The sequence below is a fragment of the Periplaneta americana genome, chromosome 10 (genome assembly GCF_040183065.1).
Source record: "Periplaneta americana isolate PAMFEO1 chromosome 10, P.americana_PAMFEO1_priV1, whole genome shotgun sequence".
In the NCBI taxonomy this organism is placed as follows: Eukaryota; Metazoa; Arthropoda; class Insecta; order Blattodea; family Blattidae; genus Periplaneta; species Periplaneta americana.
Genome location: NC_091126.1, coordinates 35,252,019 through 35,509,784, shown reverse-complemented (window position 1 = coordinate 35,509,784; position 257,766 = coordinate 35,252,019). Strand labels below are relative to the sequence as shown.

At 34.9% G+C, this 257,766-nt stretch overlaps 1 protein-coding gene across 6 annotated transcripts; it reads right to left on the bottom strand.

Annotated features, from left to right (window-relative positions):
- Positions 1 to 20,907: 20,907 nt before the first annotated feature.
- Positions 20,908 to 236,974, bottom strand: LOC138707595 (KICSTOR complex protein SZT2-like). Of its 6 annotated transcripts, none has more exons than XM_069837210.1 (59): positions 236,766 to 236,974; positions 228,402 to 228,536; positions 225,775 to 225,996; positions 221,298 to 221,375; positions 219,965 to 220,057; positions 214,612 to 214,749; positions 214,229 to 214,397; positions 212,310 to 212,530; positions 210,381 to 210,535; positions 209,808 to 209,931; positions 208,256 to 208,478; positions 203,808 to 204,039; positions 202,450 to 202,719; positions 200,775 to 200,889; positions 195,997 to 196,274; positions 194,499 to 194,714; positions 190,546 to 190,624; positions 189,858 to 189,985; positions 184,782 to 184,953; positions 120,794 to 120,939; positions 119,370 to 119,494; positions 115,846 to 116,064; positions 114,641 to 115,747; positions 113,108 to 113,289; positions 111,423 to 111,764; positions 107,230 to 107,353; positions 106,926 to 107,156; positions 105,915 to 106,176; positions 98,475 to 98,577; positions 96,159 to 96,344; positions 95,351 to 95,615; positions 92,941 to 93,154; positions 91,165 to 91,478; positions 84,810 to 84,957; positions 81,765 to 82,006; positions 78,135 to 78,396; positions 77,231 to 77,426; positions 75,288 to 75,471; positions 74,749 to 74,915; positions 70,879 to 71,001; positions 69,996 to 70,257; positions 67,284 to 67,532; positions 65,999 to 66,075; positions 63,939 to 64,102; positions 63,177 to 63,466; positions 62,359 to 62,465; positions 59,271 to 59,531; positions 56,554 to 56,803; positions 53,607 to 53,751; positions 52,297 to 52,408; positions 51,965 to 52,167; positions 49,841 to 50,072; positions 49,036 to 49,249; positions 46,354 to 46,514; positions 43,532 to 43,710; positions 33,473 to 33,784; positions 28,728 to 28,935; positions 25,548 to 25,823; positions 20,908 to 21,800 (listed from the first exon to the last, which is right to left on the bottom strand). In XM_069837210.1, the coding sequence occupies exons 1-59, from the start codon at positions 236,796 to 236,798 to the stop codon at positions 21,654 to 21,656; spliced, it is 12,072 nt and encodes a 4,023-aa protein (XP_069693311.1). In that variant the 5' UTR covers positions 236,799 to 236,974; the 3' UTR covers positions 20,908 to 21,653. The 6 variants fall into 6 exon arrangements, with proteins under 6 accessions (XP_069693311.1, XP_069693312.1, XP_069693313.1 ...); XM_069837211.1 differs by having other exon boundaries at positions 53,607 to 53,748; XM_069837212.1 differs by having other exon boundaries at positions 63,939 to 64,099.
- Between the last annotated feature and the right edge of the window lie 20,792 nt (positions 236,975 to 257,766).

Genomic DNA, 257,766 nt, shown 5'->3' with positions numbered 1-257,766 from the left:
AAGATCTTGATTCCATCTCTTCCTGGTCTCAACAATTTGGGCTTAACCTAAACGCATGTAAATCACAGGCTATTCTGTTCGCGAACTGTAGATTAATTCCTGAAGTCAACGACCTGAATATTCCACCTGTGAAACTGAATAAAACATTCATCCCGTTTAGCTCTACCGTAAAAAATCTCGGAGTGCAGTTCGAATCTAATCTCAATTGGGATACGCATATTAAATATACATGTAAGAAGGCATTCTCTATTCTCCATTCACTAAAAAGATTGTTTCATTATCCATCTAAATTAAAACAGACGCTGGTACAGACACTCATTCTACCTCACTTTGATTATTGTGATGTTTTGTTCAGTGATCTCAGGATTGATTCCGCTCAGAAACTACAGCGTGTTCATAACGCGTGCGTCCACTTCATTTGTAATGTTCGATACTATGATCATATCTCACCTTCTTTCGAGAAGTTATCATGGCTTAGGTTACATGAGAGGAGAAATCTGCACTCACTCTCTCTCTTATATCGAATTATGCACACTTCATCCCCCTATTATTTATTCGCTCGATTTCATACTCTCTCTTGCTATCATAATATTAATACTCGATCACAACGCGATAACACGCTAGAAATTCCACTTCACACATCGTCTCTGTACTCCTCATCTTTCACTGTTGCTACCTCTCGTCACTGGAACTCTCTGCCGCCTGAAATCAAGGGCTGCCGAACATTGAAATCTTTCAAATCCAAGTTAGAAAATTATCTTATGACGAGTTGCCAAACTAACTAACTATTATGACAAGTGTTGTATTGCATGTTTCCACGTATTCACATTTTTTTTATGTTCTAGTGATATTCAACTTATTTTATATTTTTGTTTTCATATTTTCTGATAATGGTATATCTCTAATGTGATAAGTTGAGCTACATATAATCTTAATTTTCCTTATTGTGTGTACTTAGAAATATTGTATTCACTGTATGCTTTGTACTGCACTATTTTATTACGACTATTAGTATTATTATTACTATTATTATTATTATTATTATTATTATTATCATTATTACTATTCTTATTTTTTATCATCATTATCATTATTATTATTATTATTATTACTATTATTATTATGAATAATTGTCTTATTTTTTTATAATTTGTATGCCTCATTTATTTTGACCTGCTGTTCACATTTTATTATGCTTTTTTCTTTCTTTCTTTATGTTATATATTATGTCTGATTTCTTCTTACTTGTTGTTTACATTTTATTATTATCTTATTCAGTTTTGTGTGTAAAATTGTAGTGTACTTTGTAAATTTGTAGTGTTTTTGTAACGCAGTCTTTACTCCTGGTTGAGTGTTAGAGAAGGCCATATGGCCTTAACTCTGCCAGGTTAAATAAATTATTATTATTATTATTTGGCACAGGAAACCAGAATAACTGGGTCTTCCCATCACTGCCCATTTCTGACAGTACACTACAGCATATTACTGCGTCAGCAGTTCAGAATTCCCAGTTTCTGCTCTAATTGAGAACCGAAATTGGTTCCAAAGCACATTGGAACAGGGAACTGGGAGTTCATAATTGGTTTGTCTTGTTGGAACGCACATTGAGTTACTGCACATGAGCAGGCAGTTCAGAATCAATTCTGAACCGTGTTGGAACAAACCTATTAGGAAAAAAAACTATTATGAGGGCTATGACCGACTAGAAACATCGAAAATAAAAGTTAAACCCATTCGGCCGTGATGATACAAAAGAAAATGCGAGAGATATTAGTTCCAGATAAAATGGACACTTTGCAAGGCACTGTGAAAAGTTTCCAGAAGGAAATGAGAGAAAGGTACAATTCTTGCGTCCAATCTAACAACAGATCAACAATAAGGAACAGACTATTAAAATCTCATGTTGGCTATCATCTCAACTAACCTAACCTAACCTTGCCACATTCCACAACCTCATGTCATTTTGTTATCCCCTCATCTAAACCACGTAATCTACTCGCAATATTTACGCAAATACATGCCAGGGGACAGTAAAACATAGTCGAACACGAGATTTAATAAGAAAAATAACAGTATCTAATGCTAATATCAATATATTTGAAAATATTCATAAGGCACAACATAATTCTAATGAGAATTATTTCAAGATACTTTTAAAGAACAACATAATCCTAACGAGACTATATTTCAATATTAATACACCTTATCACTGTCCGTGTGTCTAATTTGGACTAATATAATATGTATCTCCTCATCAATCCCTATCTAACAGTGGTGCTATCTCTGAGTAATGTTCATAACGAAGTAGGTAGAGAGAAGAAAGCAATTTTTTTCCTTCTAACGATGTCACAGTCCAACGTCATGCCCTTATGTTGACGACATTGTGCATTTAGTTCCATTTGGAAAGAAACTCGCCACTTCACCGCATTATCTCCTGGTTTAGTTGCATCATGATTGACGCCTTTTTTGTTGTCATAAGATTCAAATATGTCTTACAGTTGACTACACAACAAAAACAATGTAACTGCACATAATATAGAATATTATTCATATAAACTCCACGGATTCTAATTTTAAATATTCCATGTATATCAAATGAGCCTATAATGCATATGCATGACCAAACAATTTGCCGCCACTGTAAGATTCACTATGTTGGTACCTGTAGCTTTCGCTCTCTTTACATTTCACGAGATGTTTGGAGCTTGAAAGTGTAGCGGGATGACATCATGAATCACTGCATTAATGATGAATGGTTTACAATCTCATTATAAGTATTAATTACCTTTTAATATTAATATTAGTATTGCAAACGATTAAAGTGTACGAACAATTGAACTCTAATAAAGAACTACACTGCTGCAATATGGTACATCTGAAATGTATAATAAAAGTAACATATTTCTGAATATACCATTTATTATTTTCTACACTTGCAAGATATACAAACAAATTTACACAAATTAACAGTATTTGTTACATTTGTGAAATTTAAATAAACCTTTTAGGAACATTAATGTAATTTGCATGCTATGTGCCAACTTTATTGTTCAATGGAGCCAGAGGAATATTGTTACTACCAAGTTATCGTCTTTTCCTAAATGATTAGTGGCAAAAGTACAACTGACAAACAGTCTTATTGAGGTAGAAATTTTCAAAATCTGATCTAGTGCAGGGGTGTCAAACTCAAACTGGTGTGTGGGCCATATAACCTAATCAAAACAGCACAGCAGGCTGCTGATCAAGACAAAAAAAAAATTCAATGTGGGATTACAGGTCTATCGTATTTTACTGAAATTGATATAATATAAATGCTACTATATCAGAAACTTACATAAGTGAAAGCGGTACAAAAATAATACATGAAATGAACAAATAGTACATTAAAAGAAAAGAGATACACTATGTGAGCATGCAATTAAAAAGTTTACATTGGCATATAGGGAAAAATAATTATCTTTTACTGGAAGTGTGGCATCACTTTTCGCCTACCGGATATTCTAGATCTGGTGAAATAAATTGACTTGATACAACTCTCATAATACTTTCGTAGACCTGATATCAATGTTACGTAACAGCTGATACAGGACATATCCTCATAATTTTCAAAAGTGCTCTTTAATGACGGAAAGTGAACAAAGTTATTATTAGAAATCTGATTTTCCCACAGTCTAAGCTTGGCTTGAGAGGCTCGAATGTGATCATAGCACTGTGTGACAATTTGGTTCGTTGCCTGAATTAGGAAATTTAATGAACTGAGGTGCTGTGTAATGTCAAACAAAAAAGATAAATTATACAAATCTGGCTTTCAGGTAGTAGCTCCCTGTAAAGCAGGTTTGAATAATTTCAAGGAAAAATTGTTCCGGGGCCGGGTATCGATCCCGGGACCCTTCGCTTAGCGTGTGAATGCTCTTCCGACTGAGCTACCCCAGGAACTATACACGACACCGTCACAATTTTTCCTTTGTATCCACACGACTCAAATGAGTTGACCAGACGCCAGAACTCAACTATGAGTGCACACAAATGAGGAGCATCGTTTCAAAACGTATTAAGTCCAACAGTGGACGAAATTAAAGTTGTTACTTTCTACTTCTTTATCTTTCATGCTGTGAAGTCTGATGGTTCCAAGTCGTCATATTTGTAAACTGTGAAACAAGTACTTAAAAATGGTTTTGTGTAGTGTTTTGAAAACTTGTTCAGTTTACAAGTAATTCAGTTTTTCGTCATTCGTGTAAAAAAAATTCTATATTGGACTTAATACGAATTGAAACGATGCTCCTCAAATATTTGTGTGACTTAAATTGTGGCTTTCTGTTAACGTAGGATCCCGGGATCAATACCCAGCCCCGGAACAATTTTTCCTTGAAATTATTCAAACCTGCTTTACAGGGAGCTACTACCTGAAAGCCAGATTTGTATAATACATTCGTTACTGGAGGTATGTTAACAGAAAGCCACAATTTAAGTCACACAAGTATTTGTGTGCACTCATAGTTGAGTTCTAGCGTCTGGTCAGCTCATTTGAGTTGTGTGGATACAAAGGAAAAATTGTGACGGTGCCGTGTATAGTTCCTGGGGTAGCTCAGTCGGAAGAGCGTTCGCGCGCTAAGCAAAGGGTCCCGGGATCGATACCCAGCCCCGGAACAATTTTTCCTTGAAATTATTCAAAAAAGCTAAATCACTTACGGTACCCAGGACTTGTCATAAAATCCTTTGATTTTTACATACATTTTTTTGAGCTTAAGAACATTTCAATACAATATTTAAGTCCACAAAATCTGTTTAAAACTGTGTCCTGACTTAACCATCTAACTTTGGAATGATATGGCAGTTCTGTGTATCGTTCATCAATCTCTCCGAAAAAGTGGTAAAGTGACGGTGGTTACTAGCATGAGAGCGAATAACACTGACAACTTGCATCACAATTTGCATGACTTCATGTTTTTGCGCACAGTGCTTCGTGATATATTATTACACAATGTACAGCTGTGAAGTTTACAGCTGGCACCTCCAACCCCACTAATTTCTCTCTAAATTTAGCTGCAACACCATTTTTTGAACCCACCATACAAGCAGTGCCATCCAGTGGTGATACTGACAAATTTCTTCCAATCAAGTCCTGCAGATTTCATAACTTCTACTAAAGCTGAGAAAATATAATTTGTTGTAGTATTCTGTTTCAAAGGTATTATTTCTAGGAGTTCCTCAATCACAGTCTAGTGTTTGTCCACATCTCGAAAACACTGTTAGCTGTGCCATGCTTATAATGTATGTCAGTGTTGTTGTTGACTGCTATAGAAAACGCAATAAAATTGGCCAAAAGTTTCATCAGTTGCTCTTTCAAATGTCCTGAAATAACCAGGGGCGGCTTTCGAAAGGGGGCTGCGGAGCTGCAGCACCCCCAGACATTTGTGGCTCTTGTCTCGTTTTATGTTGTGAAATACATTTATTATACAATCTCTATTTAGCGGCTCAAATTTTAAAAAAAATTTCGCCCTCATTGACATGCACGCAATCGTTAGTGAAGTCACTTCCTCCCCTGGTGCTGCCAGAGCAAAACCAGAGACAAGGGCTATGGATGAAGCCACTTCCTCCCCTGGAGCTGCCAGTCTCGTCTCGGATGCTTTGTGCGTTAGTTTTACCCCTCTCCCTGCTGCCCCTTGCCATGAATTCAGAGTTTCCAGGTGCTGCAAAATTTGCAGCAGTTTGTCGGTTGCGCGCAGTTTTAAATGCATTTTCTTTAATGTTGTGAGAATAACAAGTGCAACAATGTTTAGTTCTGTACAATATTTACAATCTATTCAGTTCAGTACCTTAACAATTCAGGAGAAATTTGAAATTAAGTGCTCATCAGTTGAATCTCATAATGGAAAGAGCAGCTAAACAAAATACAAATGCTCGCATATTTTTTGTTAATTTATCCAGTATCCCTGCTTTCTTCTCTCGATCTCCACACAGTCTATATTAGATTAATGTGTTTCAAAGACAATTCAATCAGCTGGGGCAACAAGATGGAGTTTTAAAATAAGAACAGTAAATGTTGTTCATGAGAAGGAGCCATTGCTAGAATGTTTTCAAACCATAACGGAATCTGAAACATCTAATAACATTACAATAAATGAAGCAACCGCCCTGGTGCGTACTCTTGAAGATCCTGAATTCAATTTCTGGCTCAGTTTTTTTCATTTATTGATGTATCATGTAGATACATTATAAAACCAACTACAACATCGCCAGTTTGATATTTCTAAGGTTCAAATCTGCATATAAAAATTAAATTATGGTTTATTTAACGACACTCGCAACTGCAAGGGTTATATCAGCGTCGCCGGTATGACGGAATTTTATTCCACAGGATTCTTTTAAATGCCAGTAAATCTAATGACATGAGTGTCTTATTTAAACACACTTAAAGGCCATCAACCTGGGCCGGGATCGAACCCGCAACTGAGTATGCTATCAAGGCTGACTCTGCATATCAAGCTTTGTTAATGCCATACAGACAATACGGAACAGTGCACAGTAATGTTGAGCAGCGAGATCTGTGAAAATGAAAAGCCTAAAAAGCGTCGTAAGTTCGAAGGAATTCAGACAAGGGTTGCTGCAGCTAAGGAAGTGTGTGATCTCATTATCACACAAGCTAACACCCGATTCCAGTTCATAGATCATCTGGTATTATCTTCTCTTCTGTGTCAAGAAAAATTTGAATGCTACAAAAGCTCATTTTCTGAAAATGACCTAAATGTATGTGTGACGCTTTTTCCAATGTTCGATAAAGACAAACTGAAAGCAGAACTCACTGTGTTGTATCGGAAAGATTAACAACAGTAAATACGATTGATAAACAGTTGGGTGGTCTGCACCAAGTTGAGTTGGAGCGATGCAAGGGAAGACCATTCTGTGTTGTGAATAAGCAAAATATTTTCTTTAATTCCACATGGAAAGTCTGCTCAAAGGAATGAACTTTTGTTTTATATAAACTTTATTTAATTTATTCCATGTTAATACTGTAATAACAATGTTCGAATTTACTGAATTGGAAATCAAATTTTCGGTCATGAAGTTCATACCTATACTGAGATTAAAAAAAAAATTGTCACTTGCTCGCACGAAATTTTTGTGATCAAAATACATAACAGCATTTGAGCTTTAAATCCTATATTGCGGTTTAACTGCGAATGCGCACGTTTTTTCAAAATATATTTTTTTACTTTTGTACACAACCACCAAAAGTGGTCTTCTGTGACTGGTAAAGAGTTATTTGAATTAATGCTCGAGAAGAAAATCTTTTCAGAATAATTCTATGAGTATGTTTCGAGTAGATTATAAATAGAAGAGTGTTCACAGAGTTTTTAAGTGAATTAAGAAATCTATTTGTTAATTTATGAATGATTTTAAGAAGAGGTGGAAGTTGTGCAGGGTGCAAAAAGGCATGTTTGCGTGAATTATTTGGAATGGTTGAAGGCTGAGGTGAAGTTTCCTCAACAGAAACCCAATAGCTTACTCAAGGAATGGAGGAACATTTCAGTTGCGAGCGTAAGTTCTTTTTCTGAAAATTTCTTTGTAACCAAAGAAAGAATTGTTTCGTTTTGAGTCCTGTCTGATGAAAAAAAAATTTTTGGGCTACTCAACACCCGAAATTGATAGCAATGGATCCCATAATGGTACATCACTGGGTTTCTATTAAAGAAACTTCACCTCAACCTTCAACCATTCCGAATATTTGGCCAGAAATACTCCCCACACAACTTCCCCCACTTCTTAAAATCATTAATAAAATAACAGATTCCTTAAAAATGCTCTGTGAACACACTATTTACAGTCTAGTCGAGATGCACATAATGATTCTGAAAAGATTTTCTTCTCGAGCATTAATTCAGATAACTCTTATAAAGTCACAGAGGCCACTTTTGCTGGCCATCACCTAAAATAAAAAATACATTTAAAAACACGTTCATTTGCAGTTAAACCACAATATGGAATTTAAAACCCTAATGTAAAAATAAAAAGTAAATCCATGGTGCTACAGCCCATGAAGGGCCAAGACCAACCACCTGGCTGCTGGCCTCACGTCCACATGCCGAAGCAGAGGTGGACGATCATCCAACCAGAATGGAGGTATCGTGTGGTTAGCACGATGATTCCCCAGCCATTATAGCTGGTTTGTGAAACCAGATTTTCGCTACCTATCGTAGCTCCCCAAGTGCATCACGATGCTGGGTGGGCACCGGTCCCATACACTGGCCGAAATTTCATGAGAAAATTTCTTTCCCATGGGGTTCGAACCAGCATGCATTCCGTAATGCGAGTCCTAGGCAGGATGCCTTAGACCACGACACCACGGAGCGGGACAAAACCCTAACGTAGTTTTGTATTTTTGTCATAAAAATTCCGTGCGAGTAAGTGCCGAATTTTTAAAATCTCAGTATAAAAATGAACTTCATAACATAAAATATAATTTTCAATTCAGTAAATTCGAACATTGTTATTACAGTATTAACATGGACTACATTAATTAAACTTTATATAAACCAAGAGTACATGCTTTTGGGCAGACTTTTCACTGGAATTTAAAAAAATATTTTGCTTAATCACAACACAAAACGGTCTTCCCTTGCATCACTCCAACCCACAACTTGTTTACTGAGTAGAAACACTAACTTCAGTAACTTTGACAATTATATTTTTTTCCAACTAGATTGAGAATCTGGCCCACTGTGCACTGCTAGCATATTACACTTGCACATCCTGAAGTTCATATATTAAGGTCAAAAAACGCGAGCCGTTTATTCCTAAACTATATACAAAGACCATTTTGAGATTTTATTTTCAGACTCCCAGGTTGCTTCACAAGTCTACAGAAATTATATCATAAAGTTGCAAGGATCGAAGTGTCATCAAATCATTTGGATAAAAATAACAAGACTTCTCTCACAAGGTGACATTACTTTGTTATAAATATAAATACAAGAGACTACAATGTCAACAAACACTTCATCATGACCTGAGTTATTATTCAGTATTATGTGAACCACAGAATAAGGATAATTTGAGCTGACAAGTTGCGTATGCCTCCACATGGGTCCCATCAAGCATAATTTAGGAAATTCAATGTATTCTGTACATATATTTATGTGTTATATATGTTTAAATAGTAGTACACCAATATAACTGGGTTTTAAATAAGCAAATATTAAATAAAAAGGCACGCCCACACGCATGCACGCACACACATACACGCACAAAAAGCCTGTTTCATTCCCACGTTGAGATGGTGGTGATAGTATTTCGTTTTCACTGATATGCAAGTATGCAGATGGGTATATGTAGCAAGAGAGAAAGCAGCAGCATTACAATCTTCCTACCCAGCTGAATTATCTTCGGGTCCTATCATTGGTAATCCCACAGAATACATATGTACACACATACACATACATAGGTAACATAACATTACATCACAATATATTACATATTGCACTAAACCAGTTCAGTTAAGGTATGCGCTATTGAGTTCTGCTGAAAAATTTCAATGTTTACAATTTTTTTTTTTAATTTTCTCCCAAAAAATTATTTGGTCTGTGAGAAATAATTGTACAGACCCAGAACAAAATTTGGGCCACCTGAATTTTCCAAGTTCATACACAGTATATTATATCTGGAACTTGGAAAATTCAGGTGGCCCAAATTTTGTTTCTGGGTCTGTAGAAAGTTTCATTTCATTTTTTGAATTGTAAGTGACCAAAATTTTAATTCTTTTAAAGGATGAGAAATTAACCTGAATGCCAGGAGTTACCTTTAAGCATTTTAAACACCATGTTCTATGGAAACGTTAATTATTTTTATATCAGTTGAAAAATATAGCCAGTATAATTTTTTGTGACTTAAAAAAAAATTAAAAAGTTCAACAATAATTTTCTTACTTCAAAACACAAATGACAACAAAAATCAAATACACAATTGCATTATTCAATTATTAAAGTATGCTTTAAGCCATGAAACTATAAAAAATCTTTATTCATTCATGTTTAATCTAATTTAATATTAAGATTTGCAATTTATGTTTAATTTTTTATGAACCAAATTAACAAATCAAAATATCTAAAAATTTTAACATCATCTAATATTACTGAAAGAATTTAGTGATAAAAATTTAATTGAAAGGAAGAAAATGAAACCCAGTAGTGCATAAACCTTAATGATATAACAATTATTTTAGTTGTAGAGGAATTTCTGGTAATCACATTAATTAAGAAAATGGTACACAGGATACTGATTACTGATCACACCCATTTGCATTGCAAACCTGGTAACACAATGCTACCTTTTGGGTTGATTTCCAGTTTATGGGGTGCACAGTGGGTTATTTGTGCCTTAGTGCTAAAGTAGTAGTCTATAACCTTAATTTAAAAGAAGAATATTACTGACCATTACCTTAAGCTCAAAAGAAAATTCACCAAATATCAAGCCAATATTCACTTATCTTGGGTCTCTTTGAAACTAAAATTGAAATGGCAATATTACTTTGTTTGTATATTTTACAAGATTCTGCTTATATTTTACTACATGCACAGCAAATATAAAGGTCAAGTAAAACAGACAAAATTTTCATGAAGTATGGTACTTTTAGTAAAATAAAATGAAAGAAAAACACATCAGTACACAGTATAGAATTAATTGGAGAAAAAATAAAGTGTAAATTTTTGGAGAATTCAGCGATTTTTAACCTCATAATTATATTTGGTGATAAGTCTGCATGCAAAATTTTTCCTTTAGTTAATTCAACATAAATTCCACCAAAGATAAATGAACACACTATATATAATTAACTGATGAACTAGTGGACTTACTCGTGTTAAATATGTAATATTTGTCCGGCTTACAGCTGTTTCAGTGCTTCACGCACCATCATCAGAGCCTACTAGATCACGGCGTCATCTCGAACTTCTCTGCCTGTTAAGAGGGTGTGTTTTATTGTTGGAAGGTGTTGAAGTGTGGAGTCGAATAGTGTGTTTGTACTGAAATTGATCTGTGTGTTGAGGATTTGATCGGGGTGTGTTTTAGTGTGTTTGTATATTTCGTATTGTTCTAGTGTGTTGAGTTTTTGGTTCTTGGGTTGTGTGTGTAGGATTTCCATGTCCGTATTTATGTTATTGTATGTATGATTAGTATTGGTTATGTGATTGGCGTATGTAGATGTATTGTGTCCTCTACATACGCCGATCACATAACCAATAGTAATCATACATGCAATAACATAAATACGGACATGGAAATCCTACACACACAACCCAAGAACCAAAAACTCAACACACTAGAACAATACGAAATATACAAACACACTAAAACACACCCCGATCAAATCCTCAACACACAGATCAATTTCAGTACACACACACTATTCGACTCCACACTTCAACACCTTCCAACAATAAAACACACCCTCTTAACAGGCAGAGAAGTTCGAGATGATGCCGCGATCTAGTAGGCTCTGATGATGGTGCGTGAAGCACTGAAACAGCTGTAAGGCGGACAAATATTACATATTTAACACGAGTAAGTCCACTAGTTCATCAATTAATTATATTCAAGTGTTAAAAGTGGTGTACGCAAGATTCAAAATGGACACTATACACATATATATATATATATATATATATATATATATATATATATATATATATATATGCGTGTCAGTCATGTATTAAAAGTGTCGCAGATCTCTTTGGCACTTGTGAGGAAAGAAAATGTTAGCAAGCAAGCCTTTATGATGGTGGTTCTCTGCAGGGGTGGGTCAAGCAATGGGCTGGGGTAGACGAGGGAGGAGCCACGACACTAAACGAAAGTATGCTCAATTGCTTAGAAGACATTGACCTGTAGGTGAGATGCCGTCGATACTTTTTAAACTACAATATAGCAGGGGATGAACAAGAGAGATCGTTCTCAATTTATACAATTTTATGAAGAAATGAGCAGGGTAGTCAAAAATAAGATGCAGAGAGTAGCAGAAGGAAACATCTCTCTAACAAAGGTGAGGAGGATTTTGCCTGAACAGAAATAACATGGAGATGAAGGAATACCAATGAGTGCATCAGAAAAAAAAAATGGTAGATGGCGAAAGACTGCTACTAATATGAATGACTTTGAGAAATGCGTGACACAACGAACGATTCACAAATTCTATCTTTTACACAAAATTTCTCCTACAATTTCGAAGTTATTACCCTTTCTACGTGAAATCACCCATAATTGATTTGGGGGGCACTAGTTTAAAGAGTATTTTAAGAGAATTAAAGTTAAAGTGTAAGAAGACAGGGAAAATAGAAGTGTACTAATCGAGAGGCAAAGAATATCATCTCTATCAGTCATAAAGTTTAGAGAGAATGGCCAATCCATCATCTACAGCGAAGATAACTATATACATAGAAGTCACAATGATAAGAGGATAGGATGGAGATAATAATAATAATAATAATAATAATAATAATAATAATAATGATAATAATAATAACAACAACAACAAATTACAATGTAAGCAGTGGTGATAGTGCAGTGGAAAAAAGTTCCAACAATAAATGCACTATGAAGAGAAGGCATAATATGTCACTGTTGTCAGTGATTGTGATTCAACTGTCGGATGGGGACATTAAGCCTGATGGCTCCCTTGGTGCTATTCGACAGGAGTACGCTACGTGCTGGCATTGGGTTTCTCCTTCTCCCTTCCTCACCATCATGTTCACTCATTCCTTACACTACACTTACACATACACTCACTCTAGTACACGACATAATTTTTCACAGATACACATCATGCATAGCGTGCCCCGTCGAAGTGGTGTGTAACTTGAAAATGGGTTACAGTCCTGCCATCTATCCGCAGTGTGCAGAACCCGAATCACGCAAGTGAAGTCGGTAGGTATTAGATACACACACAATAAACGCAGATTTGGTGTTCGTGACTTATTGGCATTACACGAGTTCTGAATGTACTGCTATTGTCACAGTGATTGGCAGGTGGGTATCAGTTGGGGCTGCAGCTGGTTGGGAGACAACATATAAGGTGGATAGTGACTCGCTTCTTTGCTTAACATTTAAAATTTCAGGAGCCAAAAAGATCTGTGGTACTTATAACATGAAATGTGACTACAGTATTTAAATTCTGCAAATCCCAGAATAACCAATACCTCAAACTTTTAATGGCATCCAATCAAGAGTTCCTCCTCGCATGGAAACCGTAAAATTCTTTCTTGATAAAATTAGTGCACCACCAGTTCTTTTATGTGGTAGCCTCTTACCTGCCAGGGTATTTTTTTTATGCAGTCAACAGTTTGAATAGTTCTAAATCTAAAGACATTTTTTATATTAATTCCGATCTTGTTATTTATGTTATAGGCCTACTTTATATTTTGGAATCTCTGAGTGTTTAAGAGTGATCCCTCTAGCATTGACAGTTACAGGCCTATATCCATTGTTCCTGTGTTTTCTAAAATTAAGGAGACTGTTACGAATATTCATTTAATGCGCTGCTTGGAACAACATTTATTATTATCATCATCGCAATTTAGATTTAAGAGTAGATACTCAACATAAGATGCTATTGAAGGGTTGGTATCCTATATTATTAACAGTTTGAAACATATATTAATTTGGTCATATTGTACAATCTTTCAAAGGCCTTTGATTACGTATCCCATGAGGTACTAATTTACAAGCATGAATATTATGGTGTAGCCAGAGTTGAATTGGTATATTTAAATCTTATTTGCAGAATCACTTTCTAAATGTTCGTTGAATGAAGGGTTCTGTGAGACTCATCTCAAATCTGGGCTATAATATTCAACTATACTTCAACTGGGAAGTATTGGATCACCCTCTCTGTAGCCCAGATTTGGCACCTAGCGATTACCATCTCTTCATGCACATGAAGACGTGGTTTGGCTCGAAGCGCTTTGATGATGACGAAGAGTTGAAAATCAGCGTTGTAGGTTGGCTTCAGTCGCAGACAGCCGAATTATACGATTGTGGAATTTCAAAGCTCGTCAAATGCTACAAGTGTCTCAATGTGACTGAAAACTATGTGGAAAAATAAACTAGAGTGTATACTTTCAAACTTATTGTAACCCAATTCTGTAACGTCATTCACAGGTTTGTAAAAAATAAACGGAAGTTACTTTATGAATAGCCCTCGTATGATATTCATATTAGAGGAGATAGTTCTGGTATTCCTAAAAGATTTGCTTAAAAAAAAAGTCTGATGTACTATTATGCATGCCCCTCTCACTGCCCATTGCAGACTGTTTGTTCAAACAAGAGAAAATTATCACCGTAGAGAATCTATATACATTTGAATATTAACTAGAGTAAAAAAGAAGGAATTAATAACTATAACAGTGGGCAGGATATTCATACTTATAATTAGGGCCCGGAAGTTAATACAAGATCATATTTTTTATAGTTAGTTTCATCCCATGTTGGTTGGGATATGTGCATGAATGATGACATTATAAGTCTAAAAATGGTTAGTTGATGTGGCATATTAGTGCACATTTTTATACGTTTTCCTCACAGCAACCCATTTTCAATGTTTCTAAACTGGTGGGTATATTTTCACAATATTTTCCATTAATTTCATATGTTTTCGTTAAATTTTTTAAATATCTTCTGTGCCTTCTATATTTATATTCTGGAAAAGACGATACCAGTACAAAAATTATTTTTAGTAATTTTCAATCGGAATTCATGCGATTAATTTAGAGATTAACAACGACCAGATTGATGAACCCGAGCACCCTGTGCTACTAAAGTGCTTGGATATTTCTCAAGCACCACTCTCGCTCAAGTATCAGTTGACATTATTTGTACACTTGTATATTTGGGGGGGGGGGGGAGAGCGAGAGAGCACGCGTGCTTTCAGGAAATGATGACCCTTATGATGAAATTCTCGGAATACACTAGCTATTAACATAGACATCGTGCTTGCTGCTAGCCTAAGCACAGCACGAGCATAGTAGGCCTATTCTGTATTCAATACAGTATAGGTAATGTTGTGTGACTGTGTATGTAAATTTTTACATTTGTGTTACATGTTATCAAATTTATGAGTGTTGCACACAGTGAAGTGATAATGCTAAGTGCTGTACTGTAAGTTTTGCAAAAGGAGTGTGGAATTTTCGAAAAGATTTTTAGTGCTTCAACATATGGAAACCAACAAGCATAAAATGAATGTTAGCAGAAAAAGTAAGTTGGTTAATCCATTGTTATCTAATGCTGGCGCATCTTCTGAGAATAAACTTTTGGGATTTTCTAAAGATTTGTGTCAGTCATTCATTGCAGCGGATATTCCTTTGTGGGGAATAAACTATCCACAATTACAGGAGTTCCTCAGAAAGTACTATGATAGAGAAATACCTGAAGAATCAACTCTCAGGATATCAAGAAAACTTATATTGGAAATATTTACAAACATACCACTGAAAAAAAAGGCCAAGAATCTACAGGTTTCTACTGATGAAACAATAGATTATTCAAGCCATTCCCAAGTCTTAAACCACAAATACTGAATATTTCTGCTATGACCTGCTGTGACAGTGACTGGATAGGCAGAAAGTTGAGGTTGAGTACATTCACTATCATTAAGATCTTCAGGTGCCTGAGAATGAGCAAAAGATTTTTTTTGATATTTCTGTATTTCGAATAATCCTGGGCGAATTGAGACTAGCATTAGGCAAGACTGAAAAGCTTGCGCTCCCAAGCCTTTGGAAATATTCAAAGGTCCATCTTCTTTCCTCGTTGTGACTGACTCTGAGGATGATGATGATATTTTCCTAGGAAAAAAAATCTTAGGACTGACTTTTGTTTTGAACTCATTATATGTTCTGGCTAGCTTGATGTAAAAAAGAACAAAAGAGCAGGTAATTTCCTAGTTATATATAAAACATAATTATTAATGATGCAGAAGTCTTTCTCAACCTTTTTCCATCGTGAAACCCTTGTAAAATTCAAATATTTTAGTAGCCTGTCATGCCATCAATTGCCTACATGCGGGAACTAACTGAACTTTAGATTTAAAAAAATCGATGTGAACACTAAAACTAACAGTCCATTTCAAATTTGCACAATAACTGAAAATGAGATAATTGCGAGAACTAACTGAACTTCAGATTAAAAAAAAAATCTATGTGAACACTACAACTAACAGTTCATTTGAAATTTGCACATTAATTGAAAATGAGATAATTACTTTGAATATTTTGATAGAGAGCCCAGCTCCCCAGCCCTTCCTGGCTGTGGGCCTGTGTCAGAGGAAGAACGATTGTTTGTATAAAATCTGAAGTCTGATTAGTATAATACTATCTAGTCAGTGATGTATGCAATCAATGTGGAAAGAAACTCATTATTTCCTGGCTTAGTTGCCTCATGAGTGATGCCTCATTGGTGTCACTTATGAAGTTCAGACCTGTCTTCGAACAGATGACTAAACAACAATTAAACATTTGCATGCATATTTTGTAATTTGATAGAGCATTAACTTCCGGACTCTACTTATAATACTAGGTCTAGTTACCTTCTATTTGAATTGTCAGACCGAACAAATGAAAATTCTGGCTACATTTAGTGTTTCTAAAAGTATTTAACAAATTATCCCACAAAGCTGATGTTAACCTAACTGGATTTAAAAATATTTTGCAGGAAATGGCTTGTCAACAATTCTTTTTATAGTGTGAGTGAATAGTCCTAGCAAGCAGGAACTCTTTTCAATTTTAATCTCAATTTTATATTAATTTTATACTGGTTGACTGACTATGTCCATAGCATATACTGGGTGTTCATTTCAAAGTGTGTCATGATGTCACTGTTGTGAATCAACGATTTGAAGCGAGTTTCAGCTTTTATGTCAGAGAAGTTGTCTATTAATCAAGGCGTTCAATCTGAACTTGAGAATGTGTACGGTATAACTTGAACGTCGTAGCAACAGATGGCGGTCTGTACTGTCTGTGTGCTACCATAACCTCTTTCGAACTGTGTTTTGCACGGCCAAGTCGTACGCAGGGTATTTGTTACCATCGGTTGCGTACGGCAACATTCCACAATACAAATCAAATGCTCCGTGTCCATGTTGACCATCGAAGTTAATATCAACAAATACGTAAGATATCGTCTTAACCCTCTCCCCATGTCCCGACAGTAAGAAAAAAACCCACCTCAGTACATGTTTCCAAACAGTTCACATTCCTGCCACTACCGGCGTTACTGTACATAGGGTATCAGTAAGTACTCTTCAGAATGAACACCATACTTGCTATGCAACTTCTTTAACACATAGGTAATACACATCTGCGGAAGTGTAGGAAGATTGAATTCTCTAGGCTCATTGACTAGCCATATGACAGCATGCAGCGAGCCATAACACACTTTGAACTGAACACCCGGTAGTTCTAAGTTTATGGCTGTAAATAACTAAATTAAACTGAATTAAATTAAACAACACAGTCCACAGAATTAAATAACCACAAAATAAGTGAGAGCTCTCTGAGCTATAAATAAATACCTGCGAGTAAAAGTTGTAACACGCATTTTTTTTAAGTAATTCTTTCGTTCAAATGATTATATGCGTCATGGAAAGTGTATCTATTGAGGTAATACTGGCAAACCTGATATATTACTAGTCACATATCAGTTGCCAAAGATTTAGCAGCAGCATAAAGATTGTAATTAGTCTGTAGCTAACGGGTTTTAACTTACAGTATAAGTAACTCTTACAATCTTTTTGCATGGAAAAATACATTAATTTGTTCATTTTAGGCAATGAAACACTTCTTAATGCTTTTTTTTCTTTTCAGTTCAACACGTTATACATGTACTATGGAATGCAAAGTAAAAATAGAAAACATTTTCAAATAAAATTCTAGCAGGAAATTAATTTTTTCCCCTCCTGTAAAATGTAGAATTTGCATGTTAAAACCTTTTCCTCGGTTTGTGTGTTTCTTCATGGCATGTCTATCATGATCCTTAAGTTTATGCAGACTATTTTCATACTTTTTCCTACCATCATCTACAAATTTATCATATTAATTCATCTTTTCTTTGATGTTTTGCGAATTTCTGGGAATAATCCCCCAGCAAACAAAATGAATACACCAGAAGACGCAAGAACCTCATCAGTTCTGAAGATAGCTCCCATGCCGAAACTAGTCAACTAGGTATTTATAAACTTAGTTCAATATTAACGCATGAAAGTAATCATCACATATTAATTTCCTATGTGATAATAGTGTTAAAAATTGTGTAATCTAGATGTAATCGTTGGTTTGCCTATAGTTCTACAGTGTCGAAACAGTAATGTCTTACAGCCATGACATTCCGTTTGTACAATCTGCCTTGTCTGTATGATAAGGAACAGAGTGCATCCAAGGAAAAGAAATGGGATTTCATTACTTTTTGGCAATAAATTCCAGAAAAGTACAGGAAGTGAAAACTTGAAAAGAGATTATGTGATTTTTGCTATGCTGAAACACATGAAATAAAAAAAGACATTAATTTTTAGTGTTCAGAATTAACTAATTTTGGTAATTATAGTATTATTTTGTATTGGTACCTTAGATGACGTGAATATGTTAGGAGAAAATCCATAAATTATTAGAGAAAATACGGGAATTTTATTTGAAGCAAGTAAAGCGATAGGTTTGAAGTGAATCCCGAAAAGACAAAGTATAGGATTCTCTCTCGTGACCAGAACATAGTACGAAATGGAAATATAAAAATTGGAAATTTATCCTTTGCACAGGTGGAAAAAATCAAATATCCTAGAAAAATAAAAAATATGACACTAGGGAAGAAATTAAACGCAGAATAAATATGGGAAATGCCTGCTTTTATTCAGTTGCGAAACTTTTGTCATGTAAGTCTGCTTTTAAAAATACTGAAAGTTAGAATTTATAAAACAGTTATATTACCGGTTTTCTGAAACTTGGACTCTCACTTTGTTTGAGATGGGCAGGGCATATAACACGTATGGGTGAATCCAGAAATGCGTATAGAGTATTAGTTTGGTTACCTGAGAGGGAAAAGACTTTTGGGGAGGCCGAGACGTGGATGGGAAGATAATATTAAAATGGATTTGAGGAAGGTGGGATATGATGCTAAGGACTGGATTAATCTTGCTGAGGATAGAGACTGTTGGCAGGCTTATGTGAGGGCAGCAATGAACCGCAAGGTTCCTTAAAAGTCATTTGTAAGTTGTAAGGTATCTTTGGAGTATTATGTAGAAAGAGAAATTTCATATAACAGTGAAAAGTTTGTACCTTACGATGTAAGCAACTATTACAATCTTTTTGCAAAGGAAAATATATCGTTCTCTTCATTTCAGAAAATGAAGCACTTTTTCATGTGTTTTCAGTTTAACATATTGTTATACATGTACCATGAAATGAAGAGAAAAATATGAAACTTTTGAAATAAAATTCTAGCAAAAAAATAATTTTTTTTCCTATCCTGTAAAATTTAGAATTTCCAGTAGTTAAAACTTTTTGCCCGCAGGTATTCAAATGCAGATGTCACACTTAACTCTAGTTAAATTACAAATCATTTAATTCAATTATATTGTACTGATCATAATCATCACAAAATGGCTGCTACTCTTAAGGTACGTACTAAAACACACAAAACATGTCAACTACATACATTTCTCTAGTTTATATTTTGTATACGCATTTACAATATAAAGAATTTTCAATATATTAAATTCAACACATTCTTCAGCAAAACATGATTATGTACAAGTACAAATCTGAAGGGACAACAATAAGAAAGTATAGATACATAAATACACTACAGATATTATAATATTCCATTAATTCCGTGAGCAAATAATACACTTTAAAATTAGCTTTGATTTTTATCACAGAATTTTCTATTACAAATTTACATAATTACGAATATAATATATTATACAATGGCACCTTTATTTGATACATATATAGTAGTTACCCCACGTTATCAATATTATTTACATCCATTTGACAGTTCATTATCAACATAATCTATTATTAGCAATTTTTTTCTCAAAACAATTGCTTTAGTGTATCGAACTGTAAAAATATTAATTATCATATACTGACACACGTTGCGTTCAAATAATATGTTTACAAAAGATTTTGAATTCATGCACTAATAAGCCAGTAACAATACAATTCCAACAAAACATTAATTACAGATGCATTTATGAAGTTGAATTAAAATATCAGGTAACATACAGTATATCATTTCTGATAAACTGAACTGATATTACGATTTTGTCAAGACACTATCAAAATAATGCCTAGAAGAGAGAGCCTCGCTATTTCATGGTAATCTCCCTTCTATTTTACTTTTAAATACCTTACCTTAGCAATTACGTGTCTTAACTATACAGTACGTTAGAATTACATTAGGGTATTCCATTATGTCCTGGAACTTGACATTTCCAATGTTTCGGAATTACATATGGTTCCATCATCAGGGTAAGACCAATAGAATCACTTAGTCTGTGAGGCTTACTACGTTTGAATACTCTGGATGACTGAGCCAGATGTAATGAGCCCAACAGAGTAGGTAATCCCCCTAGCAGAGTAATGCGCAATAGCTCACTATTCAGCACTGCCAGTCCGCACGCGTCAGCAGCCCAGCCCATTCAAGACCAACTTTGCCTGACGCAGCCGCTTCCTAGCCCATTGCACTGGGCTTCAAAACCCACCATAGCCCACTGCTCAGCACTGTACTGACATCAACCCACCAGTTGACTGCATTCTACTACTTTTCTGCTTGCACGCAATGGTTTTGCTTTTGATTGGCATGTGGCATGAGCGTACAATTATCCGCATATTGGACAACATACAAAATTAAATTATTTTCCACTCCTAACACAGATTTAAAAACTGTACCTATGGTACTTTTTTAATTTTCATCCAACTCTGTTGTTTTAAACTCTCTAGCAGCGATTTTCTCCTTCACTATTTTTTCTCTAGAAAGACTGTATTTTAGAATGTATGCTTTCATAGCTAGTGTTAGTGACGAAGGTTTTCCAGACTGAGATGCCATGGTCTACCAGTAGACCACAGCATCTCAGCCTGGGAAACATTCATCACAGAGACTGTATTTTCTTTGCGATGCAGCATTATTTGGATTCATCTTGGAAAACATAAATAAAAAACTAAAACAAAAACATTTGAAACAGCAGATGATCGTTGATTGAACCACACACACAACACAAGCCCACGCAAACTCAATTAATAAGTAACTGATAGAAGCAGAAACTTGGGCTCGATGCCATGATACCAGTCCACTGCACAAAACCGCTCTGCAAGTAGCCCAGCCTGGCCAGTGCGGTGACGTCACAGGCTTGTTCCATGCGAGACTGTGAAGCCCAGTGCGGTGCAGTGTGGAAGCAGCCCATGGGCTGCCCTCTAGACCTAGATGTCCTGTGTGAGTTCCGAAATGCTGGAAATATCAACTTTCAGGACATGATGGAACACCCAAAATTGTAATTCAGGTGACATTCACCATGAAAGCCTAAAATCGCACACATGCACTACATTATTCCAGTCTTCTAATAAATGCTGATTGCCTGCTGCAAGAGCAAAGAAAGCAGTTCTATTTGAATCTGCCATGTTGCTTTATCACAGTAAACCCACCCAGAAGTGAAAACAGCTGGCATTTACAAAGCCTTCCACCAGTGACTGAATGTCGGCCAGACAAAACTCAAGGCAGTCCGAGGAAGCATGTTCTTTGTTTGGCAGAGCTTTCTGATATACAACTGCAAGATCCTGAAGAGGGAAGAAATACAATTATACGCTGTCATTATTAACACTCAAATTTTATGTTGTAACAGAAATATTACACTACTTCACACTTTCATAAAAACAAAACACGAAAACAATGACAAGTTGACAAAATAAAATTTTGAAACTGTACTGCAAGTAGAGTAAATTGGAGTAAGTACATATTTACGATGCAATGTCATATACATATATCCGATACACATTTTTGGTGGAACTTTGATATCCCCCACATTACACACAGGGGAGAACACATATGCTTACTTAAATAATTCTCACATTCCTTGGCCTTATCACTTAAATATAAATAATCCCCCCTTGCCACATATCTCAGCTCAATGTCACTTATCTATCCTCTCATTTAACCTAACCAACCATAAAGAAACTTAAATCAGATGTCAGTCCTGTGTGTGGCATGAGGCGATATCAAAGATTGGCCATATTCTTTTTTTTTTTAATTTAAATTATTGTTTAGCCTATTTAATGATGCTCGCAACTGCCAAGGTTATATCAGCATCGCCGGTGTGCCGGAATTTTGTTCCGCAGGAGTTCTTTTAAATGCCAGTAAATCTACTGACATGAGCCTGTCGCATTTAAGCACACTTAAATGCCATTGACTTGGGCCAGAATCGAACCCGCAATCTCGGGCATAGAAGGACAGCACTATACCAACTGTGCTAACCAGGTCGACAGTTAAGTGTATTTTACGCAATGCATTACATGTTATCACGCTTATCATCTGCTGTTTATTTCAGTCCCCACTGCATAAAAGCAATTTTGTGAAAGAAACGCAGATAGTGAAACATTTTTGAAGGCTTAACTGAACATACTAATTTTTTATTTTAACATACTTTTTTGCTATCTATATCACTAAAATGTGTCATCTGCAATACTGTACAAGATTGCGATAAGTACAGTAATAAATATGAATGCTAAGCATTGATGAATGTAGTGGAGAATGCAAAAAGAAAAGTGTGCAAAACAAATTAAATTAAAATGAAAGCTACCTATGGGTGATATTTTGAGGTCTTCTCCATTGTTTGTCCATTTATCAATTTTGTCGTTTTTTATTATTATTATTATTATTATTATTATTATTATTATTATTATTCATACATTAATTGGAATCAGATCCAATAACTCTGCCTTTTTCAGATATTTTAAAATAATGTGATGAAAAGAGCCCCCCCCCCCCAGAAGACAGTAAATTACGTTTCACTTGTAATTACATAACTAATTATGAAAGACGAGATTAAACTGGGGTTGGACTGCATGACTGAATCACAATTCTGTGAAATGACAGTCTTCAATCCTAATGCATATAGCATCACTTAATATTTAGTGACAGCAATATTGAGAACACTGTGGCTCAAATTCAGCGTGTTCCCAATCTCAAACCAGGCAGCAATTTTTCTTCTTTGTAGCAGAGTTAAACGCCTTTGTGGCATTCTGTCCGTATATTCCACACCAACACTGTTGATGCACAGGATGCCAACTCACCAGGTATAAAAACGGTAAATGCACACTATGCATGAAAAAGTGACGCATCCTAATGGACAATCTGAGACTAGATTAGCTGTACCAGAACCTTCTAAATACTACTTATTTAGAAGGTCCTTGCTATACAGCATCAGAAAATATTTTTATTGGCAAAGATATTACATCACAGCCGAAAATCATCCTTGTCGGTAAAGTTTTTGAGTGATTATAAAAGACAATGTAAGTTGTTTAATTATGCATTGTAAAACAATTGCCTACTAAATTACATAAGTAATTTTGTATCCTTGTAATAAGAAAATCAATTAGAAAACTTGTAATTTTTAAATAGGCTAACTTAGGCATTATGTTACTTTGCAGATAACACTATTGAAAAATTCTGTTTACATATTATTATTTAGAATTTGAAGAAACAAGTTTAATTCATGACTGGATTTTGACATATTATGAGTGAGATTGCAAATATTGCAGTCCATACAGGAATTCCGAATTTAAAACCCTAACATTTCCTGCACCACTTCAGTGCAACTTTGTTCATCTCTCTTTCTCTAAGTAGTATATTAAATATAAAATATACTTTCTAATGTGAGCTAGAAGTGTGAAGGTTAAAAATTAATAAAATAAAACACTTCGATTCTAGCCTGTTACCAACTTCACTATAACAGAAGAAAATGTAATTTGTGATCTCAATCTCATACATTTATCGTATAGTTCTTGCACAGAAATTATTATACACCGTCTCACTAGAATTTTAATTATGCATCACATTTATTTATATTATTTTAAGTACCGAAGTACATATGATATTTCCATGCAGATATTCTGCGTCATCATACGATGAAAGAGTAATGGAATGGATCCCGGCCAACTAGTCACTCATAATGAGTGCACCTCAGCACATGTGTGGACTTCGATCCTACCTTCATAGACATCTATGATGTAGTGCAGAAGGCGGCCACTAGAGGGAACCCAAGAGTTGGAGCTTAATCTGAGACGATTCTATCCGACGTCGGGGTTGTATCTGGTGTGGCTTAGTGGATAAAGCATCAGCACGTAGAGCTGAAAACCCGGGTTCAAATCCCGGCACCGGAGGGAATTTTTCTCTGTTCCATTACTCTTTCATCGTATGATGACGCAGAATATCTGCATGGAAATATCATATGTACTTCGGTACTTACAATAATATATATGATATGCGTAAATCACTTCGTGATTTAAGACGGCACTTATTCCATCGGATCCCGGCCAACTAGTCACTCATAACGAGTGCACCTCAGCACATGTGTGGACTTCGGTCCTACGTTCATAGACATCTATGATGTAGTGCAGAGGGCGGCCACTAGAGGGAACCCAAGAGTTGGAGCTTAATCTGAGATTATTCTATCCAACGTAGGGGTTGTATCCGGTGTGGCTTAGTGGATAAAGCATCAGCACGTAGAGCTGAAAACCCGGGTTCAAATCCCGGCGCCGGAGGGAATTTTTCTCCGTTCCATTATTCTTTCATCGTATCACATTTATTGCACTTCTCCCATGTTTCATGGTCACTGAACAAAAATTAACTGTAATATCACATGTGCTAAATAAAGTTGCTCATTGTCTCAAAATATTTTGAAACGATAAGCTAATCATTACTGGTAAAAAAAATAAATAAATAAATAAAGAGAGAGAGAGAGAGAGAGAAACCAGGAACATGCAAATATCAACAGAACTTTTGCAAAGCAATTGTCTTGTATATAGAATGTCAAAGTGGCACCACGCTTCTAAGTTGGCCAAGTTTTTCTTACCATCGAAAGAAGTGCAAGTCCTTCCGACTTACAAGAAACTGTTAATTACACTATTAGTTATATTGCTTCAATTGGCAATAAAGAGTTGCGCCTGTGCAGCCTTAAAAACATAGCCAGACCAGACACGTCGAATCTTACCTCTTTGGCTTATACGAGTATACATGGGTGGCCAAGTACAGTTAAGAAGTACTGTAAGTGAACTTTTAAAGTTTGCTGTAAACATATTTTTGCAAATGGAGAAAATCCTCAAGTACTATCTATAAAAGAATTTTATTATTGTAATTGTGATTGTGATTTAATGAAGCAGTACTTTATCAGGCTTTCGATTTATATTTATTTAATTAACAAATAGACTACACCTTTTGTTAAGACTCAAAATATCGAAGTATCATAATTATTGAGAACTAAATCCATATTTACAAGAATACACTCTGTAAGAGTCTGTGCAACTCACCCCACGAGACGACTGCATGTCTATGGACAACATCATGAAGGCTTCTACATAACGGGGATGCAAGACAACGATGTGCTGCGCATTTCCATCTGGTGACATGAACATTCGGTGATGATCTGAATATTTTGCCATTAGGACTTTCGCCAGAGCTTGGTACCAGGCAAGGGGTTGACAAAGAAGAGGTGAAAGGCGCGGGTCCAGTTGGCTCAACGGCTCCACAATGGCCAGGTCTAGCAGCTCACAGAACTCGATGTAGCTTAATCCATATCCTGCCAACTGATAAGCAACACACAAGTATGATTTTACACGAAAGAAACATCATAAACATACTCTACTACAGTACCATACATATATGGTATAATTATCTGTGTAAATCAAATCCAATATATTCGAGTTCTAAAACTGCAATTATGCAAAAATCATATCTTGCAAATCTTCTAATTCCTTGTACATTATGTTCCTTTTTGTCTTCTGAATTGGTTTCAGTAATGAACTTTTTCATATCCATGTACGTACAAATTTGCTAATGCTCCCTTTTTCCTGCTTGTTTGCACATAATTTGGTAACGAACTTCACAATGTTTATAATTTGTGCTTAATTGCATGATGGTAATATAATTACAATGGGAAGAAGTCTTATGGTAAACAAGAAAGTTCATTGTAGCGTGAATTTGGACAGAAGCTCATAAACACACTGCAGTAACTCAAAATGTACCGCTTCTGGCTGGCTGGCTGGGTTCAATTCCCTCCAGATAATTTTAAAACTTCAATTTGAAATGTTTTAAAACAAGGTTGTATAAATGGTTAGTTATAAATCCATTCTACTTCAATGACAAATTTTCAAATATGAAGACTGAAAACTTGTAGTATAGAATATATTATTATGATGTACCGAAGTACATATGATATTTCTGTGCAGATATTCTGCGTCATCATATGATGAAAGATGAGTGGAATGGAGAAAAATTCTCTCCGGCACCAGGATTTGAACCCGGGTTTTCAGCTCTAAGTGCTGATGCTCTATCCACAAAGCCACACAGAATTCCCATCCCGATGTCGGATCAAATCCTCTCAATTTAAGTTCCACCTCTTGGGTTCCCTCTAGTGGCTTACCCTCATGCACTGCGTCATAGATGTATGACAGTGGCCACTTAGTCACTCATAACGAGTGAACCTCTGCACAAGTGTGCACATTGTGCCACTGTCATACATCTATGACGCAGTGCATGAGGTTAGGCCACTAGAGGGAACCCAAGAGGTGAAACTTAAACTGAGAGGATTCGATCCAACATCGGGATGGGAATTTGGTGTGGCTTAGTGGACAGAGCGTCAGCACATAGAGCTGAAAACCCAGGTTCAAATCCCTGTGCCGGAGAGAATTTTCTCCGTTCCACTCATCTTTCATCATTTGTAGTATAGAAGTCTCTACGTTTGTATTTATGTTCGACACTTTCTATTGCATATATGGAGCTTAATGACAATAAAGTTGTTACATTATATTCACTTACAATTAATAAAGGTCGAATGTAAGCACACCTGCTCAATAAATTTCACTAATTTACGCCTCAACTTATGTAAAAACTTTAGGAAACATGTTCTCACTATTATTGTTTGAGAATAACACGAATTATTTCTATCATTATGAAGTAAGAAGCAAGTTTTCGGGGTATGGTTTTCCTTTATCTTCAAGACATTAGTGGCACATATTTGTTCTACTGCACTTCTTGTTTCCTTCCTCATACTGCACATCGTGATAATTCATAGTTTCTCTCGTCTCTTGCGTTATTAATGACATTAATGAGATTCAAGAACAATAAAAGTTTTTTCTAGTATTTAAAAAAGTATTGGAACATTATCTGTATATCCAAAAGACTGATCATCATTTTGTAATTAAGTATAAACAAATTCCAGAAGTACATTCTTCTTGTTTTTGCTGAGTGTTCCACCTACTAAGCTAATATACACTTACATAACCTACAGTAGATGTTGATATAGCGTCGTAAAATAACCCAATAAAATAAATAAAAATACTGTAATGTAAACAATTATGCTGGGTGTTAGGGGCACCTCACGTCCATTTAACACGTATTAATCTTTGAAATTAGGCTTCATCATTCTATTTTGCTTATATTCAAGGGTACTTTACAGCTATCCATAAAGGCACTGATGATCTCCACAGCTTATTTTAACAGATCTGTGCATGTGATAAGAGTGTCTAAATACCCTTCCCATATGCTTACATGTTATGCAAGGTCCATGGACACTCGGTTGCTATTGCTCTCACAGGTCCCTTCATAACAGTCTCTAAAGAGACAGTCAAGGAGGTTGTAAATCTGTGACGTCACCACAGGGACACTATACTCATTGTTAACTCTCAGGTTGCACTTTCTAGCAATAACCAAGTGATTTAAACACCTCTCTCTCTCTCTCTCTCTCTCTCTCTCTGGAGTAAAAGCTTAGAGGTAGAACTCTCACTTCAATATCCTATCATTTTTTTAAATTCAATGATCACTTACTTTCAAATTCTTATAGCAATATAAAAATTATTATGAATGCTTCATTGTACATGCTTTTGTATCTCTAACCTTTGTAAAATATTTCGGTCCAATTTTAAAGAAAGTTATTAACGAATATGCTTTATACAAAATATTTAGTTTATTTTACATCTCAATTTCTGTTTCCGAGCCTCAAAATATTGAGTATATTAAAGTAGTTTTCAATAAATAAAAACTACACTGAGGAATGACAGCATTTATATTACGCATGCATAATGTATTAAATTTCTCTTAATAGCACTAGAGTAGAGTATGCACTAAAATTGATTAATATGTATATTTACTGTCATCAAAATTATATACATTTGGTGGTCCTGTTACATTTGTTTTCTAGGAAACCACCCTTAACTGCATTATAAACAAGGTAAGGTAAAACTGATAGAGTATTATTTTTATTTATTCATACATCTATGATTCTTAATTACTCATATACAATTATGTACTTATCTTTAAAGAATTTTAAGAATAATTATTACTAACTTAATTTTGGATGCTTCCCCTCCTTCGGAAGCCCCACTACGCCACTGGTGGTAAATTATTTTCAGACGAGGCTTTCATTGAAAGTAACCAGTGAACTGTTCTGTATGGTGATTCAGTAATCAAACATAACTATGTAAACTACCTACCAGATCTCTTGGCAACAATTCTTCTCTATCTCTACGACGTTCTGAACATTGCAACTTGTTCCACAGAAGATGTGTTCGACAGTGCACCATTCCTTGTGATACCATCGATCGTATCCTTCGCATTGCACCAGCAGCTTGTTCCAGAATTAACTGTTGCATGAGTTGTTCGTGAGACGAATAATAACCAAGGTAATTAACAGCTTCCTGCCTGAAAATGAAACTCAACATTCAATAACAATGCTGGACGAGTGACTACATATCAGTTATTACATCTGAGAATGAAAATGGAGCAGCACATAATGAGTCTCAAATATAATCACTGACTCTGAACATGGAAACTATCAAATTAAGAATAAATGCAAATTATTTTAATATTCATCTTCATAAACTTTAAAGTAAAATAAGAAAATATTACTTCATTCTCAAGTTTGATGAAAAATGACTTTGTGGCACAGATACAAATTTTTACAAAATTTCAACACTGAGCTAAAAATGCTTCGAAATAACGATCATAGTCATAAATAAGTATTAATAAAACGGAGTATGTGTAATGTGTTTATATTAAAACACTGCAATAGAAAATAAAATGTCGCTTGCAATGTTTTCCCACTTAGCTATTCATTTATTAACACATTTCAATTTTCTAGTTGTTACAAACCTTTCAGTCTACCTTGTACAAGCCAAAATTTATCACACCACACCACACTACTATATCTTCATCACACAAGTAAAATAAGATTATGTATTAGCAACAAACATTATAATTGAATAACATATAAACAATGATGCAGTTAGTAAGACACACAAAAAGAATAGTACAATACACAAAATATATGTACTTCACAGGTGAAAAGAGGACATATAAGAACATCACAATTTTATTAACAAAATTTACAAAAGCAAATAAAAGCGATAACATGTATAGAATATAGAAGATTGCTTATGCTCTCTAAAAATGCTGCCAGCATTGTGGATTTTGTTAGTGAAATGGAACATAAATATGCTAAGCATGTAATAACGTGCAGTAGAATATACTTCAAATACATGTTCAATTCCATCTTTAGTATTTATACAAAAGAGAGCTGTCCAACTACTTCTCAACTGTGGCCCGTACATGCTCACAAGTTTTATAATAATATTTAGAAAATAAATTATGGTTTATTTAACGACGCTCGCAACTGCAGAGGTTATATCAGCATCGCCGGTGTGCCAGAATTTTTGTCCTGCAGGAGTTCTTTTACATGCCAGTAAAGCCTGTCGCATTTAAACACATTTAAATGCCATTGACCTCGGCCGGGATCAAACCCGCAACCTCGAGCATAGAAGGCCAGCACTATACCAACTGTGCTACCAAGGGCAACAGTATAATATTTAGAAATAACTTACTGCGAAGTATAAACAAAAACTTAATTAAAACGAGAGAAAAATCATTATGTTAATATTTGTGTTCATGCACGCTACAGTTTAGCCAATTACAAGAAATTACCTATATCAATTATACTACGCAACATAATAAATTCATATGTAACACAAGAACACTAATCTTGTTAGAAGAAACTCCTTACATTTTAATATAGTTAGAGAATCAGAATGTCTACCGAAACTGTGAAACAAAAATTAGTTACTTTTTAGTTACAACTTAATAATTACTCATAAGCACGATGAAAAAAAAGAAAAACACTAATCACATTTCAATCTTACGATGTCACCAGACTTGTTTCTTAAGTTCTCTGATCTTCATTTTAATGGACTTCGACTCCTCAGCTTTTTCTTCCAAAAACATTTGTTTTTGCAACTATAGTTGTTTCAGCTCCACCTCAGGCATGATTAAGTAAGTGAAGCAGAACAATATGCTTAATTTCATTACTCTCGATCATTCGAGTCTTTTAAATTTGTTAACTTTTGTTACCAATTGCTTAAATTAGTTACTTTTTTAGTCATTTTCGTTACCTATTAGTTATTATTGTAACGATAAACAATTCTCTCCTAACATGAGCTCTAATCACAAATTAAATATTATATCCTACATTTAAAAACAGTTAAGTAGGAGTTCATTCTTCCGTATTTTGAGTGAATTTACTTGTTTACTTGTTGATTGCAGTTGGTATACTAACGATAATCGGAAAATAGTACATATGAAATTTCATACATTTTCTGTAATGTAATGTGCCATACAGTTTTCTTAAGGCCATGATGTTAGCTTTCCAGATGCAGTCAGTTTCGTTTCATGCTGCGCTAAATATTGTTGAAAAGAGAATAAATATGGCTGAGTCTGATTGGTGGCGGAAGAGTGTTCGATTTCTAGAAAGGCTGTTCAGTGAATTAAAATATGGAAAAAGTACCGAAATTATTTTCGATATTACTGATAATATTTTAAAACATTAAGTAGAGATGGCACTAAGAACATTCCTATATTGTTCATTATAGCTGTAAAATATAAGTGTAGCATATGCAGCCACTACCTGAACTACTGCCCTCAGTTAATTTTGAGATGAATATGTTGGACAGCTCTGACATAGATGATTAATCATTTACTGATTCGTTCAATATGAAATATAAAGACTTTCATAGTGGTTCTGGTTTCACGAAAGGAGGAAATGTTGTGCATGGTGTCATCTTCAAAGAAATGTAGTGCATTATAATATACATTACATTACTACTTATTCATTTTAAGCTATACTTCCATGTATTAATATTATTCTGTGTGTTTACAAAATTACAAAAATTATATTTCAGAAATATATCTTTCGTATTTCAAAACTCACAGAAACTATATTCTCTTTAAACTGTAATAAAGCACAACAAAATTTTTTATTCTACATTGTATGAACTATCTTTCTTTCTTATATCACAATATTTAATCACTGATTTACTTTACAACTTCTTTATTGTGTTAAAGTTAATCAGTGATTATAAAAGTGTTTATGCTCGACCATGCCGAAATGCAGTAATTATACATCTGGTAGCAGACCTTTAATGCATGTCATTAAAGTACACCTACTCATTAAAGGTCAGGTCTTTCAGCCAATGACGACTCAGGTTACAACTGTTCAGCCAATGACAGGTCAGCTTTCTACCATTATAAAACTGCAAGTATCGATTATTCTCGGATATGCAATCGAAAGAGAATTAGCGAAAAGTCACGGAGGCTGGAAATCCAATACTGTCACAGAAGGTTATGTTCTGTTACTATAATAATTAGCGTTAATTGTAAATAATATTCAAATAAATTCAATTTGTCATCTCATTTTTCAATGTCTAATTTTATTTCAATGTTATCTCTGTAGGTTCTTATGGCCTAGCAAGGTCAATGTGCACATCTGTTTCTCGGAAAAAATCAATACTTTCGCGTCTGAGCACATCTCACAACATACGGGACATTGCTCCAGGTCAGATACAATAAAATTAATAATATCAAGTTAGAAATATGGTCGAGCATAAAAAGTCGTATGAAACTCGCCTATAATGGTAATTAAGAAGCTCGTATGAAAATGATGAAATATCCATATTCACTTCTTAATTACTTTCATTATAGGCTCGTTGCATAATGTACTATAAAAGTGCATATAGAACAATGAAGAATCAATATTTAAGCCTAAAATAACATCCTTGTAAAAATAATTAAACAAATCAAACTGAAAAAGAATGCTTGTTATAATGAAATTTAACTGAGGACTTACCATCACACAATCGTCTCCATCACTGAGAATATAATGTTATTAGCATTATGAAAACAATGCGTATCATGTCACTGTTGTACCATACAGAAAGTGAACTAAAGACTACATATAGAAGTATGTGATGAGCACTAAGAAGTGTCACCGAGTTGAAGCATGCAGAGACAGACAGCAAACAGAAAAGCAAACTTCAGTTCAGAAACACACTGTGGAAAAGTTTGGGAAGTGGTGAAGTGACTACATACAAGTTAGAAATATCTACTAATAGCATTCAAAGTGAAGAATGAATAGAATAACTCAGTAACTCAGGAAACATGGGGACGTTACTTTTCAGTGCTCACCATTCTGTTATAGCAAACCTGCATGTATCCTGACAATGTTTTTATCTGCGCAGTAATTATCTGTGTGTGTAGTACAAAAAACAATTTACATTTTAAACCATCGTAATATCAAACGCTCAAATGATTACTGTACAAATGACTTCAGGGAGAGAGTGCTCCTTTGATCAGTCAATGATTCCTTCAATTCTATCAGACAGTTTTCATAAGCAACTTATTCTATTACCCACTCTGTTATTTTATGCTAATAAAAATAAGTAGAAAGTAAACTTTCAGTACTTTTCTTATTATTTCTGACGCTTACATTAATTTCATCAGAATTTACATACGTAATTCACTAACCTATGCCAAGTCATTCTATTGTTCACACATGCTTGATGGTTGAGCATAACGTAATAATGCTAAAAACATGTCAACAAAGGGATGGTAATAATGAGGAAGTTTTGTAAAAAAAATTAGTCATTCTGGTCAAGTGAAACTCTATGATATCAAGTCAAATCAATCAAATTTGACTTGCTCTTCTCTTAACGCATTCCTATCAATATTAATAGTTGACCACACCACAGTTCTGAATTAAAATCAGCCCAATTAGTAACATAACAACAAAAACAGAAAGACAGTATGTATATGGTATTAATAACATAACTGACTATTATAAAATTCCTTCTAATCATTAAATGATACAATAACATTTTCAATGACACCTGAATTCATCAATATGGGCTGGTACCTGATCTCGATGTGGTGTGTAGGTGTAGGCACTGATGCCAACTGCTCAGGGTTTTGCTCAGGGTTTGAGTCTGAGCTGGATTCCACATCAATATCGGTATCGTGAATGGACTCAGAATCCGGTTCAGGTTCGGTGCTGGCCGAGGTGTGGTCGCTATCTGCACCCTCTCTGCTCCCCGACCCAACACCAGCAATATCTAGCTCCCCAGTGCATCCCGCATGCCCCAGCTGCAGAGGTGTTGTTACAGAAGCCGTCGACACAGTGCAGAATTTCCCTAGCTTGCGCTCCATCTCAAGTTTGGGATAAAGTTCTCTACAGGGGGCAAGATAAACATTTGGTCAAACTGAACATGACATGTGCCCATGTTCTCTAATCCTCAATACTGACGTTATATTTCTAGAAATCTACAGTCCCTTAGTTAAATAAGATATTAAATTAATACAAATAAAATACTATTGTTTTTTATTAGCTTTATTTTCTAGGTATGAATTTGTGAATAAATAAAATTTTATTTTAATAAATAATAAATAGGCACATTGCTTGTCACGAGGAGAGTCTTATTATTCCCCTCGATAAATATACAAAAATAATATAGTTATGCCCGTCAGTTGTGAGGTATGAAAGTTTATATTATTTCTGTTTAATCATATTTTGTAGTAGATACAATTGAGGCGTTCTCTAGAAAAAATAATGCACTGATGTAATAAAAGGTCCCTGAAAGACCGTAAAAGTTTTATTTATTCTTAATATTTTCAATGCTATTAAACGTCGATGTAGTGTGATTTAAAGTATTTGGTCAAAAATTCAAGTGTGCACATAACCTCTAGCAAATAGTAATCCAATCTGTTGGATTGAACTAACGCGAACATCGCCAAGCAAACAACACTGCTCGATTATTTCTACATGTAAATAAATGGAGCTGGTTTCTTTACAACGTTCAGTGTGGGCTGCAGCAATCTGCATTGGCGTTCATCACTCTGAATTGACTTGTCATTGTTCATTTAGAAAACAAATGAATGACGATATCACAAATATGGCTGCAAAACATCGTGTACTTCGAAATTTCTCACAAATAAATGATGAAGCTTTAATTAAGCACGTTTCCAATCATTCTGCTCTGTACGATATGATTTCAAAAAATACTGATACACCCATAAAAAGGAAATGTTGTGAAAGGAATTTGGTGAAATTGTAGGAAAGATTGGCAAAGTACTGTAGTTCAACATAGGTTAATTCTATGTATATTTCAATACAGTAGAGAAAGAATAACTAAATTATCATCTATTTTTAAAGACAGTGTTTATAAAATAACTGAATTTAGTGTTGCTAGAGCAGGAATGTATACCTCATCTCACTACATCTCGCCAAAATATTGTAAAAAATTGCACAAAATTGTAAAAATTGTAGAAAATTACTAAATTGTAAAACTGTAAAAATTTGTAAAAATTGTAATTGTAATATTGTAAAATTTTGACTTGTTCCACATCTTAAAGCTTCATTGCTCATTTTAAGATCTATGGAATAAAATGAATGAATGAATGAATGAATAGTGTGTCAAAGAAATGTAATCTCCGAAATTTCAACCTTTAATAACGACGATTAATATAACAAATTACTTGAGATCATTTTAAATTCCTAATGAAGTGTGTTTTAGAATCAGTTTAAGTTGAATAGCTTGGGAAAAAAGCTTGGATATTGTAACCACTATAATTTAGAATGAATGATGTAATTAATTCTGACACAGATAGCTCGCTCAGTAAATAATTTAAATATATGGTACGTCTCTGGTTAAAGTGGTATAAATACAACAATGTATCTCACTGATACCATTTAGCTCTTCCTTCTTCACTATAAAAGTAAGCCTTAAACTTATTTCCAATCTCCAACACTAACTGATTTAGCAGAATTATTGCCTCCAAACTTAGTGCAATGTAATTTACTGATGGCATAATACTTTCGATAGACAGGAAAGATACGATGTTTGCTGCAAAGGAAACAGCTCAGCTAACATTGTTTGGTCGGCGATGATCGCCAACACTGTATGATGGGCGATGATTGCCATAGCGGAACCATAGCTTAATGGTGCTAGTTCATGATCATTCGATGTTGTAATACTTACTGCTCTCCTATTTATTATTATTATTATTATTATTATTATTATTATTATTATTTACATCATCAAAATAGATGTTCTAAGTGAGGAAATAAAGCAACAATGCAGAATTTACGCCATGTAGTGAATGAAATCCTGATACACCCTGACATTCCAGACCTCATTTCGTAGTGCAACCACAGGTATCTCGTAGCAGTGTTTAATGCACGTCCTCGACCATTCCCTCTCCATCCAATGTTTGTAGTACACCATGGGCAGGTACTCTGACAGAGCTGAAGTAAAATGTGCCAGCACTCCATTCTACTGTTGCAGCCACAATTTTTGAGTCAAAAAGCTTCTAAAAATTCTAGCACATTATTTTGTAAAAATATAATGAAAGCCTGCCCATTAAAGGGTCTGATGAAATTGGCACTGGCAACACATGTCATAAGTTATAGTCAAGGAAATTTTTTGAGTGAAAGAGCTTCTAAAAATTCTAACACATTATTTTCCAATATTATTGTACCAATTCATCGTTGGCAGTAATTTCGAATTCATTTATGTTAATTTTATTCCATATCAGGTAGATATTTGTATGTACAGATGCCCACCATTTTAGAGTAACTATTCAATGTGTTTTGTAAATGGGTAAAATTTACGAATTCTCTAAGCACTAGGTAAATATTAATATATTTAAGATTTTTCAGAGATGTATAAACATAAAATTACATCATATTTTACATAGCGGCATTTGATACGAAAACTTCGAGAGATAAGTACCACCCTAATTTAAAGTTGTTGCCCTGAGCACACCCCTGATATTTCGCAATGATTCTATAAATTTGCGCACTGTTACACACTACTAAATAAAATTCTCTTACTTAATCATCTCTGCAATGTAATGGACTCTTTTCCATAAGAATAGACTTTTCAGCAAGTAAAAATGTTACCAAAATAGTTTGTTTCACATTTATAAAACTCGTGAGCATAAAATGTAAATGAGGCAATATTTCTTTGAAAGCAATGATGAATATCTTCTATTTTAAGGCTGTGCCAACCCAATAAATGAAACAGCCAAAATTTTTCAGTCTAACATTAATCTATTTCGGTACTGGAAAAATCTTTCACTCAATATACTCACTTTCGAATACTCAAACAGATTTGAGTTTGTACAAAGTACTGTTTTTAGAACGTATCACACATTTGCAGTTCTAATACATTCATACATACTTCTTCAGTAAAAGGTAAAGACAACCCCATGAGAGGCCAGGTCGGCCCAGAGGGTGGATGGCAAGCGGTTGAGGCTTCCACCTTCACAGACAATCAGCAAGTTAATGGTAGTAGGGATGTCAATCCTACGTGCCCACCACCTTACCCCAAGGAAATATCCCTGGTACTCATTTCTGTCAGAGGCTGAGTAAACCCTAGGGGCATAGTGCGGTCAGAAGGATTAGACCAATGGAAAAATTCATGACCCCATCGGGAATGGAACCCGCGACCCATATATAATACTGGGTTGCTTTGTAGCATTACACCTTAACCGCGATGCTACCACGTACCCACTTCTTCAGTAGTCTTTCGTTAATGGATATAGTTAATAAATCACATCATGAAACTCGACATTTCAGAGGTCATTTATTTATGATTTTATTCAATGGATGCATTCAACTGTGACAGTGATGATATAAGGAGATGCTTAAAATTGGTAAAGAAAAGAGATCACAAGAAGCCATCACAATGTATACAAAAACATCACCCCGAATTTTCCTGGATGGAATGAAGAAAGCTATGAAAAAAGTGAAAAAGGATAGCTGATCTTTCAGATATGAATATGGACAAAATAATCACACTATCATGTAACTCGACAGTTCAAGTACCTAGTCTGTGTAGAGTCAAACAGATGTTATGACAATGATGGAGAAATAATGGGGTGAGAATGAAAGAAGAAACCAAACTATTCGAAGAAACTGTTCAACAACAATTTTGAGGAGTTCACACGAGTATCTTATGAATAAAACATTTCTTGCAAAAAGTTTTAATTTTTTTTTTTCAAGAGAATGCCTCAAATTGTGTATTAATTCCATGTAAAAGTTGGAACTATGTAGAGTACATGTACACTTGGCGCCATAATTAATGACCGAGACTTGAAGTCCCTTAAGCAAAATTTATGAAATGTGGGTTCATGGAAAATTGCATTACTCTGAAGTATAGAGGGGGACATTTTTGTACTTAAGACAAAGAAAATGAATAGAGTAAATTTGAGGGGGAGGAACTCGATTTATTTAAGTGACACTATGTTTGCGACTACAATCACGTAAGTGAGGTAGGTAGGACGCACGCACACACACATCTTTGCAACTACTTGACGCAACTAAGAACTGGAGAACAGTTCTAACACAAGAACCTGACATAAAAACATGCGTAATATTCCTGAAGCTACAGCCTTGATATAATGTGAACTTGTGTCAGTGCCAATACTCCCTTTTGTTTAGGTATCTCTTTCACATATCAAATTAGAATACGTGTACTTAACATTCATTTTACTATTGACAGCTACTCAGTATTTTGGTAGCTATGTCTGCAGAAAATTCACAGAGAGGTTGAATTGAAAAGCTGGTGTGGGATCCAACTCCCTTTCATTGCAATGGCAACATTTGTCCTTCAGGATATAGTTGCAATAAGTACATGCCAATGCTTTTTAGAGTGGCATCCTGACACAGATACATCTACACATATGGAAAGATAAGACATCCAGAGACTGAGTGATGAAAAAACAGACAGGCAGACGAATAAATGAATGAATCCCAAATGTAGTCGCATGTAATTCTGTCTTCTAGTGCTATTGACAATAAAAATAAAATAATTACCTCTAAAAACTAACAATAACATGAAGAATGTGGTATAATAAAAAAAAAAACACATTTATATATACGAGGGTTGATCCCTATGTTGTAGCCTTGACCCACTTACAGTTGAAAAAAAATTAATCTTACTCATTTTTCAACATAGTCTAGATTGATGCATTTCTCCCAGCGATGCTTTAACATTTCCAGAGCTTCCTGGAAGAAGCATTATCCAACCTCTGCAAACCATTGGTTTACAGACTGCATGACTTCATTATTGGATGAAAATTTCTTCCCACGCAAGTGTTCTTTGAATTTTGGGAATAGCCTGAAGTCGCTGGGTACGGGATCTGGTGAATAGGGTGGATGGTCCAGCAATTCAAATCCTGCTGTTGAAATTACAGCCATTGCAACTAAGGACTTGTGACTTGGAGCATTGTTTGGCCTCCACTTGCCATGACGTTTCTCCTTGAAAGCAAAATCTTGCCTGCTGATGACTGCACCTTGAATTTTTAGGGGTCGGTGAACCCTTGTTTCCACTTCATAATTTGGATTTTGGTTTCATGGACATAGTGGTGAACCTATGCCTCATTCAATCACATACCGTTCAAGAAATTTTTTTTTCTGTTTGCTCTAAAATTAGTTAAATGCTGCTTGCAGAACACTGCTCTTTGTCGTTTTTGCGTCAGCGTTAACATTCGAGGCACCCAACTTGCATTATTTTTTTTTATTCTCAATTAGTTTACCAAACTATTGTACACACAATGGTATAAGAAAACTGTTTCCTCTACTATATCCCTGATGGTGACTCGTCAATCTTGCAGCACTAAATCATGCAGTTTATTGATGTTTTCTGGTGTTGTAACAGTTCTCGAAGGACTTCCACCATGTTCATCTTCACACAATGTTCTTACACATTGAAACATTCGACATCATCTTGTTACTACACCATAAGATACAATAGGTTCTCACAAGGTATCTGTCATATCTTTGTAAATTTCAGATGGAGACATTCCATTCTCTTGCAGGTGTCCATATTAAATATTAATTAAATTAAATTAAATATGAATTTCCATATTAAATATTAAGTTCTATTAAAATCTGCACAATGCGAACCAAGAAGAGAATAAGTTAAACCCAGCACTGACAAAAGAAAAGAAAATTTTCAACTTTCAATTTCGGACACAAGTGAATGTGTGCTGGAAGTAATTATGCCGAAATGCACAGAAATATCTATGCATTTGAAGAGGCATTATCTTATAATCTTTATGCACCTTTCTGTTCCGCAAAACGTTTCTTATTTTACTATGTCAATTTCGTATTCTACATATTCTTTCTTGTCTGCATCCTACCTCTCCTTAAAGTGAGACTAGTGACAATTTTCTCATTACAGAAATTCGGTCATTTATTCTGGTGACAAGTGCACAATTTAAAGCTAACATGTAATAAATTACATTCCTAGATATCGTTGGAAAGTAGATATCTCGCCCTTCTCTGGTTAAAAATAGCTCTTCTTACATAATTATCATATGATTTTCAACTATTCACCACTCATAATGTAACTAACAGTACCGCATTACATTTCCTGCTGTATGTGGCTCCTCCTCCTCCGAATAACTGCAGACACTCATGTCATCTGTATATTAGGCAAAATCACAAACACTTCTTACTACGAAAAAAATCCATGAAATAATATTAATACTTAGCTTAGTGCCCACTTAACATATTTTAGAAAATTAAGTGGAAATTAATCTCTCAAAATATTAAAAGGTATTTATTAGATGAAACAGTTTTTAACTGAGATATTATGATAGGACACGGAACAATACGATGTCATAAATAAATGTGTCACTTCATTAGAAAGCAAACACTGTATCATATGGTTCATGAGTTATTAATTCACTAAAAACTTCGACACACAGAACACAATTTAAAGAATTAGTCATTTTTTTTGGTTACTTATTTGAACAGCTGAAAAGAGCACGGTTTTCTTCTTTAAAGCAAGATAATAGCCAACTACGAAGGTATTTTCAAATCAAATACTACTTTTGTGAAGATATTGTAATATTGTATACACAGGAGGAACCGTAAGTAATGTCATTAATTTCAGGGGGTTATTCTTTAAGATATTTCAAACAAAAAAAAGTTTCATACAATTTTGCTCGATTTTGCTTCCTTTCTGAGATAAAATTGTTTTATATGAAACATTTCATAGCGTGTTTTGGGAAAGCCATTGATTTAATTCCCAATATGCTCAGTCAATTTAAGGGAGTAGTGTTTTATGATAATAAATGAAGGGTACATGGGAAAAACGAACAATGTCACATTTCCGTTAAGGTTGAGATATTGATCTATTTCGGTATATTACTGCTAAATTTATTGGTGTTTCTACTTGAAATGAAGAAAATGATGAATGTGTCCGTGGTTTCAATTCTTCTTTACCACTTTTGGTAAAAACAACACTAAAGTTTGTAGTAATACAGTGAATTAGATAATGACATCACCCTTAACAGCATTGTGACATTGTTCGTTTTTCCCGTGTACCCTTCAAATGATTGGAATAATTTTAGTTTTGTCCTTTAATTGTGCAGAAATCTGAATCAAACAAATGTAATTTTTCGTTCTGAAAAGGAATTTCAAAATGTTACATTTGTTCAGATAAAATTTCTGCATGTTTAAAGAAAGAAATTAAAATTCTTTCAATCATTTATCATCATAATACATTGTTCTCTTAAATTGACTGAGCATGTTGGGGAACTAAATCAATGTCTTTCCCAAAACACACTATGAACTGTTTCATATAAAACAATTTTTATGTCAGAAAGGAAGCAAAAACGAGCAAAATTGTATCAAATTTTTGTTTGAAATATCTCAAAGAATAACCCCCTGAAATTAATGACATTACTTATGGTCCAACCTGTATGTATGACCAAACAGATTCCTTCTTAAGTGTTGTGCACTGAACAATAAATTGGTGAAAGAAGACTATGGGTGCATAAGAAATTCGAGAATGCACCTCATGAAATATACACTTGTGAGGACAATTCTGACACTACGAAAAGTACATCACTATTGCCGTTATAGTCAAAAAACTTGTCACGTCCCCATAGTTATAACCACCACAATTAACAACGACAGTTATCACAACTCTTACTAATAATATCACAAAAATCTTTACCAAAACAAAGACTACTTGGACTGCAACCGTTAATACAAATACCAACAACAGTCACCACAAAAACTACCACAATCATAAGCATAATCGCAATAACTACGACCACTATGACTGTAATCACTACTGCCACTACACCGATGACCACAACACTTATAAGTGCTGCTACCACCCTTGTCACACCACAGGCAGAGCCTAACCAACACTACTATCACAGTGGCTGTCACCACAACCAACTCCAATCACCATCACTAACACTGTCACCACTACAGGCAGAATCTATCCAGCACCATCACAGTGAATGTAACTACAACAAACTCCAATCACCATCACCGCCACGACTAACACTGACACCGCTTTCACCACCACAGACAGAACTTATCCAACACCATTATAGTGACTGCAACCACCACTACCACTACTGCCACCATTACCACCACCACTGTCACCACTATAGGTAGAAGACATCGAACACCATCACAGTGACTGTAACCACAGTCAACTTCAATCACCAACACCACACTTACAATGCCACTACTGTCACCCACTATGGACAGAAACTATCCAACTCAAAATACAAGTGACTCCAATCACCAACACAATCACCTTCACTAACACTGCCACCACGACAAGTAGAACCTATCCAATACCATAATACTGACGATAACAACAACGAACCTCAATCACTGCCACCACCCCCACTACTACTACCAGACAACCACCATTCATCAACATTATCTACCTGCATCATAATTCACATCTGCTATCTACTACCAACTGCCACTGTCATCACCATACCGTGCGTTTTTTTTAAAGCGCTTCAAGCCTTTGCTGCAGCAAAATGAGGGTCGAAAAAAAACGTAAGTAGGTCAACTGACTGCAAAATAGTGGACAATTAATATTGGCTTCTATTTCTGCCGTAATAAATTTAACTCTAAAAGAACCAAACATGTTAAATAGTTTCGACTTCCATGATAATTTTTTTTTTAGTACGTTATTTTACGACGCTTTATCAACAGCTTAGGTTATTTAGCGTCTGAATGAGATGAAGGTGATAATGCCGGTGAAGTGAGTCCGGGGTCCAGCACCGAAAGTTACCCAGCATTTGCTCATATTGGGTTGAGGGAAAACCCCGGAAAAAACCTCAACCAGGTAACTTGCCCCGACCGGGAATCGAACCCGGGCCACCTGGTTTCGCGGGCAGACGCGCTGACCGTTACTCCACAGGTGTGGACTCCATGATAATGACATGGAATTATTATTACTAGACGATTTTGACAATAATAAACATTGCAAAAGACCAAAACACACATTCCGCCATGATGGATCGTGCAGCAAACTCGTAAAGCGAAGTTTTGATTTGCTGCACACTTGCTACAGTGCTGCTGCAGCGACGGTGAAGCAAATGTAATAAAAGAACGGTCTTGCTGCAACGCTTTACGTCTTGCTTTAAAAAAAAACGCACGGATAATCATCACTGTATTCAATAACCAAATATCACCATTCCAAAATTCTTTCTCCTTCCCTTCCTTCTGCCACTGCTACCAATATTGCGGCCATTCTTACCCTATCACTACTGCCACCATCACTATCAAAGCAACAACATGAACAAAAATTGAAAATCATCAGAAGAAAATGGTAATGTTGCTGCTTCAAGGATCAGAATTTAGGGACTAGACATAATCTCACACAATGTAATTACTTTAGTTTTTCAGTACACAATTCTCTTAAAAAGAAACACTGCTTGTGGGAAAGCATGATACAGTGCATAACAATACTACATAAATCATACTTCAAGTCTTCAGTAAAGGAAAAAAATGCATGCTGAACATATGTGCCTTCTACTGGGAAAAGAAGTGCAGAGGGCGTATACAAAGAAGTGCACTATAGAAGCAAAATTTTAAGAAATCTGCATTCAGCAAGTGAGACGAAAATTGTGCAGTACAGCTCACCTTCTACTTGTTAAGATAATGTAGTACTTGATGTGCAGTGCGTTTTGGTCAGATTCGTCATCACGGTCATGTGCAACAATTAAGGTTGCGTCAAAGTCATCTGTATGCTTCTTGTCATGGACGTCCCTGTAGGTGACATGCGGCGTGCTCTCCATCTGCACCAGCACGTATTCGTTGTCCTGCACATCCAGAATCAAGCAGAATCCACATGGAAACAAGGCATATATGACAAGTTTTAAAGATATTTATGTCCGCCATCAAGTTCATATCTGCATACACTGAATTTTGATACTGAGAGTGGTCACTCGATTTGCATAATGACGGGAATGTCGTTTTCCTGCTCAGAGAAGTAGTTCACACGATGTCGGTTTATTTCTTGTTGGCGCAGTGAACTTCTTACATTACATTATATATCGAATTTTAATTTTTTTTTTTTTGTATGTAGATCATTTTTTGTTACCTAAATTGTCGACTGCAATGTTTTCTACAGTAATGAGATGTCTGCTCTTAAACATCGTCACATCCAGAACTAGCCTGGTCCCTTCGGTGCCGGTTAAGAGGGATTCTACTGTATTAGTATACACCTATGGTACAAATTTGAAAAATCTAGCTTTTATAGTTTAGAATTTCGTAATTTCACTCATTGGTACCTTCAAGTAGAATAATTTGTACCACTGCTTCACTTCACTTGCGTAGTGGAGACAATATCGTCACCTGAATGCAAGAACTAGGTAACTTGATTTTTCATATTTTGTAACATTTCCTATTTACTTCTTTATTGCACTAAAGAATATGTCTCGTTTTCTTTTACCTATTTGTTATATTGGAAAATAGATGTCGCTGATAATGGCAAATGTTGAAACTGCAGCCATGTGAAGCTTATTTCTCTATCACTTACTCATAACTGAATAAACATAAAAACTGTGTGGATCTTCCTTATTAAAACGCATCACACAACACAAATAATACACTAATTCTAGCTTCGAATATTCACTGAAAACGAAAGTTACTGCGAATTTCCTAATGTGGCAACACTGATGGCTCGAATATAATTAAATAAACATTAAAATTATGTGGATTTTATTTATTAAAAATCACACAATACAAATATTTTAGGTACGAATATTCTCTGAAAATGAAAGTTCGTGCGAACTTCCTAATGTCGGAAAATTGACGGCCCAGACTGTAGCAGATTTAAACTTTTTTTTGACCCAGTCAAAAGTGTGGTTGTTTTGGTATTGCCGGTTATTTGGGTGCCAGTTATGAGGAATTTTACTGTATAACTAAAGAACTCAAAAAAAATTTTTCCTTGTAGCTCTCATGGTTCACAAGTTATGGGGAAGTTTACATTTTTGGGGGCGAGTAACTCGATAAGTCTCTTGCGTAACAATTTTCTTTTTTTCGTTCTCATAATTTATGAATAGGCTCACCACACATATACTTATTTAAATTGCCCTGGGTTTCCATGTAGATTGATTAGATAAGCATCTAGAATTTTTTTAATATTATATAATTTTTTTTCTTAAAAATAATAATAAAAAAATATTAAGAAAGTGAAAAAAAAAAAAATACTGAAATTGTATTCACCATAAAACCCAGAGCAATTTTTATTCACTACATATCTGTGAACTTAAATACCAATTCTGAACTGTCTATCATAAAATATGCGCCGCAAGGAGCATTTTATAGGAATGAAAGTGCTGAAAATTGAAAGTGTGAAAAAAACAGTGCAAAACTGAGCATGTCGCAGCTGAAATTTAAAGCACCACGGGACTTTTTAAATTGGCATATGGACTTTAAAAATGGCGCTACCGTACTGGTGATGCAATTTTTAATAGAGGGGGTATGTAGTATTTATAATTTCAAAAAACAAATTTGTGATTTTTGAGAGAATTTTTTCATAATTCACTTAAGATGGACAGAGTGGTCACATCTGTGCTGCAGAGATGGTAACAATCATATAATGAAAATGAACTTCCATTGTAAGATCTCACACTAACTCATGCTAATAATTTAAAACACGAGAATAATCTGCATAGACGCAGAGAAAAATAAGAGTAGCACGCACAGTTAGAAACTATTTTTAATAATTTTTTCACCTTGCTAATCTGTAGATATGAAATATAGATTTTTAAATCACAGAACATAACAAAATATGGTAAAAAATACAGATGGTCCGCAACACTGGAAGGTAGTGTTTGGAATGATGTGCAAGTAACTATGGCTGATAATTAAAAAGAATGCATTTTAATATGTAATAAGTGAATTTTTTTTTTATTGGGTTATTTTACTTCGCTGTATCAACATTAGGTTATTTAGCGTCTGAATGAAATGAAGGTGATAATGCCTGTGAAATGAGTCCGGGGTCCAGCACCGAAAGTTACCCAGCATTTGCTCGTATTGGGTTGAGGAAAAACCCCGGAAAAAACCTCAACCAGGTAACTTGCCCTGACCGGGATTCGAACCCGGACCACCTGGTTTCGTGGCCAGACGAGCTGACCGTTACTCCACAGGTGTGGACTGTAATAAGTGAAGGAGGGGAAGAAAAATATATACAATTCAGTCACATACTACAAGGAGCGGATTCTGCAAATAATGGAAGAAGAAATATGTCTGGCTAATGGCAGGAATATAGTCAATATCAATACATTTTTGGTCATTTTATCACAATGACAGTGAAAGTTACTTATTTATCTTTAGAATATACTTAATTTCACGCACTGGAAACCGATTTATTTAGTTGTTTTGAGTAATCTGTATGTTATATCACGTGCTAAAGAAGATGAGGGCCTTTACATTGTTTCCACCTCGTAAATACTCACGTCCGAGTCTGTATCACACTCTGCTCCCTCAGAGTCATTCACAGCTGCAACAGGGACAGGGACCATACGAAACACCTCCATCTTGTACGCCTTTTCATGACTCAGCAGGTAGTTGAACAGCTGGCGAGCTGGGGTTGTTACTTCATGAACAGTCAACATGTCTGCAAACTCATATCTATGTAATAATGCAGATACATATAAAGGGATCTTCAGAACTCTAAGACTGCTTGTAAATTTTTAAGCACATAACTCGGCATCTGTTCAAGTTTATTTATATGCACACTGACAAAGAGAAAGATTTTGGAAAATATAATAATTAAATATTATGGACAGCTTACATACGAAACTACTGGGTGTTCATTTCAAAGTGTGTCATGACGTCACTGTTGGTGAATCAGCGATTTGAAGTGAGTTTCAGCTTTTATGTCAGAGAAGTTGCCTATTAATCAAGGCGTTCAATCTGAACTTCAGAATGTGTACGATATAACTTGAACGTCGTAGCAACAGATGGCGGTTTGTATGGTCTGTGTGCTACCATAATCTCTTTTGAACTGTGCTTTGCGCGGGCAAGTCCTACCCAGGGTATTTGTTATCATCGGTTGCATACAGCAACATTCCACAACACAAATCAAATGCTCCGTGTCCATGTTGACCGTCGAAGTTAATGTCAACAAATACTGTACGTAAGTAATCGTCTTAACCCTCTCCCCATATCCCAACAGTAAGGAAAAAACTCACCTCAGTACGTGTTTCCAAACAGTTCACAATCCTGCCACTACCGGCATTATGATACGTATCGGTAAGTACTCTTCTGAATGAATGCCGTACTTGCTAGGCAACTTCTCCGCCTCTGCGGAAGAGTAGGAAGTTCGAATTCTCTAGGCTCATCGGGTAGCCACATGACGACATACAGCAAGCCATGATACACTTTGAACTGAACACGCAGTATACAACTATTTGTACTAATCAATTTAATCTAAATTTATTCAATAAATTAAAAAAAATAGCCTTGACTGACATTCCCTTTCAATATTTGCATCTTGTGACTTGTATCGGCAACACTTGTTAGTACACAGTGTTAAAAAAATTATGGTAACACTTTCATATGATTATTTTTAAGTAAGCCTACTGGCTGCAGCAGGAACTGCCTCAGTCAATAAGGCAATGCCTAAGGTCAGATGGGGAAGTGAGCAGGCAGGGTAAACTGGTTTTGACACACTTAGTGTTGTTTGAACAGTGCAAGCAACTACATGTGTACAGTCTGCTAAGAATAAATGGAAAATAATAGGCCTAATTAATCTATTCCACATCCGGAATTTATTTACGATTTGTATGACCATAAAGAATCCGCACATGCTCTCAGGAGATTATTTAAAGAGAAATTTCCAGGTGATCGAGTTCCAAGTCATGATACAATTTATTAAATTAGTTAATCAATTTCGGGAAATGGAAAGTGTTCTAGATAAGAAGTGAAGAAGGTGACGTATAATGCTCACAGAAGAAACTCTTGATAACATTGAATGTCTGAAAAGTTCTTCTAAGAAATATCCTAAGTAGATGCCAGAAATATGTGGAAAATGGTGGCAGGCAGTTCCAGCATCTCCTTGCGTGATATGAGAGAGTACATAACTTAAGTGCATTAGGATTTATTGGGCAGTCACTCCAGCATAACAAGTAATCACTACACCACAGACTCATATATTGTCCAGCTGGCAGGAAGCGATAGGTTATGGCTGGCACAATCCCTTCTGCAGCTCTAATCAGACGATAATTGGATGACCGAGCATGTATTAATGATACAATTACTTGGTCCATATAATCTGTTTAAGTAATTCTTAAAGATTTTATTGCCACTTTATATTAATCCTATGTGAGAACTCTTGTTAGATGGCATAAATCAACATGGTAGTCAAATTCTTGCCACACACTCTCCATCATATCTCTATTTATGGATGCAATCACAGCAATAATCCGATGTCTTACTTCTTTAAGGTTTTGGGGTAGATGTGGCACATAAACTGCATCCTGCACATATCCCCAAAGACTGAAGTCACATGGTGTCAAGTCTGGTGACCTGGAGGGCAAGGGTGACAGGTGAGATCAGCGATTGTAGCACATTCAATCGAATGATGTGGTAGATGATCAATTCAGAAATTTTTAAGAAAAACATTTGCACCACTGCTACTGAATTTGTTTTCGAAAGCTGCAGAATGCAAAACGATTTATGTTGTGGCATTGCCATATTTCAACAATGCCTCCCATGACAACAGAAATAATATGTTTTCCTAAACTTAGAACTCGAAACTTTGAGAGTTTGACTATTAAACGACGTGTACTATATTAATTTCTCATTATTATTTACTTGATAATAATCATATGAATGTGCTACCACCATTTTTAAACATGGTGTGTAATGAAAAAGAGAATAGTAAGCAAAGTATAAAATGGGTATAATCTTTGAAGGTACTGAAACTATCGATCTGCATGCATATCAGAAATATGCCAATCTATGATAAGAAAAATTACCAGTGAGAGCGAAAAGGTATTTAAAAAAAATTAACGAGTACTACAAAACTCAGTTATTAATATTAGTGTCTGTAATGGTAGAAGTAAATTCTCAAAATTATAATACTTATTTTATGGTAATATAACTACGAGAAATTTTTCCTTATACATTTTTACCTGCATGCACTAGGTTCCTTGCAAAATTCGGTGCTTTGGAGTAGTATTTTAAAAAGTCATCAAGAAAATGCGTCAGATGATAGCCTTGCTTCAAAATAGCCTGGTGACCTGACACATAGCCGTGAATGCTACGAAGATGATAGTCATATGTGAATGAATGCAAGTGCATGCGAATCTTTATCTTGTCACATTCGTCCAGGAAACTCAATGTAAACTGCAAATAGAAATTATATATGCGTATTAAAGATTTAAAAGATTACTACAAAACTCATAAAGTAAATTAGTTTACAGTATTAGATCTGATGTAACTTCTAACAACAAAAAACGTTTGATGTTAAACATATTATGTATTCCCTGATTATGGAACCACTGAATGTTTTTATATTTTACCCAAAAATCTCGCACCATGTTGAGTACAAAAAAAGTCTTAAACAATTGCAAAGTCATCCCCACTACAGATCATGAAACTTCATGTTGTGGTGGGAGGTTAAGGCTTCCCCTTTACAGACAACCAGCATTAATGGAAGTAGGGACATCAGTCCTACATGTCAATTTACCCCCAAGGAAATACATCACGTAATCATTTCTGCTAGGGCCAGAAGGATTTGATCAATGGAGAAAATCATGACCCCCATCAGGAATCGAACCCGCGACCTTCTGGCTTGCAGCATTACACCTTAACTACGATGATACCACACACCCTAATTTAACCAATTACAATCAAATGAAAATACTGAACAATTTAAACACTGGACTACAAACAATGTAATAAACTAATTTGCACAATAAGACATAAAGCACTAACCTGTGAGATCAAAGCAATAGATGACTTTGACTGAAGTCTCGAGCATTCTAATGCGTGCAATTTCGCATGGAAGAAAGGCTCACAAAGCAGTATTTCGAACAAAAGAATTCCCCCAGGAAGGGTCTTCTGAAGGTAACATACATTGTTCTCTTTACCAGAACTTTGTCTTCTGTTACTGACATCATCTCCATCTCGTGCTGCACCCTTTATGTTGCTGGCAGCACTTCTGAGCCTGCATCAAACAATATGTTGTTTGGTTTTCGATGTCTCCAAATATGTTTATCTAAAGGCTAGTTTACACGATGACACTAAGTTTCGCATGCGTGAAATGTAGTGATGACACTGAGTTACGACATTAGAAAGTTTTGGCTGCTTCCAACTTTTCGTGAAATAAAACTTGTAGTTTCAAGATATTTCGAGGTTAAACACGTTCTGATCTGTGGATTTATTTACAAAATGAAGTGGGGAACTGAAGAAATTATTATTTCCTGATTTACAGTGCATAACAGTGTTGTTTGTACACCACATACCGGTATATTATTAACTTTTGTTTATTTATTTATTTTCATTTCATTTTGAGGAAGTTAACCTGAAAACATTCTCATATGTTTTTATTGGTTTCAAAAACATGTCAATTTCAACTATAAACTACTTAACTCAATAACCATGGTTCCAAAACGGAGGCAAGCAAATACATAAAAATTCAGTAATTTCATGAAACTGATTTTCTAGTGATCAAGCACTAACAAGGGAAGGGTTTCGGCTCGAACAGGAATTTTTGGTTAAAAATTTGTACAGACGTTTACCTCACAATGGTGATGAAGACCGTAAAAGCATTCATTTGTGTAATTCTCCGTTTGGTTGGTACTGGTCAATACATTTCTTTAAAAATGTACATGAGGATTCTCTATAAAATGCATGAAACAGCATGGAGCAGAGCAATAAGCACACACACAGAAGTAACACCTGAACAATCTTCTGAACCACACTCCAGTGCTGAAAAATCAAATGCCACCTGAATTACATTTTTGAAGTCCAAGACTTGTTCAGGATTCACGTAACCAGCTGACTGCCAGGAATACTGAAGCATAGGGCGGTATACTGGAGCAGACAACTGGTTATGAATACCAGAGTGCATTTTCATTATAAACACTCGATTTCCCAAGTTAAGTTCTGGATTCTCAGCAAGAGTCCTTATGTAATCTGTTATCCTCCGAGCATATATTTTGTATTGTCTAAGGAAATAGATATTCAGAGGCTGGATATATTTAGTTTTTTTTTTAGGTGGAATGATCATACATTCCATGTCCTAGCCTTGGAATGATTCATTTATTAATGTTGCGTCCTTGTGCACATTCAATGACTCACACAACAGTGTACACTTTTGATTACCTGCAATATTTTCAGACAGAACGTTGGAGATAAATGTTCTTAAATGGGCTTTAGACATTTTACCAATGGCACTAGCTTCTAGGCTAGGCTAGGCTTATGGGTAAGGTGTCCCATCCCCTTAACTTGTGCAGTGCTCTCCCCACCCCTCAACTTGTACAGTGCTCTAACAGACACACATTACACAAACGAATGCTTTTGGGAGCTTTACAGAGATGTAAAGATGGGCCTGTATACAAATTTTGGATACAAAATTCCTGTTCGAGCCGAAACCCTTCCCTTGTAAGTCTGGTTTTGTATTCTGTGGTTCCAAGGCAAAAATGAATATGTCAGTTTTCGGTGAAAATGAGATTCTGCAATACATTTTGTATCCTAATGATATCTTTATTGTGACAAAATATGAAATACATGTCTCTATTATTTTTCCGTCTTACCCGTTGTTATGACACATGATTACTATGATTTTATACTGTCGTTCGAACTTTAAATGCTAGCTTCTGAAAAACTGCAAAAAATGACATATCACATTTAATCTTGGAGCCACAGTCTTGTGAGTAAATTAATTCCTTAATTAAAATTTTATTCTTGTCTTTATTTAACATCTTTGATATAGAAGCTGTGAATGTAGGATGGGGGAGGTCTGGCAGTGAGTATAAATTGATGGCAAATTAAGGAAAATTGGCCACTATAGACAAGATCCGTAAACAGTGCCTTAACTTTGTACAACAGACTCACCCCTTCCTTGGTGAAGCTGGCTCAGTTTGGATAGGAATGAAGCCAAGTGCCTGCAAATACTGTTTGTACTCGTGAACAAAGTTTGCACACAGTGCATTATGCCATTTGTCATCTGACTGCCTTCGAAGAGTGGGTGATGGTGTGCCAACATGTGCTCCTATTGGACCTGATGCAGAGGAATTGCCTGAAGGATGACGAGAATGCTGGAAGAACAAAGCAAGCTCAAACTCACAAGCGACAGACTTCAACTAATTACTTATAAGAAACATAATAATTCCTCATTCTTGTCTCGTATTTCCCAATATCCATAGTAAGATGTGTTAATTACTCACATGCGTATGTGGACCCTTTGAAAATGATGAAGGGACTACACCACCTGCTGGCTTTGTGGATGTCATGCTGCTGAGGGCATGGTCTCGGGTTGCTGCAGACTGCACTCGCCACCTGGAATAAAAATTGTGTGAACTCTCTTCCATTATATTAAAGATTTCCAACTTTGCTTTTAATAAAACAGTAGTATAGAGTGACTACGAACAGTCTTTTCAATCAGTGAAAACAGTCTTGAGGTCACTACAGGTAACTGTTTCATGTCAATGGGTTCCGTATCAGGTAAAAATTGTATCCTTCAAGGAACCAGTTGAATCGATCAAAGATAAGAGCCATTAAGTCAATTTTTGCAATTTTTCGGGAGAAATAACATTTCTTGAAAACAATTTGGTGTACCCATTATGCAAGCATTCATTGTTACAGAGAACTTGCACACACTACATCTTAATTAGTGGAAAACAGCTTGAAATAAAATTTCACAGTTGTGTACATATATTTATCACTTAAAATTTGAGATCAGCGGATTTTACATTAATGATCTCAGGGGTCCTGAAATACGGGTGGGGGGGAAGGGCCAGTAAAGTAATTAAAGAATGGAATTTATAAGCATCTTGAATTTTTATTTTAGTAGGTTATTTTACGACGCTTTATCAACATCTCAGGTTATTTAGCGTCTGAATGAGATAAAGGTGATAATGCCGGTGAAATGAATCCGGGGTCCAGCACCGAAAGTTATCCCAGCATTTGCTCATATTGGGTTGAGGGAAAACCACGGAAAAAACCTCAACCATGTAACTTGCCCCGATCGGGAATCGAACCCGGGCCACCTGGTTTGCGGCCAGATGCACTAACTGTTACTCCACAGGTGTTGACGCATCTTGAATTAATTTTTATCATTCTTTTTTTATTTCACTTTTACTGAGAAAAATATAGATGATGATGTACAATCTTTAATTAATCCTTGAAGATGACTGATAGAGAGTCAAGTAACCAAGTGAGAGGAACCTCCAAATCTTTTAAATACAGTACCAGTATGAGCATGTTAATTTTGAAACTCCTCTCCTGCTACTAAATAGCCAAAGTTAGACAAAATGTCCCCATTTATAAAATAAAACTGCCCACTGTATATACTAAACTTCATTTTTAAAATTGTTCTTTGTGTGTCTTGGAAAGAATGTCACTGATTCTCTTACAACTGATGTTACAGGCAAAATTTTATAAGAAGACTAAAATTAATTGATCTTTAAAAATGCTGTAGATGGCATATATACTGAAAACAAACAACATATTTATCGACAATCTCTCTTTATATTACCTTGGCAAGAAAAGAAGTGGAGTAAGACAATAATGTATGACTCTAGAATTCTGTTTAAACAGATGAATAATGTCTTCAGCAAGTGGGATGTTCGGAGTAGCACCTCTCGTCTGCCACATCACATACAATTTCTTATGCTCTTCTGCTACAGAACAAAGAAAGAAACAATTATGTGCACATTTTCATATAAGATGTTGGGGGGGGGGGACAGATGGATAATTGTCACGAAATAAACTTATCTCTTAATGCTCTGGACCTTGCTGGTATGGCAGTGGAGAAATTCATTTATAAGATGAGGCACCAGTAAGAAGCAACACGTAAACTCTAATGAGGTGGTGATTATGACTAACGGAAGAATTTTCGCAAGATGGCACCATCATGTCGCATTTCCATGGGGTGTGCAATGCTTGTGTCAATATGTTTCGTAAGTTACTACCCGTGTGAACTCGGTGTAATAAGTTTGCCTATGATGTCAAACAGCTCACTATTTGGTAGTGATGGGAATAAACAAGTCTGATTTTAAGTCGTGGACCACCTGGCTTTGGTGAAGCAAGGAATGTCTTGTAAGCTTGTTTTAGATTTAGTGACAATGATACAATATGATTTTTGAAACTACCTACAGAAAATGGAACCTATTCGTTACAACCAAACACTGAATGAGTATGGATCGTAATACGCGGGCAACAGCGGCTAAATGGATATCTTATACCCTAAGGCCCAATTGTATAAAACTCCCTGACTAAAGATCAACTTTGATCGAAGATCGAAAAGTAAACCGAGTTCAGACACTTCTTCTATTGTATAAAACTTTTCTGCGATCAAATTACCTTTGTTCAAATGCAATCTAAGTTCATGTGAAAAGGATTTGGCAACATCGCATAAACAGGTGAAATATGTGATGCGCGGACCATGTTATACAGGTTTGTTCGGTGTTGCCAATCTAGCGATTTTAACTCTTTTTCAACAACAATTTCTTTTAACTTTTATATTGCTTAAATAGGGATTTAGTGACCTTTTTAGCACCCCATAGTGACAAAATTTAATCTTTCTTTGTTGATAATGAGAAATCTAGCGACTTTACAACTACTTTTTCGCGACTTTCCGTATTACACTCTGTTGGAGACACTGTTTTTTTTTTGCAATGTAAATAATGGCGGACAATAAGAAGAAGTTTGCCTGTTCTCCAAGTTGTTATCATGTTATGGTGTTTGATACTGCTAAACATAATAAAGCTTTATAAAACGACAATTTTCATTTAGTAATACAGTTAATTGAACATTTATGAATGTACCTATCATATCCATTAATAATTAATGGTTAGAAACATAATATAATTATAGGTTATGTTATTTGATACTGCTGAACACGATAGAGCCTTATAAAATATAAGAATGTTTGTGTATTAAGGCAAGAAATTGAAAGAAATATATATAAATGTACCTAACATATATATTAATATTAATAATAATGGATATTTTATTTGCACAATCTGTCACTTGTATATTTCAAACAGAAAAGAAATAACTGAACTTGGATCATCTAACTTAATCGGAGAAATTTCTTCAGTCAAAGTTGACTTTAGTTTGAGACAAATTAATCTCAGATTAGATTTTATACAACACAAAATTCCAAGTTCAGCTGAAACAAGGATCAATTTAACCTCTGATCTAAGATTAAATGGTTTATACAATCAGGCCTAAATATATTGACAATTGAACTGAAGGAAGTGATAATGAAATTAAAAAACTTGAGAAGTTTTTCTGTCAGTAATTGAAGAAAATTTCTGAGAGTGAGATATCAGGAAAGTCTAGCGATGAGATCTACAAACCTAAAGTTGCTTGGTTAACGAAAATAAACTCTTTCATTTGACATTCTAATTTTGTTTTGGCAGTTACTGCTTGCCTCATATTTGTGTCACATTTTTTATTAGAGGTCTAACTCGCTCTAACAAATCTTCAGACTGCACCTCTGTCATTCTTAACAAATTTTTTAAATCCTCAGGATGATTTTAAACTCTCCTTCAATAAATGTGAAAGCTCCCAAAGCTTTGCATTGCAATTTTCATACCTAACCCACCATCCGCTTCTGGGTTTTCTTCGTTGCAATAAACGAACAATATTTCATTTGCTAAAATTAAACACGTCTTTCAGCAACTATCCCATCCATGACCACGAATCGACTGACTACTTCGTTCCTTCCATGTGAACAGACTTCAGCTACGGCAGGCTACGAGCTCAGTTCATATATGTGCAATGCATTGTGTTGCAGCTGAAGGAGGCATATTCGAAAATACCTTTAAACACAGGTTAGTGAAGTAAGGAAGTTAATGGAAATGTATCACTTTCATAAATGTAGAAAATAATTAGGCACATGTATTATTGTGGATAATATTCCTGTACTTCCCAAAATGAAAGATTTATTGTCGCCATTAAAAATTATTATAACTTTATAACAGTTTGAAATTAGACACATGTTGATATAAACTTAATTCACGAAACTGCTGTCAGCAATCATTTCCCGAAGTTTTGTACGAAATTCGTCAAACACTCTGTATATTCCAAAGATGGAGGAAGTAAACTTTACTTTCAACCGATCATTATAAATTATTTAAAAGACAATGAAACAGAGGTTGAAGGAAATTCAGTCAGCCATCCTCCTGGAGTAATCGTGGTCAAGAATGTTTTTATTTTATTAACAGCTTATACAACACCTCTCATTCTAGTGAATTCACAGAGTAACTGCATGTCTCAGTATGATGTAAGGGATACTCTCTCCCTGTCCCAACACACATCATTTGGTTTACAACCCCAAAACATACTCGACTTCTGAATTTCGTACGCAAAGCACTCTGCGCCCAATTATGGGTTCATAAATGAGATGAGATGCTCCAATAAGATGAAAATAAATATAAAAATTCCACTTAAGAGAAATGAAGAATAACGAGTACCTTTTTTGTCAAACTGCCTTGTTTCCAACATCTGTTGCACATGACACACCACGGCATCCGTGTTAGTTGGAGTTTTTGAAATGGGTCTTCTGGGTTTTCCATCACGAAAAACGTCTTGCCATGCTGTTGCTGCTCCTAGAGTTGCTGAGAAACCAACTCGTCGACTGGATGACTCTTTGTGTGCAACGCCAACAGGGAACTTCACCAGCTGTTCTACATCTCCAAGATTAGACAAGTATGGGTTTGATACCTGGAAAGAATTTATTTTTTGAATGTTAAAATTTCCTATCAGAAGAAGATATTTCGTACAAAAAATTAATAAATACGTTTTCTTAATTTATGCTTATATTGCTTCCATTTGCAAATTTATTTCTATGAGCTACTGTAAATTGGGATATAACCTAAGGTAATGGACTCTTCATAGGCGGAAAATGATCCTTGGCCGCTCCCACAAAAAAAAAATGCATTCACACACGCACATGTTATACACAATAAACATTTTTGAAAAACGGCAACAAAGAACAACAAAGCAGAGTAGAAGGTGTAATTATTGTAATTATTATTATTATTATTATTATTATTATTATCATCATTATTATTATTATTATTATTATTATTATTATTATTATTATTATTATTATTATTATTATTATTGATTTATGCATAGGAACCAAAATTTAAAAATAATTATTACAGAGGCACAGTACCATTGCTATGAGACAGTTTTCATAACTATTTCTCTCCCATAACCATCCAAATCATTGTTACAGATATATTACGATTACAGATACATTACAAAAAGCATTCATTTTTGTGAATATTCTGGTAGATTCCAATAAAATTAATGTTAATTATATTGCAATTATTTATCAATATTGTTAATTTTTAATTTGCCACAAAACCAGCAATGACGACGACAACAACAACAACTATTTCTCCTGTTTAATGGTAACAGAAAAAAATGATTTTATTAATACAAAAATTACTTCTGCATACAATTAGAATTCATATCATTTTTATGAAGTTTCTTAAGTTCAGTAGATAAGTTTGCATTACTAATGCGTTGTTAATTACTCTGACGATCTGGAAAAAAAAAGAGTAGAACATTATTTGATTTTATGCTCGACCATGCCAAAATGTAGTAATTATACACCTGGTAGCAGTCCTTTAATGCATGTCATTAAAGTACACCTATTCATTAAAGTTCAGGTTTTCGATTATTCTTGGATATGCAATTGAAAGACGAGGGAAATGTCACGGAGGCTAGAAATCCAATACTGTCGCAGAAGGTTATGTTCTGTTACTATAATAATTAGCGTTAATTGTAAATAATATTCAAATAAATTCAATTTGTCATCTCGTTTTTCAATTCTAAATCAATTTCCAGGTTATATCAAAATTAGTTCATGTTATTCTTTACATTACATCAAGGTCAATGACATTATTGTTCCTCGGAAAAAATATACTTTCGCGTCTGCGCACATCTCACAATATATGAGCTATGCACAAGGTCACTTCCGATCTTCAGTCAGATACAAATAAAATGAATACTTCTGAATAATTTCAAGTTAGAAATATGATCGAGCATAAAAAGTCGTATGAAACTTGCCTTTAATGGTAATTAAGACAAATAAAATGAATACTTCTGAATAATTTCAAGTTAGAAATATGGTCGAGCATAAAAAGTCGTATGAAACTTGCCTATAATGGTAATTAAGATGCTCGTATGAAAATTATGAAACTCGCTTGCACTCGTTTCGTAAACAAACATACTCGCGTCTTAATTACTATCATTATAGGCTCTTTGCATAATGTACTATTAAACACTTCTTTCTAGCATATGATGTACTGTATCTCTATTTCTTTCCCTACAATAATAAACTTGACAAACTACACAAAAAGGGTGATCTGAGGCGTGATATTCACAAATACTATACTCAAAAGAATTTTTATACAGTATATTTTTCCGAAATATTCGTTAACGATTTTTAAAACATATTCCTAACTCTTAGAAATGTAGAAGTGTCTTCCATTGAAAATTTAAATGTAATTCCTGGCACAAAGTAAATAGACATGATAACCAAATTTTTTAGAACTACAGAAAAGATTCACAGATATCGTAAAATTATTTACACAAATATTTTACACTAATTTCAAAATTAAATCCTGACATACAATCAGTAAAAGAAGACAAATTACCCCAAAACTCTAATGTACTGTAATGAAGCAAAAATGACCATAACACAGAGTCAATACTTGCGTATAATTTCTAGGCATTCAAGTACATCATTTCGACATGAAAATTACCTGCTATTTTACTAAGGATTTGCGAAATTAAAATAATAAATAGAAATCAGTATTTACTTTCATTCAGTATGTAGCCAACCTATATCCAAGATAGCCAATTGAGTAACACTGTATTTCTCATTTGATGATATTAAACTGCATTTAGGTGAGAAAACCCATCTTCAAATTTGATAATCGATTTGACAGCAGCAGTATTATTTAAGTTCACAGGCTTAGAGCAATATTATCTAGGACAGGGTATGAAACACATGAAATGGATATCATTCATAAAGTGGATAAGACTGCAAAGACAATATTCTATTATCAAAAGTGTTGGTTACTGTCTCAAATTTTGAAAGTTGCCTAAGTCTGGATATAGATCTTCATTATTTACAACTGATATGCAATACTTCCATGACAAATATTTATACCTTGCGCCCCAGAAATTTTGTTGTAGAAGTGTGTGTCAATGTTCCAGTGACAGTTCCATTAACTGTAGATCCCACGGTACCTCCATTATTATTGGTGTGCTGTTTGCGTGTGAGTTCTTGATTATGAAACAATCCCATCTTTTGCGTAACTATGCTGGTTAAGAGGCTGGAGCGTGCACTCAGCCAATGTCCTAGCTGGGTAGCTTGCTGATGAAGATTTTCTACTCGTTCTTTGGACCAATTGTATGTGTAAATGACAATCTGAAATATGAAAATCTTATAAAATGTATCAACATGCGGTCAATTTTTGATACAAATCTCCAACATTTAAAGACAGAAGAGGTGATATTTATATGAATATTCAGTTTATAGTTGGGAATGTGAGGTTATGAAGCCTTAAGTACATTTTTCACATCCCAATATACCTCAATTATTATGCCAGCTGCAAAACTTCAGCATTAGTGCCATATTTATATTACTAGTAAAGAAAAATATAAACCTAATATTTAAAATGTGAACAAAAGAATTCTTAAGAGAATCACTTGATTAAGAATAACATTGTTTATATGGTTCATACCACAGTCTACTATATACAGTCACGAAGCTTGAGGTGATTTTTTGCAAATCTCGTGATAAAGCGCTTCAAGCGGTTAGCAACTAGAAACAATAGACTGTCCACGGTCGACTTTGGACTGTGTCGTATTTCCATCAAATGCTAGTTCGTTACGTATTTCACATTGATGCTTGTGAAATGTTCGTTATTGGTTGTAATGAAAATGTTAATGACTAAAATGCAATAATCGGAATAATAATATTTTGCTAGAGATGTAGAAAAATTAAGTTTGTTTTAATGAAATTTATTGATCACGTTTTATTTTCAATTCTGGTGGGATTATTATTGCTTAGGCCTACTTTTTTTTTTTCAAAGGATATGTTTTTAATTATAGCTGTTAATTTTGTTGTTATTTTTATTTGTTGCTTTACTAGAGATGTAGAAAAAGTCTGTTACAATAAAATTTATTGATCATGTTTTATTTCCAATTCTGGTGTGATTATTATTGCTTAACCTCATCCCACTTTGTTAACTACGTAAGCCTACACTACAAGTACCGGTACACGTAAGTTACTCCATTAATTCATATTTCCATTATTATTGTTGTAAAGGGAAATGCAAATTAATATTTATTGGTTTCATAGTTAATTATCGCTATAATCTTAATGAGTGAAGCTATTATAGTAAATTTCAGTTTGTTTTGCACAAACAAAAATAATATTAACCTATTTCTTGCAGGTATCTTCGAGTTTATGGTGGAATTTAATATACTTCATTAAAATAATAAATTAACTTTATGCATTTAATATTTCAATAATGGAAGGAAGGTGTTAATTTTTCCAAAAGCACACAACGAAAGTGTAACATATTTTGTCGTCTACTAGGAGAGAGATCTGCGATGATGAGGTGATAGTAGCCATCCTAGTGGTGGGCAACTACCCATGTTTGCATTTTTACTACATATTGAGCTTCGCGACTGTATATAGTAGACTGTGGTTCATACTAAGTGAACTTTCATGAAGGTATTATAACTTAGAATATCTGACGATATAACTGCAACATTCACATTTTGTGATCTCTTGATAGAAAAACAAACAGAATAAAGCATAATCATAATCATTTACTGCATCCACTGATCATATACATGATATGGGACATGTCATATTTACAAACTACATCAGTTTAAAACTGCAAGAAAATTGTAATGCATTCTAAACATTTTTTGACACTTTCATATGTCAAAATGCTCAATTTATGTTGAAGTGTAGATTTTGTGTGTGATAACACATACAGTTTCGTTTATACCTTAAAGGTGTTCAAAGCATTTCATAACTTTTTATGTTAGTAAATGACAGTGAAGTGAGTATTTTTCTGATGTTGAATACATATTATTTAATATTTAAACACGTGAAATAGCAAAGTAGAAATACTGAATATTACTACACGTTATATATTATATTATATATGGTATAAATTCTCTGAACATATATTGTTATGTATGTTGTGAATATAAAACGAAACCAAAGAAAATGTCTCCAGTAATTAAGAAGGTGTCCCGTGCCGTGGCGTCGCGGTCTAAGGCATCCTGCCTAGGACTCGCGTTACAGAATGAGCGCTGGTTCGAGTCCTCATGGGGGAAGAAATTTTCTCATGAAATTTCGGCCAGTGTATGGGACCGGTGCCCACCCAGCATCGTGATGCACTTGGGGAGCTACGATAGGTAGCGAAATCCGGTTGTGAATACCAGCTATAACGGCTGGGGGGATCATCGTGCTAACCACACGATACCTCCGTTCTGGTTGTATGATCGTCCACCTCTGCTTCGGCATGTGGACGTGAGGCCAGCACCCGGCTGGTCGGTCTAGGCCCTTTACAGGCTGTAGCGCCACGGATTATTAATTAAGAAGGTATTCCGGTTCTAAACTTTAAAATTTTGTGTTCCATGTATTTTACAACACATTTTTAAAACTTAATGATTCATAAATGTTGTGCACTTTTAATGCATTTTCTATTTCTTTTGCATGGGGAAGCATACCGACTGTTTTCTACTGATGTAACGGCTTTCTTTGGCAAAAATAAACATGCTCTAGCTTACCTCAATTTACTATAAAAACTTTCAAAAAGCATACTACTTAATCACATTTGTTGCCTTCTTATTTCGTCATTAATGAGTCCAGTGACAAGAAAAAGTCTTCTAGGAAAATGTTTAAAAAACACACATGAAATACTTTGTCTGTTCTCAGGTAACAACAATCTCTAATCCTGAAACTTCATTCACCTCACTTTTTGAATTCGTAATTTTCTCTCTGAATCACATCTTAACAATAAACGGATAATGAAAAATACTATTCCAGGAAAGATATGATAAAACTTATTACTTGGTGTTATGAACGTAACTTCAAATTACTACAAACGACCACTCATGAACAATGTGAAAGTTTAGGCAAGTAATGATTTAATTCTAAATAATTATTGCTAATTTGTACAACACAACAATAAAAGATTTTAAAACGATTAGAAAAGAACAGTACATACTTGCTGATTATCAAGTGTTGCGAGGAGTAGACGCTGGCGTGGAACAAAGCGCAGTGGCTGTTCTGATGTAATCAGTAAAGGTGAAAATTTCTGATAAACTTTTTGTGCTGAAAGAAAATTATGTTCAGTTTTAAATTTTAACGTTTTTCCATTTCGTAGGAGTCACTGAAATGACTCATTATGTCACTTAACTCAGAATAAAACCTTCAATCTCTCTAGTGAGAGAGAATGATAACTACGAAAATATCTATGCAGGTAAAAGTACTCACATCACTCATGAACTGACTAATAAAATTAAAGTCAACAAAATATTATTGTTTTAATTGAGTCATGAGCATTCGTTTCTTGGGACGGAAAGGGGGCAGGAATGTACTAATGTACTAGAGAAGTGCAGAGAGGGTTAAATACAAAAATATAGGGTATTGTAAAATCTCTCCATAAGAGATTACAACTATTTCATTCTGTAGGTTCACGTGAAACATAATTTGTGTCTAACAAAACTGTTTTCAGCTAAAAATAATAGTTGATAATAAAAAAATTAATAACAACGAAATAAACTATAATTAAACAACTACTAAGTATCACAGCAGTATTCTTAGAACTGTAATTTCGCCAACTTCATTGGAGAGAAATCTTTATCACAACATAACACTTAATTTTTTAATCTTCTTTCAATATTTAAAATGCTACAATCCTATGAAAATTATCACAATTTTTTTGTTTCCTAAAATTAATAAATAATACTTTCAATCACTGAAACAAGAAACAAAGAAAGATTATACTTAAAAAGCAATTGTATCAATAAAAAGAAATATTACCATTTTTAGGGTCCAATGTATCTGGATCAAACCCAGTATCTTCAGTCACACACGCTTTCCACTGAACCAAGTTTCTTCCGAGAATAAGGCACATTGAGCTTTCACCTGTTATCCCAATTGTATGACTAGTGATGGTATTAAAATTTGGTCCCATGAATGGACCTGGAATATATTCAATATCTCCCATTCCTTCTGACGTAGGACAGCCCCAGAACACCAGTGGACTTGTGTCTCCAGCATTCAAACTAATGAGGCACTGCAATTCTCGCACCATCACGGCCAAAGAATGCCTGGGGGTAATGAAGCACACAAGAATATGGAATTCCTTATAGTTAGCAATATTTCTTCAGTAAATTCCTCATTATAATCTGCCAAAGTGCCTGTATAGATGTTAATAACACTAAGTAATTATTTTGTTACAGGCATCTCAAGATGTCATTATAAAAGCATTAGTGTGAGATAACACTATAATTTCCTCTTGTGGCATGCAATGATACTTTACTTCGCAGTCTTAATCAAAACAATACCACGAAATTTCTAATATGAATAAAATGTGTTCTTATAATAAGAGTGAACAACATTATGGTAAAAAAATGGATTTATTTTGAAACACAAATTCTTTATGACTCGGCAAAGTTATAAAATCAACACTACATAGTTCTGCAGTAAACATACATAAACATATTTTCTTCCTCCGCAATTGGAACACTTTAGTTTTCTTCAAAATGTATGCTGTAAAATAAACATATTCCTGTACTTTACCTTACGGTTAGGATGACCGAATGTTTTCGAACAGCTGGTACTCCCAGCTGCACGCCAAATTCAAACCAAGGTTTCATTGTAGCATGATAAATTTCATGCAACAAACCAGTTTCCCCACTTTCTAGCGAATCCAACTTGCAGATCTTTGCCGATGAACCAGCCTGCTGTAATAGATACAAATACGTCAAAGCACCCAGTGAAGTAGACCCACATAATAATACTGCAAACCTTTGTGTTGAATGAAGTGGAAAATTCTTTCAAGATTTGGGAAATTACTGTGGCAATTAATTCTTATCTTCAACATTTAATATAATATTTATGACACTAAAATAAAATTTAAATAACACAACACTGCATAAAGACTAGTTTTCTGGCTTTCCAAGATAATGTTCAGGTTAAAATCCAAGGGGATGAAAGACGAAAATTGAGTAGTAAAAAAACTGATGATGTATAATTATTTAGAATAACGCAAATCCCAGGAAATATTCCATAACTCTCCATTATCATATCAGCAATATCGGTATTATTCTGTTCAAAAGTGTCAGTTATTCTACTTTTCATGTTCTATAAATTTTGCGTAAAATTAAAAAAAGAAGAACTGCTACAATGTGTTAAATGATGTTCCCTCTTAAATTAAAATATTTTTCCATTGCTTGTTGCCTTTCACTGTTTTGTTCATTGCATCTCTGAAACTGTTTTGTGCATTTTGTCCATTATATGTTTTTCGAGCCAATCTCGACATTTGTACTCAAACCTCACATTACAAAATTTACAACTTATAGAACTACGTTGTTTTCACACCAACTACATGATCCCAATATTACAATGCACAGGGGTTGCAAGGATTCCACAACCTCTCCCACTCAAGTCCCATCCTAACCTTCCTGTGGTGCAACCTGTTTTTAGCAAACGAGACTCTGGAGACCGAGTCACAATGATATAACTGACCTGTCATGGCATGCATAAACGTCCCCTAAATGGTAAAGAGAGGCTATGATCAGTGGAGTTGTCTGACAATCCTTCAGGCTAGGTCATATGGACCCGTCAACCAATGTAGGTGTTGTCATCCAAATAGTTTGGGAGGTTATGTATAGGTGATATAACTGCCATAACATTAAAATTATGGTGCCTATATTAAAATGGTTATACTTTTAGCTACATTGCTTTCCTATATTGGAGAACAAGATAGTTAATAACTTTACTGCCAAGAACTCAGCATTAGTTAACACCAGCATATTACAACACACTTCACTGATAACAGCAGTCCAATCACCACTACCATCCTATAACTCTTTACAAAAGATTTCTTTTGTTTTGTAAGGAAGCTGAATTGAGGGCAGTACAATAACTGGAAAAACCTCTACTTATGTGAATCAGAGAAAATCATGTTCAGTAGAAATAACGACAAAATTATGTGCGTGCACGCTTGCTCACACACACAGGGTGTATAAAAACACATGGTAAAATTTCAGGATTGGATTCCACGCATAGAATCATTTTAAAACATTTACTCACCCAACTTATGACAGCAGCAGCATCCAACAACCTTGTCCACAGTGAAAAAATTGTGAGCACATGTCTATCTATTTAGTGCTCAAACTAATACAATCCATCTACGAATGCTAACAGATTGCGTTCTGCATTGATTTTTATCAGACATGATTAGCTACATGTAGTGTACTAAGTTAATTTTGTAACATTAATTTGCAGCACTAACATAATTCAATGTCTGATATCTCAATAATTATCAATTTCCTGACCCTTGTTTATATACAATTTTTTTTATCACCTACATCTGTGGAATCCAACACTGAAATTTTACTGTGTACTTAAAAAAAAACGCACGCACGCACGAAGTTGCAGTGCCTATTGGGCTACATTCTTAAGTTTAACAATGTTTATGTTATAGGAAAATATCTAGAAGTTAGATGAAAGGCACCCAGAACATCTAAATTGCATACAAGATTCATAGCTCTATACCACACGCACTTTAATGGCACAAATTGTGGCAAAGAGCTTGATGGACAACAGCCAAGTGAATTAGATGTATTGAGACTCACCTGATTATCAGCTGCCAGAAAATTTGATGTCCTTTCTAGTATGTTGCTCGAGTCACTTGGTCTTATTAATTTCTTGGCTGTAAGTAAAATACTGTATGTTTAAATGTTTATTACATGTTCACTATAACTTTGCAAGATACATTTCAGAGTGCATTTTGTTAATACTGCCAATAGAATATCAATATGATAAATAATCTCTCAATTGTTAACAAAAGCTAACATTTTCTGAAAGAGTGTAGCATTTTTTTAGAAATATTGCGTCACATCATCGTCCCCTATCCTTGGTCCAAGGTCGAAGAGACTGCATCTTTGGTACTCAGCAACGAACATTACTCTATTTGAAATCCCACGATTTGGAAATCGTAGCCAATGGCTCCTTGCCATGATTGCAGATTCTCTTGCTATTCCGTACATTAAATGAATATCAGCGATTTCAGCATTAGTGTATCCTTCCATTGCGCAAAGTGAGCTTCTTGCCAGGTTAATGATCCTTAACTGATTTTGAAAAGGTGTATAGTCTAAATTAACACGTTTCATAGTATGATCAGTTATATAACATCAGACTGTAAAATACGTGCCATATTTATGGGAAAACTTTTAAAGGAAGGGAAGATGTCAATAGGACGTTGTTTTGCACGCATTTTTCTTACGAAGATAGGCTATCTAAATATTTGTACGTAAACTGCTAACACTCTGTCTAGAATCTCAGTATAAATGACTGGTAACTTTTGATATTTCCATAAAGTTTAAACACTGATTCTCGTAAACAGAAATGAACACAATATATGAAGAGATATAATAAAATACCGATCTAATTTCATAGCTTCTGTGAAAAGCTCTTATAGAGAAATTAAGATTATCTATTGAACATGATCTTGTAGGTCAACATTTTCATAAGACATGAATGAAAAAGAAAAGAGTACCTGTACCCAAAGTGCACAACAAATATGATGTTGCAATGGAGGATGGGAATGTGCCCAGCTACCTCAAAATACTGTACCATAATATCGGTAACGGAAATAATCTAACAGCCAATTCTAGACAACCACAAAAATGTTATAATGAAGAAGGATTTTTCTATTAGTCTATGTACAAAAATATTAAAAAATAAATACAGAAATAAATATAAACTCCGTTAATAAGTCCATTTTGAAAAAGAAAATTAATTAGGAATTCATAAGGAAAAAAGAAGTCAATGAAAATTAAAAAAAAATACCTCAAATAATACATTTTCCAAACTCGTACTTACACAAAACGGCCCATTATAAATGTATGTGCAACAAACCTTTGCTTGGTGTGGATGGCTCCGAGTTAGTCAGAGGCAGATGTGTTGCAGATGGCGAAGTTGAAGGTTGTGATGGAGAAGCATGTCCTCCTGAGGAACATGGAACTCCTAAAGGAGCTGTTAATAGTCGGAACTCCATAAGCAGGTCCCAAGTAGCATGACGAACAGAGGCATGTAGCTTCTGAGTCAGAGATTCATTGTTCACTCTTCCTTGTTTCCAGATTCTGAATTCAAGTAATGCAACGGGTCCTGAGGAGACATACGAACATGCTATTAATTTCCTCGCATTGTATAGTCATATAAAGTGGGTTTCCTTGATAAAACCTGGGGATGAAAATGAAGGTATTCACACCATGAAAATTTTGATCTGCCAGATGTCGCCTATTAAGTGTATCAATCAGATCCAGTATATATGAGATCAATGCATCCCTACTATGTGAAAAATATTGGAGTGAGACTTCTCTGAGCTTGAAAATAGTAAAATGTTTGTATCTGCACACATTTATCACCTCTAGTAAAATGTCTGAACATTTAATTCTGTTTATTACTGTCCATAGTTAATAACTTACGACACTGTTACTAGAGCTCTGCATTCTAATACAAACGACCAACCGAAAGTCATGATACACACATGCAGTTAGTCGGCCACTCCATACTATACACAGCAGTCTGGTTACTGCATGTCCAGACTCTGCAGAAAACAAAACACCCGAAAAATCATCATGGTCAACCGGTCGTCTCTCTCTTTCTCATAGACTGAAAACCATCTTCAATCTATGTGTTTACAGTATGCACTATGGAAATTATTAAACTGCCTGATGACCTATCACCTGATTAGTGAACCTAGAAGATATACAGGCTATCAGATTGAATAAAAAATAATAAAATATTTAAATAATTATAAATTAATAAAATAAAATAAAATAAAGTTTTAACAAAATATCTTGTCTATAAGAATATAAATATAAAGTATAAGCAGCACTAAAAAAGATAAAAGAATATGTTCGTGTTTAACCTCTAGTTGAATGGAACAGTTAAAGTATTTTGTAACAATTGTATTCGTAATGTCACAGGACAAAAGCAATAGTACATTATGCAACGAGACTATAATGGTAGTAATTAAGACGCGAGGATGTTTATGAAACATGCGCGAGTTTCATAATTTTCATACGAGCGTCTTAATTACCATTATAGGCAAGTTTCATATGACTTTTTATGCTCGACCATATTTCTAACTTGAAATTATTCATAAGTATTCATGTTATTGTTATGTGAGTGCAATAGCCTACCTCATGAATTGTGAGATGTGCGCAGACGCGTAAGTATTGATTTTTTTCCGGGAAACGAATGTCGACGACCTTGATATAATCTAGAGAGTAAGATAAACATTAGTCTTGATATAACCTTGAAATTGAATTCGACATTGAAAAACGAGATGACAAATTGAATTTATTTGAATATTATTTACAATTAACGCTAATTATTATAGTAACAGAACATAACCTTCTCCGACAGTATTGAATTTCCAGACTCCGTGACCTTTCGATAGTTGTCTTTCGATTGCATATCCGAGAATAATCGAAAACCTGAACTTCAATGAATAGGTGTACTTAATGACATGCATTAAAGGACTGCTACCAGGCGTATAATTACTACATTTCGGCATGGTCGAGCATAAATATATTAAAGAAAGCAAGGATGAAATTCTAGATAAGAATGGACAAAAATTATTAATTTTAAAACCAAATGGCGATTTTTCCGTCGATTCTTTTAATTTTGGAATAATTTCAACACGAATTTTGTTTGGTCTATCCTTGATATTTCGTGATATGGTCGTTGAATTTGGAATAGAATATGAATTCACCTTACCATAAGTAGCTTCAACATCAATCATTGTCTGTGATTAAGCATCTCTTAATATACGCTATTGTAAAAATTTTAAGCTAAGTGAACATGTACATTTGGCTTATTTTTATTAAATATGGTGACTGAAATAGATTGTGTGTTCTTTTGAAGAAATTTGAGATGCATCACAAAATCTCTGTTCTTTTTAGGCGATCACATATTTACTAAGCTACATTACACATTTTCATTACTGATATAAAGCGTTTGACAATAAGGATGCTGAATAACATTATTGATAATACATAAAGCATTATTTCATTTAAAGAATTATGTTATTTAAAAACTGTTTCCTTATTTAACTGTTAAAATACTTCCCGCTTTCCGTGCTATCTGTAGGCTGTTTTGGGTATCAGGTATTGAATTGCAGTGCAACAACCTCGAACACTTACAACCACCAAGCAAACATTTCAACCTATCAGTTATAAATTCTCGATTGCATGCACTTGAGCAAATCATTACCCGGGTGCCTTCTTCACAACCAAAAACTGATCGATGAGGTCTGGTAGGCCATTTCTGTTAGAATACAGAGGTCTAATACTGTTACGTAAGCTTTGTTCTAATGCAGTAATCAGCACAGTGCACTCTTGGGCTAGCGTCTCTTACCCGCAAGATTCTTACAGCACCAGCGTGCATCCATGGCTGTTGATGAATATGCTTTCTCCCACACGACGGTGCATACTGCGATACACTGCTTACCTGTTACCCATTTCAGCAAGTGCTGACGACCACTGTTCTAATGGATACCATAAATTCGTTGTTATTCCCTATTACAGTTATAGTAACAGAAAGAGATTATTTATTACTCACCTGGTCCTCGACACTGACCACTTCCGGGCTCGTACAATTGTGTCAATGTCAATGATGCAAACTCGCTGCGATTCAGTGCTTCAAGGTGAGCAGTAGGGTGAGGTTTGGGGTAATGCTCGTGCTGCACCAAGTTGCCTTCGCTGTCTACAACAGCTACAGCAATGCATGCGATACCTTTACTTCCAGAGGCAGGACTCTGGTTGTACAGGAACAGATCCCCTTCTGTCACCCGCTTCGCAGAAGATTCTGGCTCTGAATAATCCTAAATGGACATATATACATCTCCTCTAATTTTTATATGACTATAACATAAGGTAAAGACTATTTAAATATAACGTGTATGGTGCAGAAAGGACGACCATAGTTCTCCGTTTAGTATTGATGTTTAGAAATACATGAATGTCTTTTTTTCCTTCCTCTTTCTTTTCTTTATGGACTTGTTAGAACTATTTGTTCGATACAGAGAAGAAAGCAACAAGCAGAAGCTGAGTTGGAGTAGAATATATGTAATCATGTTTCGTGTAGCTATACTTTTAACTGAGTTGAATAATAGAGTTAGCATGTATCTTAAAAAAACAAATTCCCTGCAAAATATCTACATTGTAATTGAGGACTCGACAGATGTTTAACAGTGTAAATAGTAAGAAATAAGAAGAACAAGACAGTATAGTAATTTAAAAGCCTAAAATAGAAAATGACACTATCAACTGAAACCAAATTTAAATCTTGTGAATCCATGTGGTTTGCCTTGTGCAAAAACTTGCTGGGTCACATTTTCCTATCTCCCATACCAGGCCTTCACCAATTCGCCACAATTCACTATCATCCACAATGTTACACTTTACTAAAAGAAGAAAAGGAATATTTAAAACTGTGTACTCACCTGAAAGTGGCATTCTGGCCGTGGATCAGTGTATTTTGGGATATACAGGAACTGCAATAAATTCTGACGCAAGTAATGTGAAAGTGCCTGAAGGTGAGGAAGAGCATGTGACTGAATTGAAAACTGTGGAAGAGAAGAAAAAGTCATTTAAATATGAAATGGTAATATTAATACTGGGGTTCTAGTGAGAGTGATGCGTCTAACATGATATTATTAAGAAAGTTCACATAGCCCTTACTCTCCAACTCCACTCTCACCTATATGTGGTGGACCCTATTAAGCTGAGCAACCCTGTACAAATTTGTGGTGGTCAATCCCTTCGGCAGACTGGGTCAGCAAACAAACGAGAGAAGGGGTTCTGGCAGGGCTGCTTGGGGGTAATATGAGATTAAGTCTGCCAGGATGGTATCAATTGGCAGCAGGATTCATAAATGGGTAGGTGACGGAGAAGCCTTTAGAAGGTCAATGGCAACACCCAGAGTCAGGTTAGGTGACCTATTGCGAAGGGGTAGGAGGCACACCTTATCCAAGGTGATGGCAACCTCCTAAGAGTCAGGTGTCCAAAATCAAGTATACCTGATCCTCCAAGTTGGGGGTTGGACATATGGCTGACAACCTACCCCATAAAAATACCATGTTATGGTATGTATACACAGACAGCAGAATGGTGAGTCGTGGATGGATGATCAACATAATGCAGAAGTATGGCACACAACAAACATGTCATACACGTGAACGAGACACTCCAGTACGTGAAGCTATTCTATGAGTGCTCAGCCGTAGACTCCGTTGTACCATTTGCAGTATGTTTTCCCGAAAATTCGTATCAGGTACTGATTCTCTTTCTGACCTCAAAGAAACACTTACTAGTTTGCCAGTTTCAAATAATGTTCGATAAACATGGGACAACACATGGCTAGATGGAACCCTTCGATTGGGAAAACATTGTCTCTGTTCAACAGCAGCAAATGCACAAAATCCATTAACAAAAAGCATGTCTCTGCACATTCACTATGCGAATATAGGAATAGCATTGCAAGACTCAAACAAAACACACACAGTATTGCAACAGCAATGTACTCAACAACAATACTGTCTACTGAAGAATTGAAAGCAATGTAAACACAACACTGTAGGAACAGAAATGGACACAACTCAACAGAAATGTCAAGTGAACGTGTATTCAGTTGTGAGAAACTGTGGTACCCAGTTAGTGCCCTGTGGAAAAGATCTGACATAATATGTAAAGTATAGTACACGGAACCGCAACATGTTCCAGTATTTCTCTCGTTAATTTCCACCCATAAGTTAGACTTCAGACATAGGTATATCATAGTCGCATTGCTCTTATTTCAGCAGCCAATCATGTCGCAGGTCGGCTACATTTAAACGTGTGCATCTTATCATTTGCTGCTGATGACGTTATGCACTTCCTAACGCTCGATAAATACTGAATATAATCGCCTGCCATTTTGGTTCTTTCATTGGTGTTTGCAGAAAGTACATCAGGACGCTATTTGCCGCACTGTTAAACATTATCATGTCATAGCTCCTATAACAAATCAATTGCACTGTAACTTTTAGGATTCATAGATAAATGTCTAAGGAAAGCATAGAAAAAATTCTAAATCACAATTTTTGGAAAGTGAGAAAAAAATTATTAACTTCAAAGTGAGCTGTCCAAAATAGACATTGACATGATAAGCGACGAACTTTTTTATTTTTCACGTCAAAGCGAGAGAAATGTTTAGAAAGAATGGAAATTACTTTTAAAAAAAGTGGCTGCTATTCAAAATCTTTACTGGTTTGCGAGTTATGGGAAGTTAAAGAAATGCCTTTTTTTTTTTTAAACCCTGTGGACTTTCCTATGCAGAGTGACAACTTTTGTCTGTTAGAATTGTGGATTCTCATAGAAATCATCGCTCTGATTTCAAATTTGTTTTCAAAATGTTTAAGGCTTTCGAGCTAACCGTGATTTTTGTAATGTAATTAAAATATTTCTAGTACATAAATAACATCTACGCTGATTAAACACTAGCATGACATACTTTGAGACTGAGAAAATAAAAAGAATGTCATAGCAGTCTTTAAATTTGTTATGGGTATTATTATTATTATTATTATTATTATTATTATTATCATCATCATCATCATCATCATCATCATTATGATTATTTCATAGAATGAAGCTCTCTTGTTTCACTTTCCTGCCCTAGCATAAGAACTAATCCACTCCAAATCGATAAATATGCATACAAGACAAGAAAAAACTAAAAATAATGCCTATGGGTTGAAAATTTTCTCATGAAATATCCGCCAATATATGGGACTAGCACCACCCAGCATTATATTGAATTTGGGAAGCTACAATTTTATTGTAAAACGTAAAATACGGTTTCAAAAACCAGTTATAACTGTTGGCGTGATCATCATGCTGACTATACATTACCCCCGTTCTTGTTGGATGATCGTTCACCTCTGCTGAGGTATTTGGACGTGAGGCCAGCAGTCAGCTGGTCAGCCTTGGCTGTTATTGGCTGTGGTGCCATGGATGACAGATATATAACCTGTATACTATAAATATGTATATATTTATCAAGTACCTAGGTGTAAGTTTTTATTTGTTATATTTGTTCTACATTCATTGTTTTTGGACACATATACAAGGTGGTTCAAAAGTCACTTTCCCCAATATTCGTTCTTAGGATTCATACTTGTACACATACACAGATGTCATAACTTGAACAAACGAATAGCTGGTGTAATAAGTGGTGGGTTGGCAATCATGTTCATGCGTCAAGTGTTTTTCCGATGTCATGTTTTGAAAACAACCCTGGTTTTGCCATTATGCAGTTGATATGTCAACAGGATGGAGCACGACCTCAGTTTGTTGGAGTGAGGGACTTTTTGAACCAGCAATTCCATGAATGGATTGGCCGTCATGGCACAACAGAATGATCACCCAGATCATGTGACCTGTGAGGTATCCAGAAAAATTATGTTTTTGCTCAGAAACCGCAGGATCTGCATCAGTTGCGAGAGATGATCGAACAGTCATTCGTGAAAATCGTGAGTTATGTTCTGCCATCTGTAAATCAGTGTGTAAATGCTGTGAATTGCGTATCGAGAAACTGGACCTCCATTTTGAACAAAATCTGTAAAGGAATGTGTAGTCAAATGTAAATTGAATGTAATTAAATGTCCAGACGTGTTTGGGGAAAGCGACTTTTAACCCATCCCGTACATGAAATCATAGAACATAAATAATCTAATCAATCTAATCTAATCTAATCTAATCTAATCTAATCTAATCTAATCTAATCTAATCTGTATCATGGTGCTATATTGAGAAAGCAATTGAAAAATGGTAAATCAAATGATAATGATGTAACCATATCACATCATGGATTCAGTAAAGGTCAGTAAAGATCACGATTATATTTGCAATCACAACACACCATTTGCCCATTGTTGATTTGGGAGAAAATGATTGTACCCTTTTTTTGTTTGGTTATTTAATGATACTGTATCAATTACTAGGTTATTTAGCATTGATGGAATTGGTGATAGTGAGATGGTATTTGGCGAGATGAGGCCGAGGATTCGCCATAGATTATCTGACATTCACCTTGCGGTTGGGGAAAACCTCGGAAAAAACCCAACCAGGTAATCAGCCAAAGTAGGAATCAAACCCACGCCTGAGCACAGCTCCAGATTGGCAGGCAAATACCTCAACCGACTGAGCTACGCTGGTGGCTTTGTAGCCTATTCTATGATATCTGCCTACAGCATTAAGAAGTGCTACACAAATAAGACCTAATAACACCTGATATTGGAATATTTGTATGAACAAAATCCGTAAGTATGTACCTGAATAACAGATTCTGGAGCCTTGAATGGCTTTTGGATGAAGTGAACATCATCAGGAGTGAGTTTGCACATGGGATTCCTTGCAAGCATAACTGATAACACTTCGAGTACAGCATCATCAAGTCTATTTTGGAGAACCTGCACTAGCTCTTCTTTCACCTCAGGACCTAAAATGCAATTTGTAATATATACTTGCTTTAGCTGAAAATTTTAAGAAATTATTTATATTTACATACTTGTAAAAGGATGCACGCATGCACACACACAAACAAACTCTCTCTCTTCCTCTTTTTCCCACCCTTTCCCTCTTTTTTGTAACATTACAAAGTAACCCATTCTTTCCTTACAATAACAATTAATAACACACAAAATTTAATCAAGCAGAACAAAGCACCATCTTATACTTCAAAATTCACATTTAAGTAATTCAAGAGTATGTATTGCCTTTGGTTTCGTAACTTTTCTTTCCTGTACTTTTCAAACACGGGTTAAAATTCAATTCAAAGACAAAATTCTTGTAAGTTGCTATGTGTACATACCTGCTTCCGAAATACCATGCACTTTAAGGATAACAGTGTCTTCTGTGCGAGACAGCACTGGTTGTGGAGTGACACAAGGTGTTGGGGTTGCAGCATTTCCTTCACTTGAGCTGAGTCCTGTGGACGATGTTTGTACATACAACTCTCGCTCTCCAAAGGATTGCACTCGTGGGCGCCCATCCCCCTATACAGACACAACCAATTTATTAGTTATTTTTTAAATATTTTTTATGTATCTTTACGCCATTAAATTTTTTCTGAAAAACTTGTCACCAAAAAAGAGATCATATTGCCTTCATGTAATAAATGGAATCCATGCACGTAATTTCCACTTATAAAGGAAATTAATGATGGCAAAACCTTTTTTCTTTGTACAATATACAAAAATAAAAACAATTTTTAATGGAATGCCATTCTCACATTATTGCATGGAATATGGTTGAAATATATATGACCAAGAGCAACTTATAGCGTTAATACTGCAATTATTAATTTACAAAATAAGTTGTACAATTCTGTGGTTCAGTGCAAGAATGCCGTAACCCTTACATAGCTTCTTCTGAGAAAATCTAAGTTAATGGAAATTGTAGACATTGTACCGTATAGTCTTAGAAAAAAGTTTTGTCGCACAGATACTTTACAAGTTCCAGAAAGGAGACAGTGTGCATGATCAGAGGACGAGCGATCTGGTTCACAAAAATAGGGCTAGTTGAGGTAATAAAATTAGTTTTGTTTCGTTGTACATCTGATCATGCACACTGCCTCCTTTCTGTGACTTATAAAGTATCTGTGCGACAAAACTTTTTTCTAAGACTGTATATAACAGTAGTGCAGTATGTTGTCATCTCCCTCCTATCTTTAATAATAATAATAATAATAATAATAATAATAATAATAATAATAATAATAATAATAATAATAATAATAATAATAGTAATAATAGTAATAATAATAATAATAATAATAATAATAATAATAATAATGTTTGTCAGAAACCAGTGTACAAGGCCTGGATATGACATTGTTAGGTTCGATAATATACACACGCACACATACACTCACACATGCACAAACAAACTTAGCACAAATAAATATAGACAAGTAAACAAATAATTATAAGCAAATAAACATACATAGTCAAATAAACAAACACTGAGAAATAAACAGAGTATGCTGTAGGTTAACACATTTATATAAGGACAAAAGGTATAATTAAAATACAAAGAGACCAATTAAAATATAAAGAAAGGGTTACATTTCTAAAATACAGTATTTACATCACACTCCAGGAATTCATTCACTGAATAGAAAGGTCTGTTCAGCAACCATCTATGTATGCAGGACTTAAACCTATTTATTGGTAACTTTCTCGCCTCCAATGGTAGCTTATTAAATATATTTATGCCACTAAAAAAACAGGTATTTGAGCTCACACTCAATCTGCACCTTGTGTAATCTAATTTATCTTTATTTCTAGTGTTGAAGGAATGTATATCTGATCTAGTCTGATTAAGATCTATGTTGGATCTAAGAAATATCAAGGTTCTATAAATGAATAGATTGTAAACTGACATTACCTTTAACTCTGGAAATAGTGGTCTACATGATTCCTTGGTATTTTTATCGAATATTACCCTCAGTGCTCTTTTTTGTAGTAATAAGATGCTATTGACTCCTGTGGTTTGATGTGGATATTTGTACACAACAGTCATAATAAGAGCAAACATAAATAAAATGTTTAAATCCATATTAATAAAACTAATTTTTTTAGGGCTAAAAGATTCTTGCACTGAACTACAGAATTAATAAACTATATTTTGACTACAACTGAGGAGAGTGAATATACCGGTATATTAAGTCTGGTATAGTAGGTGAAGAGTTTCACCATTTGTAAGAATTGGTGATCATTACTACTGCTGGTGAATTACATTTGCTTTCCTAACCTGACTAGAAGCTTCCTCAGAAACACCTCCACTTGAAATCGGGATTCCCACTGTGTTGCCAATCTGTTTACGAGTGGTGAGTGAAGCAATGGAAGAGCTTCGAGAGACAGGTCCAGGTAAGTTGTCCTCTGTGTCAGAACGACCAATTCCACCTGGAGGTGTTGATTTGCTGTGACTACGAACATTTTCATGCAGCCTGTAAGTTTAGGAAACAAGGCTGTATACAATTTTGTTTGTATGTCTCTTACACTTTCGTTATAATAAACATAAAATTTCCTAGTCTCCATCTCTCTGGCAGCAACAAAAGTTATGGTACATTTCTACAACTGGTAACTTACAAGAAACTGGCAGCAATATAAATATGAAGTGCATGAAAACTTCACGTTGTTGGAATAACATATACTGTGACAGCAAGTGCGTGATATTTAAAAAAATATTATCCGGAAAATTGCAAGTTTTGGTTTTTGAATATAAAGTACAAAATTAAACCATACCTTCCCTTTCACACAATTACCCACTTTCGAAAAAAGAACTATGCAAGTACTATGTACTAGTCATTAAAACTTAACTGAAGAATATTGCTGGAGAATCTTTAGTGTATCGTAAATATTCATAATTTAAATATGTACGTCACTACTGTATTGATTAAGGCAGGTTGAGTGGAAGAGAAGGCCTTATGGCCTTAACTCTGACAGCAAAAATAAAACCTTCTATGCAAATTTTCCATTATAACGGCCGAATTTATTTTAAGAAGAATTATATAATATTATTAGGACATATTATACTTAATATACCTTTAGAGTATCAACTGATTTCACCAAAGGTCTGGTTTTTACAAAGTTCTCTGCAATGGGAAAGATTTGTCAAGCATGTTTGTAATTAAAATGAACATAAAGTCTCTTACCTAAGATAGAACACATTTCCTGAATTGTCCTGGTACACAAACATATTTTTTCGGTTGGTAACTGAGAAGCGATTGAGAACAGTGCGTAGTGCCTGTATGCCACGAGAAAAGCCTAGTTTGCCAGGCCAGTTCTTCAGGCGTGGGTGTAAACTGAAATTTGCCTCCCACACGACACTACATGAGAAGAAGCCAGGCATCAACTTAAGGCTGGCCTCCAGGCAACTACCTTGTGTCTCGTTCTCTCCATCTGCTCGATGACTCTCTGAAATATAAGAGACATGTCAGACGAAAACAGGCTCTCCAAATTCCTATTTTTTTCTTCGCAAATATTCTGTACATTTTTTAAATCATTTTATTTCGAATACCTGCAATTCATAAGCTGTCATTACATAAACCAGGAAAATAAATATAAACCAATTAACTTAATTAATAACTGATACAAAAGTATAAACATACAAGTGTCCACAGCTGTGGAGTAATGGTTAGCGCATCTGGCCGCGAAACCAGGTGGCCCACGTTCGATTCCCGGTCAGAGCAAGTTACCTGGTTGAGGTTTTTTCCGAGGTTTTCCCTCAACCCAATATGAGCAAATGCTGGGTAACTATCGGTGCTGGAGTTCGGACTCATTTCACCGGCATTATCACCTCCATATCATTCAGACGCTAAATAACCTAAGATGTTGGCGAAATGACGTAAAATAACTTACTAAAAAAAATACATATATGTAGATCGACAGAAACATACATACTCACACACACATATGGTGCGCTAGTTTTATTTTCTTACTGCTTAGTTACACTTACACTCACAGTTGTGTTACGAGTTTTCCTCTCATGCCTCATGATGTGTATGTTGGCTAAGATCAAGGCCTGAGATAACAGATAACATAGACCAACTGGACTGAACTATGGAAGGGAGATGAGTTTGCTGCTGGGTCTTGCAGTCGGTAAAAGGAAGGGTAAAATTATTGTGCAGTAACCATGTGACTGGAATGGATGTTTCTCAGTTTACTATACAAAAGCGAGTGTGTATGTTTCTTATGTACTACTGACTATGTGACAAGTGTAAAGAAGTTTTGCAGAGCATTTTTCAGGTTTTAATGTTTTTAGTCATCCTACAATGCATAATTTAGAGCCTGGAAGTATGCAAGGCCAAAAGCATCCGAAGACGAGGCATGTTTTGACCCAGGAGAACTTTAGACAGTTTTTAAATAAAACTATCTACTTAATTTTTACTTTCAATATAATAACAATTATTGATAATGATGAGTGACTGCTCAAGGGACTCTTTTGTGACTAACTTGCAGGCTACAGGGTGGTAGAAGGTAGCAAACTACAATATAATATACAGTATATCTAACAGTACAGTAGAGTCCCGATTATCCGGACTATACAGGGTGAGGGCACTCTGCATAAGTAAAAATCAGGATAATGCAGGGGGTGAGAGTGCTATGTGGTTTTTGATCCTGTAATCTTAAAGGGACAAAGGTCAGACCCAGTAACGTAGAAAGACGTTACTCACATGTACATAATATACTAGTTTTTATTCATAATACAGTACAGCAGTTTAATAATAAAATTCATCCTCAAGCTCTATATGGTCAATCTTTAGATTTGTCTGATGTGATGGATGTTGTTTCACCTACTCGCATGCTCTTGCACACTAGCACTTTAAGAATTTTCTTGCCGTAATTGAAACTGAATACCGCAGTATTCCTTGCCACTGTGAAGTTCGTTGACTTAGCAGAACCAATGTTCTGCACAATTTTTCAAGCTCAGCAAAGAAATTGAAATATTCATGAAAAGAAATCGTCCAGTGGCTGTTCTTTCAGATGGTTTATGGATATGGAAATTAGCTTTCCTTGTAGACCTGATTTAGCATATTAATTTCCTAAATTTTTAACTTCAGGGAGGGAGTTCTCTTATTACTGATTTGTATGCACATGTGGTAGAGTTTAAAAAAAAAAGTAATCTTATTTGAGAGAGAGACTACTGCTGATTCACTCATTTTCCCTTCCTGTTCTCAATATAAAATAGTACATTATGCAACAAGCCTATAATGGTAGTAATTAAGTCGCGAGTATGTTTATGAAACGAGCGCAAGCGAGTTTAATAATTTTCATACGAGCGTCTTAATTACCATTATAGTCAAGTTTCATACGACTTTTTATGCTCGACCATATATCTAACTTGAAATTATTCAGAAGTATTCATTCTATTCTTATGTGACCGAAGAGCAGAAGTGACCTTGTGCATAGCTCGTAAATTGTGAGATGTGCGCAGACGCGAAAGTATTGATTTTTTCTTAGGAACAGATGTCCACATTGACCTTGATATAATCTAGAGAGCAAACTAAATATTAATATTGATATAACATTGAAATTAAATTAGACATTGAAAAACGAGATGACAAATTGAATTTATTTGAATATTATTTACAATTAACGCTAATTATTATAGTAACAGAACATAACCTTCTGCGACAGTATTGGATTTCCAGCCTCCGTGACTTTTCGCTAATTGTCTTTCGATTGCATATCCGAGAATAATCGATACTTGCGGTTTTATAATAGTGCAATCAGTACAATGGAGATTTCTCATTGGCTGAACAACTGAATTATAATGAATAGGTGTACTTTAATAAGTGCATTAAAGGGCTACTACCAGGTGTACAATTACTACATTTCGGCATGGTCGAGCATAAATGAATATAAAGTTTATATTGCTTTCACATGTTAAATACTAGGTTACCTTGTTGACTAGTTTCAGCCTGTGGGCTATCCTCAACTAGTCAACAAGGTACCGTAACCTAGTATTTAACAAATGAAAGCAATATAAACTTTATATGCCGAACTGATATAGTGTTAAAAGTGGTGTAATCAAGATGTATAAAAATGAATGTGTCACACCATTATCAATTTCTTTTGCTTTAGACAATATCTGTAATCTAAAGAAGCAGTTCTAGAAAAGGTTTCAAGATTTTCCTGAAGCCTCAGGAAAGGTCAGATTGTTTCAAAACCCATTCACTTGTGACGTTGAAGATTTGCTATCTCAGTTTCAATTGGAAGTCCTGTATCTTTCTTCAAAAGAAATATATAAAGATTCATTTAATGAAGGAATTTTCTTAAACCTCTATAAAACACTGTGTGAAAAGAGCTTGAATTTTGCTCGTACTGTTTTCTGTATATGGTTAACATATCTGTGTAAGAAAACATTCTCTAAAATGAAATATGTAAAGTCCAAATATAGCACTTAATTGTCAAATGAGAATTTTAAAACTAAATTTGACCAGATCTAAAAAACATTATGTCCAACAAGCAGTTCCAAAACTCCTACTAAAGTGTTTGAATGTTATACAAACATAACATGCACTATTGTATAATTCCTGCTTTTGCTACTCATAAACCTACAGAAAAAAACTACATGAAATTGACTTTTGAGTTTGAGTTCTAGAACCATAGTTATTATTGGACTAATTGCGAATCAATCACCCGGGATAGCTTAAAAAATTAAATGTTACAGAAGCCATTGGAACACTAGAGATCCTTTCGAATTGTATATCGTCTTATATTCACGTAAATAAGGTAACTTGTTATAGAAAAATCTAAATAATTGTAACTTCACGACATACCATCTAATGATCTGGTGCGTGCCAGCATTGCATCAGAGGCTGACCCTTGTCCAGAGACGGGTCCAGCTTTCCATACCACATCTTCACTAGCCTCTGGTTCGAGCAGCAGGTCACACATCCGTGTGTCATGCAAGTTCTGTAGCAGCATTGTCTGGTTTACTATCTTGCATAGTCGTTTGATGCTGGCTACAACATTGCGTTGAACGCTTCGGTATGGAGCTTCCTCCTCTCCTTCAGAGCATCTATAACGCATTGCAATAAATCAAATTAAATGTCTCAATATTAAGAAATGTATTAACGTTTTTTACCTTATTTCTTAACACAACTGTTATAATGTTTAAACAAATTTAAGAACATGCTGAATCTTTCGTACACTACTTTTAACACTTGAACATAAATAATTGATTAAATGGCGATCTTACTCGTGTTAATTATGTAAGCAATGCAATAGTTTCGAGTTTCTACATTGGACAGACAGGCAGATCATTCCAAACTCGATACAAAGAACACATTAAAGCAATAACCAGAGGACACAATACATCTACATATGCCGAACACATAACTAATGCTAACCACACATACAATAACATAAATACAGACATGGAAATCCTACACATACAACCCAAAAACCAAAAACTCAACACACTAGAACAATATGAAATATACAGACACACTAAAACACACCCTGATCAAATTCTCAACACACAGATCAATTTCAGAACACACACACTATTTGACACCACATTTCAACACTTTTCAACAATCGGACACACCCACACAACAGGCAGCGAAGTTCGAGATGGTGCCGAGATCTAGTAGGCTCTGAGAATGGTGTGAAGAAGCACCGAAACAGCTGTAAGCTGCACATGCTTACACAATTAACACGAGTAAGATCGCCATTTAATCAATTATTTAAATTTAAGACTTTAGATAGTTAATAACACATTTCACATCTGTTTCCTCTTTATTTTATCCATGTGGAAACAATTCTCAAGTTAAGTCTACTGATATTAATAAATGAAGATGAAACAAAAAAACATGGCTACATGACATAGAGTAACATTAAGAAATGTGTGAGGCTAGCATACATTAGGCACTAATAAACAAACTGCCTCTATGTATTACGAAGTGATATATGTGGAATGAGAATTATGATAAAAAGTATGATCTTTTATAAACTATAAACATTAAGAGGAAGAAGAGAAGGAGGACGAAGAGGAGGAGGAGAGGAAGAGGAGGAGGACGAGGAGGAGAAGAAGCAAGCCATTACAGAACTAGAGCAAAAGGAAAAGATTCAAATGACACAAGAAGAAACTTATGATATGAGAGATCGGAGAAACACACATACCATGTACAGACCCAGAAACAAAATTTGAGCCACCTGAATTTCCCAAGTTCCAGTCATAACATACTGCGCATGCTCAGTGTTTGTTTCTGAGTCTGTACAATCAGAAATTATTTCTCGCCACAACACAGTCAATTGAAATCTTTGTCTATGTATTTCAGAGGAATTGTCCATAAATTACTTCCACTTGAATTTCTTTTTTTTTTTTTAAGGTTGGCTGATAGCTTCATTAAGTAGTAACATAGTAAGAATCTAGTTATATCTAGTTATAAACGACTGATTTTTTTTTTTTCAAATTTCCATTAAATTTAAATACTCACTTCCATAAATAGGAAAGTAATATTAAGAAGCAAATAAAATATACAAAACGATAATAATGGGAATTAAAAAAAATAATGACATCTACTTAAACCATAAAAGTTAAGACAGTTATAATTTGGAATTTTATAAAATACTTTTTGTGTACAACTAAAAGAAAAAGGAACAAAAAAAACCGAAAGTTTATGTTCTTATCAGAGTGCACTGTAAATTATATGTACTATGTACATTATATTATCAACATCATTCTTAACGAATTACTGCTCTGTTTCCGCCTCCAGTTCTATTTGCGAAACAACTTCTAAAGTTGTATCTTATGAAGGTGTTAAATAGACTATTTGTAGCTTCTCACTCTTTAAAAGGTGAACTTCGGTAAATTTGCAACCAAAAGCAGAAGTAATTCTGCATACATTATAATTAATTTCTCTTAGGATTAATTTTCTCAGATGATACTAACACGTCTGTCTCATTCGTCAATTTCTTTATATGAAATACAAATATCATTACGAGAATCACCTGACGACATTTCAAGTTCAGCGTCATTATCAGTTTTTTATTTAAAATAAAAGTCCATTAATTTGTTAGTAAAAATTATTATACTTCATGTGTATCATTCCCAGAAAAACTGAATAATAGATATTATGAATGAAAGCTGATGAACAGTTTAGAAAAAAATTTTTGTCATCAGGGATGCTGAAAATGCGATTTCTGTGAAAATCTCTAAAGAAATTTTTGCATCACATTACTCTTTCAACTACTAGTGACAGTTTCGTGGCAAGATATCAAACTCAGATGTAAGAAATAAAAATGTTTAAATTAGAGTAAAAGCACTATTTCATGTATTATATAATGTTCTGATGAAACCAATATCAATATGTTATTCAGCATGAATGTAATGATGCAATATAAATTGCTAAATAGGGAAGCAATTGAGAGGAAGCCACTCTTGACTTATTTTATGGAAATTCTCCTGCATTTGGTTAGTAATATGAGGGAAACTAAGAAACATATATTCGAGTGTAGGCTTTCAGCAAGCCCTCCCCCCACATACACACTATAAATACGATGATGCAATCAGCGCAGACTGTCATCGGCACGCGCAGCAGAACCAGCCGCACCAGTACTCTACACCATTGAAGATGTTCACCGCAGCAGTGAACGAAACATTTGGTCTCACAACCAACGGACCATGGCCTGATAGCCCTAAAAACTTTTCTCCTTTCAACTAAGAAACAGTTTAATTTGGGATAGCTATTGGTAGTCTGTCAGATCAAAAGAAAAACTCACCGATACAAAAGGAGAATCCTTTATCATAGCAAGTAAATTTTGTAAAGCACTTGAATCATAATTCAGATATATTTTCAATGTATTTTGTAACATACCTGCAATGAAAATATATTGTCACAGCATCCTGATCCACTTTCATAATTAGCCAGAAATTTGGCAAGGATGGCCGTCGCATATCTAGATCTTGGAGCCAATCACATTCATCTGCAGAGTCACTGCTATCCCCTGCATATCCTTCATATCCTGAATACAATAAGTAGAAAGTAATAATTTGTGTAAATAAAAATTAAACAATTTTTTTTTTGTTACATTCCAGTCTTTCTGTTCACCACAATTATGGTGATGAAAATTTAATCATATTATCTTAGGTGTTAGTTACGACCTCGAGCACAGAGAGAAGCTCAAGACAATATAAAATATGCAATGAAAGAGACAAACACCATCCCTGTAAGAAGAATCTGTATGTCTACATTCCTAGAAACAGTTATCACAGAAGTTATAGCTATACATACAGTAGATAGCCATTGATTGCTAGAAGCTGGGAACATGAATGTATTGCAGTTAGCAAGCACTTGCATACAAAACACAGTGCGGATTTTGTGTCACCTGTGCAGGTAGAAGTTGTAAGGCAATACTGCACAACATCCAAAATAACATAATTTAGTATGTAGGCTACAGTGAAACCTGTTCAAATCGGAACCCGAATAATCCGAAATCCTGTCTATTTCGGAATAATTTATTGGTCCCGGCGAAATTTGTATGTATTATGTGTAATTTTTCCTGAATAAAATGGAAACTGTCCAACGCGGAAACGGAAACTGCCTGCTACTGTTCAAAATGGAAACAATATTTTGGACACACTATATTTTGTAACAGCTTGTAATTTCAAGGAATATACGAAATATGTAGGTCACTAAGATAAAAACAAGTTTTCTTTGCAAAATTTTAGAGGGTACGAGGGTGTGTTGGCCTGTCGGTCATAAATTTTATTACCCTGTTGACTAGGCAGAAGAGTCCCTTCAAAGATTTTCAATGCTTCACACCTGTATACTGTCGTAGCTAAATAGAGCGCAAGTGTAGTGATTTCCAGGTAAAAAGTGTTGCATAAAATGTGGCATTAACATTAAGTGATGAAGTAAAAGTTATCGAGATAAAGGAAAATTAGAAACAAAGCCTATGTGAATTAATGATGAAGTTCAGTTGTGGAAAACTCAGGTGTGACACTTTAAAAATTAAAGATCATAATGAGTGAGTGGCTTGCGGCCAATAATGGTGACACAAAAGGAACCAGAAGGCAACTGTTTATGTGAAAATAAATGAACTGTTGTGGGAGTGAGTTCTTCATGACCTTTCAAAGAACAAGCCAATTTCTGGATCTATTCTGCAAAGCAAGCCATCGAACTGGGAAAGAAATTAAATAAACCAGTATTCAAGGCTTCTAATAGATGGCTCTTAGTCCAATTAATTAATAATGTGCAGTGATATGCAGTACAGTATTAGAGTATAGTATTAGATATTAAATAGAATGAGATTAGTAAACTTTAGTAATGTTTAATGACTAATGAGTGAGTTACGATAATATTTATATAGAAAATGAGATTTTAATCAAGATGATTCACCAACGTAATAAGCGACAGAAAGCTGATTTATTGTGATGAGTGTTAAATGGAATATTTTGTACTTCTTGCAATTTGCGGCATGCCATTTTGTTTTTCATGTATATGAATGACAAAATATTCCATTTTAATGTCACACCTGAATAATACGGAAACCTGTCCACAACGGAAAAAAAATTAGGACCATGTCACTTCCGTCTTGAACAGGTTTCACTGTATTAACAATTGAATAGCAGCTCACAACAAGGTTGTAACCAGCAAATACGAAATTCTTAAAAAAAGGGGGGGGGGAACACATTGTACTGTACATACTTTTAATTTTTTTAAAGCAAGGTTGACAATCAGACATGTGTGCTGATTTTAATACGAGTACAAGCATTACACATAGCACATCCTTAACAAAAATTCAACTTATTAGAAATGAGGGTTACAACCTTGTTCTGGGCAGCTATTCAATTTTATTTACACAACATATTCAAGGAAATAATTTCACTAAATAACTTGTATCGATAACTATGAATTTTATGAATAAAAAATATAAATATATTGCTTTTGTCATTTCTGTTACTCTAGAACAGGCCTGCACAAGGTTTGCGCTCTCCGACCGGGCTCACAGTTCATGAGCGGAATGCAGATATCAGCTGCGCTCTGTATAAGGGTGGACTGGAAGAAGGGGCTATCTCGTACAAAATATACACAAAAGGGAGAACTATTACGAGTGTTTATGAAATGAATTCCCATTCAGTCTTTGCAAAACTATCTTGGACTATTATTAATTAATAAAGAAATATTTATTTTACAGAAAAAATAGAAATTCTTTATCTACTTAAATGTACAATATCATTTTGTTACATTTTTATTTATCAGTACATCAAAACGAGGTTCTATGCTGTTGGCAGCTGAAAGGAACAATAGCCTACTGATCGTGATGAAACATCAATTACGGATGTTCGATGTCTGCCTTTATTAAAGTTGATTATAGAAAACAGTTGCTCACAAATATAAATGTTGAGCCAAACATAGCAATCATTTTCACAGCCAGCCTGTATAGTCGTGGATATTATTGCTAATGTTTAGTCTTGTAAAACTCAACCAGGCTAGTAGTATTATTCAAACGATCTTTCGCCCTTAGGTCACATTGAAGGTCAATAAGTTCGAGCTGTAAATCATTAAATGTTAAATGTTATGTTCCGTCTTTTAGATTCCTCCATACTGTACTGTAACAGTAGGTAAGCAACGTCAAACAGTTACTGAGAATAGGCCTACACACTGCACTCCACTAAATAACTGAGTGGTCGTTTCCCCCTCCTCTACCTATACCAAGTCTATGTCATTCTGACGTATCTTCCTCTCCGTTTCGGTGAGCGGAAAACACGTCTCTCCCGCTCCAAAGGAGCGCTATTTGTGCAGGTATGCCCTAGAATAAAATAGCAAAATACTATTACAAAGAGTATTTTCATCAATTTAGTGATTTACATTCCGAAACATTACATTACAAAGACATAAAATATGTCTAAATTGTACATTGCAAGAATTCAATTTTTATTCCTGAAAAGTTTTCCGTAAAGCATGAATAAATAAAACTACCTGTATCTTGCATACCACCACCATAGGGCTTCTAGTGGGATATGAACCTCGCAACATTTATAAACTAATGCTGATGAGATTGGTCTGTCCTTTTGACTTATGCCTAACAAATCACTCATCCACAGGACCAATAAATGCCATGGTGGAAAGTTGAGTAAAGGAGCAACTGACTGTACTGATGTGTGTCAGCATTGACTTCCATGATTCTCTATCGACGATATTGTAGTTTCAGAACAACAGAGACTATTGGGGACCTTTTTTAATTACACTGATAATCAGAAACAACATAACAATGAAGGTCACCATTGAAGTCAACAGTGCTGAATGTGTTGTCCACCATCAGAGCAAATTTTATTTAACATCCTCATGTTTTAGAATATTTGTTTTGTAATTTCTGCCACATTGACAAAGACGACATAAACTGTGTGTTCATTTCAAAACCTCCCATACTGAATAATTTCAGATGTGCAAGGGACACAATTTTGAGGAAAACACACTGATTTAGTTTTCAAGGAGGAAATAAATACAACACATACAGTAGCGTGCAAATTAATCCGAACAACGTAATTACTTATGCAAAAACACTCAAACGGGATAAAAAAAGGATCTAAGACATACCTCAGTAATCTATGTGGCATCCCTTGTTCCTAATAATAGCTCTGAGACGATTTGGCATGGATTCCACTAATTTCCCACAAAAATTTTCTTCATTTCTTCATCGCGAAACCATACACCAATGAGGGCAGAAATCATCTTCTCCTTAGTAGAACAATCCATTTTTTGCATTCTTCTTTTGCAAATTGACCACAAGTTCTCAATGGGGTTGATGTCGGGTGAGTTGCCTGGCCAGGGGAGTACCTGAATATTCTTCTTGTTGAAGAATTCTGTAGTTTTTCAAGACGTATGGCATGGTGCCAGGTCTTGTTGGAACACACCTCTGCCATCCAGAAATGATTTTTGCAGCTGGGGTACGATTCTGGTTTCCAATAAGTGAATATATTTGTCAGAATTCATCATTCCCTTGATAGGTATTAATGCTCCAGGCCCTTCATGTGTAAAACAACCCCAAAACATTACTTTAGGGGGGTATTTGGGTGCTTGTTGGAGATGAGCTGCTGTTACTTTTTCGGATCCTTTCCGTACATAAGAAACACGGTGGCTGTGGACCTCGAAATGAGACTCATCAGAAAAAAGTGCATTCTTCCAGTCATTCACTGTCCAGTGTTGATGTAATTTTGCCCACATTAAGCGTTTTTTGCACATAACAGGGGTTAGCAGTTGCTTCTTAATGGGCTTATGAGCCCTTCATCCAGCTTCCAAAAGCCTACGCCGCACTGTTGTGACGTGAATATTCGCCCCAGTGGTAGCCATTAACTCGCGGGTTAAGTTGACAGCAGATAGTCTAGGATTTAATTTACTTTTCCTGACAATTAAACGATCATCTGGAGGTGAAGTCTTCCTTTTCCGGCCACAGTTTCCTTTTTTCTGGGATGTGATGGATCCAGTCTCCCTGTATCGTTTTATGATCGAATTAACAATAGCCAAACCGATGTGACATTCTGCAGCAATTTGCCTCTGTGTCATAGAAGAATCCTCTGCTAATGTTATAATTTTAGACCATGTTCGTGGAGTTGTATCCATTTGTGAAGACGACAGAATGTACACAGGATTGCAGTATTAAGTCTTCAACACAACTGAAATGCTTATAAGTACAAAACGATAGGCAAAATGTCACATATTATAAAAAAAATAATGACAGACCTTCAACAATGGAATTACATGTACTACAGATGTCAATTAAAGCGGTATGAGCAGCTGTGAGGCCAACAATGACAGAAAATGTAAAAATATGTCGTGTTCGGATTAATTTGCATGCTACTGTACAACATCAGAGATTAGATGTTATTCTCCAATTAAATGAATGCAGTATACTCATTATTGCGTATAAAATTTTTCAAATAAAGAACATATAAATGGAATATAATTGACAAGGCGTGAATGCAGTATTCATAAGAGATTATACTTTTGGTTTATTTCTAAGGCACATTTCAGGATATGCACGGTTATTTAAAATTATCCCATTCTCACTTTGAGAGAGGAACAGAGATTAAGGGTGTTTGAGAATAAGGTTCTTAGGAAAATATTTGGGGCTAAGAGGGATGAAGTTACAGGAGAATGGAGAAAGTTACACAACGCAGAGCTGCACACATTGTATTCTTCACCTGACATAATTAGGGACATTAAATCCAGATGCTTGAGATGAGTAGGGCATGTAGCACAATGGGCGAATCCAGAAATGCATATAGAGTGTTAGTTGGCAGGCCAAAGAGAAAAAGACCTTTGGGGAGGCCGAGACGTAGATGGGAAGATAATATTAAAATGGATTTGAGGGAGGTGGGATATGATGGTAGAGACTGGATTAATCTTGCTTAGGATAGGGATCAATGGCGGGCTTATGTGAGGGCGGCAATGAACCTCCAGGTTCCTTAAATGCTGATAAGTAAGTAAGCAAGACATTATTGTTGCGCAGCTGACTTACGAAAGACAAGGATTCAGAACACGAATGAGTGACCTATAGGGTGGGGAGAAGGAAGAGGGGATGGTGAAAATACAGTTGTAACGAACTGAGTGGATATGAGAGGGCCTAGAGCAAGTGAGAAATGCATTATTAATGTACTCATTGTTGAAATAATTGAAAATAACTTGTGACATTATTATTACAAACAAGGCCGGTATTATACTCTCTGAGACTCTTATAACAAAATATATTACAAGCAACAAAAATATTTTTGTTACTTTGTTACTGATGAGAGCAATGTCGTTACAGTTATTTCATTTAAATAATAACCTTACTGAGCATTACTTTTAAAAAGTAACTGTTACTAGTAATACATTACTCTGCAACTCTGCTTGGAATACTAAAATTAAAATAGTTAACAGATTGATTACTTCCAGATATGCTGAACTAAAATATTTGCTAGTTTGACAGAACTGTCCATAAGATGATAATGAGAATTATGACTAATGGAGAAATGTTTACTTTGTTTCTACTTTCATTTACCAAATGATACACAGGAGGTTAGATGATAGGTACTTGTACCTGGTAATGGATTTCAACTTTGCTTCCCTCCTAGAAGCAGTACTTCGAATTCTTTTCGTTCGGGAAATCCATTGCACTTGGCATGGCAAACATTATGCCAATGAGCACAACTCAAGTTTTAATATTATAGAAATGCCTGCAACGTACCATCTTCAGTGCCCAGTGCGCTTTCCACAATGCTGGACACTTCACTTCGGTGACCAGGAGTTCCTTGTTGCTGTTTACGTTGCCATGCAGTGACTGCACACCACCGAGTTGGAGACACCTCTCGTGTTGATATTTTTTCACTCTCCCTTTCTCCTCCTACATCACTAAAACCATAGCTCTGGCTGTGTTTAATGCCTCCAGCAGGACTCAGCCCAGAGACGTCATAAGGACTGTGGAACTCATGAGGACTAGGGCTTGGAGCCTCTAACGGACTCTGGTCTAATCCAGGTTTCTCATCGCTACCAGATGTATTCCTACAAAATAAGAATCAACTGTAGGAGAAATGAAACATGAAGAGTTCTATGTTTCAAACAATTCTGCCTGATCACCAGTATAAATAACTCTTACATTTAAGTGTTTCGTATTTTACTACATAATACAACTTTCTAAATTGAGCCATATTATTATTATTATTATTATCATCATCATCATTAATGTTGATGCTGCTACGTGTTTATGTTCATATGTTCCGCACAAATATTTGCTATTTAAAGTTGTAAGTAATCTTTCAAACACCTGCACATCATAAACAGACAACCAAGTTCCACCTGCAAGTTTTGGCAATATTGTCATCTTAACTGTGTCTATCCCCGCTTTAAAAATATGCAAAGTTCTAAGCTTGACATGAATAAAATTGCTTTGTACATAACATTTCTAATATACAGAGGGTTGTTTCCGATCTCTGGAAACGAATTTGAATGATGTCATGTGCGTCAGGAGTCACACAACAGTTGAACACTGTGGCGAAAGGTGACAGACCAGTAGTGAGTAATCTCATAGAGTGCACGGTGTCTCACAGCAGCAATTACCAAGAAAATCGAGCCTTTTTGGGAGCGGTACATTACAACCATTTTCGATGCCAAGTACAGTTACGTCAAAATCCATAGGAGCCTGCAAATAACGTAGTTTCGTTATTTCCAAGAAAGACATCTTCTGTGTACTTAATAAGACTCGCAAAGCTCGGAGGGAATTAATTCCACAGGGGAAAAAGCAAGCAAATCCACTTCCCTGCAATGATATAAATTAATCCCATCCGAGCTTTACCAGTCTTATTAAGTATGCAGAAAATGTCATTCTTGGAAATAACGAAACCACGTTTCTTGCAAGCTTATATTATTTTCACTTATCTGTACTTGGCATCGGAAAGAGTCGTAATGTATACTTCCCAAAAAGGCTCAATTTTCTTGGACATTGCTGCTGTGAGACACCATGCACTCTGACTATGAAATCACTCACTACTGGTCTGTCACTTTCAGTCATAGTTCAGCTTCGTATGATTCCTAATGCACATGACGTCATTCAAAAATGGTTTCCAGAGATTGGAAACAACCCTCTGTATAACATTCCACTTATCTCCAATTTCTATAAATTCTTATATTTAGAAGCAACGTTCAGAATGCAAATTCTTTTCGTTAACCAATTTTTCTTTTTATCACATACACATTCTTGCTTGTTTAATTAGGAATGCATTTTCTTTCATTGAATTTTTCAGTTAAAATGTAAGCAAAAGATTGTAAAAATATTTAAATTTGTTAACAAACTTTATACTTGACTGGACAGAAACAAGTGTTAAGATTATTTCTTCATAACCAGTAAAATACACACGCAATGAATCTGACCTTCACGATTCCTCAAATTTATGCACGCATCCCAAACAACAGAATACATGTATTTCACGGAAGCTCCACCAGCCTACATGTATAATAATAATGAGACCTTAAAATATTTTCTAGCTGTGGAGTTACAGAAGGAGCCTCAGTCTCAGTGTCTTTCTGTTTTGCACAAGTTGCTGTTTGTTTCGACTTGAGTCGAGGTCTCTGTTGAGTTTGTGGTCTTGCTTCCTCATCTGTATCACTGTCATCAGCTTGTACATCACCACCAGATCCTACAACCGGACGAAAGTTTTCATTCATAGGGACATTGTCCTCACCTGCAAAAGAAATATTACAGTCATTAATACTACTCACTGGGAAGTAAAAAATAACTCTTTGCTTATAATTCCTAAATTCACCAAGAAGGATAAAAACTATAATACTGGGGGGAGACGAATAAGGTTTCCAGATTCTGATACACATTAATATGAATATGTAAGTTATCAACATTTCCGATACAGAAAAAACTGCTTTAGGATTTTAATTTCGTGCGTCCTTTCTGCCTGGTAACAAAACACAATAGTTAAATAGTTTTATGTCTTGTGTCAGTGTCTTGAACAAACAGTTCTGTAAATCCTAATAAGTTTTAAAATTTAAAGAAAATTTACTGTGAACTTTACTGACTTAATTGTTTATGTTATGTTGTTTTGTGGTTCAATGTAAGAGCCCTGTAACCCTCAAATAGATTGTTCTGAAAAAAAAAAATCGAAGTAAAAGAAAACTGTAAGCATTGTACGTAATGGTAATGCAGCATGTTTTCACCTCTCTTCTATCTCTGATGTGGATACTTAGGTCAAAACAATAGTCAAACTGTGGAGTATAATAAATAAAAAGTTTAGTTATATATTAATAACATTATCTAACTTTTTTGGGATTACAGGATTCTCGCACTAAACCACAGATTTATTTCAGGAATGTCTAATCTTATTACCTTGATAGCTGTCTTTTAAATATGTCATGTACAGAATCATAAATATATAGGGTGAACTGTAAGTAATGTAATTAATTTCAGGGAGTTATTCTTTGAGATATTTCAAACAAAAAAAACTTGATACAATTTTGGTCGTTTTTGCTTCCTTCCAAAGATAGAATATGCTCAGTCAATTTAAGAGTATTTACTTACTTACTTACAAATGGCTTTTAAGGAACCCGAAGGTTCATTGCCGCCCTCACATAAGCCCGCCATCGGTCCCTATCCTGTGCAAGATTAATCCAGTCTCTATCATCATATCCCACCTCCCTCAAATCCATTTTAATATTATCCTCCCATCTACGTCTCGGCCTCCCCAAAGGTCTTTTTCCCTCCGGTCTCCCAACTAACACTCTATATGCATTTCAGGATTCGCCCATACGTGCTACATGCCCTGCCCATCTCAAACGTCTGGATTTAATGTTCCTAATTATGTCAGGTGAAGAATACAATGCGTGCAGTTCTGCGTTGTGTAACTTTCTCCATTCTCCTGTAACTTCATCCCTCTTAGCCCCAAATATTTTCCTAAGCACCTTATTCTCAAACACCCTTAATCTATGTTCCTCTCTCAGAGTGAGAGTCCAAGTTTCACAACCATACAGAACAACCGGTAATATAACTGTTTTATAAATTCTAACTTTCAGATTTTTTGACAGCAGACTAGATGATAAAAGCTTCTCAACCGAATAATAACACACATTTCCCATATTTATTCTGCGTTTAATTTCTTCCTGAGTGTCATTTATATTTGTTACTGTTGCTCCAAGATATTTGAATTTTTCCACCACTTCGAAGGATAAATCTCCAATTTTTATATTTCCATTTCGTACAATATTCTGGTCACGAGACATAATCATATACTTTGTCTTTTTGGGATTTACTTCCAAACCTATCGCTTTACTTGCAATTTAAGAGTATTATGATAATAAATGATAGAAAGAATTTTAGTTTTGTCCTTTAAATATGCATAAATTTCATCCCAACAAATGTTGTAGTTGTCTAGTGCCTGGCATTTGGCAATGAAGCCATTAGCAGTCCCAACAAATGTAACATTTTAAAATTTCTTTTCAGAACGAATATATTATATAACTGTAACAAAAAAATGAATGACTAAAATGAAATCATAAACGACACATTCATGATAAATTAAATTAAGTTAGCTCCTCATATCCCGATTCTGCTCAGAAAAAATATCTGGCAATCCTGGTTGAAACTGCTACCAAATATAATTATAATCTACCAATAGATATAGAAATATGATTGGGTGGTAAAATATTATTGTAAAATTACTGTTCACAGAACACAAAAGGAAAATTCATGTGTGTTTGGGTGCACGTACACAAAGACAAAGCTGCTAAATCTTATTTCATATGAAGTGAAAAGCAAAGCCACTTAGTAGAAGCAGTTGATGGACAACCGATGTTAGTTCAGAGTTGACTACAGATATACAGGCTGAGTTACTAACTCTCTTACTTTATACTATGTGAAAAGCAATGTTATTTACTGGAAGCAGTTGTTGGTGGACGACCGATGTCAGTCCAGAGTTCTGTGTGGTCTGCCATGTGGCCTGGTTGATATATTGGCTGCAGCTTCATTCCCAAAGGAGGAATCAACACGGACCCACTCTTCTTGCGTATTACTACACCAGTTACAGGATCAGAAGCTGATGCCGATGCAGAGCCAGAAGCAGAATGTTTATCACGAACTAGGTAGTACAGATGATCTTCTTGCCGTAAGTGATAACCATTCAGGCTCAGATTCTGGAAGTCCTATATAAAACACAGAAAAATAATAGTTTGTCTATACACGCAGAAAGGTGACAATCTCTCCATTTTTGCACAAATTCTACATTACTATCATCCATTGTAATTCTCCCCACACCGGAGTCCCAGGACAAATTCATAAATTACAAATTTCTATCACAACACTGTTTCCCCTACCTCCAGAATCAGGGGAAAATATGACCTTTTTTTGTTGTTAAAGAAATATTTAAAACAGTCTTCCCTTATCTTCATCATAACCTCACAACACATTCCCTTAAGCTTCGACCCTCTTGGCCTGTCACTCCCGTTTCCTCTCTCCGTCTTGATGACATGACAGATGGATGTCAACATAGACTGGCGCACGACAATACCTTCTCCTTAGTTTTTGTAAGGAGTAAGTAATATAAAAAATGTTAAACATAACATCAAAATGAAACAGATAAAATACATATATTACTATTTTAATTGAACATGGATATAGAATTAAATATTACTGTGAATTAACTTCATATAATGAAAGTAAAAATACACAAAAACACTGAAACTAACCTGCAAGAAGCGCTCAAGGCTCTGTTCCGGGCCATAAACAAACTGTAGTGGGACACGCTCTAACAAGCAACTTGGGCGGTCTGGTGAATTGGCAACATGATTAGCAACAAATGACAATGTGTTCTTGTCTAATGGAAATGTGTCAAGCAGGAAGGCTGCAATCTCGTCTCTCATGAGCCATTCAATCTGCAATAGGAGGAATAGTATACATTTATAAGTTTATATTAAAAGTACCGGTAGTCATAAAGAGAAGTTCTTTAATATCATGGTCACTTAACTTCAGTAAGGTGCTGTAACTGAGTAAAATAAAACTTCCTGTTTGACCCAAAATTTTACGTATCTACTGTACCAGTTATAGTCCAATTAGTTGTGAATTTATCGTAAAATTAAAGTGTAGGCCTATTAAATTTTCCTTGACAAAACATTAAACTGGTGCTAAGTAAGAGAAAAAATATCAAATATTTTGAACAGTATACTGTATAGGTCAGCTGATGAATTGTTTAAGCTTATAAATTGAATTAATCTACTTCATATGAATTGTACAATTTTGTATAGCTTAACGAAAATAAGTTTGTAAATTGAACTAATTTGATTGTATATGTTTTGTATGGTTTGGCTGATGAATTGTATATGCTTTTAAAATGATTACTAGTCTGTGTAGCTCTACTGATGAATTGTATATAGGCCTACTGTAAATTGAATGGTAGTCTGTAAGTTATAGCTCAATTGATGAATTGTTTATGATTATAAATTGAATTAATCTACTTGATATTAATTGCACAAATTTGTACAGCTTAATGAAAGTATGCTACTTTGTATTGTATATATATATATAATTTTGGCCGATGAATTGTATATGCTTTAAATTGAATAGTGATCTATATAGCTCTATTGATAAATTGTTGGTGTTTGTAATTTGAAGTAGTTTGCACAATATGTATTATCAATTTCTGTATATCACAACTGGTTGAATTGTTTATGCCTTAAATTTAATTAACTTACTTGTTTTGTATTATACATATAGCTCAACTGATGAATGATCGTTTGCATTTGTAAATTTAATAATCTGATTGGCTATGTATTTTATACTTTTAGTAGAGCCATTGATGTAGCTCAGCTGGCAGACTCGCTGGGCTGCTGATCCGGAGCTGCGTTCAGGCTTGGGTTGGATCCCCCTTTGGTCTTTGGTTTCTTCCGAGGTTTTCCAAAGCCGTGGGACTGAAGCCAGATGGTCTATGGCGAGTCCTTGGCATCAACCCCTTTGATTTGATTACCTGGTTGGGGTTTTCCGAGGTTTTTCCCAACCAAAAGGCAAATGCCAGGTAATATTTTGGCAAATCCTCGGACCTCACCTCATCTCACTACATCTCGCCAAAATATTGTAAAATATTGCAAAAAATTGTAAAAATTATAGAAAATTACTAAATTGTAAAACTATAAAAATTTGTAAAAATTGTAATTGTAATATTGTAAAATTTTGACTTGTTCCACATCTTAAAGCTTCGTTGCTAATGTAAGATTTATGGAATAAAATAAATGAATGGAATAAATGAATGGAATGGAATGAATGGCAATAAAGAATTTTCAAATTAAATTTTTATTTCGTAGAAAGCATGATTCCTAACTTCGTCTCATAAATTAACTTCAATTTAATATATTCTTTTCCTATTGCAACATTTGTGTGCCATTCAAAGGATAGCTTGGCTGTATCCTAGTCAATTACCTTACAGTGTAGTCCTATATTCAATAATAATAATAATAATAATAATAATAATAATAATAATTATTATTATTATTATTATTATATTTCTTTCCTTTTCACTCTGAACGTTCTCACTGCCAAAATTTAAGTGTGCAGAACCTAACCTTAAGTAAATGCCAACAATTAGTTTTCTGTTTCAGAAATAACCCATTTCAACCTGTTTCCAAGTTATGGTAATGTACAAATCGAATTTAGGCAACTGTTGAGATATTAGAGTCAATGAGAGTGACAATTTCACTCAAAACACTTTTAGAAAATGATAATTTTAATGATTTAGAGAAACGCTAATGGCTTCGTTGCCAAAGCCCAGCATTAGATAACAACAACAATATGATTTAGAGAAGTTGTGAAATACTTTAAAAGTTTCTAAATATAAACAAGGATTACAGTCACATTTTATTCTATTGCAGCATAAAATTGGGAAGGGCAAAATTTTATGTAAGTACAAGTGAATGTAATACATTAAGGTCATTTTAATCCAAACCAAATTCTTATCATATGTAATATATGTAACTCGTAACAAAAATGAAAAAATGAAATACTGCAAGTCTCACCTTCTCCACTGATGTTGTGACTGCTTTTCGTTGATACTCTGGCAGATGATTAAGTTGGTTGAGTCTGCGTACGTGTGAAGGTCCTCCACGATCTCCTGCAGGTCTATAAATTGTTTTATTTCAGTTTTCGTATCTCGTGCTTTTATAACCTACTACTAGCAATATTTTCGTAGCCGTTGCTAGTAGTTTTACATGAATAATATGAAATTATACATTAGTAATTACATTCAGTAACTTACAGCTTTGTATAAGTTTGTCACTTTCTCTTAATATCAACTAAGAGCAGTAAATTAAAACTGTGTTAAATTGTATTGTGTTCCATACCATCACGACATTTAGTTGTTTCCCAACAGAGCCTTTTCATTTTATTTTCACATTTACAAAATGCAAATGCTTTAAAGCGTTTATCAGATATTTGTTTTACTGATACTGAAATGCCCACCTCGCTCTAAAGTTGAATTCAGACCAATGTAATTCTGAGAGAGAGAGAAGGGAACTTCTGCATAAAATGACAGTGCTAATAAAACCATAAAATTTTATTTCTAATTTTGAAGTCGCAAGCACATTAAAGAAACATAGAAAAAGACATTTAAGGCAATGTTTTTGAAATGACTAGTGAGTTAAAAAAATTCAAAGTGATGCCTCCCCAACTGAATGTCCATCAGAGGCAACACATCCATTCTTAACCCATATATGCCCGTAACTTTTATTTTTGAAAAAAAGTCTTCATTTTCACAAATGTTGCTTCTTTTAGTCATAGCACAGTCTACTATATACAGTCGCGAAGCTTGGGGTGTTTTTTTGCAAATCTCGTGATGAAGCGCTCCAAGTGGTTAGCAACTAGAAACAATAGACTGTCCGTGGCCGACTTTGGACTGTGTCGTATTTCTATCGAGTGCTAGCTCGTTGCGTATTTCACATTGATGCTTGTGAAATGTTCGTTATTGGTTTTAATGAAAATGTTAATGGCTAAAATATAATAATTTGAATAATAATACGGGACAAGGAGGAGACGTTTGTAGTGCTATAAATTGTAGCAACAGTAAGAGAAAGAGGCCAGAGTTATCCTTTTTCCGATTTCCGAAAGATTCAGAAAGGTTCCTAGGTTTCCACAAGAATGCTGTGCAGAAACAAAACTCTTAATTTTGAAGTTCTTTGTGACTGTTAGAATACATTATATCCTTAAATTTCACAATGAAATGTTTCAGTCTAACCGAAAGGACGTTAGATACCGGTTAAAGTTCTGTCACTTAGGCTGCTAAATTTCCAGAGAAATAAAGGTAGGTCTACTTTTTTTTTCAGAGGATATATTTTTAATTGTAGCTATTAATTTTGTTATTATTTTTATGTGTTATTTTACTAAAGACGTAGAAAAATTAAGTTTGTTTTAATGAAATTTATTGATCACGTTTTATTTTCAATTCTGGTGGGATTATTATTGCTTAGGCCTACTTTTTTTTTTCAAAGGACATGTTTTTAATTATAGCTGTTAATTTTGTTGTTATTTTTATTTGTTACTTTACTAGAGACGTAGAAAAAGTCCGTTACAATAAAATTCATTGATCACGTTTTATTTCCAATTCTGGTGTGATTATTATTGCTTAACCTCATCCCACTTTGTTAACTACGTAAGCTTACACTACAAGTACCGGTACATGTAAGTTACTCCATTAATTCATATTTCCATTATTATTGTTGTAAAGGGAAATGCAAATTAATATTTATTGGTTTCATAGTTAATTATCGCTATAATCTTGAATGAGTGAAGCTATTATAGTAAATTTCAGTTCGTTTTGCACAAACAAAAATAATATTAACCTATTTCTTGCAGGTATCTTCGAGTTTATGGTGGAATTTAATATACTTCATTAAAATAATAAATTAACTTTATGCATTTAATATTTCAATAATGGAAGGAAGGTGTTAATTTTTCCAAAAGAACACGACAACGAAAGTGTTTGTCATCTGCTAGGCGAGAGATCTGCGATGATGAGGCGATAGTAGCGATTCTAGTGGTGGGCAACTACCCATGTTTGCATTTTTACTACATATTGAGCTTCGCGACTGTATATAGTAGACTGTGGTCATAGTAAGAGAATGGCAATGCAAAATCCCTGCTTACATAATCATTAGTGCCCATTTAACCGTGGGTCGAAAATGACCCTGTGGGCACATGAACAACCTTTTCATGCATATTACAGTAAAGTCATCATAACGATTATTTACTAAATCTGTTGGACATAATTAATAAAAAAATTATTCCTTTGCTTAATATAACTAAAAAATTTATTATTACACTTATATTTTGTGTATACCAATACAAAGGGACATATGTACAAAACTACTATGCATATAAACTATCTCTGTTACTCAGAAATTCCAGGTGGGTGCTATGTAATAGGGCGTATTTACTAAGGTTGTTGGACATAATTTAGCCAACTTTTACATGTGAGTCATTCCACGTCAAATCGCACAAATTTAGCCTGGAATTGACTTTCATGTCTCCGATTTAGATAAAACAAATTTTACACATTCTATGGGTTGAAAAAATAAATACGGGTTTTATTATTGTTGTCTATATCGATTATTGTGGTAGATATGTGTTATCAAAGATTCTGAAATAGGTCGTGCATCATTATTGTTAAACGTGATTATCTCCAGTAATAATCATCACAGAGATTTGCTCTTTGTCTCAATTTGAAGGTGACAGTACACACTTTATTCTTCGCATAATAATATAAAAATATAAGTTTGTTAACTTTGTTTTAAAAAACATTTAAATGTATAAAAATATGTTTAATGGCAGCGACTTACTTTAAAATTACAGAAAAAAATCCTTAAATACATTGAAATTATTTTAACCACCCTTAAAAAAATCAGAACTCTACTTCGAGCCGTTCAAGAATAATTAAATGACTCACCAAGCTGCGCGTCTTGAGGTCGCGGGCTGCATAAGTACTGTTGCAAGATGATGTGCAGGTGCAGCTCCGGATGAGAGTCGTGTGACCACTTTACATTGTTCCACGGTCAGAATATCACTCTTTTACGTAATTTACATAACACAATACTGTATTTAAATATTGTTTTTGTAAAATATACACTTGTGAAAATAACTACAGCTTACACAACACTGGACTTTTAAAACTAATCAACTACAACCAATATCAATTCTATTTAATGTCCACCACTTTGCTCTCACTTTGAAGGGAATAGTTCAGTTTCTCTAAGTCTGCGATACTGACTGAACTACCAGAAGATGAGGTAGGGGTATCACTTTCCACACTTTCTATTACCACGTTCACATCACTAGTACCAGGCGCACACAATTCACTTACACTTTGCTCCTTAGGAAGTTTTGAAATTTTAACACTGCAACTTTTACACACTTTCAGATCAGATGACAAGTTTACGTCTTGCATTTTCAGTTTCACAAGCATTGCAGAGGTCACATGCATTAATATTTATTTATTTTTCTGTGATTAGACAGTTTGAACTGATTAAAACAGTAACTGTAACTTCGTTTTACCACGTCACTCATGATTGCAGCAACACAACACACTTCTGATCTTACAGAGTCTCAACTGGATCGTTCGTTGATACAGAAACTGTTGGGGTTGCTGGAGGGCGTCTTGCAAGTTATTAATACTCTTTCACACCCCTTCAACATGCTCGCCTTACCAAGGTCCAAGGTCAGATTCTTGTCACTCGATACAGTATGCGTAGCACCACTGGCGCACAGCGAACACATCTTCAAAAAATTATTTTTAAAGTTATTTCTTACTCGAAATCAATCTGAAACCAACGTAGTTCTATGTAAAATATAACAGATTGTACGTATATTTTTTTGCATTTTTAAAGTAAGCTGTTATAAAAAAATATTAAGTTATGTTTAAAAAGTGACCCTCTAAAACAACCCCATTTTTATTTCAACTTATACTTAAAAGAATTAATATAATAGTTCATTTCTTCCCATTTCAGATGGCACCAACACTCAACGTCTATGATGCATAGAATCTTAACAATGAGCATTTTCATACTGCGTCGTGGATGAATTTGTCATATAATTAAAAGAGTATAAATAGTAAAATTTTAAAGTATGATCCCAAAAAATTACAGACCTCTTATTTTGATCTGCACAACATATTTTAGAAGATTTAAGCAAATACTAAATACGATGAAAGAGTCATGTTTCGTATACAGGTGTTTGATTTGACATGCACACAACACAACACGATACCTACTTTGAAAGACTTAGGAATTATTGTTAGATAAATTAAAGGGAAACTGCTAAGTGTTGAAGGGACATTACGTGCTTTTAGAACTAGAGGTTATCTGTTTATTTACGTAAAGTAACACCGCACCACTGATAATGTATTAGTCACTCTCGCTGCTGCTGTTGCAGCTGTATGCTCCGGCGCACGGTCTCACTCAATCCGAGCCTTCTGACCAGAACATACCATCACTAAATTATTTGCACAGCGACTTCTGACTCGAATAGAGTTCTAAAACCAACGCAGTTCTACGTAAAACATTTCAAAGAATATAATGATATTTTTTCCCCTTTTTAGAAGTAAGTCCCTGATATATGAAAACGTATTTAAAAAATATAACCCCCTAAAAAGGGCCCATTTTATATTTTGATTGAACACTAAAAATTAGTATATAATACTGCAATTATTGCACTTTAAAATGATATAAATACGAAATTTCTACGATTTATAGAATCTTCAGTATAACCATTTTCATAATACATTGCATTCAAATTTACGGAAAATGTAACATTTAATAAATGACTAAATAATTGTGTCAGCCCGAAAAAATTACACATGGGTTATTTAATTTCATCAATAGAATATATGAAAAAAAATTGGAGCAAATATTAAGTTGTCATGTTTCGTAGGTGTTCGATTTGACATGGAATGACTCATGTTTGATATAATAGGAATTTATTTTATTACTGTAAGGATTCAATTTTTACAAAAAAAAAAAATATAAAACAATAAATTTACAAAACTACTACTACCAATGAAAAAAAAGTTTTGCACAACTATAGCATCCTAAATCAAACAAAATATTACTGGTAACCACTAACCAAATAAGTGCTGCTTTCATGAACTTACAAATGAAGCGAATGTAAATGGATGTACATCACAAAAAACTACGCATGAAGCTGTATGGAACACATATCATACAATGCTACATCACATCTTTTGCATGCTTTTGTGGTTTTACTTCTGCAGTAAACACATCTTTTACATTTCTGGCCCACAACGCGAGAAACAATGGACTCTAATTCTACAAAACTGGAACGATTAATTGTAGCTAATGACTATTTTTATAAGGTCACATCCGTCCCTCCAATTATCCCTGATGCTTCTACAGAGGAGGCCCAGGAAGATAGTTGTACTTCTACCACGTTTTCATTTTCACAATCTTTGTTATGAACAATTTCATTGCAATCTACAGATTCCTTATTGACAAAAAGTTCAGCTGGAGTCTCAAGTTGGCGATAGCACAGAGATAGTTACAATCTTCGTCAACCGGATCGTCACCAGTTTCATTACCATCATCTTCAGAAGGTTGTAGAACCACTCAAAATTTGAAATATTTTCTTGAGAAAATACTGTCTCAAGTTCTTCCAGTATTTCGAAAGTGGTAAGAATCTTTTTGTGAGATTTGTCGTAATTATCTTTAAAATAAGGGAAAACAAACGTCTTACAAGAAAACATTCTGATGGATGCAGATAAAAAAGGTAATTAATTTCTTTCACTATGTTGATAATCTCACAAGAAGTGCTTATACAAATTTTGGCCACTCAACCGCAATTATGAGGGCTGTAAAAAAATAAGTTTGCCAGGGGAAGTTCACAGAAAAAAAAAAAAAACACGATTTCATTGGAAAAATTTATTGGAACAGACAAAGCAATTGTAGAGCTATTTTTCAACATATTCTCACCGGAATTGAGATATTTGTCATATCATGGGATCGACAGAGACTTGCAAATGGCTATCAAACGCTGGTTCTGATCCCAAGCGGCTGACTTCTACGACACAAAGATACAAAAATTGACCCCATGGTGTGACAGATGTCTCAATTCCAGTTGGGGATATGTTGACAAATAGCGCGCAACAATTGCTGTATCTGTTTCAATAAATCTTTCCATGCAATTGTGCTTTTTTTCTGTAAACGGCAAAAAAGGGAAAATTACTTTCTGGACAGCCTCGTAATAGCGGTCGAGTGGCCAAAATATGTACAAGTACTTCTTCTGACATTATTAACATGGTGGAAGAAAAAAAATAACTTTTTTATTTGCCCTCATCAGAATGTTTGCTTGTTAGCTGTGTTAGTGGGATAGTAGTTTTCCTAAAAAATTACTTCACGTATTTATAAATCGTAAATGTTTCGTAAATTTTCATAGGGAATATGAAAGTAAAGGAAATCTGCTCATAATAATTATCAATAATAATATTAGAAAATTTAGGAAAAGGTACGAAAGGTTCCCTATGTGCCCATAGGGTCGAAAACGACCCACACCAAATTTCTTACACTATTACACCTCTACTGAATAAAATTCATGACTCTACATCATGTAATCATATTGGTTACTGCTTGCCCTATGTAATAAAATAATAACAGAACTAAAATACTCAACAATGAAGTGTCTACTTACATTTCTTTGTTGACGTGCATTACAACCAAACTGAAGTGTTACACATTTTCAGTTAAAATGCATTGCTGAGAGTTACAATGGAGCAATTGGACAAACAGAAGTGTTGTCAATGTATTATCGAACACATAATGGTGTCCAACCGAAAATTTAAACAAATATTAAAGGAACCAATAAAAATACGACATGGGTCGTTAACGACCCTGTGGGCATATATGGGTTAAATATTCAACAAGGTATCATCAGTTATAAGTTTCTATTTTCAGAGATGAGTTCATGAGCAGGACCCGAATCCTTAAGTTCTAATCTCCTTTATCCTTTGTTCTTAAATTAAATTGTTCTTGGAGCAAAGTACCTGAATTTTATTAGAATTAATGGTGTCTGGAAGTGATGTGACAACCTAAAATGAATTAACTGATTGCATTCCCCCCACATTTGCAAGTTTTTTTTAACTTTATTAAATAAATTTGCACTCACACGAAATATATTATGATTAAGAATAACTAACAAAATGATCACTGCTTTAGCATCTAAAGTCACTAGAATGTTTCATAATGGCGAAAACAACTCCGAAATTAGACACAAAGGTACCAGTTTCTATGGATGATTTCACTGCACTTACAGAAATTGTTGTACTTGTCTGGAAAGTACCTCATTAAGTTTCTATTATTTAGCACAATACAGTTCAAAAGTTGTTAATTTAACAAGTTTTAACATTATTATTAGTAAAGAGATAGTAATAATATGCAATATGATTGGTACTATCTACTTACTGAATGTCGGGTGATCCTGAACACTCGCCTGAGCCAACACTGCCACCAGGACGAGTTGGCTCAAGGCTGTCGCACTCCTCTGGACGAGGCGCAGTTGGTGAGCACAGGGGTGACACCTTGATAACGTGCGGGACCCTTTCTTCAACTAACACATCACTTTCTGTTTCATCTGACAGTGTAAGGCACAGGATGTCAAGAGTAACTTGAAGCTCTTTTAACTCCAACTCAGTCTCGTCTGATTCCCAAGACTGAATCAGCTCTCCTATCAGAAAAGAGGGACATAAATTTCATTAGTTCAACTTCTTATACTTTCAATATACCAGAATATAAATGAAGACACATAAAAAAATTAAGATTTAGATTAGATTTAAAATCAGATTTATACACAAACACTACATTATTGACTCTTTATACCAATAACATTAACTAAAGTTCGTGTGCATGTGTGCCATAAATTACATTCACAAAAATTAAATGTTTAATCTTTCTACAATATGATGCCAGATCACATAACTGAATATATACACAACATAAGCAATAATGTATAAATGATTGATAAAATGGCAGACTTACTAGTGTTAATTATATAAGCACGTGTGGCTTACAGCTGTTTCAGTATATACTGTACACCATCATCAGAGCCTACTAGATCTTGGCATCATCTTGATATCGCTGCCTGTTGTAGGGGTGTGTTTGCATGTTGAAAAGTGGAATCAAATAGTGAGTGTGTTCTGAAATTGATCTGTGTGTTGAGAATTTGATTAGGGTGTGTTTTAGTGTGTTGAGTTTCGGCTGTAAGCCACACGTGCTTATATAATTAACACTAGTAAGTCTGTCATTTTATCAATCATTTGTATTTAAGTGTTAAAAGTAGTGTACGCAAGATTCAAGGTGGAACAATGTATAGCACTGTCTGTGAGAATTTATGTAACAGATCTGATCTCGAAAATGTACAATTTATGTATTTCACACAATCTAAAATACTTTTAAAATTACTATATGTATACTAACCGAGACATGTGGGCAGCATTCGTACTGAACAACTGCTAATTTTTCCTTTTGAGCGTATGGAACATGTGAGGTGAAGAAAAAGAGGCGAAACGTCCTCGGACACCTCTTCATCTGGTAATTCACTTACACTGTCTGAATCCATGTTGGACAACAAGGAAGTGCGAGCATCATCTGGGGTCATCAGACCACCCTGAGCTTCCCATGTTGTACCTGTTCCCATACCTGCAATTCCTGGTAACAACATTCATGTCATATGATACTGATCAATCTGGTATGGTCACTTCATCATAATTTCACCTCTTACCTATACCAGTGATGTGATCACACCGGAATTCCACAATTTCGGAATGGAAAGTGTCTAAGTCATCTTCCAACTCAGATGCTTTTTGGTCATGAGCTTCATCTTCATTCGCCTGAGTTTGCTCTCCCTGCAAAAGAAAAGCTTTGACACAAAGAGCACATTTTAAACTAATCTTACAGCACAGGTGTTTATAGGAAGCAGGAGTCCCACACACCCAACCACCCTTACCATTCTGGAGGAAAATAATTAATTACAAACCAATAATATTATTTTTTGTAACATCGAATTCCTATGTTACTTTTATCATAATGACGAAATCACGAACAGAAATGCTCAGGCAGAGATTGTGTTCAATATGTTCCCTTCACAGCAAAGATTACTATAGGCACTGTGCAAGCTCCTCTGGTGGTGACTGTTGTTACTAACTGCGGGACAGCAGCGATAGAGTTGTGCTTGAAGCGTATGAATATACTTAACATCACAGGTTAAATGATTAGAAATATGGATGATCCTAAAAAGGGGAAAGGTAATGCAAATTGCTGTGTTCTTGAGTGTAGTAATGCTTATAGGAACACACCAACCGATATTGTTTTTATTCATTCCCAAAACAGAAAACTGAAGTGCAACGACACTAATTGTGGAGTCATGCAGTACGCAGACGAAAGTAAATAAGGCGACACTGCTTGTAATAATAGTATTATTATATACTAGGCCTGATATAAAAAATAGAATGTATATAGTAATATGTTTATAAATAACCATTAAGTTAACAACAACAGGAATTTATCATTTAAATTTCAAAAAGTACATAATTACTGAGTTCTTTACATATATATTATGTATAATATTAGCAACAATAAATAATAATATACTTATTTTTAAATGTATTCATATCGATATTTAATTCAAGTGCTGATGGTTCACCTTGGAAACCAACACCCGCAGCAAGAATTTGCAGTATTCATTTTATTGGGAACGAAATCAGAACGCCCCCAAAACTAGTATACCGTTCCCAGTATTTTTATAAAAGATTACAAGAAAAAGACTGCCTCATCTGAACTAGCTCCGGGAAGGTACGAAAGAGACGCATAAAGAAGAAGAAAAGATGAAAATTTAAGTTTTATGGAAGGCGAATGCTCAACAAGTGTTATTTCGAAAAATGAAGTAGCCATACAGGCAGAAGTAAATGGAACCATTCTTAATGATTTTGTTTTTTCTTTCACAATTGAATTGTGTGGATTGTCTACTCAAGTGTCTATTCCATTACATGCCGAACTGAAGTCACATAAGAAATGTTATGACAAACGTTCAGGAACAGATGATATCTTTAATGCAATGCAAGGTTTCCAAAATTATTCCACAATAAAATATGAGACAGAACTACCAGATTTAATGGGAGTCACATTTGTGGTTTCGAATATATTGTTAAAATTGCTGCCAATTGAAACACAATCATACCCGTAGAATCATAAGAAATATTTCCAATTCTATCATTTAACCCAAAAATAGCTACCATAGATAGTCGAAACGCCCCAAGATGTAAACCATACATATTATTTTTGTCATTTTTATTAGTGAATTTCACATCGAAAGCTTTCGAAAAATTCTGTCCAAGAGTAAGATTAGTAAAGACAATCGTCTACTCATACTTTCCAATTAAAATGAAAACTGGATTGTCGTATTCTGCTATGAGGGTGATGTTTGGAGTTAATCGTACAATTATAATTATAATGTATTTTTACCGCCACTTTAATGTTGTTGACATCCACAATGGTTACTATAATTTTGGGTTTTGGCCTAGCAGAGAAAGTATTCAAGAAACAATGCCTGCAACATTGAAAAATGTAGAGTGACAATTAATTGTTCAGAAGTGGAATGGCTACCCAACGTGGATCAGATGGTGGCCTTCAAATCTAAATGCTACCATGGCAGATCGAGTGACACATTCATAACAACTGATTGAGGATTATTGATGTTATTAGAAGGTGGTGATGAAGTCAGGTTTTCCCGGAATAATAACAAACCTCTCCGACAAAGGGACCATTGTTGTTACTCCATCGTATTTGCATGGTGGTAAATTAACAGCTGAAGAAGTCGAAACTACTTACAGCGTTGCCAGTGTTCGAATTCATGTTGAAAGATGCATTCAGCGAATTAAAATACACAGTATAACATTTTACACAAACTATCAATGGAACTGCTTCTGCATGTTGATCTTGTTATTTATTCAACTGTCCAAAGAGAAGTCTGAACCTCATAAGTGATACCAACAAGGCACCACTTATGAGGCAACTAGACCAGAATATCATGGGGTAGAGTGGCCAGTTCCTTTTCCCTTCCATTGCATATATCGCCGACTAGCTACAAATTACACTAGTCAGACTTCATATGCATACAAACAATATTGTTCTTCCGCTGACACATCGTCAAGTGAGATGTATAGCCTGATAACAGATGTACATATCAGCCAGAACCTCAATCAGAGGTAGTATGTTGATATTGTTCATGTGTGTTGTGTTTTAGAGAATTTGCAGTCGCCCATTCAGGAAGTGTAATTAAGACTACTTTTAGAATTAAATCACATTAAAACACGTAATTTATAGAGACATTATACACACGTCATAACATCAAATATAAGTATATCAATGTTTTCGTAATATGACTGTTCACCCTCATTCAATGGTCTGAAATCTGATTTAAATGCCAAACAACTTCACTGATATTTCAGGAACTTTACAGTTACATTTTTACACTCCTCTAGCAGTACTGAACTTTCCACTGAGTCTGTAAAAATAATTAAAGACTGGAGATTGCTGGGTTTGCAGTGAAAGAACTGCCCTTGGGCAGAACACTATGAATCAATGAACCCATTCTTACTAATATTACAACTTTTTATCGGCAGAAAGCCGCATGTAATTTCTATATCACACATGACTAGTAAATGACTGCGAGCCTGTAGTTAATTAGGAATTGAGACACTGTGCGGCGCCACCAGTACGATTTTGAGACCCATGCACAGTGCCTATAGTTACGAACTTGTGACAACTTTCATTACTATAAAAAATCTGGAAAAATCAGAATTAGATTTTCTCACACAATGATGAGAAGCCTTACTACGGGCCATATTCACAAATGTCACTTCAACTTCACTTTCACTTGCATCTGATTCTAGTAGATAGAATTTGTATTCAGAGTCAAAACTTTAGTCGTAACTTAGCCAAAAGCTAGCAATATTCAAGATACGTGAAGATCAACCTCATACCTCACTTAGAGCTCTAATTTGCCTGAGGCAACTAAATAGTGCTCCCCTCCCAAAATTCAATTCAATTCAATTCAATTCAGCCAAATAGTATACTGCAATTTGATCGTCTTGGAAAATGTACAACATACAATGTAATAAACCAAATATTATCCACTATGGGAATTAACTTTTATGCCTGATCCCAAGGTACAGGAGTGAACTTTCAGTCTTCAATGCTCTCATAATCCAACCAGGAGTCAACTTACATGCGTCTGTTTACATAACATTATAGATTTGGAAAAAAATCGATCATGGACTCTGATTTTTTCATCTTAGAATAAATATATTTTATTCAATATACCGGTAATGCTAACATTCTAATGCAATTTCCATGTCGTATTACTGGTACTTATGTTTTTGGGCTCTAAATTTCGTGTCATTTCTTGTTCTTTTCCGAAACCAAAGTGATGTCTGATTTCTTATTTTCCATCACATCTTAATATTCGTAAGAGAGTTCTTTGTTACAGGCCTACACCTTCATCTGTGGTTCCTTCAATTTCAATATATGTTGTTTTTTTTAAATAACAGGTTTGAAACGAAATGTAGCCAGCAATGAATGGATGATACCCGCACTTTCCGCAAGGAACAGCTATGGGTTGAAAGTGCTATGTCATTATATGATGATGTCAAATACAAAGTTCACTTGCTTTTTACCCAGATTTGATTTCGTCAAGGAAAAGATAAGTATTGTCTCTGAATATGGATCTAGCACTTTATATAACTCGAGGAAGTCAAGACAAAGTGAAGTTGCAGTGACATTTTTGAATATGGCCCTAAGCCTTCACACTTTGTTACGAATATCAATTTCATTAGTTTATACACAGTTAAGTTTTAGGAATAATAGTAGCTCCTGGTTCAATCCCTAAAATCAAATACTTCTTGTGTAAATACCAACCATCCGAGTCTTTTCCCAGTTTGGTGTACAGAAGTAGAACTCTGGGTGGGAAGGAACTGGTCTGAACATGACAGTAAGGATCTGCATGAACTTTGTTTTGATTTGTTTGTGTAGAAGTTCAAGTTGTTGACACGGAGCATGTGTTTGTAGCAAAGACAAAGGAAATTTGGGCTCCAAATCAGAACGGTCCAATGATGTGCTAGAGGCTGTCACAGTATCTTGCCCAGATACTCCACTCATCTCTGGAGGCTTTGACTCATGTTGCGGGCTGTTTTCATTGCTTCTCTTCATTTCGTCTACTCTTGCTTTCATACGGAAGTCCTTCAAGTGGCCACATACAGTCTGTTCCAAACAAAATTTACAAATCATAAAGCCAGTTAAAACCAATGTATAACCTAATATTCAACTAATATTCAATATTCTTACAGGATCCAGTTGAGGCAAATAAAAATATTTATTTCAATAAAAGACGGGAAGCAATTTGCACGCTTAGGAATAAAAAGAGAGTCTATTTGAAGGAAAAACTCAATGAGATAGAAACAGGTAGTAAGAATATTAACATTAGAGATTTATATAAGGGCACAAAGGAATTTAAGAATGGATATCAGGCAAGGATAAACGTGATCAAGGATGAGAAAGGAGACTTGCTTGTGGACACTCATTGAATCCTGAACAAATAGAAAAACTATTTTGGGCAACTACTAAATGTACTAAATGTACATAGACCAAATAGAAATGACGAAATTCAAATACAAACTGCTGAGCCATTTATACCCGAACCCACACTTTCTGAAGTCGAAATTACGACAGAAAAGCTGAAAAATTACAAGTCTCCAGGTATTGAACAAATTCCAGCAGAATTAATACAAGAGGGTGGAAGCGCATTATCTAACGAAATTTATAAGCTTGTACTCACTATTTGGGAAAAGGAAATTGTACCAGATCAATAGAAGGAGTCCATAATTGTACCTATCTTTAAAAAGGGGGACAAGACTAACTATAGTAATTTTCGAGGAATATCACTTTTGTTGATGTCGTACAAAATTTTGTCCAATAATCTTTTGAGAAGATTAACTCAATATGTAGATGAAATTATTGGGGATCATCAGTGTGGTTTTAGGCATAATAGATCGACTATTGATCAGATTTTTGTATTCGACAGATATTGGAGAAAAAATGGAAGTATAAGGGTACAGTACATCAGTTATTCATAGATTTCAAAAAGGCGTATGACTCGGTTAAGAGAGAAGTTTTATATAATATTCTTATTGAATTTGGTATTCCCAAGAAACTAGTTCGATTAATTAAAATGTGTCACAGTGAAACATACAGCAGAGTCTGTATAGGCCAGTTTCTGTCAGATGTGTTTCCAATTCACTGCGGGCTAAAGCAAGGAGATGCACTATCACCTTTACTTTTTAACTTCGCTCTAGAATATGCCATTAGGAAAGTTCAAGATAACAGAGAGGGTTTGGAATTTAACGGGTTACATCAGCTTCTTGTCTATGCGGATGCCATGAATATGTTAGGAGAAAATCCACAAACGATTAGGGAAAACACGGAAATTTTACTTGAAGCAAGTAAAGCGATCGGTTTGGAAATAAATCCCGAAAAGACAAAGTATATGATTATGTCTCGTGACCAGAATATTGTACGAAATGGAAATATAAAAATTGAAAATTTACCTGTATATAGTTGGTAATGTCAATTTCGATAAGAGCTTCTTCACATTCATCTACAGCTGCTTGAACATCAAGAGCATGAACTGAACTGTTCAAGTGAAGTGACTTGAAGAGAGAAAAAACAAAAACTTTGTAGTAAGCAAGGCTCACCACCTTGTTGCAGTACTGACTGAGACTTGGAATATCTGAAACAAATCAAGATTTAACCATATGGTTATATCAGTATTCTGAAATGGGACAATAATCAATAACGTTCTATGCTGAACTCATATAAGAAAAAAAATTAAAGTAAATATCATCACTCATCATTAGGAAAACATCAAATGTCAGAAAGTCTGACGACACTTTACACACAGGATTGGTACCCTTATCTTCAATCTGGAAGACTGAGGGCCTGAGAAATGTAAATTTTGAGAGCATAAAAGAGTAAAATCACCAAAAATAATTCAGAGAGCATACAAAGCATCCTTTAAAAAGTAAAGTATATTCAAGCACTATACCTTGAAAAATATTTTAACAAGAACAATAAATAAAATCAGCCATCAATAATGTGGATTCTGTGCCATTAAATATACAAGAGAAAATTTGTAAATAATAAATGATAAAATATTAATTTTCCTTTTATTTTAAAATAAAATAAAGCCTACTTCTTTCCAGAAATGATAGCACAACTTCATAGAAATATAAGATGTCTACAACAATTAAAGTTAAACCAAATATTTAACAATCACTGTACTCTCTGAAACAGTGCAGTGAACACCTCTAGTTCCATTTTCATTCGATTTATTGTATTCCTTAGATTTTATATCAGCATTCTAGCTTTGAGATGTGAGGAAAGTCAAAAGTTATACAAAAATATACAGCACATAATACGCAGATTAATTTAATTTACAAGTGCAAACAATCCATCAATTGAGTAGAAGTTATGTGTATGGAGAAATTTTGTTAATTCTGTTCTGAACCATTCTTTTTCATGGCTCAAGAAAGGAGAAATGTCCAATTTCGAAAATGTAAACACGGGGGAAAGAAATTGTGTGGCAGAAGGGAAAACTTTAGGTGTAAATTCCCTGGCCACCCAGTTCCACATAGAAAAATATGATTCAATTTAGTGAACAGGTATAATGAGGTTATGTGAATTATGTATCATACAAAACAAGTAACACTTCCAGCATCTACTGTTAGGAGGATGAGTAGTGAATGCTATTAATATAACACAGTATATAAGTTTTAATCCAGTGAAGTGCTGTAAGTTTGTGGTAGTGTGGAGTACCTGCCACTGGTTGGCAGAGAGAAACACCAAGGAATGTTTGCTGGAGTCCCACTCTGTGTGTGTGTCTGTCTGTGTGTGCGTGCGTGTGTGTATGAAGGTACATAGATGTGTCTGAATCTTCAATATTTCTCTCTTTCTCTCTACCTAGCTATCGTATACATGCATGCTCACAAATATACATTATTAAATGCTTTTTAAAAGGGAGAAACTAATGGAAAGACAGTATCCTTTTACTGTTTTACTTTGTGTGTTCTGTTGTTACTTACCTGGCACCCCATCAGAGTCCTCAGATTTTGGTTCAGGACTGGTGTGCTTTGTTCCTGATCGATTCTCCAGGCCATCTCCCAAAACTCTTCCAGAATCCCCTTCTCGTCCTGGTAATCGTCCACCATCATCATCGTCATCATCATCTCCTTCCTTCAAAGGGTACTGACACTGTTTTACATTGGGCAGAAGATCAAAAATATTTTGTAATTTGAAAGTCCTATCCTGATATATATCTTTGCTAACTTTATTATCACATTCTGCATCTGTATCTCTGTAAACAAGAACGTCCATTAGCGTAGACAGAGGACAGTCATACACGTAAACAGGTAGTGTTACGGCACCATACTTCGGAACATGAGAGTTCAGATCGGGAGTTGGATTTGGTGGAATAGAGGAAACTTTCGGAGACATACTAAAGGGATATTTTTCGCGACAACCTTTACCTTCCTCTGTATCTGTTGCTCCATCTCTCAGTCTGAGAGACGGCCAAATGAAAGGATGTTTCACCTTTATTTTCGAGTCCATGGAACCAGTACGAATGCGGTCCAAATTTTGACTAGCATGTTTTGTAACAGTGTCCCAAGACCGAGCCCTCATTCGGAAAGGAGTGTCATTTATTATCTCGTGTTGGTCGAATGACAGTGGAGAGCACGAATCTGAACGAAGGTGAGTGGCAAACGGAAGTTTATTAAAAATGCACGAAGTATCACACGAGGAGCTTCGAGAAAGAAAAGAGGCATTTTGTTCTGCACACGGGAGAACATGGACATTGCTCACAGGCATATCACCCCACGCTGTCTTCTCGCCAGTCTTTCCAGCACTCATTGCTTCCGTTGCAGACTGTCCTGAAGGGAACACTACCATTTTCAAAGCACGTGGATGTGCCTCCTCCAGAGTCTTTCCAGGAAGCATGAGGAGTTTGAGATCGCTATAGCTGGCAGGTACAAATGTTAGAACTATGTGAGTAGAGTTAATGCCCTTCAGAAAACATCGCCATCTGGGTACGAGTGCTGGACCTTGTGCAGATCCCTTGTCCAGTTTGTCACACATTGTGGTTTCAGATGCAACACTATTGGCATACGAATGCATCTGAGGACGTTCTGCTTCTGAAATAAATCGCAATCATAGAGTTAAAAAGTAAAGATCACGATAAGAAAATATACTTCCTTTTCATAAAGAGCAGAATGAAAGTTACTTCACAAACCTGTTTCTGTTCTATGGGTTACAGGCATGGGGATAGGAATAGAGTAGGCTGCCTCATCACGCTCTCTTGCGTGCAGAAGATGTAAGAACCAAACTGAGTCATCCGATGTAAGCTGTAATTCTTTGTCATGGATTTGCTTCAGCTGTTCAAAGAGCTGTTCAATAAGCAGCTTGTTTGGGGCATCTGCTGCCGAATCCGTATTACCAAATGAACTCAAATCTGTAAAAATAACAGTCATTAAAAACTAGGAAAGAAGTTTCTGATGACGTGTGTATTTTATTCCTGAAGAAAAAGTTAACTTACGTGGAAAAGTGTATAAATTCTGACAGACATTTCTTTATCTCGGTTTTATTTATCGTTACTTTAAATTGGAGGTCATTTTGCGACTGTCTATCGTTTGGAGCAGTACATTGTTATTGACACATTGGATTTACTGATATCTATCAGCCTGTCCACTTACCCCCATGCCATCTAGTGGCAATATCAAAAAGAGTAGAGACTGAGATCTTGCAAAATATTATGTGTACTCATATTATTTATAGTGTAAATGGGAACCAATCCAGCATTTACTTTTTAAATAGGTACATTCCTACGTATTTTATGATCGAGGAAAGCATTAAAGTCTACAATTGGATTAGGCATCATCATCATCATCATCATCTATCAGGATAGGACATATTGACCTGTTTCACCTCAGTAGTCTTCCCAATGACGCACACGTCTTCCTATATCTCGTCCACCTTTGGGCCAATACTGCAAGGCTTGTGTTACTAGTCTTTCATCGAGCATTCTTTGATATATGATCCATTCAATTTTGTTAATTCTGTTGTATCTTATCGTTTAAATTTTAAATACCGAGTTTTTCTCTTATATTTACCACATGTTGTCTTATAAACAGATATTTATTGACCAAAATTTAAAATCTTCCTTTTTATCCTAAAACAAGTCTGGCAACCATATTGGCATGTTGGACCCAGGGCAATGCCTGTGACGAAAAAAAGAACTGCATTTTCATCACGTTGCTTACAGATTCAGACACACAAGTGAATGGTGCAAAGTCATATCTGCCACTGGAAAAAAAAAAATCAGTGTGCCATACATCCAGTTCTCATGCTGCTTACCACAGATCATATAAATTTCTTTGTGTGTTTTACAGTTTATATAATACGTGGTACAGTCATTAAGTTCTAAGATTTGATGCCTGGAGGGTAGGCTCCAACAAGAATCTGGATGTATAACAAGATGCCGCATAACACGGCATACATTTAAACAGAATCACATCCTCCCTCAAAATAGTCTCCGTTGGCCATTCTGCACGTTTGCCAACGTTGATATAGCTGCTGGAAGCACCGTTGAAAGATGTTGGCAGGAAGGTCCCGTATGGCTTCTCTTGTGGCAGTCATGACCTCTTCGTAAGAATGAAATCTACGCCCACGTAGGGTTGCTTTCATGCGAGGAAAGAGGAAAAAATCGCATGGTGCGAGATCAGGTGAGTACGGAAGGTGTGGAAGAACTGTCACCTGTTGTCTTGCAAGTTCCTCTTGGACAAGGACAGAGCGATGTGCAGGGGCGTTGTCATGTAGCAACAGCCAATTCTTTGTACGCCATAGCTCAGGTCGCTTATGGCGAATTGAATCTCGTAAACGGCCAAGGATCTCTTTGTAGCGGGTTTTGTTCACAGTTGCACCTTCTGGGATGAATTCCATGTGAACAATTCCATTTGAATCAAAAAACAGTTCAAGCATCACCTTGCCTTTTGACCTGTCTTGTCGCGGTTTTTTCTTGTCGGATTGTCGCTTCAGTTGCAGATCATAAAGGAAACACCAAGTTTCGTCTCCAGTTATTATCCGGTTGAGAAACGTCGGATCATCGTCAGCACTACTGATGAGGTCACCACAAATCGTCATGCGATCATAACGTTGGTCTTGCGACAGGATTCGTGGCACACTGTGCTGGGTAACACAAGACATGTTCAGGTCATCAGACAGAATTTTGTAGCAAGTACCATGGCTGACCCCTACTGTTGCTGCAATATCGTCTACCAATTGGGAGCGGTTAGCACGCACCAACTTTGCAACTTCTTGGATCTTGCGTTCAGTTCGAATTGTTTGTGGCCGACCAATACGCACATCATCTTCCAAATGTCTCTTCCTTGCAAAAAACGTCGGTGCCACCTAAACACAACACTGCGACTCACTGTGTCCTCACCGTAAACTTGCTGCATCATTTGAAACGTTTCAGCAGCAGTTTTGCCTAATTTCTGGCAGAACTTGATGTTTGCCCGTTGCTCAAACTGTGACATCTCGGGTTCCGACGTGCGCATTCAAATCACCGTCACAACAAAGACCGTAGTTCTGCTTACAGTGCATGCACTCAACTGTCTCTTGTTGGGTCGAGAGACTAACTGACAAGGTATCATACCATGGTGCCACCTATGCACTATAGTGCACCACAACGCCACTATGCGCTCAGTATTAGAACTTAATGACTGTACCACGTATATGTAGGATTATAATTCTCGTAGGAGTGATAAAAGAGTAATTGAAACAGCTAAAGTGAGATTTTTACGGCATGTATCTGGTTGTACATTTAAAGATCACATTAGAAGTGAGACTACGTGACTCTTTGCTAAAACGAAAAGACTGTAAAATTGAGCTTTGCAGCTGCTTAGACATATAAAACCCGAATGATAATGTGAAGTGTATATTAAAAATATGAATTGTCATATGCACAAACATTAAACAAACGTTTTACAATAAAGTCAAAATTCAAACAACAAGTGAACACCGCTCTTAAATGAGTTTAAAATCGACAATGCACAATATTTAACAACATCTGCACTGTAGAACTATCAAAACAACCTTTTCAATATGTTTCACAAGTTAAATTTCATAGTGTATCACTTCATTTTATTACAAGGTTGGTACTAGGTGGCAGGTTCTCTATAATAAAGATAGCATTGTTATAACTTGAACATGCCGCAGTACCAAGCACAGGAATTATATTCAAGGAGAGGTAGGAGGACTATGCCTTATATCGATGTAGATTTTGTTACTCTGACAGTGAAAAATTAGAGAATGGGAAACGATTATGGATAAAAAATACTCAAATCTAAATATGTCATTTTTTCATAAAGTTCAAGGTGGGGGGGGGTTCAAACTCGGTAACCCCCTCTTGCATATGCCTCTGAATGTATTAACATTATTCCAAAAAGGACAGTCTCTTATGTCAGCTAATGGTGATATCAAAAAATTTTAATTTCTATACATTTTTTACTTATTGCAAAATTTGTACTTACTGATATTACATACTGTAAGTAAATTTCTTAATTTGAAGCTGAAAGACTTGTCTTTCAATTTTAAATTACGTAAGTTCAGAAATGAGGAGTAGCCTATGTCTCATTTCAGTCACCTGCCAACCACAAAAAAAAAAAAATAATTAAATTGCACCTACTAATTTAATCGGAGACTGCATCAACTCTAGAGACTATGAACTTATAACACGATTTACGCCAAAGAACTTACCTTGAATAAACATAGAGAAGAGCATTTCAGCCTGCTGACATTTAGGAAGGATATTCATAAGATTGAATGCAAACGGTATGTAATGAATCCGCTGTTCAGACAAGGTGACAACATTCGGACTGTACCTATTTTAAATGACAGGAAAAAGAAAAGTCATTAATTTCTTTGCATTATTATTAACACATGTACTTCACAATATTAGTTTGTTAAGACAACCTGTTTCCTTAGCATCATCTCATTACATACGAACAAATTAACACTGGCATTTACAGAGTGACAGAAAATTACATAACCAAGCTAAGTAAGCATTCATTCAGTTATATTCAAGGGTGCCCACAGAAAAATCTACGGTTTCTGACTTCTGATCATTTCATGTTTATTTCAAATGATCATTTTGGTGTAACTTTCTTAAATTACAGAGGGCCTGTGAACTGGCGGAGAAAAAGATATCACAAAGTGGTTGTGCACAATTCCTTCGAAACAAGTTCGCTCAAATACCAGTTTTATTCTCCAGTGCGTAAAACGCATAATGAGAAGGCATAGTCAAATTTATGTAATATGTTTCCGTTTTGTACTCACGACCATGTATGTTGGATTATACTCGTACAAGTCTTAGAGAACTGCCATCATTACTGTACTTGTAAACAATTAATGTTTAGAGTGGGAGGTTGACATGCCACTTAGCATCTAGGCATATTTATTATGGTCAGGGAAAGGAATGTGCGCGCAACAATAATGTTCCGTTAATTTTCACTTAACACTTCGGTTGAAAAAAAAATTAAGTTAAGCAGAAAATATTATGATTTTCAGCTTCGGTGATTTGATATTTAACAATAGTAGCAGCTTCAAAACTACTTCCGACTCCACAAGATTCTTTTGAAAACAAAAACATCAAATTAAGTTTTATTACAAAACAAGTAACAATAACAATAAGTTCTGCAGCAAATATGTACTGTTCCTTTGAAAACAAAAATGTTCTTAACTTGTGAAGCAGTACTCTAACACCTATACACCTTGCAAAACGAAAATATTAAATCAACAGTCATACAGGATTATGAGATTGGGGGGAAAAGGAGATGAAGGGGAAAAATAGAGACAGAGAGAGAGAGAGTGCAGGAGAGAGGGAGAGGGAGAGGGGAGAGGAAAAGAGGAGATGGGAGAGAGGGGTGAGGAAAAGGGGATGCGAAAGAGGGGGAGAGGGGAGGAGAGCAGGAGAGGAAGAGAGGAGGGGGAAGGGGAGAGGAAGACAGAGGAAGGGGGGAGGAAGAGGGTGAGGGAGAGGGAGAGAAGAAAGTAAATTTTTCGTCACTCTGTAAAAGCACTATATCCCTACCTGACACATTATCAAAATATTACAGTGTTTATGACATATTTCACAATTATTACTTTCCAGTACAAAGAAGCAAAGAATTAAGCAAAATTACCCATTTGGATCGAGAGGAGAACTTCTTGCTATTCCATTGAGTGGTGAAATCCCAGCTGGGGAACGTACACGAGCATTACGACACATGAGGCTCAGATGTTGGAAAGTCAGAAGGGAAGAAATACATTCAGCATCCACACGACATATCTGAAAGGGAAACATATGCATAAGTATCATTGACATTTACAATAATAAAAAATGAGGTTCAACTGTTAAGTCAAATGAGATTAAATATTAAATATCACTTCATTCCTCACGAGAATTTACTATAAAGTGGGAAGAAAGGAGGTGAAAGTCATTTCTCTGGCTTGACACTTTCTGGGCTGTGCATTGGCAATTGACGTAAGAAGTTACAAATTATAATACTTAGGCGTAATAACTTGACAGATGCCTGCTGAAGTTGCACCCATGTTGTTTATCTGGTTACCAAGACTCTACTATCCAACTTTTTACATATTTGTGTCATTAACTCTTGAATGACGAGGGGAATACGCCGTAAGTTAATTATGAAGATCATGTAGCTCAATATTGCATATCTATGGCTAATGATGTTGGAACGTGAAATCTGCATGTATGTAAAATGGGGTAATATCGATATGGCGAGGGAAAACCGATCATTTTCACTTTTTAAGAAATGAAACAGCTATAAAATATACATTTTTATTTCCAACAACGTTAGCTAAATACAATTACACTGATAGATAAGTAAGCAATAATATATCGCAACAGCAAAGCTGCACTCAACAGATTCTCGTGGTTAATTAATTCCAACAAAAAAATGGAAGAGAAGTTTTCTGGCTCAGCAACAAGCAACTTCTTGGCTGTGCGTTTGGTGGACTACAAAGAATAAGTAATAGTCTTTTTAGATTGTTTTGTAATATACGTAAAAAAAGGTAAAGGTATCCCCGTAACATGCCATGAAGGCATTTGGGGGGCTTGGAGGTAGAGCCCCATGCTTTCCATGACCTCGGCACTAGAATGAGGCGGTGCTGTCGGGACCACGCTCTGACCGCCTTTTACCCCCAGGTACTCAATTTTATAGGAGGCAGCCACCGGCGTGGCTCAGACGGTTAAGGCGCTTGTCTGCCGGTCTGAAGTTGCGCTCGGGCGCGGGTTCGATTCCCGCTTGAGTTTTTTTCCGGGGGTTTTCCCCAACCGTAAGGTGAATGCCAGGTAATATATGGCGAATCCTCGGCCTCATCTCGCCAAATACCATCTCGGTATCATCAATCTCATCGACGCTAAATAACCTCGTAGTTTATACAGCGTCGTTAAATAACCAAGTAAAAATTTATAGGAGGCTGAGTGAACATCGGGGCCGTTTTGAAAGTTTGGCAACAAGAAAAAATCCTGTTACCAGCTGGGATCGAACCTTGAGCCTTCCAGTCCGTAGCCAGCTGCTCTACTAACTGAGCTATCGGCCGCCCTTTTAATATTATAAACATCAAGGCAAAAAATGTACTCACAAGGGAAGGTTAATATTGGGGTTATCTTATAAATTCGTTCGCTTCTCCACCACGTTTAAATCACTAACAACGCCTGAGAACACTGCATACCCACAGCACAGCTGCGACAGAGAAGTTGCCGAACAATCTCGGGTACGATATGGAATTTATTTACAAAACATTAAACACAAGTCATTCAAAGCAAAGAGGCAGTAAGACTTTGTAAAAAAAAAACTTCATCTTGTACAGCAGGGGTCGTCAGCACAGAGCACGCTGGGGCTAGTCTCTCTTACCCGCGGAAAACGCAGTGCACTAGGGTGCACTCCGTAGCTGCTAGCGGGAATGCTCTCTATCTCTCCCTGTTGCACGACAGTGCACACGGGACAGCACCGCATACCCTTTGCACATTTCAGCGAGTGCTGACGACCACTGTTGTACAGTATGAACAATTATTATCGACGATATATTGCCATTTCTCTGGAAGATTATAAATTTAATTCCTGCAAAATCTGGCGGTTTTCTGGTTGATGAACTGTTCCATGTTGAGTCTGCAGTCCTCCAAGGGCTGCCATTAAAAAAAGTAGGTTATTTTACGATGCTGTATCAACATCTCAAGTTATTTAGCGTCTGAATAAAATGAAGGTGATAATGCCGGTGAAATGAGTCCGGAGTCCAGCACCGAAAGTTACCCAGCATTTGCTCATATTGGATTGAGGGAAAACCTCGGAAAAAACCTCAACCAGGTAACTTGCCCCGACCGGGATTCGAACCCGGGCCACCTGGTTTCGCGGCCAGAAGCGCTAACCGTTACTCCACACGTGTGGACGCCTTTAAGAAAATTCTGCAGGGATCTTAGTAGAAGGAGCAATGTCAGGAGAACAGGGTAGGGTAAACCATACAGTTATTGGCCACTTAAGGAAAATTTTATGTTTGAACGTCGAGGATTTCAATGCATTATATTGTAAGAAGGAACTGTTTGTGCATCTGTAATTGTCAATTATTTCTTTATTCGAATCACTGTTACAAAAATGGAATCAAGAATACTGTGTGATACTAGTGACCAATTAAAATTAATATGTGTGAAATTATAGTTATTGGCCACTTCTTGACAGTTATTGGCCACCGATTGCATAGTTATTGGCCACTTCACAATTATCATCTCTAATAGACATTTATTTTTGTTTTGGCTGCAAATATTATTTTAAACTGTTGCTATCATTTCTATTAGTTATTTACACATGCATTGCACTGCCCTAATACCAGTTTTATGTAAAATATAAATCCACATGTCTCTTTACTGTATACCCTTATTTATATGTTGCTAGTTTATCAAATTTTTCAAGGTAATCACCATCCTCCGAACTACCCTTAAGATCCATACTGTTATGTGAATCTTCTCCTTTATAAAAATGAGTGACATAGGGAGATATCACCATCAGGAATGTGTTGTCTGTGTTTACGTGAATTATAATTTACATAACATACGTTTTTACAATATTCACATCAAATTTCACTGGAAGCTTCTTGCAAATGTCACAAATTGGACTTCATTCATTTTGCAGTTCTCTGAAGAGTGTTCGTTTTCTTTTTTCTGTCGCAACTTTACGTTTTCTCTTTCTTTTTTCTTTTCTTGGACAACTTTCCGTTCGCGCTTCTTTCTGTGAATATCCTGGTAGCTCTGTGATATTATCGAAAACGGCAATCTTTCTATATCATGTTTGCCTTCTCTTTTAGGTGTCTTTGGCCACACCAGAAACTTGCCGATTGATTTATTCTTGTTTCTTTTGAGGATGGAAGATATTTTCTTACTTATGTCCTTTTACTTGGTTATTTAACGACGCTCTATCAACTACGAAGTTATTTAGCGTCGATGGGATTGGTGATAGCGAGATGATATTTCTCGAGATGAGGTCGAGGATTCGCCATAGATTACCTGACATTTTCCTTACGGTTGGGGAAAACCTCGGAAAGAACCCAACCAGGAATCTAACCCGCGCTCGAACGCAACTCCAGATCGGCAGGCAAGCGCCTTAACTGACCGAGCTACGCCGATGGCTCTCACTTACATACGTTACCACAACCAGAATGTTGACTACTGCATCCTGCATTCACACTTGTTGAAGTACTGTATTGTCATGGGGAGTCGGCCACTGGCGTAGTTCAGTCGGCTGAGGCACTTGCCTGCCGATCCAGACTTGTGCCCTAGCGTGGGTTCGTTCCCGCTTGAAATTATCATTTGGTTGAGTTTTTCCGAGGTTTTCTCCAACTGTAAGGAAAATGTGAGGTAAACTATGGCGAATCCTCGGCCTCATCTCGAGAAATATCATCTCGCTATCACCAATCACACAGACGCTGAATAACCTAGTAGTTGATACACCGTTGTTAAACAGCCAACAAAAATGCAATATAAAAATTGTCATGGAGAGTCACATTCCGGGGTTCATCTCTTGCATTTTATAATAGGCGTAATTGTCAATATTGTCAGGCAAAACTTCTTGTTGAGTACTGGGTTGTTTCCGATCTCTGATAACGAATTTGAATGACGTCATGTGAGTCAGGAATCACATCGACAACTGAATTGCGGCGAGAGGTGACAGACCAGTAGTGAGTGATTTCATAATCAGAGTGCACGGAGTATTACAGTAGCAACGCCCAAGAAAATTTAACCTTTCTGGGAGGTGAACATAACTCTTTCCGAGGTCAAGTACAGTTACATGAAAATCATAGGAGCCTGTAAAAAACGTGGTTTCATTATTTCCAAGAAAGACATCTTATGTGTACTTAATAAGACTGGCAAAGGTCGGATGGGATTAATTCCAGAGTGGAAAAAGCAAGCAAATCCACCCCCCTGTCACAAGTCGCCGCACCCCACGAGATGATACAAATTAATTCCATTCGAACTTTATCAATATTATTAAGTGTACAGAAGATGCCTTTCTTGGAAATAACGAAACCTCGTTTATTGCAGGCTTCTTTTATTTTCACTTAACTGTACTTTGCATCACAAAGAGTTGTTATGTACCCCTCTCAAAAAGGCTCGATTTTCTTGGGAATTTCTGCTGAGAGTCGCCCTGCACTCTGGCTGTGAGATCACTCACTACTGGCTTGTCATCTTGCGCCACAATTCACCTGTCATGTGACTCCTAACGCACATGATGTCATTCAAATTCATTTCAGAGATCGGAAATAACCCTGTAGACTTGTCTGCATCCAGTGTTCGATATGAAATGATATTTTTCAGAACACTCATTATCGATTTCCTCCTAAGCTATAAGATTCAAATCACCTTTCCTTTTTAGCATTCTTTATTTTGATTTTTAGGGTTGTCTTAGGAACACCATACTTTTTAGCAATGACTCTAAGTGAAGTCCAGTGAGTTCACAATTCTTCCACTGTTGCCTTCATCGCCTCTGGCTTATAGTCAGACCATTTTGGAATCTTAAAAATAATCTAACCAGGGTATAAAATAAATAACAATAGTTATTGGCCACCCAGTAAGACAGTTATTGGCCACGTGGCTAATAACTATGCACATATTTAATGGACTGAAAATAAAAATACTAGTGAAATAGTGGCATATAATAAGTTAAATGAAGGAAAATAATTGAATTTTAAAATTATTATAAAATTACAGTTATTGGCCGGGGTGGCCAATAACTGAAAAATGCGTTATTATTAAACAGTTATTAGCCAGTAAATTTTCAAAATTTAGGGATTGTATTTTATTACGTTTTATAAGTGTAAAGTCAAAATAGAGATGTACTTACCTCATAATTGGAATAATAATGAATACCAGTTAAAAGAAACAGTAATTATTACGACTCAACCCCAACACAGTTCTTAAGAATTTCACAAGAAACCAAAGTCTGGGAACGTATGTTTTGCAGAAATATCTTTTTCATTTCACAGTGCTATCTGTTGTTGAAAATTAAAGTAACAACGAAATAAGAAAACATGCTGCTACCACCAGGCAAAATATTAATTAATTATTTGCACATCCTGTCTTATAATAACACATCAAAGTTCAAGTGGCCAATAACTGTATGGTTTACCCTAGGTTGGACAACACATCCCAGTCGAAATTTCGCAACTTTTGTGGTCTGGCGTTGTGCTGAAAGACGACTCCACCACTGACAGCCAATTCCGATCTTTTCTCTTCAATGGCTGCCTTGAGACAATCCCAATGAGAACAGTATTTGTCTGAATTGATGGTCTCGCCAGTAGGCAGAAATTCGTAATACACAATTCCTTTCCAATCCGAATAAATGCATAGCATATACTTCCTCGGATGAAACCTGGTTTAGGAAATGATAGTAGTGGCTCCCCTTTCTTGCGCCATTATTTTCTCCTTCGGACGTTGTCGTACACTCCACTTTTCATCTCCTGTCACCAGCCGTTTTAGAAAAGTATCATTTTATTGCGTCTTATTAAGGACTCGCATGTGTTTAAACAGAGAACACTGTAACACAAACACTATATGAGCCGTTCAGAGCAAAAGTGGTGTAAGGTAAGCAATTAATATGTCCTTCTTGCTATCCACTGACTACTAATAGTTTAAATAAATTGAATATTAATTGCTACTTTGCGCTGTATTTTACAGAATGTTTACTTTAACCCTCATTACCCATTTTTGACTTACGCAATTTTTGCTCTGAACGGCTCATATACTTTATAACAGGTTCTCAAGTGGAGTACGACTATAGCTCGTTACAATGCCATTCTGACTCCAGTAAAACTTTTAGCGTAGTTGGTAGAGCGTTAGTTAAGATTGCGTGAGGTTGCAAGTTCAAATCTTTGTGCAGTTGCTAAATTTATTATTATTATTATTATTATTATTATTATTATTATTATTATTATTATTATTATTTTTGCCTTTTAAATGCATCAGTGAAAATATAACAGGTTTTCATCATTTTTTTATCCTTAGAAGACTTTTCACTTTTTTTTTTTCGTGTTAATAGGAACTTTTGACGATAGATGGAAGTAACACTAAAGACGACAATTAGGGGCTTTCATATTAAAATGTTGTGTTAATTATTTTATTAATCACTGCTGCTTTGCACTCTATCGCCTAAGTAACATTCAGTAAATATGTTGACGGTTAAATAATTGGCAATAATTAATTTGCAATATGTGCTACAAGGAATATGACTAGTATACTAGTCTAAATCCGTAATCATCAGGGCCTAAACGTATTAATTGTAAATAAGAAGAAAAACCATAATTCTGATGACAAAATATATCCTGATTTCCTGGAATTATAACCACAAATTTTCACCAATTTTGTAATTATCTGTAAGCAACACGAATTAACATAAGCAAAATTATTTGATTATATTACACTAAAAGGAGTTGTAAAAAATAAAAGGACAAAAATAAATAAAAACATTCTCTACGGAGATTCGAAGCATGTTGTGGAGGCAGCTCAAATCAGCGTCTTATATCATGGAGTTAACTAAAGCGGCGCACGGAGGTTTACGGTAGTGAAATGCGCGCTCACCCGAAGGGACTTAGGAAATTTTAACTGCTCAAGAGACCAGCCACTTCCATTTTGACAAAGTGTACGGTTTTCTTAATAATGTTCCAATAGACCTATTAAAGGGCTCAGAGCCAAAGGCGACCAACCCACAATTTTGTATTGTTCATTATTATGCCTTTTTTTTTTCAAAACTATACATCGTTGTTATAGATTCATGATATTTTTTTTTTTTGTATTTATTCAATGTAGACCAATTAAAATAAATTGTGAAACCAATCGTCAGGATCCTCTTAATATCAACTCTTATTTACTCATTTTGTAATTGTGGGTTAGTCGCCTTTGGCTCTGAGCCCTTCTATTGTGATTTTCTGTGTGTTTTGAAGAGTTTTCTACATGGTGTTCTAATAGACCTACCGTTATTTTCCGAGTATACTGTACGGTTTTCTTAACAATCCTCCAATAAGCCTATTGTGATTTTCTGTGTGTTTTGGAGAGTTTTCTAAATGGTGTTCCAATAGATCTACCGTTATTTTCCATGTGTTTTGTACGGTTTTCTTAATAATGTTCCAATAGGCTTATTGTGATTTAGTGCAGCTTTGACAATGGTATTCCAAAATAATTGTTATTTTATGTGTGTTTTGAATCCGTTTTATGGTTACTTATGTTTATATTATTTGAAGGTGTAAGATGAAGGTGCGGAATTAAATGCCCTTATCACAGGCTCGAAGAAAGTGTATGGAACTCCTTTAAATGTCCTTATCATAGGTCCCGATGGAAGTGTACGGAACTCCTTTATCTATTTCGGAAGAAAGTGAAAAAAAAAATGCAGATTCCGTCACCACTATTCACAGACGCCGAGATGATAACATCGCGATGATGGAGGAACCTGTGGAATGCAAATGTTACAGGCAGCCGGAGTACTCCTAGACAATATGCTCTAAAATATTTTTTATGCTTGACCATGCCGAAATGTAGTAATTATACACCTGGTAGTAGCCCCTTAATGCACCTTATTAAAGTACACCTATCCATTATAATTCAGTTGTTCAGCCAACGAGAAATCACCATTGTACCATTATGAAACCGCAAGTATCGATTATTCTCGGATATGCAATCGAAAGACTATTAGCGAAAAGTCACAGAGGCTGGAAATCCAATACTGTCGCAGAAGGTTATATTCTGTTACTATAATAATTAGCGTTAATTGTAAATAATATTCAAATAAATTCAATTTGTCATCTCGTTTTTCAATTCTAAATCAATTTCCAGGTTATACCAAGACTAATCTTCATGTTATTCTCTAGATTATATCAAGGTCAATCACATTCGTGCCTCGGAAAAAATCAATACTTTCGCGTCTGCGCACATCTCACAATTCAGGTCAGTTCCGCTCCTCACTTACATAACCATAACATGAATACTTATGAATAATTTCAAATTAGAAATATGGTCGAGCATAAAAAGTCGTATGAAACTTGCCTATAATGGTAATTAAGACGCTCGTATGAAAATTATGAAACTCGCTTGCGCTCGTTTCATAAACAAACATACTCGCGTCTTAATTACTACCATTATAGGCTCGTTGCAAAATGTACTATTCCACCGAAAAGCTTACAGGGTCTTCTCGAAAGTAAACCATAGCCTTCTCCCAATTTATTGAGCCGTCACTTGCTTACTTTTATTTATTTATTTGTTTATTTCATCAATCATTGTTCACGTCATGGCGGATTAGATGTAAATTTCTTACTGTAAACACGATTATTCTAGTGAAATACGTACCAAAAACTAGGGCTTGGAAAATGAACTTCAATACACCTAGAATATAGGGATAGACATCTTTCATATTTTTTTTTAAAACGTGCAAACTTTAAATAATTATAAAATAAAGGTGCATAAACATAGAGAAAAAATACTGTATGGCATGTCCTTCACCACCTATTTCTTTATATAAAATGGAAAAAAATATATGTGTGTGTGTGATTAAATAAAAAGGGTTATAATATTTTGAGGGGTGGTAGTAAGCGCATCAAAACGAGAAAAAGAAGTCCAATAAACATAAGTCCTAAACATAAAAATCATACTTTAAAATTCGTGTGCTGGTGACAGGTTAATAGGGCCACACATTCTACCCCATAGATTAACTGTATCGGCGTTTCTTAGCAAACCAATTCGCATCCCCATTAAACGAATGTAGTATGTCGAAAATGACATATTACTTTCGTAAATAACTGTTTTTCTGGCTGGAGGTGCAAAATTCTAATAATAAAATAATATATTATCAAATGTTTTGTAATTATTTATTAATTTTTTTTTTCACGATCGTGTTTTTTGCTGCATTTACAGCTACTGTTGTTAAGCCTTGAAAGTCAGAATACTCACACAGAAACTTGTTGCTAGGGAAACAATTCTTCATAACATAAAACTATACTGAAATAGATCTATTACAGTGCACTTATTGTTACTTAGTTACCATTACTGTGCAATTTTGCGAAGGTTTTTGAATAATATTGGTATAAATTTTCAATGCAAAATATATTGTACTCGCAATTTTAAAAATATGATCGTGCTCTGCTCTTTTTTCAAACTTTTCCTCGATTTTTTAAAAAGCAATTCCCAACCTTGTATCGTAATATACTATTACAGTAGTATTTTACTAGAAAATAGCTTAGGTTGGTTAGGTTACGGGGGTTTTTAAGGAGTTTTAAAGGACTCCTGCACGTCAGCCTAAAAGGCTTATTGTGCATCCCCACTGGAATGGACACTAGCGTTGTCTTCCAAAATCCGTTCCTTTGACTAGCAACAGTATTTTGACTCCAACATTAGTGTCTATTTCTAAATCTTCCCTTAGAAAATAGCTTAACTTTACAAATTACAATTTTCGAGTTACGACACTATTTTACTGGGAGTGCGAATTTCTCATCTTGCTGTAGGAAATGCCTTACCATCAAAGACTACAAATGTGATTTATGCATGATGGAGCATCAGCCCATTTCCATAACAGTGTCAAACGACATCTAACATGGACACTTAATCTTCGATGGATTGGCCGGGGAGGTCCTATACCATGGCCTGCTACTTCCCCAGATCTTAATCCCTTGGACATTTTGTTATGGGGACACTTAAAGACCTTAGTGTACGCAACACCCACTGAAGATTTTCAAACACCACAGGAGCGTGTCTTCAACATTTGTCAGCACATTCGAGATCAACCAGGGGTGTTTGATAGGTTGCGTGGTTCCCTAAGACGTCAAGCAGAGAAATATGTTGTGATGAAGGGAAGTCACATCGAGAATCTGCTATGAATAAGTAAGTTTTAATATCTCGGAAGATATTAATTTCAGGATACATGTTTATGAGCCTTTTTTACTTGTTTTGATAAGTTCTACCACCTCCTAAAATACTGTATCTTTTTTTAATAGCCCGTATATATAGGCCTATTCCAATTTCACACATTTTACACAGAAATATGCATTAAAATTAAGAATATGTCAACGTTCCACATGTATGACTTGAGGCTTTCCCGGCGTTTGATGTAGAATAACTCTTATCGGGTTCTCAGCCAGGTGAGTTGGAGATTAGCTTCCAAGCTTTCGACGGCTAGCTCTGCCATCTTCTTCAGGGACGAAGAAGAAGATGGCAGAGCTAGCCGTCGAAAGCTTGGAAGCTAATCTCCAACTCACCTGGCTGAGAACCCGAGAAGAGTTATTCAACATTCCACATATTGTTTATTGATGCTCTGCACAGGATTATCATATTCCAGCGATGTTATTTTCGTGAATGGTTGAGTTTTGACTTACAAGGACTGAACCACATGTTCAATCTCACAGCTAATATTTTTTTTTGTAATTACAAATTTAAAGGTATTTTCTTTTTGTTAACCATGCATGGTGGAATACTGATTATAATTTCTGACTCGTAATAAGGAAATCTAAGGTTTTATCTCAGGGGCAGACTATACTAAGGTGAGGTTTCCGTGGTTTTCCATTTCCCTCCAGGCGAATGCTTGGATAGTACCACTTCATAGAGAAAAGAATGGCCGCTTCCTAATTTTACACCATCTTTTCCTACACATTACCACATCATCCACGATAGGCCTGCACACCTATCCATGTAAGCATCGCACCCAACAAAACGTGCCCTCTGTGAGCATGACGGAGGACCATGTCATTGAGGAAAAAGGTTGAATATCTTTTTCTGAAGTCTGCATATTAAATAAAGCATATTCTGAACTAGAATAAAATGTATGCTATTAAATTTGTCTTGTCTTATAATAACGGTAACATTGAACAATAACATTTTTTGATCTCATTTGAATGCCTGAATACGAATCATCTCATTTCAGAAAATTTATCGAAATGAGCGGGGGGGGGGGGGGAGAGCCTGGGAATGCACATACTTAAAATTCAGTTTTAAGTTTAACCAAATCAAATTACTGCAATAATTCTGAAATAATTTCAAAATTGTCTAATAAAGGTAAGGTAGTTTCATTTGTGTCTAACAGAAAGAAAACAAGAAAAGAATACCACACGGAATTGAATCTACATACTTCACTCCATAAACAAAAACGATAGCCACTTATCCAGGAAGATGAACTGAAATTCATTATTAAACAGCCATCTTCCGAATGTATTTACAGTGTTGAAAAATTGTCCGACAATTCCATCTTTTATTCCGCGAAAAAAATACGCAAAATGTAATAGTTACAAGCACATAAATTTACACTTTGGAACGGAAAAAAATGTAATTAATAGTAACGAAATTTGAATCTAGGAACTGATGCAACGTTACCAGCTAGGGAAGTCCCACTGTTTGCGCACGAAGTGCAACACATACGTAATCAGGAAACTACAACATCGCATATTTCAAAAATAATTATTTTATTGGCTGACCGTCTTAAGTCAGAAAGACAGATGAGATGGAATCTGCTCTCCAAGCTATAAAATCTGTAGTGCAGATGTTAAATATTGTGCATTGTCGATTTTACATTCTTTTTAGGAGCGTTCGTTAGAGTTCTAACTTCATTGTGATACGTTCTCTTAACATGTATATTTGAGAGTCAATATTTTTAATAATAATAATAATAACATTTTAAATACCGATAATGTAAATTGTAAATACGTTAATAATTTAAAAAATAACACCCCCCTGACAAAATTCTGTGTACACCACTGTATCACACCCCCTCCCCAATGTACGAGTGGCAGTTGCAATCAGTAGATGTCAGTTTGTTGAGTTCAGCCCAGTGCAGTGGCGGACTTAGAAGCATGGCTCCAAACATTTCACTTATAACTGGAGGAGGCTCAAATTGAGGTTTAATACTACGAGGGAGAGTCAAAAAGTAACTTTAATAATTGTTTTATTAATTGAATATGTACAATAAGACTACAAACACTTCATCACTTTTAACATAGTAAAGCAGGAACACTTGCATCGAACGTAGCTGGCACCATGTTGAAAAGCGATAAAGTGTTTGTAGTCTTATTGTACATATTCAATTAAGAAAACAATTATTAAGGTTACTTTTTGTCTCTCTCTCGTATATTATATTCATATTTTAAAGGTCACTTAGATAATTTAAAATATATTCTTTTAATTTGAAATCGGCGCTGAAATATAATTTATTTGTTGTTACTACGTATAAGATATTCATTCATTATCTGGAAATATGAATCCATAGTTGGTAGAATTCCACCACTGACGTCGACCTGGTTGGCGAGTTGGTACAGCGCTGGCCTTCTATGCCCAAGATTGCGGGTTCGATCCCGGGCCAGGTCGATGGCATTTAAGTGTGCTTAAATGCGACAGGCTCATGTCAATAGATTTACTGGCATGTAAAAGAACTCCTGCGGGACAAAATTCCGGCACATCCGGCGACGCTGATATAACCTCTGCAGTTGCGAGCGTCGTTAAATAAAACATAACATTAACATCCACCACTGACTTCCCTCCCCATACTGAACACAAAGCTCGCTGCCAAACATCTTATTGATTGCTGAATCCCTGGGCGTACAATTACATATTGGCTGTGACTGGATAAGACAGTAACGAAACGGATGATAAAATGGCAGGTGAGCTAATATTAGTGATAAGAAAACATGCCACTTCGTTGCAACAGTTCCACCTGCTACGACTCCGTGGCCGAAGCTTCTCCTTATATCTCTTATCTGTATTTTGCACTTTGATAATTGAAGAGGTGATAATGATATAGTCCTAAGCCACAATAACAAAATTTTACGGGAGGGCGTGTTAAAAGTTTATGGAGTCCAATACTATTACGTGCGGCATGATGAATTCTTCAGCGTAATCTTCTGTTGTTTGTTGAGCAAGTTTCATATTTTACTAGTACAGTCCGTTCGTAGCTCGGCTGGACCGTTCCGCGGCTTGGACTGGTGAAGATTGGTGCGCCTGCCGCCAGAGTAACACGTAAACGACCGGCAAGTCAGGCCGAGCTACGAACGCACTGTAGCTTCTCCATAAAAAAAACAGGTGAATGTGTGGCTTTAGACTATTTCATTCTCACCCCTTCAATTTTATGAACTTGCTACACACATTGAAGTCTCGATGCTTGGTTTTAATGTTGAACCTAATCTGCGAATCAAACTATCTGAAAATTAATTAGTCATGTACTGGACATAACATATTATATGCTTAGAGTTTTAGCTGTGATATAGATAGGAGTATACTGGATGGGACTCGCAAGGGCTCTTGCCAGTCCTAGGCCTCTGTAAAATATCCATATTTGTTCCAAGCCCTTTGTTAAAATAGCTCGAGAGGAAAATCAATAAAATAAGCCCACATTTTTAATTTAACCATCTCCTATTCTAAATTCCGCATCGATTGAAAATATAGGAATTTAGCGGCTTTTACAATGCTTACATGATTTTTTATTTTCGAGATTTCGTGGAGGATAACTTAACAGGAAAGGATAATGTCTCTTTGCAATTAACTATAGCCGATGCCAAACGAATCGCAATTTCTATCATCATTAGCAGCGCGGAAGCTCAAAGGGGCTTTAGTGTAATGAATGGCATTAGCTCTATCGTATATGTCAACACATTAACACTACTATCAATCGAGGACAGCATAAGTTAGTCTGTGTCTTTCTGAACATGAAGTTAATCACAACGAATATATATCAGATTGTTACATTCATATTTTAAATAGCTTTCTAACTAATACGACTTTTAGAGTAAAGTAAACGATTCCTATTCTTTAAAGAAATCTATCAATGTAGGTGTTCCTCAGGGTGCTATCTTATCACCAATGTTATTCAATATGTACATATCAGATTTTCTTTGTTTCAGCAGATGTCAGTTTGCACAATATGCAGATTATACAGTCATTTTTACAACAGATATGGATATATCAGCCGCTTACATAAGAATTCAAAATTATTTAATCGAATACTTTTTTTTAGTAGGTTATTTTACGACGCTTTATCAACATCTTAGGTTATTTAGCGTCTGAATGAGATGAAGGTGATAATGCCGGTGAAATGAGTCCGGGGTCCAGCACCGAAAGTTACTCAGCATTTGCTCATATTGGGTTGAGGGAAAACCCCGGAAAAAACCTCAACCAGGTAACTTGCCCCGACCGGGAATCGAACCCGGGCCACCTGGTTTCGCAGCCAGACGCGCTGACCGTTACTCCACAGGTGTGGACTTTTAATCGAATACTGGCTTATCAATTGGAAAATAAAAATCAACGCAGTTAAAAGTTCAACCATAATCTTCATAAAAATAAGTCCTCAAGAACCTTTCCATTTAAGCTATTCGATGAAATTACTATTCCAAGGAAAAGAAATCAAATATTTAGGTATTCATCTCGACAGCAGACTTAGATTTCAAAAGCACATACATCTAAAGTCTGATTAGTGTAATATGTAGCTAATCGGCGATGTATGCAATGGAGGGGGGAAAAGAATCGGTTACCCTACCCCATTACGTCCTGGCCTAATTGCCTCATAAGTGGTGCCTTGTTGGTATTACTTGTGAGGTTCAGACCTATCTTCGGACAGTTGATTAAACCACAGTCACTAAGTTCATGGGTAAAGAAAACCTTCTACATCATGTTAATCAGAGCAAGTATCCTGTATGCCTATCCAGGTTGGTTATCACACAATAAAAACCTTCAAAGGAGAGTACGAGGAGTCAATGGGCACTCCTTCGCACTATCACCAGAGCAGACTACACTACTTCAAATAAATTCCTCCACGAACTACTCAACATTGAATCCATCGAGGAAATAACCTATAAATTACATCAACAGTTTTTAACATCAATTTCAAATCGTCCAAAACAGCTACCGCTGTACCGGTATCTTCATTAGAATTTTACTCAAGATATTAAAGATAACAGCTACCAGAAAAATTGTACAGTGACCAATTACAAAAAAAAAAAATTGCTTAACATCAATGAAGACAATTCAATTTCGGAGTCAAAAGCAAATCGCTTGATCTCCAAGTCTACTCATCAAATAAATAATATCTGGCTGGCCACTTGTGAAATAAATAAGCTCACAGTCTCCCACTTGTCTTGTTTAATGGCTGTTAAAATTATTGGTAAACGTATGAAAATATGGGACGCGTCTCATTCGTGCTTATCCTGGTTGAGGAATCATTACCTCGCTACTGACACACTAGTGCGCCCAGCAGTTGAGCTCAACCCATCCGTCAATGAAATGGCAGTTTGGAACCTATTTTAATGTAAAGATGTTATATTATTGTTACTGTCGGTGTTGTAAATTAACCATTGTTTTCCCGTTTCCTGCTCCGTATCTTTCCGCTGGCTGCCCCCCCCTTTTTTTTTTGCAAAACCTTTGTTAAATTATTGCGAGAATAGCATTGGATGCAGAAATCAAGGTTCAGTTTCATAAATATTGGAACCGACGGGTTTCGGGAGACAATGAATATTGGCATGCCGTTATGTCAGAGCTATTAGGACCATCACACTGTTGTATTAAAATATAAGATTTAAATGGAATACTTCCGACTGTAACAGATATTATATTTAACGTTTCAGCATGCAATACTCAAAAATATGTAACATTTAAATTAATTAATACTAATTCCACAATGATTTTATAGCCGAAATTTAGTTGTTTCTGTACTATGTCCATTAAGGGGAGGCAGAGGTGAAATTTTCGAACAAAACTGAAGAAAAAATGAAAATGTGTTTTTTTTTTTTTTCATTTTTATTATCTTTATTTTGATATTCCGATGTTAGTTTTTGATTTTGTGCCCTTAAAAGTATGAAATTAAAACCAAGATAAGTGTATTACTATATTATTCCCATAATAAACTAATACTTATCATTATTTATATAACTTCTCTGAACATATAAATAAAAAGAAATAGTGAAAATTTCTTACAATATGGTGCATGGAGCATTTTATATCAAAGGATATAAAGTTTTATAAAATTATTAATATTTACAGAACTATTGTGCTTAGAAAGTTGAAACTTGGTATGTCCATTACTAATAACATACTCATAGTATCCATGATATCAATTTCAAACAAATCGGATAAATTTTGTGGATTTTGAAATATTTACCTCTGCCTCCCCTTAAGGGTGAAAACATAATATAATATTTCAAAATTCAGGACATGCTTCAGGAACAGACCTCAGAGAGAGGGAAAAGTGGGTCGTCGTGACCTTGAGGTTCGCACTACCATACCAACAGCTGGTATGTTTAGGGTTCCTGTCATGCGTGCTGTCCCACTGATCGATTTCTGTGAGATGTGATTCTCAGCCCTCTAGCACACCCCATTTCTAGGTTAAGATTGCTAGTTCAGTTTGACAATGCGTTACCCAGAAACCTCCAGAATACTGAATTTACAGTACATCGTAAATTAATTTGTAAATTATACAAGAAAATTAGACCAAGAGTAAAACCGGGTACACCAAATTGAGGAGTGCTCTGCAATAACAAGGTATGTACACATACCTCGGTATAGTCGCCACAATTAATGTATCAAAATAACAAATTCAGTAACGAGATTTTGACGAATACGTGAAACTTATACATATAAACTATCAATAATACTAATTCAAGAACACAGATTTGCAAATATCTTTCTTTGTTAATGAAAACAATGCTACTTTTACTTACTGCCAAACACCCACTTCTTACACGTACCTTGTTATTGCAGAGGACCTCTCAATTGATAAAAATCCAGAGATATCTGTTTTAGATTAGGGATTCTGAACACTAGTGAATTATACAATATTGCAATTGAAATGTGAAACATAATATACATATACCACATAGGGATAAAGTGCATAAATTACTCGCTGTGTAAAAAAAAGTATACGTGCGCGTATGTGTCATAACATCAGAATAAAAGTTTGTTTTTGGTTATCTAACGTTATTGAATTATTTGTTATTGACATGCCAAAATCCACTAGCATGTCACATGAGATGCAAGTTATATTAATGTCCATGACGAACATCATTCTGTTCAAGAAAAATTAACAACATAACAAAAGTCGGTTGCATTGTACTTACCTTTCTTACATGTCAAAAAACACATTCTGCCTTCACGCCAAATGTCTCACCACAGCTTATAATATTTATTTCAAAGTTATAAATTTGAATGGCAACAGTGAAGATACATTAAAATGTGTTTCATTGTAACATTAAAATATGTTTGATTATAAATATAATATTTATCATATAAACTTCTGGTGGAACATTTCATTAAACACTCTTTCTTAAGAAACGAAGGGAGAGGTATTTGAGAACAGCACGGAAGTAAAGGCTGATTGTTAACATGCATGTTTTAATTTAATACTATTTCATATTATTTTAATAATTGCACATAACATTACATTCATGACAATCACTTCCCTTACAAGCCTATAATCATAGTCAATTATTCTCTCTATTTTCCCTCCCATTTTTTCGTGGTGATGAAGAAAAAGCTGCTTTGCAGAATGAAAAGAAACTGTGAAATTTGTGAAATTAACAACAAGAGTATATAAAATTAATTATTTTTACTTTACACCTCATCTGTACTATCAAATTAAATGTTAGAATTTTCTGCTGTATCATAAACCTAAATCACCACAAACATAGCCATATTAATGACTGTTCACATTGTAAAAATTATGTAATTGAAATGCGTACTTGATACATTTGAAAAGGTGACACAAGTTCCTTGTATCTAGGGTCCTACGCATCTACAACCTCAAACTTCAGTCATGTTAAACTTATTTTAAGATGGGGAGGTAGAAAAGTCCGAAAATAAATTATACTGACATACTCAAACTCTACAGAATTGAGGATGGCTAATAATAATAATAATAATAATAATAATAATAATAATAATAATAATAATTTCTTAAAACTAAGTCAATTACAATTTAAATGGGTCCAAGTATGATTAGAGACTTTCAAGGTGTTCAACATGGTGAGAGTGTTTCGAGAGCCTACACCATGTCATAAATAACAAAATAATATCCGGGGTTCCGGAGCTACATATTTGTTCAATCAATTGGGAACCCATGGAGTAGAGAAACTTTCTGTTGCATCTCTTTTCCCTGCCTTGGTAGATGATGGAGTCGATGAATATGAATATTATATGCCAAATACGGAATGTTTCTGAATCCATGATATGGCGCAAAAACTGGGAATTATCGCGCCAAAAATGAAACTAACTATAAAGACAAAAAGTTAACCTTATTAGTGATTCAACTAGTGAAAAAAAAAAAATTAAAGAATGATCCATCTTCGACAATTAGTTTGTATACTGAACTTATTATAGCTACATACTATGAAAAAAAAAATTGGTGTGTCGCTTTATTTGCATCACTGAGGGCTAAAATGTCTCTTGATGAATGGAAGGTGATAATTTCAAAGAGTAATGAAATAAGTTTAAATTGCCTTGAAAGACGACGTTGGTGTGAGTGAACATGAACAAAGAGAAAAAATGTACCTTTGCCTAAATCTGAAATGCAAAATGAGCAGTATCGTAACATATGTAACTTCTTAAGAGTTTGATATGCAATAAACTGAAGCATGTACGAGTATCAAGTCTCCCTAGTATGGGAGGATTGATATAGTTTGTAGAATTTTGAGCAATCTAGGCTCATACTTTGGGGCAGGCTTATATATGGTTGTCTTCACTTATTACAAATTAACATTACATTTACACAAATTATTTCCAAAATTAAATGTTTAAAAATGTATATAGGTATCTCGCCTTCTTTTAAGTATCTAAACAGCATAGTATAACATTTCTCAATATTTCTCGTACAATGGAATTAAATCATACGAGTAACAGTTCTTTATTCTTTCACTCTCATAAAGTTTCAATATATGACACCATATACAGTGGTCGGCAAAGTTGACGTCATATGAAATACAGCCCGCAAAACACAGCAATGGAAAAGTGGAAGGTGGGAGGTATAAGAGAAGTAGCGGAACACGTTTACTATTGCAAGTTTTGCGTGCACAGAGACGAGCAGTGAACGAACATACCCAAACTGAGGAAAAGTTCAATTAAGTCTTTGACAATATATATTTGTTCATTTCTTTTTCGTTTTGGTAGAATATGGTTTCTTTTTTCTGTTATTTTATACAGAATTTAAACATTAAGATGGCTGTGTAATTAACTCATTCAAACTAGAAGCCAAGCTGCATGTAGCGAATTTTAACTTAGCAACGAGATATTTATCTGTCATACACGATTTTTTTTTATTTTACAACTGATCCTGTCGTGTTTACTTGAACACTGCGTAACTTTGAATGAAGAAGTAATGGCTAAGGGGAGAGAGGGGGGTAGAAAATGCCTTATCCTGCTTATGTGCTAAGGGGTTGACTCGCGAATCAAAAAATGCCGATCACTGCCATAGTTTAACATACAATTTACACTTCAGTGGAATGTTGGTCCACGTAAATATAATAGAATACAATCATTTGTACGAATTAATTCAGAAACACAAACAGAATTGGAAGCAATGTGCCTAGTGATTTACTGTTGTTCACAACTGAAGAGTCCACTGCAAGAATGATGGATGTCATTTGGAATACATTTTGCAGGAGAAGCAATTGAAAGTTTGATATGCTTAGCGCTCAAAGCTTAACTGTGATTTTCCGATCGTTACTGGACAATGACTATCAGTGTTAATGCCATATAACTCTGTATGTACATTCTATATGTCTTAAGCTATGCATTGACAGTCTTGGTTCATTTTCGACAAGAAAGTAACATCCATCATTCTTGCAGTGGACTCTTCAATGTTTAAATTAATTACTTACTTTCAAGTAAATATTATGTAGCCTATTGTTTTAACAATTTTCATAACTGAACTTATTAATGTATAGTTATCAACATTAGTAGTACCAGAGTCTTTCTGCGTACTTCGTGGGTGCTCGTGTAAAGGAGGTTAAGTCAAATTGTAAGATATGTAGATTTCTCTCCTTTGGTAGTGAATATAACCCCATGTCACAAAATACGGACCACGTAACTGTATCATCAATGGAAGAATGATTAACCCCTTTAACAAAAGAAATAAATAATCGTAGAGAGTTCAAATCTGTACTTATCCCGTTTTACCAAATTCATACTTAGGAAACCCCTTTTACACGAGCACCTGCGAATTGTCTAGGTTACGTATACCACTCAAATTAAATTTCTCCTACGGATATTTACTACAATTGTGGGGGGTCCCTTTCATTTGTTTTGCGGTACACGGAAACCTCTAATTTCCTGTGGACGGGACGTTTGAAATTCCCTAATCGTTCCTCACGGTCAATAATGTTTGTCGATCAGGTCCATGACCACACCACAAGCAATGACGCCATACTATCTCCTCGCACAATTTTTTGACACTAATATCTGCCTTATTTTGGATTAGTCCTAGCGAAATATTTCCTGGACCTTCATGCATTCGAAAAGGGAACGCCCATAGTCCCAAAACAATATTGCTTGAAAGAAACTGGTGCACGTAAACTAGACATTTACCTACGTCTGAATGCAAAACATGTCTTTCGTTTTAAATTAATATGTATCAACACACAGAATAATTGAGTTACTTTGCTTCCAAACTAATTTCAGGTAATATACAGGGTGATTCACGAGGATTTACTGTCCCTTACGGAGCTTATTTCCGAAGACATTCTGAGCAAAAAAAAAATTCATATAAACATTTGTCCTAATCTCAATATTTTCAGAATTACACTAATTTGAATTTGTTTGTAAAACACCATTATTCTTGAGTTTTAAGGGTAAAAGAATATTACAGATAAAGAATGAACTATTCAGGAGTATCATTTCTTTAATTAGCTAATATTCTGAAGCTAGAAATGTGTTATGAATACCACGGTTGCTTCGTACAGATTTTCTTTTTTCGATTTTTAACTACAAAATTACATTTTCTTACGCATTTATCACAACAATTGATACAAATCACGCCACTCTTGTAAATTCTTTAAGACTGTATATTAGGATGCATAATTAAACTGTACAGAATCAAGTTCCTAAAAGTTGTATGTTAGGCTATGTAACAATTTTTGTGATAAGTGCGTAAGAATGATGTAACTTTGGTTAAAATTTTAAAACAAAATCTGTACAAAGCTATCAACAACACATTTTTAGCTTCAGAACACTAGCCAACTAAAGAAATTATACTTCTGAATAGTTCATTCTCTATTAGTAATTTTTTTACCCTTAAAACTGAAGAAAAAAAGGTATTTTACTAACAATGTCAAATTAGTGTAACTCTGAAAATATTGAGTTTAGGGCACATATTCATATCACATTTTTTGCTCAGAATGTCTTCGGAAATAAGCTCCGTAAGGGACTGTAAATCCTCGTGAGTCACCCTGTAAAAAGCTCATCTACATACATACATGTTCAACGACGAATTACTAAAGCATTATGTCACTGTTTCTTTAACATTTATCATAACACAGATATGTGTACAATATTTCATTACTTACAACCTAGCTAACGAATTCCAATCTTATAATTCCTTCTGAATTACAACTCTATGCATATAATGAAAAATAATGCCAAATTCAGGTAATCTTAAATAATTTGTAGTAAGCACATCTTTGCCTGCATGTTATAATTCCACACAATATTACAAACTATTTAAAATATAATGGCAAGGCTATCTTCGGGGACAGATGTCAGTAGTGGCTGAAATAAGTTGGAGGAGTTGAATCTCACTTCAAATCAAAGTGAAGAGACCACTTCTCCACTTAGTCCATAGACCACATTGCTCTCACGATGATGAATCCTGTAATGCCTTTATTGAAGTAATAAAACTATACTGAAAGTAATGACTTAAGAAGCAATTTAGTTATGTATAACACAAATAATATCCACAATAATTAAATGGCTGCATGTTTATCGTTATTACTTTATCAGAGCTGGTATTTATAACCTTACAGTTACTGTATCACAATGCCGAATTTTAGTTAAAAGCTTGAGGAATATTTGCATTAAATTAAACATCTGGCATGTACAAAATTACCAATAGGAAAAATCACAAATGTCACCTAGTAATCTCGAACTGATAAAAAATAATCTACACAGACGTAAGTTAATAAATTCAACTGGCAAAATTGATAACAAATCTAGTGTTTACCTCCTGTATAATGTCATTAATTATAATGGAATATTAAATATATATAAAATAAAATTTACCAATACAGAGGTTAATGTTGAAATGAAAACTGAGCAATGCACGCAGTCAACCGATCTGGACGCATGGAGCAGAGCGAAGTGAAGATGAGTTCGAAATGGCCATGAGCTGGAAGAGTTAGATCTGGCACTTCTGGAACTTGCGTTTTTATAACTACACAAATCTGTGCCGAGATCCCCACTTCCAACTAACAGCCACCCGAGAATGTATACTGAAATCCCAAGTCAATCGGCATCCTCTTCTAAACAATGAGAAAGAAAGAAAATAAGAGCATTAAGAAAGATAGAAAATAAGAATTAGCCGTGCCATATTGATATGAAGTTAAATCTGTATGTAATCAGACTGAAATTTGAAAGTGAAACATAAAAGCAAGAGAAGAGAAAATTAGTTAACTGTGTAAAATGAAAATAATGGAAATACGTTTGTAGAAAATAAACTAATCAACACTGAAATATAAAAGAGACAAGAACAAAAGGCACAGATCTAAGAATGAATAGCTGAAGCGTATGGGGTTTTTGTTGGAAGTAGAAGCTATAATTGAAAGAGCACGAATTTGTATTATGGGGATGAAAATCACAACACAGTAACAGAAATAACATTGACGAAAAAGATTATGAAAATGTGGTCTGCAAAAGCAACACAGAACAAAGTTCTAAAGGTGACAGAAACGGAAATTGTGATAGCAATAAATGGCACAATGCACATCAGACACAAAAGCCCAATAAGATAGCGATAACGATAACTATAAATTGAGATTATGAAATTGATCATCCAATAAAATGCTAACAAGAGGAAAAGAGCGTAGTACTTGATAATGATCAATAGATTGATGAAGATGAAGGCGAAGACACAAATCAGTGACGTGAGTTTTAGTGCAGCTGATTTGACAAAGTCACAACAGCAGTTAATGAACAAATGTAGTTTGAGAACCAAGAACCTTTAATAATTTATATGAAAGAAATTTCCAAAAGTCACCTGATTACCGTGGCCGTCAGACTCTGCTAACGTGATTAATTCTGTGGCCAACAAGTAAAGTGTCTCCTTACCAGCCGCCCTGCTCAGGCCGAGGTTCATAGGGCCAACTCGGACACATCTTCCTTCACTCACACTGCTCTGCGTCCGTGACAGGTGGATTTATACCTCTACCGCGTTGGTCGTGCAGCCCAACCCTCGGGTTATCACGAGATTGACCAAAGAGCACATGATAAGAGCATCCAATAGCCGACCTCGCCTACGAGAAATTTTACAAGTGATTGGTGTTCGGTGAGTCCTATCTGTCTTCTGCGCGTCAGTCTTTACCATTAGCCAATTATACGCATTATTCCAAGAACAAACTAAGTGTGATTCAATTATCCAAATCTGCTTCTTACGTGTATTACCCAGAAATCGCACCACGTGTGACACAATTTTCGGATTTCACAATCGAATACCGATTAGGACTGTAAATCGGGCGAGATTTGAGACGTGGGCATGAATCGCAAACTGATCGATACAAGGATGTCTGTAAAATCTGAGAAAAATGAAGTAGCTACACGATAAACTCTCATCGTGGAAGGTCTGTTTAATAGTACATTCGATGTTGCACTTGAACGAATAATCCATCAGTTACAAGCAAAGTAGCAAAGCTCGCTAAATTAACACTATTTAACTTCCACAGCCATTATAATCACTAAGAGTTTTAATGATTTGCCGTGAAGTACGCAACGGTTAAAAAAAGTAACCTCGGACGGTGCGTCATAGCCATGGTCGTGAATTCGAATCCCACCTAGCGAACGCTTGTTCGTTAATCTATGTCCCGTTTTTCCTTACGTGAAGACCTGGCAAAGTGTCGACCTCACGCCATGAGAGAGTCCATGCGTTCGAGTAGACGAGTTACCAGAGGAGAGTCCACATATAACACTTAAGCCAAGGTACATGTCAATCTGCTGGGCCGAGAATTAAAATGTAATAGAGCAAACTAAGAAATCCCATCAAATAGAACAAATTACTCTTTCTTCCATTTTGTAACCATGCGAGGTAATCCCAAAATCAGAGAAGTATCTGCATGATTCTGCCATTTCACATTGAGCACTTAAAAATGTGTCATAAAGATTATTTATGTACTTTCTCATTAGAACTTTCACGGATTTCGCAACAATTCAATTACGTTATCATGCTATGAAATATATTAGCATTTATTACGTTACTGAACTATTATTCAAAACAAGTGCCTAAATCAAATTAATTAATACATCACATGGGTTACGCCTGAAATGCATTCTATACAATCACGAAATTAATAAATTTGACTTCCTTCATGAATTACACGGTTTAAGTAGATATCTGTAGTCCCAATTAATCTTTCATAAATTTAAATAAAATGGCTACATGCTTATCGCAGTCATTTCTAATATTATTCTTATTTACAAAAATTGGCATTTAAGTGATATATCCATTAGTGCTTTATTATGAAACTTTGAACAATGCATTTAACACATCCCTTCAGCATTCACTTACGCGTAGCATATATCTCACAACCCGACAGAAATTTCTGTTAAGGGGGCGAATGGTGAAATGTATATTTTCTACAATTTTTAGATAAACACTTCGTATTTTATACACTTCATCCCCTTCCTGTAAGTGTTCTTGCATAACAGTTTCATTACGATCAGATGAATGGTCTTGAGTTATTAAAATAAAAAGGAATTCGTATTTTCAAAATCTATTTTCTTTTACAAAATTTAAGTTTCATGCATGATTCTGTTTACATCTCCGATAGGAAACTTATGGTTAGAAAATAACTAAATATTCAGAATTTTAAATTTCGGTACACGTATAATTGGAGATATTTTTTTACATTACACGGCACTTCAAAATTTAAATTTTTAGTGTCCATTAAACATATTTCAATTTTTTTTTAAACTTCGAAATTATTTAATTTATAAAAGAAAAATGCTGCTGTGCTTTGTTAACCGCAGTATGTAGAACATGCAGCAAACATTTAATGTTCCTCTCATCAAAATTGCAATAACCTTTACACTTCGAACATAACGAAATGTGCTGAAAAAATGTGAGAAATGAGCTTGTAAAGTCTGCATGGAATTTAAATTCAAGACTACAAGCATTTAAATATGACGTAATTTTGATGCATCTAAGCGTCGCAGAGCACTGAAACTTAACGTGTAAATAAGAAATTTCTGATTCAATTTTCACATACAAAAAATAATAAAATGCGATTTTCTTAATTGAAAATGGCCGAAATTTGACCCGTCTTTCTCTTTGTGAGAAACAGTCCGGTCTTTCATATCTGACCACCGCTGGACTTCAAAATAATTCACAACTAAAAGTATAAATAATACTAAACGTCATAAAAAACTTCTCCAAACCTGGAGACATACATTTAATTTATTTATATACCTTAGAAGAGAAATAAAGAATTTTTAATGGCATTTTGTTTCCGATTTAAAATAAAACCATTAAATTTTCACTAACCATTACTAACAGACGCAGTGACCACAATGACTAAAGACCTAAACTCTATTTATCCATGGAGTCAAAAGTTTGGACTGAAGTTAAATCCAGGAAAATCGCAAGCAATTGTAATGGGACATCAGCGCTTGCTCAGTAAAATTAACGACAAAACCATACCAAAACTGTCAATAAATGGGTCGTTTATTAAGAATAGCGACACTGTAAAAAAAACTTGGATTATTAATGGACAGAGATTTAAACTGGAATAGTCAAGTAACCCACATCTGTAAGAAAATATTTTCATTGCTCCACTCTCTAAATCATTTGCGAAATTGTCTGCCCCTTTCCTTAAAAAGAAACATTGTTCCAGCGCTAATGATGCACCATTATGATTACTGCGATTCTCTCTTGACAAATATAACTGTCAATTTAAATGAAAGACTACAACGTGTTCATAATGTGTGTCTCTGCATCATCTGCAAAACTCGTAAATTTCGTTCTTTCATGGGTCCGTCTAAAGGAGTGTAGAACAGCACATTCTTTATCTGTTCTGTTTAGAACATTACTCACTTCTACTCAAAAATATCTGAGAACACGCTCTGAATATCTTACAACGTTATGGAATCAATATCAGGCCTTATTATCCATCTCTCGTCATCGTACCTCTTTCTATTCATCCTCTTTCACCATGTCAGCACAGTCTAGTATATACAGTCACGAAGCTCAATATGTAATAAATATGCATCCATAGATAGTTGCTAACCACTAGGATCGCTACTATCACTTCATTACAGACAATTCGAAATAGTACCTGCACATTTGAATATACACAAGTAAGGTCAAATTCAACAGTGTTCATAAATGAGATATTAAGTATACAGAGAAATAATTTATTACAGTTGTATGAACACTTTTTAATCATTAAAATTAATATAATCTCCTTTAAGCTACGATACGCGGTCGAACATCAGATCCAGCGTCGTGGTATTGCCACTGAAGATGGAGGAGCATTCCTCCGAAACATGTCCGGTTTTTAACTGGTTATATTAATTTTAATAATTAAAAAGTGTTCATACACCTGTAATAAATTATTTCTCTGTATACTTAGTACATGCACAGTTTATTGTTCCTAGCAACCTCAACAACTCAAGTTTCGTGACTGTATATACTAGACTGTGGTGTCAGTTTGTCGCCTATGAAACTCCTTACCTCGTCATGTCAGGGATTGCCGAACGGTTAATCAATTTAATTAAAAATTAAGAATTACATAGTTTTACATGAAATTGATTTGTGAGCGTTAGCCGATATTTGTAGGTTATTCTATGTGTTTGTATAAATTGTCATTTAGGCCTATCATAAAGTAGAATTAGGATATGAATTGTAAATCAATTGTGTCATGTTTAGTCAATATTTCATTATAATGTAAGCTAGTTAATGTGCATAAAAATGATTTTTATATTTAATTATTATTACTATTTTTGTCATTGTCTCATTAGGTATTTCACTTCTGGTAGCGTGGAAGAGAAGGTCTCATGGTCTTAACTCTATCAGAATAAATAAGTAAATAAATAAATAAATACATTTAAGACTCACACATATTGAGAAATCCCTCACACAGACAGACAGACAGACAGACAGACAGACAGAGTGCATATCCAAAAGCACTTTCCTGGCATCAATAATCCAAATTTGTATTTACTTATTTATTCCATTTATTTAATTTATATATTAAATTTATTTAACGATTAGGGAAAACGCGGAAATTCTACTTGAAGCAAGTAAAGAGATAGGGTTGGAAGTAAATTCCGAAAAGACTAAGTATATGATTATGTCGCGTGATCAGAATATTGTACGAAATGGAACTATAAAAGTTGGAGTTTTATCCTTCGAAGAGGTGGAAAAATTCAAATATCTTGGAGCAACACTAACAAATATAAATGATACTCGGGAGGAAATTAAACGCAGAATAAATATGGGAAATGCGTGTTATTATTCGCTTGAGAAGCTTTTGTCATCTAGTCTGCTGTCAAAAAATCTGAAAGTTAGAATTTATAAAACAGTTATATTACCGGTTGCTCTGTATGGCTGTGAAACTTGGACTCTCACTTTCAGAGAGGAACATAGGTTAAGTGTGTTTGAGAATAAGGTGCTTAGGAAAATATTTGGGGCTAAGAGGGATGAAGTTAGAGGAGAATGGAGAAAGTTACACAACGCAGGGCTGCACACATTGCATCCTTCACCTGACATAATTATGAACATTAAATCCAGACGTTTGAGATGGGCAGGGCATGTAGCACGTATGGGCGAATCCAGAAATGTATATAGAGTGTTAGTTGGGAGGCCAGAGAGGAAAGAACCTTTGGGGAGGCCGAGACGTAGATGGGAGGATAATATTAAAATGGATTTGAGGGAGGTGGGATATGATGGTAGAGACTGGATTAATCTTGCTCAGGATAGGGACCAATGGCGGGCTTATGTGAGGGCGGCAATGAACCTCCGGGTTCCTTAAAAGTCAGTAAGTAAGTATTCAATCTATTTATTTATTTATTTATTTATTTATTTATTTATTTATTTATTTACCTGTCTGCACTGCGTTACACTGTTGAATGACAGCACTGACCATCAGTCATGAAATTGACTAAACTATTCCAGTAGCTCGAATATGGGCACTTAATCTTACATATCAGAAGGATTAGAATGATTAACAGGATATGAGCAGGCAGAGACAGAATGCTTGTGGAACATTATCTCTCTAATGCAATGGTTATGAGATGTTTGTGAATATGTTAGCCTGGATACGCTCTATACTGGCACACATGGACAAACACTAATATATGCACTGAGAGTATGCAATTACTGCTAGAGTCGACATGGAAGGCCTGGAAAATTTAAGTGGATGAAAACAAGTTAGCGGCATATATCCAGGCACTCTCCTTTCCTTTGCCGTAATTTTGCACTTCTCCATTAACAACAGAATATTTATCCATCGAAATATGCTTTAACATGCACAACAAAATTTATTTAAACTTATTACCCAAGGTATAATTTTCTAAGTACCGGTATATAACTTTCGCAAATGTCGGTATCAGTAATGTTGTTTAGTCAACTGTCCGAAGACAGGTTTGAACCTCATAAGTGACACATAACTTATGAGACAACTAAGACAGGAGATAATGGGGTTGGGTGGGCAGTTCCTTTCTCCGGTAACATTATATTACATGTCGACTTCAATGTTGGATATAAATTCAGGCTCTAATAAAATTATAATAAGATGAAGATATGCTCAAAGATGGTTTCTGAAAGAGTATAATACACAGAATTACCTTCATTTATATTTCTTGTAAGCCACCGGTGTAGCTCAGTCGTCTAAGGCGTTTGCCTGCCGATCTGGAATTGCGCTCGGACGCGGGTTCGATTCCCGCTTCGGCTGATTACATGGTTGAGTTTTTTCCGAGGTTTTCCCCAACTGTAAGGCGAATGTCAGGTAATATATGGCGAATCCTCGGCTTTATCTCGCCAAATACCATCTCGTTACCACAAATTCCATCGATGCTAAATTACCGAGCACTTGATACAGCGTCGTTAAATAATCAACTTAAAGTACAAGTCTGTACGAAAATATTTAAGTGTCATCGTTTTCTTGACACATTTCCTTTTCGAAGAGAAGAGGTAACCAGTAGAATTATGCAATCCCTCAATAAAATAGGATAAAATGTTTTATTTTCGGTGGCATAGTTAAGGCCATAACGCCGTCTCTTCCACTCAACCAGTGACATGCAGATATAAGTTATAAATATTTACAATACACTAAAGCTTCTCTAGCAATATTCTTCAGTAAAATTTTAACTACATGTTTAATTTGAGATAAGGCCTATACGAAAAAGCAGTAACTTAATGTGTCAGCTAGTGCAATTCAATTCAGCCTATATTCAATATGTAAAGAATTACAATTAATTCTCCTCAATGGACATGAGAGATGGATTACATAACATTTAATGCCTGAGAATTAAATAGAAACTACTTGGCGAATTTATGTATCAGTAATGTTCTTATCTCTCATCCGACATACTGTGATGCAAGGCAATTTATTACACAAAATGACCAGTGATGATGAGATGACGATAATGGAAACAATGATAACGTGATGTGTGCCACAAGATACCTGCCTGTGTACGACGTACATCGACTTTCCAAGGATTTAATTCCCTTGAAAGAAATTAATCGCTTCGAATTCGAGAGGTTCGCTGATCGATTCCCGACGCCACAACCATTTCCTTCCACAACTTTTTCACTCGTAGAATTATAACTGCTCTGTATTTCACAAGGCATTGAATAACCGTTGCAAAAAAAATGTGTCATAGAGGTAACATAATATATAGATTTTATGGCTTATATACATTTCTCAAGAATTCTGCTCTCTTCTTGAATGGGTTAAAATGGTTTATTCTTGTTTGTAGTTCATTTTTTAAATTATTATCCATAATACAGAGTGACTCCGGAAGAAAAGTAAATAATTTAGGTACTGGTAGTGAGGACTATTCTGAGTAAAATGGTTCATAAAAATATGTGTCCAAATTGCAATGGGTATGGATATACATTTGCTTGAACGTTACGCATAGCAGGGGAGAGTGGAGTTTTCGTACGCAGCGGGTAATAGTACCACAGTCTAGTATATACAGTTGCGAAGCTCAATACGTAGTAAATATGCAAACATTAGATAGTTGCTCACCACTAGGATCGCTAATATCGCCTCATTACAGGAAATGCAAAATAGAACCGTCACAGTCTATTGTTTCTAGCACCCTCAAAACTCAAACTTCGTGATTGTATATAGTAGACTATGATAGTACGCACCTAAGATTTAGAATATAGCAGCACTCTATGGCCGTGTTCGGTGGATTAAGGGTGGTTCACAATAAACCGGGAACGGAAACGAGAACGAGAACAGAAATATTATTAAAATAAATGTATTTAAATGTGAGCATTCACAATTACGTATTGTGAATGGTCACATTTAAACACATTTTAACAATATTTCCGTTCTCGTTCTCGTTATCGCTTTCGTTCCCGGTTTATTGTGAATCAGTCTTTAGTCTAGCGGCAACATCGGTAACGTCAATCTAGTCGAGTAGTAGCGCTGTACTGTTGATTCAATCGCTTCAAGCGTGGCAGTCGATTTGTTTGCAGTTTTTTTTAATTATTTTGTGACTTCATTGTGTTTGAGTAAGTAATATGTATCTGAGTGATCTGAATTTTGTTAAATGTGTCCTAAAAGTACAATTAATTATCTGCTAACTTGAGTACAAAAATCTTCTCTTACTTTGCTTCCATGATCATTCACAGCTGAACAATTCTAATGGCGACAGTTGGGGTATTCACACGCAGTTGTGCTTCCCAATACTTGTGTGTTCGAACAATCAATGAGAAAAAAATTATTCTAACAGTAAGTGCCTATTTGTGGTGAATTCGGTAAAGACAATGAACTCTGGTATGGTTGTGTCCTGTGTTTAGGGTGGGTTCACTCAGAATGCAGTGCTGAAACTCCTCAAAATTTCATTCGCGACTTTTAACAATCCACATAAAGGAAAGTTTAGTATTAGATTTCTCTAATTTTTGCATATATTTGCTAAATATTGATTCTATACCTATTAATACATACTCCAATTGCATTTGTATCTACGTACTACTGTCCCAACCGCCTGCGTCCCATGTCCCACTTGGAAGGGTAATAGCACGCATTACAACTTTTTCATATATCGTCGGCTTACAAGCAAAACACATTAAGTCAAAAATATTACCTCTGAGAAAAAGACGTTTTGAAAGCTCTTGAAAGAACTGAATCCTCAAAATATTGTTAGTAAATTGTTTCTCTTTATGTGCATTTAATTTTCCAATTCTATGTTTGTGCACATACATTATGTACATTATATAGGCCTTTTTCTCAAAAGCAACATTTTTGACTCAATGTATTTTGTTTGTAAACCGACGATATCATCAATAGAAAAGAATGTTGTTTAGAAATAAATTTTGTAAGTTTATTATTAGAACCTAATTGTTTTATTATCTCTGAAAGTTTCAGTGTTAGATCTTGGAATTTATAATAATAGGAAGTTAGATGCGTGCAATTGCCCTACTCCCCCTAAGCCTTAAAAAAGATATGAAGGAACGAGAAATGACTACGTACTACTGACTACATTATAGTATTAACAATAACAATGTCTTGCTTATTTACCATATCTTATCTTTATATTGGTAGGTGCTTTCTAAATGGTTCAGTAATTTGTGAAAGAGTATAGCTCCTGGACCTCTCGCATATTATGTTGGTAATTAGTAGATTAGTATAATCTAATATTAAAATGCATTTTGTCTGACAACGTGAAATTCATTGCTTTGACTAAACAGTTTACGATTCACCAGACCTAACCAAAAAATTCATTTTGTTTGATCACGTGAAATGATTAGTTCGAATTTCAAAAAGAGAATACCATTTTGAAATGTATGCCCTACATAAAAATTTTATGTGTGTATTTTAAGTTAAAATACATACTCCTAAATCACTATCATGCTATTTCCTCTCTTGAACATTTTAATAAAAATCTGTCCATTAGCCACGTGCATGTTTCATACCAATTAGGTATATAAGTTATATCTTATTTTTCAAGAAGGTTATTTTACGACGCTTTATCAACATTTTTGGTTATTTAGCGTCTGAATGATATGACGGTGATAATGCCGGTGAAATGAGTCCGAAAGTTACCCAGTATTTGCTCATATTGGGTTGAGGGAAAACTCCGGAAAAAACCTCAACTAGGTAACTTGCCCCAACCGGGAATCCGAACCCGGGTTACATGGTTTCGCGGCAAGACGCGCTGACCGTTACTCCACAGGTGTGGACTATATCTTATTTAATTACATTTATCTGAATATAGTGTTGAATTTAAATCACAACGCAACACAACTGAATTATGAAGCCTATTGATATTAATACCGGTATTACTAATTAATTATTCATTATGTTTAAATATCCCAAGGTTAGTTATACTTCCATTTCATCAATTTCCTTTACTGCAAACCAAAATTATTGCTGCCAACATAACAATTAGAAAATAATTGCCAGTTGCATTTGTCAGTACTTGAAATTCGAAATAAAGTTGGTAAAAGAAAATTCAACCTGACATCAAGAAAATCACTATAATTCACTAACAAATGTAGTGACAGGGAACAAAATGGTTAGGTTTCACCCTTAGCGTATCAAGTAAGCTGGTCCGGAATATAGATAACTGCTCAGTTAAATATAGCGTCGTTAAATAACTTACTGAAGAAATAAATAGTGGTTTATTACCGTCAAGGGAATTTCAGAGTTTCGTATTACTGGAATATTTCACGGTCCCTAGGCTTAGTAATTACCACCCAAGACAAGGACGAAACCGAGTATCAGTACTTGTCAGCCATCTACATGTATCTCTTATGTGCCGAAGATATTATGTCACAAAATACCAGTAAAGTGTGCCACGAGTTTATTGACCTTGAGTAGAGTGCCGCCGTTATCATTGTATCAACTTACCAAGCCCGTGCCACGAGTTTGGACAGCGACAATGCTTATCAGCAAAACCAAGCCTCTCTTAGTACACAGCATTCAGACATAACTTCACAATAAACTTCCTCTTGATTCTGTTTTTTTTTTCAATGCAGAAATGTATGCGACTTAGGGTGTAGATTGTCCAGACCGACATTCGTGAATCCTGATCCTTCCACGATTTTTCAAGATTATGTACAAGTCTTCAGGAACCGTGCATCAATACAAATTTCGTCTACTCTCACATTTTCTACTTTTCCTAATTCGACAATGCCTGCAGTTTCAGAGACCTGTTTAAGACACCTGGCTTATAAAAATGCAACTTCATGGGCCATGGTTTGTAATATTGTCCTGGTTCCTTCTCAAAACCCTCGGCTTTATTCATTTTCCAAGAAAGCCAAGCTAAGAAATGTCTCAACTCGCTCAATTCGGATCTATACGACCACCTAGAAAACTCATAGTAGTATGCAGAATGACCTGTTATTCTCTACCTTAAACATGTCGAAGGTGTTAGTGCTATACACCTGTGAACACCTTAAAAATATGCATGGTGTTAGTGTTATACATCTGTGAACAAACAATTAATGTCATATAAACTATCTAAACGGCTTAGTTACAAAGTTCCTCACAATGAGAGACGACGAGAACTCTAATGAGGAACGTATTGACATGAATCTTATTTTGAGGAGGCACGGTTAAATTCATGTGCTGCTGCCCATATGTACGCTGCACACTATCCCAAACATTTTGACAGGACGATGGATTGGGAGGAATGGACCTCTTTCGTGGTCGGCAAGATCACCCGATTTCACTGTGGTTTTTTATTTGTTCTGTCATCTAAAGGGTCTGATGTATATTGAAATATATACCATCCAAGACCACTTGTGAAAGTTTATTGTGCTGGGATTCGGAACTCTCCTCTCTTCTTCCAAAATCAAAGAGTTCACGGAAGGGACAGTCACATCTATGCTGTGATTGTAGTGGTGGACATTTTAAACACCTACAATGATACAACAAACTGCGACAATAAATATTTACGTGTTTAGGAAGGAAATCTTTCATCGATACCTTCTCTCTGTCATATTTAATTCGTATAAACAATTAGTTCGTATAATATTTGTTTGTTTTCAAATTTATAACACGATGCATATGTTTAAGCTATACAATAACGGATCATTCTGTTTAATGCTATTCCTCGGCCACGTTAACATCGCATCCCGTAAGGGACAGCAGAACAATGTGAGCAAAGATGCCGGGGAAGGTAACTACAGGAGTGGAAGTGACAATACAGCCATCCTTAAAAATAGTGAACTGAAAAAGCGTATTTTTCTAACCCTGAATATTTTCTTTCGCGTTCATATTACTTTTCTACTACTTACTAACATTAATACTAGCCTACTAAGTTACTGCACTACATAACGCTGTCATTCAGCTTCCACGAAAATCACATAGGCCCTACTGCAAGCCAAATTAACTTCATAGACTGTACACAAATCTCACTTTTATGCGAGACACGCTTCCTCCTTACCGATTTCTCATATTTCGTTGGTTAGCATATTTTTTTGCAATTCTGTTAACGATCTCATGTTGTACTGCTAATAATACCTGAAACAATAGTGGGCATTTTTAATGTCAGTCTGATAAAAGATTCTGAGCCAGAAACTTCTGTTCCATTACGGACAGACAAATGTTTTCCACTAAAATCTGGACGCCTATAATCACTTATTCAATGGAAACGTTGCTTCCTTTCATTTACAATTATCAATACATAAGAAATGTGATGCAATATTAGTTCAGGAGCCCGAAAATTTTATTCTTACGATTTCCGTAGAAAAATGTTTATACTTACGAAGCTAATTCTGTAAAAATGTGCTTAATTTCGAAGTAAATATATCAACGAACTGTTAAACACAACATAGAATATAGTAAATCATTAACGTATTTGATTGTTGTAGAATACAATATTGACGATAAATTAAAATCAGTTTCTTTCTTCCAATTAAATTTAAAGCCATACGAAATAGAAAAAGCATTAAAGTCCAAACTTTACTGACATAAACAATAGCGAAACCTGTTCAAAGCTCTCCTTCATTAGTTCTTCGTTAAAATATCTATGAATTGTTCATAAAAAGAACGCAGAATGGAAGACAACAAACTTGAGCTGTGAAAAGCATTTATGCTGCCGATCTTTCTTGTAACTTATGAACATTATTTTAAAGTCCGTTCTGACCTATACGTAGCACAACAACAAAAAATATATTAAAACTAGATGAACTTAGAATTTAAAAAATTACGAATAATATGTTAATTTACAGGTTTAAACTGTAGAGTTTAAATTACTTAGGTAATAAATGAGATTCCTACGTATTATATCAACAGTTGGTCACCATACCATAACATTTCCTGGCTTAGTTGCCTCATAAGTGGTGCCTTGTTGATGTAACTTGTGAGGTTCAGACCTGTCTTTGGACAGTTGACTAAACAACAAACAATATCAACAGTATAGACAGTATTGTTTAATTGCCTATGAATTCGGTCAAGTAATTCAACATCTTTCTTGAATCGTCCGTGTATGGGTGAAAATATGCGTTCAGTGACCTATGCGAAAGAAACTTGCGGTATAGGTCACTACTACACAGACAGAACTATGCAATTGTAAGATTGCCTGTCTGTAGAAACATACGTATCCAAATTGGTGTAAATTGAACCTCGATATATTTAAAATATATATAAACAGTGAAGATACAGTAATGACTTCATTTATTTACGTTTGTGAAGATATCCAGACATATGATAAATTTTATCTCTTATATATCCATCTGCAATAATTATGAAATTAACAAGAACAGAATTCACGATCATTTATAATCTTCTCGCGATAAGAAATTGTTGTTTCATTTCAAATAATAATATGTGTGAGTTCACGTGGCAAAGATTTAGACTGCAATGGTAGTGTAAGGAAATGTTTAATGTAATGTAACAATTATTATTCGCACCATTTTCCACACAGTAATAAAACTAACAAGACCGCAATTTAAAAATTGAGTAATATCAAATGAATTTTATTTGACATAGAGCTTCTTATGTGTTCTACCTACTTCAGTATCTCCAACAATTCCATGGCTACACATACAAGTCCACAGCTGTGGAGTAACGGTTAGTGCGTCTGGCCGCGAAACCAGGTGGCCCGGGTTCGATTCCCGGTCGGGGCAAGTTACCTGGTTGAGGTTTTTTCCGGGGTTTTCCCTCAACCCAATATGAGCAAATGCTGGATAACTTTCGGTGCTGGACCCTGGACTCATTTCACCCGCATTATCACCTTCATCTCATTCAGACGCTAAATAACCTAAGCTGTTGGTAAAGCGTCGTAAATTACCTCCTAAAAATTACACATACAATAGACAAAACAGTTAAAAGGGGTTTAACCATGTAGGAAAGAGAACCAGTTGAATAAGTCACTACAAAAAAAAAACTATTTTTAACTTAACTTCAGTACACAACTCGAGGTTAGTTTCTACAAAATTAAATTAGTTTGTATAAAATTAACACAAAACATATCAACTACTATGTTCAGTATTAACTGATTCATTCATTCATAGTGTTCTGCCCAAGGGCAGATCTTTCATTGCAAACCCAACATTCTCCAATTTTTCCTATTTTCCGCGTTTCTCAGTCTCTGCATACGATCCATGTATCTTAATGCTTGTTATCATCTGGTATCTTCTTCTGCCCCGAACTTTTCTTCCGTTCAGCATTCCTTCCAGTACATTCTTCAGTAAGCATGTCTTCTTAGACAGTGACACAGCCAATTCCTTTTTCTTTTCCTTATCTGTTTCAGCAATTTTCTAGCACAGTTTCGTTTCTTACATGTTTGGAGTTTTTCTTGAGAAAGATAAATGCGTTAGCTTCTCGTTACTTTCCGCACACCACTCTCTCTTACTTATTTTAAAAGATCCCAGGTGGCCTAAGCGTGAAGGTAAGGAGAGTGAATTTGACTAATTAGGCCCTCCAGATTTCACCGAAATTTACCACAAGGGTTAAATATCAGTTGTCAGGGTTTTTGACTCGATCAGAAACCGGGAAATTCCAATTTACTTTTGCCCTCTTACTAACTGATATTTGCTGTAAAATGTGGTAACATAAACGAAACATGAATGAAATTCGTGCGTAAAGCCAGTTCATTTTCAACTGTTCGCCACTAAGAGAGAAAACAAAATCAACACAGCCTCCTGAATATGCGTCTCAATAAGGGTGAAGAGGATCATGAACATTGGATTCAGAGCATGATTTCGTTTTATTTGTGGTTATAACTGAGGACGTAACCTTTTTTCAAGTACTTCCACTACAAATTTTAGTAACAGAAATGTAATTTTAAATTGTTTGCCATCGAGTTCAATGAATATATTTCCTCGCTCGAGGAAAATACGAGAAGCAAGGCGAAACTGAATATAATTAGATAAGATATCAAAATACTTATAACCTGGAAACATATTAATATGCAATTTAACTTAACTCAGAAGAAAATATTACAAGTGTGTATAACATCATTTCCTCACAATCACAACTTAAAAATTAACAAAAGTCTCGTCTAAATACAATGAAAATAAATTTCACTCCCCATTTTACATATACAGTAAGTGGAAATTTTTTCTTCTTTCCTTTCGGAAATATTTTATGTATACTTCAATTAATATGTAAAATTCAGTTAATAATTATGAACACTTCTTCAGCTATATTTCACTTAAAGTGAAGACGAAATAATCTAAATTTCGTATTTATTCAACCAACAATTCACAATTAAGAATAACTGATGATTAATTTGATGTCTAATTTTAGTTGAATTGTATGTACTACTGGCCCTTAATGATTGGGTATAAAAATCAGGAGGCTCGCTGCATAACTTGCAACTGAAAACAACAGTTGGACGACGACTTTTCTTTCGCAACTATTGAAGACTCCAAAGAGTTTAGAGCTTTCCTACAGTAGTAGATCTAATGAATATTTCCCTCATGTAGCAATCCATCAATGAAGTATAAGAATCCGTTGGATTTAAACCATTTAACAATCATACGAGTAATTCACTGCAATACTAACGAATTTATTTTATCATTATGTCTTGACGCAGCTGATTCGCAATTATTTTCTTTCCAGGAAGATAATTTGGGAGCCCAACAAACACAAAAAAGACATAATGCAATGGTTTGGAACCAATATTCAGAAATCTGTGTAGAAAGAAATTACGGATTTTAAGAAATATCAACCAATAAGAAAAGCTACTTACATGCTAACAATAAATAGGTACGTGCGGGCAAAAAGGTTTTAACATGAAAATTCTGAATTTCAGAGGAAAGGAAAAAATTAATTTTCTGTTAGAATTTTATTTTATTTTTTTTTTATTTTTTTCTTTGCATTCCATATCACATGTATAACAATATGTTGAACTGAAAAAATCATGAAAAAGTGCTTCATTTTCTAAAGTGATCAAAACGATATGTTTTCCCGTGCAAAAAGTTTCTAATAGTTGCTTAAGTTGTAAGTCACAAACTTTTGATTGTTTTATGAAGTTTTTCTTTCTGCATAGTAGACCTACTCCAAACGTACCAATACAAAACATTACTATAATTACCATAATTAATCAATTAATTCAAAACAATAAAAATGAACGTCTTTTGTTATTTTATGCGTTTCAGCACAGCAAAAATCATCTAATCTGCTTTCAAGCTTTCATAAAACTTCCTGTACTTCTTTGGAATATACTGGCATATAATAATGAGGTCCCACTTCTTTTACATGAATACACTCTGTTCCTTATCGTACAGATAAGGCAGTTTGTGCAAGATTACAGCTATTGCAAGTGTTATTCCGGTTCTCCCTCGAGAAAGTTTCGCCCCGTTTGCTGAATTTCATGGCTATACAACAATCTATTTCGACATTATAGAACTGTAGGCAAATCCGAGGACATTTTGAAACAAATATACCACTTTAAATTACATAGAAGTAATCCCATACATTTGCAAAGGCTCCAAGAAAAGGTTAAATATGGCAAATATCTGGATGATGGTAGGGGAAAGCATGAAAACCGTTAGAATAAACTTAAGGATATCCATCGCTGTGGAATAACGGTTTGCACGTCTGACCGTGAAACAAGCGGGTCCGGGTTCAAATTCTGTTTTTTTTTTTTTTTTTTTTTTTTTTTTCCCCTCAACTAATTGGAGCAGAATTGCTGGGTAACTTTCGGCGTTGGTCCTCGAACTCATTTCGCCAACATTAATTCACATATCATCATCCATACTATAGCCCGGCTTAAGTTCACGGTGCGGCATGCTTTACTTGTACAAAACGCGGCCGTTCGGCTACAAGCATCATTCATAGAACAGGAGTGGTAAGTATACAATAAGCCTCAGGCTGCAGTGCAAGCCTTCGGGATACTTAGTAAAAAAAAAACAAATTAGGATGATAGATATGTCATAAAAAATACACAAACCGAACGAAAAGATTTTAACATGGAAATTCGAAATCTTACAGACGAGGAAAAAGTCAATTGCTGCTAGAATTTTATTTGAAAATATTCTGTAATTTTACTTTGTATTCCATAGCATGTTGAACCGAAAAAAAAAAACATAATGCTTCATTTTCTAAAATTAACAAGACGATGTGTTTTCCCGTGCAGAAAGGTTGTAATAGTTGCTTAGATTATAAGATACAAATTTTAGCTGAGACTGATCATAACCCTTCTGCTCCCGGATAATTATATTACTGGCAAGTGAAATGTGAATGTTTTCCCAATATTAACTCAATAGACACACAATCGTTCAGAATGAACAAATAACTTTTACAAAAATTCGTGTTAAAACTTTTTTGTCCACAGATGTTCAAATAAAACTACGTAGTTCAAAACAAAATGTCATGAACTGAAATATGTGTCTAATCTTTATTTTTCATTAACCATAATTTCTACAGTTATTGTCAAATATTTGCCCACGAATTTCATATTGCAAGAGGTCAGGGCTATGACGGCAAATGACATGTTAGAAGTTAGTAACTTAAATAACTTACTTACTTACAAATGGCTTTTAAGGAACCCGAAGGTTCATTGCCGACCTCACATAAGCCCGCCATCGGTCCCTATCCTGTGCAAGATTAATCCAGTCTCTATCATCATATCCCACCTCCCTCAAATCCATTTTAATATTATCCTCCCATCTACGTCTCGGCCTCCCTAAAGGTCTTTTTCTCTCCGGTCTCCCAACTAACACTCTATATGCACTCCTGGATTAGCTCATACGTGCTACATGCCCTGCCCATCGCAAACGTCTGGATTTAATGTTCCTAATTATGTCAGGTAAAGAATACAATGCGTGCAGTTCTGTGTTGTGTAACTTTCTCCATTATCCTGTAACTTCATCCCTCTTAGCCCCAAATATTTTCCCAAGAACTTTATTCTCAAACACCCTTAACCTATGTTCCTCTCTCAGAGTGAGAGTCCAAGTTTCACAACCATACAGAAGAACCGGTAATATAACTGTTTTATAAATTCTAACTTTCAGATTTTTTGACAGCAGACTAGATGATAAAAGCTTCTCAACCGAATAATAACACGCATTTCCCATATTTATTCTGCGTTTAATATCCTCCCGAGTGCCATTTATATTTGTTACTGTTGCTCCAAGATATTTGAATTTTTTCACCCCTTCGAAGGATAAATCTCCAATATTTATATTTCCATTTCGTACAATATTCTGGTCACGAGACATAATCATATACTTTGTCTTTTCGGGATTTACTTCCAAACCGATCGCTTTACTTGCTTCAAGTAAAATTTCCGTGTTTTCCCTAATCGTTTGTGGATTTTCTCCTAACATATTCACATCATCCGCATAGACAAGAAGCTGATGTAACCCGTTCAATTCCAAACCCTGCCTGTTATCCTGAACTTTCCTAATGGCATATTCTAAAGCGAAGTTAAAAAGTAAAGGTGATAGTGCATCTCCCTGCTTTAGCCCGCAGTGAATTGGAAAAGGATCAGATAGAAACTGACCTATACGGACTCTGCTGTATGTTTCACTGAGACACATTTTAATTAATCGAACTAGTTTCTTGGGAATACCAAATTCAATAAGAATATCATATAATACTTCCCCCCTTAACCGAGTCATATGCCTTTTTGAAATCTACTTAATAACACGCTGTCTTAATTCAATTATTTATATTTTATTCCATTCGTGGTACAGTATTTTTAAATATCACGCTAGGATTTAATTTCCTCTGGATAAATTCACTCGCGCTTCGCGCTGCAAAATTTACCGGAAAAATAAGAGCGTTTTGTGTTATTACCTATGACGATCTACCAAGTGTTTCTACATTAAAAAATTTGGCAAGAAATAAAGTAATGATCAGTCATTTTGAGAAAATTTTAATGAAACGAATGGTGTAAGTGTTTTTAGGGGAGACGCCTGGTTAACTATTCAGTGGATAGGCTCCGAATACATTAAGTTCACACAGGCAACCTCATTTGTGGGATTTCTTCCTCTTTTAAGCTAATAATTTGTCCACGCGATGCACGTAGTTCTTTATATCACTGGGGCTGTAATCTGAGAGATTGTAGACATAGAGACGGCAAAGCCGTTATCAGTAACACTCAAAATGTTTATTTCCGTAAGTTCTGGAAATCAAGTTTTGCAGCATTGCGATATTTTTTTCTGATCGAAAGAAGTATTAAGAACGAGTTGCAGTTTCAGAGTAATCATAAATCCCTCTTTTGTGCCAAGTAAGGCACTGTAACTTGTTTCCAAGATTAAAGAAATTTTGAAGAAGCCTGATCAATCACTCTTCTCCATTCACATGTCTCTGTATTGGATTAGTCATCTGCGCTTCTTTCGTACCAATTTATGCAATCCCGCATATTCAGAGTCGATTCCGTGGACAAACAATCCATAACCTGATCAGAAATAAAGTCTAGGGGATTTAGGTTTGGGGAATGAGCAGGCCAAGTTGTGGGACCTCCCCGATCAATCTGGCGGTTCTGAAACGTCAGCATCAGGTGTTCATCGTTCATGAATCACATCTTTAGTCATTCCTGGCATGGCACATACTCCAGCAAGGTAGGCAATAAGTTAATAAGAAATTCCTGATAACGAGCCCCAGTTAATCTCTGTGGTAGCACATATGGCCCTATTAATCTTCGGCAAGAACGCCTGCCATTACGGTCATTGAGAATCAGTGCTGATGCCTTGTTTATTCAATTGCATGGGTATTTTCAAAAGCCCACAGATTACGAAAATTCACAACACCATCTCTGCTCAACCCCGCTCATATCCGCAACCAAACTTTTTTTTTCAGTATTCCTTGCGACGTATCAGTATTCCATGCCAGGGGTGTCAACTACGGTATTGTATTGTATTTATTAACATTCCATGGTATTCATACATTGCTTTACAGCTAGAATATGGAACAAGTCAAAAAACTTAATACTATTATAAAGTCTTAATTTATAGTCACAGTCTAGATGAAATATATATACAGACGAGATTTACAATATAGTCTACTAGTACAACACATAGTTTTAGTATCGATTTCATGAAGTGTTATTGAATGTCATGAATTCACTTACAGAATATGAGGCGTGAGAAATTAGGTACTTCTTTAATTTGGCTCTAAATAATATTATGTTTTGAGTTTCATTTTTTATATCGATAGGAAGGCTATTAAAAATTTTTACTGCCATATAACGCACTCCTTTTTGATAGCACGATAGACTTGCCGATGGAGTATGAAAGTCATTTTTTGACGTGTATTTATGCTATGAACTGTTGAATTAGTTACAAAGTTTTCACGATTACATGCGAGGAAGATTATTAATGAAAAGATATACTGACAAGCCATGGGCATTATTTGTAGTTTTTTGAAAATAGTCCTACAAGATTCCCTAGATTTGGCATCTACTATTATTCTAATTACTCTTTTTTGTAGTAGAAATATACTGTTACTATCTGTGGAATTTCCCCAGAATATTATTCCAAAACTCATTACCGAGTGGAAGTATGCAAAGTATATTGTTTTTAAGGTATTGATATTTACTATCTTTTGCATAGTTCTAATAGCAAAACAAGCTGAATTTAGTTTGGGGGTAATTTCTTTAATATGATTTTTCCAATTTAACACATTATCGATTTTTAAGCCAAGAAATTTGGTTGTCGTTGTTTCTAATAGGGATCTGTTGTTAATTATTGCGCTAGAAATTTGCGAGGTTGAATTTGCACAGGATTTAAATTGAATTATGTTAGTTTTGTTACAACTTAATACCAATTTATTGACTGAGAACCAGTCACATATTTTGAAGAGAATTTCCTTTGTTGAAGATTGGAATGTGTTGGAGTTATTGGCTGTAATTACTATACTTGTGTCATCTGCAAATAATATGGGATGACCTACATCTTTTATCAGGGGGACAAGATCATTTATAAACATATGATTATCTGGTAGTCTGCTGTAGTGTAGAGCAGAAAAATGCATTACCATAAATGGACATCACATTGAACACCTCCTATGAACAAGTGTTCAGATCTCAGAAAGTATGTGTTGTAGGACCATGTTTATTAGACATTATTTTCTTGCTTTGATGCATACTATCACCTCCTAAAATATTGGATACTACTTTTCAACATCCTGTATTTGTGTTCAATTACAGAATGTGTCCGTCATATTGTTAAACATTCAACAACAGAATGTTCCATTATATCCATAACAATTGCAATTAGTTGTGAATATGCATCTATCTGATCCACGACAGTCGTAAGGAGTCTTAAGAATTTTCTTCTTTTAATGGCCGGTTTCTCAAATAATATTTAAGTATCCATTAAAGATAATGAATCTGTAAGTTTTATAAACGAGTTTCTCGAAGCAGGCCTAATGATTCCTTAAATCACTCATTAACTTAACCACTCGATCTTGAGGGATATGGAGTCTGTAACTCTTCTTACATGGACAAAACTACCAAAATAATACAATGAGCCATAGTTTTCAGCTGCTTTCATTAAAATAACAAAGCCTATTGGAAGTATTTACGTTATGAGAGACGGAGACTATCGTAATTATTGCAGTATGGCAATATTATAAGTCTTCAAAATAAGTTTATCGTCATGATGTGAAATATTAGGCCCAGAAGTAAGATGAGATTTAAATTTCTGAACTTTTCTGATAAAGAACATGTGATTGGGATAAATCAGGGCAGATAATGTGCAATGACGCTGACTTACAGGAGCCTTGGGAACTCCACTATTTAGAAGTCAAAATTTCACTCTTCAGGCACCCTTAGCTTTGTCCCTTCTCCATCAGTGTTTGCTAGTACGAGCTGGATTTCTTTTGGTGGTCGGTTTGTACCTTGTAAGTTTGAAACGCAATCTCAGTACAAGTTTACTAATACTAAGCCCATTTCTCTTTCTTCATTTAGTTTCATATTTAACTATTGTTTTATGTTGGTATGTACAACTCATTATCGTGTGTACTAGTAAAGTTCTTAACGAACTCACTTCCAATTACTATCCTTGTTTGTCGGCTTGTTTCATACAAATTTAGAATTGTGTCTCTTCTAACTTGTGCAATATTTGCTTTATTGAGAGTCTCAGTTGTTGAACTTTGTCGCATTTGTTATCTTTATCATGTAAGAGTGCGTATGTAATAATACCTCCGAGATAATTAAAGGAGATTATTTTATACCTTAGCAGTCAACTACTATCTTCAATATTTTAATAAAGCAGCAAAATCTTCCATTTATAATTCATAGTTTTAGTCAGTCCGTACCCTAATATTCAGGAGCTGAAAGTTCCTGTGGAAGAGGACTGCGAGTAGGCCTATGAATGTGAAAACTTTGGATTGTTTACTTCACTCCATCCAGGGTGTGCTTCTCTACTGACTCAATGTAACTTTCGACCCCCTACTTATCCTCTGGAAGTCTGGAACAATCACCTGAAGAATTATTTAAGGGAGCGTAACACGAAAACGGCAAGAACTGAAGATGTTTATCCATGAAGAAACAGAAGAAATCAAACCAAATAAGATAAAAGGGTGATGCAATTCAAGCAACATGTGCAGGAATGTGTAGGGTCAAGGGTATGAGAATAACAGCAAGAGACGCATATTATGGAACTGTGTTCAAATCACTGTTCTTCCACCACAAACATATTTACATTGCTATTTCACCATGTTACGTACATGCACACTCAATTGTGCGTCTCTGTATCAGTTTTGAATTTCTTTTAATTACTGTACAAACTCGACCTCTCGCTAGTTAAGTGTTGAGAAATTGTGCCAAATGGATTACAAATCAGTAATTGTCGAGTGCTGCTTCAACGGAGGTGCTCATCATCACATTCGACAATCCATCCGCGAAATTATCTGCATGCAATTATGAAATGAGCCGGTTAGTGTCATAACTCACATGCTCCAAAAAATGAAAAATTGAGATATCGTTATATTTCCATGCAGTTACATATGTACAACAAGATTCAAAGGTTAATTTTTCACATTTCTTACATGATGGTTGTGTAAAAGGGCGACAAACTTCCTCGTTTCTGTCAAAAGTCTCATGATCCACTGGATCTTGTGAGTTCTGTTCTATAGCGCTTCTCGACAATCACCGATCAGTATTTCCCTCCCATTTATCCACTTCTTGTGTAGAATACGGTTGTGGATGTGTAATTTTATAAATATCAGTGAATTTAGCGGCTATAATTGAGCATTTTATAAACGTAATATTATGGAAGAGAACATATCACCAGTTGGAGAGGACGACCACAGAAAAATATAGCAGCTCCAGAAATAACGAAAAGAAACCAGGCCAAATTAGCAAGGTTAGTATTCTTTTCTGATCCTGCTTGGATCCTAGTGATGTCACTTCATACTGTTGGACAGAATATAAATTTAAGAGAGACTATAACATAATAACTTCTTGCCTCTTTGATAGGTTGAATAGCCTTGATACCGGTATGTCTTCTTACAAGAAAGTGCGACTGATATCTGATAGATGTGCTGCACAAAATAAAAATTCAAGTTTTGTTGCTATGTGCATTTTTCGGCTTTCACAAAAAGCCTCACCACTAGAGATGAACAAAACTAACTGCTGCTCTCGCTTGTTGTGTTCGCTGCATTTGTCTTTCGAGTCTCGGCTCGTCATTCTCGCTGCGCTTCGAGTCTCGCTCGTCATTCTCGAAATAGCATTTGGTCGGCGTGGAAAGATTTCGTAACTTTGAATAACATACATCATTGAAATAAATAACATAAATGTTTAAATGAGACAAAAAGACAAAACAGAACAGTATCTTAGTTATCAAAATGTTCTGGTTCTATTATATGATATTACCTATGGTTATATAAATAAAAAAACAATTCTCAAATAAATTTGCATTTCTAAGAAACATAAAACATGACATTAATATATTTTTACTTGAGGTTGCATACTTGATCTTAAATATACAGAAAGAAAATTCCTAGCCTTTTAATAAGGGCCTAGTAATTAAATAAAGGCTAGGGGTCGGTTTATTAAACACTGAAAAGTAGAGATGTTTCATATAGGCTACTAGATTGTTTATACATATATAACAGTTGCCAAAGTAGATAAAAGTTCAGTCAGGTATAAACAACTGCTGACTTCGGAACTTCATCACAATATCCGAGTCTCGGAAGACTCACAACCAGTCTTTATGTCAAGGATGCGACGTAATAGAACAATGTCATGCAGGTTTTCGGTTTTGCTGGCGCTGTTAGCCTTGTTTTCTCGATCATTGTTCATCTCTACTCACCACATACAAATGAAATGGAGATGTTTTTCCCAGTCAGTGGTCTATAGCTATATTCCTTCGGGTATTTGGAAACAGAAAGGAAAATGAAAAAGATAAAAGTTATAGTACAACCTAAAACAATGTACTGTATGATATATTTTGAAGCCATGCATTTAGCTGCTGTTCTAATATATGAGGGATAGTGGGAAAATAAGTTCCCCTAGTCTGCCATCTGCAGGAAACTTTGACTTATTTTCCAACTATCCCTCGTGTTTTACAAATATATTTAGATAATTGCTAATTCACTCTCATGCAATATCTTGACGGCATTACTTTATTATTTAAATTACTTCAGTAAAGAAATGTTTCTAAACCGCGTAAGCATGTTAATATTAGCCATTAAACAGACAAAATTAAGAAAGAGGTAATACCTTCAGTGATTTGGTGTAAAAAAAAAGACTGGGGTTTTCTATGTTTACACATTATTTAACGTCCAAAATGAGCTCAATGTGCATTTTTCTATCAAGTACTTTTTTTAGTTTCAAATGAAAAGTATTATCCTGTATAGTATTAGGTTTTCAGCTTTTCACCATCTAAGGCCAGACATGGATTAAACTAAATAAAAAAATAAATTCAATAATACTGAAACTCCACTAAAGTAAACTAAAATGTTGTTATTTAATCAACTGTCCGAAGACAGGTCTGAACATCGCAAGTGATACCAATAAGAGATCACTTATGCGGCAACTAGGTGAACACTATAAAATACTGTATAATATATCAGTAATAAGTATCTGACACGGAAAAGGAAAGATTTTAAAAAATCAGCAACCACGGACTCTCACTTGGTAATATCTCAATTTGTGAACTAAACAGATAATAAGGTTTTGGGGGGAGGGGAGTGGTTCTGGACGAGAACAGTTTCAGGGGAAGAAATGGTTGCAGATAGGGAAGCAGAATCAAGCAGTTTTGTTCACATATTTTCCAAGTTTCAATTTCATTATCATATAATACATACATACATACATACATACATACATACATACATACATACATACATGCACGCGTACACACTATTTTATAGAATAAGGAAATTTGTATCACACGTCATAACAAAGTTAAGAAAGTATATCAAGTTTCTGCAAATCATAGTTTGATCTTCAAATGACATTGCGGTCTATAAAAAATCTTGCTATTGACCATGCTTATCCCAGTTTATAAACCTGACAGAAAACACTCAATGAAGAAAGACAATATAGATAGGAACGTTTAGTTCTTGAATCCAACTATAGTCTTCTGATAAGTTATCAATATATAAAACAAATATCAAATGCAAGTATTTTGTAATGTTTACAAAGATTAAAATGATTCAACTTTTTTTTGCAATATCTTATCTCATATAAGTGTGTTCTGTGTAAATAGATACAGGTAAAGAAAGTTTGTTATATGAGCATAACATGAAGAAAATCCTTACATAGTGTGCATCAATATTCATGTAACTGAATAGTTAGCTGTTGAATTCACAGTCCGCAGGTTTAATTCCGGTCAAGCACCATTCGTTTTAAAGAGGGTGATGAAATTTTGGCATGGCCTCCTCTGCAAGCCAAGTAAAGCTGTGGGTTCTGTGTCATATATTAATAGCATGTAAAAAAAAACTTCCTAATAAATAGCTACAGGCAAAATTTGACGGCCATTTGTTACCCAAGTTCAATTTCAAACAAAGTGAATTTAGAAGTTGAAAGTGTCAAAAAAAAAAAAAAAACACACACACGTTATTTCTCTCTTTCTACATACATACATACATACATACATACATACATACATACATACATACATACATACATACAATACTGTATATACGCGTATTTTCAACATCACTTATAACAAAAATGTTATTTCCGTTATTTCATTCATTTATGAAGAGACCTCTCCTAATAAATTCAGCTGAATATAATTTTCACATATTTACAAATTAATTTATCTGATTAAAATGCACAACCACTACGACGAATTTTTATGTTCAGTATTCATTCATTCATGGTGTTCTGGCCAAGGGCAGGTATTTCACTGCAAACACAGCATTCTCCTATCTTTCCTATTTTCTGATTTCCTCTGTCTCCACATATGATCCATAAATCTTAATGTCGTCTATCATCTGATATCTTCTTCTGCCTCGAGACCTCTTCTCCCGTTCACCAGTCCTTCCAGTGCATCCTTCAGTAGGCAGTTTTTCTCAGCCAGTGACCCTACCAATTCCTTTGCCTCTTCCTGATCAGTTTCAGTAGCATTCATTCTTCACCCACTCTCTCCAAGTCCACACCTGTGGAGTAATGGTCAGCGCGCCCGGCCCGGGTTCGAATCCCAGTCGGGGCAAGTTACCTGATTGAGGTTTTTCCAGGGCTTTCCCTCAACCCAATACGAGCAAATGCCGGGTAACTTTCAGTGCTGGACCCCAGACTCATTTCACTGGCATTATCACCTTCATTTCATTCAGACGCTAAATAATCTTAGATGTTGATACAGCGTCGTAAAATAACCAAAGAAAAAAAACTCTCTCCAACACAATTTTATTTCTTATTCTGTCTGTCCACTTCACACGTTCCATTTTTCTCCATATCCACATTTCAAATGCTTCTATTCGCTTCTCTTCACTTCGTCATAATGTCCATGTTTCTGCCCCATACAATGCCACACTCCACACAAAGCACTTCACTAGTCTCTTCCTTAGTTCTTTGTCCAGAGGTCTGCAGACGATGCTCTTTTTCCAATTAAAAGCTTCCTTAGCCATTGCCATCCTCCTTTTGACTTCTAAGCAGCAGCTCATATTACTGGTTATAGTACACCCCAAGTATTTGAAGCTGCCCACTTGCTCTACAGCCTTATTTAGAATTCGAAATGTTCAGTATATCATGTGAAATACACATAGTGATTATGAAAAAATTTCCTAATTTCAATGGTAATGTAACATTTAAGGTTTTCTGAACATGTTCCAAGTATTTTTATGATAAAGTGTGTACATCAGTGATGGAATCTTGTGGTCACAGCTCAACAAATAACCAGTCTACATCTAATTTCACTCTTTAGTCACCATCAAATACGGACTAATTATTCCTTTTTTATGAATGTGGTAAAATTTCTTGGCAAGATAATTTTAAATTCTACATCTAAGAGTGAAACACACATGTTAATAAATCTTCGAAAACCTTGTGAACACAGTAATTTGAATATTACCTGGGATTCTTAAAACAATTTGAAGGAAGCAACATTATCTCAACTTTACCTGAATTTTTAAAACGAATGTCATGACTAAACATTTCTTTAATATGAGGTTTCACACAATGCATACAATATGCGTGCTAATTTCAGTGAACCAAACTATTCAAGCTGCACTTCAACTTCATAGAGTGAAATTTTTATTACAGTCTGAGTGGTGTCGTTTTTACCTTGTTATAATGTTGTCTAGTCAACTGTCCGAAGATAGGTTTGAACCACACAAGTGATAACAAGGCACAACTTATGAGCAACTAGGTCAGGAGATAATGGGGTAGGGTAGCCAGTTCCTTTCCCCCTCCATTGCATACATCGCCGATTAGCTACATATTACACTATTCAGATTTCAGATGCATAGAAACAATTGTTCTTCCTCTGGCACATATCGTCAAGTGAGATGTACAGCCTGATAATAGAGTATGTATCAGCCAGAACCTCAAACAGAGGCCTATAGATTCAAAATCCCGTATATCCACTTTCACGAATTGTTGAGAAAATGACTTTTTGTTCTACACTGCATTATTTAAATGTTATTGTATATTTTTCAATATCAGAACATGCATGTGAATCTATGAGTACTTACAAGTAACAAAATATTCGTCACGATATATTAACATAAAATAAATCAGAGTTAAATATGCACACAGAGGGCTTTGAACCTAAAATAATGACATGGAGGATTTTGAAACTCAAGGATCCTTTATGAATAAAATGACCACATCCTCAGAAACAATCACGCCCCAAATGTTTTGCCAAACCTTTAAGTGCAAGCAGGAGCGCCATGTTTGAGTTCGTGGTACAATACCACATTTTCGTTATGATATGTTAATGTATTTGGCTTGGAAGGGATTTTTGTCTTTATCACTAAATTATTTATTTATTTTTTTTTTTTGGGTATTAGGATTTATTTATTTTTACTATTGATTTAAGTGCGTGCGTGTGTATATGTGTGTGTGTGTGTGTGTATGTATATATATATATATATATATATATATATATATATATTGAAAATTACTTCAAACATACGACATACATAATATAATATCTATGTAAATTATTGAATATAAGTTATTAATCATTCACAAGATAAAAAAGAGAAGCATGTATTCTCTTAGTGAATGGAGTACCTCTTAAAATATATTTACACATACCGATTTCAGGTAATAACCACATGTACCCAGGATACTGACAGTGAGACTAGTTTAATAGCTATCCTAAACCAATCTCTCAGGCTACAGTTACCACATCCAACGAGCTTTTAAACTGACGGACAGGACGTGTAAAAAAAAGCTCAATGAACAATATATACATTTTTTTTTTTTTTTTTTACTAATGCCAGTTACCTGTCTTTTCGTCTTTCACTCATATGAAGCCAGTTATGTAGACCAATTTAAAGTCAGAGTCGTTGCCCAGGGTGAGCCATAAGCATAGGTTTGTCTACACCACACCCATGATGATATAAGATGATGATGGAGATTTGTTGGGATGCCATGGGGGAAGTGGAGATCCCAGAGAAAACCCCTGTGTTACCTGAATCATGGACTTGCTCAACGTAAGTTATAAATCGAAGGTACACCGAGAGTCAAACCTGGTTCCACATAAGTATAAGTCCAGCACTCTAGCTACTAGACCAACGTGGCAGTTATAATTTATAATTACAGTTCTTTCACACAGATTTCAATCTTACGTTATGACTGTGTAGACATTTAGAAACAAAATTAGCGTGTCTTTCTCTTGAAATAATTAAACCATCATCAGTTCAACTAAATTAAGCTTTCTGTGGAATGCAATCTACTGTACCATTGTTCTTTTTTCTAATTTTTCCAAATCTATAAAATGCATGAAGTTCTCAAAAATACATCACAATTAGTCCAACATCCAAAGAATAATGTTATCAAAGCAGAAGTGAAGAAGAAGAAGAAGAAGAAGAAGAAGAAGAAGAAGAAGAGTGGTTAAGGTTATGAAGGTAGCAAATCAATATTAATGGTGTAAAATTAATATAACTTTAAGAAATTCTATATTTTTTAAAGCGAATAAATTTTGTTTTAAAAATGAATTTGTTAATAAATGTTACTTTTCAATTACTATATTATTTATTTTAGTAGGTTATTTTACGACGCTTTATCAACAGCTTAGGTTATTTAGCATCTGAATGAGATGAAGGTGATAATGCCGGTGAAATGAGTCCGGGGTCCAACACCGAAAGTTACCCAGCATTTGCTCATATTGGGTTGAGGGAAAAAACCTCAACCAGGTAACTTGCCCCGACCGGGAATCGAACCCGGGCCACCTGGTTTCGCGGCTAGACGTGCTAACCGTTACTCCACAGGTGTGGACTCAATTACTATATTAAGAAAATGGATATATGTATTTTTTTTTATACTGATGAGAAATATAAACTGAAATATTGGAACACACTTGATCAGAAGATAGTAAGACATAGGTGCGGCTATCTCCTCTTCCAAAATACATTCCAAACCCATGACACAGTTTAGATAAGAAATGATCATCAGATGGCCTATACAAATATATAATGGGAAGTGAATATTAAATATTATAATTTAAAATATTGGAATGAAATATAGGCAACTAGGTCAGTTCTGCAGCTTATCAAATTACTAGATCAGATTCATAAGTCGAGCCTCAATGCATGCAAGTACCGGGACTAATTTAAGGTACTACCTCTACAACTATAAAGTTATTCTAATTACACCAAGTAATGACAATTCTACATGGAACAAGACTTCTTGCTTTTGTGTCTACAATGTATGAATTTTCCTTACTTTGTTTCAAACCTTCACAGGCTAATATGCACAAATATAAAAGGACAATTGTAATTCGAAAAAGATTACAATATTTTAAGAAAGAGATTATGGTCTACTAACTAGTACGTGAAAAATTCCAATCCAAACAGTCAAACTATTACTAAGAAATTATAAACACAAATTTTTGGTAGGGATGTCAAAAATAAGTTTCCGTATGCTATTCTCACTATCATAGGGCATGCATATTAAAACTGACATTGTCGCATTCTTAATTGTAACAATTAGATTACCATCTGTTACTAGGGTTACAATACGTCCTCATATTCAAGGTATAAATAAATTACTGTCTGGGAGGGATTTTCAAAATCAACACTAATGTCCGGAAATTAGACTTGCAGATTTAATGTTAAAAAATGCATTGCTTTTAAACAACGGAATCTACGATTCTCGACACAACTAACTTCGTTTTATTAGCGAATTACAAGCTCAGGACGACATTCGACACTTTTTGAAGGTTTGAAATACAGAGCCCATTTCATTTTCATTTCCTTATTATTACTGCTTTACTGGTTGGTTCACAATGATTCACACGAGGTTCTGCTTGTCCTGCTAGCTCAATTTGCTTACGTAATTGGTTTACACGAGCTTACAGACGAGGACCGCGAGATTTTTTGCAGCTCTTACCGAGCATTTTTCCATTTTTTTTTTAATTCAAATGCAGTGGTCTAAGGATACGAATCATCTTGTGGAGTCAGTGAAAGTCCCAACTATAGTGAAGTACAACTTCCGTTGTTTCAGTTGTGTAACAATTCATTCATACTTTCTAAAATTTCGTGATGAAAAATTAAATATCCACAGTAACATTTTTAATATTTACTACCCTATTATCATTAGGTGGTCTACTTCCATTAATAGAATTTTTACCAAAATTAATTATTATTCAATACATAATTATTAATTAAATAAATTTCATCACTTTAAAGTAAATCACATCAAAAGATAAATATTCATGGATTGTTTAAATGAAGTTATCCTCCATTGGAGAATAAATGACTGAAATTTTATTGAAGAATAAAGTTCATTCTTGTCGTTTTTTATTATTTCTATATGCATACTCAAATTATAATAATTTAAGAATTAGGTATCAAAACAGGCAACATTTTAAACATTTGACTTTGTTCCAATTATTTGAAACTCAACGACTTTGCACATCGAGTGAATTTATATCTGTAAGGTGTTAATTAGGAGTTGGAAGGGTCTGATTGGTATGGTGTCTTCATTTTTACGTTTAAAGATATCGTAACCCTAACTATTACATAATATTGGAGTTAATGTGACCATGACAGAATCAATATGGTATCTGAGGCGCACACACACAAGTTTTACTCAAAGAGAAATATACATATAAGATTTCTCTGGTAAAAATGTGAAACTGAAAAACACATTTAGAAAATATTCTCATGTATATTCACGGTATACACTGGTATACTCGTTCCCCCTCCCCCCGCCCCTGAGTAAGTCAAATAACACGTAACTGGAGATACTGTGTAACAATGACAGAACTCCGAATTGAAATCATCCTTTACTCCTTCTGTTCATCTGACTCACAACTCTAGATCGCCTACTATTTTCGGTTTCTGCAAAGGTAAACTCTTTGGTACATTGTAAATTGGAGTACCTTCCACTCTCATACAATTCAGTCTGACTTTCTGTGAGTAATTTTTGTGAATTCATCGAAAAATGATGTAATAATAATGAAATAACACAAGATACAGGAATGTAAATCTGAATCAAATATATTCCTTTACGCACAAAATTTTAAATTCTGTATGTAAAATATAACGTTCTGTACCAAATGAATACACTCAGTACCGTTACTATAAAAAGTAACACTTATCCATATAAAACTGTTATGTCGTAGATTTCACCTATCTGTACTAAATTCAATTTATATATTTACATGTTTAATTACCGGTTAAATTCTTAACAATGATATTTACTGTTACTCATACAGTAACTTCTGCAATATTACCATACTACTAACCTCGTAACATAAAAAAAATTAAAGTATGATAATCTAAAATAAATCCCAAAGTACCAAGCGAGCTAATTCAGATGGTAACGTTTCAGACTCACATTTTGAAGGTCCCGGATTCAAACCCCGTGGCTGGCCAATCTGACTGGGGTTTTTCATGGGTTTCCCTCAGTCACAAAGGGAAATTGCGAATTGGAAATTTACATACCATGATTCATCACCATCTCAATAGCAAATATCATAAACATTAATCAAAATCTATATCAGGTACATGAACATAAGCTATCTATATCACACAACAAAGAAACAGGAACTCAACAACAGTATAAACGGCCTACTGATATACCCAAAGATCCTACACACGTGATATAAACACAGATGTTAAAGCTTGTATAAATAAACATAACAAAAGAAAATCTCGAACTAAAACTCTCTTGGTTTCGACAACCTCCCTGGGTATTAAATGGTTTATGTCAAAAACTGTTGTCTCATTTTAAGTTAGCTACAATTTTCAAATGAAAAATAAAATATATTTAGAAAATGCAAAAATATTTAAATAAATTAGACTCATATGAAGTTCAATTTTGCGTGAATTATTTCTCTAATGGGTTCCCTAGATTTTTTCTAAGCAACAAACTTTGAATAATTTTTCGAAATACATGTTGTTCAGTCAACTGTCCGAAGACAGGTCTGAACCTCACAAGTGATACCAACAAGGCACCACTTATGAGGCAACTAGCCCAGGAGATAATGGGGTAGAGTGGCCAGTTCCCTTCCCCCTTCGAAATATATATCTTCAGGATTGCCCCTTATAAAAGGACTTAACTAAAAATAGTGTTAAAGTCAATTTTAAGCTAAATGATGCTGGGATGCTCGTAAGGGTACAGCATAGTGAAATTTGAACATTTCAAAATATTGGACCTACAGTTTTCATTTTTGGCCACAGATTTTCAGCTCAACTGGTAAATATTTTGTACATTTTGTAAATGTTTCGTAAAAATTAACTTTAATTCTTAATTAATGAGGATACTGGGCATAGATCCAGAAACAAAATTTGGGCCATCTGAATTTTCTAAGTTCCAGTTATAACATACAGTAAAACCCCTCTTAACCGAATTTCGGTTAACTGACATCCGGATTAACCGAAAAAATGTAAAAAAAGATAACAGCCAATGTTTTGTTTATCCCTGCAATATTTTGTTCATCCCCTATAGCATGGCTACAAATTTAAGTGTCAATGTTCTCACAGCAATGCTACATCTGTTTTCCATCTCCACCCCTCAAACACTTGTTTTGTATAGTAACTGGGCACGGCCAGTCCCGTTAAGTGAGACATTCTTCTCGCCCCCTCCTCTCATCTACCCGGGAATTACACGATTATGGTGTATGCATTCGAGGTAAGTTTCCAATTTCTCATCCATTTTAGTTGTGATGCAGTTATCGCAGTATCGGTAGGTACATCTTATTTTTTAGTTAAGCGTGTGTGATGTCAAGTAAAAGAAAACTCGCATATTTTACTCATCAAGTGCTGGCATGATATTGCAGCTCACAAACGATGCGAGAGAAAGATACGTAAGATGATAATTGATTATTGGATGTAAAATTGATTTGCAATTACAATATTAAATTCATTGATTTTTTGTTAATAATTTACATGCTTAAAGATCTCTTTTCCTTCCCTTTTATCGAAAATATTTCTCATCCATTATCCAAAAAATCACGTTCTCTGAAATGGCTCCGTCCCTTTTATTTCGGATAAACGTGGTTCTACTGTACATGAAATGATAAATGGATGTTTCAATCACATGTAAAATTACTAGGATCATGAACCTCGTCTTATGCTGAATCTGCAGATTTTATTTTTGGGTCTGTACATTAGAGTATAAATTATTGTAGATTATTCACATGATACATTTTAAGTGTTTACAAAATTAGTAATTGGTCATTAATTGTTGGCGAATCCTCGGGCTTCACATCATCTCACTACATCTTGTCAAAATATTGTAGAAAATTGTAAAAATTGTAAATTATTGTAAAAATTGTAATTGTAATCTTATAAAATTTAGTCTTGTTCCACATCTTAAAGCATCATTGCTAATGTAAGATCTATGGAATATATTAAATTAAATGAAAAATGAAATGAATTGACATATGAGAGAAGCTCCTATATTTAAAAAATCAGAGAACTCTTTCAGCTGTACTGTCACTACTTTCGCCTATATCTATCGCAAATGCGTTATTCTCATCTTACTCTCACCACGTTCTGGCATTCAAATATTATACTGACGAAATAATACAAGAATTTCTATATCAAACTCAAACTGACCTCAACTATCTATAAAAGTATTGATTTATGGATCATTACTAGTGATACTACTAATCTATAGTAACTCTCTTGTGTCTTAGAGAGAGAGATGTATTTTCAAATGATAGCTAAAATTGAATACTGACATAATGAAGTCTGCATATTAATATTCATCGGCATTTGTTGTTTGAATACATGTATCGGAAACAGATATAACGTACGGTGTCTGATATGAAAAAGGAAAAACTGGGGGACATATGGTGATGTGAGTGTGTAAAAGAGGACATAATATATTTTTTTTTTATTAAAAGAACACTGTAATCAATTAACCTGAAAGTCGAAGACAGAGGAAGGTGAAAAGGTGAGTAACAGAACACTTAAAAGATGATCTCAGACATGGACATAATTAAGAGAAAACTACATCGGAAAGGATATTTCACTGTGAAAATAGTATGCAGTGGCATCAAAGAAGCGAGAGCCTAGTGGTGAGTTTATGAAGTTGGAGAGCTCTTAGTGCAGTGAATGAGTGACTCGGAGAGCTTATTAAACTTCTACACATATTTCTCCCAAGTCTCGGTCGAGGGTGAAGAGGGATGCATTTACGAGTGAGACAAAAAGGCAGTTCTGTTTTCACTGAATAATTTTATATCTTTACTGTGTTAAATTTTGCAATTTACCTGGCTGACTAGTTTCGAAGCGGTATACTTCATTGTCCGAGCGTAGTGAAAATCCTGTGCTGTCTTCTGGTTTCCTGTTGTGTTGAGGTGAGTTCATGATTGTGTCGAAAAGGGTGAGTGTTTTGAAATTCAGTTGAATGTTCAAGATGTGATGTGGATGTATGTTTGTATGTTCATAAATTTCATATTGTTCTAGGATGTTAAGTTTCTGTTTATTTGGTTGGATGTGTAGTATTTTCATGTCAGTGTCTGTGTTGCTGTAGTTGTGATTGGAGTTTGTGATGTGTTCTGTGTAGGTTGAATTGTTGTGTGGTTTGGTAATGGCACTCTTATTTCATGTAAGAAGTTGTTACAGCAAAACAGGGGTGTGGAACTGTGGCTGAATGAGGGGGCATCTGAAAGAATAAGTTATGAATAGCCATTGTTGGTAACCCACTGCAGTCTTCTGGGTTCATTTCCAGTTTATGGGATCCACAACGGATCATTCATGTCTAAGTGCTTTAGTGGTATTCTACACCCTTACATAGAAAACGGAGAAGAAAAAAAAAATTGCTATTTAAATGTAGACTCAGAACATGATGAACTTCTCACATTATTTTCAAACACATTTTGCCAATTTTTGGAAAATTAGATCTCAAAGAGACAAGTCAAATGAAGTAACCTTTACAATAACGCAACTTAATGCCAAACATGCGAAAAAAAAGTACAATTGATATTAAAGTCGAAATTTTGCAAAAACATCACAATTTAGAACACCTTATGAATAAATTTTCAGATTATTCGAATGTTATCTTGAAAGGCCTTATCTCTTATCTCTTAACTGGCGTTTTGTATCCTGTACATGATATCATAGCAGAGATTACATTTGTCGCCATACATTTGATATAGTTTCTAATTACGTAATTACACTTTAAGAGACATAAGTTCAGATACGCTAAGAATTATTCTCACACATTTTTCATGTTATAAAGATGTGTAATTAAATTACTTTTTAAATTTCAGTATCGTATACAGACAACGGAAAATAGTTTTCAAAGGAAAATAGTTTAAACCAAAATAAAGAATATAAAATGAATGACAGTGGATTTGTTTCACTTATGTTTAATGACATTTGATTTTTTAAGACTCTCTTACTAAAGAAAGATTAAGGGAATTCACTAGTTACTGAAACTGAAGAGCATATGAAACAAGTTAAGAATATGTCAAATAAAAAAGGCTGAACATTTGTATACAAAGTAATGTTAGAAATATCAAATTTAATTTACTTATGGCTTTTAGAGAACTCTGAGGTTCATTGCCACCCTCACATAAGCCCGCCATCGGTCCCTATCCTGAGCAAGATTAATCCAGTCTCTACTATCATATCCCACCACCCTCAAATCCATTTTAATACTATCCTCTCATCTATGTCTCGGCCTCCCCAAAGATCGTTTTCCTTCCAGCCTCCCAACTAACACTCTACATGCATTTCTGAATTCGCCCATATGTGTTACATGCCTTGCCCTCCCAAACGTCTGGATTTAATGCTCCTCATTACGTCAGGTGAAGAATACAATGTGTGCAGTTCTGCATTGTGTAACTTTTCCATTCTCCTCTTAGCCCCAAATATTTTCCTAAGAACCTTATTCTCGAACACTCTTAACCTCTGTTCTTCTCTCAAATTAAGAGTCCAAGTTTCACATTCCTACAGAAGAACTGGTAATATAACTGTTCTATTAATTCTAACTTTCAGCTTTTTTGAGAGCAGATTGGATGACAAAAGCTTCTCAACCGAATAATAACAGGCATTTCCCATACTTATTCTGCGTTTAATTTCCTGCCCAGTGTGTCATTTATATTTGTTACTGTTGCTCCAAAATATTGAGATGTATGTGCAGAGATCCGAAGTATAGTGTAGTATACCTCCATTTGTGCCCTTACTGTAATCGGCAGAATTTTTTCAGCATTTTTCCTCATGTCAGTGACTTTTTTTTTAAGTGTAGAATTATATTGCACTTTAAAATTAAAACAACAAATGTGTCAGGACTCGGGAGTATAAATCAGCCTCAGAAACCCATATCATCTCCAAAACTTCAACCCAGTATATTTTTAACAATTGCAGATGATAGATGAAATGAGAGGGAGGTGAAATGTGTTGATGGAATGAAAAAGGAAAACGAAAGTACCCTGAAAAAATCCACTGCAATGTCTGCTTTGTCGACCACAAAATTCCATCACGATTTACCTGGGGACCGAATATGGACTGCTTTTATAGAAAACCAGCACACTATAGTCGCAACACTGTTATTCCCGGCATGACTCCTCCTCTTTGCTTACGTCTTAGGAAGTGAAGGCTCTATAAAGTCTAGATAGGTAGCATCATTCGCCATTTTTGTTCTTTCGTTGCCGAGCTACCAGATGAGGAGTCTATTTGTCACATCATTAAACATCATGTCGCAGCTCCTATGATAATAAATCAAATGCACTGTAATTCAGCAAATAATTGAGTGGCAAATAACGTCCTCAAGTGCTTTCTGTGAACGCCAACAAAAGAGCCAAAATGATGGGCGATTATATTAAGTATTTATCGAGCCTTAGGAAATGCATAACGTCATTATCAGCGAATCACAAGACGCATACATTTAAATGTAGCCGACCTGCAACGTGATTGGCTGCCGGAAATAAGAGTGACGAGACTATAGTGTTGAGCCACTGATGCAGCAACCTAGCACTGAAATGTGAAACCTCCCAAACAACTTTGCTCAAGCATGAGAAACTTTTCATTCAAAACTTACGTAGTACAAGAAATGCAAAAAGCAGTAATATAGCAGACTTGCCACAATAGTGAATACACCAACATTTTTGAGACATGATTATGGAATTCAGATATAATATTGTAATGACTCATTATTGTCATTTCAACTTGAATGAGGGAACAAATCAATTTTCTTTTGTAGAACAATCTAGTTTTGGCAAATTGACTATAAATTCTCAATTGAGTTTATGCTGGGTACGCTGCTTGACTAGGGGAGTGCCTGAATATTATTCAGTCTTGTGAGATGTATGACATGCTGCCAAGTCTTGTTGAAAAACATCACTGTCATCCAGAAATGATTTCTGCGGTTCCAGTAAGACTCTAGTTTCGAATATGCAAATATACCTGTCGCTATTCAACATTCCTTTGATAGGAATTAATGACCCAGGCCCTTCGTGTGAAAAACAACCCCAGGACATTACTCTTGAGGGTGTATCGGTTCTTGTTAAAGGTAAGCTGATGAAACCTTTTCTGATCCTTTACAGATGTGACATGGTAGCTATGAACCTAGAAATGATATTCATAACAAAAAAGTACATTCTTCCAGTCATTTATTTTTCGGTTTCTATTTAATTTTGCCAATATTAAACATTTTTGCACATATCAAGAATTAGCAGTTGCTTTTTTAATGGCTTACAAGCTTTTCAAATAAATTCCAAAGTCTACGATGCACTGTTGTAACGTGAATGTTTATCCCAGTTATAGCTATTAACTCGCGGGTTAAGTTGACAGCAGATAGTCTAGGATTTATTTTACTTTTCCTGACAATTAAACAGTCATCTTGTGGTGGAGTCTTCCTATTCCAGCCACATTTTTCTTTTTTTCTGGAGCGTGATGAACACAGTCTCTTAGTATTTTTTCAGGACAGAATGACTGTAGGTAAGCCAACCAACAATCAAAGAAAACACAAAAAATTGTCATGTTCGGGTTAATTTGAATGCTACTGTATTCTCTAATCTGTGTCAATACTGTACATTTTCGGCAGAAGCATGTTATAAAACTTCTTTGAAGGAAGAAGAAACAGGAGGAAGCATTTTACTTTGTTCCCTATAAATTGCATGCCTGAATGGATCAATTTCAGAAAAAACAATTTCAAAATTATCATTTTCTCCAATTTCGGCCGTAATCAACTTTAAGGGATTTGCATATAAATCACCTGTTGCCTTTCTTTTCAATGTTGTGCGAATATTTTGCTTTTTAATTAGATATGACAAAATGTTTTCATGATCATGATACCCTGTTTTATCAATGTTTAAAAGTTTCTATTTCTCAAGGTCTGTAAACTTCCATGTCTTGTCCTCTGTTACTTTTGATTATTTCAAACTCTATAAGTTTATAAAATCTTAACATGTTAAAATACATCATTTTAAATCTCTAAAATAGTAGTTGTTTAAAATAAATTCGCTAAAACGTTTTGGACCTATACTAAAGCCACATTAATTCCCTAACCACTATAGTACAAAAAAGCAAATGCTGTACTATATACTAAGACTAAGCGAAAGGCACTTTTTGCCTACATACACCGTACAATATTGCCAAACCAATCATGTTGAATTCTGAACGTGCCTACATAAAAAGTACAATGAAATGAAAACTATGTCCTAAGGGTAAAATGCAACAAAATGAACTGCAGTGAGAAAAATTTGCATCTCATACTTACACATCAGCACAATGAATGATAAGTGGTGTGAAAGATAAATTCATTTTTTTTACAGTACTGGCATGTCGTGATAACACATTGCACATGTGTATAAATGCACTGTTGCAGAGAAAGTATATGTTATATTTGTGACCATGTGGACCCAGCAGCAAATGCTTTATGGGGACCTATTTAGTCCAATGAGAAGTTCTGTTTCAGTCAAACTGTAATTATCAGTAATGACACATTAAAATTTTGTTACTGCATGTATTACAATCACTTCTTGACAAAAAAAAAAATATCAAACCCCCAGAACCAAATTCTGACTGTGCCACTGTTTCACCTATTTTAAAATGATCATTAAAATAAACAAGGTTTCTTTCTTAGAAAAGAACAGGTTTTCCTTTTCCAAATCTATAAAATTTATTTATTCCTGCAGATTTATATATTTTCTCTTAAATGGATCCTTCTCTTACAATAAATCCGAAAATACATCTTGTTTGTTGCTTGTTTAATCTGAGGGATCAGACGGATATTAGATGATTAGATCATCATCATCATCATTAGATTAAATGATTAGACTCAATGGCACCTACGCCAAAATGTCAACTCTGTAAATTAAATTCTTCTTCGTTGTCAAAAGTTAAAAAAAAAAAATCATAAAAGCGTTTTTCTACACGTAAATGCAGAAATCGAGATTAAGAACATCGAAAAGATAAACAGTATGGAGGAAAGAAATCCGTTATGCCTTGTCAACAGTTCAACATACAAAGGTGTATGTAGCAAAATACTCCAAATTTGCCATAATAAAAAGACGAACCAGTATATAAAATGTATAAAATATTCTTATTGGTACTTCAATGATAATATGTTTTCTCCATATGAAAGCACCTCTATCTTGAAAATTTACAGCATGTGTGAAAAACAGACTTCACTTTTGTGAAAATAAGCTCTTGAGCATTTTAACGCACAAAGGTATGGTTTTGTTAGACCTGAAAGACGTCAAACACGGATAAAACATTTCAGGAGATTTAAAATTATCTTGAGAAAGTCACATTACCAAATTTGATGTCAGACTGAAATAAACAGCCTTAGAAAGAATGATAAATTAGAGGTGTACTCACAACATCCGCCAGTTTGTGGTACGGCAAGAGCTCCATGTAGTCTCTTTCAGGTGGGCAGTTCACCACCAAACCATGCTGAGGTTCAATCCAACATTCTGTTATTATCTGCAACTCTCCGTCAGCTTCAGTTTCTTGTGCTTCAACTTCATCTGTGCCATCATCTTCTGAGCCACTGTGAAAGAGAAATGGAATATGTGAATAGCAGAAACAACTTCTTGTATTTGCTTCTGCATATTATTCAATATAGTGCACATTTCATTCAAAATAAACAAAAACAGAAATGCTGAAATATATAAACATGACGAGTATTCAGAATTAAATATATCATGCTCTAAAATTACATAACAAGTCACTCTATTTGCTTATGTGCTTTATGCAAGTATCATGCCTACATCAACTACAGTAGCATTAACAACATCTGTAGAAAGTAAATTTAGATCTAATTTAGCAATTGTCCCCAGAAAGCAAATAGGTGCATGTGTGATATATAATGTGCTGCAGAACAGTCTGCATAATTTCCAACAATGAAATAATGTAATCATTCACTACAGTATTCTACTAGCGTTTCTTATAACAATAATTGGTATAAATGACTCTGACTTCATTTTAAATTTACAGATGTGTAATGTAAAGTAATTTATGCTCGACCATGCCGAAATGCAGTAATTATACACCTGGTAGCAGTCCTTTAATGCATGTCATTAAAGTGCACCTATTCATTAAAGTTCAGGTTTTCGATTATTCTTGGATATGCAATCGAAAGGTCACAGAGGCTGGAAATCCAATACTGTCGCAGAAGGTTATGTTCTGTTACTATAATAATTAGCGTTAATTGTAAATAATATTCAAATACATTCAATTTGTCATCTCGTTTTTCAATGTCGAATTCAATTTCAAGGTTATATCAAGACTAATGTTTATCTTACTCTCTAGATTATATAACAAGGTCATCGACATTCGTTTCCTGAAAAAAATCAATACTTTCGCGTCTGCGCACATCTCACAATTCATGAGGTAGGCTATTGCACGCACTCACATAACAATAACATGAATATTTATGAATAATTTCAAGTTAGAAATATGGTCGAGCATAAAAAGTCGTATGAAACTTGCCTATAATGGTAATTAAGACGCTCATATGAAAATTATGAAACTCGCACTCATTTCATAAACATCCTCGGGTCTTAATTACTACCATTATAGGCTCGTTGCATAATGTAGTATTGTTCCAGCTCTTCATGATTATTAAGTTACAGACGATAGAAATATCAGAGAAATGAAATCTGTGTAGATGTAACTGTGTGAGAATGTGACCTGTTCTGGCTCTTATTAAAATGTTTTAATATAACCTTGGTAACTTTCGTACATTTTTAGGTAGTTTGATTTCTTTTGTATGCTCTGTAAAACTTTGCCTTTGCTAGAAGACAGATAATTGTTGACCCATAGGTTTGCAAAATGAAAGTAGATTAAAGCAGAGGCAATGGATAAGATGTCATTTGTAATGGTCTTGATTGCAAATGTGTTGTCTCTTTCGCAACTTTCTCAAATCCATGTACATATACGAAAATAAAATTTGGAGCTCCCTTATTGTATATTTTGCTTTCAACACACTGTGCATGTGCAGTAAACAAGAGCCCCTGCATATATACTTGCGGACAGTTGTGCGAAATTGCTGCCTACATACAGGTGGACTCCCATCAAGACTTGCTCCAAATTTTAATTTCGTATCTGTACACAACAGTGGCTAGGTATCTATTTGAAATATTTTTTTCTGTTGGAAATTCTTGAGTTTACTTAGTTATTTTTATACAGGAATAGTTCTATATGCATATAAAGTTGGTGCTTATTTGATTATACTATGGTCTGTCCAAAACAACTTCCGACCTGACAAATGGCGCCTTTAGCATGTTACCATGGCAACCATTCAAATCAACCAATCACAAGAGACACGTAACCATGGTAACGGGATGGTGTTGCCTTGTCTATGTTTACAAGTTGCATGTGAATACCGGGGCCTAGTGGTGAATACAGTGGCCGGAATGACTGAGTTGGCTGGTTAACGTGTGCTTTGTGTGAATTAAAAATATTATTTAGTTGTATTATTATTTTAGTGTATTGATAATAACTGTGTTTAAATTATATTACACTATTATCTTCGTTGTCATTAGTGGAGTGTGTGTTTTCTAGTTTCTGCTAGTTTTAAAATAGATGACTTGCGCAATGTCGGAAGGAAGGAAAGGCAGGCGGAGAATAAAGAATATTGGACAAGGTGCCCCGTTAAAGAGTCAAGCGCGAGAGATGGTGTGTTATGTAAGAGAGTATTTTGACAGAAGAAAAGATAATGGCGGGCCTCTTTTACCTTTGGTGCAAGTCGTAATGAGAACTGTTGCTTGTGTTAAAATTAATAAGAGCACTGTTACCAATATTTGAAAAGAAAAAGACCGAGTAGATTTTTAATTATGAATATTTTTACAGTTTACAATTTTTTCAAAGCCTTGAAGAATACCGACACTCATAAAAGTAGAGGCTTCGTATTAAATTAAAACTGTTTTTTACAGTTTACAGTCCTTCTGAAGCCGCCCCCGCCGCCGCCGCCGCCACCACCACCACCACCAATTATTATTATTATTATTATTATTATTATTATTATTATTATTATTATAGGCTAATAAAAATAATGTACACAAATTTTAATACCTAGTGTTCAACAAATTGGTTAGAAATGTATGTGTTCATGTCAGCCGTTCATTACTGCACTTTATCAGCAGCGCGCTCGCTTACACAAAAGATGGGCAATATGACAACAGTGCTCCCCGTTCTCTATAAGCTGTCAAGTCGGAAGTAGTTTTGGTCAAGGTATAAATATAACCCCCATGCAATCAGTAAATATGCAGAGTTATCATAAATTTTGGGAACACAGTGAAGAATGTCAATAGCCGAAAGTTCAATGTCAAGAACTTAGGAAGATGAACTTGATATGATGTAAGTTTGTTATTTTGGAAAATAATATCCTACTCTTGATGTCCTATTATTAGGAATTCGTACTTCTTCTACAGTATATAAATGTGAAGACAGTTTTTATATTTACTGCAAGTTAATTTCAATGTATCTGACCGAAGGAGTACACATTTCTAGAGCAGTTTCTAGGAATTTGTAGCAGTTTCTAGGAATTTGTAAACTATGTTCTGGTATTTTCCAACACCAACGATGAATTACATTCACAACTGCAGTTTTAGCAATAACTGTTTTTGTAATACACAGTGATAGTTATTCGTTATTTTATAAAAGTTACATAGGATATTGTCTGATGCTTTAAAAAGAACATCTCATGACTGAATGAGATTTGTATTTCTAAATTTAGTTTTAGAATTTTTTATAAGCACATAGAGTTTAATTGCTGGAACATTACATTCAATTTTTAAGGGACTTCCAGACGTAGTTTTAAAGCCACATTTTGAAGAACATAAATTTTGTGTACATAAGTTGCTGATGTGAATCCCCAAATTTCACATCCATAAGTCAGTTTGGATCTCATATAAGCATTATTAAACAGATGCATTGACATGATATCTGACTGTCACTTTTTATTTCCAATAATCTTCAAGAGATTTAATGGTGGCTGGCACTATAAAGCAACATTACTCGTAACTAAATGTGTTTTCCATACAAGTTTTTCGCCTAAAATTAATCCTAGGATCTTTGAACACTTTCACAGGAGGGGATAGACGATTCAAGATGTACGATGTGCAACGAAACAGGGTAAATTCTCTACAAATATCTTCTAACTTGCCCAAACTAGGCTGAAAATATTAGGTCTATATGGGGAAGAAAAAGAAAAATTTGGGTAAACTAATTAAATCTCATCACCACTGAACAACGAATATGCACAAAAATAAGAAGATAGAATTTCGTTCCATGGAAGGCACACAAAATGCATTCTTTATAGTTCTAAGTACTGGAGTAAGATATTTGATTTCATTTATAAATTATACCGTTTCAGTAGATAATGTAAACAAAACTGCCATCTTTACAAAAGTTCTTTAAAACTTGATTACTTCTGTAGAAATTCAATCAAGCACAAGAAGACTTACAACCAGTGGCTGTTAATCCTTAAGAAAAATGGGCTTCTGTACCTATGAAGTAATCTGGCTGAAGAGCGTGAGGACTTAAGACTAAAACCACAATAAAAATAGAAATAATTCTGTATATACAGGATGGAAGGTAACTAAAGAGGGTCTTTTTGAGATATTGATCAGGGCTGTGAGTTAAACACAAAAGTCTAATATCATCGCATGAGTGTGGACATGGGCATCTGCGTGTGCGTGTTACTTGCAACTCGCATAGATTCTTCCTTAGAAAGGAAGTCTAGTTTTTAAATGCTTTTCTTCCCCTTTTCTTCATTTGTTTAGTCTAGGAATGTCTAAGCACCTGCATTACGTGCTCATAATACAAGCAGTACAGATCCAAGAAGGTTCACTTTTTAGCAAGATAAAGTAAAGTCATCACTCTTAAGGAAATGTTGTGAGAGTTCTTCAGCTCATGTAGTGCAGGCACTTTGACATCCCTGGATTAGTGATTCACTACAAAGAGTTATATTACAAATTAAATTGTTTTATTTAACCACGCTCACAACTGCTGAGGTTATATCAGCATCACCGGTGTGCCGGAATTTTGTCCTACAAGAGTTTTTACATGCTAGTAAATCTACTGACAAGAGCCTATCGCATTTAAGTACACAGTTACTTTAACTACAAAAACATTACGTCATTGTTGTCTGCACATACTGGAACAGATATAGATAAATTGTTACATCATTTCACAATCCTGTATTATCTTCATTCCAACATTTTGCCAATGTACATTTAAATCTCTCTTGCTATGTGTAGGATACTGAATAAAATGTGCATAATATTTACGTTTATCTTCCAATAATAAAGTACCACACTTTTCCATAAATATTCAAGAAAATTTTTCAAATAAACGTTAAAGCACTGAAGAAAAGGACACAAAAATTCTCCATCCTCAATTCTGTCACATGGCATATCTGCCTAATTCTGTAAGGTTGGCGCAACCTACCTCTCTTTACTGTTGCTAGAAGTGGTGTGTGGAGGGAACATCACGTACTGTATGACACACGGGCGCAGATTACTTTCCCAACTTTCATCCTCATTACCATCATCCTTGGCTTCATGGCCTGTCTCGCCCTGGAATGAAATAATATATAATATAATTCTAATTTATGTCTCATTTGAGTGTATTACTGCTTTAAAAATGGTGAAATATTTCACAACACATCATGAAATAAATGAACATCTGGAACAATTATCACAATTTGAGGGCATGATTTATTCCTTAAAAGCAAGCAGTCCAAAGTAACAGACTTTTTGTAAAATAATAAATAATCACATGTTATTAAATTAAGATACATTAGAAGAACATGGTAAGCCAATGTAAAATATTCTGGATTGAAGTGTGAAATGTAATGAAACAGCCAAATTTGGCTCTAAGTAAATAAAGATTTTCTAGAAATGATCTCACAAGTTATACATTTTTCTCACTCATGCGTTTTTTTTTCAGACTCAATAAAAACGTATAAATGAAGTTTTACTGTTTATACATAATATTGAACAGCAATAATCACTAGTCAAGGGCAGAAAGCAGAGACTGATTAATGATCATTCTGCACATTAGAACAGTCTGTGTCAAATTAGCACATGATCACTGAGGGCGACTTTAGCAACAGATGTAAATCAGTGATACGTACCTTCATCTGCACCTCCAAAACCATATTAATGATACCAGCAGTTGAATGAGCGAAACTGAATCCCTCCTGCAGGCGCATCCTAAGACAAACAACACAAAATACTAACTACATGTTACAAGAATCAGATTGTAAAAATATATATAAAAGGACATGATGATATTCCACATTGTTGTTGTTCAGTCAACTGCCCGAAGACAGGTCCACATTATTACTTCATATTTACTACACAAACATGTATTTGCAGATGTATCAAAATCACTAAACTGCATACATAATTTTACGGAATTGGACTTAGATGTTCCAAATTAAAAGACTGCGTTCTTCTACACAGATGTCTACCACTGTGGAATAATGGTTAGCATGCCTGACCATGAAATGAGTGGGCCCAGGTTCAAAATCTGGTTGGGACAAGTTATCTGGTTGAGGTTTTTCCTGGGTTTTCCCTCAACCCATCAAGAGCAAATGCTCGGTAACTTTCGGCACTGGACCCTGAACTCATTTTGCTGGTATTATCACCTTCATTTCACTCAGGTGCTAGATAGCCATCACAGCATATGAAGTATCGTAAAAGTCTGACAGGTAGCACTCGTGAATCCGATACTTACAGGTGGGCCATCCTGCCTCAACCCTGATAGAGCCAGGTCCCATCAGCCTGATAAACTCCAAGACCTGGAGTCCCAAGTCTTTCCTATATCAATATTGGAAACCAAACTACCTCCAAGACTTCATCCCAGCCTATTTTTAACTACTAAAGACGACGGATATATTAAATGAGAAAGGGTGGAGTATGTTGATAGAATGACATAAGGAAACGTGAGTAGCCCAAGAAAAATCCTCTGCAACATTTATTTGTTCAACACAAACTGTCCAGAAATCGAATCTGGGCTCCTGGATGGATTATCAGTAGAGTCTGGATGTTAGGCAAAATGCCTTTTTTAAACTGAGTGTATGTATGAAAGACCTATTAGAGATAAATACGTTTCCACACATTTGGGGATGATAGGCCCAATTTTTATTTTGCCTTTTTTGCCTATTTTACCTCCCGTTGCCTATTTTAAGGTTAAATGCCTTTTTTAGCCTTTTTACGTCGTTATTGTACATTTTCTATATTTTAATGCATTTAAAATAAACCGCACATAAATTATACCCAAAAAAAAAACAAAACAAAAAAGAATGGTTGTAAAAATTAAAAATGTATATTCACCTCACACAAATATTTTCTGAGAATTTTATTCTCCATCAATACATATGTTTCCAAGAAGTCGTAAACTTTTCTCCCCTACCGATCCACTCTTTTATGTCACTTAACAAAGATATTTGAACAGTATAACTCTCAGTCCTGAGGTCACTTCGGGGTTTACCAGAGAAAGAAAGGAGATGAGGGAAGTATTAAAAGCAAGTCTCCAGGTCCTGTTACTGTTGTTGCTTGCACGCACAAGCCATGCATACTTTGAAGTCTCTAATCCCTTCTCACACCTCTCATTTTGAGACAATACACAGTCGGTTTTTCCCGATCTCTGAGAGAAAGTAGAGACAGTCCTTCCGAAATAAATTGTCTTAAGTTTGCTCCAATCACTTCAGTAGAAGTAGAAAGATCTTTTTCCACCATGAAAAACATCTCTCTGACAGGTGGCTCACTATGACAGTTGACAAACAACTTAAAAAAAGCATCTTGTTGTGACATGCAACCAAGGAAAGTGAGTACCGTATGGGATAGTTTATTAAATATTTGTCTATTTTTTTGTCTGTTTCCATGAATAATAAATGCCTATTTCACTGCCTATTTTTACTATTTTAGTGCCTATATGCCTGCCTATTTTAACCAAAATAAATGCCTAAACATCCAGGCTCTATTTATCAGTATGCTAACATTTAAGCCAGACACAGCTTCGTGCTTAGGAACACATGACACTTTCATTTCAGAGCATGTACCAACAATAGAATGCTGGTCAAGAAATTCATCTACAACTTGGTCAGAGCATCCCTGTACAGATCCTGAAAACCCATGATGTATAGTGAAATAAAGCTGATGAATACAGATAAGGTGGAACAATTAAACTGTAAAAAGAAAATCAAGGAATAGATGCCAAAATCTTATGGATTTCCAAAGGAACTTAAGATACTTAAACTGCATACTTCAGTATTATAATCTACATTGTTTCTGAAACATACACAAAATTATAAGGAACTAATTTAAAATGTTACTAAACTTATATATGGGTTGCAAGGGGTTGTGAAGTCCATTCCATAACCTCTCCTACTCAAATCCCACCCTCACCTTCCCATGGTGCACCTGTTATTAACAAATGAGGCTCTGGGGACCGAGTCACAGTAGTATAACGGTCCATCAAAAATGGAGGAAATGTAATTTCAGCATGCTGACCTGCCATGACATGCATAAGCTTTCCCTAAGTGGTGAAGAGGGGATATGGTTAGTGGAGTTGTCTGAGAATCCTCCCAGCTAGGTCATATGGACTCACTAACCAATAGCAGGTGTGGTCCTCCAAACAGTCTAAGGGTTGCATGTAGGTATAAGCACCATAACATAAAAATATGGTGATTAAAACAGTTATACATTTTGTAACATTACTCTCCTACCAACATTGGAGAGCAATAATGTTAATAGTGTTATTGCCAAGAACTCATCACTAGTTAACAAAAACAAACTTATGCATACGGGCTATTCCATATGAAATCGATCAGTAAAAAACCTCGCATTTTTTTATAATCTAATTTTTTTCCCTACTTATACAAGGTGCTGAGGGGAGTGCATTTTCAAAAATATACTATCGAAAGTCAAACGATTTTCGTATTATTGAGCGACAAATTTAGCGTATTTTATAAAAACAAGCCTCTTTCAGCGCTCAGAACTCTGGAACCATTTACTGCAGAACATTGAACGAGAGCTTATTTTGAAGCTTACATTTGGTAGGTTATGTTAAGAAGTAATCCTTATTTTTTATTGTACACAGAGAGCCAAATAATCTGATTTTACTTGCTTTTAGGCTTTTTGGCCATTTGTAAAAATGTAAAAAAGTATTGAGAAAAAACTCTGCATTATTAAGATGGATTCGGCATTGTTTGCTTAGTGGCTCGGCAATAAGTTTCAAGGGTATTAAATAAATTATTTTCACATGCCTAGACTTGAACGGTGCAGTACCGCACCAAGACCACATGGACTGGCCGAGAGCTGAAGATAAGCGAGCATTGGGTGTCATTTTACTCCTGTGTTTATGAAAACTTGTGATAAAGCTAGCCCAGCCATGACTGCTAGATGACACATCACGCGTTTGTCTCCTGGCCTTGCTTGTCTCGACTACCTCCCATCTCACAGTCAGCTGGTTAGTTCACGCGCGTACTATTTATTTTCTTTATTTCATATTTTCAATACTTTCTTATCAACATACCATCAGTAAAAAATATGTGTTTATTTGTACTTTCAATGCGGAATCTAACCATATTTTTTAAAATATTTTTTCGTGGCCAAAGGCGTCTTAATGAAGAAAAATCTAAATTTCTCCATTTCCATAAAAAGTAAGAAAATCTGTTTATATGTCAATATAAGCTTTAACTTCTCAGCATCAAAATAAACCATGATTTTGATCATTGGGTGAAAGGGCTTTGGAGCCACAACAGTTTAAATTTGCTAATTTTATGAAAATACGATATATTTAAATATTATTAATTTAAACACTATTAAGTTCTGATGCCTCAAACTTTGTACAAAGCATTATTTCACAGTTGTCTACGGACAGAAAAAGTTTCATTGTATTTAAAAATTGCAAGGTCAATTTTCTCTATATTTCGGTCGATTTGAGATGGAATAGCCCATACATGAGTGCATTTCTAATTCACTTTGCACCTACAGGATATTCTAGTTTAGGTAAAAGAATTCATAAAAAAATAAATTTCACTATAAATTATGAATTTGAATGAAAACATAAAAAACTCACTTTGTGATTGTTGCCAGCACTCGTGCTATTGCGTCCTCTTCTGCATCAGCTCCACTCTGAGCTGCCCAGACCCAGCGACGGTGATGCAAGTAACGTGACAATGTTGTCAAGAGCCCACCACCTGGTGTGCGGGACTTCGTTTGACTTGCAGGTGCTAATGGAGTTGTGCCATCAGGAAACACTACAGTTCCAAAATCAGATGGCATTCGCTCGTATCTATGGTCAAGAATAAAATCAAAACTTACAGTTTATACAATGTAAAACTTCAGACGCTAATTCCAAGTTAATCATAAATATTTCCTTTTGTAACCAAGTACAAAATACAGATCAAGAATCACTGACGTCCTTCAATACCATGTGAAAAATAAGTTAAATAAAGATATGGTGAAATAATTTACATTGCATTCAATCACTATAGCACGGATTAGATGGTCCATTTCTTAGAATCCCATTCCTATATTTTCCCTTAATTGCCATCTGGGACAATGCACAAATAAAATTCCTTATTTATTTCGGAATATGTATGATATGAACTTTCTTGTGTTAAATTTAACGTACCTTGTTAACATGTTTCGACCTATTTTCGGTCATCTTCAGAATTGGTCGTTGTTGGTCTTGGCGCCTCTTGTTTCCTGTGTGGGTGCGTTCGTAGTGTAGAGTCAAAGAGTGTGTGTGTTTTGAAATTGAGTTGTGTGTTGAGAATATCGTTGGGGTGTGTTTTCGTGTGTCTGTATATTTCATATTGTTCTAATGTGTTGAGTTTCTGGCATTTTGGTTGGATGTGCAGTATTTCCATGTCTGTGTTGATGTCTCTGTAGGTGTGGTTGGCATTTGTGATGTGTTCTGCATATGTGGAGGTGTTTTGTAATTTTGTTATGGCTCTGATGTGTTCTTTGTAACGTGTTTGAAATAATCTGCCTGTCTGTCCTATGTAGAAGTTGTTGTCCACATATGCAGAACACATCACAAATGCTAACCACACCTACAGAGACATCAACACAGACATGGAAATACTGCACATCCAACCAAAAAGCCAGAAACTCAACACACTAGAACAATATGAAATATACAGGTACACGAAAACACACCCCAACGATATTCTCAACACACAACTCAATTTCAAAACACATACACTCTTCGACTCTACACTACGAACGCACCCACACAGGAAAGAAGAGGTGCCAAGACCAACAACGACCAGTTCTGAAGATGACCGAAAATAGGTCGAAACATGTTAACAAGGTACGTTAAAATTTAACACAAGAAAGTTCATATCATACATATTCCGAAGTGATACAGTGTTAAAAGTTGTGTAATCAAGATGTCTTTATTTATAATTTCTCTCAGCATTAAATACTGAAAAACTTTCATCGATATATTTTTATATACATTAACCATTAAATTTGTATTTGAAAACGTAAGTGCACAGCGTAATATGTAGTTTACAAAAAAATTAAATGCTTAGAAGGCTTTCCTAAATGCAAAAACAACGAATTACCTGATGAGAATTTTCTCAATAGGTTTGTGCAGGAGAACACAACAGCTCACTTGCTGTTGTTGCTGCTGTTGCTGTTGCTGCTGTTGTGGTTGTGGTTGCTGCTGTTGCTGTTGCTGCTGCTGCTGGGTTGGTGATAATTGTTGCAATAGCTGCTGTTCTGGTTGTTGTGGGCGAGCTCGGTTTTTACCAGCTGCAGCCTTCCTCACAGGAGGCTCCTTAACAAAAGGCCGCTGGGGAAATGTCAGTTGACCAATCCGATGTTTCAATTGCTCAACAATCTGTTTAACAAAAAGAAAAATGGCTAACATCAAGAACTTACAAAAGCAGAGCACATACATTACATTTAAAAATGAATAATAATACATGCTGAAATGAACAAAATAGAGAGAGAAAAAGGGGTAGAAACAAGGAAGGAAAACATACATGGAATGTTAAAATAGCTCAGAAATACAAGATGTTTCAAAATGATGGTAACTCGTTCATAGATTATTATTAAATAAGTATTAACAAGAAATTAACATGATAAATGTCATTTGATGTCAAAATTTCACAGTTTCAAGTTCTAAGTTTCGGAAAACGTATGATTTCTGTTGCCATGCGAGACACTGTTCAAAAATGACAACTCCACAACATAAACAGTTCTGCATTCTGCAGCTTGCGACAACAAATTCAGTAACCTTGGTACAAAGGACAAAGGTTGTTTTGTAAACATTTCCGAAATTACTATCTACCACTCTGTTGGATTGGATGTGCTACTGTGACTGATTTGACCTATCGCCCTATGCCTCCCAGATCACCACATTTGACCCGAGTGACTTTTTCTTTGGAGGTATGTGAAGGATGCAGTTTATATGCCACGTCTACCCCAAGACCTTGAAATAGTAAGACATCGGATCAGACATATGTTGGAGAGAGTGTGGCAAGAATTTGACTATCATGTTGATGTATGACGTCCATGATCACATATATGTCAGATTGGCTAGTCCCATGTTATGAAATGGCAACATAAAATGAAAACAACCACCAGAGCCTCCACTGTCGAAAAGGCATTTTTTTGGTAACGACTGCTAGAGGGAAGTACAGTTGTTTCATGTAATTCCATTAGGGTTATAACGTCACTTCGTTTGCAGTCACTACATGGCAGCATAGTGAAACTAACAAAAGTTGTTGCCTTTAAAATCCATTAGGCTGATCAATCTGTTTTATATATATATATATATATATATATATATATATATATATATATATATATATCTGTGTGATCAGGGATGACGTGTAACAAGAGGTTCTCACATTGAGTGTTTATAACGCTCCAATGAAAAATTTGAGAGTTTCTTAAACAACTTATATGCATCAAGTTACTGCCTCATTAATACTTCATTATAATCATATGAAAATGTTATCATAATTTTGAAACATTGTAGTAGCGTAACAACAATTCTGTCAATCATTTATGGTGATTTCACGCACATATGCACAAGAGTTACAAACGTGTATGCAAATAGGAAACTCTATACATATTCATGTAAGAATTAGTGTACATTTGCATTTCAGATTATTATTAACAACATTTCTTTAACATTACTTCTTACTAATGAATTAAATTGTCACAAATTAGTATTTCCCAAATGTGGCAGAATACAAATTTAAATTAAAGTAGCATGGTACTGCCCGTGTCTCGCGTCCTGAACTGAGAGTTCCCTAGTGCTTATAACCACGCCTCTTAGATCTGCTCGGACCGGCACGGCAGCATATTACATGTTCTGAAAACATTATTCTATGCTATTGCAGGGGTCTTTACTTTTTATAATACTGGAGATACTAATCGTGGTTACCACTATCGCTATTATCTCTGATGGCGATTTCCTAAAATGTATGTACACACCAGGCCATTCTTCGTTGAGTCTGGACAACTGCTGTATTACTATAGAGCAGCATTTCTCAAAGTATGTTCTGGGGTTCCGTGAGCCCTATGTGATTTTAAATTTTATTTTATACTTTTTTACTTGGTTATTTAACGACATTGTATCAACTACTAGGTTATTTTGCATCGATGGGATTGATGATAGCGAAATAGTATTTGGCGAGATAAGGTCGGGGACTCGCCAAAGATTACCTGACATTCGCCTTACGGTTGGGGAAAACCTCGGGGAAAAAATCCAACCAGATAACCAGCCCAAGCGGGAATCGAACCCGCGCTTGAGTGCAACTCAGGATCGATAGGCAAGCGCCTTAGTCGACTGGGCTGCTCTGGTGGCTATTTTATACTTAGTGGATACTATAAAAATATATAAATGTTACGAAAATATGAATCAATAATAACATGAAACCACCGATGATAATAATAATAATAATAATAATAATAATAATAATAATAATAATAATAATAATAATAATCCAAGAATATGCGTAATAATAATAATATGTTTAATGAACATCTAAAACGGAAAATACCCATAATACTTGTCCCTTTCATCATTGGATTCTCTGCGTATGTGTTCACTAAAACAAAATATCGAAAAGACAAAATGCAGAAGTACAGTAGAAATGAGACTAGAACTTTCCACCATAAAACCAGATTGCAGGCTTAAAAAGCAAATACATTCGTCCCACTGAACAGAATTATTGAGATACTAGCTTTCACTTGTCTGTTAATTATTAAATACTAATAAAATATTACAAGGATTCCGCAATTACACTTTAGATTAAAAGGGGTTTCGCGGTGGAAAAAGTTTGAGAAACACTGCCATAGAGGAAAGAATTTACGGATGTGATCTTGCTCCATAGCTGACGAAAGGAATCCTGAAAAGGCCGATGTGTTGAACGCAGGGTAGTAGGCACATGCGGTACCCAGCACCTCCTACTCCCCCCCTCTGCGTCTCGCCCCGCAAAGAAACAGCTTAGGAAGTGAGGCACGGGCAGTATGTGTGTGTGTGTGTGTGTGTGTGTATATAACTAGGTTCATATTTTTTTCCCCCCACATTAGGCCCGTCATTACTCCGGATGCACTGCAGCCTTAGGCTTACTGTGCCACCTATATTATAATGTAATACCAATTCATCAGCCATGTTTCCTTGATTAAGGTGTACAGTCCAGATATAGAACTCAGTTCAAAATCTTTTGGTTCTAAAGATTCTTTCACAAAGATAAAGTATCTTCTGCAAGCCAATGCATCGCAAGAGCAAAATGTGTGCTGAGCTGTTTAAGTCTCCTTCCCGCAGAATCTACAGTCTAGGTTACCTTGAAGCATACCCATTCATAATATGTTTAATAGTTGAGGTTTAGTGCAAATGTGCGTTACTGTGAAGATTCATTATGAAATTTTGCGTAGGTTACTCTAATACATCATTGTATAGAGATATTTTTTATTTATTTATTTATTTATTTTATTTTATTTATTTACTTATTTTACCATCATGCCTTCTCTTCCCCTCTACCAGGGGATTACAACTACAATATTAAGAATACAATTTACAATTATAATTACAATTAATATTAAATTTACAAATACAATAAAAATCAAAGTACTAAAAGATTAACTGATTGATAAAAGCTAGACAGTTTATTGTAAAAGTTACGAAGAGAGAAACATTTGTTTTTATTAATTAAGTAAAAATTAAACCTACTCTATGCAGTAAGAAAATACTTAATAAGTTTGCTTTTGAACGCTACTAAATTCCGACAGTCTCTGATGTCACTGGGTAGGGTATTCCACAAGCGCGGGAGCGAGATTGTGTATGATGATGAATACGATGATATCTTATGTGTTGGTATGGCTAGTATGCTGCTATTTTGCGTGTGTGTGTAGATATTATGATATGATGACAGGTAACTGAAACGGGAGGCAAGGTAGATAGGTGTAGAGGTGTGAAGGACTTGGAAAAGGAGAACAAGAGAATGAAAATTTCTACGTTCGTTAAGCCGTAGCCAGTTTAGAGTTAAGAAGGATGGGGTAATGTAGTCAGCGCGACGGACATCGCAGACAAAGTGAACACAAGAATTATGAACACGTAATTTTTGCGACTGGTTGACATTGAGGTCAGTCAGTAGAAAATCACAATAATCGAAGTGGGGCATTACTAATGTTTCCACTAGTATTTTCTTGAGTGACAGCGGTAGGAATTTTCGAATGCTGTTTAAGGAATGTAGTATGGAAAGCACTTTTTTGGTAATATGGGTTACTTGGTTATTCCAGTTTAAATGCGTATCAAAGTAAATTCCAAGGTTTTTAACACAGGAAGCAAAAGGGATTATTGTACTCTAGCATGTGCCACACAGTGTAGGTTACCAGATTTTTTTTGGACATAATCCAAAAACACTTAAAAGAATATTTGTTTCATAGCATCACTGATTATAATATGCACTTATTACCACTCCATATCTATTTCGTGCTGTATGCATCATGAATGTTGCTGCAAACCTCATAAGAATGCGTGCAATCACTTTCACAGCGAATGGTCTGGGCCAAAACTATTCATGTCCGAGACAGAATGTCCGATGCAGTATAGGGTTGATCATAGTGTTTTTAGCAATAGTGGTTGCCTTGACGATTGTGGATTTGGTAGTGCTAAAAGCTATGTGAGGTTGTGATAGTGTCATTGTAGCATTGGTTTAATAGCAGAAATGAGTGGTAACTGAAGCGAATACAGCAATACTGTCATATTTTATGATTGTAGTTACAGTGGCAAAAGATTAGATAAATTTATTTGCACAATGAATACAGACGAAAATTAAAATATTCCCTAGTATTTTATTCTACCAGAGTATCATAAACTCACCTTGTAGCGTATTGATCCTGGAGTACCATTCAGGAAAGCAACATTTATTACAACACATGGAGGTTTTGATGTAACACGAATAATGTAGAAAGAAGATGGTGGTTTCTCTGTGTCACTAGAAAAAACAAAGACTAAAATTAATCACAATTCATGTATGTATTTAAACTGAAGATAATTACATACAGATACATACAAAACAAATTTTACTATTATTATAAAGTATTAACACACCACAAATATATGCTAGAAATTGGGCAATACTGTCCATTTCCCACAGACACAGGTATTAATTTGAGTTCTATGTGCAAGCTATGTTTATCACATTTCTAAAAACAAAACCTGTTAATTAGTCAGAAGGAACTAGCAATATTTTAGATTGCTCTTGAACTCTTAATTTTTTTAATAATCAATTTTAAAGCTTTAATTTTCGATATTTCCTAAAATAACACAGGCCTGCAAAATTAAGGGTCATAAAAATTTTTCTAAAAACTTATGCTACATTTAGAGTTTCTTAGGGTGCTGAATCCACAACTTAGATCAGATTTTCTCTATCACGTACCATTTTTCCGCAACATGTATTGGCACTTTTAGCTATGTTAATGTAGCATTTTTGAATTTAATATGGACAAGTGATAAGTGAAACATGTTCTGTGGCAAATATTAAAGGTATATTTTACAAAAACTATTACACTGTCAAAATCAACAACTCACATTTATAAAAATGTTTTATACCGCTTTTTTGTCTTCATGGTGAAGTTACACTTGCTGCTTTTCCTCTTGTGTGAGGTTCGAGAGATGTTCCTTGTGGCCAGTCTTTTTGTTCCCAATGACTGCTTCTTGCTCTGCTGTCCCATTCACAGAGGAAATATGGAAACTTAGTATACCCAGCCTGCTGACCAAGAAGTATGCACAACTCTCTCAGATCTTCAGAGATCATCCAGTTATGATTTTTATATTTGATCTTTGTAAGAACCAGTTCAAGATTCTCATAAGTTTCTTAAGGTTTACCAAATTACCAAAAAGTAACAAAGCATACTTGTTGCCATTGTGCAAAAGCACTGATCACTGCCTTCAGACTTTTTTTGGAGGAATCAATAAGTCATCCACTTCGTACTGAACAATGAACTTTTGTATCAAACCAGGGATATCACTGCAGTATACTAAGGCACTCTCTTGTGAAAAGTAGGGAGTAAATTTCTTTTCTCTACTCTATACCAATGAAGAAATGTTCCTGGTGCCGGAAAATTCATTTCTTCTAATCAGGAGTGTATAAGAGTTCAGATTTTTCCTTGGGTAATCCTACATCTCTTATTAAATCATTGAGTTCAAACTGGTAAACTCTTCAGAACTTCCACTTTCTACATCACACAGCATTTGGATTATGTTTCTGATGCTCATCAACAGGTTAGTACAAAATTTTACATTAGAGCACTGAGTTATGGATATAGTAAAATCAACAATATATGAATACTATAAAACACAAAAAATAGTTTTGTGTAAAAATGATACTTGAAATGCTATTTTTGATGTCATTTCTGGATTCAGCACACAAAAAAATACATAAAGGAGAGCTAATTTTTTTTAAAGGTTTTTTTCATTGCAGGCCTGTGTAATTTGCGTAATTTGTTTCGACTTTGGTTATTTTAAATCTGAAATGAGATATTTTATTACACACCTATGAATAAGTTTTACATAGGAATCATTTTCTATAAGCACAAACGTGCTCCAATCCTTGAGCAAGGAGTAGAGAGCTGCAGCTGCCTGACGACACTGTATCACTTGGAAGCGACCGCTGGAGTTAGGCAGGTGTAGGTGCCGAGGCAGAGGTCTGTCATGTTGGAAAACAAGTCCTATACGGTGAGTGTGCAGCCACTTCTTCCACACTGATGGCTCCAGGAGACAGATTGGCTTCCAAAACTGTGCAAATTGTGGGCAGGTCATATCACTGAAAAAAAAAAAAAAGACAAAGCAACACTGTAATTATTTTTATGCTCGACCATGCCGAAATGAAGTAATTATACACCTGGTAGTAGCCCTTTAATGCACCTCATTAAAGTTCACCTATTCATTATAATTCAGTTGTTCAGCCAATGACAAATCACCTTTGTACCGTTATAAACCAGTTAGTATCGATTATTCTCGGATATGCAATCGAAAGACAATTAGCGAAAAGTCACAGAGGCTGGAAATCCAATACTGTCGCAGAAGGTTATGTTCTGTTACTATAATAATTAGCGTTAATTGTAAATAATATTCATATACATTCAATTTGTCATTTCGTTTTTCAATTCTAAATCAATTTCCAGGTTATATCAAGACTAATGTTCTCTAGGTTATATCAAGGTCAATGATATTCGTGCCTCGGAAAAAAATCAATACTTTCGCGTCTGCGCACATCTCACAATTCAGGTCAGTTCCGTTCATCACTTACTTAATCATAACATGAAAACTTATGAATAATTTCAAGTTAGAAATATGGTCGAGCATAAAAAGTCGTATGAAACTTGCCTATAATGGTAATTAAGACGCTCGTATGAAAATTATGAAACTCGCTGGTGCTCATTTCATAAACAAACATACTCGCGTCTTAATTACTGCCATTATAGGCTCGTTGCATAATGTACTATTATTTACACAAAACATTACTGAAATGGATAAACAGAATTGTAATGCTGAGCATTTGACAATTGAGTTGCTGGCTCTTTTCAATTTGTCGTCTTAATTTGTTTAATTTATGCAAGTCATACTAGTGTGTCAGCAAAAAATATTGAGCAATTATGAAAAATATATTGGACTTTTTTTTACAATGGACATTTATGTAATAAAATTAGTGAACATTGAACAAATTAGACACATTTCCCAGTGGACGATTAATAGAATGGACATAAATATATTGTGGATATTTTCGTGTTTGGACATTTCTGTTTATGGACATTTTAACCTCCAACCATTTAGCTTCTTTCTTGTTATTTTTGGTCATTCATACTCATACACTGCACTGAGTTTTTCTTTTTCATAACAGGATAAACTTACCTAGCAGAGAGCACAGGAATCAGGTAGAACACTGGCATCCCACTGCGTATGCTCTCAGGGATTGTGTATGTTGCTGGATTGCTCGGAAATGAGTTGAGATGAACCAACAACTGATCGGATCTGTTTAGATTTTTCAGAGTTGTCCAGAAGCGAGAGACCACAGCCTGGCGATATTGAGACTTGAAAGGCTTCTTTAATAGGCACGTTATATCATGAAGAAATTCGTATGGTGCTAGAAATAAGAGATTTCATTACCATTAAAATAAAAGTCATACAATGATACGAGGCAACAGATTTGAGCCACATACCTGGATGGCACAATGCTTTTGAGCCACTTACCCTCAACTGTGTTTTGAATTAATAACAAGTAGAGAAGACGCATCTAAATATTTAATTTTGTTACATTGGCAATAAAGTTAGATAACACAACTTCCTGTCCCACTTATTAAATCCAGATTGCAGACTTGCAGTACCAGTCAATCTTGTTACAGTGGAGTCCTAAATTAATATACTCTGCATGTAAGATGTATGATTTCTTTTTTCTATTTTATGTCATGATTACATATTTCATGAAAAAAATATTTGAGTACACTATTGTAGTTTGTCAAGAGCATGGAGTGTTATTTGTTGATTTTGCAACAACGAAATTTTATGGTGCATTATTGGTATATGGGTGAATATTCTGAAATGGGTAAATGTATGTCCCGGCTGATTTAAGGAGTTTTTTGAAAATGTTAACTGATTTCTTTTGCATTTAATTAACTAACTCTCACATGTTTTAGTTGGAAACAAAGCATAAAAGGATTAATTTTAAAATTTATAATTAAAAAATAACATCCAAACGTCAAAATGTAACTACAGTCCCTATGTCCCCAACTACATTTTACTCTGTTTCACTAAGTTTTTCTCGGAATGTTTCGATTTGATTTTATTTCCTCGGCCAAGATTATAAAAATAAATAGTTAAAATACTTATGAAAGACAGAAATTGTTGTTTGTTTAATTCTGAAAGGACACAACTTTAACGTAAAGTTTGTCCCCAAAAATTTCGTAACACCGGTCCCTCGAAATAAAAGACCTACACAAAAGACAATTTTGCTTCATGTGGTAAATTTTAACAGTTGGTAATGATGAGAGGTCAACATGGCGCCAGTTAAAAAACTTTTCGTCCATTGTCGTAATTTATTTTATTGAAAAATACAAAAATCATCACTGATGACTGAATGTTATGTTTTCTATTGGTAACACTGGCCCCAGGTGGCATTAAATATAGTTTGTATATATTAAACTTTCGTAGTATATGCAAAACATTACAATGTTTGTCGACTAAAAAATCTAACCTCCATGATATTTTTAACGATTTATTTTGTCAGAACTATTGCGGAAATTATACTAATTTGTAACAATGGTCCCTGTAACATCGGTCCCTTTATTGTGGGACCGAGGTTTCATTTAACATACAATTATTAAATACTGGTGGATAAAGTAACTTCGAATATTATTTCATGTGATTGTTTATAGGAAAGAAAAAAAGTCTGATGATGAAAATAGGAAATATGAAAGGGAGAAGATACGTAGGCAAAAGGCAAATATGACTGAAGAGGAGTTGCAGAAAAAGACTATGGCAAAGAATATAAAAAAAAAGAAAGAAAATAGCAGATATGACTGATCGTGAAAAAAGAAATGTTCGAAGACAAGTGAAATTTGAAGTACAGAAGTTTAGAAGATACCTTAAACAATGGGCTTTAAGGGAAAGATAACACCAATCCCTTGGTTTTTTTTAATTAGAAAATCTCACATAAAATTTTTTTAAGCTCAACTGATACCAGAATCTTATTACTTATTTCAATTTGCGTGGTAACTCATTCCAGTCTTGGGATTCATTGTGAGCACTTCATTGTTATTAATAGCCTATTTACAGGGGTAAGCATTGGTTTGATTGCACATTAATGCAACGAAATTTAACATATTGTTTTAAAATCTATATGGCCTCACAATTGTGAAATGTCCTCAATGCAGAAACGTGGAAAGTCCTGACCTCACTCCAACGAAAAAAATTAAAAATTACCACAATCCTACAGCACTGTGAATACACCGAACGAGAAAGTGTTGTAATGTAAGGAGTGTATCAATCTTCAGTAAGAAATTTAAATAATAAAATAGAAAAGCCCTAACATACCTGTATCAGGTAAAATAGGGTTATCTGTAAAATTGGAGTATAATAATAATAAAATAGAAAAATGTGAACAGTTACACAAATAGGAAAGGGAAATGTGGCTGCCAAAAGCGAATAACAACTCCAACAATAGATACAGAAATTCGACGAATCATTTTGGGAAACCGAAGAAAATCAAAAGGGTAATCAAGAAGATTTTAGAGAATAATGGAGAGCAGTTTCTATTCAAACTCTTCAGAGAAGACTGAAGAAAATGGGGATACAATGTTGTCGACTTGTAAAGAAAGCAAATTTGTCTGAAGCAATGAAATAGAAACGACTGCAATATGCCAGAAAGTATAAGGATTGAATGGAGGAACACTGTAAGATATACATGCACTTACTACTGGAGGCACTACCAACTTAAACATTTTATCCAACAAAAATAAATAGTTGTGAAATAAAACAGAACTGGCTCAAAGCCATTTTCTTCATTTTCATTATCAGTTAGCTGAGTTATCTCGAGTAAACAAAATTCTGGCTCAAATCCATTGCGCTCCAATGATATTGGAAAAACAACACAATAATTATTGTGTTGATTATAAGCTTTGAAATGGAGGCTCTAAACTGTATGTCTTCCTCTACTAAGTGACAGAACAGAGCAGGACAGAGTTTCATTTTAATCGGAATTTCAAAATGAATATCTGTCTACTGGAGAAGAGGTAGGCCTACTGTTTATGTAGATGATTTCAATGTAATTTTTTAGAAATATCACTTCAAAGAACTGCCTTAAAGATACACCTATTTTACATGTAACTCCGCTAGTCTTAGTTCAAATTCATTATGATACATTTGTTTCGAACCAAATACTAAATGACATTTTGGCATAATTTTTATTTTTGTGCAACTGGTGGTTCCAAATTAAGGTCTTCACTTGAAAGAGCCCATCTTCAACCTCTGTAATGCACTCCAGAGGAGAGGCAATGTGTGTACACCGGCAATAGAGTCCATGCTACTCCAGATCCTTTCACGATATAATCCTCATCCAACACTATAAGAGTTTCAATCCTTAGACATCATGTAATTTTTTCTACCTTTTTGTATACCGTTTCCCTTTATCTACAATATGAATGGCACAAGTATTGCAAACACTCATTGAATCACGAAACCTAACATGGCCCCTGATTTGAAACCATCATGATACCCTTTGCATTTGCCTACCACATTCTATCCTCCTTCCTCATTCATTAACTTAGCATTAATTCTCTTTCTCGTTTTATTAAAGACCTGCAGAAAATCTCTTGAACTTCAGCATGCCAGTTTCTCATCCCTTTTGTTTTCAGCAATTATAGCTGCCTCTTGTTAGACTACAAAGTTTTCACAGAAAAGTACTGCATTTCTTCATTATAAAATACTGAAGTTGTCTCCTGTCACTATTCAGGAATACCAGTTCAATTTAATCAAAATGCAACCCACCAATTTTGCAGTCACAAATTAAGACTTTCTCCTGGCACTGTATTGGTGAATTGGTGAATTTCAACATTAGAAAACTCCTCTCGCATTGCCTTAGAAAATCACAACTATCAGAATTCCTGGATCAACCAGCTGTCATCCTATTAACTTCCTCTTTCCCTTCTTTGTCTCTGACTTCAGTGACTAAAAGTTTTAGGCTGTTTAATTAGAGGCTTTTTTTTTTAGTTAAAGGAATAATTCTATTATAATTCTAATTACAATTCTTGTCTTTGACTCAATTCTAACAGGATTTTTCCTTTAATATGTACATAGATAGAGGCAGCATTATAGAAACTGAAATGAATTTCTTTCTTTACTCTTTTCTTTTTAAATTCCCTCTTATTGTGTTACTGAAGACTTTAACAATGCTATCTGTCATATTTTCATATTACTCATTGTTCGTGATATGATAGCACTTAATGTTTCGCCATCTCATTACTAAATTTCAGTTATCCTGCATCCTATCCATGATTTGTTCCCCCTTCTTTACCACGATTCTAAATGATTGCAAGATTTGAGTGAAGACAAAATTTTAACAACACTCCAGAATAAAGTATTATTATGAACTCTTGTACGTAGCTTTAAATATTTAATCAAACCAACATTTCATTGTGAGTGGCAGAGAAAATCGCAAAACATGTCATAAGAAAAGAAACACAAACTACATCTATTTTCAGAAATACATTCGTTTTAAATAGTTTCAATATTAGTAACTCGTGAAAAAGTGATCAACTTACAATGATAAGTATTTCTTTATTATAAAGATAAAGAAAGTAATTCACCTTCAATTGATATTGAATAATGCACTATACCCGAACCAGAGTACACCCATGGGCCCAACCCTGGACCAGTGACACCAGACACGGAGACAGGGCTGGATCCAGGTCCCATATTGTCTGCTGAAGATGGTGGCCACTGACAGCTCACAGTGTAGTCGATGTAGATATGGTTCTTCCAGGGCAACACGAGACCCACTTCCACGTGATTGTCTCTGATATTTATATTCTGTAATAATAGGGCAAATAATTCAATATGGTAATTTATAGAGAATAAGTGAAACTGAAATTTTATTGAATAGTAGTTAGAGGAAAAAGGGGGGTTTGAAAGGCGTATATAATTTTAGATATATTACGATTAATGATCAAATAGAGAATAGCAAATGAATTGTAGGAGAAATACTGAAGGGGAGATTGAAGAAGTAATAAAAAAGGTACATAGTGTAATTGGGAGTATTTGTGTAGATGCGTACTGCAAATAATGTGTTACTGTAATATGTTAATGGTGGCACCGGATACAGAAATGTGAGGTACACCATTATATGTAAAGAAGTGCTGTGACCAAATATATATCATATCATATCATATATCATATCATATCATATCATATTCTGTAATGTAAGGTACAACTTCACATAGACTGCATAAACTAGTAGAAGACACAATTTCCTTTTAAAACTCATTCATATATATATTACAGAGTCCCAAAATTTCAACTGTTTAATAGAGATATGCAGTGCTTTTCTTCTGGAGAAAAAATTGGTGAAATTCTGTGTAAAATATATTACAGCGGAAAGGGAAATGATTTGTGTCCAGTGCACGGAAATTTTGTGTTTTTTTTTTTTACCTCCTTTTCGTCCAAATTTAATACTTTCAAGGCTTAAGCTGAGTTCAAGAAAAAACATAATTGCATAGCCACCCAGAACAAGGTTGTAACCAGCAAAAACGAAATTCTTCAAAAATGGGGTTAAACACATTGTACTGTACATACTTTTAATTTTTTTAGAGCAAGATTGACAATCAGACATTTTAATACGAGTACAAGCATTATACATAAACTTGGTATGCTCACTAAAAACTAATGAAGTCTGCACAGTTGAATTAAGATTTTCAATAGGCTATAGTGTTTGAATAGATTTCATCAAGGTTTGTTTTTAACTATCTTAACTAAAATATTTAATCAAGGACTCTCAACATGAATATCACTGCAAAAACAATACAAAATTATATTATCTAAACAATTATAACATTTCTCCCTCATGCAGTAAACACGTTTATAAATTTCCACAGCAACAAAAACTCTCAAATTCATCTCATTTATTGTCTTGCAACTTTCGACAGCAAATGTTTTAACATTAGAAGATATCTTGGGAGATAATCATGCAAAAACTGGCATAAAAAGTGAAAATCTTGCATAAGCTTTACATATTTCATAGAAAAACAACACATAAGTATGAAGCAGCTCTAGAGCAACCAGAAGCACCAATGAAGAAGAGAAGTGAGAGGAGAAATTTAAAACAAACAAGTAATATATTTTCCAATGATTTTTATCTAATACCTTGATGGTATATCCTTCACGTAATCGACAACATAGAACACTGAGTAATGTAGTGGCCAAATTGTCTTCTTCTTGCTTCTTTCTAAGCAAATGTGGTTCTCTGCTACCATAGAAACAAGCATTACTGTAAAGATAAAAATAAGTGAAATGTTGAGAGCAAATGTATCAGATTAAACATCTCATTCACGATGTGTAAGATATTGTAAAATGAGGAATGTGAGAAAGAAAACCTTTGGCGTCGAGTTTCGTTAATGTCTCAACTGTGAAGAATAGAACATAAAAATACCTAATGATCTTCGAAGAGAGGCAGCAGAGAATCTAACCAGAGTTAGAGTCTGTAATTTGTCTTATATTTAATCTGGTCTTCACAGTAAACACTCTCGTTGCTTTTTTTGTCTATCTGATTCTACATAAATCTCCGCATCTGATGTATCTATCTGCCTAGGTGTCTTTTCCTTTCACTTAACACTCACTTCCTAGTATGGACTCCCTTTTACCAAACTTGAAAGCATCTGTTATGCCTCTTTACACCTCAACAAAGTCCCAACAGCAAGGCATTCTTGTGCTACCTACCTCACATGCCATTCTCCACCCTGAATAGGAGGTGGAGAGGGCACAACAGCAGAAAAACTCGGTACAATTGACATAGAACCATAGTTCACTCTCTGGAACCTCCACGTTAAAAACTTTTCATGGTATATATTCATGATTCCTTCTGAGTCCGGATCCTATAAAAGAAGTAACAGAAACAATTCAGTTGCAAACATAAAATAATATGGAAACTATTCAACACAGCATAGAAACTTATCACTCATTTTTAGCATGCACGCACGCACACATACACACAAACTCACAACAAAGGCACGGAATACCGCACTTTCAAAAATGAAACCTATTACTCTAGTGTAGTTCAAAAAGGACACAACAGCTCTTACACTATGTGTATTCGCATAAAACTTTCAAGAGTTGAAAGTCTGTAATATTATACGGGCTATTCCATATGAAATTGATCAGTAAAAAACCTCGCATTTTTTATACTCTAATTTTTTCCCTACTTATACAAGGTGCTGAGAGAAGTGCATTTTCAAAAATATACTATCGAAAGTCAAACGGTTTTCGTATTATTGAGCGACAAATTTAGCGTATTTTATAAAAACAGGCCTCTTTCAGCGCTCAGAACTCTGGAACAATTTACTGCAGAACATTGAACGAGAGCTTATTTTGAAGCTGACATTTGGTAGGTTATGTTAAGAAGTAATCCTTATTTTTATTGTACACAGAGAGACAGATAATCTGATTTTACTTGCTTTTAGGCTTTTTGGCCATTTGTAAAAATGTAAAAAAAATACTGAGAAAAAACTTTGCATTATTAAGAGGGATTCGGCATTATTTGCTTAGTGGCTCGGCAATAAGTTTCGAGGGTATTAAATAGATTATTTTCACACGCCTAGACTTGAACGATACAGTCCTGCATGCACTGGTCGGGAGCTCAAGATAAGCGAGTGTTGGGCGTCATTTTTACTCCTGTGTTTATGAAAACCTGTGATAAAGCTAGCACAGCCATGACTGCTAGACGACACATCACGTGTTTATGTCTACTGGCCTTGCTTCCCTCGGCTATCTCCCGCCTCACAATCAGCTGGTTAGTTCACGCGCGTACTATTTATTTTCTTTATTTGATATTTTCAATACTTTCTTATCAACGAACCACCAGTAAAAAATATGTGTTTATTTGTACTTTCAATGCAGAATCTAACCATATATTTTTAAAATATTTTTTCGTGGCCAAAGGCGTCTTAATGAAGAAAAATCTAAATTTCTCCATTTCCATAAAAAGTAAGAAAAACTGTTTACATGTCAATATAAACTTTAACTTCTCAGCATCAAAATAAACCATGATTTTGATCATTGGGTGAAAGGGTTTCGGAGCCACAACAGTTTAAAGTTGCTAATTTTATGAAAATACGATAAATTTAAATATTATTAATTTAAACACTATTAAGTTCTGATGCCTCAAACATTGCACAAAGCATTATATCACAGTTGTCTAAGGACAGAAAAAGTTTCATTGTATTTAAAAATTGTAAGGTCAATTTTCTCTATATTTCGGTCGATTTGAGATGAAATAGCCCATACAGAGTATTCAGCTTGGTTCCTGCTGGAATGCATGAATGAAGATGGACGCAACTTTGAACAACTCCTACAACACAGGTTAGTATTCATTACGAAATAAAAACATAATGCTATTATCAATCCAAGTTATACAAGTAAAACACCTAACAAGTTATAGATCGATAATAATGCAGTCTATGCTGGCCATACAGACATATCTGATGCGCATGTTCCTAGCTGGGAGCTGAACCGAATGCTCTGAATTAGAGTACGAAAACGAATGCTTTAGTTAAAGAATAAATAATATACAGCCAAACAAAAAATTCAATTCAATTTTTCAAATATATATGTTTTTTTCAATGAGACATTTCTCTTAAGTCAATTACTTACAATTTCTGGAATAACATTCAGATATGCTCCACAAGTTGCATCAGCTACAAACTGCATGAGATCCACGTAAGGCACAAGACCAGAACAACAGTGTGGGTGAAAAGGCGAGCCCACATGAAGAAAAGAACAGGACACTGTCCCACTGCGAAGCTGAGCAAGAACCGAATCCAGCACATTCACATCAGGACTGGCTACCACCCCATCTGTCACAACTATTACACCTGTGAAATTCATTAAATTATTTTCGCATATATAGGCATACTCCGAAAATGACAACTTCACAATATTTGTGTGCTCAGTTAGTAACTGAAACTCATATAAAGTTGCAGCAAACTTCTTTTGTTTAGCATACTCTACAGTGGCCATTTTGTTGTGTACCTTAAAGTACCAATCTAATGAATCATCACTATCACATCATCATCACTGTTATAACAATACCTTCAACACATTTAAATATTCACAATGATACTGTAGCTTATTTTTTTACATTAGTGGTCTTGTTTATCATAGTCCAACATTTAACTTTGTTTTTTCTAAGACTAAATTTAACCATAATTACGCAAATAATGGATCCCACCTACGAAGTAGGGATTCATATTATTCATTTCATATGGATCTACATCATTGCATTTAAATTTATCTCTAGAACCATAGCATATATTTATATTTGTGAAACAGAATTTGACAACAGTTTAAAAAAAGAAAATATAATTCTTTATAGGGATTTCTCACTTTGTGCACAAACAAATATGGCACTTTAATAAGAGACAAATTCAAAACACATCAATATTATAAGCAAAATGACTTTTACACTTTCAACATCCTGTGATTCGAATGCAGTACTGTGGAATGTTTTCTCAAGTGGATTTTGCACCTCCTCAAATATTTTCTGTATATTATCACTTCCCGTCTAATGAGCCTTCTAGTGAACAGTAATATTCTCACACATTTTCCTTTCTTTCTGTTATTAAACCTATGAACATCTTGGTTATGAAATTTGATTAATATTAATGTATATTTGATATTGGCAAAATTAGTACATTATGCAACGAGCCTATAATGGTAGTAATTAAGACGCGAGTATGTTTGTTTATGAAACGAGAGCAAGCAAGCTTCATAATTTTCATATGAGCGTCATAATTACCATTATAGGCAAGTTTCATACGACTTTTATGCTCGACCATATTTCTAACTTTAAATTATTCATAAGTATTCATGTTATGGTTATCTAAGTGAAGAGCGGAACTAACCTTCTAAATTGTGAGATGTGCGCAGACGCGAAAGTATTGATTTTTTCCGAGGAACGAATGTCATTGACCTTGATATAATCTAGAGAATAACATGAACATTAATATTGATATAACCTGGAAATTGATTTAGAATTGAAAAACGAGATGACAAATTGAATTTATTTGAATATTATTTACAATTAACGCTAATTATTATAGTAACAGAACATAACCTTCTGCGACAGTATTGGATTTCCAGCCTCCGTGACATTTCGCTAATTGTCTTTCGATTGCATATCCGAGAATAATTGATACTTACGGTTTTATAATGGTACAATGGTGATTTCTCATTGGCTGAACAACTGAACTATAATGAATAGGTGTACTTTAATGAGGTGCATTAAAGGGCTACTACCAGGTGTATAATTACTACATTTCGGCATGGTCGAGCATAAAAGAATAAACGTAATAAATGTTCATGGCATATAATAATGCATATCAGAAAATAACCAGGAAATCACAAAGAGGGTATAATATATCAAACTTCATTCACTGGAGTAAAAGAGGACCATATGTGAAAAATATAAAAATAGGAAGTTTTGCAACTCAATGATTAGAATCCCAATCTGTCACTTCGACTTCCTTTTCTAACACATATATAATGCGAAATATAAATAATGAAATACTCACTTTTACAGCTGCTCTCAGGAAGAAGACGCAATGCAAGCATTCCATATCTGAGCATGTTCACGAAGCTTGCATCAGGTCCTACCATAGGAACTCGAGCTGCCGGTGGTGGCACCAATTCCCCATCACTGCTCTCTTCAAACAGACCACCTACTAATTTCTCAGATTCGGCCTTAAGTAAATAGAAAAACAAACGACTATAAAATTTCATAATTACCATTTAATTCTCGTTATCACATTGTTTTAAAAATAAATAAGCAATTATCAGAGATCCTGTAGGAGAAGAATCTGTTTTGTCCATTTGAGGAATTATGTTTCTATCATGTAATCTCACTGTCTGCTTCTTTCAAGGATGAATAATCACTACTCTAAATCACTTCACTCACCCGAAGAGCTTCTAACTGGTCATAAGCAATTCCCGCGACATCAGCAACTGTATCTTCAAGTCTCTCTAATTGCTGTTGCACTGATTTCAGAAATGGATTCAAATTGTCCTGAGTTACATGCCATCCTTGTACCAATACCTAGAACATGTCAATATCGTGTTTGGGAGGAGTAATTCCTGCTTATTTTTGTCTCACTACAATTAAATTTAAAGTATGTAGCCTAGATACAATGAATTATTTATAGACATAAATTATTCAGCCATGAAGTGAACATTCAAGAATCATTATGCTTTCCCATTAGTGTTTCAGTTAAAGAATGCTAACTTAGCCAATCTCGAATTCCCATTTTGAGAAATGTTCTCAAATGCAAAATAGGGCAGATAAAATTAATGTAATAAAGCTCAGCACCCATTATCTTTTCAATACACTGAATCACAATTCAATTCAAACTTACAAGCTTCAATAAGTTTATCGTCAAACAGAATAAGTTACATGTAACAGTTTTACAATGCCAAGCTAAACTGAATTGCAAGAAAAACCAACTGTTAGGAATAAGACGTTGAATGTCTCAGGAAAGAATTATGACGGTAAGAATATGTATACTCTCAGCCATTCCATATAAAGTGGAACTATCTTGGCAAAATTGAATAAATTAATGATTTTTTTTAATTAGTATTTGATTGAAAATAAAAATATTCACATCATATGCATCTAAATTGGAAGTCTACTAGCTTATAATTCATCGTGGTGGGAGTCTACTAATTTTGTCTCAACGTCATTTTTAAGTGCATTCTTATGATGATGTAAGGCAGGGCTGGGCACATTACGTGATTCTGAGAAATGAGGGCTGTGTGCTTTAAAGAGCTGGTCTTGCAAGCGCTCTGATGTATGCATACTGTACGTCATTCAGTGTCGGTGCAGTGGTGACTCTGCAGTATGATGGCGAACTTTGAAGACAGAACTTCCACTCATAAACTAAAGCATCCCACTATTCCCAATGCTTTTAAAGTATCATGGGAGGAGGAATTCTTTTTGGTAGAGAGCAGTGGATTAGCAAAGTGTTTAATTTAGCATAAAACACTCCAACTGATTAAGAAGTTCAATACCCAACGGCATTATTCTTTACAACATGCTACTGAATATGACAAATGAAGGGTACACGGGAATAACGATCAAGGTCCATTTTAGAAAGTTTCGAGAAAAACGAATTTTAAAGTTTAAGCACTCAATACTTTCTTATGTGTGTATTTAATAGAAATTGACGTAGTGGAATGTCAAGAACGATGATTTTTTATTACTAGCTAGACCACATGATAGTACTTCTTTTCCACTATAAGATAGCATTATTAACTCAATTTCGATTTTTGATGGACCTTGATCGTTTTTCCCGTGTACCTTTCAAATATGTTGGTAATGAACGCCATAAATTAATACAACTTAAAGAAAATGTTTCTCAGGTACATTATATTAGAGTATCTATTTGCTATTTACATTGCATTATAGGTTATTATACATTTAGTAATATATAATTTTAAATTATACAAGTATTATGATATATCATAGTATAGTATATCATAATATTTGTATAATTTAAAATTATATATTACTAAATGTACTATAACTTATAATGCAATATAAATATCGAATAAATACTCTAATATAATGTACCCGAGAAACATTTTCTTTAAGTTGTATTAATTTATGGTCATATCACATCATATCATATCATATCATTATATATTAACATAATGACAATAATGCACTTAGTGAATCAGCTATGAGAATTAGCTACAAAATTTGCCACGAAATTGCGAAGGAATTGAAAACATTCAACGAAGGTAACTTCATCAAGCGATGTTTAATTATATTGGCAGATGAACTCTGTCCACAGCAAGTAGGGGAAGTGGAAGCCATACGCCTGTCTCGTAAAACCGTGGTGAGGAGATTGCAGTATGTGCGTATGGGTTATGTAAATAAGCCTAATGATTTGTGTGTGTGCACAGACGAAGTTTATTTCATTAAATTAATAAGAGTGTTATAAATTCTGTAATGTACAATGGATTGATGTAATATCCTTATAAACTATTATATACGGACAGACTGAATGACTAGAACAACCGTGGCTCTTGTTACATTAATGCAGGGAAGGTAGCTGTAATGCGAGTCCGCCACTGCGTGAGCGTTCTGCTCTGGCTTGGAATTGAAGTGCCTTGCGGAGCGAGAGCAGCTCTAGCCGACTAAATGGAGCCGCTCTCATGCCCGGCCCTGATGTAAGGAATTCTTAATCATTGTCGGAAAGTAATTTGCATACCAGTTTGTGGATTTTGAGGGAAACAGCTGACAAGAGATGTTTATTTGTATGATTCATGTAAGCTTCTCTCATAATTATGCACATGGAAATCAATTCTATTGAGGTCTGTTATTACAATTTTTTGTTGAAATATCACATTGCTTCAATGCTTCTATTACAAAAACATTTCCAGGTCCTACTACAATTTTAATGCAGTTAGTTATTAAGTCACGCAAACATTTCGGTGTATTAGGCTAAGATAAAAATAATATATTGAATCCACTGTTTACCGACATGGAAATGTAATTTTAAACATGAATAAGGTATTCATACTTTCCTGCCCAAGGGCAGATCTTTCACTGCAATCCCAGCATTATCCAATCTTCTCTATTTTCTGCCATCCTCTTAGTCTCCACATATGATCCATATGTCTTAATGTTGTCTTTCATCTGTTTTCTCCTGTTCACAATTATTTCCAATGCATCCTTCAGTAGGCAGTTTCTTCTTAGACAGTGACCCAGCCAATTTCCTTTTCTCTTCCTGATCAGTTTCAACATTTTTTTTTTTCTTTACTCATTATTTCTAGTACAGTTTCATTGAGAAATCAGACTTATTAGGAATCAAAGGTAATGCTTTAAACTTAATAAAATCGTATCTTAACGACAGAATTCAAATAACGAAAATAGACAATTATTCAATTGAACCTTTAATTATTAATATAGGTGTTCCCCAAGGCACAGTTCTAGGCCCTATTCTATTTTTAATATATATTAATGATTTATTAAAAATTGACTTACAACAATACAATGGTGTTCACTATTCTTATGCAGATGACACAGTTTTACTTTTTGGTGGAAAAACCTGGTATGATGCATATAATAATTCAAATAATGGACTTAAATTAATAAAAAAAAATGGTTTGACATAAATTATCTTTCTATCAACGAAAATAAAACCATAATTATTCCATTCTCATTATCTGAAAAATGTAACAAACCTCCTACATCTATAATAAGTATTAAATTACATAATTCTGATTGTTGTCTTATACAGTGTAAATGTCCGATTATTAAAGAGTCCTCTGAAGTTAAGTATTTAGGCATAATTTTCGATAATCATTTAAAATGAAACCAACACATTAATTACCTTTGTAATAAATTACGTAAAATATTATATTATTTTGTTTTATTGAGGAATTACTTGTCAATAAGTTTATTACATACAATATATTTAACTTTATTTCAATCGGTAATTATGTATGGAATTATAGGATGGGGTAGCTCATTTAAATCCAATTTTAATCCACTTTATTTATTACAGAAGAAAATAATTAAAATATGTCTTCATAAACCTATTGATTTTCCATCTCAAAATTTGTATCTAGACTTTAATGTACTTAACATAAGACAAATTTATTATATTGTATTAATAAAATTCATACATAAAAATCGAAATAATTTTGAATTGTATTCTCATAGTTATGAAACAAAAGGTATGAATTCTTTAAGATTGTTTGAACCAAAATGCAACACTGTTACAGTATTTAATTATAGAAGTAATTTGGGCCCAAGAATATATAACAAATTTATATTTAAATATCCTAATCTTGTCAATTCTAATAGTTCTAGTATTAAATTTAAAAAGTTACGTATGGATTTTATAAAAATTGAAAAATTATAAATTTAAATTTATATACTGTTATTGCAAATTGTATTGTATAATTATTAATTATAATTGTATTGTATAATTCTTAATTTCAATTCAGGAATCCACCCCTGAGCATGAGTTCTACTCTTTCAGGGGTGAGCTAAAGTTTCTCTGTATATTTTATGTTACAATTATTAGCAAAATAATAAATAAATAAATAAATTTCTTATTCTATCTGTTCAATTCACATGATCCATTCTCCTTCATATCCATATTTCAAGCACTTCTAGTCCTTTCTTTTCACTTCTTCGTAATGTCCATGTTTCTGCCCCATACGATGCCATACTCCACACAAAGCACTTCACTGTCTCTTCCTTAGTTCTTTTTAGAGGTCCGCAGAAGATGCTCCTTATTAAAAGCTTCCTTTGCCATTGCTATCCTTTTGACTTCCTGGTAGCAGCTCATGTTACTACTTATAGTATACTCTAAGCATTTGAAGCTGTCTACTTGTTCTACTGCCTCATTTCGAATTCGAACATTTACCTCCTTACTTTTCTTAACTAATATATTATTAACACCTTATTACTGCTTTACGTTTGTAAATGTCAAAGACTGATAACAATAAAATAAATTCAGTGTTGGGTGTTATTTTGTTGCATGTAACGAGAGACTTGCAACAAGAATTTTTGTGTAATGAAATGTCGGAAAAAACTGAAAGATCATATGAAATGGAAGAGGACTTTGAAAAGAAAGAGAGAAAAATGTGAGAAAAACATAAAAAAAAACAACACACATATATTAGTAAGAGAATTTGGGTTACTGCAAACAAGGGTCTATGTTACATTTGGCATGTTTTAAGAAAAGACATAGTGACGTACACTATTACTTGTGGAGGTAGAATATGTACTGTGAGATAACATTGTTACAGAGATAAAAGTGCTTAAATATTTTACCACAATATACAATTAAAGCATAATAATTTCAAAACAAGAGTGTAAATTACAGTTCCTCAACAGAGAATAACATTCAAGTGTAATCGGAAACAGATTAGCTGTAAAAAAAAGTATGATTGCTGTAGCTTGCATGATGCAAACTTTATTATGTGACTGAATTAAATCTGCGTCCGGTGAGGAGAAACCAGCAGAAAGGGACAATGAGATGCAAGAGGCATGCACTGATACTGTCATAGTTCACACTTTTCATCAATGGAAAAAGTCTAATCTACATCTTTTCTAACGTGACAAAGAACTTAATCTTCTTCAATACAAATGTCCACAAGTTCCTTTCACCTCACTCACATTTCAAAAAGGACGTCTGGATAAGAGAGTAGAAATATTTCGTCATATGAACTGGATTCTATATCAATAAATATATTCCACAAAGAGTAGAGACTCATAGCCCATACAGTGCACATACCTGCTGCGCAGGAGTTGTGAAGAATGGTGTGTGGGCTATCACAGTAACATAGATTTCTGGTCGGAAAACGAAGTCAGAGCCTGGAATTTTAAACTGAAAAAAAAAAATAGAAAAGTAAATTTAATACTTATTCAGATCAATTTTGTTGAAAAATGAACTAAGAATATGAACTCGAAATACAATAGAAATGTAGGGGAGAAGTGGGTACAGTGAGACAGGGAGAACAGTGAGACATTTTTTATTAGATGGTAAATTTTGATGTTGAAATGTTTGTAACAGTGGAGTTGTATGTTGTATGAGTAAAGTAACAGTATTTTCATACTCGATTTGATTCTAGTTATAAAGGTGAGTGATGAAAAATTAATTCGTAATTTTTCATCTATAAGTAAAATTTTGGCTTGTGTTTAATGAAGGTTATATTGGATATACAAATTAAATAGAAATATGAATGTTTTATTACCCAATACTATGATATTTGACGTTATGTTTTGCAAAGTTTCGTCTTTCTTGTTTTGATTTTGAAGTGACAGTGCCATTTTTAAACGAACTATGCGTAAAGGGAACAGTGAGACATGCCATTGAAGGGTACATTGAGACGTCTCACTGTTCCCATGTACCAATGATTTGCAAAAATAAACTGTAATTATATTACATTTACAGTTAACTAACATTAAAAATGAACATACTAGTAACCAATTTAGGAACTATAGCTTAAAATAATGGATACATTATATTTTAATGGTTTTTTAAATAAAAAATTATTCACAAAATTTAAAAAAATATTAAAAAATAATAAAGAATTAAATTAAACTCTTATAATTATAAGCTTTGTTGTCGCCAAAAATTAATTTTATTTTTTTACCAAAAGTTTGAAAAGTAATGGAAAATTCACTTTTCCAAATGTTCCAGATGTTTCAATGGTTTCGAAGTCGGACATCAAAATGATTCTAAATAAGTCTACAGAACATGGCAAGATAAAGAGACAGCAAGCTTTCTTTTCTTTTGAAATAAATGTAAATCATTTCAATGTCCGTTAATAGACACTGGTATCTCACTGTACCCTCCTGAATGGGAACAGTGAGACATTTGCATTTTTTTGACAAACACGCATTGTATATTATGTCCTTTATCTATTAACATTTCTGTTTATGTATTATTGTACTCCATGTTTTAATGTATATTTCTGTTGCACTTGATTTTTAAAATACTTGAAATTTCACTTGCATACATATGTCTTAATATTTTGTGTCTCACTGTACCCACTACTCCCCTACTGTAATTTCACTGTCAATACATAAAATGAGTAACTTACATTAAAAATATGAAAACTTACAGGTTTTGTTAACCCATCCAAACTTTTCTTCAAAGATGAAAATACATCATCAATCATTACTTCTCCATGTTGAATATCCTGTAATAAGTAAAAATAAATTATATATTTCTGAGGATAATATAATCGTGCATTAGAACCATATAAAAACCTAACTCAGCAGTTTTGAGAATAACCCGTAACCTATCTTATTGTTATTTATCCACTTGCACAGTGAATCTCAAAGTTCTGCCTTTGAGGATACTCTCTCCAGTTAAACTGGTCCTGTAACTATGAAAAGAAAAAAACAGACTTACCTTATTTACTGGCTTTCATTTATAAGAAGCTGCAAATACCCTTCATCACATTCAATGCACAACTGCAATCTTCAGGACAAATTTCCATTCACACGTCAAAGAAGATCAGCTGTAATATTTCTAATTTCTATTCTAATATTTCCTTGCAGATCAAGTAAGGTCATGAATTACTTGTACACACTTTGGACTGGATGTATCTCCAAAGAAAATAATGGCAGAGGGTAAGATTGGGTGACCTGGCTGGTCAGACATTGTTACTGATAATTCTCTCCCCAAAGATCCTCTCCAATTCTTTTAAGAACCTACCCACGGTATGAGCAGGTGCCGAGTCCTGCTGAAACCAGGCAGACTGTTTATTCTTCCTCTGTTCATTATGGAACGAATCCAGGTAATAAAATTTTATTTATGTAGACGTCACTGGTAACACAAAAAATCCACGAACATTACTTGACCTGCAAGAAAACATTAGAATAGAAATTATAAATATTAAAACTGACCACCTTCAATGTGCGAATGGAAATTTGTTCTTCAGATTGCAATTGTGCATTGCAGACAATGGAGGGCATTTCCAGGATCTTATAAATGAAAACCAGTAAATAAAGTAAGTCGGATTTTTTCTTAGAAAGCATATTGTGATGTTCAGATTGTCAATGTTATAATACAATATAATATTGTTTTGTTTATTCAGTCATATGACAAATCAAATTTACAAAGACTAATGACACTTATTCATATAAGTAGTCATTATGTCCTATACAAATTAAGATTACGAACATTTTCACCCTTCAGGCATCATCAGGCTCTTTGTACAATATCTTATATCTGGTCTCTGTAGTAAAATACAATGATAATTTAATAAAATGAACTGTCTAAAAAATACTTGTGATGTGTCTAAAATAATGTACAGACTTAATATGCATAAAATTAAAAACTGTAACTACATTGCAATGATACATAAAATTGTAGAACTGTGAACATGTTAGTAATGTTCCTCATTTAAACTTCATAATACTGATGTGTTTGTGTCGATCTTGTTTCAAAGGTTCGACTTGGACGGTGAAATGCATGTTTTAAACGTGTGTACTGCACAAGCTGTTTTCTGAGATTTCATTACGAATATTCTATGAAGTGGTATTTATGTCGTACTGCACAAGCTGTTTTCTGAGATTTCATTACGAATATTCTATGAAGTGGTATTTATGTCGTACTGCACAAGCTGTTTTCTGAGATTTCATTACGAATATTCTATGAAGTGGTATTTATGTCGTACTGCACAAGCTGTTTTCTGAGATTTCATTACGAATATTCTATGAAGTGGTATTTATGTCGTCATAAATACCACTTCATAGAATATTCGTAATGAAATCTCAGAAAACAGCTTGTGCAGTACACACGTTTAAAACATGCATTTCACCGTCCAAGTCGAACCTTTGAAACAAGATCGACACAAACACATCAGTATTATGAACTTTAAATGAGGAACATTACTAACATGTTCACAGTTCTACAATTTTATGTATAATTGCAATGTAGTTACAGTTTTTAATTTTATGCATATTAAGTCTGTACATTATTTTAGACACATCACAAGTTAATTTTTTAGACAGTTCATTTTATTAAATTATCATTGTATTTTACTACAGAGACCAGATATAAGATATTGTACAAAGAGCCTGATGATGCCCGAAGTGCGAAAACGTTCGTAATCTTCATTTGTATTGAACATAAGGACTACTTATATGAATAAGTGTTAGTAGTCTTTGTAAATTTAATTTGTCACATGACTGAATAAACAAAACAATATTATACTGTATTATATCGGATTTTTTCTAGCTGTCTGCAGGACTGATTTAACCCAGGAGAGCACCCACATCAAGCGAGGCAGCATGCATTCGTTATTTGCTGTGTGACATCAGAGACTCACACTGTAGGGTATGTGAATAATGCCAAATTTGTATTAACGTTCTACAGTTATGTATGCATTGTGCATGCATCTGTTTCGCATGTATGTCAAAACTAAACAACACAACATATTTCTTTTAATATACTGCAACCTTCATATATTATAAAAATAACTCTTCCAATTAAGTTACGTATACAGAGGGAACTATAAGTAATATAATTAATTTCAAGGGGTTATTCTTTGAGATATTTCAAACAAAAAAGTTTAATACAGCTTTGCTTGTTTTTGCTTCCTTTTGAGATACAAATTATTTTACATGCAACATTTCATAACGTATTTTGGAAAAAATACTGAATTAATTCTCAATATGCTCATTCAATTTAAGAGAGCAGTGTATTATGATAATAAATTATTGAAAGAATTTTATATTTGTCCTTCAAATGTAGAGAAATTTGATCTGAACAAATGTAATTTTTCGTTCTGAAAAGAAATTTTACAATGTTACATTTGATTGAATCAAATTTCTGCACATTTAAAGGACAAAATCAAAATTCTTTCAATAATTTATTATCATAATACACCGCTCTCTTAAACTGACTGGGCATACTGGGAATTAATTCAATGGCTTTCCCAAAACACGCAATGAAATATTTCATTTATAAAATAATTTTCATCTCGAAAATGAAGCAAAAACGAGTAAAATTCTATTAAACATCTTTGTTTGAAATATTTCAAATAACAACCCCCTGAAATTAAACACACTATTTATGATTCACCCTGTATATGCGGACTTCCCTTGTGTATAGGAATGGGCTCGTTAACAATTTGAGTTTATCGGATATGACTTTTTCATGACGACCAAATTCGAATTTCCATTCCACATCTATATATATAATTTGAACTGGTAATGGAAATTACGGGACAACGGCTGAACGGATTTTAATAAATGACCCCTCATTTTGAAGCTTGGAACCCAAAGGTTTTCGGAAAAATAGTAGTTTTCAGTGAAATGTCAGTTTTCCTACATAATTTTCCTATTTTCCAAAATTCATCTTTCGTCAGTTTTGAGAACTAATTGCATTTCAAAATAAAACAAAACACACACTACAATAAACAATGGGCTATTACACGAAGGCCATGACCTGCAGGATTGCTGGAGTTCAAATTCAATTGGTTATGAAAAGCTTCAATACTTACTAAAAATTATTTACACGTCCGATTCTGCGGTGTGTAATTTTCTGAGTACAGCTGGTATTGGATATTAAAATCTACAAAACTAGAGGTGGTTTGATAACATTATTACCATTAAAAATGAATTATTATTATTATTATAGTTAATGTCATGATGTTAATATATGAACTACAAAACTTGCGTAAGATAATATTATTATTATTATTAAAAATCAAATATTTTATAGTTATTAATCACATGGGTTGGGTCTTTTTCATATATTTAATGGCGGTGTGGTGTAGATTCAGTATTGGCTCGAGAGAGCGCAAAAATTACAGTTCCTAAGGAAAGACGGTATTACTTATAGATAAAGTAAGAGCCCTAGAAAATTTTGTAGTATCCCGATCATTTCAGCAAGATCTCTTAGCAGGATAAAATGATTTTACCCAATACATTTCAAGCTCTACATGCAGCAGCTACACCAAGATGGTATGTCTACTGTTCCAAAGCATAGGAAACTTGACTTTCTTTAACTTTCACCTACAATCCACAATGATCTGAAATAGCTATTGCTCTGCTCCCACATGAAAACCCCACTGATCGTCCTGACATTTTTACTTATGTTTTCGCGTTGAAACTCAAAAACTGAAGCTGGATAGGTTCAAGAAAAAGTATCTGGCATACAAGTAACATTCAGAGGTAGTATGTTTCATTATTATGGAAGCAAATAATTTTCAAAATGTCTGGTATTTTTCGTTGAAAATAAATCTGAAAAATTTTTATTTGAACATCTAACGAACTAATTTGCAGCGTTTGCTGCACAAGCCACTAGTAATCCTTTAATTTTATCCATTAATTAATGTAGGTCGAATATATACATTACACTTCAAAATGAATACCGTGCATTAAATCATGTGATCCTAATTCCAAGAAACGAAACAGTACTCTTCTCGCCTTTCGGTTAATTAAACACCTCATTATCATTACATCGAAATTATTCATTGTTAATTTCATAACACAAATCATGAAGTTCAACTTCATTCAACAAATATTAAATAAAACCTTCCAATTATTATACAAACACCAAATAAACTCTAAAGCAGTACCTACCACAGCTGAGAGTGATGGGCTCATATCCAGGCAATAAACAATGCAGTAATTATGAGTAAGAAAGATTATCGTTGAATGTGCAGTGACCAAATATTTGTACATGTGACTAGATTCAGGTTTCCATTCAGGTGGCTGTTCATGAGGAATTACTGACATGACTTTCAATTCAGGTTCCAATTGCGACTGGGACTCCGACTCAGCTTCTAATTCCATCAAGCTGCTCTGTTAACACAGAAATTGAATAACAAATATGAACACATTCAAATCGTTATATACATGGTATGGTTATATGTGATTTAAACACTCTATTCCTCAAAAGATATACAGTAGAACTCCAATTATCCAGACTAATAGGGGGTAGTATTATCCGGATATGCAGGAATCTGGATAATTGGGTCGGAAATGAAAAGAGTCTAGAAACAACAGCAGTAAGCTACTGCAGGTTTTAAAAGTGAAAAATGACTATAGGCCTACAGTTTATAATGAACAAAGTTATAAATAATCAAACAAAATAGTATTTTAAATGGATTAAAATTATAAGAACTTTTCATATTCCATACAGAACAGAACTTTACTTATTATAGTAGTACAGTACACGAAATAAAAAACCTAAACATATGCAACTTTCTTTGAATAAATAATTTCAACCAGTCCTGAAATGTGATCCGGATAATTGGATTTCTACTGTATATCTATCTATCTATCTATCTATCTATCTATCTATATATATATATATATATATATATATAAAACCATATAAAACAGGGAGTGAAACAAGGTTGCCCTTTATCCGCAAAACTTTTTAATATTTATATTGATGCAGTCATTCGTGAATGGCAAAGTATACCTTTTAAGAATTTTATTATTAATAATCATATTTTAAATACTATTCTTTTTGCTAATGATCTGGTCATTTTCAAGGATTCGAAAGACGGTTAGCAATTACCAACAAATAAACTTATAAATATAATAAAAGAATATAATTTGAAGATATCATCAGCCAAAACCAAAACTATAGCTTTCATAGGTAAATACCATTTAAGAGCTAAATAGAGGGCAAAATAATCGAACAAGTAAACTCCTCCAATTACCTACAGAGCAATGTATCATACTGCCAGAAAAATTATATAACTTATAAAGTGAATAAGTTCCAAGGAATGTGTGGCACTATTAGAAAGATCTTAGGATGTAAAACTTTGAAGTCCACACAACTTATATTTTATAAAACTATGTCAATCCCTATGCTCACGTACGGCAGCAAGAACTGAACTATGAATAAATCAGACAGAAGGAAGATAGAGACTGCAGAGATGAGATTTTTTAGATCGGTTGTGGGGTTTACTCTCTTAGATCACAAAAGATATGAAGACATATGTGCTGAACTTGAAATGTTTAATCTGAATGATAAATTATCACAATATAAAGAAGACTGCAAAAGAACATATTGAACGTATGCAGACAGATTCTCAAAATTACTTTTGAACTACACTCCAGTTGAAAGACGGAGTATAAATATACCTTATAATAGATGGGAAGATCAGTTTCTCTGAGAAGGATGTTCCAAAAAAAAATTCTTCTCCCACTCAATTTAATAGGAGAAATATGGTTGATGTTCCAAAATGTGTTTTATCCTCCAAACCTTAATGAGTAAGGCAAACTATCAAATAAAATTTTCAAGGAGCAAGTATTGCTTAAAAATATACTCCTAGCTAAAATAGTACATTATGCAACGAGCCTATAATGGTAGTAATTAAGACGCGAGTATGTTCATGAAACGAGCGCAAGTGAGTTTCATCATTTTCATACGAGAGTCTTAATTACCATTATAGTCAAGTTTCATACGACTTTTTATGCTCGACCATATTTCTAACTTGAAATTATTCATAAGTATTCATGTTATTCTTATCTGACTGAGGAGCAGAACTGACCTTGTGCAATACCTCGTAAATTGTGAGATGTGCGCAGACGCGAAAGTATTGATTTTTTCCGAGAAACAAATGTCGACATTGACCTTGATATTATCTAGAGAGTAAAATAAACATTAATCTTGATATAACCTTGAAATTAAATTAGACATTGAAAAACGAGATGACAAATTGAATTTATTTGGATATTATTTACAATTAACGCTAATTATTATAGTAACAGAACTGACTTTATTTCAAATATAGGTGATTTATTGTGCAATTGGTGAAATGAATTTGCGGGAATGTGCTTTGTGAAAGGCTGGAAGATGACGGTGAATTGATGTTAATTTGTTTGTTGTTTTTTTTCGACTGAGTTTAATATTGTATTTGAGATTTCAATTTTATTTTGGATTGATTCTTCAACATAACCTTCTGCGACAGTATTGGATTTCCAGCCTCTGTGATGTTTCAATGAATAGAATAGAATGAATTGAATAGAATAATCGATACTTGCGCTTTCATATTGCTACAATGGTATTTTATGATTGGTGGAACACCTGAACTTTAATGAATAGGTGTACTTTAATGAGGTCCATTAAAGGGCTGCTACCAGGTGTATAATTACTACATTTCGGCATGGTCGAGCATAAAAAAATAATTATGCTAATCAAGACATTCAAATTTACGAAATTCCAGAGAGAATATATTTGTTAATCTTACCAAATGTTTTGAATGCAATACAGTAATAGTTTTATTTAGATGCTCTAAAAACCACTGCATGCGGATGCTGCGGGAGATTCGATATTCTTTCTTCATAAGTAAATATATGAATCTTGCTTCTAGAATGTCCATTTCCTAAAGAAAATAAATCAAACATTGTTAAACCATCATGCTCTCAAATATGACAGAATATTATCCAGGTCAGTAGCCTAATACCTGCCCCAAAGCTAAAGCAATCTGGCCTCGAGAAGGTTCCTTGCAACAACATGTCAGAATGCTACAGTTCTACAAAGCGTTGCCATAAAATGTCAGGATTTATCACTGTCATGTGAGAACTTCAGTTAGCTAGTGCCCAACCGCAGTTCAGCTTTGTCTCCCCTCTGACCCAACACTCCACACCATTACTGCAAATGTAGTTAAAACTTCTTTCAGAAATCTTTCAATATAATTTACTTATTCCTCTGTTATACTTATAACTTTTTTTTAGAAATTACATCACAGCCTCCCTCAACACTTTGCAGACACGAATATTTATAACATTTTTATACGTTTTCTAAAGTTTAATTTCAAGTATATAATTTTGTTTCATGTATAGTGGTGTCCAAATACACAAAGAACTGTGTGCTAATTGATACTACAGTAGAACCCCAATTATCCGTCATCCTATTAACCGATTGCCGGATTATCCGACATTTTTTTCTAGCTCCTATTTTCTTTTCTCTGCAGAAAAAATATGAAGTACTGTAAGTTATGTTTCTACAGAAGATTATTACAAGCCTTTACTCTAACTACAAAGTATGTAGTAGAAATCCTTTGCTGTCGGCAACAAACATAATTACTTGTAAAATAATCACTACTTGCTTCCAAAGACATTACCCCAAGAATTTCCACAAACTCGTGTACAACTTATTCAGTCCTTATTCCTACTATTCGAGTGGACGTACTGTATAACTTCTATGCAAATGTCTTCCACAGTTGTCAAAGAAAACGTATTGTGTTAATTATAAAAAAAAATACAAATAATTGAGAAGTTTGGGAAAGAAGAAATTGTGGTTAATGCTGCTTCAGAGTAGAAAATTGATGTTACAACTGTAAGCGAATTTGAAAAAAAAAAAAAAAAAAAAAAAACGGATAAAAAATATAAAATACGTAAATCTACAACACGAGACTTCAAGTATTCCTATCTTACCGCAGACAATCATCAAACATCAATCCATGGCCCTTAAGCACCCGTCGTTGACAACCGAGCACGTTAACACAAGACCACAAAGGAAATTACGAAATTGTATTTTATGCACTTTAATTATAAACATTTTTATGGTACGGATTACCCGATTTTTTCGAATAATCGTTCATTCCACCCCGATTATTACCATGGATAATAGAGGTTCTACTGTACTTCTAATACTGGAAATACTTGACTTGCTTAGGAATCAAATCCTATAACAATTTCTAGAAATAAGTTCTATCCAAATGCTTCTCCCTCCAAAATTAAAAGCTAGTACCACCACTGCCAGACATAAGGTAAGTCAATTTTCCTTTATTCCTAACGAAAATAAATTAAAACTTCTCTGTTTTAATAGGCGGAAAATCAGCATTTGGTGTCAAGTGCTCACTGTGAATACTTTATACTACCAAGGCAGAGAATTTTTCAGCTACGTAAATATAAAATTGTGAAATGTGGCCCAACATGTGTTACTCGTTTATTTTTTATTCAACATCCACTTAGTCTGAAACTTACAGTACTCAATGTTAGTAACATTAATTTACTGTCCAAAATTACCTAAGTTTTAATTTTTTTTCTTATGAGAGGCAGTAGACTTAACTGTCATTCTTATTACTACTAATCTAAACTAAGAAGCATGCAAAATTGAAATAGTTGTTTGTTTATTTTGTGCGGTATTTAAATAAAAATTAAAAATATGATTTTATTAATATACTTTTAATCCTTTTCAAAATACAGCCAAAAAATTGTTGAAGATTCAAGGCAAGTCAAAATCTGGATTAAATTCTTGTGTTAAACCTCGCGTATACATCTGTGACAATTGCAAAAAAAAATAGCTACTCCAAGAAAGAAAAAATATAGTCAACAAACATAAACAACTGAGAGTAGCAGTAGCAGTAGCAGTAGTAGTAGTAGTAGTAGTAGTAGTAGTAGTAGTAGTAGTAGTAGTAGTAGTAATTTGTTTAATGTTTTCATCTGCAGGGGTTATTTAGTAACAAAATTCAATTTTAGGCAAAAAATAGTCAGGAAAAAAAAGTTGCCTGGAGTTCTCTATAGTCTATTCTTTTATGTATCGTAAATTTAAGAAATGGGGCATACAGCTTTAAATCCTTCCAGGAAGAAGTCACATAAAGGATTTTAATAATTTTCGAAATTCGGCTGCTTTGAACCTATAAACCACAGATTCAACAGTCAGCATGGTAACCAGAAAACCACTATGGATGTCTCAGCAGGTGAGTTCATTGACAAAAACTTTCACCAGACAATACTGAAATAAATCTCTCATATACTGAGCAATAACAAGAAAAAAAATCAATGGTAGTGCAGCATTACTACTGCAAAAGCTAGCTTTTAAAAAGTTCTGATAGAATCTTCATTTTTCAAGTTTTCAACAGTAACTGTAAGCTCCAAATGTGACAAATAGTACTATTTATACTCAGAAATGTCTTTAAAGATAAAGCAGGAGATTCCTCAATTAATTTATTTTTTATATGCCGAAAGTTACCCAGCAATTCTGCTTTGACTGAGGGAAAACCCTGGAAAAAAATTCCAATCAGCATTTGAACCTGGACTCGCTCATTTCATGGTCAGATGCACTAACCATTATTCCACAGCAGGGGACTAGATTTGTGTGTAGTATTTTTTTAACAAAAATGGAAATATTATATACATATTATATAAAGCCCTAAGCTTTTTACGTGAAATGCTTTGTTGAGAGCAAGCATAACATAACTCATATCGTAACTGTGTAGCCGATAATTTTCAACAAAATGTAAACTTTTCATCAGGTTCAGGAAAAAAAAACGCCAAAAGAAATATTATTTTCGAAAATTTTGGAACATGTCCATCTTTCCGAATTTTTACTCCTTTATTTGTTACAGTTACCTACCTGTATTATTTGACATTCTATTTCAACATTATAATCTCTACATCTATGCATATTGGACAGTTACAACAAGCCAAAAATATTATTTAGAGGGACAATCCCCTACCGAGTTTAATACTGAAAAAGAATTGTAATAATTGAGTAGTAATACTAAAGAAAAATGTGACAAGTGTAGGCTACTTTTAGTATTAAAATATTCCACTTTTATAAATGCTTGAGAAATAAGACGAGCTAGTTTCTGACTTTGCTCAAATAAAACCAAAAGGTAGCTCTTTGCTGCATTGGTGGTTATTACCTAATAGGTGTAAATAAAAGTACCTTTTTTAATTAACATCAAAATTTCTTTATCGATAAAATTGTGTGTTCATTTGTTCACACCTACGTCACATTAACACCAAATGTATACAGTGTAATTTGCGTATCATGTATGTAGGATGGGGGGTTAAAAATTGGCCTGTGTGTAAAAACTGGAAATGTACTATAACTCAGAATAAAGTTAGCCAAAAACGAAAAATAAATAAATAAATAAATAAATAAATTTAATTAAATTAAAAATTAAAATTAAATTAAAATAAATAAATAAATAAAATAAATAAATCATATCAGCTCTATTTTCAACTTAATAAAAGATATTTAAAAAGTGAAAAAATAATGTACTGTAAAAATATGTTCGTTACATCAGAGATCATGGTTTAAATTCTTTCTTTTTTATGGTCAATTTTACCACAATTCACGGTATGGAAAATAGTTCATTTCAAAGGAAATAGGTCATACGTCACGCGATATAACCCATAAGATCTTCCCAAAAAATCTTGCTACAACACCCAAGCTAAAACTGAAAGACCCCTTGCAACAAATCATCCACATCAATTCAGCAAACTACAGGTAATGGCAAGAAGCCTATTCACCAACACGAAGTTGCATGGGATCTACTGCAAAATACAATATGAAACTGTATGTTTGTTGGTAGATAGCTAGTTTTCGTAAGGCCAAGAATCAATGACAGATTAGATCTGGTTTGTTGAGGCATTTGGTATGCCGTGAATATAATATTATATTACGCCATCGTCGTCATTCTTGCTTCGTCAGTCTGGTGTAATGGGGCTGTAATCGTATTCTTCAGTAATCCCCTTGTTTGCTGGTATGTAATATCTCACATGCCAAAATGTTAAATGATGTTATGATGTATTATTGAAATGTGTTACAATTCAAGTGCTACAAGAAACCCAGAAATAAGAAAAATTAAAAATGTACCCATCTATTCTACTTTCCCTCAACAGGTTTGTAGGCCTACATTATGATTTATAATACTACAATTTATATAAATACAAACAAACGACATAAATTGCTCAGAAATGTGAATTAAATTTTGGCAAATTTATGAAAATAGGAAGCTAAATAAACTCCCCATTATTTTAATATTAATCATTTTTAGTTTGAGAGTAATAATGCAGTAAAACATTTATTTCAATAACTAAACGTTTTAAATGAACACTATTATTTAGTTACATAACCTACTTCCGGAGTACACTGTTTCACATCATCATCATCATCATCATCATCATCATCATCATCCAAACAAGTATAAGACCCAAGGCCTGTTACGGACGGTCTCCCCTCCTCCCCCCTTTTTTTTTGGACGGCCCAATTATCTCTTCACCTGTTTCACAAATGAGTCTAAATTCAGACGACAGATTAAATTTCAATTGAAAGAAAAATATATTACGCCTGAGAAATCTAATATTATCAGAAAGACTCAAATATTCAATAGTAAAACCAATATACAAAAAGGGAGATAAATGTACTATTGCTAATTACAGACCCATATCATTATTAACAACATTTTCAAAAGTATTTGAGAAAGTTATGTATAATAGATTATATCATTACCTGGAGTCCAACAATATATTAGTTTTAGAACAGTTTGGATTTAGAAAACAAAAATCGACAGAGAATGCTGCTTTTAGTTTGGTGGATGAAATACTAAATTCATTAAATTCGAAACTACATGTAGGTGGGATTTTTTGTGATTTGGCTAAAGCATTTGATTGTGTAGACCATAGTATATTAGTAAAAAAATTGAAGTTTTATGGTATTAAAGATGAGATGTTGGGTTGGTTTACATCGTACTTATCAAATAGAAAACAAAAAGTAGAAATAAATGTACCAAATAGTCATAAAGTTACTTATTCAGAATTTTGAAATATTAAACATGGTGTTCCGCAGGGGTCAATTTTAGGTCCATTGTTGTTTCTAGTTTATATTAATGATTTAGCCTTGACCATAAACAATTCATCCCATGTAATTTTATTTGCAGATGATACAAGTGTAATTATTTCAAGCAAACAATACGATCATTTTATAAACACTTCTAATACAGTGCTGAATCTAATGAATGAATGGTTCCATGCAAATAAACTAGCACTTAATGTTGATAAAACCAGTGCAGTCAAATTTAGTACACACAATAGTGCTCAGGTTTCCTACAGTATTCGATTAAATGGAACTCATCTCAAAGAATCTATAAGCACAAAGTTTCTTGGTTTAGAATTGGATAATCACTTGAACTGGAAAACGCATATAGAATGTATTACTCGTAAACTGAGCTCTGCCTGTTATGCATTAAGATCCTTATCTACTATTGGTGATATAAACTTACATAAAATGTCATACTTTGCATATTTTCACTCTGTAATGAAATATGGATTAATATTCTGGGGTAACTCGTCTGAAGCTAAACACGTTTTTGTTTTACAAAAGAAAGCTATAAGAATAATGGCTGGTGTGCATAAAAGGACCTCATGTAAAAATATTTTCCGAAACTTAGAAATCTTGACTTTACCTTGTGAATACATTCTTTCCCTAATGATGCTGTATATTAAGAACCAAGATAAATTCAGTACTAATCAAGACATTCATCATTTTAATACAAGACATAAATCAGATCTTCATCTACCCTCTGTTAGTCTAAGCTGTTTTAAAAAAGGAGTTCGCTATTCATGTATAACAGTCTTCAATGCACTGCCTAATTATCTTAAAGATTTGAAGAACAACGAGAAAAGGTTCAGAAAAGAATTAACCAAATTTCTACATACTCATACCTTCTACACAATTGATGAATTGTTTATGCTTGTGAATTGAATTATTCTACTTAAATGACATGTACAATTTTATATAGCTCAACTAAAATATGTTTTTATATTGACTTAATCTGTTTACTATGTATTGTATTTTTTGTTTAGCATAACTGATGAATTGTATGTACTGTAAATTGAATAGTATACTGTATAGGTCAACTGATGAATTGTTTAAGCTTATAAATTGAATTAATCTAATTCATATGAATTGTATAGCTTAACGAAAATAAGTTTGTAAATTTAACTAATTTGATTGTATATGTTTGTACAGTTTGGCTGATGAATTGTATATGTTCTTAAAATGATTACTAGTCTGTGTAGCTCTACTGATGAATTGTATATAGACCTACTGTAAATTGAATGGTAATATGTATAGCTCAACTGATGAATTGTTTATGATTATAAATTGAATTAATCTACTTGATATTAATTGCACAAATTTGTATAGCTTAATGAAAGTATGCTACTTTTTATTGTATATATTTGTATAGTTTTGGCCGATGAATTGTATATGCTTTAAATTGAATAGTAATCTATATAGCTCTACTGATAAATTGTTTGTGTTTATAATTTGAAGTAGTTTGCATGATATGTATTATCAATTTCTGTATATCACAACTGGTTGAATTGTTTATGCCTTAAATTTAATTAAATTGTTTTGTATTATAATATAGCTCAACTTATGAATGATAGTTTGGGTTTGTAAATTTAATAATCTGATTGGCTGTGTATTGTATACTTTTAGTAGAGCCATCGATGTAGCTCAGTCGGCAGACTCGCTGGGCTGCTGATCCGGAGCTGCGTTCGGGCTTGGGTTGGATCCCCCTTTGGTCTTTGGTTTCTTCCGAGGTTTTCCCCAGCCGTGGGACTGAAGCCGGATGGTCTATGGCGAGTCCTTGGCATCAACCCCTTTGATTTGATTACCCCCTTTGATTTCATTACCTGGTTGGGTTTTTCCGAGGTTTCCCCCACCGAAAAGGCAAATGCCGGGTAATATTTTGGCGAATCCTCGGACCTCATCTCATCTCACTACATCTCGCCAAAATGTAAAAAAATTGTACAAAATTGTAAAAATTGTAGAAAATTACTAAATTGTAAAACTATAAAAATTTGTAAAAATTGTAATTGTAATATTGTAAAATGTTGACATGTTCCACATCTTAAAGCTTCATTGCTCATGTAAGATCTATGGAATAAAATAAATGAATGAATGAATGAATGTTGTTACAGTAGAACAGAGGTTTTCTATAGCACGCACCCCTAACTGTTTTTTCACGAAACACAAGGTGGGAAAACGGTCTAATTCTCAGAGGGAAAGCAGTTTGGAATGTGAAAAAGAACATAATACTAGAAGTATATAATGAATGTAACGTAATTAAGTCATTGTAAATAAAGTGGACTTTAAAACACAATACTGTACTTAAAGTATGTATAGCTAACAAAAGTGAGATGGATAACTGAAAATTTAGTGCACCGTTGAATTTGGAGTTTAAGAAAATGTTTAACGCACACATAAAAAACATGAGTTCTATATTTTTTTGTGAATGCTCCATAAAATATGAGATTTATGGGAGCCCATACGTAAGTGAAAGTATCAGTGTACATAAAAGTTCCTAAGGCTTCGTTATTGTATAGTGAAAAAATAAGGAAATATAGAGGTCTTCATAAATTCCTGACCTTTGTCTTAGAAAATCGAAGTGACCTTAATATAAAAAGAAACTAAAAGTATCAAATTATCCACACTACTCTCACTACCAAGAGCCCTTAAAATTACCAAATTTTCCTGAACACGAACACTGCAAACGCAAATTCTTCTTCAATCAAAAGAGTTTTAAGTAAAATTACACTATTAAAGAGTTATATAGGTTCCATCAACACGTATGAACTGTCATCGCAATAACTGTTGTAGCTCATAGTAATGACATAAGTTACAGTTAGTTTTGGGGAGAACTGAAGGATAATTAGGTCCAATTATTTATTAAGTTACGTATATTATGTGCTGTTTTATTTTCTCATGATACAGTCCGACACAATACACAGATGTGTCATTCAACTTTAAGTACCAGATGTAAATAATAATTCACGTGATCCCTCGCATGCAATTCACTAAAACACACCTTCTCAACAGCTTCAATTTCGTTTCCCGCCATGCTGCTTTCTAATTTATGACACTTCACAACTTTTGATCTAAATACATTTACATAATCTTGCCATCATTTTTCAGCAGTCTCGTAACAAGCAGTAAACGAAAACTTGGTCCACCGAACCATCGCTAGCTGGTTATCATCACCCAAACTTACGACAGTAAACGACCATATTGCATTACAAACAACACGGACGATCATATGAGAACAAGGTTGCCAGATTGTTTTATCGAACCTTTGGAATAATTTATTTGCAAAAAAAAGGAAAAATCGCCCAATATTTTAATTTCACATTTCACACCATCGCCTTTGTGGTAGATACAATATAATTACAATACAAAAATTTTGTAAATGCTACTTTCTCCTTGCCCGGAGTAATTATCTGCTCTACAGGATGATTCATAAGTCACTGTACAAACTTCGTGGGTGTAATCCCAGATAGCTCCGCGTGATAGGTTTTGAAGTTAACAACTTTTGTCAGGTTTACTATGCTGCCATCTAGTTGTTACATAAGGAGTCACGTCATAACTTCCATTTGAATTGCATTAGCGACTGTACTGCCATCTCGTGTTCGTTTACGGCGGTTCTCTTCAAAGTGCAAACGATTTTAACAAAGGAACGAGCAATCTATATGTGAACTGGAATGTAATCTAGGGATAAAAATAAGAGTAAAATGTTATATAGCACTTTTTTCTGAAATTGCTTTATTTCAGAGTTATGTAACACAAACAAAACAAAATTAATTCCTCCCAGGGGCCTGTTTCATAAACACAGTAATAATATTAAGTAATAGCATTACAGTCATGAAAATAATTTTATTAACCGACTAAATTCTGTTTCATAAACGTTTTGCACGAGTCATAAAATACGTACAGTAATATTATTAATTTCTTAATGAGCGCATTCTATTACACTTCGGTTGCGAATGGTTATGCATGGTAAACAGTGGTTATAGTGTGTTTGTATTGTTTGCAGCCAGATGATTTGAGGTTAAGGCTGACAAACATAACCTAGTTGGTCTGCACTCTACAGCTATTTATATTATCCTCTCTGTTAACAGTTGTTGAATGAAATAAGTTTTGAAGTACTATGTTTAATAGCAACAACAGAGTAAATCGTAATATGTGTAAAGGTTTGGGAGACAATTTATTTCAGATAAGATTGTAAATCATTGCAACTCGAAGTTATTGTTTCTGTTATTTGATTCAGTTGATTTACGAGTAAAAGAAACAATTTGATAAATCTAAAATATTGTGAATATATATTTATCATTCCTAATTGTTCACGTCTCTGTTGTTGTAAAGTTTGCAACTCCAAAAACAGTGTATCAGTGTACAGTGATAGAAGCGTGTGTGTCTAAAACTTGCACGCTCGTTATCTAAAGAAGTACCGTATGAAAATGTTAAGCAGTGAAAACTTTTGATGATAATATTGTAGCAGCCTTACGGACAGTGTTAACAACAGGGTTAGTGGACCATATAAAGCGTCTTATGCAAGATATTTCAAGTTCCGTTATACTTCGGAATACTGCGCAAGTACTTACATAAAAAAAAAGCTTAAAAAATTATTCGTGGAAGAGTAAATAAATACAAATGCAATAACGACATACGTACTTACGCGATGAAGTTCCTAGAAAATATCGTATTTGAGTTTGAATGTGTGGATGTTGTAGAAGATTAATGTTATGACGAAATTAATAAAAATACTGAAATTGTCTTAATGGGTTTTTATTGCTGATTATGTTGTAAGTAGTATTTTCAAGAAGTTACCTGACTATACAAAATTCAAATATGTTCTAATTAGAGATTGTGATGTGGAATTGTAGATACGGTACCTATAAATCTCGTAAGTTAATTTTGGTTTATCAATAGGGGTGGTTTAAAGTAGTTCATGTATTTTGTAATAGATCCACTTGTTGATATATATCTGCACAAGATCTTGGCTCATCAAGATCTTCACAATGTTAATTAGTCAAGAGTACCTATATAGATCCAGGTTGTCACAAGTATACATTGAAAAAACATTTCAATAGGTACAGAAAATGTTAATATTACTGTATTTTGTGATGTAAATGTCCCATAGGCATATATTTCTGAACAATTATTATAATTAAAAAAAAATGACGAGAAAGGAGGGGAAAAACGTTAAGTTCAGTCATTCAAATAACATAAAATAATGTAAATTATACAGTAATTACTTTCTAACAGTCCTATACTGTAATTTAATTTAATTTAGGTTTGACCCTTTCCAATTGTTCCTCTTTTACAATTAGATAAGATAGCTTTCAATTTCAGCATGGTCCATCTACATTGGCGTCTATGACAATTTGTAAGTATGGAGAGGGACTTGGTTAGTCATTCATATTGTCTCAGATGCTTTTTAAAATGGGGAAAAGACGTGAAAATAACTTGAAGAAACAGAGTTTCCCCCCCCCTCCCCTACGGATTGAAAGGTCAACTATTTGAAGGTTTTCACCAACAGTAACAAAAAAACTCTAAGAAAGAAGCTTGGATGGAATTGTGGGATTTTGCTGTGGCTTGGTAACGAGTGATAAAGATTATGTATGTAACGCAACATGGCCAAACATGAGAACCAGAACTGTGTTAAGTACGTAATATTTTTCTTTGTCTACAATTGTATTTTAGTCTGTTTTAATTTAATTCCATGCATGTCTGATACACAATGATATTGTCCACCACTACCCAACCAATGCAGAGCAATTTGTAGCTGTTGCTGAGAAGTTAATGCTTTATTCCTTTCTGTGGGATGTTCTAACAAGTTATCAATTCTTTGACGGACATATCCAAATGTTTCAAAATTTAAGTGAAACATTTCATTATATTCGTAACTTTCTTGCACGGTTGTAGGATATTCGTTGTCAAAAATTTCTTGGACGTCTGACAAATAGGCCTACTCCCTCTTCGTCACTATTTGAGTCAGAATTATCCATTTCAAATGTTTTCACAGTTTTATCTTCAAAATCTAACCCTACATTGGCATTTACTTTGACAAATTATTAAACTATTACTTAAAATACAGTCATGGAACTAAGGTTCATATTATTAATAAATTTAATTATCTTTGCTGCTTTATGAAACAGTTTAGTAATTTTATTATTTATTTTAGTAATATTATGAGCATTTACAGTAATAAATAATATTATTAACTATTACTTTTATGACACAGAACAGTAATAATATTACCTAATGCTATTACCTTTTTAGTAATGGTATTAAATTATTACTTTTATGAAATAGGGCCCAGAGTTCAACTAAACAAAGGGATCACAAATTCAACACAAACAACGTACAGAACATTTAGCCCAAATCATGTTCAAAGTGTCGTCCATGAAGGAGAAGACAGTGACGTGCTCGTCGTACCCCTCTTGGAATGTTGCAGATCCCGTTCAATTCATTCCGCACAGTTTCACAACCATTTTTAATTCGCTGCTGTAGTTCTGCTACGTTTGGAATTTCAGACCATAAACGAGCGAGCGCCTTGAAACGGCCCCAAAGATAGAAGTCCAGGGGGTTAAAGAACGGTGATCTGGTTGGCCAAGCAACTAGCCCTGCACGACCTCTCCACTTATTGGGATATGCAACACTGCACAATACGCCCTTGTCTCGCGACTGAAACGTGCATAAACCATAAGGTGGTTCGTGTAGCGAGTGTGACATCTTCATGAAGCAGGCCACCCAACTCATGTTCCAGAAACTATCGATGCACTCGACGACACACAGGCGCGGTGGTAGAACATACGGTCCGATTAACTGATTGTCAATCATATCATACCAAATGTTCACTGCAAATCGATGTTGATATCCTCTTACCGTAGTTGCGTGAGGATCGTCGTAAGCCCACATGTGCATGTTATGAGCCTTTATGAAAACCCCACGGGTAAAAAGGGCTTCATCAGCAAACAGTACCCGACGACTGAACACTGGAATAGCAGCATGGCGCTGGAGTAACCACTGACAGAAATGCTGACATCTAGGATAGTCTGCAGGTGTCAGCTCGCGTACTTTCTGTAGGTGAAATGGGTGTAATTCCTGTCTCTGAAGCAGGCGCCGTACAGTTCATTGGGGAATCCGTAGGGTGGCACTAATTCTTCTGGTACTTATGGTCCGATCTTCACCTACCATTTCCAGAATGTTCTCCTCAACATTCGTTCCATGCAGTTGAGGCTGGTCTGGCCGTGACACATCACGAATGCCATACTCCCTCATACGCCTGTCCAAGGCTGCAAAAGTCTGATGGTTTGGTACTCTTCTGTTTAGAAACAATTCCCTGTTCTGTCGTCTTTCTTCTCGTGAATTAAAGAAAGTGCATATCCGCGTATTCATCGTTTGAGTAATCCATTGTACCATATACCACAACTGAAGCCTACTGAACTACCTATAATAACGACAGAATGAATGTAGCGTACAACAGTGTAGTAGATGTGGTGCCGCTACAGCATAGATGTCCAATTGTAAGTACGCATGCAATCTGGGAAGACAATTGAGAGAATAAAGTTTAAAATAAACGTTCAATTAAGATGCATGAAGATTTTGTGTGTACATGGTGCAGCGTTTATCAATCTTGATTCATTGCTTGAGCGCGTAAAGTTGAGAGAAAAGTTGATACGTAGAATAATTCTTCTCGGGTTCTCAGCCAGGTGAGTTGGAGATTAGCTTCCAAGCTTTCGACGGCTAGCTCTGCCATCTTCTTCAGGGATGAAGTGATGTGGGACCACGTCTAGAAGAAAAACTTCAGGAGTTCCAAGAATACCTGAACAATATCCACCCGAACATCCAGTTCACGAAAGAGGTGGAAAAAGACGGATGTCTCCCCTTCTTAGACATTCTCATCTCCAGGAAGTCAGATGGCACACTGGGTCACAGAGTATACAGGAAACCGACTCATACCGATCTATATCTGAATGGACGCAGCCACCACCATCCGGCACAGAAACGAACGGTCCTGTCGACTCTTCTACACAGGGCGAGAGGGATTTCGGACAAAGAGAGTCTCCCTTCTCAGATCTGTCACCTACGTAAGATGTTCCAACAGAACAACTTCGGCAACAGGGAAATCGGCTTGGCCCTCAGAAGGACCTTTTCGGACAAACCACCTGCCGAGGAACAAGAGGAGACAAAGGGCATAGCATACATCCCGTTCTACGGCCCCATCTCGGGTAAAATTAGCAGAATGCTAAGAAAACACGGGATTAAAACCATCCGCCCACAAAGATCCAGAACTTGCTGAGACCAGTTAAGGACGACCTTGGTCTCAGGACACCTGATGTCTACAGAATACCTTGTGAGTGTGGGAAATGCTACATCGGGCAGACGGGACGAACTATTATGGAACGCTGCAAGGAACATCAACGCAGCATAAGACTATATTATCCTGATAAGTCTGTAGTAGCCCAACGCAGCCTAGAAACTGGACACAAGATAGATTTCGGCGCCACCACCATCTTGGACAAGACATCAGGTTACTGGGACTTAGTTGTCAAGGAAGTCATCGAAATCCAGCTAGATGGCAATAATTTCAACAGAGATGGGGGTCTACAGCTGAGTACAGCATGGAAACCTGCCATCAATACGCTTAGACCACCAGCACACGGCAGACATTCGGGACCAGCAAGTAGCTCCTGATTGGCTGCCGCGTCCACCAACCAGAATGCGCCTGGTGGTCGGGACTAGGAACTAGCTCCTGATTGGCCCGCAGCGGGAAGCCCTACTTTTGCATATATACCGGCTAGACGTGGTCCCACATCAACGTAGTTCTCTGTAGCGTCGTGGTAATGTGAGCAAGCCCCTACAGTCTCGGCTGCGCGAAACGAGGAAACCGGGGCAAATTGAACGCTGCGCTTGCCGCCATATTGTTGGAGAGCAGACAAATAATAGCAGTACGTAAATCACGCAATTTAACACTGTGATGATCTAAAATTGACATATTATGGCCATTTTCGGCGTTAAACGTAAAATTAGGACGAAATAAACATATTCAGAGTTTCATTGATATGTGTTAGAACATTAAAGAAAAGAAAATACGTACGCAGCAATTTATAGAAAACATACTCATACATCCATAAATAGGCCTACACAATACACATTATAGATTGTATAATTTTACGATAATCAGCAAATTGTTAGGTTTCAGAGAATCTAAAATTATATTAACATATTAACTCTTAGATCACAAGACATAAATATATGCACCTTGATTACACAAGTTCTTGTTATAATCAAATTCCTAAGTGAAATAAATATGCGCTAATCAGTATAGACTTGTTGTTAAGTTTTAGAGAATCAAAAATAAATTATATTACCGGTACTTTTAGACCACAGGACATAGGTAATCTGGCAAAATATAATGTGCGAAGGTAGCCAAATTACATTGAATTCATTCTTCAATTAATGAAGGGAATGCTATCAATTATAAAAAGTATCGGTACCTAATACATTGCAAACAATAGGTAACGTGAAGACCTAAAAACTAAACAATCACTTTATGCAAGATAAAAAAACCACATACTTTTTATGTGTGGATTTTTTTACATATTGTATTGTTATTTTAAATAAATAAAATAGATATATTATCATTGCTTGCGGAGTGATGGTACATAATTTTTTATGCACATATGCACCATCAATAAGATGCCATTCCTTGCTTTTGTTAATAATATATATCCGGCAAAATGTAAAAGAGTTATTTACAGGTGAACTCTGAATCATAAATTCACAAAGGAGGCTTAGCTATTATAGCTATTTATTCATTTATTTATTATCTGTATATTTATTAATCCATATATGGATCTTTAATGAAAGTTTATTATCTTGCAGATAAATTCATTTACATAATAAAAACAAAAAGTTATCTTTCCACTAATGTTTTAACATCTGATGTGTAAGTCTAAATAATTCACTCAGTGGGATTTCTCTACAGTCTGATATACCTGTACTAACAATTAAGTGTTCTTTATTGTCGTAAACTACGGATTGATTTTTAATGATATTGATATCGTAAAAACAGAGATAATATTATATCGTACCTTTTGCAAATAGCTTGGAAAATTAAACAGGAAAGGTATTATCGTCGCGCTTTCATGCTTAACATTCGGCAGGTCTTTGAGCGGCCTCATGCGTTCGGCAGGTGTTTGAAATTTAATTGTATTATTGTTTTCTATTTCTTGTGTCGCCGCTCCAATCACTCGCCTCAATTTCAATAATGCAACCAATAAGCTGCTTCAATTATTATTAAATGACACTTACTTGTCTAATCCACGTAGACTAAACCCGAGGTTGCAATGTCTTGTGCAGAGGACGAACATTAAGGTATGTGATTAAACATTATTATTAAAGAGTTATTATTAAGAGTTAAGAAAGCCAACGTACTCGTATATGAAATAATAATAATAATAATAATAATAATAATAATAATAATAATAATAGCCATTTAACAATATAACAAACTAGTGCTTATTCGTATCGAGAAAGTAGACGTGACAACTTGACGCTTAGAGTGAAACCTACAGAGCAACAATCGGTCGGCAAAATTATTTTTTAAACCACACCGCACGTTATTGTATGATGCCGACATGTTAAGTATGAGTCCGCGGCGATAATATATCATCGTTCAAAATTATATTGCCATTACTTTCACACTATTCACTAAAAACACCCGAGACAAAACAAAGGACAAGTATGACAATCGTGTTTACCGCTCTATTTCTACCAGTAGCATGGCGGCGTAAACATGCGCAGACTGGTTTCAATTTTGGACAGCACACCAGCGCTCTGTGTGAGTCTAGTATACTATTATAACGTATTTGAATGTGAGCGACTTTAGTGTAAGGGTTCACACGTTCGAACCTGAGTTTACTCCTCAGGAGCGGATCATACATAGACGCCTCACTGAAGTAGTGTTGTCCCAAATCAGGAACGAGCAGTTCGGTTTCCACCCTGGTCGTTCCACTACACTCCAGGCACTCCGCATGACGGAGGACAATACCTGGGCTATGAGCATGAAGCGTGTAATAGCTGCAGCTTACCTGGACATCGAGCGATCATTCGACAAGTTTGGCATGAGGGACTCCTCGTTAAGTTACTGGGCATCGGAGTCCCAGATGGAATGATACGCCTCATTTCTAACTACCTCCGAGGCCGTACATTGAAAACCCGTGTAGGCACTAGTTTCTCCATCCCCCATGAAATTCACGCAGGAGTCCCACAGGGTTCCATTATCGGGCCCATACTTTTCAATATATTCATTAATGACCTCCCGTTTCGCTATATCCACGGCAGAAGTAGTCATCTGTATATCTATGCAGACGACACTGCCCTCTTGGCGATGGGCAAAACCTATAGATTATCGTCCCGTAGATTGCAGTCGATCTTAGATCACCTCCAACCGTGGTTCCACGACTGGAGAATCAAGGTCAATATAGAGAAATGTCAGGCCATACTCTTTTCACTAAGAGCGAGGCTCGAAGACATACCACCACCACCCACACTTTTCAGACAAGAAATGCCGTGGATGAACCAAATTAAATATTTAGGGATCATTATGGACTCTCATCTCACCTTCCGAGATCACATCCAATCCCTTCTTCGTAAGGCCAACGGGCTGATAGACACTATCCCATTCTGGCGGCCTTAACTCCTGACAACCTGAGGGTAGGACTTACCATGTATAAGGCCCTCATTCGCTCTGTCATTACCTATGCCGCACCCGCATGGGGGTTTGCGGCAGTGTCCCATCTCCGTAAACTCTAAGTTATGCAAAACCAGGTGATTCGACTCATTACCCATCTCCCCCGAGTCGCCTCGAGAAGAAAGTTCCATGATGAAGTAGAGTTGCCAACCATAGACGAGTTCATTGCTCGACTGGCTAGGAACCTGTATGCGGAAGCTCGTGCTAACCCCAACCCGCTCATATCTGGCCTCGGCCAGTATGATCCTAGGTTACGGCGTAGACACCAGACAGGTCCATTAGCTATACTCTTGAGACAGGAGGACAGGGAGCTGGCGTTACTCCCAGGTTTTGGTAGCCACGACTCAACTCCATGAGACTCCTTGGATAGTGCAACCGCTTTAAAATGACCTTGTCTTAACTGGGCTAAACAAAATCCCTCCCTAACAATATCTACTTTTGTTGATCGATGGAACTATCATAGAGCCAATGGGCTAGTATATATCCATCGATTCATAGAGTCATTCTACCTAAGAGCCAACTGGCTAGTCTCTGATATTGAGACAACTCATCCTGCCTAAGGTTTTTCCTTGGTTTTCCTAAGGCGCTAAGACAAATGTCGGGATGAGCCCTAAAAGAAATGGGCCACGGACCTGCACTCATATCCCCATGAATCTCCCTAATTGCTCTAAATTAATTAATAATTACATCTCTCCCCTCTCTTCGTAATTGAGCCACCATAAAGCCAAATGGCTGGTCTCTAAATTGAGACGATTCAACAAGGCTCATGACAACAATCACCTCCTACATAATAGCCAAATTGGCTAGTCTCTTATATATGAGACAACTCATCCCGCCTAAGGTATTCCGTGGTTTTCCTAAGGCGTAAGACAAATGTCGGGATGAGCCCTATAAGAAATGGGCCACGGACCTGTATGCCCTTACCCATATATATTCCCCTTTTCTTGTAAACGACGTATGCCCTAGTTCAGAACCTATAAATTGTCTATTAAATGTACGAGATCACTCAATTAGTCGCAATTTGAAAGGACAGGGACCTCTCAAATTGCAGATTTAGATTTCACGGCGCTTCTTCCGACGGCCTTCACATGCCTTGTCATCGAACAACAGATGACAGCGTCTTGCCATCCTAACGGCAACCACCAGCCATCTCCTCCTCGCCCCGTTCTGTGATCACTTGATCAAATCTCCGTCCCCCCTCGCGTATGTGGTACCTAAGAGGTTACGTCCAATTTCGGCTTCCCCTTCAAAAATTTCTAGAGCTCCTTCAGTGGAGCAGCGTAACCCAGAGTGAGACTAGTGGCCAACAGGCTTGGAGCTCACATATTTAGTTTTGTACAGCAAGGTCGCGTTTTGCGTACCTTTTAAATTGTCCTCCCAATTCTCTTTCGATTTTTCGATTTTCGTCCCACATCACTTCATCCTTGAAGAAGATGGCAGAGCTAGCCGTCGAAAGCTTGGAAGCTAATCTCCAACTCACCTGGCTGAGAACCCGAGAAGAATTATTCTATATCAAACGCCGGGAAAGCCTCAAGTCATACAAGTTGATACGTGTAGATTCACCTTAACGTAATTTCTTTTGCAATCGCTAGATGGCAGCATAGTGAAACTGACAAAAGTTGTTGCCTCTTTGGTTCAACGTTTTAAATCTCAAATAAGGGGCTACGAATCTGTTAGTGATATTTCCTTCCCGACTCATATTTCGAAGGACATATTTAATTTATTTATGCAAACAGGAAGGACAAAGAAAGAAATATTGAGCGATGAAATTTGGGAAGCCATATTTCGCGAGTGCATGGACAGTATCAAACCCCTGACCACATAGAGCAGATTGATCAATTTCACTATGCTGCCGTCTAGCAACTGCAAAAGTAGTCATGATAGAATTGCATAGAGTAATAGCTTGCAGCAGTACTTCCATCTAGCGGTCGTTACCAAAAAAAAAAAAAAAAAAAGAGGTCATTCTCGTTAGTTGAGATCCTTTCCCGTCTCACACACTAGAGGAGCTAATGTAGAAATCGATCTTGCTGCCATCTCTTAAATTTTTTGAGAACTAACTACATCTAGCCGCACACCAGGTGGGGAAAAGTTAAACTATATATATATATATATATATATATATATATATATATATAAAATTCCCTTCTCCCCCCCCCCCCATTCTCAAACCACCAAATTTAAAATAAAACATTTACATTTTCATTTCTCATATGATCTTATGATCTTTCTTTGAAAATTCTTATTGGAGCCAACTGAAAGATGAAAGAGACAGTCTATTTTACACTACCTTCTAATACAACTAATTTGCCTCTAATTAAATTCTCTACCTTCCTGGTGAAAAAACGTGTGCACACGCACACACACAGCTACATTGTACATTTTTGCTTCGCGGATGCAGGCACTCCACATCCTACATCATAAGTGGTGAAGTAAACCAGATAAAATCGAACTTTGCCTGGATAAGGGTGCAAAGTCAATGAAACTGCAATCCCATCTCTAAACCTCAAGTTTCAAGCAAAATACTAATTAACTGACATTAAATAACCATGTATTTGATAGTGTTGGGAAGTGACAATTGGAAATAATTGCTTCTTATTTAGAATAGACTGAATAATCACTACCTTTCTTAAATGCAACCAATTGTTTTACGTGACTAAAAATTTCACATCTGATTTATACAAATTTAGAAAGAAGTTCGATTATATATAAAAATATAAATGTACTGAAACTATGTTTTACTTTCATATTTTGTGCACTCGCATCAAAATAATTCATTCACAAGCCACCAGTGGCATTCACTACAATTTAGTGTTAAAAAAAAATAAATAAGAAGCAAGTATAATTGTAATTAAATTTGTTGGTTGGTTGTATAATAATTTTAAAATAGTTGCCAACAGCAAATCTTGCTTTTTTCTTTGTAAAATGAGCACTTTTCTCTTCAAAGTGTAGGATGCAATCTGGAAACTCGTTTCTAATCACAAATTATTTTAAAACAGACCAAGTTGCAGAATTACTTCTTGTAAAGGAATTAGCTCCTTTTCATAAGCACTCTCACTTCGAGAGCACACATTTGTAATTGCGGACAATTTTCTGTAGTAGATCCTTTTTACAATACCTTTTAGTGTTTTACTTTCTTAATATTTTGTTGTTTACTTGATGAGCAAGTGTTATAGTCCGAATCTAAATATGAAAGACTATTACCTTTTAATATTCTTGCTAATTTAATTAAATATTCATTTTCGTAAGCAGCAAAATATCAGAAGTGATTGCAATCTGATAAATTTAATGTACATTTATGCAAATTAGTTACATATATTTCCCAAATAATAATAATGAAACCTCAAGACAACTAGAACAGTGGTTAGCTAGCAATAAACTAAAACTGAATGTCAGTAAAACCGTTTGTATGTATTTCAGTCAGCAGCAACTACATGACTCCATTGAAATACTACTTAATAATACTGAAATAAAGGAAGTCTATTGTACAAAATTTTTAGGGATATGGATTGATTCCAACCTCACGTGGGAAAGTCATATTCAATTCTTAACTGATAAACTAAGTCGTTTGTGTTATGCTTTCCGTGTCCTAACCAATATAACTCCCAAGGAACTACTTAGATCGGACTTGCACAAGTGTTTAGACTGCAAAAGAGAATATTGAAAATTATAAAGAAGGTAGTAAAAAAATATTCAAAGAGTTTGAAATTTTGCCCCTACCTTGTATTTACATTCTTGAAACAGTCTGTTTCATCCACCAAAATTATGAGTTTTAAAATAAACTCTGATTATCACAACTACAGCACAAGAACATGCAATAATTTACATTTTAATCATCATAGGTTATCCAAAAGTCTCAATAGCTTATCACATACAGGGATAAGACTTTACAACAAACTCCCTGTTGAGACTAAAGCCCTTAACTATGCTAGATTTAAAAAGTCAGTGAAATATATTTTACTTTTCCACATGCCTTTTACTGTCAATGAGTATCTTAGTTTAGCACTCCAAATTTAGCTTACAGTAGTTAGTATCTCCTTTTTGTGTTTACTGCTCTTCTTTTCTGTTTGATTCATGTCTGGGGTGAGACTGCCCAAGAAGATAAGGAAACCAAGAACTTTGTACAAGTAATGGTCTGGAGAAGACTGTGGAGAATTGACTTCATTGCAGAATGTGTTGATTGTATATTATTTGTATATTATTGTAGACATCTTGTATGTCGGAATAACACGCTATGTAACCGCATATTTATTATGTATTCACTCTGACGATGCCATGAAATCATTGTATTTCCTAAGGCTAATAAATATCTATCTATCTATCTATCTATCTATCTATCTATCTATCTATCTATCTATCTATCTATCTATCTATCTATCTATCTATCTATCTATCTATCTATCTATCTATCTATCTATCTATCTATCTATCTATCTATCTATCTATCTATCTATCTATCTATCTAAACAATGCAAGTGACGAATATCAGACAAGACGAAAACCAATCTTCTTATTTATGTGCACAGTAAATAGTTTTTGTATATGTGTATATTCAGAATGAAATTTGATGAAAATAAGTAATAAATTTAATAGCAACATCATTCATAACGTGGTGAATTGGATTGTTGCAAAATTCACAACACCCATAATTTGTAAGTGTCTTCAATCTTTTTATATGACAAATTATTTAATGATACAATATCAACTGCAGTTATTTAGCATTGGCGGAATTTGTGATAGTGAAGCTATGCTGGTGGCTATGTATGAGGAACTTCTTCTTGATACTAATCTTCCATATAGGATTGCTCAAAAGGCACTACTCACTGTTTTCTTAAGTTATTTTTTCGTGTTGATACGGTATCCTTAAAGATGATCTGGTACACTTAAACATACTTTTCCACACATTATCTGGTCCGAATCAATTTCTTCAAAAGCCATTTCAATGGCTGTTTTAAAGTCCTCAGCTATTATCGAAAAGGATAGTGACAATTTTTATATGAATTTGAAGATGATTGAACAGAACAATACATTACATTTTTATTTATTTCTGAAAATCGCAGCAAATGCTGAGACTACGTTTTATGCAAATATGATGGAAGGAACTAATTACTGCACCAGAGTCGTATTTCCAGATTGGCATATATTACTTTCCACGTGCATTTATACAGTAGCGTGCAAATTAATCCAAACAACGTAATTACTTATGCAAAAACACTCAAACGGGATAAAAAAAAAGGATCTAAGACATACCTCAGTAATCTATGTGGCCTTCCTTATTCCTAATAACAGCTCTGAGACGATTTGGCATGGATTCCACTAATTTCCCACAAATATTCTTCATTTCTTCATCGCGAAACCATACACCAATGAGGGCAGAAATCTTCTCCTTTGCAGAACAATCCATTTTTTGCATTCTTCTTTTGCAAATTGGCCACAAGTTCTCAATGGGGTTGATGTCGGGTGAGTTGCCTGGCCAGGGGAGTACCTGAATATTCTTCTTGTTGAAGAATTCTGTAGTTTTTCGAGACGTATGGCATGGTGCCAGGTCTTGTTGGAACACACCTCTACCATCCGGAAATGATTTTTGCAGCTGGGGTACGATTCCGGTTTCCAATAAGTGAATATATTTGTCAGAATTCATAATTCCCTTGATAGGTGTTAATGCTCCAGGCCCTTCATGTGTAAAACAACCCCAAAACATTACTTTAGGGGGGTATTTGGGTGCTTGTTGGAGATGAACTGCTGTTACTTTTTCGGATCCTTTCCGTACGTAAGAAACACGGTGGCCGTGGACCTCAAAATGAGACTCAACGGAAAAAAGTACATTCTTCCAGTCATTCACTGTCCAGTGTTGATGTAATTTTGCCCACATTAAACGTTTTTTGCACGTAACAGGGGTTAGCAGTTGCTTCTTAATAGGCTTACGAGCCCTTCGTCCAGCTTCCAAAAGCCTACGCTGCACTGTTGTGACGTGAATATTTGTCCCAGTGGTAGCCATTAACTCACGGGTTAAGTCGAGAGCAGTTAGTATAGGATTTAACTTATTTTTCCTGACAATTAAACGATCATCTGCAGGTGAAGTCTTCCTTTTCCGGCCACAGTTTCCTTTTTTCTGGGGTGTGATGGATCCAGTCTCCCTGTATCGTTTTATGATCGAATTAACAGTAGCCAAACCAATGTGACATTCTGCAGCAATTTGCCTCTGTGTCATAGAAGAATGCTCTGCTAATGTTATAATTTTAGACCGTTTTCGTGGAGTTGTATCCATTTATGAAGACGACAGAATGTACATAGGATTGCAGTAATAAGTATTCAACACAACTGAAATGCTTATAAGTACAAAATGACAGGCAAAATGTCACATATTATGAAAAAAATAATAACGACAGACCTTCAACAATGGAATTACACATATTACAGATGTCAATTAAAGCGGTATGAGCAGCTGTGAGGCCAACAATGACAGAAAATGTAAAAATATGTCGTGTTTGGATTAATTTGCACGCTACTGTAAGTGTTGATAAAATATCCAAAGTGAAAGTACAAAGGTTAAACATTCCTATGATGCTGGGTATATTGATCATAATGCAAATTTTAACTAGATTTTATTTCTGAAAGTTCTGCTGTATGATCCAACAACGATGGTGCTCTCTTTTTAAAGTTCTGCAGCTTGCTGTGTCAAAGCACTCACTGCCTGCTAGCATTACTTGAAGTGCTCACTAGTGGCATGTCCATGCTCTGCATCTGTGATACAGGCTTCAATCCTGCATCCTGTAGAACATTTACAAAATGTCTTGGACAATCATCAATCATAATTACCACATTTTTATTAAAAAAAAGTAAAATACATATCAGTAGCTTTATTAAAAATTACGAGAGTTGGATAAAAAGTAATGGCAACAGTTATAATTTTGAAATGGCTTTATTATCAGAGGAAACACCATTTACATCCCTTCAATGTAATTGCACTCCATGTTTATCACTTTCTGTCACATGTGTGGAAGGCATCATACACTATCAGTGCGTCCATCTCTGTTGTTGTCCCAAAGTGACCACTCTATGGCATGAATAATAGTGTTGTAAGGCTTCCCTGTAAGTGGCTGTATCATTTTGGGGAAGAGATCATAATTGCACGATCTCGTAGATAGCATCTACATCCCTTTCCCTTGGAAAACAGACGTAGGAAAACTAGAATAACATCATTGTATAGAGCACATCTAGGTCAGAAAGCATGGGTAGACATAACGGCTCGGTTAGAAAAGCCAACGTACTATGGTAGGAACGATCATGATTTTAAAATCAAATGTAGGAAACAGAAAACGGATGTAGGTAAATTCTCATTTTTAAATAGAACTATAAATGATTGGAATGACCTACCTGCAGCGGTCTTTGAGGGCTGTCCTTCCTTAAGGAGATTCAAGAATAATTTAAAAAGTTGTGTATAAAGTGCAAATTAAAATTAAGGTGACATTCAACATTTAATTTTTTAAGGTGACATGTATTTATCTAGCCTGACGAGTTTACTTCCTTGGTTTGAATTGTAAATTATTTAAAAATAGCGTGTAAGAGGGCCTTAGACTAGAAATGTTTAGTTTAAATGTAGTTCTGTTTGTAAGTATGTATAAGGATGTAATTATTTGACTTATTTGAACTGTTGTATCAGTGAAGCGAGGTGAGTCAGTGAAGTTATGGTTTTACAGTGCAGTGAACAGTTCCGATCAGTGATAATTTATAGCGTCAATGAAATGTATTCTATAGTGTCAGTGAAATGTGTTACAGAGTGTCAGTGAAATGTGTGCTAAAGTGTCAGTGAAATGCGTCATAGTGCCACTACAGGGAATGAGATGAGAGTAAAGTGAAAGACTATTGAAATTTATGTAGGACCTATACATAATTATGTAGGTTGTGTTGTAAAATTAGGTATTTTATTTTATGTTTTATTATTATTGTGTATAAAATTGTATATGTGTTGTAAATTGTATTGTGTATTGTAGATTTTATTGTGTATTGCTTATCATTTTATTGTGTATTGTTTATATTGTATATACCACTGCCACCGGGTGCCTGCCCACTTGCAGTGTAAATAAATACAGACATACATATGCCACAATGAACATCACCTTCAAACCACCTTGTGCAGAGCACACTGTCCTTAGACGAGGAAAGCTGAGATGCTTCCATTCATTTGATTTCTGCTTCAAGTGTGGTTCGTATGAGCGAGCCCACATTTCATCCATTGTGAGGATCTGTCCAAGAAAGTCGTCACCTTCCCTCTGGTAGCAGTTCAGCAATTCCTATGCAATGCATAGTGCTGCCATTGTTGCACCTCAGTGATTTGATAGGGTATCCAATATTCTGCAATTTTGCATAACCCAAGAATATCATGCAGAATATGGCGCATAGTTTTGTGGCATATGCCTATCTCCGTGGCTATTCACATGCAATCCAATGGTGATCAACATACAGCAGGGAAGCAAGCTGAAGTGTGGTCATCAATTTGGAAGTTCTTAAACAGTATCCCTGACTTCACATAACACTTTCACCCATTGCACCCCTGTACAATATGACAATGCTGCATCACCACACATTTCATGCTTCCGGCACTTCAAGGCTTCACTGTATTTTACCGAATATCGTATAATCGAAACCACTTGCACTAACTGTTCTGACGACCTGTTTTCAGCTCCACAACACACTAAGGCAAACTTACATGGCTGACGTAGCAGCAGCGTTGCCAATATTTTTGTTCAGTCCTCGTATCCTACATGAAACATTACACCACTTACGGTTTCCAGGATCAAAACACGTCACCTCCTGTGTATTTTGTCTTGTATACTTCCAGTGACTGTAAATTTCTTTAACAAGATTAGAAATTCGACACATGGAAAATCTTTGCAAATCTTCTTTGCATTTATTGGGCAGAGGGAGTCCATGTGGAACAAACACTTCCTGTTGTATAGTAACCAATGTAACATCTGCTATAACTAAATGAGCACAACAAAAGTAATTCTCGGTCGTTCAGACAGTCAGACCTAGCTGAGGAAATGGGTGAGTTCAATTGTCTAGTATTTCTCCTGCTTTACCTTAGTGTTATCTAAGCTTTTGATCTAAGCCAGCATACATAGCATGATGCTCATAAGGGAAACTCATAACACAGCTGTATGACATTTAGCTGTAGGGAAATAAAGGAGGCAAAATGTAAAATTATGGCATTTTATGCATTGTCCAGGGTGTTGAAAATATAAAAGTTTGCTTTGCAAGACATTACAAGTGGATGAATTTAGGCAAATTGAAATTATATATTGTACTATTATGTGCATGTCCACTAATTGATGTTTCATGTTTTGATTTGCAAATGATAATACTACTTCTTTATATATAAAAATTATAAACTTTATCATTCGTAGTTCTTTTTTGAACTACATTTTTATCTAATTCCTTTGTTAACTTGAAATCTAAAACAAAAAATTCTTTCCAAGCAACATGCTAATTGTAGCATTAGTTACAAAATTTTGTTGTAGGAACAGTAGGCATTCATTATGTTCAATTTACATGGAAATTTAATCGCATTAAGATATATATTGGATATCGAAATTCAAGCTTCATTGAAATATACTATTTATTACTTCATCTTCTCATAATAACATACTCGTAGGGTGATCCTCTGTCCCGATTTTTCCAGGACAGTCCCGAATTTAAACCCCCTGTCCCTGATTTTTCTGAAGGCATTTTGGGATGCCAATTTGTCCTGGATTTTGCCAAGATGTTATTTATTCCCACTTAGAGTTTTCTACATTCATAGTGAAGTTTTTAAGGGATGTGAACTGTAATGTTGACAATACAGTCTAGTCAGTTGTCATTACTGGTGTTGGTAGCATTTATCTCATTAGTTTCAAAACTGAACTGAATATGGGTGGTAGTCAATAAGAGGAGCTGGTAGTACAATTATTCCAACATGGTATGATTGGGCTGGAAGATATGTTATAAGCCATGTGATTGACTAAGTGTCCGAGTTTTCATTCCACATGGTATAGTAGCCTGATGCATCAAGATTGCATTTTCATATAACTCATACAAATACTCTCCTCCTTACCAGCCACCATTCTAAGGAAACAAAAGAATCAACAATTATACTAACAAAGTATAGAGCCAACAAAAAACAGTAAAGTTCTCTACAGTCTCAAGAAAGCTGGAGGGGACACAACTGGAAACTGGAAAACACGCAACTGATGAAGCTTCAGCCCTCCTTAAAAAGGGTCAACTAGATCCTCCTCTGAAAAGAACAGAAAACTGTACACAATCATGACTCATCTCCCAGAGGCAAAGTTGGTTTGATGTTAAGTGCTGCAAACAGAGAAAAGAAATGAACAATTTCCTGCAGATAGCATGAAGAGTAATTTCTGTGGCAAATATAAATCTCTATGCAAAGAGAAGAAAAGGACATAAAAAACTGTTAAACACCATAGAAATTAATTTCATGGAAGAGCAAGGAAAGCCCAAGCACAAGAGGCGCTAACAGAGCCCTTTCTTGCCCTTAGAAGAAAGTTAACCAGCAATGTCACTGAGATCCCAACGGAATCTTGGGAAAAACAATTTTCCTCTTTCCTCAACAGAGGTAACTAACCACCACGAGAGTCAATGACATAGAGGTGATAGCATGTCGGAAATAAGAGCATCCATCCTCAAGGTGAAAGACAAGAAAGCAACTGAACTGGATGAAATTAGAATTAAAATCTCAAGGACACAGAATTATCAATTGACTCTCTTCTGGATCGATCTCTGCAACACATGCAGTCGATTTTAATACGTATAATATGCTACATTTGTGTTTTTATCCATGTATTGCAATATGTAGCTCACTTGGTAGAGCAGGTGGCTACGGACTGGGAGGTTCGGAGTTTGATCCCAGGTGTGACGGGATTTTCTCATTGTCAAACTTCCAGAATGGCCCAGAGGTTCACTCAGCCTCCTATCAAATTGAGTACCGGGTCTTTTCTGGGGGTAGAAGGTGATCGGAGCATAGTGTTGACCACACCATCTCATTCCAGTGCCAAGGTCATGGAAAGCATGGGGTTCTACATCCATGCCCCCCAAATGCCTTCATGGCATATGAAAGGGCTACCTTTTACCTTTTTATAAAAAGTTAATCAATCATCACACTTTGCGTGTTGTCCCGATTTTCGGACTTGAATATCTGGTCACCTTAACACACAGACTTATAAATTTGAATGTAATGGCCAAATGTTACTCACACTAAGCACCACCTACTTTCATGGGTTCAGAAATAAATGTTATATAATTTGCACACATAAACTTATACACTACAGAATAGGGAGACATTTGTTTAAAAAATTGCAGAAATGTTGTTCAGAGGGATAATGCCTTAGCTTCAGTCACGAAATTGTAACTCCTTTACGTTGTACAAAACATATTTCAGCATATATCTTACAACTAAAAAAGGCAGCTAGTTATGAGGTTGGTTTATAGTTACAAAGCCCTATTGCAAAGGGTGCGGCATATCATCTTCCCTAATTAAAAGTTTAAATAAAAAACAAATGGATCAAAATGAGGAAACTTTATTAATATGAATGGTATCTTAACAGTGGGAATTTTTCATTTTTTGAATAACGTGTCTCTCAAGTGGTGTCCTTCACTATCATTGCATTGCTGAATGCAACTTTGGCTATTCTGAATCACTCTAACTAGCATTTCTTGAGGAATAAGAGCAATTTCTTCCTGTATTGCATTTCTTAGGTCTGGAAAAGTCCTTGGCCGAGATGTTTGAACACCTCAGCCTTAAGATGCCCTCATAGAAAAAATCGCAGAGTGCAAGGTCTGGTGATCGTGCTGACCAGGGGACATTGCCACGTGAAGAAATTAAGCGTCCAGGAAACATCTGAGCAGCAACAAAGGATTTACCACTTACCAGAAACGATACCACAGCGTAAGCACGTTCTTCACCCGTCCACAGCATAGTTGGAATTCGTTACAGATTACAATTTGCACTAATTGAATGTCAATTCCGTGTATTCAATGTCCTATTCAATTCTTGTTGTTTTGCGCATGTCATTTGATATCGCTATGGCAACACATGTAAACCTAAATTTCCCACTGTTTAGATACAGTTCATATTAATATAGTTTCCTTATTTTGATCCATCTGATTTTTTATTAAACTTTAAATTAGGGAGGATGATTTGCCGCACCCTATACTAAATAATGATAATTAAACAAGTTGAGTCAAAGGAGCTATTCTGTCCACCTTCTGCTGGGAA

Bases quoted from the DNA above. Each gene is read 5' to 3' on its own strand.
- LOC138707595 (XM_069837210.1), bottom strand. From the start codon at position 236,798: ATGGCGGGAAACGAAATTGAAGCTGTTGAGAAG. The intron at 214,398-214,611 runs GTGAGTGAAGTG...TATTTACTTAAG, and splicing joins ACCAGTTAGAAGCTCTTCGG to GCCGAATCTGAGAAATTAGT. The intron at 84,958-91,164 runs GTACGTTGCAGG...TATTGTATTCAG, and splicing joins CGCACTGGGCACTGAAGATG to GATATGAAGGATATGCAGGG.